General features: G+C 39.6%; 2 protein-coding genes across 2 annotated transcripts; both read left to right on the forward strand.

Moving 5' to 3' along the window:
• The first annotated feature begins 5,875 nt into the window (after positions 1–5,875).
• On the forward strand, positions 5,876–188,549 carry Prdm5 (PR/SET domain 5). The gene is made up of 15 exons (XM_052173854.1): positions 5,876–6,095; positions 20,793–20,876; positions 77,097–77,219; positions 95,129–95,303; positions 96,842–97,016; positions 98,466–98,587; positions 102,029–102,108; positions 106,484–106,568; positions 107,670–107,827; positions 119,981–120,074; positions 121,714–121,874; positions 124,334–124,427; positions 143,095–143,180; positions 179,173–179,277; positions 187,880–188,549. Exons 1-15 carry the CDS (start codon positions 6,003–6,005, stop codon positions 188,042–188,044), a joined length of 1,800 nt encoding a protein of 599 aa, XP_052029814.1. The 5' UTR covers positions 5,876–6,002; the 3' UTR covers positions 188,045–188,549.
• A 15,411-nt stretch (positions 188,550–203,960) lies between these two features.
• LOC127678704 (transforming protein RhoA-like) lies at positions 203,961–204,542 on the forward strand. The gene has a single exon (XM_052173855.1). The coding sequence runs from the start codon at positions 203,961–203,963 to the stop codon at positions 204,540–204,542; it is 582 nt and encodes a 193-aa protein (XP_052029815.1).
• Positions 204,543–288,358: the final 83,816 nt, after the last annotated feature.

The raw sequence follows: 288,358 nt of genomic DNA on the forward strand, positions 1-288,358 counted from the left end.
TTCTTTTGTTATGTTTCCCTTTTCATTTATGGTTTTGCTAATTTCCATACTGTGTCTGTGGCTTTTAATTAGTTTGGCTAAAGATTTGTCTGTCCTGGTAACTTTTTTTCAAAGAACTAGCTCTTAGTTTTGCTGATTGTATTATTTTCTTTGTTTCTAATTGATTGATTTCAGCCTTGAGTTTGACTATTTCCTGTGATTTATTTCTCTTTGGTCAGTTTGCTTCTTTTTGTTTTAGAGCTTTCAGGCATGCTGTTATGTTGCTACTGTGAGATCTCTCCAATTTCCTTCTGAAGGCTCTTAGTGCTATGAATTTTTCTCTTTGTACTGCTTTCATTGTGTCTCATAAGTTTGAATATGTTGTGCTTTTTATTTTCAGTGAATTCTAGAAAGGCATTAATTTCTTTCTTTATGTCTTCCCTGACAAGATGATTATTGAGCAGAGAGTTGCTCAGGTTCCATGAGTATGTGGGCTTTCTGTTGTTTCTGTTGGTGTAGAAGTGTCTGTTGATTTTAAGTGGGTTAGTTATGGTGGGCTTTCTTCCTTTCTTTGTTTCTTTTACTTTTTTTGGTTGCTGTTTCTTTACTATACTTCTCATTAGTGAGGTCTATTTGCATCAACGGTCTAAGCTGTAGGTGTTTGTTACTGCAGTTCTCTGGTACAGTTTTTCTGGGGTGAGGCTGCCATCTGATTGGCTGCTGATACAGGTATGGATGCTCTTGAATGTAGATACGTATGTATATATATCGAAATATAACACATACATCTATGACCTTATCAAAGGTCATAATAATTATCATAATAATTTAAAACATTATTGCATGAGTGAAAAGATACTTTTCAGTTTTCACAGAGGACTACTCTGTATTTACACCATTTCCAGTATCCATTACCTTCAACTTCTTCCTCTACAGTCTTTTTACCATCTCCTATCTAATCAATGATATATAGTGTTGACATTAGTGATGCCATTAGTGTTGACCCAATTGTGTGTGTTTACAGTTTCAGTCTTGTCACCAAAAAATAGTAACAACAAAAGGAATAAAAGCAAAAACTATTTTCCAAGGGTGTCATTCAAGTCTACATTGACACCCCAGAATGATTGTTTTCTTTGCTGTTCATGGTTGAACCAATAAAATCTGTGAGCCCTTAAAAAACAACAACAGCAACAAAAAAATCCCACCAAAACAAAACAAAACAAAAGGCAAAAACTAAATGTGGCTCTCCTTTTCATAACAATATTGATTACTTGTGGTTTTTCATTTTTGGATGGGACTTTGTGGTGAGTTGCCTGGTGTAGTTTTTGTACATCTTGTGCAGACATCCATATTATTGAGAGCTCATGGGAGCAAAATTCTTGATCTATCCTAAAGAAACTATCATGAAGTAGTTGTTCTGTACCCTAGGACTCTTCAATCTATTTAGTTCCTCCCAGTCTACTAGAGTGGGATGCCAATGACTTCTGTATCTTCTGCGGGGATCTGGGCAATGAGGTGAATGATGATATCTTGGCAGGAGCCTTCAGCTGTTTTCCATCCTTCCTTAAGGCTAAGGTGATCAGTGACAAGTGCACAGGCAAAACCAAGGGCTATGGCTTTGTCAGCTTCAAGGACCCCAGTGACTATGTGCATGCCATGCTAGAGATGAATGGGAAGTACATGGGCTCATGCCCCATCAAGCTTCGCAAAAGCATGTGGAAGAACTGGAACCTGGATGTGGGTCCCTAAGAAGCAGAAAGAAAAGAAACAGTTGGGCCTCAGATAGGGTCTATGGCTAGGTACCTGCCCCCTGGCCCCAGGCACTGGTTCCTTGTCCCTACCGCAGGACAGTCAACAGGGTCCCCGGAACTACCTAGGGAAAGGTGAGAGACAAGAGACCCGAGAGGTGGACAGCAAGTCTGTATTCTGATCAAGCTGTCAAATTTTATTTTTTACATAAGCCAATATAAAGGGAAGCTCACAAGGTTTGGGAGGGGTAAAGGGGGAACAATCTCAGGGGTTGGCATCATTTCTAAGAAACAGTTTATCAGAGTTTCTGGGGAAAGGCTAGTTATTGCTGCTGGAATCTTGGCATGATAAAGGGGGTCATGAGGAGGTGAAGTGGAAAGGAGTTGCTATAGTAACCTATCCACAGATGAGCTTCAAAAGGAGGGGTTTTGAGATCTAAGTAAGAATGGCTCCTGGCATGGAGAGCTAAGTGAGAATGACTCCTGGCATCGAGATCTCCTGGCATTGAGATATAGGTGGGAATGGCTCCTGGTATCGAGAGCTCTTGGCATTGAGATCTAAATGAGGATGGCTCCTGGCAATTCCTTCCAACAGCTGTCTGTGGGAAACCCCCAGCTGTCCACTCACCTGTCCCAAAAACAGTTTCAATAAATTACCTTCCTTTCAAAAAAAAATGTTCCTGACCCTTAGGTATAGGTTATAAATGTCTCACTTGGAGTTTTGCATCCTGTAGTCATTTATTCTCTGTACTTCAACAGACTTTGGGTCTCTCTGATACTATATGCTGCCAAAAGAAGCTTCTTTGATAAGATGGGGAGCTTACCCATGGGTATAAGGTTGAGTATTTTGCAGACCACAGTTGGAAACCATCTTACTTTAGAAATATGGTAGTAGTAGGTGTTTCTCTAGGGCTTAATATCTCAGGCATGATTTCTCTCCAATTCAGTGGACTTTAGGTTCAATTAGGCAGCTGTTGGTTATACCTATAATACAAGTGTCACTATTGCATCTTGATGTTTTACTGGTAGCACCATTGCTTCAGCCAATAATCTTTCAGTCAGTAGGAAAATTGAAACTTTTTCTCTGTTGGCAAGTTGGTCTTGTCTCTTTGTTAAGTGAACAGTGAGATATTACTATATCATATTGACATGGCTTCAGATGGTCCTAGAAAACTCCATACTTCTTCAGAATTATTTGTTTTATAGTTTGAATATACAATAAACCCCATCCTTTCATAACTGGAGTGCTTTGTCTGAACATGGGGTGCTCTTTGGGGAAGTTCTGTAAATGCAGAAGGGGACTCATGCTGGGGGGAGTAGGCCTTAGGGGTAGGTTCTTGTTGGCTGTATTATTCCAGGTTGCCTATTGTCTTGCTGTTTATAGAACTACCATTATGTGAACTGGTTGGATCTACAGGATCTTCTCTCCATAACTCACCAAACTGACTGAAACTGTGGGTCAAATCAGATCTGAAAGCTGTATCAGTCGTGTATGAGGTAATATAATTGGATAAGGTAGCACCCTTTTAAAATAACTCAGAGCTCAAGTCACTCTTCAGTTTTATAATGGAAAAGGGGACAGCCGTGCAAGAACATTAGTCCTGCCTTTTTGGCTAATTAGAAATGCTTTCAAGCTGAGCAGTGGTGGTGCATGTCTTTAATCCCAGCAGTTGGGAGGCAGAGGCAGGCGGATTTCTGAGTTCGAGGCCAGCCTAGTCTACAGTGAGTTCCAGGACAGCCAAGGGTACACAGAGAAACCCTGTCTCAAAAAAAAAAAAAAAAAAAAAAAAGAAAAGAAAAGAAAGAAAGAAAGGAGAGAGAGAGAGAGAGAGAGAGAGAGAGAGAGAGAGAGAGAGAGAATGCTTTCAAATTGCATCAATTCTGCAGGTTTTGAATTTATTTATTATTTATTTTGCTTATTTTTGGTTTTTTTTTTTTTTTTTTTTTTTTTTTTTTGGAGACAGGGTTTCTCTGTATAGCCCTGGCTGTCCTAGAACTCACTCTGTAGACCAGGCTGGCCTCGAACTTAGAAATCCACCTGCCTCTGCCTCCCAGAGTGCTGGGATGACAGACGTGCGCCACCACCGCCCGGCAGGTTTTGAACTTATAAGTGAACTGGATTGTAGGTATACACAGGACAAATATATGCTCGATTCAGAGAAATTTGGAAAGACAAGGCTTTATCTTACAAGTCGTTCTGGAGAAAGCAATGGTTGTCTTCTGTTGAACACAGTTGAATGAATTGACTTGAACAACTGAACACAGTATAACCATCTCAGTGTTCCTCCTGATATGTTAGCTATCTTGCATAACTGAAAGGAAACACTGAAGACACTCAACAAAGAGAGGCAGGATTTATTTTGTTTCATGGGCTCAGAGGTTTCATGACTCCATCACTTCCATGGCACATGGCAACACAGAGGCAGGTTGGTGTAAAGGGCATGGTGGAGGAAAGCTGCTCACCTTGGCATCCAGGAATCGGAGAAAGATGAAGCAGGACCTTAATGTCCCTTTAAGAGAATGCCCACTTAATGACTTAATTTATCCTATCAGGCTCTATCATTTAACTTCTACCAGCTTCCGTTGGATAATGAATATGTCTGTGGATGAATCCATTGACTAGGCTAGAACATTCCTTATGCAATCACTTCTTAAAGTATTCAACACATGAATTTGGGGGAGACATTACATATTCAAATTATAGCAGTTGACAAGAGCAAAGATGATCAAATTTCAGCCTGCTTTTGAAGGAGTAGGAGGATATGAGGAACAGGAGAGAGAGAGAGAGAGAGAGAGAGAGAGAGAGAGAGAGAGAGAGAGAGAGAGATCATCTCAGAGGTACTGTTAAGCTAGGTTGATAATTTCAGGCTGGGTATCCGAAACATGTTTAGAGCGAAATGCAGACTGTATTTTTGTAGATAATCCATCACAGGAGCTTGTCAAACTATCTTGCAGGCTGGAGCTAAAATGATGATTCTGTAGGTGAAACCAACACTTTGACTAGCCTGCTTTTTCACAAATGTTTCTTGCCCTCTATTTAAACTTACTTTCACGGTAGGGTCCTACAGCCTGACCTAGTGGAGTGATTGTTCCTCTCTGTTTATTCTTCTTCCTAGTGTTGTCACATTGAACAGAATCCTTTTAACAGCTGCTCTGCTTTCTACTCTCATTTCTATTTTCTGTGATAAAAAACATTCTGGCGTCTGTGTGTGTGTGTGTGTGTGTGTGTATGTATGTGTGTGTGTGTGTAAAGCTTATGTTTCCCATCTTGGTCCATCATTGAAAAAAGCCAGGGACAAGAGCTCAGGGCAGGAACATGGAAGCAGGGACTGAAGTAGAGACCAGAACAAAACACTGCTTGCTCCTTGTGGATTGCTCAGCTTGACCTTTTTGTTTTTAATACAACCTCGAGTCACGTGACCCAGGGATGTTACCATCTACAGTGTGCTAGGCCCTCCCACTCCAATCATTAATCCAGAAAATGCCCCACAGACTTCCTACAGAGCAATCTAATGGTGATATTTTCTCAATTTAAGTTCCAGCTTCACTGAGGACTCCAGCTTGTGTTAAGTTAACAACAACAACAAAACAACAACAAAAATCTCACCAGGATAACTGGTCTATTAAGGACTGGTGGCCCAGTCTTGTTGAATGGAATGCAAAGGCCCAGGGACTGACCTGAACAAATCTGGTAACAGAATTTGGTTGTCACAAGCCTTGGAAAGTAATACTCATTTTCCAGAAGACTCCTCACCATATTACTTAAATACTTACATCCAATTCTCATCTTGAAACAGAGCATACTCATTGGCCTCTCCTTAGTTCAACCCCTGGAACACACAGTCAGGAAGACTCAAAGATTTCCCAGACGTTCTGGGTTGGTTTCAGCTGTGGTCAGCAAAAGTCTGTTTTGGAGATGCCAAGACCCATTTTATTCTGCATTTGAGGAGACGCAGGAACTTCTGCCAAATGCAGAGATGGTGAGGAGGGTCGATGTGGCTACAGGCTCATCCTCAGCCCGGAGCTGGAGGCTCCAGGGCCTGGGGTTTGAGACTTCCAGCCGCAAAGTTTGGGCCAATCAGCGCGCGTCCCGGTGGCCTGGGCTCCCCACCACTCCGGCCGCGCCTGCCCGGGCCGAGGAGGGGCCAGGCCGCGGGGAGCCGAGGAGGGAGGTGGGGATTCTGGGAGCCGAGCTCATTTCCTCCTCCCGGCCGCCCCTGGCCCGCACCCCATCTCCACGTGCGGCGCCTCCGGAGCGCGGCCGAGCATCGGAGGATGCTGGGCATGTACATACCAGACAGGTTCGCCCTGAAGTCGTCCCGGGTCCAGGACGGGATGGGGCTCTACACGGCCCGCCGCGTGCGCAAGGTGGGTGAGCGGCCCGCGCAGGCCGCGCCACGTCCCAGGGCCTGCGGGAAACGCGGGCCTGTAGGGAGCGGGTGTCCTGGCTCCCCTCCGCGGCTGTGGCGAGAGGCTTCCATGGGCTGCCGTCTCCCCCAGCCCAGCGCCGGGCGGCTCCTGAATTCTGAACAGTCGGCAGTCTGGCCATACCCCTCACTTGTTGTGCAGATGGGCCCTGGCAGCTTGGAGCCCAGTGCAGGCCCGCGAGTCCCAGAAAGGCCTTTCCCATTGCCATCCTGGGGGTGATATCTGTGTCTTCGGCCTATTTTCTTTGAGTTTTTGAATTTTATCCTGACATTGGATCATCTTCCAGAACTGCACAGGCATGGGATCAGGTTAAGCGCAGGTTAGTTACCCTGTCTGCGTGATGACAGATGTTGGTTGTTCCTTACGGAGATGTAGAAGACAGGATACCAGAGCACTCCAAATCTTAAGTTAAAACTTTAGAACATGTTGACTTGAGCTATTGTGGGTTAGCAGACTTGAAACCAAATAGAGGAGGCAGGGCCGAAGTACCTAGAGTAAGCAGAGCCAAGGTTCACTGAGCAGGGTCCATGCTTGGTACTTTGTCCATCTATATCATGTGACTTTACCCCTCACTCCTCTGTTGAACCAACGTGTAGTTAGCATTCAAGAGGTGAGCAGAGGAATTCTGCAGTTAGACAACCTGCTGAGTTAACGAATTAAGCTTCAAACCCATGGCTTCTGAATGGGAAACATATGCTCTTTCTAGAACATTCTGTTATGGAACAACATGCTTTATAAACCTTCCCCTGACATGTTCCAGCCTCTCCTCCTTGCTGTTTTAGCTTTACCCTGTTAGCAGATACTTAGAAAAGCAGAGGTTCAGAGGGTAGTGTGTGAACATAGCTCTGCCTACAAGAAGCTTCCAAAATTAAAGTGGTAACCCCCCTCCCCCCCACATATTAAATGTAGACAAAGAAAACACACGAATTAATACTTCATTCAAATTAGTGATGAGTTGGATAGATATTGCCAAATGACGAAATGTCCAAATCAGCAGTCTTGTAAAGCCAAGTACCACCATCGTCAAATGACTACCATATACCACTGACATATTCGTCTGTTTAGGTCTTAGAGTATGAAAAACTCCTACATGGACTTTTCTTCAAGTTTTCTGATATAACTATAATTAAGAATCCTTTTGTGCTTAATGAATAGTAGGACACCAAACAGCTGTTCAAAAGTAAGAATTTACTGCATAATCCTTCCTTTGCTTTACTCAGACCATTTTTGGTAGTTGGACATTTTCCTGTCCTTGTGTTGGGGTAAAGTACCACTTGGTGCTGAATGAAGTATCTGGAGCCATACTATTGCAGCAGAGTTAGGCATTCATCTTCTACTGCGAATATAACTTAAACAAACCCACAGATTTTTCACCCAAATAACATCTAGTATGATGACCACGCAGAGTATGGCTTACAGAAATCCAGAGTGTTGTTGACAGAGTTATTATTCCAAGATATTCAATTACAAGGTCATGGAGCGCTTCACTGAAGTCTGTACATCAGCCCTGTACTCTGAGGACAACGGTGCAGTCACACAGCAGATTTTAACTGAATTGTAAGATGAAACTGAATGTTTTTACGTGCCTTACCTATTTCATCATAGCTCATCTCTTAATTATTTTCCAAGGAACCCACATAAATCTTTCCTGACTATGCTTCAAGAGGTCTGAGCCGATAACAACTGTGATTGGAGCTATGCTAAGGACCTCAATTAAAAAATCCTCATGCTCTTCTAAACAGATCTCGAGGTTTACCACTTTAGACGATGTGCTGCCAACAACAGATGTTATAGCATACTTTTATAGCCGGTGTGCTTGTATACAGCTTCTGTTTTATAAAGTGATTGAGATTCAAGTTCTTGGTTGATTTAAAATTCAGAGACTAGAATTCAGAATGGGCTTAGAGAAATCTTCCAAGAAATATTTGTACTTTCTACAGGTTGTTGGGGATACCCTTTCCGAAGGCACCCCTGATTTCGCTAGACCCACCCCTTTGTGAAGCAATTCCTTCAGTGGGGCCATGCAACTGCATCTAGATAATCCAGACCATTGTATAAAGACTGATTTGAGTGACATTTCATTGTGTTCTGGTCCTGTAAAGACCACCCTTGCCCCTGGACTAACAGTTGTGCTCTACTTTGCTTGCAGGAAGCACTGACACATGATAGTTTAACAAGGTAGCAGCCATGTATCAAAGCCTGGCTCTGCTCCCTTAACAAGGGGAAGAGAAAGTGCGTTTTGCAGCAAATGTAGGAGAGACTAGGATTTAATAGGTTACAAATAATGACATTTTAAAGAACGTCATAAATGATCGTTCTACATATTATCATGGTGTGGGTGGGCGCACCACAGATTTATAGCTGCCTCTCAGGTTCCCATGCCTTCCCCACAGTCAACTCCCTGTCTCTCAGACTGAGGAGACACTTCTCCTGAAAATTGTTAATGAAAATAAGTTTAATGCCCAGTTCGTAAAAAAAAAAATAGAATAAAAATGTAAAGGTAAGTTGAAAGTGTGAAGTTTGGAGGAAAGTATATGATTAAAACCAACCAACCAGCCAGCCAAACAAACAAACAAACAAACAAAAAACCCAAAAGAGACAAGCAAACAGAGGAAAGATTACCATGTTAATACTGGAAGACCAGATTTTCTGTCCTAATGTGCTTTGCTGATTACTGTTGAAGGTGACCCCTCTAAATGGACTTTTATCTTAGGGCTGAAACTCTGCCAGTAGATGTTTATTACATTTTCTGGTGGCTGATAGTAAGTCACTACTCTGGAAATAGAATCACTGCCCTGACACCTTGTTTATACAGTCAGGTGTCACCATGGAGACCAGGTGTTCCCTGCTGTGCTTACAGACTTTTAAAGATACATCAAAGATCCATTTAAACTGATGTTTTGACTGAAACTTTGTATTTTGCTTCTGTGTTGATAACAGCTACCAATAATTAATTTGTTTATAATTTAATATAGCTTGGCTAATGAGACATTTATGAAGCTGTTGCAGTTGTGAGGAGCTCTCCGTGTTAGGAGATGGAGGGTGTGTGACAGATAGCAATGATGGTGCATTCCTCAGCTCTTACTGAAGCCATACAGCAAACCCCTGCTTCCTAGGTGACACCGAACCGACGCTCGGCAAGGTCTGTCCACACTACGGCGGTTCATCAGATCTGAACTCAGGTCACTCCATGTATGAGCTGGGCATCCCTTGTGTACAATTTGAAGTGCTCCAAAATGTGAACCTTTTTGTATGTCTATATGATACCAGAAAGGGAACATACTTCTGGTTGTATGAAATCACCTTCAGACAGTGTGTAAAGTGTATATGAAACATGGATTCTCTATTTAGCACGTTTATATATCTGTCTATTTACCTATAGCTATAGAATACCCTCCCCTGAACTCTGGAATCCAGAACACTTGGTGTTTCATAGACCAGAATAGGAATAGTTGGTTGACATGAAAAGGCATTTTCTCTTCAATCATAAAATGTTAAGTTTATAAATGCACTCAGACACAGATTATTTTACTGTATTGTTATTTTTATAATATATGCATATATAACAAATATGCAATATATGAGAATATTTAAAATATAAATATATATAATTTATAAATGTATGTAAACATAATACAATAACATATTATTATTTATCTTTAAAATGGACCATTTCCCATTCAGCAGAAGACTGTGAATAATTCTCTTATCTACATTGCCTCTTGTTACTATAATTATTTTAGCAGTTTTTTTTTTAACTAGGCCATGTTAACTGTGTAAAATAATGGGTTTCGTTGTGATATTTTTATGCATAGATGTCATATACTTTGACTACACTCATCTCCTTTGTCCTCTCTTGACCTTTGTCTTTCCCCACTGATTTTCGTTTTCCTAAATAAACCTGCTTTTACTTTGATGTCTTAGTTTTTTTTAAACATAGATCCGGCGTCTGAAAGACCACATGTGATGCTCATCTTTGGGGACTCGGCTTGATTCATGCAGTACTGTAGTCTCACTCAGTGAGTCTCATTCAGAATAAATCCATTGGTTTGCCTACAGATTTTATAATTTCAATGTGCAGGGCTGACATCGTGTGTATATGTGTATAATTGATTAATTAATTTATTAATATGTCAGATTTTCATCATTTGTGTCTCTGTTTAATGGCATTCAGGCCGATGCCATAACATAGCTAATATGAACAGCTCTTTTATGGTAATTGAATATATTCCACAGTGAAGTTATGCCATAATACTTGTTTATGTCATATTGCACACAGTCATTTTGACACTGTATGCTAGGGTCTACCCTAGACACTTGGCTAGAACATTGAAGAAAAAGAATGTCCTGGCACTTGAGCAGCTTCATTATCCAGTAGGCAAATCTTATCCTGTACTAGAACTTGACAAGTACTGTAGAAACACAGTGGAAGTAGGGCTGGGTCTGCCTGGCTGGGACAAAAGTGAGGAATGTTATAAATTAGGGATCCTAGCTATTTTTCATTAGAGTGAGATTTGAACAATGGTTTGAAGGATGGTAGGAAACCAGCCAAATATATCTCCAGGGGAAGAACATTCTGGCTAGGGAACAAGTTAGTCTGCAATCCTGAGACAGGCAAACTCATATGGCATTCCTGGAGTGAGCCAGGGCAGCTCCTCCAATACCTTAACGAAGGGCACTTGAAGGAGAGCCGCATTTCCTGGAGAAGTTCATGCAGCTGAAGACTGGCGTTCATTTGAATGTACTGGAGACCTACCTTAGAGGAGGGCTGTATGTTTATCACAGACTACTCAGGCTGCGGCTTTGAGCATACTCTGCCGTGGGAAAACTGTATAAACAGAGATTTACCAGGATTTTCTTGGCTGTAATCTATTGGAGGCAATGAGATTCAGACTAAGTGACAGTTCTAACTCTACTTTGAAGACAGAGGGGACAGAATATGGTAGAGTGAAAAAGGACAGGAAGGATCAGGGCAGTTTGCAGTGGCTTAGCCCAAGATCCTGAAAGGACTGAACTGTTAGTCAATAACTGAGATGAGGAGTTTGTGTGGAGCAAGTTTAAAGAGATGGATGGTGGTAGGGTAGTGTAGGTTCCATTTCACGCTTGTTTTTGAGATGTTTGTTAGGTAAGTGCGACATGTCAGAGGCATCGAGATGAAAATATGCTTGTCCTACCTCCCACCTGTGTTCATTATTGTCCTGTATTTTATTCTGTGTGCAAACTTTTCATTCAGATCATTAGTTGCTTTTTATAACAACAAAAAACAAAAAGGGTCATTGTTATTTACTATGTTAGTTACTTTTTTGGTGACAAAGCATCATGCACAGAAGTGACTTATGGAAGGAATTTATTTTGGCTTACAGTTCCAAAGATAGAGCTCATAATGGTGGCAGACAGCCAGAGCAGTGCATTTAGAGACACACACGGAAGGTAGAGAAAGTGGAGCAAGTCTAGATATTCTCAAAGCTCACCCCCAGTGATGGATTTCTCATACAGCTCCTAAAGGTTCCACAGCCTCCACAAGCACTGCCAGCAGCTGGGTACCATGACTTCAAATATATGAGTCTGTAGGTGATATTTTTTTCCTTCAAACTATTACATTCTACTCCTTGGCCCCCACAGGCGCATGGCCATCTCATGATACAAAATTGACTTAATTGTCAAATTTCCCACAGTCTCTAAAAGTCTCAATTCATTCAACAAGTTCAAAACTCAAAGATTCTTTTGAGACTTGAAGCAACCTCTTAAGTGTGGATCCCTATTAAATAAAAAAAGATGAGTTATTTATTTCCAACTTTTACTGACAAAAAGAATAATGAAGGCATAGTGAGGAAATCCTGGGATAATAAGACAAAATTCAGGAGAGCAAATATCAAATCCTGTAGCTCCCACTCCACTGTCTAAGACTTTAGTTTTAACGGTGTTGATGGCTCTGCTCCTTCCAGCTTTGCTGCCCACAGTGAGCATCTTTTCTTGCACGTGATCCCCTGAAACTCAGGCTTACCCTTCGTGCCTTTATGTCACAGCATCTTAAGACCTCCTGGGTTCTGAGAGCCTTCTTGAAAGGACTCTGACCCTGCAATTACATCACCTAGTTTCAGCAGACTTTTGAAACCATAGAGGTCGAATCTCCAATCCCTCAATTTTGTATTTTTTGTCTCTACAAAGCCATTTCCTCATAAATAATAAGCTATTTTCCTATAGGTAACAGTGCTATGTTTGGTCGCCTACTTGGGATGGACATTGGCTTCCTTAAGCTTTACATTAGCAGTAGGTGTTGTGTGTTAAAGCAGTTTCTGGGGACATTTAATCTCTTTCTCTTTTCATAGATTACCTCAACTGCATGGAGTCTTGCCCTGTGAGCACTCTTCCTTTTGATCTAGTGCAGAGCAGGCTTCTGCTCCTTAATGGTACTAATCTCTTTTAACAATCACAGCCTTTTCTTCAGCATATGTCTAGGGTACAGCATTAATCTTCCTAGTGCTGATTTTTTTCTCTACAATTTATATTTTGTGTTCTTTCCCTCACCTTGCTCCTTTTCATTGTAGATGTGCATCAGAGTGACCAGTAATAACCATGCCACAGACTACTCATACTCTCTGGAAATGGCTTCCACTAAAGAGATAATCCTTTCAAATTTAGCTCTGGGCAAGTTCTTAGGGTATTGGGTAAAAGGTAGTCATATATATATATATATATATATATATATATATATATATATATATATATATATATATATATATTTTACTAAAATATTAGGACTGGCCTCCAGTTAGGTTGCTAATATCATGTGATTCTGAGATTTCATGAGCCAGGCCACTGCTGTATGTGGAACTCTAGCACTGCCATCTTCCTCTGTTACTGAAAAAGCATACAAGTGTCATTCCAGTTCTCAGTTCTAGAGTTCTTATCCTAGTTCACTTTACTTAATAGGTTTTTACAGTTTTTCCTATTAAACCAAGTGTGCAGTTTTCCCTTTGAATCTGTATATGGAAGTTGTTCTTTTACCTTGGATGGTTTAAATGACTTTCAATGATTTTTTATTTGTTTTTCTATTTGGTGAATATTTTCTCAAGTTTTCATTTGATTGTTTATATTGGTTGATACTCTGTTTTATAGGTAACATTTTAATGTAACTGGAAATCTTGCCAGGTCTCTTGGTTTTTCTCTAGAAGTCAAAGAGTTTATTAGAGAATGTCTAGGCTCTAATACCACCTTGCTGAATTACTCTTAAGTCATCAAGAGTGAGTGATTCTGATGTCACCTAGTATGGGAGTGACTTTGATGTTGCAAAAGGTAGGCATGAGTGACTCCAAGGTCACCTGATACAAATGAGTGTCTCTGAGATTACCTAGCAGGTAAGTCCCTCTGGGAATGAATGAGACCATTTGATCTACAGAGGCAGAGTTATCGTCAGCTTTAGAAAACCATCTTCTGAATTACTGTCTTTCAACCTACTTTTTAATATCCTCTGAACTATCTAGGTTGGAGCTGTCCTTCATCTATTCTCCATAAATCTCCTTCTTGCCTCTCTTTGTTTCCCTTTGAGGGATGACTTTAATTTGATTTTTGTTTCTTCCTGTGTTTCAATAAATTTTCTAAAATTATACATTGTGAAGTCATCTTTTTTAATTATTAAAAGTTTTAATTAATGGCATTGGGAGAGATGGCTGAGTGGATAAAATACTAGAGAAGTAGATTTTAGATTTCCACAGCCAACCTAAAAAAGCTGGGGGGGGGGGCGGTTTCAGCTCACCTCTGATCCAGAGTTCAGGAGATGGGGAAAGGGAATCGGTGAAGCAAGCAGCTCACTACACCAGACAAATTGGTAAGCTCTAAGTTTGCTGAGGGACCCTAATTAAATATGATGTAAAGTGATTGAGGAAGACATCTGTTGTCAGCCTCTGACCTTCAAAGACATGCACATACATGTGTATGTATAGGTATACCTATACACATGGGAAAGTGCATTCACTCATGTTCCTACACTATAAACCCACACACATTCTTAATTAAAAAATTATTTAAAAAAATTTTAAAAATCTTCTGAGTTGTTGTATATTGATGTCTGTCTCTAAGATCTCTTAGACAATTCATGCATTCTTGTTTTATTATAGTTGGTTTTCTTGTCTGCTGTTCTGTGCTGTGCAAAGACTGGGTCTATTACTCTTTGCATCTTCAGCCATTGGTATTCTTACAGTCGAGGATTGCATCTGCCAAAGGAGTTTGTCTGACTTTCTCTTTTTAACCCTGCTGAGTTGGGGTTCAGTTTTCATTTTGATCTCACTCTCTCTGGTGGGTATGGAGAATGTTCATTTAGGCCACTTTTGTGACCAAATCAATCCTGCAGGTGACAATAGGCTATTAAGTCCATTAGTCAATGCTCTGGTCTCTGTGCACTTTACTGCACATCTAGAACCTTCCCCATCTCTGGCTTTGAAGTTCTTTTCCTAACTCTCTAGTTTTCAGCGACTGGCTCAGGTCTTCCTACTATCTCTCTTCACTAGACTCATGCTGGTTCTTTCCATCTCTAGACCTTATTGTTATGCAGTTTCTCACAGATGCTAGGGGCAGTTGTTTGCTAGAAAATCAGTTATATAAAAAAGTAGGAAATATGTTGCTTTCTGGTATATCTCTCTGTATATCTATGCCCATGCCTATTTATGTCTGCCTACCTATATATTTATATATGCTTGTATCCTCTCTCTGTCTCTGTCTCTGTCACTCGCTCTGTCTCTCTCTCCCTCTCTCTCTCTCTCCCCCTCATTCTTTTTTCCTAACTCTCTACTGCTTCTTTTCCATGTATTTTATGTAATACATTTACATTGCTGAGTGAGTTATGGGCCCCATTACATTCCTGCTATAGCACCTTTGGCTAGTAGGCATGCCTGCATTCCGGGTGGGGAGAAATTGACAAATACACTGGATCTGTTTTGTAGTTGGCCTCATTTAAGGACTTCTGAGGAAGTCCCATGTGATGTTTCCATTCAGGTCATTAGTTCTCTCATCATGGTAAATGCAGATTTTTACCTGGTTACATTAAAATTCTTAACAAGGCCAGAATCATAAAAGTAAGGTGAATTGATATAGGCAGGCAATTAGTCTCTGCCTTAACATTCACAGCAAGGAGAAAAGATTGGGTAATCTTCACATTACACTCTTTGGAAATTTAATATATTGGAGGAGACCTAATTATGATCCAAGAGCTTATTTATGCACAGTACCTTAACAGTAAGACATAGTTTCTAATGGAGACTTCTCTAACACTGGAAAAAACAAGGAGAAGAAAATGATAGAGCAACACCATTTCTGCTCTATAAATGAGATCTGTAGGCATTTTATTTTGAAAACTAAAGTTGACGATGACCAAGTCTGTTAGAAATTTTGAACGTTTTAAGACAATTGCTTGAAATATAAGAATCCTCTTCCTATTATTAATTACTAACTGTAGATGTTTAGTATAGTAATGTACATTTGCATAACTCATTTATAATGATTTGTGTGAAAATTGATTATTTTGTAGGTTAAAAATGGTCAAATGTTGGCAATTTCATGGAGTTCAACCCAAAGCAAAAGCAATTATGGCTATGTGGGTTTTGTGCCCCTAATTTTCATTTTCTAAGTAAACTTCCAACCAAATTTATAGTCATGAATGATGGAAAGACTTCTATTTAAGTTAGATTGCACAGGAAGTTTAAAAGATGAGTTAAAAACTCAATTTTAAGCTGGGTGGTGGTGGCGCACGCCTGTAATCCCAGCACTCTGGGAGGCAGAGGCAGGCAGATTTCTGAGTTCGAGGCCAGCCTGGTCTACAGAGTGAGTTCCAGGACAGCCAGGGCTATATAGAGAAACCCTGTCTCAAAAAACCAAATCCAAAAAACCAACCAACCAACTAACCAACCAAACAAACAAAAAACCTCAAGTTTAAGAAAACACTGTATATTGGAAGCAGCAGTGAACAAAGGTTGGCAAACAGTGGGGAGTCCTGCCTGAGGAGACTGTTCCCTGTGAGAGCAGGCCAGGTGAGTGCAGTCTCCAGCTAAAAGCAAATCCATGGTCTGTTGTAAATACCTGCCATTTTTCTACTATAAATAAGGTGGACAGGTCAGAGTTGGCACTTCACAATTTCATAGCCTTGCAGCTCACACAACTAGCTTCTCTGATCTAATCATCACAATGTGCTCACTGATGTGCTTGTGCAAAGGTTTGTTTGAACTAACAGTTTTAAAGAGACCAGTCACTGTCAGTTGGCTTCCTTCTGGGGCCATAACCACAGGACATATGGCAGGCCACATGACCAGGCTGTCAAAGGGAGGGGTCTATAGGCATTATATCCCAAAATAATGCAAGGACCTTTTACTTAACTTTTTTTTTTGTCTGTCTGTTTGTTGTTGTTGTTTTCTTAATGGTCATACTGGCAACCAAGTCTCTTTGTCATGAGAACACTTGAAGGGCACTGCAGATCTAAATGATAGAATTTCAGCAGCCTGTATCCTGAAGTGTCTCTTTTTTTCCCATCCTAGTGTATTTATTTGGGTTCTTATCTGTGTTTCAGTCCTTTGCCCATAATGTAACTAATAATTTGTTTTATTTCTTTTCTGTTGTACTGAGAAGAGAAACTGATTGGTGTGTATGGACTCAAGATGCTGAGAGAGACTTATTGATTGGTGTGTGTTTATCTGTGGCACTGAGATTACGTTCTGATTGGTATGTGTGGACCTGTGCCACTTGGAGTTTTGTTGAGACTGGCATGTGGATTGGCATGTGTGGATTCTGGCACTGAGAGGCTCTGATTGGAGAGGAATGGATTGATTGGCGTGTGTGTATCGGTGGCACTGAGAATATATTCTCATTGGTGTGTATGGGCCTGAGCCACTGAGAGTGTGTGCTGAGAGGAACTGATTGCTTGGCATGTGTGGATCTGTGACACTGAGTATAGGCCGACATAGTAGATTCACATTGTCCAACATAGCAGTGCATTCCATTGCTGAAAGAGTTTGATGAAGAGTTAGTGGTCATAGAACAGAACAAAGGCATAAGTCAAGAAGGTTTTCAAGTTCATGTGTGGGAACACTGGGTGAGCCAGTTACAACAAAGTGGAGAACCCTTTGCTACAGACTCAGATGGTATCTAATGATATTTATGATCTGGGCTAGTGGAAGCTAGTGGTCTGCAGAGTTAATGCATCCTAACAGGTTTCACCCAGTAGTCATGAGGATGCTAAGTCAGACACTGAAGTGGGCAAGGCGTGGTTTTCGAGGAAACTGAAGACAGTGAATGATAATCAGGCTCTGTATCCACAACACTCCCACTCTCCACATTCAGGAAGTTCTAATCAGTCCTTCAGCCTTGTAGAAACAGTAAACCTTGGCTTATGTTTTCCTGGGGACTTGAGTTTATATTGCCTTTTCAAAATCTGATAAAGGTTAAATACATGATAGAGTGATCTGAAAGTTGAACATATTCACAAATGACAAATCCTAAAATGTGCTACAAAAGCACCTTCTTTTTCCATCTGTTTTCAGATTGATCTTCACTTGTTTTCTTCAGCTCAACAGTTCTGACCATTGAGTATCTGCTCTGAGGACAGTAGAACCTTGCAGACAGGCTGGCCTTGGGTCTTCCTGTTTGTCAAGGTTCTCTCTGAGACGCGATAAAGTAGCCACTGATAGGCTATCTACTAATGCCTCAGGTCTTTGTTAGCTGACAGAGTCTAATCAAGCTTCTCAAACTCCATGGCTCAGTTTTCATACTTGTTCCAGATGGGTGTTTCCACTAAGGACTGCATAGAGTCCTTGTCATGGTTCTGAAGGTATTAATTCTCTCCCATAGGTCTCATTTCTTATGCAGCTTAGGTGTGCCTATTATTAAATACTGGCTTGAACTCTTCTTAAGATATAATCTCACTATGTAGTCTAGTTGGTTTGTGGCTCAGTGAGTTTACCAGGCTGGCTTTGAACCTGGGGCATTCCTCCTTCTTCTGCCTCCTGAGAGCCATGGCAGAGATGACAGACATGGACCACCATTCTTGGCCAGAGGGATGGTTAGTTTTTGAGGAGTACACCTCTGGAGCTGTGTGTCTGTCTGAAGGGTATGTGAGGTGGAGTAGCTTCTTATTTCAGCATGAAGTGGACCAGAAGGAATGTTGACTTCCACGTCTCAAAAACATGTTTTCTAAGGATCAGATTAGGACCTTTTCACAGCTGCAGTCAGCAGGCTGAGTCTCCTCAGTCTTGTTTAGGTTATTCAGAATATGCTCTATTTGAAATATATATATATATATAATCCAAAGATAAATATTAAAGAAACAGTTTTGTGCTGATGACATAGCTCAGTGTGTAAGGGTGACAAATCCGATGGCCTGAATTTGATCCTTGGGACCCACATGGTAAAGGAATGGTAGTCCTCTGACCATCACTTGCGTCTTGTGGTGTGCATGTGTGTGTGTGTTAAGTAAGTGAATGGAACTGTACAAATAAATGCTAAAGGAACAATCTTGGCTGTGAGACCAGGCTGTGTCTTCTTAATGTAGAATTTTAAGGGCTTAATTTATCATTTGCAGTTCTTTTTGACTATATTAAATTTTACTATTCCCAGCAGTTTTAAGTGCTTATTAAATAATTCTTAAATTATTTTATTTCCTTTCAACATCAAGTAGAGTTATTTTTCCAGTAGCAAGGTTAATCAATGATCCCCTCTTATGTTTTGATCCTTTTATATATCTCTACTCCCTCACAAAGGGAAGATTCTCCTGGAAAATATTTACAGATAGATTGGAAGGAAGGACCCCATAGCATGAGTGACTATTGGCTCACTGTGTATGAATCCACAGAATTTCTGGTAAATGGGACCCACTAATGGTGTCTCCTCAGGCTCTTTTTAAAACAACACCAGTACTAGGGGTGTATCATGGATAAAAGCCTGGGCTCAGTCCCCTCTTATGTCTAAAACTGGATTTGGAGGCCCATATGTAAAACCCCATCACAGGAGTGCAAGAGGGTGAGAATTTCATCAGCTCGGTGCCATCTTCAGCTATATGTGGGGTTGGAGGCCAGCAAGGGGGCACACAGGACCACAGACAAATAAACTTGGAACCGGAGGCCTGTCTGGAATAATACCACACCTCAACACTCCCCGTTCCCTCCCCACCTCCCCAAGCTAACAGATACTCTGAGTAGGAGGCTAGCCTGGGGTACATAAGGCCACACCTCAAAACACACACACACACACACACACACACACACACACACACACACACACGAGGCCACACCTCAAAACACACACACACACACACACACACACACATACACGAACAAACAGAAGTGTCCCTTACTATAAAATATGGCCTTATAAGTCCGCACACCTTTAGACGCCATCCCTCACAGCTGGCACAGCAAAGTCTCTGGTTCTGTGTTCTGCTGCTTTCACTCTCTGGGTGTCCAGGCTGCACACTCAGCAGGAAAGGATGAAGCAGAATGTGCAATAACAGATGAGTCAGCAGGGTCTCAGTGCTGTCTGCCTGGGAGTGTGGGGGTGTGAGAGTGGGCTATGGGGTGGGGGAGTAGACTTCATTTTGTGGTCTTTATTGGGGTCAAACAAAGACTATATAACCTTAGAGAGTTGGAAGGGATTTTTCTTGGGGTGAATATACTGGGAATGCTTCATTTGCATGAGAGGTACTCCAGGTGTTTGCCAGACAGGAAAGGAAGATGAACCTGTAATTTCACCAAGGGCTATCTGACATTCCTCAGGTCAGTCTCCCCAGATAAGGTCAGGCAGAGAAGAGGAAGCTCTGCTGGGAAGGGCTCCATGTTGTGCTGAATTTGGGGGAGCTGTCCAGACATGGTAGACTGACTTTAATACCAGGATCTTCCCAAAGTCAACACCTCACAGTTGATAGACACAGAGTCTAAACCTCACAGTGGGCAGATCAGGAGTGCATATCTATCCATGTGATCTTTTCCTCGTGGTTTATAGGACCTTGGGTCTCCACAGGGTTCTTGTCAGAATTCTGTCCCATACACTCTATTTCCAGATACTTATTTTAATGAAGTTTAAGATTCAGTATTTGGAATGACAGCCTCAGTGATTCTCATGTAGTGGGCTTCAAAGCATACATTTTGAGATTTGCATAGATAAGAGAATGAGCATCAGATGCTGGAAAGGTTGGCAGGCAATTTTAAATCCTATTTATGAATGGTCTTCTTCAGAGAATGGTAAGCATACGGCTTTCCTATGTAAATATGGGTAAATTTATGCTTTCTATAGAAACCAGGTGAGTTCTGGCTGGTGGGCTTGTCTCTCAAGTGAGGCTTTTCATTTGAAAGCTCCTTCCAGAGGTTGTGAGGAGAATGGAGACAGAGAGCACAGTCTTCAGAGCTGTCAGAATTTGAAAGTGGAACAGTTTAACCCTTTTATGTTGACTTCTGTGTTGTGGGTTGAGGCTTTTAGACTAAAACAGATTAAACTGGACTTTAAAAAACATGGAAACATTTTGTATTATTATTGTAGCGCATATTAAATAATTAATATTTAAAACTGAAGATGTAGATGAACAAGATTCCAGAAGACGAACTGGTTTAATTTCGTAGGTGATTATTACATTGTTTCTTTTTCAATGTAATCATTGCTATACAGGGTGAAAAATTTGGACCGTTCGCTGGGGAGAAGCGGATGCCTGAAGACTTGGATGAAAATATGGACTACCGGCTGATGTGGGAGGTGAGGGTGCCCATTGCACATGAGGCATGCGCTCCTCTTTTCATGATACTGAGTGTGTAAGGCCGTTGAATCAGTAGTGGCTCCAGTTCCATCTTAGGTACTGAAAAATCATATTGTTTTTAAAGTTTTATTTTTTTTAAATTGTGTGTGTGTGTGTGTGTGTGTTTGTAGATGTGACTGAAGGTAGATGTTGAGTCTAGAAGAGGGTGTTAAATAGTCCTGCTTACCTGTGGCAGACCAGCCTTGGCATTTTGCTGTGGAGCCATCTTTGATGACCAGGAACGACTTCATTTTGCAGTTCAGCATTAAAAATATTAGACTGGTGAAATAGTCTGCTATACAATTTTTTGAGAACTCTGAAATTTAAATATTGTCATCAGCAATTATATTTTCTGTGTTTAAGGTTTAGATTTCAAAGCTAACTTGCAATTGAATTTAAAATTGAATTTTTGTAAATGAAATTGTGCTTAAATTTTAGTCTTTTTTTCCTCTATTGTGGTTGTAGTCATATAGAAGTAACTGCACTAGTAATTTGCATTAGTTGTTCAACCTTCAAAGGTAAGCTGTATATATCTTTAGGATGTACATGTTAGTAATTAAGATGTGGTAAACTGTCTTTACCATATGAAGTTTCTCTTCTGCGGGATTTGCATATGTGAATGTGTATTATTTATCATACAGATTTCACATTCCAGTTTTAATTACTTTTGTGGCCTCTAGTTGTTAGAAGAGGGTCCTGAAGATCAGGGCAAGGGAATCAGAGTCTTGGGGACAGTTGAAAGGGGTATTTGAAGACACCAGCACCAAGAATTCTGTTAGTTGGGCAAGAGATAAGGCATGTATAAATGGTTTAAAAGTCATAAGTCAGAAAACAAGTTTTTGTTTTGTATTGGTTTACTTTTGTGACAGGATCTCATGCATCTCAGGCTGGCTGAGAACATATTAAAAGAGATTCATTTCAAGGTTTACATCATGCAGTCATGGGATCTAAATGTGTAGACATAGTGGTTTGATGAGAATGTCCCCCATAGGACCAGATGTGTGAATATTTGGTCCCCAGTTGGTGCAACTGTTTGAGTAGGTTCCTTGCTGGAGGAAGTGTGTCATTTGGTGTGGGCTTTGAGGTTTTAAAAGCTATATACCATTTCCACTTATCTCTCTTTGCACCCTGCTTGCTCTTCCGGTGTCTATGTCTGCCATCTGCTGCCAACATTTCCTGCCATAGTGGACCCTTTTCCCTCTGGAACTTAAAGCCCCGCTAAACACTTCCTTCTGCAAAATTGCTTTGGTCATGGTGTGATATCACAGCAGTAGAAAAGTGACTAACTTAGAGGTGAGGCCCATAGGCTCAAAGCTCAGTTGAAGGGTAATGCTGTAGTCTTTAGGCAGATCTGCTTTTGGAAACCTGAGATCCTTCTCTTAAAACAATGAGCCAGTTAAGTGAGAGTCCTACTCTTTAAGTAATCTCTTTGACTTAAAGTGAACTTATTGTACAGAATGTCATGTTTAGTGTTTGGTTCATTCACTTAGTAAGACAACTTAGCTGGCTGACATATAAATTTATCACAGCATGTTATCTGCAAGCAAAACATACATATATGCATCCTACTGTTACTGACACTGCTGGTGAGGTATGCAGTTAAATGAAAAAAGGATTCCAAAAGGTTTTTGCAACACAAGGCCGGGGAGCAAAACCTAGCAACAGCCTACACTGTAATTCAAGTGGAAAATGTTATTGATACTGTCTTATTTTAGCATGCTGTTTCAATTGCTTATTTTTATGAATCTAAAATGTTTTTATGGCTTATAACATGTTTCTCTAGGGTCTTAATTTTCTCAGCAGTTCATTCTTTTACCATAAGGTTTTCAGAAATTAAATGTGACAAATGAACTCCAACTCCCCCCAAAAAAACCCCACAATATTTTAACAAGTTCCTAATGGTTTTTGATATTTTTTTAATCTGGAAATTTTAGTTATGAAACCAATGCTTTATACAGCTCAGATATTTTCAAGCAGATAGGGACTAATTTTATTCAGAAAAGGAATGTTTGAGAAACTGGAGTAAGTGTCCATGATTGCCAAAGAATGATACCCTGGACTCAAGTAGTATGTAAGTGCAGAGGGTTGATTCAGTAGAAGCCCAGCATCCTGGGGCTTTCCATCACCAAGACAGAGAGACAACCAAGTGAGCTTGAAGGCCTGATTTAAAGCATATTAGGGGAATCTGGGGTAGGCGACCTTTATCTTACTCCATCTCTAGGGACATTCTATTACTGGGGCATGGAAGCTGGAAACTGTTGCTGAGGAAGTAGCTGAGGAAGTCTGGTAACTGCTGCTGACCCATTGTCCTTGCCTCAGGCCAGATCGTGGGCAGCTTCTAAAGCTGGGACTTGCCTGGACTTGCCCAGGCCTGAACTACCCATTTGAAGCCTGTCATAGAGTCAGCCTAGCCTTCTCACCAAGTGTATGCCATGTTTCTGCATTACATATGGTGTTTTGGTAGCAGATCATTGGTTCCTATGGCCCTTCAATGTCTTCACTAGTTTAGTGTTACACAGTAGCATCCCCACTATTCTTACTCTGCTACTCACAGAAGTTTATGTATTTTTATTATTGGCAATGTTAGAGTCACATGATGATTGGTGTATTATCTTTATATTACTTTGAACTTAATATTAATGCTTTGAATGCATTACCATTTGTAAGGTCTAAAGGATACAACTGCCTGTTTCAAGCTTAGCCTTTCTCTCAGGATATTTGCTGTATTTAGTCCTCTCTATGTCCTTTCTTTCCCTTCTTTTCCCTCCCTTCTCTCTTTATTATTATTAATTTATATGTTGACAGTTTTTGTCCCTCAACTTTTATTTATCCCCCTTCTGAAGACCTTCTCCCTTCTCCCTCCAAGTTCCCAATGTACCTTTGTTAAAGTTTGGTCTGTTGCAATGTATTGTAATGCTAAATTCTATACTTCAAGATACTGGCCTAGGAGTGTCTTCTCATGTTAACAAGCATGCTGTGCAAACCTTGTTCCTCGATTTAAAACTATTGTTAAATAACATTGACTACAGCCAATTACTGGAAGGATTAGCTGCCACAGCCTTGACATACCCCTAAGGCAGAATTTCATTGCCCATTTCCCATTGGCTGTATTCTTTCCACCCCTTTTCCTGGTGTGCCTTGGGAACTTATTTACCTATCCCATTTAAGGGTGAACATTCTGTAGTCTTTTCTTGCATTCACTGCTGTTCACTGCAAATACAAGTGTGTTTGATTGAGGCTGGGATCTTTGCTAGTGTAGGGCATAAACCTAAGTATTTAGGAGGCATCTTGACAAGTCCATTTATAAGCAAAAGAAGTAGTTTCATCTCTAGTACATGTAATCTCCCCAAATCTGAGTCTTTGATCAACTCCACAGTACGAGTCTTGAATTATTTTCTGTGGAGCAGGCCACTGATCCAATCAGAAGTTAGTTGGTTATCCCCATAACAGTTAGGCCACTATTATATCAATAGGCCCGATTTGCTAGGAAAGTTGGCATTACAGCATACTGTCTATGTTCAGAGCTGAGAAAGACAAGACCATTGCTGCTTTTTTCCCTGACTGCTGGCATAGCAACTGATGCCACTGTGAAGCATAACCAGGTACAAGGAAGCTGCCCTTGTGATTCCAGCCTTGTTTGCTGTGGTTTGTAACCACGATGGATGTGTCTTTATTAGCAGGCTCTTTTGGAGTCCCATGGGACTTTCTCTCCAACAACTCACGTGGAGGTATCCCACACTTGGCACTAGGATTAATAACACATGCTTTCTGAGATTGTCATTATGTAGGTATAGATGGTACTTCTGTTCAAATTCCACCTTTTCCCTTCCCTCCCCTCCTCTCTCTTCCTTCTTTTGTCTTTTCTTCTCTTCCCTCCTTCCCCTGACCTTCCCTTCTTTCCTTCATATGTATTCTTTTCCCCTTCCCTCTTTTCCTCTCCTTTATCTGATGTTCATTTATTGTCAGCTAGTTTCTGCTTTGTGTTGGGGTTTTGTCTAAGCTCCACCCCACACCTACCTGGCAATAGCCAGGTATGCCCCGCCCCAGAGATCTGGCCCACTATAAGAGGGGCTACTTGCCCCTCCTCTCTCTCTTTGCTCTCCGTTCTCCCATACTCTCTCACCTCTCTGCCCCTGGGGCTCTTCACCCCCTCCACGTGGTCATGACCGGCCTCCTCTCTCTCTCTCTCTCTCTCTCTCTCTCTCTCTCTCTCTCTCTCCCTCTCTCTCTCTCTCTACCTCTAACTCCCATCCCCTATTCTGAATAAACTCTATTCTATACCATGTCTGTGTGTGTGTGGTCCCTCAGGGGCAGAGGTGTCCAGGCAAGGGCCCGCCTGGACACCTTCCCCCACGCCGCCTAGCCACACTCACCTAACCCCCTATACTCCCCCCTTTAAGCCCCTTCCTCATCCTGCTGCCGAAAGTCCTCCAATGGTGCCCAAAGTCCTTCACTTTGTCCAGTTGTGCTGTAGGCAGAGGGAAGAAAGTTTGTTAGTGGTTGGTGTTCTGAGGCGATATTAAAAAACAAAACAAAACAAGCAATCAAACAAAAATACAAACAGAGAACACCTTTTGAAGTACATAGATTTCCTAATCTCCCTGGTCTAATCTTCTCCATTATTGTGGTACATAGCTGCTTCATAGCATGTAGTTACACGTGGTAGACGCTTTTACTCATTTAGTGTTGGTAACACCAGGATTCAGAAAGAGCAGAAAGAAAGGAGAATAACTAGCCCTCCAATTGGGTCTTTCCTGGAACTCTTATTTATTTTCAAAGGAGACAAGAATACCTTGGTCTGGAGGTCAAATCAACCAGTTATTGAAAAATATGTCAGATATGCCCTATCCATTATTTACAACCATGCTGTTCCTCTGACTCATCCTACTTATATTGTAGCTATTCCATATGGGCCAGGTGCCAATGTTGTAATAAGATAGCATGAGGCATAGTTCTTTCTCAGTTCATATTTGTATTGTGTTTATGGTGACAATGATTCTCATGGTCAAGACAGGAGCTCCTGATGGCCATTTTATGTTAAACCATTGGGAGGCATTAGCCATTGTGATTACTGATACATATCAGCTTCTGGCAGCATGGACAGGTCACAATGGGATCTTGTGAGCTATTGGGAATTCTGTCATTGCTGGGCACTCTTCCTGTACACCAGGTGAGGAAGGATGTATCAAGTCAGGAACTAGTGGCTTAGCTGCCATCCCAGGATTTCCTTGTTACAGCTCTTTCACAAGGCAGTCATTGAAACAGCTCTCTCAGATGGTAGTCAACAAAATAGCTTGTGTTCTCTATTCAGGGTGAAAAAGGACTATATAAACCTTGGAAAGTGGGAAGGGGTTCTTCTTAGGTCGAAATCTCATTGGATGTGGCTTAAGATACAAAGGATTCCTCATTTGCATGGAGGCATTCAAAAGTTGAACCTGTAGTTTCCTAAGGATTTTGTGTAGAGTGTGAGTGTGGGGGTTGGGCTCAGATCAGGTAGAAAGGAGGAAGCCCTGCTGGGAAAGGGAATCCTCTGTTTTGCTCCCAGCTCAGGGAGCTGCCAGGACATGGAAGACCATGACCTTTAAATAGCGGGATTTCCCACATTATTTGAAAGTAAAGAATATCTCCAGGAGAATGTTGCATTTCTTAGGCTTTAGGCCAGCCGTGTGACCTGAGATTAAAGCCAGTGCATGACCACAGATGTTTCCCATGAACACTTTGGTGGTATGTGCCCACTTATCTGTAGTGTAGTCTCTCCACTTAATTAGGAATCCCTTTGCCAGTTGGTTTGGAGTTAGAACTACATTTCCTTCCATTTTATTTTCTTAGACTCATCTCTAAGACTAAAATATGTCCATGTACTATTGCTAAAGCTCTCAGTAATGCTTTGTTTTTAAAGCTCCATCATTCAGTCCTGTGATGCTTTCTTAGATAGTTCACATCACAGTTCAGTTACCTCTCTCTAGCACGTACCTTGACAGTTTGTGCATTCACTGGCCACTTGCCCGTGACCATTTGCAGATGTTCTGAAGAGGGCACTGTAGTAGCTTCTGTGTGAACCCTTCATATAGATATTCTTTGCTGGCTGTGGGTTTCCCTATCCTTTCCTAAAACAAAACCAAAAGCAAACAGAAAATAAAACAAAACAAAAAAACCCAAACACCTGGTCCTGCCTGCAGGAGTTTTGTGTCATACTTATTCTGTTGTGTCAAAGTGTTCTTGAAACATGATATTTGGTTCTAACTTTTCTAGTAGCACCATTTCCTCTCAAGCTTTGCATCTGTGCTGAGATGACAGAGGTCTTAGTGTGTCTGTCTCTTCTCTCTGTTCCACACTCTCTATGCTCATGTTTGCCCTTCTGCCTTTGAACAACTCACAATACAGTTGAGTGTCCATGGTGATTCCATATGCACAGAGCAGATGGCGTGTCCAGATAAGTAACTTTGGGTGTTCTCTCTTGAGAAGGAACAGTTAAGAACTAATGCTCAGATTCTCTAAGAATCAAGTAAAAACTTGATATCCAAATTCTAGTATTATCAATAGGAAAAAAATCTCTTTTACTTAGATTCATATCAATTTTTTGTTATCATATCATCAAACTTAAAGAAAAAGCATGTGTCAACCCAAGGAACATTAGGAACAAAGCAAATAGACCATAAACTTCGATTTTGAAAAAGTACCTTTCTCTTAAGAGGATTCCAGTTGTAAAACAAAGTTTGGGATACAAAGTACTGAGAAGCAATCTGCTTTACCTGTTAGAGACTGAGGAGCAGGAGGTGGACAAACCCTACATCTTGCTAGCAGTGCCACCAATCTAGCCAGGCCTCTCATTCCAAGATACCAGTTATGGAGATGAGTAATGGTAAAGGCAGAGGAGAACAAAGGATGGCAGGAGTTCATTTACTGATAGGAACTTTAGGTTTAGACAGAGGAAGAATAGAGGCAGTAGAAGAATAGAGGCAGTAGTATAAAGTACTCATAGGTAAGTGTCTTGCTCAGGTGTGGCTTTGCCCACCATTGTCTCTGCCTGGGTCTTGCAAAGTGGTACAATGGATTGTTAAACTGTCAATCATGTCATCCCTGAGAGAACCCAAGCCGTTCCTATGACCCGTGCCAGCGTGCAGTCTTCCTAGCATAGATGTTTGTTTTCATCTTAGGATGGTCAGTTTTTGGCATTTGAGGTGATTGCAGGTTTAGGACAGTGTGCCTTCAGCCTAAAATGGGAAAGAGACAGGATAGGTAGACAGACATCCTGGTGATTTCCATGGCCATGCAGGGTCAAGAGAGGTACAGACAAAATGGAGACAGAAGTGGAAGGTTTTCACTGTGTTTAACTGGCTCCAAGTGAAGAGTCACTGTGTTTTAACAAAAGCAGTCTTTCAGTAAGGACACTTAAAATTTAACATTCTGTTACTTTCCTGAACTCATTGACTGGCGAGCAGTGAAGAAAACTTTTTTTTTCTCATAAGCCCAAGGCTATTGGGATTGCCAGAATCATTAATCATTACTGCCCACTAGATACCCACATATGGTAAGATACAGTATTTTAATCTGCTGTAATTGTACTCAGTTTAGTCTGCAGAAAAGAGTAAATATTATTACTATTACTGTTATATGTAAATATTTTCAAAATATTTCTCTTTAAATATTTGAGGTTTATGGATGCTTTTGTGAAGATTGTAGATTTCCTATAGATATGGCATTGTTTGAGTGCTCCATGCTGGAACTGACGGCATTTCAAAAAGCTATTGATAGCCGTCATTGTAGACTTCTTTTGGAACTTCCTTCTCAGCCTCTAGTCAGCACATCTCTTCACTCTGGGGTGGTCCCTACTTCTCTCTGCCATTGATTCTACTCCATCAAGAGCACACAGGAGCCATGTGAAGAGGAACATCTCTACATTATTAATGAGTGGGTAATAACTCTGAAGTTTATGTGTCTCCAGAAAATTTACACAGAGTATGTGACTGAGGCCCCAGCCAAGAGTAGGGACATTATAGTGTCTCTTACATCCTGATATTAGAACCACTTGTGGCAAAAATTAGGTCTACAATGTGGATTCTGGATGTGTTTCTGACTCAGTTCCAGGCTCTAACTGGATGAATGGCAGCCAGAGAAGGGAGAGAGGTTTGGTGTTGTGTCCCTTACACTTCAGGTCCTCCGCTAGATACAGCAGATCCTTGGCTATGGGTCAGAGAAGAATTTCAAGACACAGGGAAGCATCAGGGGTTTATTAAGATAAGGGACGGTACATAATGTAGACTGAGGCTTGGGCATTCAGGAGGAGGACATTCTTACGCACCTCCATAGTGCTATGTGGATTTTAAAGTTATTTTGTTCAAAGGATGAGATCTGCAACCAGGTTTAAAGATTAATTGCGCAAGTTTTAAAATTATGTAAAACAAAACCAACCAACCAACCAACAAACCAAATAAAAACCAAAAAATGAGACAAGTGCTTTTACTTGCCTGGAACAATAATGGAGAAAATCATTCCTAAGGAATGTCCTGTGTGAATGAGGTGGCTTGGTGGTTTTATGAGGCACTTTGATTAGCTTTATGGGTGAGAGAGGGTGCCAGGACTGTTAAATGCAAGGCACAAACATTCTTTCTCTGTGTAAGCAAGCAGAGTTAGTTGATTTTAATGTCTCTGAAATGTGTTTTGGAAGACACACTATCCCTTTTCATCAGCTCTGTTAAAATTTTAGACTTGTAGCCAGTCCCACCTCAATTTTCCCTGGCTGTTTCTGTAGAGGGTTGAAGATGTAATGACAAATCAGATTGCAAGGGTTCTTCTGCTGGAGGAAGGAGTCATAAGGAAATTTAAGCAGCAGAAGAGTGACGTCTGATGCATGCCTCAGGGAGTGACTGCATCTGAGACACAGGCTGTGGTGAGGTACGAGCAGCACTATCTGAGGGGAGGCAGCCATATCCTGGCTCTTGTGGTCCAGTACTGATTTCCTCCTGCTTAGGATTTGGATCTTGGTGATGGAGTCGGTGAGATGTGACAAACATTGGACTTAACAAACACTGAGAGGGCTTCCTGCTGCTGCTCTGTTGAAAGACAAAAATCAAGAGTGACTTTGGGATGTTCATTCTGAGTGTGTTCTGGGTACAATGTGCTTGTGATCCTTAGTGATGATTGTTAGCTTGAAAGGACCTGAATAATGCTGAAGGCAGACTTCAGAGTTATTTAGATTAGGTTAACTTCTGAAAGATTATGTTGACTGTTAATAAAGGTGGGAAAATTCGTTCTAATAGTAAGTCATACTTATGCCTGGGCTTGGTCCTGTAATTCATGGAAGGACATTGAACAAAGTCATTTCTTTGTTTTTAGACAGCGGGCACAGTGTGGACGGTGGACACTTATCTCAGGCTCATAGGGCTGACTTTCCTACCATGATGGTCTAGGTAGAGCCTTGAACTATGAGCCAAAACAAAAGCAACAAGCAGTTGCTTCTGGCAGAAGATTTGATCATAGCAATAGGACAAATAACCAACATGGTGGTACATTTAATGAAAGGGCACTTGGACAGAGATGGGATGACACAATGGACTCAGTTTCCAAACCTGAAGAGATATCTTATTTTGTTGTCTAGCTATGATCTTTACACAGTATATACTAAAACATAAATTTACTTGAATAAATGTTTATGTCCTAGTTAATATTCAATATATAACCTATGATTTTAATTTAGCCTTCTTAGAAAATATATGATTTGGCAGGTAAAAAACCAACAACTTATTGATTGCCTCATTGTAGACAACTTTGTTTCCTTTTTCATGAAGAGAAGATTGAACTGAAACTCAGTCTGTAAAGATGCTCCCTGCTTGGATATTGAAGAAGACATTTTGTTTGCATGTTTGTTTTTTTTTTCTATCGTGGTTGTTTTCTACTGGTTACAGCTGCTCTGCTGTTCTGATTCTCTGTTGATTCAGTACCAGTTCTCCAATGTGTTTTCGTTTTTGCAAAAAAAAAAAGTTTTCAACTGTTTGAAATCTTTTATTTTTTTATTGTTTATAAAAAATCCTTTTAGGTGCAAAGAAGGTTCTTTATGAAATGTGTTTCTTTTGCAGATGGTAACATTTTTAGGTTCCAAATGGAACCACTTAGTGGAGACATTAGTGGAAAAATACCACCTATGAAGCCTTGAGAATGCTAGAACCAGGGACACAAATGTCGGGTAGGACATCCCTCCTGCCTCTGGTCTTTCAGCTGGAGAGGCAGGCCAGGGAATATTAGTTCCTTTTTTTCTTTCTTTCTTTTTTTTTTTTCCTGGTTTTTTGAGACAGGGTTTCTCTGTGTAGCCCTGGCTGTCCTGAAACTTACTCCGTAGACCATGCTGGCCTCAAATTCAGAAATCCGCCTGCCTCTGCCTCCCAAGTACTGGGATTAAAGGTGTGCACCACCACTGCCCAGCTAACAGATTTCTACACTTGATCTTAGCCAAAAGGCCAAGAAGAAGCTAACAGATTTCTTTATTTGAGGAGTACACCTGTGATCATTGCAGTCTGACCCTGACTTGAAGCATGGCTGGAATTTTATCTGACAGATGCCACTGTTCACAATTGTAAGCAACTTTGACCTCTTAAATAATAAAGTCCATGATATGAAAGAAGACACTCAATTGTTGATCTCGCTACAGGGATGTTTGGTAACCAGCTAGCTGATGAAATTCAATTTTTATCGATCTCATTTTTCCTTTGGTAGTGACTTAGTCTCACTGTTGGCAGATACCATGGAAGAGTTTATGTTTGTGTTCCTATACTGAATGATATATGATTTATTTGAGTAATTTCCTAAGCACATTAAGGCATTATGGTAAAAATTTAGTTAACTCCATAAGAAAACTTGAGAAAGCATTTCAGACCCCTAAAAAGTCCTCTTGACAGATGAATGTATGCTTTATGGAAGTAAGCATAGTAGAATTGTAAATTCTATTCATAAAATAGTAGAATTGAGGGATTCCTATCAGTTTTAGTGCTTATTACAGAAGTAAAAAAACCAAAAGAACTTAATAAAATTAATGGCTACCTTATTTTCCAAATGTTTTTTAGATTTCTAGTTATCTATTACAAAAGAGCATGGACTTTAAGAAAGCGTGATGCTAGCAGGATATATTCATTAGTTTTGTTCTTGTATTTGTTATTTTTCTATTACTTTGATAAAACACCAGAGCCAAAGTAGCTTGTAGAAGGAAGGGTTTATTCGGGGTCTATTTTATGGTTGTAGCACCATCATGTAGCGAAGCTTTCTATTGCTGTGATAAAATAAAACAATAAAATCAAAGGAAGGGTGCATTTGAGTTTATGAAAGCAGATGAGATAAGATATGAGAAGACAAGAGTCCATCACCATATAGCAGGGAAGCATGCCAGCAAGCAGTCCTAGCAGCAGTCGGGCATGGTGGCTGGAGCATGAGCTGCCATCTCTCTCATCTTAAAACCTCTAGCATGAAGAAGAGAGAGGGGTTTGGCTAGCAGTGGCATGACTCTTTAATCTCTCAATGCTCACCTTCAATGACTTCCCTCTATATCAAAGACACAGAACCCACGCCTCCCCAAGGAGCTCCATGTATTCAAAACCAAGTATTCAAATGGCAGAGGCTATAGGAAACATGTTCAGTGCTACAATACAGCCCCAGCAAGTACGGAAGACCGCTAACTTCATAGCAAGAAAGGTTTATTTGGCTTACAGTTGGAGGATTTTAAACTCAAGTCTATGAATGCTATTGCCTCTGGAAAGGAAATGGCTGGTGTCACATTATCATAGGAACATTTGTGTTAGTGGTCATACCTTGAGACAGTAGCAGAGAATGGGGAAGGCCAGGCTTTCTGCTTTTATAACAATTTTCTTGTATTAACTTTGGATAGCAGTATAACTCTGAGGGGTCATATGTAAATTATCTTCTTAGTTTTTGTTAAACTTACGTGTATGAGTGTAGGATATGCACAGTTTAAAAGACACTTGGAGAAGTAGCTTCTCTCCAAGAAGAGAGCTGTGTAGGTCCCAGGGATGGAACTCAGGTAGTTAGACTTGGAGGCTGTAACTGCGGCCTTTCCCACCAATGCCCCAATTCTCAATAATGACTTGGAGGCTGTTTATGTATGAATAAATGCCTAGGCCATAAGCTTGGGATTGTTCTCCAATTAGCTGTACCTAAATCACTTTCTATCATAACTTGTATTACCAACTTAAAAACGATAACTTGTATTATCTTTTTATAATTTAAAACATTTTCTTAAATCCTAAACATCTTAAGCTTAACTGTGAGATTATAACTATCTAATCTTCAACCCCAGTTGAGAACTGAGAAGGAATAAATATTACCTGCGTATGAAGGCTGTGCAGAACAAGAGGCTTCCAAAGCTAAACAAATGACAGAGGTTTCTGGCTGCTGGGCCTTCACCCAAGGGTTCTCTGAGGTTTCTGACTGCCTGGGCAGTCACCCCAAGGGCTTGGGGCACCGTCTCCAGCCTCCTGGCCCAGAATATTTGATAGACTGTTTTTGCGAAGCAGGAATTATGAAGGGCTCGCCTAACTTGTCAGCCGACTTCCCTGCATCCCATTTGCCCAGTTTGGGCAGAACACTGTCAAGAGTTGAAGAAAGGGCAGTTCCTTGGCAAGTCACTAGCTTGCCACATGGAAGTGACTCAGATGGAGGTTCTTCAGTGCACGCCATCTTCTCTTTGGTAGAATGGGTGCTGCCCAGAGCAGACATCTCTCACTGTCAGGAAGAGTCTTATAGAAATAAAACATTTTTAAATGTCATATTATATAGATCTCTGGGATTTTTGAAGGCTCTCTTTCTTTCTACAGTATATCTGAACTGCTTCTTTCTAGCTCTCTACTATCTGCTTAACTTGGAAAACATCTGTAGGAAGCTAAGTGAAGCTTATTCCTGTAATTAACTAAACTACACTCTAACATGACCATAAGTTTGATTGAGTAATTAACTTGCATTTGTTATTTATCCTAAACCGTTTGTAATAGCAGCTTTCAAAAGAACTAGAACTTAACATTGCATTTTTAAGAATTATAGAGGGACAGTATCTTAAACAAGAGTTGAAACACATACAACACACACACACACACACACACACACACACAAATACACACACACACTGTTGTAGCAAAATGTAACCTTAAGTTTGCATCCATATATAAAGTCCATACAAATGTAAAATATTTGGCTTGTTGATGTTCTTTGGTCCTAAAGTATATTCAATAATCTACTTTTTTATCTCATATTCCTATATCCCCCATTTTCTTTTCATCACATTTCACCCCCAACATTTCTCCTAACATTAGACAGGAAAGAAAGAAAGATAGAAAAAAAGAAAGAGAAAAATAAATACTTGAATCTAACTTCTTTGACTTTGTTCCTTCTTGACCAAGATCATTAGCCACTTACCCACTTGAATCACCAAAAAACACCCACCCCACCTCTTTGGAATTGGGTATTGTTCTCTTAAAATTGCTTTCTGATATCTGGGACATTAATTCCTTTTTTTTTTTTAAAGAAAATTGGGATATTGGCCAGTCTTAAGAAAGCTAGCTGTAACATTTCCTCCATCTCTGCTCCATCCCCTGTGCCTGTATTTCTTGTAGACAAGATAAGTTTGGTGTCCCCATCGCTGCATCAGGGTTCTTGCCTAGCCCTAGGGGCAGCTTTCCCAGGCCCCGTATTCCCAATGCTGTGAGTCACAGCTAAGAGCATCTCCATTGATTTTTGGGCACCTCCCTGATCTCAGGTCTCTATGTCTTCCTGGAGATGTCTCCTATCTTCCCTCCACCCCTGGAAGTTGTAGATTTCCATTCATTCCCATGGCCATGCGGCCATCTCCCCTATCTATCCCCACCCACTCCTTTCCTAATCTCCTCTTCCACCCAGTTCCCTCCCTCCATCTGCCTTCCATAACCATTCCCTTCCTTCTTCTGAGTGAGGCTCCAGCATCCTGGTTTGTGCCCTCCTTCTTGTCCAGCCTTCTTGTGTTTGTGGAGTATAGGAAGGGTATCCTGTATTTTATGGCTAATATTTACTTATATATGAATACATACCATGCAGGTACTTTTGGTACTGAGCTACCTCATTCAGGATGATATTCTGAAGATCCATTCATTTGTCAGCAAAATTAATGTTGTCTTTATTTTATTTAAACTGCAGAATAGTATTCCACTATGTAGATGTAACATATTTTCTTTATCCATTCTTCAGTAGAGGGACATCTAGGTTGTTTCCAGTTTTTGGTTATTAGGAATAAAGCTGCTATGAAGATAGTTGAGCAAGTGTCTTTGTGGGATGGGATGGTGAGCATCTTTTGGGTGTATGCCCAGGAGTGGTATAGCTAGATCTTGAGGTAGAACTCTTTCGGAACGGTTTTCTGAGAAATTTACAAAATGAGTTCCAAAATGGTTGTATAAATTTGCACTCCCACCAGCAGTGGCAGAGTGTTCCCTTTGCTCCAATGAGCTATCACTTGAATTTTTGATCTTAGCCATTCTGATAGGTGTAAAGTGGAATCTCAGAATTGTTTTGAATTGCATAAAATGCAATATTTTAAAGAGGTTTTTTTGATACAGGATCTCACTAAATAGTCCAAGCTAGCTTTGAGCTCACTGTGTAGCCTAGTCTGATCTTGCACTTGCAATCTTGTCTCAAGATAACAGGCACGTGCCATTCTGCCCAGACACAGGTTTATTTACTTGCACAGAGTACATTTTATTTACTTGCACTGTGAATTGAATGTCAGGTTGTAAGTAAAGCTGTGTATAACACATGCATATGTGCTCTCATTTTGGTATTATGTAGAAATGTATCTCTGATTAGGGTTGATGAATAATTCAAAAGAATTTAAATACTCTCAATGTACTAACCTTTGAATTTTTAGTTGAATATTTTATATAGACAGCATGGGCTATAATGAAATTATACATTAAAATTAAAATTTTGAATTTTGTGGAAATATATATATATATATATATGATTTCTATGAAACAGAAGATATATACATAAAATGATTGATTACATTATTTTATAATTATATTACCTTGCCTAGTATGAAAGTGTGAATGTGGAGAAATTTATTAAGAAGGTGGAGTATCGATGCGGGAGAAGAGGCAACAGGAATCCTGAAGATGGAAAGTCGAGCATGTGGACTCAGTGAGCACTTGCGGGCAGACCGGGAGTAGAACATGTGGACATGAGTGTATGCACATGCTTACTCATACCTGTGGTGTCCCTAGCTTTAGTTACATTTACTGTCACAGGCTGTGGTTTTCTGATCTTTCTGTTCTACCATTTATTCTTCACTAAAACTTGGCTGAAAGTGGCCAACAACAGCCGTGCCTCAGTGCGATGCTATAGTGTCTTAAACTTTCTTCTAACAAGCTGTGTGTGTGTAACAAGGACTGTGTGTAGACTAGAGATGGGATGTTAGGATGCTGGAAAGAATTAGATAATTGCATTTGGTGGATTTTGGAGTTCTTTGTGGCCCCAGTTTCTAAACAGAAGGGTATGTTTATGGGTTGAATTATTTATGAAGTGTCAGTTATAATAGAGACAGGACTGGATTCTGCTCTTTTATATCCTAGTGTGGGTTGATGTATGCTATTCTTTGCTTACATCTAAAAATAATAATTCCAGAGAACTTTCCAAAGTTTTTTTTTAATGATAACCTTTTAAATAAGCTTCATGGCAACCATAACATTGTATAACATGGGGTAAGTCTTTTCTGTGAGACTCTGAATGCCTTCATTTGGGTGAGAATAGGGGAAAATTTTCTTGCTGCCACTGGACTGCTCAAGGCTTCCTTCAAGTTCACTATGGTACCTTTTATCTTCACCTTTTCTTTAATAGTTCACCTATATTTTCTGCCCACTTTTCTTTCTCTGCTCTTCTTTCTGACCAAGCTCTAACTGTACTAATACATGTGTATACATGTACAACACATGCTACACATGTGTATTCACATGTACATATATATGCATTTACACATGAGTTCACACACACTCATGTTAACACACATGCACACACATGTGTACACACATGCATGCATTTACATATACATGTGCACATGTACACAACACATATTCATATATAATACACATATATTCTCATATACATACACATATGCAAACTCTTTTCCAGAAGCATGTGTTCACACATGCATATACATGCATAAAACACACACACTATGCACATGTACATGGATATACACACATGCCCACTCATATACAACACACAAACCATACTGACTTGTACACACACATGGATGCATAGGTACACAAGCATACACTCATATAGGCACCTGCATGTACTAGATATGTATACTCATGTACATATACACATACTGATACACACATATTCATATACCTATACATATATTCACAGATACATATATACACCACATACATATGCACACACCCTGCCTCAATGTGATTTAAATTTTTCATGAATATTCTATTTCATATACATGAGCTGAATTTAGAGCTACTAGGAAAGGAAAAAAATCATTGTAAGTATCAATAGTACTACTACACATTTATCAAGACAAGTAATATACAGATGATCTTTGTGTTGTATAACTTGCTATGAAAACTATACCATGACAAATGTTTTGGTAGCAAGAAGTTTATAATTGATTTTCAGTTTATACATTACCTCTCTGAATCCAATTTCATTGCTACTTTCTTGACATTCAAGCCTGTAAATATACTTTACTTGCATAGATATACATTTAAATCAAAACACATTCTTTTTAGGGTTAAATTATTTTTTCTAAATTGATTTGCATTTGTCTGTTGATATACGTGTATTAAGGGCCAGTCAATTTGTGTTAATTGATTTACTTTATTGGAAAAATGGTTTTTATTTATTTATACTTAGTATTTTTTTCAGTGCTGGGTTCAAGCTCAGCATATTGGGTGTGGTGGGTACACATTCTACCGCTATACTATGTTCTCAGTCTCTCATGAAGTTTTTAGTTATGAATTTTGTAAAATCTAAAGTGAAATGCAGCATTTCTTTCAAAAACTAGTGTATTTATTGGAATTATCTGCACATCTATTTATTTGTAAATTTCAAAAACTGTGCAGAAGGTACCATCTCACCAATTTCTTACCAATAATTATATGTTGAGATAGTGTTGCAAATATTTTGGGTAGCATGCATATTCTTGGGATGGAAGTTTCTGTTTCACTCTGGTGTGGATGTACTGAAGTAGCTGACGCAGCTCACCATGTGTCTGTTAGACAGCCTGAGCAAGATGGAGGGAAGAGCTTGGGTATTCCTTGAGAACTGGCTCATGGCAGAGGCAGAGAGAAGGGCAGACAATTGGTGGAGAAAGTGGACATTAATAGTTCTTTTAAAATATATTTTGACAAAAAATATATATATTTTGACTTTTAAATTGTTATATATTTTAGCACTGAATCTTAGCTTCAGGCCTGGGGACGTACTTCTCTTTGTAGCCTGCTATGTTAGCAGGCCCAGAGCCCCGGATCTGATCCTCTGGGCAGCAGTAAACAGGCAACAGTGCAGCACAGCTGGAATTTCAACTTAAGAGGTGGAGACAGAAAGATCAGAACTTTAAGGTCATCTTTAGTTACTTGAGTTTGAGGCCAGTCTCAGCTTTTTTTTTGAGATCCTGTCTTAAGAAAAGTAAAGAAAGAAAAGCTTTAGTTTGTGTGTTTTAATTATTACATTGCTGTTTAGAGCACTTTAGCGTCCCCATGTCCCCCTTTCCCCTCCCCAGTTCTTTAGTTATTCACATACTTCTTTAGTTTTGAAGATTTGTCTCAATTGAAGAGATGGTAAGGAAACATTAAATTACAGTCTAGAGTTTAGACTTTACTCTGTGTTTTCATTCTTTAGGTTCTGACAGATATCCTAGTAGCTACCCTTACAATATGGAGACTAGTTTTCCAACTCTTTAAATCCTCAGTACTTTCTCTGAACCTCCCCCTAACAGGCTCTGCCAGCCACCTTTTTTTTTTTTTTTTAAATCTAGAGTGTCATATATTTGGAATTATATAGCCATTTTAGACAATAAAGTTAATTTAAAATCTACATGCCTAAACTTACTGAATTTTGAGGCTTTTTACTACCATTTAATTTTGTTACTGAATATTAGCTTATTATATTCCACAGTGTGTGTATTCACATGTTGAATATCTTAACTGACTGTTATGAACAGAATTGCTATGCTCCATCCAGCAGTGAGTGAACATCTCTGACATTCCATCTCCCTCTCAGCATCGGTTGGATGGATGTATGGCATCTCTCTTGTTTTAATTTCCAGTCTCCAAATGGTGCACGATGCTGAACATTCTTCATATGCTTGCTTGCCATCTGCATATCGTTTTGGTTGTGCAGTCTTCATATCTTTTACATATGCAAAAAATTGGATTGATGTTTTCTGTAGTTTTTGGATCGCAGCAAACATTTTCTATTAATATGTGACTTGACTTTTCATCTACTTTGTAGTATTTCTCATGGATTACTTGCTTTAATTTTTATGAAATCTAAGTTATCAAAAATTTTTTCTCATGGATCATTGCTTTTGGGTTTGTATTTTAACAGTCATTATCAAACACAAGGATACTTGGGTTTTTCTCTGTTCTTCTCTAGGACTTTATCTTTGGGTCATCATTGTTGTGATAAAAACAGCATGACCCAAACCAACTTGGGTAGGAAAGGATATATCTGGCTTACACTTCCACATCTTTGTCCATTAGTGAAGGAAGACAGGACAGGAACTCAACCCGGGCAGGACCCTAGCTAGAGGTAGGAGCAGATGCAGAGGCCATGGAGGGGCGCTGCTTACTGGCTTGCTCCTCATGGTTTGCTCAGCCTGCATTCTTGTAGAATCCAGGACCACCAGCCCAGGGGTGGCACTACCTACCATGAGCCACATCAATCACTGATGAAGAAAATGTCCTACAGACTGTCTCAGTCTGCTAACATAGGCCTAGTTCTGGAAGCTTCTAGCATCTGTACCATCTTATCTAGGCCTAGAATATTTTCAGCCTCTGAAACTTTACTGCTGAATGAGCTCACTCTTTCTTGATTCTTTCTGAATTCTGGCTAGCTGGTTCCACTCAGCTGTTCGGGCTCAAAACCTCTCCACTGTAACTGACTCAATCTGGCTTTTCTCTCAGCCTCCGATGGTTTCCTCTGGTTGGTCTTTACAATCTTTGGTTGCTACTAGTAACTTGGTCTCCTACTAACTTTGTCAATCCGTTCTGATCTTCAGGTTCATTCTCAGGTTTATTCTGTCTTCACCTGTGTCTAACTTGTTCCCACTCTGCAGCCTGTTTCTGTATAACTTTCCTAGTAAAACTGCCTCCCTCCTTCCTTCCATCCTTCCTCAATCCCTCCCTTCTCCCTCCCTCCTTTTCTCCCTCTCTCCCCCATTTCTCTTTTTCTTCCTCCTCTGCACTGCTCTCTTGAATAGCTGACATTTCCTTTCTCTTCTCATGAGAGTTGGGTGTATCTTAGTCTGTCAGATCTTTCTCTGATCCCTCCCTTTGTCTGCCACTCAATTACACATCATTTTCAAACACGGGTGCTTCCTTCTACTAGTTAACTTTATCTTCATTGTTTGGGATTAAAGGTGTGTGAAGGCCTGAGATACACTCTGTTTTAGTATTCTTATTTTTATGGGCCTTTTACATTGTTGATCTCTTCAACAGTTTCCATTTTGTTGCCTCAGCTGTGTCTAGAAACTCATCTTTCATTTTAGGTTTTCCAGCTTAACTGAGGTAGAGTTTTTAAACTATACCATTAAAAGTTTCTGAATTTTTTTGGTGTCTGTTATAATGTTTCCTTATTGCCCCTCTAATTTTATTAATTTATGTCTCTCTTTCTTTTGGTTAATTCAGCTAAGGGGTTGGTAATCCTTTACTTCTCAAAGAGCCAGGTCTTACACTCATTGGTTCTTTATATTATATATTTTTATATTTGTTTCATTAATTCTGCCTTAGTTTTTATTATTTTCCCATCTACTGAACTTGGATTTCATGTTTTTCAAACTCTTGAGACATACCATTATACTATTTATTTGTGGCTTTTCTAATTTTTTTAGTGTAGATACTTAAAGAGATATAAAGTTCCTGCTTTTAATGTGTCTCAGAGGATTTTTTATGTTGTATTTTTATTTTATTTTATTTCTAGGATTATTTTACTTCTTCTTTAACTGATTCATCATTCAGTAGTGGCTGCTTAAGCTCCAGGAGTTTGAGTAATTTCTAGAAATTCTTTTGTTCTTGATTTTGAATTTTATTGCATTGTGATCAAAGAGAATACATGGAATTATTTCAATGTTATATACATATATTTTTAGATTTGTATCATGTCCCAGAATATGGCCTGTTTTAGATAAACTTGGTTGTGCTGTTGAGTATAATGTGTATTCTTAGGAGTTTAGGAGTTTACCTATATTCTGTAGGTATCTGTTAGGGCCTACATTGATTTTGCATTAAGAAATGAACAAAATAGGCTTTCTTTTGGAGTGGTTTAGACTGAGAATAAGCCTACATTTGAATTTTCCATCTCTCCATGTGTCTTTCATCTGTCTGTAGTTTGTTGTCTATGACCCGTCTATTGTATGTGTCTGATCTCCATCTCTCTGTCGTCCGTGCATGTTGTCTGTCTCAGACAGACAATGGGCTTTGGTTTGTATTTATTGACCAGTGCAGAAAACTTAGTATGGGAAAGGAATGAGGAATGCTTTTGTTTATTTAATTTTTAAAAGACATTTTTAACAGAGTTTTTACTAGGGAAGAAGGTGCTTTAGTAACCCCAAGTGATCCAGAATAGCCCGTAGAACCTCGCACAGCTGTTACTAAATTATATCCACATGTTTCTTTGAAATAGTTATCAGATATTTATTGTTTAAGGCTGCTTTTAAAGTATTCCCTGTTGACTGCTTTCATCAAATGATTACCACCACACATATATACATACATTCATTGTTCTGGGTCAGGGGCATGGGAAAGCATATAACTTAAGATTAGAGATAAATATTTAGCTTAGGTTGTAAAAGCTGATTGTAACTGTCCACAGTTACATTGGATGGGTTACCTGGAAGGGAAGCTGGGGATGTATGGGAAGGTGGCAAAAAGAGATGAAGACCAAGACAACATTGCTTTCAAGGTCTCAAAGTTTAATGGAGGACTCCAAATATACAGGCAGGAGAAAACCCTTCCCCAAAGGCTGGAAGCTTCTCAGCAGAACAGGTTCAGTTGCTCCACAGGTGGCTAGTGTTTCTCAGCAAACTGCAGGTCCTTGAAGAACAATGGGCTTCACCTTGGTCTGAGCCCTCCACCCTAGGTGGAGGGGATTGTGGCTGACACAGGAGTTCTTGCTCAAAGGCTGGGAAAGGAACTTCACATTGGTCAGTGTCAAGTTCCTGCCAGGTGGCATGGCACCTCAGTAAGACTCTCTACAGCTGATTACTTGGGAAGTTGAAGGCATAGAAAGGTTAAGTACGTTGGCTTACTAAAGGTGGGTTAAAATTAAAGAGCCCGAGTGCATAGTAGGACAGCAGGTTAAGTACATAGTTGTAAATGTTTTCAAGGCATATTTTTAACTTTTTGCAAAGTGCGGCAAAAGTTCAGCCTCTTCCAAGTCAAAACAGATATTCAAGGTTGTTCAATGAATGAGGTTACCTAATTCTGATGTTGTTTCTCTGTTTATTTGTGCAGATGACCTGTCCATAGAAAATGTGCATATTAAAAATCACCGATTAACACTGGGTGGTAGTTATGTTGGTATTATGCTTTTAATGAGATTGGGCTCACCACAGTTCTTGGTATATATGTTTGGGACTGTAATGTCTTCTTGGTTTATTGTTCTCTTGATCAGATTGCAGTTTCCTTCTGTATCTCTTCAGATGAACTTTGGATTGAGGTTTGTTTTCTCAGATATTTGGATAGTGTTGCATGAGAGTGTCCTGCTCCTGTTGGCTTTCTCATTACCTATCCTGGAAGGTAAGATGTGCCCTTTGTAAGCCAAAAAAAAAGAACCCTCTTTAAAATCTGTTCAGTTAAAACTCTGCCTTTTGATTGTGAAGTTGAGGCCGTTAATATTTAAAATTATAACTGAAAGACGTGAATGTGATTGCGATCAGTGTGTAGATCTCTTTGTTGTTTGTGTTAGTCGCTTTATTCCATACTTCAGTTATTATAGCTTAGCTTCTTCCTCTGTAGCTTGTTGGCTCTGCGTATGCTCCCTTCGGTCCACAGTATTGTCTCGAGTGTTCTCTGTAGTGTTGATTTGGTGGTCATGAATCTTTTCTCCTGCTTGTATCTGAATAGTCTTCTTTCTTCTTTTTCAATTGGAGCAGATAGAGTTGCTGGGTTAGGTAGTCTGTGTTGGCATCTGTGGTCTTTTAGACCTCAGAGTGTATTTGCTCAGAACCTCTCAAGCTTGTAAAGTTCCATCGAGGAGTCATCGGTTATTATAATGGGTTTTCCTTTATATATCATTATGTATTTTCTCTTGGAGCTTTCAATACCCTTTCTTTGTTTATTAAGTGTTATACCTATGGTATTCTATGGGGAGCATCTTTGCTGTTCTTGTATGTTAATAGGATAAATTGTACCATAACTTAGAAATTACGTTCATTTATTTATTTTTCATATCTATAGGATATCACCTTTGCTTATGACTATCCTGCAATCCTTTATGAAGATTTACAGAGATACGCCTGCTTCTGCTCCTTGAGTACATGATTAAAGTCATATGTCGTGTGCTTGGTCTAGCAGTTTGTTTTCAGAAAGTTTAAAGTTGACTTGTAGAAGTGAATGTGTTTTTATTTAAAGTGATGGAAGAAAATTTTTCTGAAATTAGTTGGAAATTCTAAAGTCCGGGTGTGGACAGGTTTTCTTAGCAGCAGAAATGTGAACTGAGGACCATGCTAAACTTTCTATGATTTGCATATATGTACATTGGCAATGAAAGGATAGAAAATACAGCCTAACTTTCTAATGACCCCAAGAAGTTAGAAGTTTAACATGCTATCTTGTTCCAAAGAAGCTCTAACTCCAGCCTTCTAAGGAGCCCCAAACACTGCATATTCCAGAGCCGGCTCTTTGTCCTATAATCCACACATCAAATAAGGTACAAGAAGAAAGGAGGAGTGGCCCCTGGTTCTGGAAAGACTCAGTGAAACAGTATTCGGCAGAACGGGGAAGTGGGAAGGGGTGGGTGGGAGGACAGAGGAAGAGAAGGGGGCTTACGGGATTTTCGGGGAGTGGGGGCGCTAGAAAAGGGGAAATCATTTGAAATGTAAATAAATTATATCGAATAAAAAAAATTAAAAAAAAAAACTAGGATGAAGTACCTTGAATGTGGAACATTGGTTCTTTTCTGGTGGACAAAATACTTTCTTTTCTGGTGGAGAAAAGATATTTTAAATTTACAAACTACAGGATGGGTTGCAGATGCTTATTTGGCAATTTAATAAGATTGATAAACTTCTAAAAAAAAAAAAAAAGAAACTAGGTAAAAGGTCGCATTCCAGAGCCCATCCTTTGTTGAGAGCTAGGCAAAAAGGCCTTGGCCCCAGAAGGTAACTGGAAATGAGCTAAATATCTGCTTATCTTGCTTCTGTAAACTGCTTATGCCATTACCCCCATCCAGGAGTTCATGCAGCTATAGACTTTCAGGAAAATAGGAAACTAATTGGTCCACTGAGTGCGGGCTCTGATAATTTAAACTGATTGGCCTAGAAAATATGGAGTGGTACAAATCGATTGGCTCGTACTACGTGGGCTCTCCATGCTAAGGAATGATTGGTTTGTGATTCGCTGGCTTTCCATGCTCAGGAATGATTGGTTTGTGATTTGTGAGCTTTGTTGTAAACTTATAAAAGCTGTCACAATTCCGCACTCGTGTCTCACTGTCCTCTACTCCTGCGTGGTGTATGACTGTGGACCCTAGAGCGCTGGAATAAAAATCCTCTTGCTTATTGCATCGAGACTGTTTCTCACGCGTGATATGGGTGCCGACTTCAGAGGCATGGGGCGCTAGGGCACCCTTGTTTTTCAGGTCTTACAGCACATAGGGCCTGGGTGCGGTTTTCTGCATTCACCAGTTTTTACAAAACATGTGAATGTGTCGTGAACAAACATAACGTTTCAGTTATATTGGAACCAATTCACTTTTTAAAACAAACAGTATAGCAGAACAAACTGTATATATTGAACATTGATAGTTTCTTGCTTTATAAAGTTGTGTTTTTTAAAAAAAAGCTTGAATTGAGTTATTTATCTGCCCATTAAGGCACCTCTTTTTATTTTACTTTTTCTCTATTTATTAAAAATAGACTTTTTCTTACAATATATCCAGATTACAGTTTTTCCTCTTTGTATTCCTCCCACATCCTCTCTACCCACCCTTCCATCTGGATCCAATCCCTCTCTCTTAATAGAAAAAAAAAAAACAGTGTTCTAAGAGAAAATAACTTAGTAAGAGAGAGAGAGAGAACAAACATAACAAGATAAAATATAAAATGATAAATCAAACACCATCTCATCCAGGTTGGACCAGGCAAACCAGGAGAAGGAAAGGCACTCCCGAGGGAAGCCAGCTGTTCTTACCTGAAACACCAAGCGGCAGTTCTTCAGGAAGTGGCTGGACACTTATTTATGCCTTGCACCATGTCTACGGCTTTTATTGACTCTTTCATAAACTGTATTGCTTTGTCTGTAGGGATAATTTCTCCTTGCCCCAACTCCGTCATAACATCACCATTTCTATTGATTGAGTTGTAGCATTGGCTTGATCTTTTTGTTCACACATTTTTCTCATGGACACCGACTTGAGTACTTGGTTGACTCCCATTCTAACGCGGCCTGCTCCTCAAAACCAGTCAGTGTTCCTGAGCCTTTTTCTTGGTTACAAGTCAGATGATGGCTCCATGGTTGTCCTTGACAGATATTTGGAGTGTACTATATCTCAATGCAGCTATTAGCTCAGACCCAAGATGGGCCCGTCATCCTCAGCACAGTGCTTTATGAAAATACTGTCACTTGATTAATTGGAGCTGGCTTACATGTTGAAATGAATTCTGTTTTTATGTAAACTGTGCTTCCATGGTTGGTGTTTTATCCCTAGGGTATAGGACTCTGAGTTAGCTAGTAAGCAAATGGAAAAGATTGGTCACATGCCTTAGGTTATTACTTTAGGCCAGGTAGCCTTCTTCAGAGGTCTTAGCCATCAGAGAGGATTTATTCAGTCCCTCTCAACATTTCCACAGCAATAAAACAGTGTCCATTTGTTGCTCAGCAGAGAAAGAAACTTGTTTTGAGCTTGTTGGAGTGCCTCCTAAGCCTTACCTCCAATGAGGGTAGAATCAACGTGACCTCCCTGCTCCCTTCTGTCCACCCCTGCAAATTGCTTCAGCAGCAGCCAGAGTAGCTGTGGTCTCCAGCCCAAGCTAAAGGCCCAGATGCTTCCAAAAGGCATAAGCAATAGCTCACAAGCCGTGGCCAGCTGTCTCAGTCTACCTCCAGTGTCAGTGTTGGCACTGTGAACTTCTGCTTCCAGCAGGGTGACGGTGTTCTCAGGACACATTAATATTTGTGCTACCAATGTGCACTTTGTTTTCATCTTGATTCTGATGTCAGTGCGCGTGAATGTCACCATTCTGTGGCGAGCCTTTGATTTAATTGACTTGTTTTCATTTAAAATAATCTTTTGTACTTAGTGACTTCAAGGTTTTTTTTTTTTGTGTGTGTGTGTTTTAAACCAGAAATATTGTGGGAAGTAAACTCTGGTCATCTGTCGGTAATCCATTGTTTGTTTGCTTTTAAGAATCTTCTCATGACATTCTAAAGCTAAGATCTCACTTGAAGTTTTACATTTTCCAAAAATTAAGTAAAAACAGAAAAAAAATTAACTTCCTTTTCTTTCTATGCTGTCTGTGCTGTTAACCCAGTTTCAGCCCTTGTTACATATTTCAAATTACCAATTTTCTGTTTAGTAATGGAAAATTTTTACTCTTGAATTTCTTTTTTAGACACTGGTTTTGACTACATGAACAACTGACTGTAAAAGTCATTATTAATAGATATAACAAAGAAAATGAATAAACATTTGAAAAAGTGTGGCCCAACATGCAAAAGAAGCTACTAAAAATTACCTATTAAAAATAGTTCCTATCTCTAGTACCAGAAAAATTAAATATTTTGATAACAAAAAATATTAACCAAAATATATACTCTAAAAATTATTGTGTTATTTTTCTGGAGAATCATGACTAATTAGGGAAATGAAATATCCAGCTGGAGAAAATTAGGTTTCCAAAATTGTTATATTTCAGCCTGGGTGTTTAGGATGAAGTTGCAGCCTGGTGTCAGAAAGTGTCCAGCACACTGGCGAGCACTAGACGTCTGCAGGGTATACAGAATTTGAATTAGGCCAAACATGATTTTAATGAGGTATAACTCAGGGCACTCCAGTAGACATAACAGCTTTTGGTCTGAGTGGAACATTTAACTGTGGGTGTCCTGATAACTTTTTGTGGGGAGAAAAAAATGTGGGCCGAGTCACAGCAACTTAGAAGGACTGATAGCTCTTAAAAGCACTGGCTGCTCTTGCAGAAGACTGGGTTTGATTCCCAGCATCCACATGGTGGTTCATAACTGGCATGGCTCTAGTGGGCCTTTGTTTTCCCCCTCTGCTTTTCTAATAACAGATTATATTCTAAAAGCTAGCCCCCAAGGTCGTTTTCCATATATGTCCACTTCCTCCTCCTTCAGCTGACTACCAAGGTCCAGCTATCTATTAAAGTCCAGCAATCACATGTCCCATTTGGCTAATTAACATGTCTAATTAACATATCTAATTAAAATTAAATACCTCATCCTAACATGGACTGTTCCCTTTTACCTTTATAAACTGCCGTTTGCCTTTGTGCTGTGTCTGTCTCCTCTCTTTCCAGAAGCAATCTTTTGTCCCCCCTCTGGTACAAATTTCCCTCCCCTTCTCTTGTGTTCCCTCCCTCTTCTCATCTCCTATCTCCTGTCACTGTCTCTTATTTGCTGCCCTTTGGCCCTCTGGGGAAAATCTCTTTTGTGCTGAGAATTTGACCTTGAATGTCCTGAGCTGATACAGATCTCTTCAATAGCCACCCATAACTCCAGTTTCAGGGGATCCAATGCCCTCTTATGACCTTCTCTGTCCCTAAGCATGCACACAGTGTACAAACACAAAAATAAGCCAAACACCCACAGATCAAATAGAATGAATAAATCTAATTAAAAAAGTTAGAAGAAAAGCTCTGTTTTGCACCTGCCTGTTCAACATTTCTGACAGGAAGCATCCTTGGCTGCGTTATCTGTGGCTGAGGCTGAGGGTCAGAGATGGAGAGGCTTTCTGGGCCTTTAAAGCTTTAACACTTGTGAATAATCAATGGCAGTTTATTATCTATCCATCCATCCATCATCCATCCATCCATCCATCCATCCACCCATTGATCTATCTATCTATCTATCTATCTATCTATCTATCTATCTATCTATCTATCTATCTATCAGTCTGTCTGTCTGTCTATCTATCTGTCTGTCTATCGTTGAGACAGGGTCTCACTATATTGTTCTGGATCGCTTGGAAGTCACCTTGTAGACCAGACCAGACTGTCTTCAACCTCATAGAGATTTGCCTGCCTGACAGCTGAAAGCCTGTCCTAAACTTACTATAGTAATTGTAGTTTTATCTATTGTCTAGCTGTCCTTTCCTTCTTCTTTTTTCTTTCTTTGGCCTGGGGATCCAACCAAGGGCTCAATCCTTCAGCCCTATACAGTTAACATACAGTTCAATGTAGTGATAAGGGTATATACGTTGCTGTAGAATAGATCTCCTTAGCTTTTTATGTTGCAAATCTAGTACTATGTACCATTAATTTTTTTTTTTCTATTTTCCCTGTACCCAGCCCTTGGTAACTATTGCTCTACTTTCAATTTGTGTGACTTTGAATGACAGCTCAAATAAGTGAACTTGGACAGTATTTCTTCATTGCTTTTGTTTTTAATGATCACCTTATTTCCCTAACCATAGTTTCAAGGTTCAGTGTGTTGTAGGAAGTGGTAGGATTTCCTTCCTAGTGAAGGCTAAATGAGATTTCTTTGTTAGATTGTATAACGTCTTCAGCACCCAGTTATCTATTGATAGGTATTATGGCTGCTTCCGCTTCTCAGCTATTCTGAATGGCATAGGAATATATGTCTGTAGATGACCCTCTGAAGAGTCTGATTCCAGGTCTTCTCAGGTTTATACATAGAAAATAGTTCTAGTTTTGATTTCCCAAGGGACCTCTGATGTTTTTCAGCCAGCAACAGTATTTAAAGTTCTCCTGTCTCACCTTTCTTACTGGCATTGTTGTTTATTGTTTGTTCCTGGTATTGGCTGTAGTTTCCTAATGGGCATGAGGGATGAGTAATATGTGTGTATTTTAAATTTTATGACATTTTTAAAATTATTTATGTGTGTATGTATGCCATATTACATGGGTGCAGGCCAGATGACAACTCATAAGGATAGAGTTTTCCTCCCACCATGTGAATCCCAGGAGTTGAATTAAGTGGTCAGGCTTGGCAATATGTACCTTTATTTGCTGAGTCATCTCACAGGTCTGATAGAGTATAAGATATTTACTTACTTCATGACTTTTTTTTTTTTTTTTTTTTTTTTTTTGAGACAGGGTTTTTCTGTGTAGCCCTGGCTGTCCTGAACTTACTTTGTAGGCCAGGCTGGTCTCGAACTCAGAAATCTGCCTGCCTCTGCCTTCCAAGTGCTGGAATTAAAGGTGTACACCACCACTGCCCGGCTACTTCATGACTTTTTAATAAGCAGAATAATAGAGCAAAATGCAAATACTTAAATTCAGCATGGGTAGGTTGTAGTTAGGATGGAGGTATAGACTTGATATTACTTGTATGCAAATGAATTTAGTGTAAACTTGATCTATGTGTATATTATCATTATTGGTATTATTTGGCAGCCAGATCAAAAGCCCAGACTGTAACAAAAGAAGACCATCCGTGAATGGGGAGAGAATCAGGCGGTAGCTCTGTGTCTCCTATCGTTAGGAGTGGTATAGACTTAGAAATCGGTAGAGCTGTCATTGCAACCTCATGAGCCACACAAGGAGAAGATCTGAAGCTTTTGACCTGTCAGTCAATGAGGAGACTTGAAGAAGAACAGAAAGCAACAATAGTTATAATCATGTGATTCACTGTGATGTCATGTGGGAAATGCTGAAACTTAGCTGTTAGACAGACCTAAAATAAAACAAAATGCTGTGAGTGGACTGGGAGAAGCATGTTTCTGATCAACATAAGGAAAACCTTTTGTCAGCAAGAAGGGTCCCCCACGAAACCTGCAGCTTCACAGTCTGGGATGCTGACAGGATCCTGCCCAGAAAGGATGTTCCTCAGACAGGCAGAACCTGGCAAAAGCAATCCATATACAGACTTTTCCTCCCCACCATCTGTTCAGACCAGTTTGAGAAAATAGACAAATGATTTCTATACACAAACACCCTAATACATTGTAGTAGCTGCCTTTGCTTGCAGAGGCACAGCCTACCCAGATGTTAAATGGAATAATCTCCCCCTTAGGAAGAATCTAGAATCTTTGATTGTCCTGCCTAATGGAAAGGTGGGTGGCACTCTTTTTCCGTATTGCACAAAAGCCATGTGGAAGCCCTGTCCCTCTGTTCTCTTTGTTCCTCAGCACTTCCCGTCCCTCTGATCTTCATTCTTGCTCCTCTGTTTTCTATCATGGTTCCGTGGTATTTCCTGCCCCTGTGCTCTCTGTTCATGTGCCTCAGAACTTCCTCCCCATGTGTTGATGCTTCATTTCATCCAACCCACCTATGTGTTGCAGGTTTTGTCTTCACTTGGCCTGTGCCTTCTCAGTGCCACTCTTTCCTCACTGAAGGCCACTTTTTCAGCACCTGTGATGTCTGCCCTTGCCTTTTCTCAAGAGGTCTGAACGCTTTCACAGCACTATCTCTGAATTGTTGATCTTTGATTTCTTTGTGCAAACCTCTACTATTTATTGAATGGAAGTAATTTATGTATCTTATTGCTTATTCTAAGTCTTGTAGCTGTGTAGTGATTTGGCGCTACTAGAAGAGCCTGCTGTGTGTTTCCTTCAGTTAGGGCCCTGGTTGTAGTTGGAATGTGCATGGGAAATAGAACCAGAGGCAAACTGCCCCGCCCCTTCTCTCCTTCTCAGGCTTACACTCTTGCTTCTGTTTCCTCTCTCCCAGATCTCCCCATCACCTATTCTGGAAGCCTCATGTCATCCACCTTCCTCTCCTCACCCTTGTTTCTTACATCTTTTGTCTTCCTCCCCTTGTTCTTTTAAAACCATACTTTTATTGCTTATACTCACAGCTTTGGAAGGCTGTTACTAGTATTGATCCCTGTGCTTAGATGAGCCTCCTTTATTAGTTTCTGCAAGTTTCCCTGTCTCAGTTCTTTTCTTCCTAGTCTTCCTATACTTGTGTAGTCCCTTGGTATTGGCATTGTTGTTTGGTTACTATTTGAGCAGCATAGGTGATGTTTGTGTTGTGGTTGTGCATTTTTGTGTCCATCAAGGGCATTTGCTATTATCCTGTATAATTAAATGAGAACTGTGGTCCAGAAGTCTCCTTGAGAACAGTGCTGATTTTCTTTGTATGAGTTGTTGTTAACTTGCTTACTTTTGGCCTATGTATTTGCAAAGTGAAGCTCTGATCTATGTTACATTAAAAAGTGGGTCTAGGATCTAGAGAGATGGCTCAGAGGTTAAGAGCATTGGCTGCTCTTCCAGAGGTCCCAGGTTCAATTACCGGCATGTGCATTGCAGTTCATAACTGCCTGTATGTCCCACTCCAGGTTACCTGACACCTCCCCAAAGGTGTATGCAGGCCAAACACCAGTGCACATTCTTACACCAGTACACATTCTTACACCAGTGCACATTCTTACACCAGTGCACATTCTTACACCAGTGCACATTCTTACACCAGTGCACATTCTTCTATACATGGAAGCAAAACACCAATGTACATAAAAACATCAAGTTTTTAAAAAGTGAGAATAAAGAATTTTTTCATAAATTAGTAATATTATTTTTTGCAACTCAAAAATACCAGCACACATAGAAACTTTCAACACACAGTCGAAACTTGCCAGGCAGGGCTCACCATTTGCTTGAAAGTTCCTGACAATCTTTGTTTGCTTTGCATATAAAGAAGATTAATGTTCATGAACTTGAATAAATTTCATTTAATGACTAGGCTGGTATTTCTTCAGTGTATGATAAATGACTGTTCGGAATTAACTTTTGTTCTCTGCAGAATTTTTAGAGAAGCTTAGATTATTAATATTTTGATGTATGTATTTTCTGTTTTTTAAGTTTTGATTTAATGAGCCACAGTTTTAAAGATATCTTCCCATCTGCCAAACTCTGGAGACTGACTGAAATTCATGTACGTTCTTTTGTTTGCAGTTGGCTAGTCTTGTATTTTCTTACTCTTGAAAGGTTCAAAGTCCAGGGGAGGACTATGTTCATTTGCCTGGGTCTCCCAGATTTTCTCTAGTTTGTATGCGAATTTGATTAGTGTAGGTGATCTGAAAGGGAATCACCTAAGTGTAGAAGAGGCTGCAGACCTCAGTACTGCGTGGACTGTTTTTAATCTGTGGGCTCCACACTCAGGGCTCAGAGTGTGGGAGTATATAGTTCCCTTGAAGAAAGTCTTGGAAACCTTGGTGCAGAGGAGCCCTGTGGTTACTGCATCTCAAGCTGCCTTCTACAAACTCAGCAATCCCACAGCTCTGTTCCCAGGCAGAGTATGCTTTCCTTAACCCGGTATTCTGCTTTCTCTCTGTAGCAGTGCAGAGCCTATGGTGTTTATCTCATCTTGCTGAAGATAAAGAACTCCACTAGCTCGTCCAACTACTTCTCTCAGCCCTTAGGTCCATAGACTTTTTTCTGGAGTTAATTAAATCCAAAGTAATATGTAAGCATATGTCCTATGTTACCTTTCTAAAGATCACTTTAAAATCCAGCTTTGAAAACACCTGCTTTAAGGAATTGCAGTGTTTTAGAGAAACATCTTTAGTTTATGTAGATGCAAAAGCCCAAGATCTGTAGCTATTTCTACAGTAATATCAAATCATGTGACTGTGTGTGATCAGACAGCAGATGTTAGAGTCTGGACGGTCTGTTAATGGTGGCAGAGCAGGAAATATTGTCAGGGAACAGGGTGTATTTAGAAGCTGTTTGTCTTGCAGCATCCGTTGATCCTAACAACCCTGTGATGTTCGCTGACATGCACGGAGTGTGTGTGGAGAGCGAGATAGTGAGAGCGGCTTGCTGGCCACTCCCGTTTCTTTATTAGGCTTTCCTGTGTGTGCACATAGGCCACCTGTTCTCTGATGACCTGAGATTGCTCTGGACAAAGAAAGGGTTTTGTCACTTTGCTATTAGGTGACTTATGTTAAAGACAAGGTAGTTGCAAAACGAAAATCATTCTCTTCTGGAAAGCCTTAGATTTAAAAAAAAAAAAAAACTTTAAAACTCCAAACTAAGGTCACATAGTATTCACTGAGCATAAAGTTCTCTGATTTCTCTTTATTGCATTCTTCATCTATATTTTTAAGTGTTTATTGTATGTCAGTGTGAAAAAGCTGTAGAAAACATTTTCAGTCAGAGGTTTCTTTACTGTTAAGTTACTGACACTTCTAGATCCATCCCTAGAAGTCCTTAGACAGCTTTTCTGTAAGCAGGGAAAATACCAACTGTTGTGATTCTGTCTAAGCTCCACCCCACAGTTACCTGGCAGCAGCCATGTAGGCCTGGCCTACTATAAAGAGGGCTGCTCAGCCCCTCCATTCTCTCTTACCTCTCTTCTCTTGCCTCTCTTATTCTTACACTCTCCTACCCTCTCTCTTGCCCCTTCTTGGGCTCTCTTCCCTCCCCCCTCTTTCCTCCTGGTCATGGCTGGCCTCTGACTCCTACTCTGTCCCTCTCTCTGCCTTTCTCTGCCTCTACTACCTCCTTAACTCCCCTCCCCATGCCCTGAATAAACACTATTTTATACTATACCAGTGTGTGTCTGGTCCCTCAGGGGGAAGGGGTGCCTTGGCATGGGCCCGCTGAGGGGCACTTAAACAGTATTTGGAGACAGCTAATGAGATGGGAAGTGTGGAATGTGGATTAATTATTTTCAAAATAGGAAGAATTGATTATATTCTGAATTAGTATTAAAATATATAACGAATGCATAACAGTTCTCTCTTCTTCCTGTCCCCTGTCCCCTCCCTTCATTTCCAGAAGAGTAGTTCCCTTACATTAAACCATGTTTATGTTATTTCTTTTTTTTTTAATTTTTTTATTCGATATAATTTATTTACATTTCAAATGATTTCCCCTTTTCTAGCCCCCCCAACTCCCCCAAAGTCCCGTAAGCCCCCTTCTCTTCCCCTGCCCTCCCTCCCACCCCTTCCCAGTTCCCCGTTCTGGTTTTGCTGAATATTGTTTCACTGAGTCTTTCCAGAACCAGGGACCGCTCCTCTTTTCTTCTTGTATCTCATTTGATGTGTGGATTATGTTTTGGGTATTCCAGTTTTCTAGGTTAATAACCACTTATTAGTGAGTGCATACCATGATTCACCTTTTGAGTCTGGGTTACCTCACTTAGTATGATGTTCTCTAGCTCCATCCATTTGCCTAAGAATTTCATGAATTCTTTGTTTCTAATGGCTGAATAGTACTCCATTGTATAGATATACCACATTTTTTGCATCCACTCTTCTGTTGAGGGATACCTGGGTTCTTTCCAGCATCTGGCAATTATAAATAGGGCTGGTATGAACATAGTAGAGCATGTATCCTTATTACATGGTGGGGAATCCACTGGGTATATGCCCAGGAGTGGTATAGCAGGATCTTCTGGAAGTGAGGTGCCCAGTTTTCAGAGGAACCGCCAGACTGATTTCCAGAGTGGTTGTACCAATTTGCAACCCCACCAGCAGTGGAGGAGTGTTCCTCTTTCTCCACACCCTCTCCAACACCTGCTGTCTCCTGATTTTTTAATCTTAGCCATTCTGACTGGTGTAAGATGAAATCTTAGTGTTGTTTTGATTTGCATTTCCCTAATGGCTAATGAAGTTGAGCATTTTTTAAGATGCTTCTCCACCATCCTAAGTTCTTCAGGTGAGAATTTTTTGTTTAACTCTGTACCCCACTTTTTAATAGGGTTGTTTGGTTTTCTGGAGTCTAACTTCTTGAGTTCTTTATATATATTGGATATTAGCCCTCTATCTGATGTAGGATTGGTGAAGATCTTTTCCCAATTTGTTGGTTGCCGATCTGTCCTCTTAATGGTGTCCTTTGCCTTACAGAAACTCTGTAACCTTATGAGGTCCCATTTGTCAATTCTTGCTCTTAGAGCATACGCTATTGGTGTTCTGTTCAAAAACTTTCTCCCTGTACCGATGTCCTCCAGGGTCTTCCCCAGTTTCTTTTCTATTAGCTTCAGAGTGTCTGGCTTTATGTGGAGGTCCTTGTTCCATTTGGAGTTGAGCTTAGTACAAGGTGACAAGGATGGATCAATTCCCATTCTTCTGCATGCTGACCTCCAGTTGAACCAGCACCATTTGTTAAAAAGGCTATCTTTTTTCCATTGGATGTTTTCAGCCTCTTTGTCAAGGATCAAGTGGCCATAGGTGTGTGGGTTCATTTCTGGATCTTCAATTCTGTTCCATTGATCCTCCTGCCTGTCACTGTACCAATACCATGCAGTTTTTAACACTATTGCTCTGTAGTATTGCTTGAGGTCAGGGATACTGATTCCCCCAGATTTTCTTTTGTGGCTGAGAATAGTTTTAGCTATCCTGGGTTTTTTGTTGTTCCAGATGAATTTGATAATTGCTCTTTCTAACTCTGTGAAGAATTGAGTTGGGATTTTGATGGGTATTGCATTGAATCTGTATATTGCTTTTGGCAAAATGGCCATTTTAACTATATTGATTCTACCGATCCATGAGCATGGGAGGTTTTCCCATTTTTTAAGGTCTTCTTCCATTTCCTTCTTCAGAGTCTTGAAATTCTGGTCATACAGATCTTTCACATGTTTGGTAAGAGTCACCCCAAGATACTTTATATTGTTTGTGGCTATTGTGAAGGGGGTCATTTCCCTAATTTCTTTCTCAGCCTGCTTATCCTTTGAGTATAGGAAGGCCACTGATTTGTTTGAGTTGATTTTATATCCTGCCACTTTGCTGAAGTTGTTTATCAGCTGTAGGAGCTCTCTAGTGGAGTTTTTTGGGTCACTTAGGTAGACTATCATGTCGTCTGCAAATAATGATAGTTTGACTTCTTCCTTTCCAATTTGTATCCCTTTGACCTCCTTATGTTGTCGAATTGCCCGAGCTAGTACCTCAAGTACAATATTGAAAAGATAAGGAGAAAGGGGGCAGCCTTGTCTGGTCCCTGATTTCAGTGGGATTGCTTCAAGTTTCTCTCCATTTAGTTTGATGCTGGCTACCGGTTTGCTGTATATTGCTTTTACTATGTTTAGGTATGGGCCTTGAATTCCTGTTCTCTCCAAGACTTTAAGCATGAAGGGATGCTGAATTTTGTCAAATGCTTTTTCAGCATCCAATGAAATGACCATGTGGTTTTGTTCTTTGAGTTTGTTTATGTAGTGGATTGTATTGATGGATTTCCGTATATTGAACCAACCCTGCCTTCCCGGGATAAAGCCTACTTGATCATGGTGGATGATCGTTTTGATGTGTTCTTGGATTCGGTTGGCAAGAATTTTATTGAGTATTTTTGCATCGATGTTCATAAGGGAAATTGGTCTGAAGTTCTCTTTCTTTGTTGGATCTTTTTGTGGCTTTGGTATCAGCGTAATTGTGGCTTCGTAGAAGGAATTGGGTAGTGTTCCTTCTGTTTCTATTTTGTGGAATAGTTTGAAGAGTATTGGTGTTAACTCTTCTTTGAAGGTCTGGTAGAATTCTGCACTGAAGCCATCTGGTCCTGTGCTTTTTTTGGTTGGAAGACTTTCTATGACTCCTTCTATTTCTTTAGGCATTATGGGACTGTTTAGATGGTCTAGTTGGTCCTGATTTAATTTTGGTATTTGGTATCTGTCAAGGAAATTGTCCATTTCCTCCAGATTCTCCAGTTGTGTTGAGTACAGGCTCTTGTAGTAGGATCTGATGATTTTTTGGATTTCCTCAGTTTCCGTTGTTATATCTCCCTTTTCATTTCTAAGTTTGTTAATTTGGATACTTTCTCTGTGCCCTTTGGTCAGTCTGGCTAAGGGTTTATCTATCTTGTTGATTTTCTCAAAGAACCAGCTCCTGGTTTTGTTGATTTTTTGTATGGTTCTCTTTGTTTCTACTTGATTGATTTCGGCCCTGAGTTTGATGATTTCCTGCCTTCTACTCCTCCTGGGCGAAATAGCTTCTTTTTGTTCTAGGGCTTTCAGGTGTGTCATTAAGCTGGTAATGTATGCTCTCTCCATTTTCTTTTTGGAGGCACTCAGGGCTATGAGTTTTCCTCTTAGCACTGCTTTCATTGTGTCCCATAGATTTGGGTATGTTGTGTTTTCATTTTCATTGTGTTCTAAAAAGTCTTTAATTTCTTTCTTTATTTCTTCCTTGACCAAGGTATCATTGAGTAGAGTATTGTTCAGTTTCCACGTGTATGTGGGTTTTCTGTTGTTTCTGTTGCTATTGAAGACCACTTTTACTCCATAGTGATCAGATAGGAGGCATGGGATTAGTTCTATCTTCTTATATTTGTTGAGGTCTGTCTTGTGACCAATTATATGGTCGATTTTGGAGAAGGTACCATGAGGTGCTGAGAAAAAGGTATATTCTTTTGTTTTAGGATAGAATGTTCTATATATATCTGTTAAATCTAATTGGTCCAAAGCTTCAATTAGTTTCATTGTGTCCCTGTTTAGTTTCTGTTTTCCCTGATCGGTCCATTGAGGAAAGTGCAGTGTTGAAGTCACCCACAATTATTGTGTTAGGTGCAATGTGTGCTTTGAGTTTTAATAAAGTTTCTTTTGCGAAAGAGGGTGCCCTTGCATTTGGGGCATAGATGTTCAGGACTGACAGTTCTTCTTTTTGTATTTTTCCTTTGACCAGCAAGAAGTGTCCCTCAGGGTCTCTTTTGATGACTTTGGGTTGAAAGTCAATTTTATCTGATATTAAAATGGCTACTCCAGCTTGTTTCCTGAGACCATTTGCTTGTAAAATTGTCTTCCAGCCTTTTACTCTAAGGTAGTGTTTGTCTTTGACCCTGAGGTGTGTTTCCTGTAAGCAGCAAAATGTAGGGTCCTGTTTACGTATCCAGTCAGTTAGTCTGTGTCTTTTTATTGGGGCATTAAGTCCATTGATGTTAAGAGATATTAAGGAATAGTGATTGTTACTTCCTATCATTTTTGACGTTATTTTTTAAATTTGAATGCTTAACTTCTTTTGGGTTTGATGAAAGGTTACTATCTTGCTTTTTCCGGGGTGAAGTTTCCCTCCTCATATTGGTGTTGTCCTCCTATTATCCTTTTTAGGGCCGGGTTTGTGGATAGATATTGGGTAAACTTGGTTTTGTCATGAAATATCTTAGTTTCTCCATCTATGGTGATTGAGAGTTTTGCTGGATATAGTAGTTTTGGTTGGCATTTTTGTTCTCTTAGAGTCTGCATGAGATCTGCCCAGGACCTTCTAGCCTTCATAGTCTCAGGTGAAAAGTCTGCTGTGATTCTGATAGGTCTTCCTTTATATGTTACTTGGCCTTTTTCTCTTACTGCCTTTAGTATTCTTTCTTTGTTTAGAACATTTGGTGTTTTGATTATTATGTGACGGGAAGTATTTCTGTTCTGGTCCAGTCTGTTTGGAGTTCTGTAGGCTTCTTGTATATTCATGGGCATCTCTCTCTTTAGGTTAGGGAAGTTTTCTTCCATAATTTTATTGAAGATATTTGCTGGCCCTTTAAGTTGTAAATCTTCACTCTCATCTATGCCTATAATCCTTAGGTTTGGTCTTCTCATTGTGTCCTGGATTTCCTGGATATTTTGGGTTACAAGCTTTTTGCATTTTGCATTTTCTTTAACTGTTGAGTCCATGGTTTCTATGGAATCTTCAGCATCTGAGATTCTTTCTTCTATCTCTTGTATTCTGTTGTTGATATTTGCATCTCTGTCCCCTGATTTCTTCCCAAGGCTTTCTATCTCCAAAGTTGTCTCCCTTTGAGTTTTCTTAGTTGTTTCTACTTCTGATTTTAGATCCTGGATGGTTTTGCTTAGCTCCTTCACTTGCATGTTTGTGTTTTCCTGTAATACTTTAAGAGATTTTTGTGTTTCCTCTTTCATGAGCTCAGCCTGTTGACCAAAGTTCTCCTGTATTTCTTTAAGAGATTTTTGTGTTTAGTCTTTCATGACCTCAGCCTGTTGACCAAAGTTCTCCTGTATTTCTTTAAGTGTTTTTTGCATTTCCTCCTTGTTGGCTTTTGTATTCTCCTGGATTTCTTTCAATGATTTTTGTGTTTCCCTTGCAAGGGCTTCTAACTTTTGATCCATTTTCTCCTGAATTTCTTTAAGTATGTCCTTCATGTGTTCCTGTACCAGCATCATGACCAGTGATTTTAAATGCAAATCTTGTTTTACTGGTGTGATGGGGTATCCAGGACATGTTGGTAGAGGAGAATTGGGTTCAGATGTTGCCATATTGCCTTGATTTCTGTTAGTGACGTTCCTGCGTTTGCCTTTTGCCATCTAGTTCTCACTGGTGTTAGTTTTTCTTGTCAGTGCTGGACTCACCAGTGCAAGCTGCCCCTTCCCAGTTGGCCTCTGGTGCACAGCTTACCTCCTGCGCTGCTTGTAGACAGGGTGCTGTTGCCCAGGCTGTTCAGATCCCAAAGCAGGCACCCGAAGGCTCCCGCTGGGGCCCGCTGGATTCACTGGAGCACACTGACTTCTCCCAGCTGGCCGCCCGGAAACCCAGCTAGCCACTTGCAGGACTTGGAGATGTGGTACTGCCGCCCAGGCTGATCTGGGCAGCAGAACTCCCAACCGGGTTGGTGCACACAAGGCTAGCCTAGCTGCTCAGGCCCTGAGTCTAGGCAAAAGCCTGGCAGTCCAATGTCGGTGCAAAGTTCCCCTCAGCTGTGGGTGTTAATTGGGTGTGTCAGGTGGCTAGGATGGTGGCGTGCGCGAGTTCCCTGAGAGTGCTGGGAGAGTCTGCTGGGCTAACAACCTCCTGGCTGGGTCAGCACACAGATGGCCCAACGAGCAGCCCAGGGCCTGGGGGCAGTCCAGGGCCAGACCGTCTGAGACCCCTGCTATGTCCTCCTTGGGCTATGCCTGTTAGCTGGTTTGGTTTTGCCTGCTAGGTCTCTCTGGCTTCCCGTAGGCAAAATGGCGGTGGTGTGCAAACTGGCCTGGATAAACAAGCTCCTGGCTGGGTCGGCACACAGATGGCCCACCGAGCAGCCCAGGACCTGGGGGCAGTCCAGGGCCTGACCGTCTGAGACCCCTGCTATGTCCGCCTCGGGCTATGCCTGTTAGCCGGTTTGGTTTTGCCTGCTAGGTCTCTCTGGCTTCCCGTAGGCAAAATGGCGGTGGTACGCATACGGCCCCGATAAACAACCTCCTGGCCGGGTCGGCACACAGATGGCCCACCGAGCAGTCCTGGGCCTGGGGGCAGTCCAGGGCCTGACCGTCTGAGACCCCTGCTATGTCCGCCTTGGGCTATGCCTGTTAGCTGGTTTGGTTTTGCCTGCTAGGTCTCTCTGGCTTCCCGTAGGCAAAATGGCGGCGGTGCGCGCTGGCCCGGGCAAACAAGCTCCTGGCTGGGTCGGCACACAGATGGCCCGCCGAGCAGCCCAGGACCTGGGGGCAGTCCGGGGCCTGATCGTCTGAGACCCCTGCTATGTCCGCCTCGGGCTATGCCTGTTAGCCGGTTTGGTTTTGCCTGCTAGGTCTCCCTGGCTTCCCTTAGGCAAAATGGCGGTGGTGCGCGTGCCGGCCCGGGAGGAAAAAAACCTCCTGGCCGGGTTTGCACCCCGGTGGACCCCCGATCAGCCCAGGGCCTGGGTGCAGGCCAACGCCCGTCGGGCTTAGACCCTCGCGATGTTGGTCTCGGGTTATATTTGCGTACCTCAAGTCTGATTTCTCTGGCGACCGAGAACCAATATGGAGCCCTGGTAACTGACTGGCGGGAGGCAGAGTTCTGATGTCGTTTATGTTATTTCTAAAGCCATTTACATTATTGTTATATAAGCAGAAACATTTGGAGATCACAAGCCATTATTTACTAGCTGGGTAAAAAATGAAAGAAGCTGGAGAAGACCTCAGTCCCATAGCTTCGGAACTGAAGGTCAGCTGGTAGCTGGCTGAGTGTGGGTGTAGAATGTTGCAGATTCACCCCAGGCTCTCACACAGCATCTGGGTAAGCCATCCAGAACTGTGACTGCACTGGCTGGTTTTGTGTGTCAACTTGACACAGGCTGGAGTTATCACAGACAAAAGAGCTTCAGTTAGGGAAGTGCCTTCATGAGATCCAACTGTGGGGCATTTTCTCAATTTGTGATTGAGTTATCACAGACAAAAGAGCTTCAGTTAGGGAAGTGCCTTCATGAGATCCAACTGTGGGGCATTTTCTCAATTTGTGATTAAGTGGGGAGGGCCCCTTGTGGGTGGTACCATCTCTGGGCTGGTGTTCTTGGGTTCTATAAGAGAGCAGGCTGAGCAAGCCAGGAGAAGCAAGCCAGTAAGAAACATCCCTCCATGGCCTCTGCATCAGCTTCTGCTTCCTGACCTGTTTGAGTTCCCGTCCTGACTTCCTTTAGTGATGAACTGCAACGTGGAAGTGTAAGCTCAATAAACCCTTTCCTTCCCAATTTGCTTCTTGGTCATGATGTTTGTACAGGAATAGAAACCCTGACTAAGACAGTGACCTCATGTCTATCAGGTAAAGGTAGTTCTTTATGCAAAAGTTGCCATAATGAGGTAGTTATAATATAGTGCCAGGATCAAAAACAAATCATGGTTCTAGGAATGATATATTCATTTTCTATTATTGCATAACAATTGCCATGAATTTGCAGAGGCTTCAAAAAACTACCTTTTTGTTATTTTAGATTTCTAAAAGTGAAGAAGCCCTCGTGTAACATTGCTTACAGCTCTCACCAAGTCAGACTGGATGTAAGAGCTGGCAAGCCAGGACTCTTATTCATTCATTCATTCATTCACTCACCCATTTGTTCATTTCTTCACTTGTGTATTTATGTGTATGTGTTTACTTACATTTACTTACATGTAAATGTGTATATCATGTGCCCATGGCCTGCATACAGGATTGAGAGGCTGTTAGTTACCATGGAACTGGAGTTACAGACAGTTGTGAGCAAGCATGTGGATGCTGGGAACTGCATCTGTGTCCTTGAAGCACAGCAAGTTCTCTACTGAGCCATCTCTCCAATCCCAGGCCTGGCTTGTTTTTTGGAGCTGGTGACCATCTGTGTCCAAACTTGCTCACTATTACTACATTTTGTTCTCCTAGACCAGCATTTCTCAACCTGCAGTGGTCACAACCCTTTTGGGTATTGAACAACCCTTTCACACCTAAGACTATCACTATCGGAGTAGCAACAAAATTGATTGTATGGTTGGTGGTCACCACAGCATTAGGAACTGTATTAGAGGGTTGCATCATTACCAAGGCTGAGGACTGCTGCTGCCTTAGACTCTAATGGTGTGCTTCTCATTTCATTGCTTACTACTGGCTAGCTTCAATACTTAATTCCCTTCATGACATTTGTCATGCCACCTTTGGGACTCTCTGTCATGGCATTGTTTCTACTCTAACTTTGTTCCTTAGGAGGAAGTGAGAATTCTACAGTTTAAAAAACAAAAAAAAAAAAAACCTTAATTAGTCTGATTTTTTTTTGTCTATTCACTATGTATTTAATTAATTATTTTATTTATATTCCAAATGTTGCCCTGCCTCCTGGTTCCTCTTCCCCTCTGCCACTGAGAGGGTGTATTTATGTTCTTTTTTCATAATATAACAGGACCCTTAGAAAGAATTCCTTTTCTACATAAGTTTTATGAATTCTTACATGCTAGGACAGTTTTCTATGGGTAGGCATTGTAGTAAGTTATTCTTAAAATTCTGTGCAGTAGTTGGCAACCGGTGATGAGGTTGTACACATCTTAATGTAACTTAACAAGATGGTGTCATAATTAAATGTGCATGCTGCAATCCCTGGTTTCTTGAATAGCTGTGAAGGTTTTTTCCTCCCCACTATATATTCTTTCAGTTTGTCTCTTAGTTTTCAGAGGACCTGCCTTTGTAGAGCAGTTTTGAGAACTGAATAGATTATATTTTTTTATATTGTGTTACTATGTGCTTGCCACATAATAAACACTCCATAACTATCAATGATTATTACTATTATTTGTCCTTCAAAGTAGAATTCTTTCCTGGCATGTTTCAGTTTTCATGTAAGGAACTTGACTATAAAATCCAAAGCACATGTTCAGTAAAAATAACAAATGTTAAACAAAGCATTTTCATCCCTTTGGAATCTGGCTCTTGGGCATCTGTCTCATTCATGCATTCTCTTGCTATAGGTAGAGCATTGTGCCTTTACATGGCTGGGGTCAGGTGTGTGCGGCCAATTTTACGTTAGGAATGAAGTGGAAGGAAGGCAGAGAAAACCTGGGTGAGGAGGCAGGTCAGCCTGGGAATCATTGGTATGTGGGGATGGGCAGTTATGAAAATATGTAAAGTACAGATTTGAGGATAGATTTTAAGTGAATATGGGAAAAATTCAGTTATGAAAAGACAGTTTATATTCTGATAATTGGCCATTGTTGGAGTATGCCTCCAAACCAAGAAGGATTCTTGCCAAGAAAAGTTGTGGCAGTCCCGATGGAGGTGGGGTGGGTCAGCTGGGAGCAGTGTGGCTCTGGAAGGCCTGGTGGCTTGCCTTGGTAAAGAAGAGGTGAAAAGAGTTCCTAGGAGGACTCCAGGGGCCCCGAGCCTCATTGTTCTTTACATAGGATTCTTTGCAGTGATGTCAGAACAAGGTATTGCCAGATGATAAGAGAAAAGGAGCAGGTGTGGTGAGGAGAGGTACATCACCAGCCTTCATCTGCCCTCCTCTAGTTCACTAGGAGTAAAGATGCAGCTACACCCGTGCCATGTCTGTGTGTCCAGAAGCCATGAAAGGTTTTACTGGGTGTGTAGACACTTTTAGGGGCTTTTCACAATGCTCTCTCTGCTCTGGGCTTTATGTTTCTCCTCAGTCCACCTCATGACCTGTATGTGCTTTATAGCCATATATACCAAATGTTCTTCATGAGTGCAGTTCATATGTACACCCACTATATATTGCCCCAAACAATACTTTATGACCTTAAACAAAGTTTCATATTTTCTTAATTCTACTCAAAATGCTGATTAAATAATGAGGCCATGTTCTAAAATTTTTCCAAAACCTTTTTCTGGCATATCTTAAAGTTATGAATGTTTGATACAATGAGTGTTCAGTACTAATAAGGGAAACAACTTTTCTAATATTTTAGCATAGCATTATGATTACTAAATGATTATAAGAACTAGTAATTGGGTAATATTTGATTGACAGAATGTGTTTCTATTCTCAGATCATAAATCAATTTACTGAACTAACATAAAGTAAGAATCAATGTCCCTAGCTCTGACTGCCCCCTTACATGCACCCAGTCCAAACCTGCACCTTTCCCCTGGACCAGTCCTGCTACTCATGGGGTGCTACCACACCCATCTCGACCTGTTTTTTGAAGGAGACAACAGAATCAAGATCACTTAACAGTTTGCTCAGCTACAATGTGAATCCACATCTCCAGTTTCCTAAATCCCTAACTCCTGTAGCAATGCTCTTCCTGTTTATAAACACCCACCCTAAATTGGAATCCTTTAAAAAAAATTGCTAAGGGAAGCACACTCTGCTGAGAAACTATAAATCATCAGTTTGCTAGTGATGACCCTCCTGATTTCTGTTCTCTCTCTGTCTTTCTCTCTCTCTGTCTCCCTCCCTCCTTCCCTTCCTCTCTCCCTCCCCACATCTCTCTCTCTCTCTCTCTCTCTCTCTCTCTCTCTGTGTGTGTGTGTGTGTGTGTGTGTGTGTGAGAGAGAGAGAGAGAGAGAGAGAGAGAGAGAGAGAGAGAGAGAGATCTGACTGCAATAGCTCTTGCCTTTTAGCACTCATAAAGTATTTTGACATTTGACTAATTGATCTCTGAAGGCAAGGCATATGGCTTCCTTCAGCTAAAAAAAAATATCTCAGAAAAGTACTTGAAATTTAAATTAGAAGATGACATTTTATACACTAAAGACATTTATGCTGTAGTCGTAGCGTTCAACCATTGTTGCACAAAGCCTTGTGAGAAGACTCATGCCTTCTCTGGTAAGTCACACTCTGTGACTGTCAAGGATGGCTGCCCCTCCGCTGCTCACTCCACCATGGCTGTGTTGCCGCTTCTTCTGCAGGGAAGTTTGGCTGATTGGTTTTGCTCTTGGAGTCTTGCTGGCTTGTATGTAGGTAGTGAATTAGAAAAGTTTCAGCATGGGAAATGACTGTAGGCCATACTGATGAATGGATACTTTCAGAGCCTTCTCTCTTTTTTTTTTTTTTTTTTGTTGGGTTTTTTTTTTTTTTATTCGATATAATTTATTTACATTTCAAATGATTTCCCCTTTTCTAGCCCCCCCCACTCCCCGAAAGTCCCGTAAGCCCACTTCTCTTCCCCTGTCCTCCCTCTCACCCCTTCCCAGTTCCCCGTTCTGGTTTTGCCAAATACTGTTTCACTGAGTCTTTCCAGAACCAGGGACCACTCCTGCTTTCTTCTTGTATCTCATTTGATGTGTGCATTATGTTTTGGGTATTCCAGTTTTCTAGGTTAATAACCACTTATTAGTGAGTGCATACCATGATTCACCTTTTGAGTCTGGGTTACCTCACTTAGTATGATGTTCTCTAGCTCCATCCATTTGCCTAAGAATTTCATGAATTCATTGTTTCTAATGGCTGAATAGTACTCCATTGTGTAGATATACCACATTTTTTGTATCCACTCTTTTGTTGAGGGATACCTGGGTTCTTTCCAGCATCTGGCAATTATAAATAGGGCTGCTATGAACATAGTAGAGCATGTATCCTTATTACATGGTGGGGAATCCTCTGGGTATATGCCCAGGAGTGGTATAGCAGGATCTTCTGGAAGTGAGGTGCCCAGTTTTCAGAGGAACCGCCAGACTGCTTTCCAGAGTGGTTGTACCAATTTGCAACCCCACCAGCAGTGGAGGAGTGTTCCTCTTTCTCCGCACCCTCTCCAACACCTGCTGTCTCCTGAATTTTTAATCTTAGCCATTCTGACTGGTGTAAGATGAAATCTTAGGGTTGTTTTGATTTGCATTTCCCTAATGACTAATGAAGTTGAGCATTTTTTAAGATGCTTCTCCGCCATCCGAAGTTCTTCAGGTGAGAATTCTTTGTTTAACTCTGTACCCCATTTTTTAATAGGGTTGTTCGGTTTTCTGGAGTCTAACTTCTTGAGTTCTTTATATATATTGGATATTAGCCCTCTATCTGATGTAGGATTGGTGAAGATCTTTTCCCAATTTGTTGGTTGCCGATCTGTCCTCTTGATGGTGTCCTTTGCCTTACAGAAACTCTGTAACCTTATGAGGTCCCATTTGTCAATTCTTGCTCTTAGAGCATACGCTATTGGTGTTCTGTTCAGAAACTTTCTCCCTGTACCGATGTCCTCAAGGGTCTTCCCCAGTTTCTTTTCTATTAGCTTCAGAGTGTCTGGCTTTATGTGGAGGTCCTTGATCCATTTGGATTTGAGCTTAGTACAAGGAGACAAGGATGGATCAATCCGCATTCTTCTGCATGCTGACCTCCAGTTGAACCAGCACCATTTGTTGAAAAGGCTATCTTTTTTCCATTGGATGTTTTCAGCCTCTTTGTCGAGGATCAAGTGGCCATAGGTGTGTGGGTTCATTTCTGGATCTTCAATCCTGTTCCATTGATCCTCCTGCCTGTCACTGTACCAATACCATGCAGTTTTTAACACTATTGCTCTGTAGTATTGCTTGAGGTCAGGGATACTGATTCCCCCAGATTTTCTTTTGTTGCTGAGAATAGTTTTAGCTATCCTGGGTTTTTTGTTGTTCCAGATGAATTTGATAATTGCTCTTTCTAACTCTGTGAAGAATTGAGTTGGGATTTTGATGGGTATTGCATTGAATCTGTATAGTGCTTTAGGCAAAATGGCCATTTTAACTATATTGATTCTACCGATCCATGAGCATGGGAGGTTTTCCCATTTTTTGAGGTCTTCTTCCATTTCCTTCTTCAGAGTCTTGAAGTTCTTGTCATACAGATCTTTCGCATGTTTGGTAAGAGTCACCCCAAGATACTTTATACTGTTTGTGGCTATTGTGAAGGGGGTCATTTCCCTAATTTCTTTCTCAGCCTGCTTATCCTTTGAGTATAGGAAGGCCACTGATTTGCTTGAGTTGATTTTGTAACCTGCCACTTTGCTGAAGTTGTTTATCAGCTGTAGGAGCTCTCTAGTGGAGTTCTTTGGGTCACTTAGGTAGACGATCATGTCGTCTGCAAATAATGATAGTTTGACTTCCTCCTTTCCAATTTGTATCCCTTTGACCTCCTTATGTTGTCGAATTGCCCGAGCTAGTACCTCAAGTACAATATTGAAAAGATAAGGAGAAAGGGGGCAGCCTTGTCTGGTCCCTGATTTCAGTGGGATTGCTTCAAGTTTCTCTCCATTTAGTTTGATGCTGGCTACCGGTTTGCTGTATATTGCCTTTACTATGTTTAGGTATGGGCCTTGAATTCCTGTTCTCTCCAAGACTTTAAGCATGAAAGGATGCTGAATTTTGTCAAATGCTTTTTCAGCATCCAATGAAATGACCATGTGGTTTTGTTCTTTGAGTTTGTTTATGTAGTGGATTGTATTGATGGATTTCCGTATATTGAACCAACCCTGCCTTCCCGGGATAAAGCCTACTTGATCATGGTGGATGATCGTTTTGATGTGTTCTTGGATTCGGTTGGCAAGAATTTTATTGAGTATTTTTGCATCGATGTTCATAAGGGAAATTGGTCTGAAGTTCTCTTTCTTTGTTGGATCTTTGTGTGGCTTTGGTATCAGCGTAATTGTGGCTTCGTAGAAGGAATTGGGTAGTGTTCCTTCTGTTTCTATTTTGTGGAATAGTTTGAAGAGTATTGGTGTTAACTCTTCTTTGAAGGTCTGGTAGAATTCTGCACTGAAACCATCTGGTCCTGTGCTTTTTTTGGTTGGAAGACTTTCTATGACTCCTTCTATTTCTTTAGGCTTTATGGGACTGTTCAGATGGTCTAGTTGGTCCTGATTTAATTTTGGTATTTGGTATCTGTCAAGGAAATTGTCCATTTCCTCCAGATTCTCCAGTTGTGTTGAGTACAGGCTCTTGTAGTAGGATCTGATGATTTTTTGGATGTCCTCAGTTTCCGTTGTTATGTCTCCCTTTTCATTTCTAAGTTTGTTAATTTGGATACTTTCTCTGTGCCCTTTGGTCAGTCTGGCTAAGGGTTTATCTATCTTGTTGATTTTCTCAAAGAACCAGCTCCTGGTTTTGTTGATTTTTTGTATGGTTCTCTTTGTTTCTACTTAATTGATTTCGGCCCTGAGTTTGATGATTTCCTGCCTTCTACTCCTCCTGGGTGAAATAGCTTCTTTTTGTTCTAGGGCTTTCAGGTGTGTCATTAAGTTGGTAATGTATGCTCTCTCCATTTTCTTTTTGGAGGCACTCAGGGCTATGAGTTTTCCTCTTAGCACTGCTTTCATTGTGTCCCATAGATTTGGGTATGTTGTGTTTTCATTTTCATTGTGTTCTAAAAAGTCTTTAATTTCTTTCTTTATTTCTTCCTTGACCAAGGTATCATTGAGTAGAGTATTGTTCAATTTCCACGTGTATGTGGGTTTTCTGTTGTTTCTGTTGCTATTGAAGACCACTTTTATTCCATAGTGATCAGATAGGAGGCATGGGATTAGTTCTATCTTCTTATATTTGTTGAGGTCTGTCTTGTGACCAATTATATGGTCGATTTTGGAGAAGGTACCATGAGGTGCTGAAAAAAAGGTATATTCTTTTGTTTTAGGATAGAATGTTCTATATATATCAGTTAAATCTAATTGGTCCAAAGCTTCAATTAGTTTCATTGTGTCCTTGTTTAGTTTCTGTTTTCCTGATCGGTCCATTGAGGAAAGTGCAGTGTTGAAGTCACCCACAATTATTGTGTTAGGTGCAATGTGTGCTTTGAGTTTTAATAAAGTTTCTTTTATGAAAGAGGGTGCCCTTGCATTTGGAGCATAGATGTTCAGGATTGAGAGTTCTTCTTGTTGTATTTTTCCTTTGACCAGCAAGAAGTGTCCCTCAGAGTCTCTTTTGATGACTTTGGGTTGAAAGTCAATTTTATCTGATATTAAAATGGCTACTCCAGCTTGTTTCCTGAGACCATTTGCTTGTAAAATTGTCTTCCAGCCTTTTACTCTAAGGTAGTGTTTGTCTTTGACCCTGAGGTGTGTTTCCTGTAAGCAGCAAAATGTAGGGTCCTGTTTACGTATCCAGTCAGTTAGTCTGTGTCTTTTTATTGGGGCATTGAGTCCATTGATGTTAAGAGATATTAAGGAATAGTGATTGTTACTTCCTATCATTTTTGACGTTATTTTTAAAATTTTAATGCTTAACTTCTTTTGGGTTTGATGAAAGGTTACTATCTTGCTTTTTTCAGGGTGAAGTTTCCCTCCTTGTATTGGTGTTGTCCTCCTATTATCCTTTTTAGGGCTGGGTTTGTGGATAGATATTGGGTGAACTTGGTTTTGTCGTGAAATATCTTAGTTTCTCCATCTATGGTGATTGAGAGTTTTGCTGGATATAGTAGTTTTGGTTGGCATTTGTGTTCTCTTAGAGTCTGCATGAGATCTGCCCAGGACCTTCTAGCCTTCATAGTCTCAGGTGAAAAGTCTGCTGTGATTCTGATAGGTCTTCCTTTATATGTTACTTGGCCTTTTTCTCTTAATGCCTTTAATATTCTTTCTTTGTTTAGAACATTTGGTGTTTTGATTATTATGTGACGGGAAGTATTTCTGTTCTGGTCCAGTCTGTTTGGAGTTCTGTAGGCTTCTTGTATATTCATGGGCATCTCTCTCTTTAGGTTAGGGAAGTTTTCTTCCATAATTTTATTGAAGATATTTGCTGGCCCTTTAAGTTGTAAATCTTCACTCTCATCTATGCCTATAATCCTTAGGTTTGGTCTTCTCATTGTGTCCTGGATTTCCTGGATATTTTGGGTTACAAGCATTTTGCATTTTGCATTTTCTTTAACTGTTGAGTCCATGGTTTCTATGGAATCTTCAGCATCTGAGATTCTTTCTTCTATTTCTTGTATTCTGTTGTTGATATTTGCATCTCTGTCCCCTGATTTCTTCCCAAGGCTTTCTATCTCCAAAGTTGTCTCCTTTTGAGTTTTCTTAGTTGTTTCTACTTCTGATTTTAGATCCTGGATGGTTTTGCTTAGCTCCTTCACTTGCTTGTTTGTGCTTTCCTGTAATTCTTTAAGAGATTTTTGTGTTTTTTCTTTCATGACCTCAGCCTGTTGACCAAAGTTCTCCTGTATTTCTTTAAGAGATTTTTGTGTTTCGTCTTTCATGACCTCAGCCTGTTGACCAAAGTTCTCCTGTATTTCTTTAAGTGTTTTTTGCATTTCCTCCTTGTTGGCTTTTGTATTCTCCTGGATTTCTTTCAATGATTTTTGTGTTTCCCTTGCAAGGGCTTCTAACTTTTGATCCATTTTCTCCTGAATGTCCTTCATGTGTTCCTGTACCAGCATCATGACCAGTGATTTTAAATCCAAATCTTGTTTTACTGGTGTGATGGGGTATCCAGGACTTGCTGGTAGAGGAGAATTTGGTTCAGATGTTGCCATATTGCCTTGATTTCTGTTAGTGACGTTCCTGCGTTTGCCTTTTGCCATCTAGCTCTCACTGGTGTTACTTGGTCTTGTCAGTGCTGGACTCACCAGTGCAAGCTGCCCCTTCCCCGTTGGCCTCTGGTGCACAGCTTACACTCTGCACTGCCTGTAGACAGGGTGCTGTTGTCCAGGCTGTTCAGATCCCGAAGCAGGCACCTGAAGGCTCCCGCTGGGGCCCGCAGGATTTATTAGAGCACACCGACTTCTCCCAGCTGGCCGCCCGGAAGCCCCCACTAGCCTCTTGAGGGACCTGGAGATGTGGCGGCCACCCAGGCTGATCCGAAGCGGAGAGAGTTGACCTGAGGGCTTCTGTCTGAGGCCTTGCCCCAGATTGTGTCTGTGGGCCAGATGGAACCCGTGTGCACCCCCAGGGAGCTCCGAAGGTGTATGTTGCTGTGACCTCCCCTGTGTTCCGCTCACTCCGCTGGGCAGCCGATTTCCCCAACCGGGCTGGCGCACACTAGGTTAGCCTTGTCGCCCGGGCCCTGAGTCCAGGCAAATGCCTGGGAGGCCAAGGTCCGAGCAAAGTTCCCCTAGGGCTATGACTGTTATTTGGGTCCGCCAGGTGACCCGGATGGCGGGCGTGCGCGTCCGCGCTCCCCGAAAGCACCGGGAGAGTCTGTTGTGGTAATAACCTCCTGGGCGGGTTGATACACAGATGGCCCACCAAGCCGCCCAGTTCTTGGGGTCAGTCCTGTGCCTTTTGGGGCGTAGACCCCCGTTTTGTTAGCCTCAGGCTACGCTTGTTAGCAGTCTCTGCCCTCCCGAGCACTCTGGCTCCTGTAGGCAAAATGGCGGCGCGTGCGCAGCCCGGGGCAAAAAAAACTCCTGGCTGGGTTGGCGCCCCGATGGCCACCCGAACAGCCCAGGGCCTGGGTGCAGGCCAACGCCCGTCTGGCTCAGACCCCTGCGGTGTTGGGCCTAGTATTATGTTTGTGTACCTCAGTCTGACCGATCTCTGGAGCCCGGGATCAAGATGGAGGTGAGTCTCTCCTGACTGGCGGGAAGCCGAGTTCTGAAGTGGCTTCCGTGCAGCGAAAGGCTCCGCAGAACCGCAGCTGCTTGCCGCCCGGCTGGTCAGCGAAGGTCAGTGGTCGTGGGCGCAGGGCCTAACTGGACCCTGTGTCGCCTTGGTTCCACCGCTGATGGCCCTCAGAGCCTTCTCTTAACAGTAAACATTCTAATAATAAAGAAACCTCTCTAGAGCTGACATAATTTAACCAGGAAAATTTGAAGTTTAAGGGAAGCTGATTTACCCTAACCGCTTGATTCCTATTTTTCTACTCACAAGCTAAACTTTTCACTGACTGAACTGCATTTTTGTCTGCCTCCCAAAGGAGCTGTGTTAGAAGATGGATGGCTGTGGCTTTCCTTTGGTGTCATTATCTTGAATCTGGAAGCAGACACACACATACCTGTGGTAGCAGGAGTGCACATGCCCCACCCCTTGGACACTTGAAAAGCAGTGTCAGTGTCGAGCAGGCCTGGGAGCAGAAGCCTTCTTGTCTGGAGACAGTTTCCACCAACTGAGAGCTAGGCACAGAGAGATGTAAAGCAGACAGATTTTGTCTTCTGTGTCACAGAGGGTGTTTTCCCTGTGATTTTGGGCAACTGCTTTGTGCTCCTAGTGTAGGTAAGCTGTATAATTCAACAGGATTTTGAACTGTGATGATTTTACTATGAAAACATTGACTACAAACATAACAGTTTGTAGAACACTGTCTAAGTGGTACAGTAGTAAGTTGCTTCACTTCCTTCAAAGTTCAGGTAAAAGGAGATGGTCTTTGGGAGACTGACTAATCCTGTGCTTTGGCCACAAAACTCATGTGGTGTTAGATTGTGATACTAAGAAGTTGTTTCTGTCTTTGTTAGATAGCAAAGATGTTGAATGAATTAATTGCCTCAGGGTTCATTATCAACTTAGTTAAATGGAGGCTTTAATAGTGATGGTCTGGGGTTGTCTTAATTGGCTTGTGCTAAAGAGCCAGGATGTCTCCTTTGGAGGGTGCACGAACAAATGCACTGTGACAAGGGCTGGAAGATGCAGTCTTACAAATAGGTAACAAAACAGCTTTACAGGAGCCATAGGCTGCAGGCCAGGGCATGACTCAGTAAAGAACCAAGCCAGGCACTTAATAATTTGTGAGTGCATGTAGTAACAAGGAGATGGGCATTGACTATGTTAATGAGCAAGGATAGGTCTTCAAATACGAAGATTTGTACCGTGTACAGTAATTCTCACCATTATTTTTGTTACAAGAATATAAATGTTATTTAATTTTTATTAATATATTATTGTTAATTAAAATGTAATAAAACAATGTTAAATTAAAAGTAACACGTTTCTGAAAAATTTCAGTATGGTAGTAAATTATGCATTTCTTTAAGATGGATTATTGTGTGAGGTTAACAGTCATCTGGAAAATGTGTACATCTGGTAAACTAAAAATTTAAGCAAGCTGCCAATACTGAGTATGTTAGTCTCTTTTCCTGTTGCTATGAAAGAATATCTTAACGAAAGCAACTTAAGGAGGGAGGACTTCTGTCTGGCCCAAAGCTCAGAGTACAGTTCACTGTGGCAGGGAAGAAGTAAGCTGGTCACATGGTAGCCACTGTCAGTAACAGAGTGATGGGCAAATGCTTCCAGTGCCCATTCTCCACTTCCATCCAGCTCAGGGAATGGTGCCACCCACGATGGATGGGGCTCCCACCTTAGTTATCGCAGCCCATATAATCATCCACAGGCATGCCCAGCAGCCATCTCCCACATAATTATCGATTCTGTCAACTTGACACCTAATATTAATCAATACACTGAAAATAGTTGGAGCCAAAGGCCCTGAGACAAAATGTAAGACAACACATAAAGAACTAACAGCTTTCCTCCTTAAATGTGCTTACCATAGTAAGCCTCAGAAACTTTTGTTAATGTTGGGCATCTTTGCATTGAGTTCAAATGTCAGGTATGTCTGATCCCATGGTATGCAATACGGAGTAATGGACATATCACCATCAGGTGCCACTTACATTCCTGAGTAGAGACTTATGAGCCTTGACAAACACATCTCCTCTCTCATTGACGGGCCATGTGGATTTCAACAATAGTTGTGTTTTTAAATTGCATTACAGTTCTCTTTTTTTTCAATGTTTTTATTTTCTATATTCTTTGTTTACATTCCAAATGATTTCCCCTTTCCTGGATCCCCCCTCTCCATATGTCCCATAAACCTTCTTCTCTCCATCTATTCTCCAATCACCTCCCTCCTTTTTTTCTCTGTCCTTATATTTCCCTCCAATGCTAGATCAATGCTTTCCAGGATCAGGACCTGCTCCATACTTCTTCATGGGAATCATTTGTTATACGATTTGTGCCTTGGATATTCAGGGCTTCTGGGCTAATTAATATCCACTTATCAGAGACTGCATTCCATGTGTATTCTTTTGTGACTGGGTTGACTCACTTAGGATGATATTTTCCAGATCAAACCATTGCCTAAAAATTTTGTGAATTCATTGTTTCTAATTGCTGAGTAGTATTCCATTGTATAAATATACCACATTTTCTGTATCCATTCCTCCTTTGAGGGGCATCTGGGTTCTTTCCAGTTTCTGGCTATTATAAATAAGGCTGCTATGAACATAATGGAGCATGTGTCTTTATTGCATGCCGGGGAATCCTTTGGGTATATGCCCAGGAGAGGTATAGCAGGGTCCTCTGGAAGTGTCATGTCCAGTTTTCTGAGGAACCGCTAGACTGATTTCCAAAGTGGTTGTACCATCTTACAGCCCTACCAGCAGTGGAGGAGTCTTCCTCTTTCTCCACATCCTCGCCAACACCTGCTGTCTCCTAAGTTTTTGACCTTAGCCATTCTGACTGGTGTAAGGTGAAATCTCAGGGTTGTTTTGATCTGCATTTCCCTAATGACTAATGATGTTGAACACTTCTTAAGGTGCCTCTCGGCCATCCGAATTTCTTCAGGCATTACAGTTCTCTTGAGAATGGAATTTTTTTTCCAGTTATCTACTAGGATGACTAGTTGCTATGATTAATTTAGCTATTTGTAATATAAAGCTCCCCTGTTCCCCATAGCTATGATTTACCTGAAGGGAAGGACTTTATTGCCAAACATCTAACACTGTTAAATGAAATTTCTCTTTGGGTGATAGGTATACTGTGTGCTTTAGATCCAGAAGAACAGTGTTGCTAGTGGTTAGTTATCTATTTCTTTTTCTTTCCTATGGGTCAATGAGGCTTGAAGCAAGGAGGCAGGGCAATTGCAATACAGGCTTGTTATTTAATTGGAGGTAAAACTAGTTCCCACAGTCTATACTTAAATACATGAGAAATGGTTGAGGCTTTTACCATTCTGTTTCTCTTTTAGCAGTTTAAATACTGAGGATTAAATTTCTGCTCTCCAGTGAACATTTCCAATCTCATTAGAGACACTGTAAAATGATGATTGAAAAGGACGTAGCTTTGGAAAGAACAGCTCTTTGAGAAACAGCAGAGAGCAGATATTGGGGAACGGCTCACTGATTTTTTTCATGTGCAATATATGTTGAAATCTTGAAATGTCACCTTTTGCCAGGCACTCAACTGATGACATTGTAACAGATTTGTGAATGGAAATCATTGCGCATACCTCCATGCGACTGTGTGTTTGTGAGTGACTTGTCATCTGCCAGCTGACCTCAGTGCCGTCATTTTCCTGGCTTTGGTCATCGGACCCTCTTCCACCTTCACGCCCTTCTGTGTGCACATCCGGCTCATTTTCAGAACTCAGAGCTGGTCTGCTGCTTTTTCTCACTCTTCTCTCAAGTCTTTCTTCCCCTCCTTTACCCTTTAGAGCACTTGCGTTCAAGCCACCTCGGCAAAGATGCTCCCCTGGCCTTTACCCCATTACCCAGTTTTCTGGAGTCTGCCTTATTTATCTTCCTAATCTTCATTTTCATGTTTACATGAAGTCCCATCGTATGTTTGTTTCTCTGAAGTGTTGTGAGGCCAAAGACTTGATACTCTGTCTCGTTCATTGAAACACTCCTGGGCAGTGTAGAACTCAGCAGTAGTTTGTTGACTAATTGCATGTACCATGAAAATACATGCCTTCTCCTCCCCTCCCTTTCCCCTTCCCCTCCTATCCCCTTCTCCTTCCCCTCTCCTCCCCTTCCCCTCCCCTTCTGTTGCCCTTCCCCTCTCCTTCCCCTCCCCTTCTCCCTCCCCTCCCCTTCCCTTCACTTCCTGTCCCTTCACTTCCCTCCCTTTCCCTTCCCTCCCCTGCCCTTCCCTCCCCTCCCCTCCCTTCCCACTTCTCCCTTTCCTTCCCTCCCCTTCCCCTTCCCCATCCTTCCATCCTTCTTTTCCATCCCTTCCTTCCTTCCTTCCTTCCTTCCTTCCTTCCTTCCTTCCTTCCTTCCTTCCTTCCTTCTTTTCCATCCCTTCCTTCCTTCCTTCGTTCTTGATTATGTTTAACAAGCAATGACTTATGACTAGAGACTACATAAAATAAAATAATTCAAAAATATTATCCCCAGAAATTCATGGATAATTTGTTAGAAGACACAATGAACTGTATTTCATTTATCCCCTAGAAAGCATATGTCCCATGAGCTGTCTCCTCTCTCTAGTTAGCTTGGCTTCCAGAGAGATAATTCACCTTCTGAAGATAATTCACCAGGGAGATGGAAGAGAATGGGAAGAGAATACCTCAGCTCCACTCCTCTCACTGGGGAGGCAGTGTTGCTTTCTTTGGTGGAGAAATGAGATGGGTTGCAATTGTGATTATCTCCCGAACAATTGTGATTGTTACCATGTATTCAAAGACATCTGCAAAAAGGACACAGAAAACATGAGATGTCTGTTATTTGAGGACAGTTTTGAGCTTTGCCAATTAAATAGTAGGCTTCTTTAGATATAAGGTTAAGCCATGAGTGTTATTAATTTAACATTTATACGATGTTTATCAATAAAAGGTGCATATTTCAGAAAAAATATGTAATATTCTATTCTTGCTAAATTTAGTATGATTAATATGGATTTATGTGGAAACTGGAGTCTTTTTGTTTTGTTTTAGGTACGTGGGAGCAAAGGAGAAGTTCTGTATATTTTGGATGCTACCAACCCGAGACACTCCAACTGGCTCCGCTTTGTTCACGAGGCACCGTCTCAGGAGCGGAAGAACCTGGCTGCCATTCAAGTGAGCCTGTTGGCTTCATATTTGTATAGTGCACCATGAGAGTAATGGAATAATTTATAACTCTATTCCATGGCTTCAATTTATTTCCCTATGATCAGCTTCACATATCAGTACCTAACTCATAAAAGCAAAGAAATCATTTAGTCAGCATATGCAGGAAAAGACAACTGAACCGTCAGTCAGCTAAAACCAGATCTCTGGCTTTATTGGAACTCTGGCGGGAATGAGTTACACAGTCTGATACTGTGCTAGGCAGAGCTTGCCTCAAATACTTTGATTTCCTTCAGTGAATGTTTTTTGATAGCAGTTTGGTTTGCTAGTTGCTTTGGATCATCTTACTCTGCTGTGGGTTAACCTTTGAAAAAGGCCTCACAGAGACAACTTGCTCATGTGTGTTACCCTACAGTCAGGCTGAGCCTCGTGGGGAATCGTATGCTTTTGAGATTCTTCAGATAAACAGATCCAGTGGGATACATTTAAGTAACTGTCTATGCAGACCTATTATAAACATTTGGCTCATGTAATAGTGGACACTGGCAAATCCAAAATCTGCAGAGCTGATGTCTCAGCTTGAATCCAATAACCAAAAGCTCTTGTAGAGCCAGGAAGTCTGATTTGAACAAACTCAAGAGATGATTTTTTTTTTTATGCTGAAGAATCTTCAACTGATTGAAGGTCCATTCCCATTATGGTAGTTAGTATTCCTTACTCAAGCCTACTGATTTAAATGTTACTTTCATTTAAAACCATTTTCCTAGAAGCACATAACATGCAGTTTAACAGGCTTCCCATCACTACTTGCCCGGGTAAGCCGCCCTATAAAATTTATTGCCACAAGTAGAAACCATGTCTCGGAATGGATTCACCGTACTCTCGTCTACTGCCACGTGCACGATTTGGTTCCTGTACAGATTATGAGTTGAATTTAGCAATTGTTCAATGGAAATGACGGCAACAGGAAAAGAGGCAGGTCTAGAGTGGTCCTGTCTGTAAAAGATCAATCAGATGTCAAGAGAAGGAGAGACGCTAGGCTGATGGAAAACTGACTCAGCCTGGGTAAAGCTTCCCATCCTGGTGCTGAAGTGCAGAAGTCGTCAAAGAGCCATGGCTGACAAACATGAAGGAAAGGAAAGAAGAGGGGGCCAACTGCCTACACTGTACTAGATTCTTCATGTCTCTGTGACAGTTGCTTATAGAAATTTATAACGTAGAAATGTATTGACAAGTATACTGAATGCACTTATGTCCAAAGAAAGTAAAGTGAAGAGTAGTCATAACATTAAGTTTAATCCAACAGCAATACAGTTGTCTGCTCTTTAATTTTCTATCTTCAGCTAAGTAATTTCTCTGGTAATACAAGTGTTATAAAACCAATGTATTTCTTTGTGTGGAAACACAGACCTGACTCTTTTAAAACAGCTAAGATATAATAGAATATGGGATCTTTGAAAAGAGAGATTGTCAAGCCACATTTTGGATTATTCTCTACACAAAGATCTAAACACAATTGAAACTGATTCATCTTTATTCATGTGTAAGCACCAATTTCTTTTCCAAGTATATTTATATTTTTTCATGTTCCTGATCAAAGTAGTCTCATGGCATCTGTAGTAATAAATTCAATTGCCATGTTCAGTTACTTCCTTTGTAAATGTTACTGTTGTTAGAACTATTTATGGAATTTATTTTAAGCCACCTATTTCTCCTTACTGTGCTTTAGACGTACTTGGTAAAGACACACGTACACATCCTCCTTGTTTTGGACTATGGGGATTAACATATTCCCAAATTTTCTTTGACAACTTTCTTCTTATTGCTTGATATTTCTGAACATCAGTCATTTTCCTCATTCGCTTCAGCCTTTGTGTTTCTTGTTCAGAGCTCTGCACTGGGCCCTGGACTCCCTCAATAATTCTTCTTGAAGATGTCCTATCTGTGCTTTGTTTAAATCTCCCTTTAGTTAATGGAGTCCATTGTGGTTGTGTTGGTCTCCTCCCATCCGTGTGCTACTCTACTGTGCCTTGAGGTTTTACCACATCTGGGACATTGCACATCTTGTGTTTAACTAATCTCCCTTCCCAAGGCACAGCTCTCACTCTTACTTCGAACACTCAGTGACCACGTTTCTTCCCCTATGTCAACTGCATTCCTTTCCTTGAGAGAGAATAGGAGTCTCTGGAAGAATCCAGAGGCAGTTGTGGTCTCTTGGGACATAACTGAGGACTTCAGAAGGGAATTGATGTAAGGCAAGATTAGCAGATGAAAAGAGTGTCTGTGAAATTTCACTGGATGTAATTAGGATCTAAATCTGTTCAGCAGCCACTGTAGGGCCCTTTCTTAATGGAAATGAATGCACATTACCTTGCTTTTGTCATGGTACACACAGGAATATCTTTCTCACTTGAACAGTAGCTGAAGTAACAGATTGCTGAGGCTTCAAAATCACATTGGAGCAAGGGGCAAAGAGCATAATAGCTGGGTCTCCTGGCTGAAAACAAAGCCAACCCTCTAAATGGTTAGGATGCTCTCCTGAGAGCTACATTCCAGAGACACTGAGGGGGAAAACCAAGAGCATAGTGTTTCCCGCATTACATTATGAATCTCTTGCATTCCAAATTGCATCTGAAATTTGGGGTATTCAGGAAATTTTTTATTTGAGCTGTATGCCCCAGGGATAGAGTAAATGAGAAACATTTGTGGCTATGTGGCTTGCTTGGTGGAAAATGTCAATACTTGGTCCAATTCTTTTGGAAAAGGGATTAAGAATTTCAGATCTGTTTTGGCAGATGATTGGAACTCTTTCATGGAGACTCAATTATATTTGTAGTTCTGAGATTTATTTGATATTTGTGAATTTGATTTGGAAATGATGATTAGGAATATGAATTGCTGAAGACGGATCTAGCAAGATAATAGCCCTTCCCATGTGTACCCTTTTCAGAAAGATAGTTAAGTGTGTATTTAGACTTTGGAAGCATTTCCAACTTAGACTAGAAAGTTCTAATTATGAAAGATAGTCTGTTAGTGGTGCAGAAGCACTCCTAAGCATCTGAATCATGGTGACACTTCTCAGAGTTAACTTTGTGTCACTAAATGAAAACATGTACAGTATTTGAAAAAAAAAAAGACAAGTCACTGTTTTCTAGGCCTTATGTTCTTTTCCTTTTTATTTTCCTTTTTTAATAGACAACTATTTAGTTAAAACTACTCAGTTAAAATACTGAGTTATCATCCTGTTTGGAAAAGAAGCTGAATTCTGACTATCCAAGGTAGTATTACATTTCATGTACTTCAGGACCCATTTCTAGACTTGTGTTCTCCAGGTCTGTTTGCTGCATGCTATTATCTAAGAATGAATTGGTGTTTATGGAGCCTTGGCACATGAAAGAAGCCTTTGGGTTCTCATCCATATAATGAGGAAGGCAGGGGGCTGGGCTATGAACATGTTCTAAATGGTGAAGTGTTAGACACCGAACTCAAATAGCAGCACAAGATCACTCAACTTCTGAGCTCAGTTCTGAGTCCTGCAGCCGCCTACTTCCCTGTGGTCCGGACTTTCAGCTCTCCCTTCTGAGCTGTGTGCAGTTGCAGAGTCAGCCTATTAGGTTGCTTTAGGAGTATTGGAGGGTTACTGGGACTTAGCATCCATTTTGTTAGTAATTAACCACATGCAAATCACTTGTTTTAAAAGAAGTAGTTAGCATATAAAAAAAACCCAAGATTCTTCTTGAGAAAGTGTCCCTATTAACCTTGACATTTCTGGTATTTGGCATAACCTTAACTCAAAGATTGGAAAAGAAAAATTGGAAAATTTGTCCTTTATACATCATTCACACAGAAATTTTTCATCCTTACAGAACAAAAGGTATTAATAGGCATTAATGATGAAGAAAAGTCTCCCCTAAGACACTCTGAAATAGCTTTCTGTACAAAGAGCATGGCCTGTCACATCCTTGATAGCAAATGGAACAGAATTTGGCCTTGGGCAACATGAAGCTCCTTTTAAAGGAGCACGTATGGCTAAGACAGATATCTTATGTCAATAAAAAGAATGTTATGCACAGGGTTTTATAGACTCTGCAAATAGCTATTCAAAAGCGATGAATAAAACATTGGTGGAACTCTTTTTTTTGGATGGGGCAAGGTTTGATGAGAAGACCTTTTGTGTCTCTGACTCCAGAAACCATAGCAATGGTTAACTGGACCTTCACTGAAGGCAGCTCTACTTTCCAGCACGTGTCTCTCATATCAGGAAGAACATGTTACTAATATGCCACCCATTCATAGATTCTCAGAGTTATTTTTTAAGAGTGTGGACTTTTAATTGTTTTTGAATGGCATTGGTTTCTAGTGTTCATCTTTATGTGTCTGTAACTCTGTTGGTTACCTGTTTGTAACAAGCTTGCCCTAAATTTCACAGTGTGAAGCAATAAGCATGTATCCTTCCCCATATTTTCTGAGGGTAAAATTCACGAGCAGCTTGGGTGAGGGGGGCAGGTTTGTGGCCTCTGGAATGTGATGAGTTCACAGTCATACAGGCAGTCAGAGAGGTCTTTCTTAATTGAAATAACTGAAGACTTATATAAGTCTGGAAAGTGTAGCTCCAGCCTCACTCACATGGCTGTTGTTGGTAAGATGAACATTTATGTTATGGAAGGACGGGGGTAAGCAAATACGTGATATTGATAACCATTTAGATAATGCTAAGAAAAATGTTTGAAAATAATAGAACACCAGCTTTCTTGTTTGAAAGGGTTGCTCTACATTCCTGGACCTGCTTAGTGGTGGCTGAGAAGCTTCCTCATTCCACCATCTGATAGTTACTGAGCACATGCGCTATGCTGGGCCCTGTCCTGAGCACTGGGGATACTGTGATGATCTACCTCCTGCATTCTTTGCAGGAAAAAAATCTTTAAAGCTTTCCTCCTTTCCATTAAGTCAGTTGTCATCCATATCTGTTTAGACTCTTATGCAGATTAGATACATACAGTAGCATCCTGAAGACAGTAGAGTCTTGTTAAGAAGGCAGATGCTAGGCAGGCATGGTATGCTAGAATCCCCATGGAATGAACTGGGTAGGTTGGATAACAGCTATTAAAAGAGGCAGGAGACAGCTGAGGATCTCTAACTAATAGCAGAGCAAACTAGCAACAGAACAGGGAAAAACAGCTCAGAGTCCATCCTATAGGGATTGGAGGATCCGGGGAGTCTCCTGCTTCAGTGAAAGGGAGCAATGCTTGAGATACACAGGTTCAGAAATTCAGGAAATGTACTCTAAGAAACAAATATTCAGAGAAAAATAGGGAAGAAGGCAGAAGAAAGTTTTTGGGCACGGAAAAGCAGGAAAATATGTTCTTCTTGGTACTAAACTGGAGCTGAGACAGCACTAAGCCTGCTATAGGTGCCTTCGTGGCACTGGAAACTCAATGATTGACACTCTTAACTGGTCTGAGAATGTGCCAAGAAACTGTAACTGTATATCAGAACACGGTCAGTAGAATGCTGAGTACTGCTAGACTGTGGAAGATACTGGATCAGACCTATGTTAGACCCAGTGTGGGATAAATGCATGGACGAAGATGTAGGTCTAAACTTCACAGCCAGCTTTGAGAAGTGCTGTCCAGGGCTAGGGCCACCACTCAGGGTGACTGGGCTGTGAAGAACTTCCCTGAGGTCTACCAGGCGTCTATGATATAACCCATGAACGACTGCCAGCTCAGGCAAACATTTGTGACCCAAGCTTGCCACGGACCTCCCAAAGTGGAGAACAGCGGCCATTCACATCTAGATAAGTGAGACTGAGTTCAGAAATGGCAGCATCTATGAAGTGATTCGTGAAGAACCACTTGCAGACAGGATCACTGTCTGTGACCCAACCTCTATATTTCAAACGACAGCTTAAGGATCTGACAGCCAGGTAGGAGCTTAGGAAAGAATGACAAAAGAGAGCTGAGATTGGAACCAGCAAAAAGGTAGTTTGTGTCCTATTCTCAGGAGAGTATTAGAGATCCAACCTGGTGCTACTTAACATGATTTTATAACAGAGAAGACAATGACATCAGAGCCCTAGTGCAACCTGGTTGGTTTTAAATACTGAAATAATTTCCACTAAAAGAAAAACTGTGGTTAAAACCATCTAGCCTAGCTGCCCAACTCTTGGTGCTCAGTCAAAGGAACGGTCCCCCAAACCACTAATTTCATAATAATGATGTTCAGTACAAATGAGTTAGATACTATCTTAACAAAAAATTCACAGGAACATTTATAAATATTTTCAAAGAAACCAAAAGACAAACTCCCAAGGACTTCTAATGATGTATTTTAATCTCTGAAAGACAATGGAAACAACAAATAACAAGACTTAAAATACAACTTGCAATAAAATCTCTGGGCCTAAGATTCTTAATTCTTCAAGGAAAGACAGAAACTAAGAGATTTGAATGAAAAGCAGGATCCATCTCTTCATCTCCTTTAAGAAATGGTTGCATTGAAGCCACAAGTTTGGATGAAAGGGGAATAAAATTGTAGCAAGCACATAGAGAAAAACCAGCCAACACTGATGTTCCACTACTTGACAAAACAGATGTCAATTATAGCAAGCACGTAGAGTGAGGAACCAGCCAACACTGATGTTCCACTACTTGACAAAAATAGACTCCACACCAGCTCAGTCAGAAGAGAGAAGGTGATCAACTTCATGTTGAAAATACAACCTCCAAAAGGTAGAGCCGTTAATTCCAATACTCTCTAGATAGCAGCTGTCTCAGTCTGAACTAACTCAGAGCTATGACAGTGGTAGTGGGACTTAGGCTTGCTGTGAAGGAATAAGGGGAATGCAAATCATATTTAATAATATAATAATGAATATTTGTAGTCAAGAACTTGTGAGTGTTGCATTAGGTATAGAAAAATACTGTTTTTTTTTTTTTTTTACTACTGTGTAACATTTAAGAACTGTAGTAAGAATGAAACAGGATATTTACAAATTCTTAGCTGTTACAAAGTGCAATACAAGAGGCATTTATTGCAGATGCATTGAAGCTAAAAAGCCCAATGAATCCACTTACCAGAGAGGAAATTTAACCAACAATCCTATGCACACTCATGTAAGTGTGCACATACACTGACACTAGAACCCAGGTTCTACAATTAGCTTGCTTGCTAATTGCTGCTGAGTAACACTGATTTTGTGTGAACATAAAGAAGGAAATGGCTTTGTTGTATTTTTCCAAAATTACAGTTACAGCTAGTGTTATTGATTGTAACTAAGATAGTAAGCAGATGTAAATGAAGTAAATGGAATGAATTTACTGAGTACTAGAATTAGGATTACTTACTTTTTTGTTAATGGGTGTTGGGTTTTCTAGGGAAATTTCTATTCAAAGAAAACTGCTACTCCAGTACATGTATGGCCTCTTATAAAGTGATCCTAACAGGAAGGCCTGCATTTCATCAGGGAATTACAAAATATTCCAAAAAAAGCTTTGTGATTTATTTTATGCAATGTATGTTCTGGGGCTTTGTATTCTACTGATTCACAAGGCAGAGAGATGAGTGTGGTCTTAGAACCCTAGTTGGCTCACCTTAATTATCTCTGTCATCCATTGAATTCGGACATGATTTACAAAGACAGCTTGGCATCAGAGATGTGTGCTTAGTTGTAGGCTTGGGTAGAGGTTTGTGATGTCAGAAAGGTGTGGACTCCAGGGGAAGAGCATTGTAAGATTTGAGCACAGACTTCTCTTTCACTGGGAGCTTTGTTCACAAACATCTAGGAAGGGATTGCATCTTTCATTTGGATGATTTATGCCACAACCCTGTGTGCTGTCTCATGTTTAATTAATTGGGCATTTGTCTGACTGGCATGCCTATAATTTCTTCAACTAGCTTAAGGTGATCACATTATTTAGCATCCTGGCATGCACAAAGATGATAGCATTGTGTTCTGACTTCTTTCTCGATGGCCCTTGAGATGGGTCTTCATGCATCTTTCTGTTGTATCAGTTTTCCATTTGGAGGCAAGAACAGAAAGTGGGGTGGTCATTCTTGCTGAGGGCTATTTCAGTTCTTCCCCAGCTGTGCTTTGAAAACATTCCCCAACTCCATTGCATACTCATTTCTATATTTTGGAATATAATACAATTTTATAGATCTTGCTTTTTCAAAACAATATAAATAGATATGTGTTTGATAATATACATAACATACATGGAAAGACTAATGCCATGCATAAAACATTGACAGAAGCATCCTTTGAAACACTTTGCCCCTTCTTAAAGAATAAAATGTGTGTTTTTTAAAATTGGTTTAGTTTAACATCACTAAATGTGTCCTCGTGTTTTATTTCCAGAAAGTGATTTGGTAACCAAAGCAGACAAGCACAAAGATGTGATTGTCCATAAATTTCTGGTACTTCAAGTTATTGTCAAAATGTATCATATTATCAGATTTTGCATCAGGGCAGGCAAAGATGTACTATATTTCTTTAGTGTTAGTTGTTTAAAACAAATGAAAAAAAGTCCTGAAGTAGATTTGTAAAGAAACCTAAAGCCACACTAAATGATGTTTACCTGGCAAACATTTAGAGCACTGCTGCCCTGCTAATCTGCAGATTTCTCTACGTGCAACACTGAAAGGTGTCCATTTTTCACCTGTATGACTTACAGGAAATCCATAGCTGAGAGGCTGTTTGGGATCGATGGTACCTATTTGGGAATTTGCTCATTAGGACGACATTGCTATGGACAAATATTAAGCTGTTTGTTTTAATGTTTGAAAGCACACTACAGTTTAAACCCAGCTCTAAAGATACATATCTCTATTTTGGAAATGTTAAGAAAGGGGGTACAAATAATGCTCATATATATTGACCTCAGGATATCCCACATCATATTACATTGCAAAAAACTGTTCTCTCTTCCTTTCTCAGCTTAGAGAATGGTATCCTCTGCTTTTTGAAAGAACTCTACCTCTAGGTGTAAGTGAAGCCTGTTGATGCCCTTGTCTCCTGGCATATTTGCCAATCCGTCTTCTGCCATGTCTACATCCTTCTTTCCAGTGTGCTCCCCTCCCCATGCTCCCCCGACCTCCTTCGCCATCTGTAATTGGTGGTATTCCTAGGTCACAGGAGACTGGGTCATGAAGCCAGTGGATACTTCCTACCAGCTTTGGCTGGATTTCTCAGCAACCTCCTTTGCCATTCCATCTCTGCCTTGAGACACTGTCTTCTTTATAACATTACTAAAGCTAGGCCACACCCAACTGTGGGCCAACTATTGCATTATCATTATTTAGGATTTGTTAAAAACAAAAAATTGAGCCACGACCCATTTTTGTATCTCCTCCTATTTTCCTGAATGGCATTACTGATTTTTGTTGTCTTATTAGTTCAAAACACTGATGTCTATGGTAAATGGTTTGTAAAATATACCCTCAAGCCTGAATCTTTCAACCCTTGATCCTAGCTGGAATCAGACCCTAACTACAGCTTGGGTAAAGGAAGTAGGCCAGTGGGGACCTTCCATAAAGGCATCTTAGCCTATTCTTCCTGTGTTCTCTGTCTCAGTGGCAGAGGTGATATTAATAGCAGCCTCACTCTCCTGCAACTGAACCTTCCTGCCACATTTGGCTGTGCCACCTCGAACTAAAAAGCAGAATAAACTATTCATAAGTTATTGTTATCAGAAATTTGACTACAGCAGCAAGAAATGTAACCAATTCAGGAACAGAGGAGGCAGAGGAAGCAGAAACCTGTTTTTCGGTAACTCTAATACAGCGTCAAATAGTCAATATATTGGGACAGATAATAAACATAATTTTAGGTGTAATCCCTTTCCTAATGGAATTTATCACAAACCAAGGATTCAGGTAAATACATTTAGATATAGTAAGAGAGAGGTTTGAGTAATCTTGGACCTGATGCCTAGGCCTCTAGCATGATTATGTAGGTGAAATGATTCTTTCCTGATGTGATTGATATGGGCTAATATTTGATCAGTTATGTGCAGCTAGCCCAACTGGGAAACTATGTTTATTTAGAGATATTTTGAGAGATTATTGAGAGATATTTTGTTTTAATTTAAAAAGAATTATGAATTTCTTTTTTTTAAGATTTTTTTTAATGTATTGATATATTTATTTACATTTCAAATGATTTCCCCTTTTCTGGACCCCCACTCCCCGAAAGTCCCATCAGTCCCCTTCCCTCCCCCTGTTTTCCCACCCAACCCTTCCCACTTCCCTGTTCTGATTTTGTTCTATACTGGACCAAAGCCTTTTTTATTCTGAGTGTATTTTTCACAAAGTTGTAGAATTTACTACTGTGTCAGAACATAATGTAGCAACCAGAGAACCCCCTTCTGCCTGAGAAGAATATCCCAATGTCACTTAGCCAGAGCTCTAGCCACATCCAGGAGACAGCTGTGGGGTCAGGTAAAAGAGTTTCTGATGCTAGAGTGTGCGCACGGGGCAGTGCCATCTGCCCTGGCTGGTATACATATGACATGCCACCCCCTCCCCTTAGCTTCCTATCCCTGTAGCACTATTTTATTCTAAAGTTTCTTGGTTATCAAGAAACTATATGCAGGCAAGAGATGGACTGTAGTTTTATTTATGCATTTTAATATTCCTCTAGGCAGAGCCACGGTTTGTTTCCTTGCTTTTGCCTCTCGGTAATCTTATCTGGTGTGTCTCAGAGAAGGGGGTCTGCATTTGCTTTCAGAGCTGCAACTGTTGAATCTTTGTTCACAGGCTTGATTTAGTATTATTACCATTATTATTGTTATTATTATTATTATTACTACTACTACTACTACTACTACTAATAGTAGTATTAGTATTAGTAGTAGTAGTAGTAGTAATAGTATTAGTATTTCTTTCTTTTTGTTTTGATTTGTTTTTGTTTTTGTTTTTTTGAGACAGGGTCTCTCTGTGTAGCCCTGGCTGTCCTGGAACTCCCTCTGTAGACCAGGCTGGCCTCAAACTCAGAAATCCGCCTGCCTCTGCCTCCCAAGTGCTGGGATTAAAGGCGTGTGCCACCACTGCCCAGACTTTCTTTTTCTTTTTATATATATTTCAGATTTTATTCCCCTCCCAATCCACCCTCTGACTGTTCCATATTCCATACCTCCTCCCTGTACCCTGTCTCTATGAGGATGTCCCTAGCTCCCCACCTCACCCCACTAAACCTCTAAACTCCCTGGGGCCTCCAGTCTCTTGAGGGTTAGGTGTATAAGACCTGGCAGTCCTCTGCTCTATATGTGATGTGGGCCTCATTTCAGTTGGTGTATGCTGCCTGGTTGGTGGTCCAGTGTCTGAGAGATCTCTGGGGTCCAGGTTAATTTAAACTGCTGGTCCTCTTACAGGGTTTAATTTTACTGTCAAAATGTTTTCCTGATATTTCTCATCTTGTAGAAATGATGTTTATATGCTGCTTGAGACTTACTCGGGGGTTAGTGAAGAAAGTCCACGTGAGTCAATAGTACCTATTAAATATCTCACTTGCTTATTTTTTAAACTTTCATCTTTTTATGTAAATAACTGTTGGGTAGAGTAGCAGTTCCAAAATTTCCCAACTCTAGTGTAAGTCACTAATTTGTAACCCCAAGGTTTGCTTTGGAGCTGTGATTTCTTCATTTGGATTACCTGCTGGTCATTTCAGCTGGATGATGTGGATTTTCACAGTTTATTGCCTTTTCAATAGAAGAATTGTGCCTTTGCCAAGTGTATAATCATGTGGTTTCTCTTATATCATCCACATGTGGACAGCAGCCTGCCAACAAGTAGACAAGAACCAGGTTATGTCATAATCAGACGCTGCCCCAGTACCCAGCACCGTGCCCTCCTCTGGAGTTATGTTTATTTGCACACAGTGGGGCTTAAGTTTTTTTTTGCATGTGAAAGAAGATAGAGTTACTTTTGCTGTTTTCAAATAGCAGAAGTGAATGTCCCATGCATGAGTTCATGAAATCTATGCCCATGGCCTGGTACTTTAATAAGGATGACAGACAAATTGTCTGGGAAAGCTGAGGTTTGTAAGTCATGTTGGTGTTGAGAGGAGGTAGGGACATTGAAACGATGATTCTTTTTAAAAGATTATTTATCTGTCTGTCTGTCTTTCTATCTATTTTGATGTGTGTGTGTGTGCGTGTGTGTGTTTGTGTGTGTATATGTACCCCATTTGTATGTGGACACCTGAGGTGGCTAGAAGAGATTCCATGCAGCTAAAATTACAGAAAGTTTTGAGCTGCCTGATATGGGTGCTGGAAACAAAATTTGGTATTCTGAAAAAGCAGTAGCTACTTCTCCACTGAACCATAGTCCCAGCCTTGCAAGTCAGATTTATCCTACAAACTTCCAGGAAAGAGTTCATTCAGTAAGTGTGAAAAAATTCAACAGGAAGGCATCTTGGGTTAATTTGGTCCTAAACACTGTCATAGTATAGTAGTTACTGTTAAAAAAAACTTATCAAATGAGGGCTTAAATTGCTAAGTATGACTTCTAAAAAGAGGACTCTTACAAAGCCGCATTTTCTAGTATCTTATTGTATCCTGTTTCAATAGGTCTATTAATTTATATCAACCTTTCTTAGTGGGACAAGATCTGAGAGACCATGCTGTATGTACACTCTGCCTTTTGTCTTGTTGACTGGATTTTCTGCCACAAGTGACTGACTCTAGCCTAATAAAAGAGGAGGTAAGCCCACATCATTTTTTGCAGCTGAACTAGGGGTCCTGGGTGACAAGGAAGCTTGCCTAATAGCTGTCCAGAAATAGCAAAGCAAAGGCAGAAGAACTGCCTTTCGACCCCTAAGTAAGCTTCTTCCCCTGCAGCACACCTGAGTGCTTGCTATAGAGTACCTTAAGGACAGACACATTAGTGATGGGAAGATAAATATCCCGGAGCATGAGGCTAAGCTTGTCTAGTATATAGGATCTTGTAAACCCTGCAGGTCATCCTCTGCAAGAGTCCTCCTTCACACCTCTTCCTACCCTTTCCCTCCCCTCCACTTCCACCTTTTGGTGATACTAAGTGATTCAGCAGATTTATTAAAGAATAGTAATGTTACCTTTAAAAATTGCTGAATTGACTGGGTATATAAGTGAAAGTTCATATGCAGATTTATATACAGAGAGAACATGCTGATTCAAAACATCAACAGGAAAAAACTACAGTTGCTTTTTGTTTGAAAACTTGTTAAGAACAGGAAAGTCACCACAACTCATTTTTGTAGCTCCTTCTATTTCCCTGCATGGCAGTATTGCTTTTGTTGTCTTATTAGTTCAAAACAAAGATGTAGATGGTAGAGTGCCTGACCAACTGTGTGGTATGTGAAATATAACCTCCAATCCTAGTGTTTAAACCTTTGATCCCAGCTGGAATCAGGCCCTAACTGGGCTTAGGTGGAGGTAGTATACTACTGGGGGCCTTCCTTTGGGTATCTTAGCCTATCTCTACTTCCTGTATTCTGTCTCTTGATAGCCGGATTTCGTTCTTTTGTTTGTTTGTTTGTTTGTTTCCAGAAGTGTACTCGGGATCTAAAGAAAAGAAGTATCCTTCATTTGTAAGAGCTTCTGGGGACCAGGAAAATAAGTGGGTTCATTTGATAAACCCTAGGACATTTGGGGATATAACTAGTTCTGAATGTTGAGTGTTCATGTACTTCTAGTTTTTGTCCAAATGACACAAACTAGATTCATTTAGGAATATTCCATTGAAAACTTATTTCAATGGAAGACTTATTTCTATGAAAGAAGAAACTTCCATTGAACAATTATTCCCTTCATATTGGCCTGTAGTGATTCTTGATGTGTAGTGGTCCAGCCCACAGTGGGCAGTCCATCCCCGGGCAGATTGTCCCAGGTTGCGTAAGGAGGCAGGCTGAACAAACCATGGGAAGTAAGCCATTATGCAGCATTTCTCCATGGCTTCTACCTCACTTCCTCCCGTCAGGTTTTGCCATGAGTTCTAGGATGTAATTCATAAGTAAAATAAATCTGGTTTTCTATAAGTTGGTTTTGCTCAGTGTTTATCATCATAAGGGAGATGAAAACTAGTATAATTAATTCTTATTTGGTCCAGGAAATCAATCACCATGTGAAGAATAGAGCCAACCAGTAATTTTGACAGGAAAAGCTAGGTTGAGTATGTGACCTTAGAGAACATCTTGACTATGTAGTTAGGTAGACTTAAAACTCTCCTAGACTGAAAGCTTTCCGCTCAGAGAGATTTCCCAGGGTTGATAAATCTTTAAAGACTAGTTGTTAGATACTTAACTCTTTATACAGGTTGGGTATTTAGGATGTTTCAACATTTTGATATTATAAATAGCCAAATGCAGACACACTTTGCCAAACATCATATGGGAATACAGTCAACAAAAAACAAGAATAGACAGAAGCACAATGAAGAACAGTAAAGAGTTCTGTGACATATCTATAAGCTTGTGAAAGCTAATGGATTGGGAGTACTTACTTTTGAGAAGAATATGGTCTTTTAGAACTTTATAAATCTCTAGATAATCACCCAGCGCCTAAGGCCAACCATAAACAGTATCATAGCACTAAGGTTGAGGCCCAGGGAAGTGAATTCCCAAGATATAAATAGCTGGAAGGATTACTACAAGGAGGGACTGTGCACACCTAACTAAGTTATCAACAGAAATATTGAGTTTAATAAAGAGAAATGTCATATGAGAGTCAAAATGTCAAAATGGGCCTACTGATAAGAGGGAGGTGATGTTGAGTCCCTGTGCATTAGAACTGTACCTACTTTTTAAAATACATATTTATTATTCTTCATTATATGTAGGTATGTTTATCTGAGTGTGAGCCTGTGCTTATGTGTGCACAAGTGCCCATGGAGCAAAGGTATTATATCCTCTAGATCTTCAACAATCGCTCCAGCTCCTTGATCTGCACTCTTTTTGTTCTTCCCACTACAGTGCAAGGGATGATAAAGCAGTTAGTGAATCTGCAGGTTAGGAAAACAGATCCACAGAATTCTAGATATTAGTAACATGGCAGGTCCTGACAGTTTGGGAAACGGGAAAATACCATGGAGAAAGTTATAGGAATTATGATGACATTAAAAATCAGCGTGGTGTAGCTATTCAGTTTGGTTTACAAGTGCAGTTCCTGATTGGTTGACTTGTTGTCTGTGATCTGTGATCAGGTACCATGTGGCAAGGAACCTGTGGTAGAAGCAAAAGAAGGGACTGGAAAGGTCTAGAGCCCAGGTGATCTCTTTGAGGATATATTCATGATCAACTTTCTATGACTAGCTTTTATCTCCCAAAACATCCACCCTCTCTCAGTAGCATAACATGTGAGCCTTCGGGAGATATTCAACGTCCTCATTGTAACCATTGGCAAGGAAGAGAGTTGGGAGTGTGATCTTCACAACATTGTCACAAATGCAGAGGATAAGACTATAGCTCTTAGAAATAATATGAATTACACAGATGAATTTTCCCCACTTCTACAACAGATGCATGTTACCCTCGTAACTTCCTTTCTCTTGGTATTATAATGTGGTCAAGCACATCAGGTTGTGAAGTGCTCCCATTGCTTTTATTAAAAGTTTAGTAAATATTAAACTCTGCTTTCATTACAGAGCCTCCCAATGAACACGCATCCTTCAAAGTTATAGTTTAATATAATGTTATCATGTTTTAAAATTAAAGATTATCTACTGCTATACAAGCCATCAAAAATGACTGATGTGCCAGAAAGTGGTTTCAATTAGTTTTCATGGATGCTGATCAGATAAGCACTAAGATTTATGGTTGTGTCTGAGACTTCCGTCAAGGGCAGTCTTCAAGTGTTTAGAGAAACTAACCAAGAGAAGGACTGGTTCTAGTTAGTCTCTTCTACTGTGTCTTTTTGTTTCTTTATTCTTGTTATATCACAAGTAGTAGTTTATATAGATTGCTTCATTTTTCTTTAGCTCCTCTCTATTCCTGACAATACTATGTGTGGGAACTTTTCAAGTTTCTGCTTGTGTAGACTGTTTCTGGAGGTCTGAATGTTCTGAAACATGGTCTCATCAAATATGACAAAACATAGATTGAACCTTTGAATGTTCTCTCTCTCTCTCTGTTGGTGAATAATGGTCACCATTTCTGTTCTTCTCCGGGGAACTGCAATATATATATTTGTTTTCTTCAATTTTAAAATATACTTAAAAACAAAAACAATTGGACTTGGTGCTGTACTCCTATAAACACTTGGGAAGTGTGGACAGAATTGTCATAAGTTCCAGCCTAACCTTGAATGTATAGCTTTTCTGTACAACACTTGATGAGCTATACACTGTGAGACTTTTCTCCAGTGCTGTGCTTATATTATTGTTGTCAGCATGACAGGATACTCAACAGCACACAAAGGTACCTTTTCTCATGCTTACAAGGGTACTTCCAGAGAGCTTTAACTGAGTCCCACAGGAAAACCCACTCTGCATATGGGCACACACCATCTCACAGTCTGGGCCCCTGGACACGCAGCTGAGTGATGTGCTCTCTCTCTCCCTCTCCCTCCCACAGATACTTTCCAGATCCTGACGGGACTCAAACTGCCAGAATAACCCTTCCCTCCTTAAGTTGCTTTGTTCTGTATTTTGTTAGAGCAGCGGGGTTGCAGAGGTAGTTAGGGAGCTGAAGAGATAGAGAGTAGCTCCTCTCTATTCCTGACAATACTATGTGTGGGAACTTTTCAAGTTTCTGCTTGTGTAGACTGTATGCGTGCATCGAAACAGCTGTTGTACACCCTCTCCCCTCCCTCCTTCCCTCCCTGTTGGCCTCTTTCTCACTGTGCATTTCAACCTCAGGGTATAATGCATTGTCAAACTAATGAGGGCTTCACTCTGCTTTGCACTTCATTGAATTCTACTCTTCAGTGGAATTTATTTTCCTTGCTCTTTCTTCATTTTGTCCAGGAGGAAGTTTCAATAAATTTATTTTGTGTATTCTATTTATCTTCAGCAACTAAACTAGGAACTCCCTCAGGGAATCTGCACAGCTATGAGAGAAAACCCACCCTGGACAATTCTCCTGCAACAGCCAGCCTTGCAGCCCCAGGACTGGCTTCCTTGGAGATTTGACCAAGGCTCAGGGAGGCATTTTGTGCGAATTGTATTCCCAGAGTGAGCAGTCTCTGGGGATTTCTTAGGTTCTGCCATGTTTCTCCTGTGTGTCTGCTCCTGGCTGAAGGGCCTCCAGAGTAGTCATCACTTCAGTCTTACTGACTCCTGCCTGCTAGAGTTTCCTTTAAAAGGTCAGCGGCCGGTTGCCTTTCTTCTTCTCCTCTGCCTTCAGTAATGTCCACAGGAGGAGCAGGAGCACTCAGCCAGGCCCTAACTTTCCTGTGTCTACTGTCTTTGGTATTTCTGGCTCAGATCTTTGGAAATTATTTCTGAAACAAATTTGTTTATATTCCCTCTAGTGTGTGTCAGAATTTAAAACTTTTCTCCTTTAATTTTATATGTAATATTAATCAGAACAAAATCCTTAAGACATCCTTACATATTTATAAATACAATTCATATGACATTATTCATCTTCATAATTTGTGTATTGTTGTATTTTATATCCCAGGTGATCTGAATATCTTTCAACATCCAGATCAGTTAGAAATAAAGAAAAACTTATAGTAACTTCATAGGCACATGGGCCTTAGTTATTTCATTATAGTGTTTATTTGTTTGCTTGCTTGTCTGTATTTTGAGACATGGTCTCTTATAGCCTAGGCTGGTCTAGAATTTACATTGTATCTGAGCCTAACTTTGAATCCTGATCATTTGTTTTCATTCTCAAGTGCTAACAACTATATTGTCAATATCACATACTAAATTCATATATCTTAAAGTGATATCAGAAGGTAATCATGGCTTAGCATATTTTAACTTTATTTCAGGAAGGAGAAAATATTTTCTACTTGGCAGTTGATGATATAGAAACAGATACAGAGCTTTTGATTGGCTACCTGGACAGTGATGTGGAGGCAGAGGAGGAGGAGCAACAAGCTCTGACCATGACCAAAGAAGGCAAAGTTGACCACTCTAAGGGACAGTTGACAGCTGGAAGTAAAGGTACTGCATCTTCGTTTGGTGATCTGAAGGAAGAGACATTGAAGAGGAAGGTAGCTTGAATTATTTGAATTATACTAGTGTGTTATGATGTTAAAGAGTTTGTCAAACTATTTTCTCTGAATACCAGGAAAAAGATTGAGGTAAGTAACAGATGTGTCCTATAGGATGGCCAAGGTGAGAGAGGCAGCTCTGGTTCCTGGTGTCACTGAGGTAACATACAGTGAAGGTCTGTCTCCTCCTGCACTGGTTCTGCCAGTGGCCAGAAAGACGGTCGCTCAGGCTCTGCAGATTTCATCCCATGTACACGTGAGGAGGCCAGATCTGTAGGGTAGCCCTGCAGTGTCCTGGAGATCTGTGTTCTGAGATCTTCTGAGAATCTGGATATTCTGGGAATCTACTTCTAGTCTGGTCACAGGAGCTGGTAGGATTGCTAATTTGTCCTTGTCTGGGGATCAGAAACTTGAGGTGACCAGAGGTGATACCTGCAGTCTAGGAGATAGATGCTAGCTCACTGCCAACTGGCATGAAATTATCGTTTATTATTGGTCCGGTGTTTTATTCCTGCAGAAAACTTGAGGGAAAGTGCTGTGTTGTAGCACCCTATTTCTTTGTCCATTTGGCAGAAAGGAATACTTTTAAACAGTCAGAAATTTCGTGTTCACAGTTCTGTCTGCAGTTCACATTCAAGCTGAGGGACCTGGCACATTTGGTGTCTGACTTCTTCCTCATGTACAGAAGTTAAATGTGCAAGACACAAAGATGACCCCAGGAAAAGAAACAAAGACGCCAGTCACATGTTTGCCAGTGTAGCGTTTGAGTGTATGAATTTGGCACTTTAAATATGTAAATGACTTGTAGCTAGAAATGGGGAAAAGAGCCACATGGGAGAGGGAGCCTAAGGTTTGATCACAGACGTTGCACTTCACAGACGGAACTCATGTGGCTTGGGTATGCACCAGCTGCGTCTTTAGGTGGCATTATTATTTTAATTTTTTCGTATTTAATATATTTTAACTCTAAAGATATGTAACTTTAATGGCATCCTGATGAAGGTGGGTGGAGCTCTGACAGTCCTGTGGAATAGGGTGCCTCACCCACTGCATCTGCACAGACTGCACTGTTTTCATGCTGTGCTTTATTTCAAATCAGTGTGAGATCCCCTGTTGGCAATTCACGATAGTTTTTGTCTATTGGATTCTTCTTGTAAAGCTCAGAGTGAACTGACAATGATCCATTTTCTAGGAAAAGATTTGCTTTGCAGTTCAGCATTTATTGTCATTTCTGATCTGAAACATTACCATTAAAAGGGAAATTGCAGATTGAATTTGATTTTGTAATACTTCTGAGAAACATAATAAAATGAATTTTAAAATAGTTTTTCTGATAGGATGTTTGGTTTCTGTTTAATGTGAACAATGGTAATGTATGTTAGAGAAGATAAAAACAAAATGGAATGGAGTCAAAACAACTAGCTTGTTTTGAAATGGGGGCCAAAGCTAGTTCCTTGCTTGTGAACTCCAGTGTTGTACATTGCACAGGTCACCTTGGCTGTGAAGAGGACTTTGCCTGCCCACAGTGTGAATCGAGCTTTCCCAGTGAGGAAGTCCTTACTGAGCACCTTCAGAGCTTGCACCAGAAGCCCGCAGGGGAGAAAGAGTTCAAATGCGAGAACTGCGGGAAGAAATTCCCTGTGAGGCAGGCCTTGCAAAGACAGTGCGTATGCTCGGGGTGGTTCAGATACGTCCAAACAGTCAGATTTACTGTCCTTGATGTGTGTTTGTGAGCATGCACCAGTGCATGTGTGGGAAAGTGGTGGCTAGCCTCTTTGCTGTGAGCTCATCTTTTCTGAGTGTATTGTGCTCTGATCATGAGGTTTACAGGTGCACATCATTTCTGCTAAGCCCTTCTAGGTGTGTTTTATACTTGCCATTAAATATCATGCTTAATGGTTTAATAATCTGATGAAATTTACATATGCATAATTTAGCCAGTGCTTGAACTTATTCACCAAGCTTCACTTATTTGCTCTCTAATTTGTTTAAAGCTGTTTAACTGATGGAGAATTAAGTGTAGCGATGACAGAAGATTGGGAAGCACCATCTATTTCACAGTGATTTGGAAACAGTTTGAAGATGAATGGGTCAGAGCATGACTGTGAGGGGCATTATATGAATTCACCCATTACCTTATCCTAAGCACTTATGTCTACCACATAAAATTAGTTTCTATTTTAACATTTTGTAAGATCAGAGTTACCCAAAATGAGAGAGGATGTGAGCATGTTCAGACACTCTAAACTTCCACACTCAGCAGACCTTACATGAATAAAACATCTTCCAGGCTTAATGGTTCCATTTTGTTGTGTTTAATTCCAAAGTATGCCATTTCGTTCCTATCTATATATCATCTATTTATCTATCTACTCACCTACCTGTTGTGTATATATGATGCTTCATTATGTTATATGTATCAGGTTTTGCTTATGAAATCTGAAAATAATTTTATTTACGAGTAACAAATCTTTGAAAAATTGATACCTTTAGGATGACTTAAATATTCAGAGATTTTATTAACTTCTTCAAATAAAGCCAAGTGACAGTTATAATACTTTTTAACACATTAACTTCAGCTTGTATTTTAGTCAGGTTTTATATGTATTTATTGGGCTGTCAGATTTTGAGCTATGTCTTAGAGCTAACAGGCTATCATTAAAAATGTAGAAGGCCACGGCAAGGCGTCAGGAGGATGTGAGCATATCCTGGCACCCTGGCTTCTTCCCCCGGCCTCCTCAGTGTTCTTTTCTGCCCAGCCAGAAGCAGCCTGAAGAATTCCTCATCGAGTGTTCAGTGTACTCTTTGCAATTCTCTTTTCAGTTCAGCACTGAGGTTTAGTGTCTGGTTATGAAATGGCTTTCACAAGTCTGCAGGTCATTTTTCGTGTGCATAATTCATACTTGGAGTAAGTCAGCACTACACTAAGTAAACTGAAGGATTTAGATACGTCTTTCTTACCAACATAATTAATGCATGAAATGACTTCCAAACTCCTGCAGGAAGGATGTCCTAGGAGGTGTGGGTTGCAGAAGCCTTCAGTGATGTTTGAGTGTGGAGGCATGTCTTCATCATTTCTCCTGCCCCCCTGCCCTTGCTACTTGTCTTATAGTTTTGAGCAGCACCGGAAGGCTTGCCGAGGGGATGCCAGGCTTGTGTGCAAAGCGGACAGCTGTGGGAAGAGGCTGAGAAGTGAGGATGCCCTGCGAAGGCACCAGGAGCATGTCCACACTGGTGAGGAGGCGCTGCAGTCCTTCCTGATTCAGCCCCTCCCCAGGCCACAGGATCTGCTTCTCATTCTCTTTCGTGAGGAGGGGCTGGCTTCCACTGTGCGCCTTACTTGCTTGAGTGTTTCACCAAACACTAATTTTCCAAGTTGATTTCAGCAGCATTTATCATGTTCCCCGTGTCTGAATTAACCACTGCTGTAAACCAGGCTCACACTTTGTTGTTTTGTCACTCGGGTGTACTCTTCAGTCATCTCACTGTTTTAGTCTCTAAACTTGATTTTTCCCACACTGTTGAAATTGACCATTTATAAGTATACTTTGGAACTATGAAGTGATGCACTTCTGTCTTAATATTTTCACAAGAATGTTCAGTGCCTTAAGTGCTTGCATTTCTTCTGTACTGGAGAATATTCCTATTTTTTGCCATGCGTTGAAAATATTTGAAATTTGAGCAGATGATATCCTTTACTCCTGGTAATCCCTAGCTAAACAATAAAACAAATAAATCATTTGCTTGTCACCTAGGATTTTGTCCTTGATATTTTCTTGCCCATCAGTGAATATATTCTGGTGGTGATTCCTTGTGCACTGTGGGGCCTCTTCTGTTCTCTGCTGTCTGTCTGGTGAGGGTTTGAGGCCTAAGGAAACTCTCATGTCCTTCTGCGCATGTCTTTCCTCATGCATTGGCTTCCCCTCCACTCCTGGGAAGTGAATAGAAATGTGTGTTTGCATAGGTAGGAAACTCTTTTCTTCCTTCTTGGTTCATCCTCACAATTAGGCAAAAAGAGTGACTGAGACCTGGCATCAGGACCTCTGTTGTCTGAAAACAACTGACTTCAACAATAAGGTGACAGAGGTGACCATGAGTGTGACTGCAGGCCTCCCTTCCTCATTGCCTGAGCCTGCACACTGTGAGCCACGAACAAGCTCTGGTGGCAGAAGGTGAAGCTTTTAAGCTAACCTTCAGGGGGTGCCAATCATCAAGACTTCCCAGCATTGTTTTGTGGCTTTCTTTTTGAAGAACATATGGCTGGTATATGGAAAATGACTTCCCTTGCTGAATTTAAAATATACTGGTGCCTTTCATATGAAGGCAGAAGCAGGCATAACTTTTTGATAGATTTGCTTTCATAAGTTTTTTTTTTAAATGTTGTTTTGGCTAAAATGCTGTTCTTAATTTTCTCCATCTTTGTCTGCAACGTATTTTAACCAAACTTTTATGTCAGTTTTAAAGTCAACTTTGCTGAACTAAGTAAAAAACCAGATGGATGCTACAACTCTGGAAACCTTTCTGTCCTCGTCAGTAGGCATATGGTCTTCCTGCTGTGCTTATGGCGTAGTGTTTGAGGCTTCTTCTAATTGGCCTTGGGTTGCTTACTAGTGCAGCTTGGGGGCATTCATGGGGATTTTGCAGGAAACAAGTCATACAGTAAGAGTTTGTTTCATCATCGTTATCCCATGTTGCAGGTTGTGACAAGATGTGAATGCTGCTGTATTTTAGCCAAGGTCTCCGTGCACACCTCTCACTTGGTTTGGCACATGGTGTCATTTTCTAATCCTTAGACTCTCCTATACTTCTTTTTCCCCATAAAGTAGGGATGATGGGGAGAGTACCTCCTGTTAGAGCCAGGAGAGTAGCACTAAGGTATGGCTGAGGATGCTGTATAAAACAAAGGTGCTGAAGGAGTAGAAAACCAAGGGACTTTTGTACTGATTAATGAGGAAGCTGTCCTGTAAAGGAGGTAATGGAAGGGAAGCTGAATATTTAAACATGGGTCAGATTATTTTTTGTAAATACAATAGGGTATGATGGATAGGTTTGTAGGTAAGTGAAATTGTATAGCTTCCTTGACCCATTGCTTGCTTCTGTAACTGTTAGTATAATAATAATAATAATAATAATAATAATAATTATTATTATTATTATTATTGCTGTTGCTTGATTTGTTTTTCTGGTACTGATGATTTAACCCAGAGCCCCACCTTACCACTGAACTTTATCACAATACCTCCAGTTCTCCTGAAAGTTAAACTCCATGCATACTTGAATATAGGAAGCCAAAATTCTATGGATTCTGTGGATGCTAAGGAAAGGGTTGCGCTTATGAGAAATACCATTTTCTGTATCCTCATAAGCTCTTTCTATATTGTTCTGTATGAATCTAGTGTTCCAGTTGTAAGATGAAAGAGATGTGAGGAAGAGATGGTAGTGATGGGAGACTGGTACCAAAGAAGAGTCAGAGAGAAATGAATGGTTGGAGAAGCCAACGTCTTTTCTTGTTTCCCCTCCTTGTGGGAAAGCCAGGGCCTGGTCTCAATGCGAGGTGTGGTAGGACAGAGAGAAGTATGCCAAGCCCAGATAACTGGAGTTGGAAAAGATGGAATGTTGTTTTTCTTGGTGGCATTTCTGCAATATATGTACAGACTGATGAACAAGTCCATGCAAGATAATGTCCACTTTGTTGTGTGACAAGTTTCTCTTTAGAATCCCTAGTGTCACCACCATACATATTTTCGTGGCTTGTGTAGTCTGTAAACAATTAAACGTACCTGCTGTTATTGTGACTATCTTGGCATCTTGAAAACCAGGATGAAAATTCCTACCTTTCTCCTCCTAAGTGTTATTTTCCCTTTTATAAACATAGTTCTGAATCATGACCACACAGCACTGTGGCATTACTTCTGCTGCCAGGATTTCCTGTTGTTGAGGTTAGAGCAAGGATGGGTATAGATTTCACAGTTTGGGTGACGTGATGGGCACAGGGTGCTATATTATATTAAATATTTACTTTTGGAGCCTTCAATTTTTTTAAATTATACAATATCATTTTGAGGAGATTTATATTGGTACAGGTAAAATGGTTATGGCATTGCATTTTGAAATTATTCTGAGCCTCTAATTATTGTAAAGTTTATAATACAATATGAGCTTCTATCATCCTTGTAAAAGAAGATAAAATTAAGTTCTGGTTTTGTTTTCTAACAGTATAAATTGCCAGTGTAATACATTTTGCGATTGATCTTATATTATACTCTGTATTGAGTTATTTAATAAGATATGGGCTCAAATTCTACAGGAATTTAGTTCTGAATAATTATAAAACAAAATCACTTGATGAAGGGAAAGGAAATGGGAAAATCAGTTTATGAGTTCACATGTTCATTTTTTTTCTCCCTGTAAAAAAGAACATTTGATTTATTTAAATTGTGTTCTGACTTTTTGTGGAAACTTTCTCTCTAAAGACTACTTTAACAGATGGAATAGTGAGAAGTTTATTTGATATATGTAGAAACTGATGAGCTGGGAACTTTCAAGTTTGAAAAGAAAGACTTGAATATAACCAATATAACCATGTAGAATTCTCAATCATGACAATGAAATCGTGTAGAAAGGATCCTGGGTCAATTTTAGTTAATCTGTGATGGTCTTTCATCCCTGTCCTAGGTGATCCTAAGAGAAAGCTCATATGTTCGGTGTGCAATAGAAGGTGCACCTCAGTGTCAAGCCTGCAGGAACACAGGAAGGTGGGTGAGAGCCTGTCTGTTGACTGGAAGGCCTTCTGTCTCGTTCTGCTGCAATCACTTGGTGGATGTTATTTACTTGGTGGATGTTATGCTAACACAGAGCTAAGATAGCTGGGATGATTTGTTCCACAGCACAGAGGCAGTGTACAGAGGAGTGAGCTATGAGTAGTTTGGGTTGTGTTGTTCATCATTAGCTAACAGATTCATTAGTGCCTTGCACCACGTCCAGCTGATTCCCATAAAGCACCCACCACGTTTTCAAGATTTTTTCAGTTGGTGTTTGCTCAGGAAACATAAATCAGTGATTTTAAAACATACATTTTTATGGGAAGAGTTTGCCTTATGTATAAAATGAGTACATGTTGTATAGTTTGGTACAGAGTGAGAGCTAGAAGATGACTTTTAGACGCTAAAGCTAATGTGATGATTATAAGGCTGATTGGCACTGGGCTGTCTCAGCGTTCCTCGCAGCTCTATTCGATTCTTGACAGTAAAGTGATAAGGCATGCATAGCGATAGCTTTGTGTGGCCCAGTGTCATTGGAGAAATAAATTATTATGTTAATAGAACGTGTATTTAACACTTTGCAGTAAGTATAAAAATTACTGTTCTCTTTGTTTGTAAGTCTAATGTGAAAATTAAGCATGAAGTCCAGCAATGAGTAGATAGTTGATAGAAAATACAGTGGAATGAAAATCAAATTTAGATTTTGTTTATGTTGTGATAGAGTCCACACTATTTCCCAAATTTTCATGTTAGATATTTAGTATATCTGAGAACATGAAAAAAACTTTCAGTGACTTGGTATCTAGAAGAGCTATTACTGATGAGTATAAAAATTTTATTTTTCTTGTGATTTGCAAAATGCTTTATGTATTTGCATGCTTATAGATTTATTATATAGTAATTTTGCAGGACTTAAAGCTCATACCACTTTTTATCTATTAGTTCCAAGTTTATGGATTTAAATTATGACATATGAAATAGTTACTATCAGACTGACAAGTGTGAAGCTGTCTGCTGGATGTAGAGCAATTTTGATCATCTTTGGAAGAAATAATGAATTGCAAATAAAAGCTGTTCTTTTTCTCTCAGTAGTTCTCCATGTAATATTGGGCTGGATTTCTCCCCTCTGAACAAGGATATTAAATTGATTAGAATTCTCTGCTCATTCTCTTAGTTTTTGCAGTTTCCAGCTGGGGACTTCATGGGGCTGTTTGAAGATGTACTGTTTTTCTCGGCTTTGGGTGTCCTTCTTGGACAGGGGCTAGTATATTCTGCTCGGTGGTATTCAGAGTTTAGTATGTGTGCTGAAATTGCAGAATACCAGCCTAGATACTTTTCTTCTAGCTCCAACCCTTAAATTGTGTATGTATGTATGGATATATGTATGCATGATATATGATGTATGTATGATATATGATGGATGTATATATGTATATATATACATGTATATTGCGTGAGAGCAGGCACACATGTGCCAAGCACACATGAGGAAACCAGAACACTGTCTCTATTGTTGGTCTGAAAGGAACTCTTCTTCTCTGCTGCATTCACCAGACTGTCTCATGAGTTTCTGAGTCATCGCCTTTCTCTGCCTTTTGTGCCATCATAGGAACTCTGGGGTCGCAGACAAACTTTTATGTGGGTTCTGGGAAACTGAACTTAGAGCTTCATGCTTGCACAGAACATGCTTTACCCACTGAGTATCTCAAGGTCCTGTAGCTCCTTTTTCTCACTTATCAATGCTAGGACTTGGAGAATAGAGACGTAGTCTGAGGCAAAATTCTTCAGTCTGTTCAAGGATGTATTTCTATACATCTTCATTTAAATGCATATGACTCATTTCCTGGATCTATTTAATCATAGATTATAATGTTTAAGATATTTGAACAAAGTATTTTAGCAAACTTAGTTATGGAGCCTTTTTCTGAATAATGTCTTATGTTCCATTTATTTCCTAATATAGACACTTTCTCCATTAAAAACTTAATTTGGTAGAAAAGAAAGGTGTAACTGTTGGTGGGATGTAGAAGGTACAGTTGTGCATTCAACGTGTGAGCATTTGCAGAATGTTAACAAATTCTTAGCACAAGTAGACTTGCTTCTGTTCTAGAGCAGCCCTTCAAAGTCGTTCTCAATACAAAGGAGAGTATAGTAACTTCAAAGCTGTCAATCATTTTAGTTGGTCACCTGATGTTTAATAGTTGCAGTATTTCATTTTGACAGCAGATGGTGCTTTATGACAATACTAAATTACAGCATAGTATAGTCTTTTATATTACAGTATACTACTTTGTGTTGTGATAAAGTATATTATGATTTTTATCTAAAGTTGTTTCCTTTAGGACCTAAAGTAGTAAATTATCCCCTGAAAATGAGCATGGAAAATTGTAAATTTAACAAAACATGTTTTCTTATCATTAGGCGTGATTAAATAGTATTGCCTGTCATTGGCAGTTTTGTTAAAAGTTTTAAAAATACCCATGGTCCTAAGTTTCTGCTATAAATAAGATAGTTAATTCCAAAAAGCCTTCATGTGCTGTAAATTCTGTCATTTATCTATTTTGTTAATTCAACCTTGAAAAATGTCTCATTTAAAAATATTGAATAAATAAGAATGTTTTGTAATATTTTAAGGATTATTTTATTTATAGATTAATTTTCAACATTTTTCAAACCAATAAAATATGGATTTTATAAATAAAGTCTTCATTTCTATATGACACCAAAGATTTGTCATTTATGCTACCTTGTCATCATTATGAAATTATATATTACATGTTTTTACATGAAGTGTTTAAGAATATAAATCTGCATTTATTAACTTTAAATAAATATTACATGTCCTGTCCTTATTGGTCAAACTTGGGTGTTTAGCTGACGCTCCCTTAGGTGTTTGCCTGGGAGAGGCTAGATGTTTTTCCTCCATGCCCTCTGGGATTGTGGTCTAGTTCTCCCATCCCTAGCTGCCAAGCCCCACGCGGAGACCCATCACTGTTCAGAAGTGGGTGTTGCTCAATCTCTGCATTGATAGACCGTGGCCGATTGTTGTCTGCCAGTGACTGCCTGCTTTGTGCCTCTCCAGGTTCTCCTAGTGAGGTTGGCTCACTAAAGAGTGAAGCAGTTAGAGGAGGCCTTCCCAGCTTTGCTCTGTCACCACATGGCATGGAGTAAGGCCGGCTGGCAGGGCTGGATCTGTTGGCCTTGCTGCTCAAGTTTTCTCCTTCTCTTCACTCTTCCTGCCATGGCTACTTGGATCCCAAGACAGCCTCATCCTCCACTCATGCACTCTACCGGTCATGCTGATCTTTCTGTTTCCGCAACTAGTTATTCTTCAGTAACTAGATGCAGAGGTCTTGGCTCTCTGAAGAAGGATTTGCTTGCCTCAGGTTAATTATTGTCCTTCGACAGTAGTAGTTTGGAACCTTAGTCCAGTAGTTTGATGCCCGTGCTCACGGCCGGCCAGTAATTCTCAAGGCAGGCTTCATGCCATCTTCCTGTCAGAGCTGAGCACCTTCCACATCATGATAAACTCTGTTTTTCCATACCAACTATTTTATGGTTTGAGATAGAAAGAGCTAATATAGTACCTGGTTATAACATGTATATTGACTTGTGTATTAAAGCTGTGTTCTGAATGCATCATTTTCAAAATATATTTTATTCATCTATGTTTAAAGTATACAACATGCCATGAGATAAACATGTGTTAGATGGTTAGAACCGATTTCACATCCACATCTCATATATTTATCCATCCCCCTACTCCATGTCATCCCCTACTCCATGTCAGAGATCCTGTAACTTGTTCATTCAACCAAATTTTCCTGACCACACCATTGTTAATATACCACTATAGGCCATAGCGCCTATTTTAAGATTCGATCGTTAGACTCAGCCATTGTATGTATAGGCTACTTTATATAGTCCATCATGTTTATTGTGGTCCTCCTGTCCTGTGAAACTTCATTGTGATCTTAGTGCTTTCAGATCAGAGTTGTACTGACCTTGCTCTGCACTTGATAGTTGGCTTTGTACTTTCATTTGAAGTGTTAATGCCTACTATAAAAGGAAAATTATACCTCAGGTATTGTATGTCCCACACTGAACTTTAGGTATAATACAAGTTAATATGTTAGTTGTGACCTTTTTTTATAGTTTGTATATTTACTACATACAAGTAAGTCAGATACACAGCATGTTTTCTTGTGACTATTTTCTGAAAATGAAACATTAGCTAGATAGTATGTCATGACATTTTCTGTGTACCTGATGCAGAGTTAGTGCCGTGTTGGTAGCAATTTTTGCTTCAGCTGTGTATAATTCATTAGTTTTTAACATTTGGTTTAACAGTCAATTTTATCTTTTTCAGATTCATGAGATATTTGATTGTCAAGAATGTATGAAAAAGTTTATTTCTGCTAATCAGCTGAAACGTCACATGATTACCCATTCAGGTGAATTGTGTACTTCTTATGTATATGGAAATCATTGCAAAAGAATATGGAAATCATTGCTCAAGAAATTGAAGAGTAATAAGAAGCCCTCGCTATAAGTTCTAGCTTAGTTATATGGCTTCTAAGGTCTTAATTGTTTAGAAGTGGGTTTGTTTATAAAGCAGAGGTTGTTTGGCTGAGGGATAGGAAAGATCTTCAAAAATCACCATCTAATTTGGAACCTTGGTTTCTTTATTCTTGACACAACACCCTGATTAATAAGTTCATTTACATAATATACTCGAATAGTGCCTGGCATTTGGTGGAGATTCAACTACTGTGTTTACTATGTTTCTAGATACTTTTCTATTCTATCTGTGATACTCATAAAATAAATATATTAATATTTTGGGGAAATTTTCTCAAGGTTGAAGTTCATTTAAACAATTTTGAGTAATAGGCTTTTATTTTCTTATGAAGACACTAAAATGAACTGAAAAGGATTTTTATCTTAGTGAATCCTTTTAAAGAATATAGGAAGGCTATAGTTGGAGGATATTGAAATAAATTGTTTGGAACATCCATGTGGTTTTGAGTAAAGATTAAGTGTTATTGAGTGAAAGTCAATCATCGAAACTTGGTTTTCAGGTGTGCTTTGTATAATGTGTACATTTGTTTGCTTGGTTGTTGAGATGCCTATTTCATAGTGTCGATCTTATAATCTCCCTAAACACTTCTCTGTACTGAAGACAGAAAACTTTACCACCTGGGGCCTGCCTGGTGCTCTCCGATTACTTCTATCACTGACAGGTCTCTCAGCATTAAGGACCTGATTGATATACACACACTTTAATTTTTCATATAGAAATGGAGTTTGTACTTTGAATAAACTTATATTGCAAAGGTATAACTGTCAAAACATATCTGGAAAATAAGCTTTTGCATATTAACTTGTGAATACTCACATGTCTAACACAGATGAACTACATGGAAGGCATTTTTGTGCTTGTCTGACCCTGCTTTAATTAGTTTATGCATAAGACGAAAGAGCAGGTAAGGATGCATCCCCTTGGTCCTTGACTTTCATATCTGTATGACATTGTCTCTGCTCATTCTTCCCAGAGAAGCGGCCTTATAACTGTGAGATCTGTAACAAGTCATTCAAGAGGCTCGATCAGGTGGGCGCCCATAAAGTAATCCACAGTGAGGACAAACCGTATCAGTGCAAGCTCTGTGGAAAGGGATTCGCTCACAGAAACGTTTACAAGAACCACAAGAAGGTAAAGATGCTTATTGGCATCTGTTATTTACTGTTGCACTGCTAGGGTTTTGCTTGGTCTCTTAACCAGATTTGGCACATCTGTTGATCCTGCTTCTACTTTGTTAACACGCACTCAGACTATTGACCTCGGGCTTCTCTTCTTGTCTCCACTTTGAGAACTGCTTTCTCACACAAAATATCCGTGTATGATTGAGTGAATTAAAAGTCTCAGCTTCTCTCTTTGTGTTTCAGTGCTCTGTTCATATCACTGTTTGCCTGGGTTTCTTATAGTGTACTTTGCTAGGTCTGTCCTTTCCTCTGAATGTGTTTTAGACTTTGTGTTAGCTTCCTATGGCCTGATACAATCTGCTTACTCAGTGGAAAGGTTTATTAGGCTTGGTTCAAAGTCTTGAGTCCATGGTTGTTTGATCTGTTGTATGTATGTATGCATGTATGCATGTATGTATGTCTATCTATCTATCTATCTATCTATCTATCTTATTTATTGGATATTTCCTTTATTTATATTTCATATGTTATCCCCTTTTCCCGGTTTCCCCAAGAAACACCCTATCCTATACCTGCTTCCCTGCTTTTTTGAGGGTGCTCACCCAACCACCCATCTACTCCCTCTTCCCCACCCTGGCATTCCCCTACACTGGGGCATCCAGCTTTCACAGGACCAAGGGTCTCTCCTCCCATTGATGACCAATAAGGCCATCCTCTGCTACATATGCAGCTGGAGCCATAGGTCCCTCCATGTGTACTCTTTGGTAGGTGGCTTAGTCCCTGGGAGCTTTGGGGGGGGGTCTGGTTGGTTGATATTTTCTTCCTATGGGAATGCCAACCCCTTCAGCATTTTCAGTTCTTTTCTAACTCCTCCATTGAGGAACCTGTGCTCTGTCCAATGGTTGGCTGCAAGCATCCACCTCTGTATTTGTCAGACTCTGGCAGAGCCTCTCAGAAGACAGCTTTATCAGACTCCTGTCAGCAAGCACTTTATGGCATCCACAAAAGTGTCTGGGTTTGGTGACTGTACATGGAATGGATCCCCAGGTGGAAAAGTCCCTGGATGGTCTTTCCTTCAGTCTCTGTTCCATACTTTGTCTCCGTATTTCCTCCCATGAGTATTTTGTTCCCCCTTCTAAGAAGGACCAAAGCATCCACACTTTGGTCTTCCTTGTTCTTGAGCTTCATGTGGTCTGTGAATTGTATCTTGAGTATTCTGAGCTTTGGGGTTAATGTCCACTTATCAGTGAGTGTATACCATGTGTGTTCTTTTGTGACTGGGTTACTTCATTCAGGATGATATTTTCTAGTTCCATCCATTTGCCCAAGATTTTCATAAGGCCATTGTTTTTAATAAGTGAGTAGTATTCCATTATGCAAATGTACATTTTCTGTATCCATTCCTTTGTTGAACAATATCCGGGTTCATTCCAGCTTCTGGCTATTATAAATAAGGCTGCTATGAACATAGTGGAGAATGTGTCCTTGCTATGTGTTGAAGCAAAGTGACTTTCCTCACTGTGGCCAGGAAGCCAAAGAGTATGGGGGCTCCAGTGCCTCCTTAGTTTAAAACATAACTTGACAAGTAGGTTTTCTCCTTCTACCATGTAGGTCCCAGGCATGGAACTCAGGTAATTAGACTTGGAGGGTGTGTGGTCATGGTGCATCTGTAGAGATCAGAGGTACTTGGTTCTCTCCTCCCATTGTGGGTTCCTGGGTTCCAGTCCAGGCTGTCAGACTTGTGTAACAAAGGATTTTCCTGAACTGCTGTAACAGTAGCGACTTGCTCCTCTTCAGATGCTTTTTACCTCCTTTCTCTTCAGGTTGTATGGTCTTAGCTCTTCTCTGGATTTTGTTTGTTTTTCACACTGTACCTTTGCTTTAACTCTTCTTTCAGAGCATGTTATCTTTAATCTTACCTTGTTTATTTTGTAAATAACTCATGTTCAAATTCAGGAAATTTGTCCTGAACATATGAAATATGTTGTGATCATAGACATTTATGTGAAAACACACATGATGTTAGAAATGTTTGTTTATTGATTTTAGGGAAAATATTTTAATATTTTGAAAGGGAATTGTTTATTTATCCTTATAATATTTGGTAGGTGTTATAGCAACTTCTTTGTTAACGGGCACTTTCAAGAAACAGCTGTCTCTTGTGAAAACATTAAAAATGATATCAATTTTAGTTACTGTCCAAGAAGAAAAGGAAATGACAAGTCTATCAAAGACTGAACAGGGCTGGCTAATAGCGCCTCATGTACCTCTGCCTGATATCTTGCTTCCTACCCTTACTTTTAACTAGGACTGCATCAGGCCAGGGCTGTAGTCATTGTTGTTTCTTTGGAATTACACAACTGTAAAAAGTATCTGGCAAGTTTCCTGTCCAGTCTCTGGAACCCTCTTAATCCCTTCTTTGATGAAACTGATCTGCCCACATTTATGAGTTTTTCACAGTTTGGCTTATGTTATCCTCCATATGGGAGTTTGGCAGAGGATCTTTTCTCTATCCCTCGTCCTTTTCAGCCATAAATCATATGAAAGTAATAATGATGTCTTAAGGAAGGCAGAAACAGTGATGGCTGTGATTCCAAAGTGCTCAGTCCTTCTGCCCCCAACACATGCGTTTCTGGGCTGTGATCCTAGTGTGCGTTAGTGTGGTTATGTGAAAATGCCTAAAATATTCAAGAATCATAAGTAAAACTAAGTCCATAATTATTCATTAACGATCAGTTAGGAAACTACAAACTAATGGCATGCCAGGAAAATCAGAATATCATTCAGAGTCAGCCATTGTTAATAAATCCAAGTGCTCTTTCAAATAAATAAGATATTTATTTGTCTCTTTGTGTTTCTTCATTTATCCACTTATCTCTGTTTGGAAGGACTGTGCTGCTGTAGGATGACGTTGTTAACAGGTTCATTGTCAGTTCCGTAGGTCCACTCACTATTAGGGTTTTCATTTCCTTGTCCCCTGTATTCCTTTTATCTGATTCAGGCTTGTATTATAAGGTGTGGCTAAAATAAGAGTCATCCCTCTGGGTCCAGTTAGATTTGGGTTATTTGAATCATAATTGGCTAGGCAAACAGGAGACAGAAATTGTGAATTAATCATCTTTCTCCAATTGTTTCCTGCCACACTTATTACAGCACACAACTTTGATGAAAGTATATGGTGATTCCCTCCTTCTCTGTGAGATGGAGGTCTCTGCTTGATGATAGAAGTGAGTCCACAGCGGCACTTCCAGCCCCACAGAAGTCATTGCGAGGTTCTTGATGTCAAATATGTGCCAGCTTATTAAAAGTCTTTAGTGTAATTTTCCCAGGGTAAAACTGTAGGGTCGATTGACAATCTAGTCAGAACTTCTGAAACAATTCTGTTGGACTCTTACAGTCATGTTTTATTGAATTGTAGTCAAACTCTGAGCAAGGTGCAGTTTCTTAGCTTTTAATTCCATTTACAGGGACATGAATAGAAGTAGAAGTTGAAGCTTAAATTTAAGAGAGACTTAATGAAATATAGACTTATGCATATAATCTGTTCATTTTATCTTACTTATATTACATTTATTGATTTATTTACCTGTTTGCCTTGCACTGTACTGGCATGCATATAGAGGCCAAGGGACACTCGTGGTTGGCCTTGTCTTTCTATCCAGTGGGCTCCAGAGATTGAATCTAGGCAGTCAGGCATAGTAACACCTGCTTTTATGCTGAGCCTTGTTGATAGTTTCTAATTGGTTTTGATATAAGAAATATGTCTTGGGTCATGGCCCAACCACTTGAAAGGCACTGTAGTTCAAACTTCGTTGTGTTAAACATTTGTTAGACATCAAAGGAAAATTTATATTATATTATATAAATATATTATATAAACTTATATAAATATAAATATAAATATAAAATATTATAAATTCATTTATAAAACCAGGGCAAAAGGCATTAATTTCACCATGAGCAGCAAAAGTCTTAACACCGTTAAGCGGGGACTGAAAGACTGACACTCAGTAAACTGCAGCTGCCTGCCGTTTGAGCTAGGCAGCGTTTTTCAGGCCTGCCCAGATAGTCATGTGCCTTCATTTGTACAAAAGCATCTCTAGTTCCTAGGATGATAGTAACTGCAGTTGATGCTCACAATTCTGAGTGCCAGACAGATCTTAAATGATAGTGTCCATTGTGAATGCCTGGGCCGAATTTTAAATAACAGTATCCAGCAGGTGCTGATCATAAGCTGGGCTCACTGTTCTTCAGTGGGTGGAGAAATAACAATGTGCAACTTCCTTTTCAATTAACTATTTTCATGATGGTGGCACATTTACCAAAATTTGTACATGTTAACATTGTATATTGTGAGAAGGAAGACCAAAGTGTGGGTGCTTCCGTCCTTCTTAGAAGGGGAAACAAATTACTCATGGGAGCAAATACAGAGACAAAATGTGGAGCTGAGACTCAAGGAAAGGCCCACCCGGGGATCCACCCATTTACAGTCACCAAATGCAGACACTATTGTGGATGCCAAAGAGTGAATGCTGACAAGGAACCTGCTGTAGCTGTCTCCTGAGAGGCTCTACCAGTGCCTGACCAATACAGAGGCTGATGCTTGCAGCCAACCATTGAACTGATCTCGGGGTCCCCAATGGAGGAGTTAAGGGGTTTGTGACCCCATAGGAAGAACAACAATATCAACCACCCAGAGCTCTTAGGGTCTAAACCACCAACCAAGGACTACACATGGAGGAACCCATTGTTCCAGATGTATATGTAGCAGAAGATGGCCTTGTCGAGTATCAATGAGAGAAGAGGCCCTTGGTCCCATGAAGGCTTGATACCCCAATGTAGGGGAATGCGAGGGTGAGGAGGCAGAAGTGGGTGAATAGGTAGGGGCACACCCTCATAGAAGCAGGAGAAGCGGGGGATGGGATAGGTAGTTTCTGGGTGCGGGAATCAGGAAAGGAGATAACATTTGAAATGTAAATAAATAAAATATCCAATAAAAAAAACAATGTATATTGTGACCGTTTAATTCTCTAAACATGGAAATGATTACCACAGTCAATCTGTCACCTGACATAACATATCCATCACTTAACATGGTTTTCTCTATTTCATGTAGCAAGAACATGTAAGATCTACTTTTATGATTTTATCTCACTACAAAACATAAAAGACAATATATAGGAACTGATAGTGTGTTAATAAACCACCCTATCCCTATGTCACATTATCATGTCATGTTATACACTAATAAATAATTTTTATGAAAGAGAATTAAAAGTTAAAAATCTATACTTTTAGCAGTCTTAAGTACATACAATTCAGTATTACAGGCAGCGTACTGTCTATTTCCAGGATTTACTCATTGGTGTTAGAACTGTGCATCTTTTTATCGGCATCATCCCATTTTCCTTCCTCTTCTCTTCCAGCCACACTCCTGTCAACCACCATGTACTCTCTCCTTTATGAGTTTGACCTTTTTATATTCTGCATGATAATTCTTTTCCAGGGCTTCTTTAATTTAGCATAATGTCCTAATCCTTCTGAACTTTTCCTTACTCTGAGGAATATTTGGATCACAGCACACTGGGAAGTCAGTGATGTCCTTTTATTCCTGGACCTTAATTGAGAAACTCTTTCTCATCTTTTCTCATTTGTGTGACTAAGTGCATGACCTAACCTTTCCACAGCCACAAGAGAGAAATACTGGGAATAAAAGAGAGAAGGACATGGTTTCTTTTGCTGTAAAACTTTAAGCTTTTCTTGTCACTTTTTTTTTCTTTAGTAGACACCTTATGAAAATAAATCCTAAAATCATTTATGAATGTTTGGTGATACAGCATAGGTGGTATTTTCCTTCACCCCACCCCAAGAAAACAACAACAACAACAACAACAACAACAACACACACACACACACACACACAGAGTCACCAAGTCTTTTCCTAGGTGATAACCTTCTGGTTATTGCCAACCACTTATACATAGTATAATTTTTATTTAATTAGTATATTTTTCTAAAAGATAGTTAATTACTATAGGTGAAGATCTGCAATTCTTATAAATCAAATAGATTTTGTTGACAGAGTTAAAAAATCTTATTCTTTATGTCAAACCCTTGACATACCCTTGGTCCCAGTTTGTAAAGAGTTTGTGTGTAGAAAACTAAAGATGAGCAGGTGGAGTGCCTTAGCTTGGCTGTTCAATGCTGGCATTCTGGATGGGTGTCTCCTGTATTGCCTGCTCTTTTCTGAGTGGAGTCAGCTGTGAACTTGTAGGCATAGTTCTAGTTTCAGTGTATATCCTAAGGAGAAAGAGGAGAAGGAGGAGGACAAGGAGGAGAAGGAGGAGGACAAGGAGGAGAAGGAGGAGGACAAGGAGGAGAAGGAGGAGGATGAGGAGGAGGAGGAGGAGGAGGATGAGGATGAGGAGGAGGAGGACGAGGAGGAGGATGATGATGATGAGGACGAGGAGGAGGAGGAGGAGGAGGAGGAGGAGGAGGAGGAGGAGGAGGAGGAGGAGGAGGAGGAGGAGGAGGAAGCCTTTTAAAGAAGCCAGTTGTTGGCCTGACTGTTCAAATTTAGTCCACATACTTTGTAAACATCTAGGTAAAACATACTGTTACAGTTGCAGGTTTATCATATAGCTCACGAGGTTATCATGCCCTTATGAGAGGCTAGGGTATGTTTAACAGACTCTTCCTTTCTTTTCTATTTCTCTGCACTCATTCTATCTTTAGCTTTAATATTTTTCTTATTTTTATTTTTTCTTTGCCTTTGAGAATTTCCTATAATGTTCTTTTATCATATTTTCTCCTTACCCAGATCCTCCCGAATCCACTCTCACTCTTTGCTAACATTGTGTCCTTTGCTTTCCCTAAGCCATCAAGTATGACTTATACTACCCATATGTTCTTGGATGTGTGCCTTCTGCTGAAGTGCCAGTGGCTTTTCACACACTCTCCTCCTGCTGCCAACTGCCCTAACACCTTAGCTAGGTGGGGACACCATGGTTGCCTCCTCTCTCCATGCATGATTCTGTGTAGCTTGAACTTGTACAGATCTTGTACAAACTGTCATAACTATGATTTCATATGTGCAGCTGCTGCCCTGCTGTGTCTGGAAAACAATTTCTTTGTCATCATCATCTACTGCCTCTGGCTTTTACAGTCTTTCCATTACTTCTGCTATGGTCCCTGAGCTTTGGAAGGAGAGAGTATGATACAGATTTAATTAATGTTCTTGTACGGTATATGTCCCAAAGGTAAAATACCATCAGTAATAAGTACTATTATTAAGAGGCAATATAGACTATTGAAAGTCCAAGTTATAAATTTTAGCTGCAAATGGCATTGATGAAAATTTTATTCTGTTACAGTTAGATTAATATTTGATCTATGGGGCTAGAATTATACAAATTTGGTATTTTACTGGATATCGTCCTACCCTCCTGAGGAATTTTTGAGAATTTTAATGGATAATGTAGATAGTACAGCACATGTCTTATGCCTTTTCTACATCTGTAACAAAATATTGGACTTGGTCCATAAAAATATGTGTCTAAAAAGATAATTCATGATATTTATTCAGGGCGACTTCATCTATTACATTAGCAGATGTTGATGACATCAGTGCCTTGGCAGCTGGAAAAAGAATATTATGTTGCTCAAGGATCAATGATTAAATCAGTGAAAATGTTAATGATATAATACCTTTTTAGACGCTTAATTCCATCTGATACTTGCAAAAGATATGAACACAAATTCTCCATCTACAAGATGTGAGCATTATACAAGCTCATTTCTTACATGACTCGGTGTCTTTCTGTCAGGTAAGCACATGGATTCACTGCTGGTGTTTATATCATAACAACACAGATGGCATGGGGGGATTGTATTTGGTAAAAGTACCTGCCTCGTTATGTCCTACTACTACAGGCTAATCTGTGATTATGTTTTTCTTAGATACTGAAAAAATATTTATTGATGGTTGAATACAGTCTTTTTGGAAATTATTTGGTCAAATTTGAAAGGTCTTAAGCAAAGTAGTTCTTGTAGTGTAATAAAAGCAGTGTTTATTCACTATGTAAAGTTTAAATAACAAAGAAAGAGCCAAGAAAGTAAACATGCTGTCAAATTCTCCCACTTTCCTCTGAAACCTCTCCTTAGCAGATTGGTTTTTAGACCAACGTACTAGATTCCATTGTGAGTGAATGTACGTGGCCAAATGGTATTCTATACACAATGGGACACTGTACAAGTTTGTAAAAGTTTCCTTGTTAAATAAAGTAAACAAACAAATATAAATGCAACTGTAATCTCTAGTATGCTTTAATTAACCCATTTTCTATCTTTTTCATAATTATTCAGGACTTTTCTGTTTTCCTTTTCTTCTAAAACATTTCAGATGTATTTTGTAAAGGAAATCAGTCAGGCCAGGGGTATGCACATTTGCAGTCTCAGGACAGTGTGCCAAAATACCACCCAGAAAGTTGATTTTCCTGGGCACAGTATGTTATCTTGCCTTCTACTTCCTTCTCTGACAAACACTGAATAACACATATTTTCTTCATGTGGGACAGTCTCATGGGTAAGAGATTAAAGACAAATTCTTTGAATTTGTCATTAATTAGATATAATGCCATATGCAGCACTGATACCTTGTAAGATTCATTCAATGTACTGTAACCCAGGTTGCAATTATTTTACTGCCTAGAGGTGTCTATAAAGTGTCTTGACCCTCATGTGTTAGACCTGAACTTGTTCTCCCTTGGCTTGCCGTGTGCAGGCCAGGCTTGCTTCTTTCCTAGCTCGTGCTTCATATGCAAGCCGACGCACAGACCTGGTTTTTTCCTATGGGCCACCAGTTGTCCTAGTATGTCTCTTCTCTAAGGAAGCCTCTGCAGTCTGCAACCTCTTGCCTGGTTTGTTTCTACAGCTTCTCAGATCACCACAGTCTTAGCCATGCTGCTCAGTTGCCAAAAACTATCTCTCAGAATAATCACCAACACTTTAGGCCATCCTGGGCTTCATGGTTAGACTCTTCTTTTTTGCTTTGCACAGGTTGCCATCTCCATCTTCCCACTTCTCTGTTCATTCATATCACTCCAACCACATGGGCTGAAGCATAGCTGTTTTATTGTGGTTAGATGTGACTGCTACCAACTTGAGGCAGAGCAGCTGTGAACACCCATAAGTGACCCAGATGAGACTCATCTCTCTGTTCACATTCTCTTATTGGAGGCCTTCAGTGGGTTCTGTGAAAGGGCCCTGAAACTCCAGTCACTGATAAGGAAGAGACAAACACTTCCTTGGTAGGACCCATAGTTAGTGTAGCCCCCTCAAGTCATCCAGAGGACACTGGGAGGGGTATACCCAAGTTACCTGTGCTTCTGCAGGCAACCCCAGGAATCTCACAGAGTCACCAAGCAGTACTTGGATCAAAACCTTTCTCTGTTCTGTTATTACCCTCTGTCTGAGGAATATAGGTGTTTCTATATAGCCTCAGGAAAAAATAAAATAATCTGGCCTTTCCTCCTGATCTCTGAGTTTGCCACCCCGGTTTCTGTCCATTGTTCCCTCAGAACAGCAGGCTTCTCTCAGATGTTACCTTGGCTAGATTCTTTGACCACCTATTGAAAATCTATTCTTCGGAGCACTCTGCTCCTTTTCATTTTCCTCCACAGCTCATGCCAGTTCCTAATGTAGTATGTGTACCTATCATAGGCACAGGATAAAATCCCTGTGAGGTAGCAACTTTTGTGGCTTTTCTTCCCCCTGAGTCCTTACAATCTGAAACAGGATTGACCCATAAAATCAAAGTGCGTACTCTAGACTGACACAAAACACCCTGTCAAATGAAATAGACGGACGTGTCTTCTACCAGTTTTCTTTAGGAGTTTTCCATTTTTAAAATTAACCTTATATTAGCTATGTTAAACTGATATTTGTTGTCACAAATATTTTCTTTGGTGATTAGAAAACATTTTGTCTTTATAACTCTTAGACTTTCTATTGTTATGAAGAGACACCATGACTACGGCATGTTATAAAGAACAACATTTAATTGAGGCTGGTTTACATTTTCAGAGGTTCAGTCCATTTTCATCATAGCAGGAATCATGGCAGCCTTCAGGCAGATATGGTGCTAGAGAAGGAGCTGAGAGTTCTACATCTTGAACCAAAGGCAGGCAGAAGGGGACGGTCTTCCATAGGCAACTAGGAGGAGGTTCTCTTCAGCACTGGGCAGAGCTGGAGCACTAGGAGACCTCAAATCTCATCTCCACAGAGACAGACTTCCTCCAACAAGGCCACACCTAATCCAACAAGGTCTCACCTCCTAACAGTGCAACTTCCCATAGGCCGAGCATATTCAAACCACCACAGCAATTTTAATTTTTTAAAAAAAATCTGACTATCTAGTCTTTCATCATACTTAGAATTTCCATTCAAAAATTACTTAAAAGTTACTCACATTTCCTTCCATGACATTTTTTGTTTTATTCTTCACTTAAAAAAAAAGAAAATAGCTAAAGCCAGATGTGGTGGTGTGTATCTACAGACGCAGCATTTGTGAGGTTTATATACAAAGACTTGATACAAGCTCAAGGCCAACCTGAGCTGTATAGCAAGACTGTCTCAGAAAAGCAAGATATAGATAAATAAATACTAAATCCATGTAGCTTCTCTCCTGCTGTAGGGTGTGGTGGGCCCAACCTTGGTTGTATCAGAACCTTTAGGAAACCCCGCATTCTTCTGTCAGCCAGTTTAGAATGGCTGGTTCATAATGATATTTGCTGTCATATAATGGAAGAAATGTTCACTTACTCTGTTTTGATTCATCTAGAATGCCTGTGGCCAAATAACATATTTAAATATGTCAAATTTATCCTGACTTTTAATATTTGTTTCTCTTACCCTTTATGTTTTGACAATGGAACAATCATGATAATATTCATGATAGCATAGTTCTCCATGAAGCTCCTTGCTCTTGAATATTGATGTGCTCATCAAATTGTGAAATCCTATTCAGTATGATATGAATGATATCATGATGAAGGTGATATCCTTCAGTTGCCCCAGCCATAAAACCCATCATATATATATATTCTTATTTTCTTGTAATGAAATAATACTGTTTGAATTCTGAGCATTTTTAAAAATGATTTGTGATCCTTATTAAATTTTGCTATCTGGGGTTGGAGAGATGGCTCAGCAGTTAAAAGAACTTTCCATTCCTGCAGGGAAGACCTGGGTTCATTTTGCAGAACCCACATGGTAGTTCATAACCATCCGTAACTCCAATAGCAGGAGATCTGATCTCTGCAGGCATCAGGGAGCACAGGTGGTATACATATAGGCAGAACACAGATACACATAAAATATAAAAAAAAAAACTAAAAAAAATGCTTAAATCTTGCCATCCACAGGATGGAATAAGATTTAATTCACAGTTTTTTTCTAAAGTGGCTTCAACTTCTGTGTGATCATTTCAGTGCATGTCTGTTGTGTTACCATAGACCTTAAAAATATCCACATCTTTGGCAAGTCTTCATTTTTTTCATCTTAAAATAGTAACAGTAATACCATTTTAATCAAGAGCTTGGCTCTTAGAATTAATCAATCACTGTATGGAGCATGCCACTTGATATAAATCCCGTGTTTAGTGAATGCTGCCTCAGGGTAACCATATGAAGCCATACTCTGTTGTAACTTAAGTGCAAAGCAGTCCTGAAGATTCAGATCACTTTCAGTGCCTCAGCGAAGCTTTAGGGGAATGGTAGAGAGCATGCCACGCTGAACTGTTTCCCTTGCTTGAACGGCAGATGATCAAGCCCAGCAAGGGATATGTAGGGTTAAGTCTTTGAGACAATCTGTAAGCCGTGCTGGTGTACAAAATAGATCTAGAATCGTCTCCTTGGTATGTAGATTAGCAACCCGAGATAGTAATGGCAATTTCCTTTGCTATTTACCAAATTTCTAAGGAATTCAAGGGTTTGTCAGAAGAAGTACTCCCCCCCCACCCCCCACCCCACCCCCGGGAATGATTGTGGTTATGCTCCTCCTCCTGGGCAGCAGGGAGCTCTGAGAGGAAACAATACGCACCATCTGCCTTCTGCCATGATGAGCTTCTTCTCCCTTCTTCTCACTCAGTACCTTCCTTCTGCAGACTCACTCCGAGGAGAGACCTTTCCAGTGTGACGAATGTAAAGCCTTGTTCCGCACTCCCTTTTCTTTGCAAAGACACCTGTTAATCCACAACAGTAAGTCACCATCCAGAGGACAGAGAGAGTTATTTCCATTGTGTTCTTAGATGCTTTAAGAACAGACATCGTAGAAGTGCATGGTGAATTGTTAGATAATCTGTTTAAAACATAAAGAAGATAGATTGGCTTATTTTCCTACAGTACGGCTAATTATTTTATGAGATATATTTTACATCTTCTCTTCCCAGGATTTAAAATTAGTATATTAAAAGATACCCTGCATTCAGTATACTTTGAACATTGTTTTGAAGCATTGCCTTCCACTCATTTTTAACTATTATGATTGAGGAACATGTCTTCCTCTGTAAACCATGGCGCTATCTCACAGGGCAGGGTTGTATTAGCTCAAAGGCTATCAGTTACTGTGGGTCAGAGTGCACAGCTAAGTCAACATCTTTTAAAAGAGAAGTTGAAAATATTGAGTCTGACAGGAGAATAGCTATTCAAATAGTGGATGCCATATTGCCTCCAGGTGTCTGAGAGGCAGGCACCTTTCCTAGATCATGTAAAATTTCTGATTCTGGCATTATTGGGGGGGGGGTTGGCAAACTTTTTATTATGTTTCAAACAGACATCTCTCCTTTAAGAAATTGCATGTGTAAAGCTCCTGCTGCTGTTTGAAGATTACATTCCAAATACATGGCCCTGTGACAGTTGGTTGTACAGGGTGGTGACTTAGCAGAATGTTTCTCTGTTCAAACTAAGTTTCTAATATGAAGATCTTAATGTTTATACATATTGGTGGTGATCATAAGACAGGAAGCTGCTTCAGGTGTGAAAAGCTGATGCTGCCTTCCCAGTGGAGTTCGGTCACTGCAGCTCTGCAAAGTGTTCTGCATCACTTTCTACTTCCTCATAACGAACCACTTTGTAACTAAAGAATGAAGTTTGTTGTGCCACAATGGGGACTTATTATATTAGATAGCTTAAGATATGGATGAACTTTAAAATAGGCATTTATGCAAGTGATCTTCATTCATCTTTTTTAAGACTTAAGTGGATTATTTTGGCAAGCTCAGAAAATTTTTCTTGGGAAAAATACAATTATATTTCATATGACAGAAAGGTATTTGTAGCATCAGTGACCTGACACTTTGACTGTCACCTTCCTGGTTCTCAGCAGCTGGAGAGGAAGGACTGACGTGGCTTGTAGGCTGCGCTGTGTGCTCTGCAGCTGACATGCTGCTGCACAGCACTAGGGGAAGCTTCTGAAGCTACAGTGTGCTATCTGGACAGAGAAGTCAACCTCCCTCCGAAATTTAAGGACTAAGCGAAGGCCCGTGGGTGGAGGCGGCAGGGAAAGCAGATGGGCTAGAGCACACAGAGTAGAGTCCTAGGTCTCAGTTCAGTGTTAACATTGCAGCTAGTTTAACCTCAAGACGTGAAGGCTACTGTCACACACACACATCTTTACCATGGACCGAAATGTCAGCAGTTTGTCTGCTTCTTTCCTCGTTCAATGAAAACCCAAGGCAAGTCTTTGGCAGGCTTCCAAGTGTTAAGGATGAAAACGTTCTGATAAAATTAAGACAGAGAATGTGATAAGAGCAACATCAGAATTAGGAAATTCTGATATTTTTAGGACAAGAAGTATGAGATCCAGTGTAGTGACTTGACTGTTGGCTTGTATTCCAAGGCGAGAGGACTTTCAAGTGTCATCACTGCGATGCCACATTTAAAAGGAAGGATACGTTAAACGTTCATGTCCAGGTGGTCCACGAGAGACACAAGAAATACCGGTGTGAGCTGTGCAATAAGGCCTTTGTCACGCCGTCAGTGCTTAGGAGTCATAAGAAGGTAAGTGGGGACTTCAGCAAGACACACTGCACTGTGGGCATATATACTGACTATCGTGTGACAATTTATATTAATTTATCACATGCTTACCGATAATAACAAACATACAATTATACTGACTATTAAAGAAATACCTTTTTTCTCTGTTTGTTAGCATAGACAGTTTTTCATGAAATGATATGTCAATGTTACATGTATATTTTGTGTAATCCTTAGCTTTATTGATTGGTAGACTTGAGAATTACTCAGGAAGACTGTCGATTTTCAGAAATGTTCACTTAATAGGGATGGTTTCTTGTGAATATGAGTAGTACCTCATTTAGGTTGTTTTTATGGAACTAATTCAAATGTTTACAGAAAGTCCAGGGCACAGAGGATTCCCTGCTGTAGAACTGTAGAGTACTTTCACTTGTGATCTTGAGATTATCTTTTTGTATTGTGCTTGTCACATCAATATATCAAGCAAAAATGAGTTTAATTTTGTGTTTCATAAATATATTCACAGCATTATAATAAATGCATTTTAAATCTCTTTAAATAAATGCATTTTAAATCTCTTTAAAATGGCATAGGTATTTTATGATAGACAGTTAAAAATTCCAAAGTAGTGAAAGGAAGTGGAGCCTAAAACCTGTTCACCTCACTGTGGACAGGAAAAAAGAAGGGAAAATACAGGAAGAGCCTGGGCAAAATATATTCCTAAGGACAGTCCCCTTAGTGACACTCTGGAGCAAGGCCCCACCTCCTACCTTTCCCCACTAATAAGGCCACCAGATTTGAATCCATCACTGGATTGTGTCAAAGGATTCATGATCTGAGTCTCTGGAAATGCCACACATACATCCATTGAGGTCTTTATCTCTAATTCCCTAGGCAACTCTTTCTCCATAGCAGTTTCCCCTCCCTCCTCTTCTCCCAATCTTCCCCACCCCCCTCCTTAACCCCCCTCCCCTCCCCACTCACTCCTCTGTTTCCCTTCAGAAAAGAGCAGGCCTCTCAGGAACTTTAACAAAGGTGACATACCAGGTTGAGCTGAGACTAGGCACCTCCTCTTCAGTAAGGCTGGATGAGGCAGCCCAGCAAGTGTCCCCAGCAGTCACAAAAGTCAGAAACAGCTCCCCTGCCCCCCTCCACTTTCTCTGTTAGGAGTCCCTCAAGACACCAAGCTATGCAACTATTAACATCTATGCAGAAGACCTAGATCAGAGCCAGGCAGGCTCCCTGATTGCTGATCAACCTCTGTGACCCACTGTGGGCTGAGGTTTGTTGATTCTGTGGGTTTTCTTGTGGTTTCCTTGACTTCACACTCCTACTGTCCTTCCTCTGCTTCTCCCACAGGATTCACTGAGTTCCTAAGAAACTCTTTAAACAACTAGTTGATGGCCATAATCAGCTAGTATCAGACACTACATGATTTTACTAATTTTTGGGCTGCTTTTGGAAAATATTCTCAAAGCCACCTTATAAAAAACATGCAGAAACCTGAAGAAACTGCTTCCTGCTTGTCCCTGCAACAGTGCTCAGTCCCCAGTTTTCCTCTTTATACTGTTTCAAAATTGTTCATTCTACACATATTGCTTTGACTTCTCATTCACTGGAACGATGGGTTTGGTTTTGGTTTTTTGTTTTGTTTATGTTGGTGGAAAAATTAGACTCTGTTAAGTCTCAGAGTCCTTAACCTACTTTGTCTACCCCACCTTCTAGAGCTGTCAGCAGGTTTGTTTTGCAATTTCATTAGTTAGTGTGTTTATTTGGTGCCTACAAAACCCAGAGCCTCCTGCATGGTAGGCAAGCACCTTAGCACTGGCTTGTACTCCCAGCCCAGTCACTGGCTTCATTAATGTGGGTTTGGCTGCTGTTCTTTCTCTTTTTCTGGTATGATTGTTTTATGCCTGCAAAATAAATATGTGGAGGGCAGACATTCTTTTTCCAATTGAGCACTCAATTAACACCTGCTGGATTTCAAAGTCAAACTAGATGTATATGCTTTCTGTTTTGTAGTAAAATCTATTCTGACACGCACAGCATAGGTAACAGATGACTTTCTTGAGATTAATTCTCTCCTTTGGAGTGAAATATGCACAAAGAATTTGGAAAACGATTCAAAGGAAATGTCTCTTGGCAACAGTCAAGGGCAGCTCTGGCCCCATTTTGATTATGTGGTTTTACTCCATGCACTGGTTTTATATAACTTAATCATGTTTAGTCAGACAAGGACGACATAAAGGCTTAAGCAGTAAACTGCAGAATTATTTTCAAATTAACACTAATGCATGCTTCTAAGCGATCTTTGAACCCATGGGATTATCCATGATAAATTGTTTAAAGTCGCATTGTGACATTAAATCATTTTAATGAAACATAATCCTGGAAAATACAGATTTACTGTTGTCAGAGGTAGTTAATCATCTTTACCAAAGCCTTTGTATTTATCATGAACCGTTTTTATTCCTGTTTAGACACACACAGGAGAAAAGGAGAAAGTCTGCCCATATTGTGGCCAGAAATTTGCCAGCAGTGGGACCCTGAGAGTTCACATCCGGAGCCACACAGGTATGAAGAGTGACCTTGATGAAAGACTGGAAGTTAGTGTTAGAGGACAGAGCAGTACTGTCCAAAGAGTTTCCAAACCATTAAGTCTTTGAGGATTGTCAAAACCAGTTCTTTACTTGAGAAGAATTTCAGTTGTACGATTTACTCCAATACTGAATAAAATACTCAGGTGTAGAGACTTTAATTTTCAGTTGAAATAGAAGTGTGATATACAGGATTTTGATGGACAGAGAAGATCCTAACAGCCTCACTTTTTATGGAGACAGAAAGCCTCCTTTTCACCCACCATGGGGTAACTGTAACTTACACCAAAGCTGCCCTTCTTAATTTCAAAAGTGCCTGCCTTTTTGAAAAATTCTGTCAAGTTGTACTTCACCTGGTCTGAGGAGACTGTGTTATCTCTGACTGGTAAGGGGCCTGGACTCTTTTCTCTTACCTTTCCTCGTCAGTGAAAGAGAATGTGACCACTGGGCCATGGTGAATAACTAAATATTCTTAAAAGAAACTTGACTGCGGTTTCTCTATTGGGTAAACAAAATGATTTTTATACTCTTACTGCTTTCTAAATAGTTTTACACTTGTGTGAATTATCTTCCCACTAAGCAAAATGCATTCAATTGAATTATATAGCTGAAGTTTTCTGCTCAAATGTCATAAAATATGTTTAAAAGTTGTATTTCCCACACACAGCACAGTGTCTAGAAAAATAACTGTTTTTGTGGATGACAAAATCCTAGTTTGAGTAGATCAAAGGATTGATGCTGTGACTTTAGGGAATACATGGAGGAAACGGACATTAGAGCATAATTAGAAAATTTTGTGGACAAAGCTAAAAGACATGCATCTAATTTAGAACCTTAGAATAGTCACTCACAACTTGTCAGTGCTACACGTGACCAGTAACAAACCGGGCACTGTGTTTAAACACTGTGGATGCCTGAAAAGTTATCTAGAGAGAGCAAGGCTTTTAGGACCAAGTTCAAGGTTGGTCAAACAATCAGAAGATGGTAAAAAGCTGGGAGAAGCCCAAGGGACAGAGCAGAGGAGAGTGTCCGGGCCAGGAGTTGGCCATGCACAGCGCCTGCGGGTGGGCACTGTGCTCACCAGCCTCTAACAGCTCTAGTGTGGAGCATGGGTGGTCTTGGCCAGCTCTCCAGAGCGTCTAACTGGGGCCGTGTGCAGTTGGGTCTGCTAATGGCAGCAGTGAAAACACAGCTGTCTCCTCTGTGCCAGTCATTCTTAGTGAACATTGCTGGGCCACTTTGAGAAAACTGTTCTAGCTTGTATGTCTGCATAGCTGTGTTATGTGTAGATAGGAGAGCAGGAAATTTTTAGAGAAAGTGAGTTATATCTGCATATCAGAGTAGTATACCTGCAGAAAATAATCTCAAAGACATGCTTGTGTGACTGAATCAAGCTTGGTGTCATATGTTTAAAAATAGAGACTTATGCAGTTCAGAATACACTGAGGCATAGGTTCCAGCACAGAAAAGATTGACCCAATCAAACAGAACTTCCTCATGACTCCATCGTTGTGAACTTCATGCACGGTCATGTGACTTTGCTTGTAGGAACACTGAACAGCAGAAAAGCACAAATTACTAATATTACACATTACTTTGAATGTTTGAAGTGTTATCTTGAAATTCAAGATTTTTATGGAATAAAGTATCAAACATGTCATGCTCATCCTGTTCTCTAGTATTTTATATCTATATTAATACCCATATTAATAATTTGATGTATATAAGATATAGTATAAATAGATGAAATGACATATAAATACAAATTTATATTAAGTAATATATTCCATATAAATATATAAGCAAATATATTTATATGTAAATATACATATAAATAAATATATAATATATAAGTATATATAAATATGTATAGTATACATTATACATAAATATATAAAGCAGATATATACAAATTAGTAAAGACACAAATAAATAATATACACTTCATATTTATAAACATTTAAATAAAAAATATATTTAAATATATAATATTTATATTTTCTTTTTTTTCTTTTTTTTTATTCGATATATTTTTTATTTACATTTCAAATGATTTCCCTTTCTCTAGACACCCACTCCCCAAAAGTCTCATCAGCCCCCTTCCCTCCCCCTGTTTTCCCATCCAACCCTTCCCACTTCCCTGTTCTGGTTTTGCCCTATACTGCTTCACTGAGTCTTTCCAGAACAAGGGGCCACTCCTCCGTTCTTCTTGTACCTCATTTGATGTGTGGATTATGTTTTTGGTATTCCAGTTTTCTAGGTTAATATCCACTTATTAGTGAGTGCATACCATGATTCATCTTTTGAGTCTGGGTTACCTCACTTAGGATGATGTTCTCTAGCTCCATCCATTTGCCTAAGAATTTCATGAATTCATTGTTTCTAATGGCTGAATAGTACTCCATTGTGTATATATACCACATTTTTTGCATCCACTCTTCTGTTGAGGGATACCTGGGTTCTTTCCAGCTTCTGGCAATTATAAATAGGGCTGCTATGAACACAGTGGAACATATATCCATATTACATGCTGGGAAATCTTCTGGGTATATGTCCAGGAGTGGTATAGCAGGATCTTTCTTGGAAGTGAGGTGCCCAGTTTTCGAAGGAACCGCCAGACTGCTTTCCAGAGTGGTTGTACCAATTTGCAACCCACCAGCAGTGGAGGAGTGTTCCTCTTTCTCCACATTCTTGCCAACATCTACTGTCTCTTGAATTTTTAATCTTAGCCATTCTGACTGGTGTAAGGTAAAATCTCAGGGTTGTTTTGATTTGCATTTCCCTAATGACTAATGAAGTTGAGCATTTTTTAAGATGCTTCTCTGCCATCCGAAGTTCTTCAGGTGAAAATTCTTTGTTTAATTCTGTACTCCATTTTTTAATAGGGTTATTTGGTTTTCTGGAGTCTAACTTCATGAGTTCTTTATATATATTGGATATTAGCCCTCTATCTCATGTAGGGTTGGTGAAGATCTTTTTTTCTAAATATTCTAAAAATTCCAATCATTTCACATTTTACAATATATCTGACTCTGGGCCAAATTGTGGCACAGTGAACCAATGCATACTTTTGTGTGGATAGATAGATTTTTTTTTCTAGTCACATTCAGGGCAAGGAAAAGGAGTACAGTAAGTGTGTATTTGTGTAAATAATCGTGTAACTGCTTATTTGTGTGGTTATTTTCTTATCACCATGTTTTTCTGTTTAAAACTCAGACCACTTTCAGAGTTCTGTTTCCAACCCTGCTTTGTCTCCTTTGAATGACAAGTCTCTTCAGAGATAACCTCCTGCAGAGTGTCTGGTGCCCTGTGTCAGATGAGGATGTCTGGCTGGTGGCTGGTTGTTGCAGCAATCTTGAGATGGGTTTCTCTTCCATGTGTAAATAAACAGGATTTTGTCCCATCCTCAAAAGCTGAGCATCCACTTACCCCCAAGAGCTAGCACCAGGCTCACTGACTTTTGTGGCTACTTTGTGCTCAGTCAGAGTTGCACCTGAGCTCCTACTGTTTGTGGTTTTGCTACATTACTTTTTTCTCTGCCTTCATTTTTATTTCCCTATGAATAGTATGATTTCACCCATCTCTTTTTTATGCTGTTTTGCAATTTCTGGTTGCCTTTGAGCTTGCCAGCTGGAAAGAATTCCATGCTGTTTATGGGCTGTTCTGTGAAACAACAGCACCCCAAGTGAGATGGAGCTGATCATAGTGGGCTCCCACACAGTTCTGCGGGTGTGGTGCTTGGCTAGGCATACCAGTGAGCACATACTAGGTACTCACTGGGCACACACTGGGCATACACTGGGCACACACTGGGTACATGCTGGGAACACACTGGGCACATACTGGGCATATACTGGGCACACACTGGGTACATGCTGGGAACACATTGGGCACACACTGGGTACATGCTGGGCACACACTGGGAACACACTGGACACACACTGGACACACACTGGGCACATACTGGGCACACACTGGGCACATGCTTGACACATGCTGGACACACACTGGGAACACACTGTACATACGCTGGGCACATACTGGACACACGCTGGGCACATACTGGGAACACACTGGACACACGCTGGGCACATACTGGACACATGCTGGGCACACACTGGGAACACACTGGGCACACACTGAGTACTCACTGGGCACACGCTGTGCACACTGGGAACACGCTGGGTACACGCTGGGCACACACTGGGCATATACTGGGCATATACTGGGCACATGCTGGACGTCTGACTTCACTGTCTGGTTTCTAAGGAGATAGATACATTTTCATATCTGTTTCTTCATTCATCCTGTGACGTGTAGTTGGAGTTGCAGAATATGCAGCAATCCTATAGAGTACTTTAATAGTCTTGATCAAATAACTTGGGATATTATTTGCTACTAGACTGAAAACCAAGAAGACTTTGAGAAAAGGATTGCTGTTGTGTGCAACCTGAAAATATTTCAGTGACCCCTTTCTGTTCTGTCACTTTAAAATCCATCAGTTGGTGTTGTGATTGGCATGAACCTTTTACTCATGAAGGGTTCTGTAACAGGATGCACAGTTCATTCCGGAAACATCTTTTTGAGTCCTGCTGATCTCCACATTTGTTAATGCCCTCCAGAGTTCATTGGTAACCATTCAGAAGCCCCCTTTGATTGCCTGTTTCCCTTCTGGAATTTTGTAAGAAATATTGCCTGCTACACTGTCATTTCTGCCTCCTTTCTTTCCTTGTGTATGAAAAAATATTCTCCAAATAGCCATTTCCAATGCCGACTCTTTTGCTTTATATGAGCAGAATGTTCCATGAAAACAGCTGGAAGCTCAGGTCTAGCGAACAGCGGCTTTCTGAGGTCATTATCATATGCATTGCTAGAGCTCCCCATCCAATCTGCGTATTAAAAAAGAATTCCTATATTAAAAACTCAATGGTTAGGTTTAGGTTTAATACAGTCAATCATTTTGTATATCACAAAACACATTCCCTAGTGGACACAGCATCTATTTCTAGTGTGTATGGCTGTGGTGAATGTAGTGGCTGGTATAGAGTTTGAGGCCATTGCTCAAATCTATATCACTAAATCAGCAGTTTTCCCATGGTAATGTTGCACCATTTGTGTAAATGTCAGCATGATCAAAAGGAAGACTATGCAATCGCTTCATAAGGATAGTGTTCCTGACCTTCGATGAAATGGTCTTAGAGATCCCTGACTATTCTCAAAATTTGGCATTTTGAGAACACAAATCTTAGGCAGCTATTCCAGATCATGATAATCATGTAAGGGAGAGTATGGGGGGAGGAGAGAGAGAGAGAGAGAGAGAGAGAGAGAGAGAGAGAGAAGAGGCCTGTAAACGAGGACCCAGTGAACAAGGGGCAGATACAGGAAGTAGTGGCTCTTCCTGACAGATGGAAACCTGTGCCACGGGTGTCTGAGGGATGCTGGTTTTCAGCTTTTTATTTATCCCACTAGACATCCTTCCCTTTACCCAGGAGTCCAGCCTGAACTGAGCCCAGACTGTCATGTAAGACATTGTGGACTGCCTTTTTGGGGGTCCACTTTGGACTTGTTATCATAAACCTTGCCTTGAAAATTCTATTGTCATACTGGCACCAACATGAAGATTTATTTTCCAAAGTCAAATGAGTTTTATTCATTGAATATTAGGTGGCAAATCTTGTTGAATAATATCTTGTTTCTTATATTACCACTTTATTTAGTTTCTGCTTATTTATACCAGTTTTCAAGAATTATCAAAACAATAAAGTTCATATCATTTCTTCCAATTTTATCAAAATCCAAAATTTGGTGTATCTTAGGGTTCTCCGTAAACATCTTTGCTGAATGCTGATAAAGATTTAGTTTGACATCGTTCTGAGCATAAATGAAATTTCTCTGTGTTAACTTTAACAAAATGCATTTTAAAAGGCTGTATTCCTGATTAAGACTTTTAAACAAATGTTAAGATAATTCAGTTAAAAAAGGTGGTTTGAATCCTGAATTGAGAATGCTGATTCTTCCTTGACATTAAACCATGGAAACCTCCAAAAATACTTATAAAATGTAGTTTGTTTAGGAGTTTGTAAGTTCTTGCCACCTTAAAATCATGTCTAACTGATGATATCTCACTTAAGTACTCTTGAGAACATTCCCTGTGAAAGAAAACGAAAACAAATGAAACCTTAGACATATTTGTTGAGTAAACAGAAGAACCTTCTTTGTTCAGAGATATGCCAAGGGTCAGGAAGAAGCACTGAGCTTTCTGTGCTCTGCTTCCCCTTCATTGTCATTCCCATCGCTTTGTCCTGTAGCTGGTGGGGAACTAGCTCTAGAACAACGCGGGACACATGGTTCAAGATCCAGCTCACCCGTATCCACAGGTTACAGGTTAAGGGAAGGAGGAGTAAATATTCCGCTAACTATTCCCAAACTCGTGACTGACTCTGGCTAGGACCGCTTAGTTTAAAGTTTTTTAAAGTTTTAGATTAAAGTTTTTTGTTTTTTTTAATTAGAAGAATGGTAGAGAATATTGATACTCACGGGTGTTCCATTTACTTTACTGTTAGTCTTGAACTTAGCATACGTTCTATTTGGTGATATTTTCTTCTTAATATATATCAGTTGTTTGAGAATAGTGATCTTAACTGGAAATGTGCAGGTCTGCGTTGTGTCATCTGTGGCCAAACAACTCCATGTATGAAAAGCCTTTCCCACTTCAAAATCAAGTATAATATCTTATTTAATATCTGGTTCATACCCAGAGTGTGGGTCATTGAGGTAGGAGCCTTCAAGTTCAATTTAATTGCTCGTCTGTGACCCTTTAAAAAGCTGCCATCCCTCTAAATCTTTATCTCCACTGAAAAACTGGGCAAGAGACCCAGCTGAGGATGCATGTGAAGGCTGTTGTTTAGCACAGCATGATCAGGCAGTGAGATGGGAAAGGTGGTTGTTTAATATTTCTGTAGGCATTTACTCACGGGAGCTCCGACTCAATGGTACCCTCTTGGCCCCTCCATTCCCAAGTCATCTTTATTTAGCCATTCACGGTCACTGAAGCTACAGAGAATGTATTGGCTACAGATGGGGTTTGCTGTCACACAGTGTTGGCCTGGGGTGATGGAAGGGGCACACTCCCTGTAAGTGAAGGGTAGCATGTAGCTCTGTGTTTGTTGGGCTTCTCTGTAATTTATTATCCAGTTTCCTATGAGGGGGCCATAGAGATGATGCTCTGCAGGGCAGCAGGAAGAGGGGAGCACTTTCTCCAGTGAGTTTACAGCTTCTCCGGGTCAGTGAAAGCCGACGCCCATTCAGCAAGGGAACCCACAGGCTGGGACATAAAGTCCATTAGTTCATAAATTAGAAAAGAGCACGTAGGAGTTTCTTTTGTTTTTTTTTAAAGCTTTAGGCCAGGAGGTTAATTATGTGCCTAGAGTTAACTTTCTGTGTTAATAGATAGCGGCCATGTTGAACATTCTGCTCCTGGCTTGTGTGCACACTGTTATTTGAATGTGGTAATAAATCACTGTCTTGGGAAGATTTTTTTTTTTTTTTTGGTAAATACCTGTGATCAGCTTAGAATTAAAGGATTGTTGTTTTGTTGTTGGATTATACCTGGTGTTTAGCCATTGTTTTTCTTTCTTCCTTAATACTTTTCTAAAGAATTAAATTCATTGTGTTTAAAATGTGTGTTCAAATATTATAAAGCTAGTAGCTATGTATAATTATAGATGATATTAGGCAATAATGAACAAATTACAAATGCATGAAACTTAAACATGTCTTTTATGTCTTTGTAGGTAGTAAATGACCTTATCTGCTGAGAAGGATTTTATTCTGCTTTGATTTTCTAAGTGATTCTTTATTGATTTGGGCCCAGTCAGGGATTGACTCCATTTCTACCTTTATTAATAATGTCTTATCTATATTGTCCCTTAAAAAATTTTAAAGACCCTAATTTTATGTGTATGTGTGAGTGTGTGCGTGCATATGTGTGTGTGTGTGTTTGTGTGTTTGTGTGTCTGTGACTGCATGTCTGTGTCTGTGTCTGAGGGTATGCCCATGTGTGGTCAAGTATACATGTCTGTGCATTTACAGAGGTTAGAAGAGAGTACCAGGTTCCTCAGAGCTGGAGTTAGAAGATTCACAAGATGTCAGCTTATTATTTGATCATTGGGAAGTGAACTCTAGTTCTCATGATTATGTAATAAGTGCTCTTAAGCACTGAAATGTCTCTCCAACCCCAAGACCCTAATTTTTAAGGTCCACATATTAGCACTTATTAAGTCAAGATTTACTATAGCCTAGGAGAAAGAGAGAATAATGGAATGACCTTTATCTAGTACATAGTGTTATGAATTACCACCAAGTTAGCAATAGTTACAGAGATTCAGTTAGGTGGACCAACTACAGTGCTCTACCAATCATGTAAGTTTCATTTCCATCGCCCCTTCCTCTTTTCTCTTTCTTCTTTAAGCTGGCACCCTGAAAACTGGCAGTATCTTAGGCAACAATATTTGATCAACACTGTCACAGAGCTTTATCTATTTTTATATCATTAGATAATATCAATACCATGCCTGTGTTTTATTTAATTTGCTTACATCACTTGATTTGGGTGAAAATGATTGTCCTAGAGGCTGATGTGTGTTGTAAGTGTCCATCCTCACTGAGAGCACACCCCAGTGTTCTCTTTTCATAGCTCATAGGGAGGCTGATTTCTTTAATGCTTTCTCTGCCGTTCTTACAATCATCCCTCAAGAACAATTCCCCATATTGTTTTGTGCAGTTCCTGTACTCTGTTTCAGGGCTCAGGGAGGTGTTATCCAGATTTATAGGAGAAATGAAATCTGTGTTTCTTACCATTCCAAAGTGATGTGCTTATAATTCTTCCTTGCTGGTACTATTTGTAAAAGGTCCTCTGTGTGTAGGCACCTGAGATATAATTACTCCTTCGCCCTACCACTGCTGTGGTGCTCATCAAAGACATTTTAAAGAAAACTGGTAGAAATTTTTCAAAATGGAAATCTACTAGGTGAAAAGATTAATGATTTCCATGCCAATAGCTGTTTTCTAGAAATAAAACCAAGTCAGCAACCAGGAACACTACTATACATTCATTGCCCCTCACTGTAATCGTGTGGAACTCTGACAGCTCAGAACATTTCAGACTTTGGCACTTCTGTTGTGAAGCAGTCCCTGAGCTACTGTAGCACTCATGCCAGGACTGCATTAGGACATCTTGTTCCCTCCAGGCCAACCACAGTGACGGGCCGTTTATATAGAAGGTTGGAGAGGTCTAGACACACTGTATGGAAATAGTCACGCCTTCTCCCCACCTAATTATAGTTAACCTCATTCTTTAGCTCCTTTCCTCCGCCTCCTCCTCCTCCTTCCCTCCTTCCCACCTTCCCTCCTTCCCTCCCACCTTCTCCCCCTCCTTGTCTTTTTTATCTTACACTTCCTACCTCCTTGTAATGCCATTGTTGGTTTGTAAGTCAGTAGCTTTGAGGTTTTGTTCCACCCCTTTACTATTTATTACTACTTCTGAGTGGAAAGATAGTGAGTTCATGCATCTTTCTTCTCCCTATTTTCCAGTGAATCCCACTTGCTTCATTAACACAAATGATTCAGCTTCTAGAAGATTCTGTAAAACAATACACATCTTCTAAGGAAGAAAGTGCAGGAGTTTTGTTTTGTTTATAACAAAGAACTGTTTGGCTTTATTCATGTGGCACACATCTTTTATGTGCTCAAGGACATTTTTGGCTTTAACATTTTAGTAACAATTTCTTTGTAACCAACCAAGGAATAAATGTCACAGGATCTCACTGTCTTTCCTTCAGATGTGTCCTTTGACTTGGTAGAGGAAACATTCTAGCAAACTTGATTAATGGGCATTCTAAGATTAACAAGGTGGGCTCAGCAAGGTCAGTGGGGTTTCGTGACTCTTGGATGAAGGATAAAAAAGTTTTCCAATTCCCAGGAAGGGGTCAAGAATGAACTCCAGCAGCTCCAACTTGTCAGGATAGCATTTCATCTCTCAGCTCTGTCTTCTAATTTATTAGATATTCCATAAATATAACAGATTAAATGCTAGAGTTGAAAAAATGATCAGGTAATGCTTCCAAAATTTTATATATATATATATATATAAAATTTTGGAAGCATTATATATTTTTGACACTCTTTGAGAATGATTCAGTGTGTGTTTTATAACCATTTCCTTCATCTTCAAAAGTAAAATGATGCCATGTGTCGATCTCTGTGAAAGATGAGTGTAAAGTTCTTCTCGAGCTGTGATGTAGCACACAGATTCCAAACTCACCCATGTGGAACCACCTCAGGGGTGATTTTTTCCCCCAGAACCTTTCATACCTTGAAAGGTTCATTTTTCACATAGAAAGTGTTTCCATCTCCAAAAACTATTTTTATTTTAAAAATCCAAACAAAAGGTAAAATTGCGTAGCCCAAGAATATTTATGTCTTACTTTACTTAGTTAGTTCAATCCTATTTCAGTTGTTTTGAAAACAAATGACTCTGACTTCGCTGCTTTAGGTTGGAATTTATTTGTGTGCTCCCTTATCATCTTCTTAAATACTCATGAATTATGAAATTTGACAAAGATTTTTCTTTTTAGCTATTCTAAGTGACCAACTACAGAATTTGAAATCATTAAAATGTACTTCAGGAAATGATTTAATCTTACCTTATTCAAAAATCTCTTCATTCTTGTATATATATACACTATATAAGTTTGTATAGACTAGTATGGATAAGCGATATCATTATCCTCTGTAATCCTCGGTCATTTTCCAGCAGTTATCAGCTTCCTCCTTTGAGCTGCTGCTGCTGCTACGCTGCTGCTCCTGCTCTTGTTCCCCCTGCTCCCTCTGCTCCTCCTGCTCCTCCTGCTCCCCCTGCTCCCCCTGCTCCTTCTGCTCCTCCTGCTCCCCCTGCTTCCCTGCTCCTCCTGCTCCCCCTGCTCCTCCTGCTCCTTCTGCTCCTCCTGCTCCCCCTGCTCCCCCTGCTCCCCCGCTCCCCCTGCTCCCCCACTCCTCCTGCTCCCCCTGCTCCTCCTGCTCCCCCTGCTCCCCCTGCTCCCCCTGCTCCTCCTGCTCCTTCTGCTCCTCCTGCTCCCCCTGCTCCCCCTGCTGCCCCCGCTCCTCCTGCTCCTCCTGCTCCTCCTGCTCCTCCTGCTCCTCCTGCTCCTCCTGCTCCTCCTGCTCCCCCTGCTCCTTCTGCTCCCCCTGCTCCCCCTGCTCCCCCTGCTCCTCCTGCTCCCCCTGCTCCTCCTGCTCCTCCTGATGACCCTTCACCTCTGCTCCCACTTCTAAGGCCACTGTACATCTCTCCTTCCCTGCGATCTTGTTGGGACTGGATTAGGGCGTTTGGCTTACTTTGACCCAAGCAGGAGTCAGGACCTACTTGCTGCTGTGGTGTGGCACACTTGCTGCTGAGCCAGATCTCTGATTCTGACAAACTCCACGCCCCAGTTGCTCCATTAACTGCAGCTGGCTTTTGAAGGTGTTTGCAGCTTGGTGGACAATCTCTACCCCTAGTATACTTTTTTTTTTGAGTGAAGAAAAAGCCCATGGCCTGCTCTGGGGGGCATAATTGCCAGCCCCGAGGACTAGCTTAACTTATTTCCCCTATACCACTTTGTTATTTCTGACTTCTATAAACGTAGGCCACAAAGCTTCCCAAAAGTTGACAGCACAGCATTTCGATATTGAGTATTTTTACCCTAGGAATGCTGAGCTGATGCAGATATTACCACATCAGTCTTCAAGGGACCCGGGGTGGGGGACCTGCTCCTTTGCCTTGCTCTTCTTCCCGCCCTTGATTACTTTAGCACTTCACATGCATGCTGCTTTAATCTTGTAGCTCTGCCAGAGTCTCCTCTGCATCATAAACTATGCCTCACCATGGTTCTCAGTGTAGCCAGCAACGGCCTTGTACCTGTCCCAGGGTCCCTGCTGAAGTAGTCAGTCTCTTACAATTAGTTTTGTTTAAGTATATGAACATTCTGCCTGCATATATGTATACACACTGTGTATGTTCCTGATGCTCATGGAGGTTAGAAAACGTAGTATACCCTGGAAATGGAGTTAAGAACCACCATGAGCCACCATGTAGGTGCTGAGATTTGAACCTGGGTCCTCTATAAGGAGAGTAAGTGCTCTTAGTTGCTGAGCCACCTCTCCAGTCCTCAACCTCCTTAACTCATGTGTATGCATCGCCATATCTGATTCAGTGAGCTGGCTATCAGCCTAAGTCTCCCATTCTCTCTTACCTCAGTAATACTCATCCTTCCTCTGTTCAATTCTTGTCCCTGGTAGTCAGCAGCTCAAAGTTCAATTCCCCTCACATTGCCCCAGTTTATGCAACTTTTTTTTTTCAATGAGAAAATGGTAGTTGTGTTGTTTAGCTTCTCCATTTCCATGACACTCTTGGACTCCTCTGTCCATTTGCTCCACAGCATCACAAACTTGGTCTCTTATTTCTTAGTCTTCTCTGATTCAAGCAGATCAGATGCTGAGTATTTCTCAGTTATAATAGTTTCTTGTATTGGACCATTTTTATAGACCCTGTCTCCATGTTGAATCATGGTTTTCCCTTCTTCTCTTTAATGGGTATGGACCTGTGTCTTCCAGCACTTCTGTCATCTTCGTTTGCACAACCCTGTCCAGTCTGAGAATCTCAAAAATGGGTTTGAGCACATCAGTTCTATTCTGCTGGCTGTAGATTAAAGTCCAGGTAACACGGCTGTCTCATCTGCACCGGTTTGTACTTTTCCTGCTCTCAGAAGCTAACGCAGAGGATATAATCAGCATGTCCTTTTCTGTACGAGTATTTCTATACAGAAAAGGCCACTCAGTAGTCACTACAGCCTGTTTAAAATCCTACCCCAGATGTCCTACTATTGAGAATGATGATATCTTTTTCTAGTCCATCTGCCATTTGAGAGATTTGTCTATCCTCATGAAAAAATCTCTACCTGTTAAAGAAGCATGCTAGCCACACCATGTAGATGGAGATAGCTGACCTATTATCCCCTGCAGTGGTCCTCTGCTTTCACAGGGCTTGGATTTAATTGCATTTCTTAGTGCCCTTGACAAATAACACGTAACTGCCCTATGATAAAGAGGCACACATTTCCATTGAATGTGAGGAAAGGTAGCCATGTCACAATTGCCCTTTAGGATACTTCCCACTCACAATGGATCATTCTTGGTAGCAAGTTTCAGTACCTCTTCCTGAGACAATATAACTTCGGGTCATCTTCATTTCTTTTGATATTTCTTTAGCACAAATTTGTGATAATTCTCCCGTAGAGATATGAATAGGTATCTGTCTACCTCAAGCAGGACACTGACATCAGCCCAAAGATTCATTCATTAGTTCCACCTAATGAATGAATGAGTGATTTGAGTCAGTGAGCATATTGGGCTTTCTTTTAGGAAGATGTGTTAGGGGGTTACCTTAAGGACTCAAAGGTAAACTTCACTCTAGGACATGGGTCAAATTCATTAAAGTTTCAACATAAGAGCTTGCTTTATCATATACAGGCATCTTAGCTGACAGGATAGTCTCTCCACAACAACTGTTACTGATTATATAACTCTTAGAGCTGGGGGAGGGACATTGAGAGTCCTGTAATTCTAAGGGACTTCCTGAGCCTTGTGAGATTGGTTCACTTCCTGAGTCTTGTTAGCCTCGTCCACCCTCCAGGGGAGAATGTTTTGACTCAGGAGAAATAGGTACACAATGGTTTGCCAGAAAAATTATTAAATATCTGTGTGCTGCTTTAAAAATTTAGAATTAAAAATTATGTGTATGTATATGTATCATTGCATACTTGGTGTCTGCGGTATTCAGAAGTGGATCTCAGATAACCTGGAACTGGAGTTTCAGGTGATTGTGAACCACCATGCTGGTGCTGTGAATCAAATCAAAGCCTGCTGGAAGAGCTAAAGTAATGTTAACCTCTAAGCCATCTTTTCTCCCCTTCACCTTTTTGTTTTTATCATTTATCTGTCATGTAATTTTGATTTGCTGATAAATTCAGTAATTAGCAAAAAAAAAAATGAAGGAAACAGTTCAGCATTCTTTAGTATTAGTTAAGTAAAATAATTGAAATAAATGTACTTTTCAGAATCTACTTATTAGCTGGGTATGGTAATACATGCCCATAATCCTAGCGCATGGAAGAGGCAGGTGGATTGCCTATGAGTTTGAGACAAGACTGGCCTATAATGTAAGTTCCAGACCTTCTATGGTCATATCGTGACAGTATCTTAAAAACAAAAGTTAAAACCACCAACAACCTTCGCATTGCATGTAAGACTTTATGAGAAAGAACCTGAAGTCTTTTGAAGTTTTCTTCTGCAAGAATATGCCCACTAGTGCAGGTATATACTGTTTTCTCCAGTACAGCATTTATACTGGTGTGGATGGTTATATCAAGTGCTTACCAACTCAATAAATGGCAGAGCCTGCTGCACCCCCGGTCCTGCTGCAGACTCTAATGCAAATCCTAATCAGTGCACTACTATTACTGTCCTCATTTTCCAGGAGCATTCCTGCAGTCAGAAAGCCACATTCTTATGACTGGAGACTAGATCTATGCAGAACTGAGTAAAAGGAGGTATCCTGGACAATTCTCAAATTTCTCCTTATCAATAAAATGTGTTGTGTATGTTTAAGTCATTCATGTTCTTATGAGATATACAATGATAATAGCAATAAGAACAATAAAATAATAAATATCAAAATAAACCAAATGAACCTATGATATCACCTAGCTACATATACTTTTGTTCATTTTCATGGCAAGAGTAAGTAACAGTTTATTTAGGGTTTGCTGTACAGTACAGATGTATGGGGGGTTTGTTGTTTGATAACTGAATAAATCCTCACAGCTAATCAGAACACTGTAATCCAAGCACCTGGGAACAGAAGATGGGATCATAAATTTAGAGTGATGGGTGCAGATTTGAGTTGTTTGTGAGACATACAGATGTTAGACAGATGGGTATAGAGAGATAGAGGCTCAATAGATATGGTAAGCAAGATAAGCACATGATTGTTATCTTTTTAAATTTTTTATTCTTTCATATATTATTACATCCAGACCACAGTTGTCCTCCCTCCTCTCCTCCTCCTCCCATTCCAGCCCCCCCCCAGCCCACTCCTCCTCTATTTGTCTTCAGGAAAGGATAGCCGTCTTAGGGATATCAACCAAACATGGCATGCCAAGTTCCATTAAGACTATTAAGGCTGGGGAAGGCAACCAAGTAGGAGAAAGAGTTCCAAAAGCAGGGAAAAGTATCAAAGAGTGCCTACTTCCACTGTTAGGATTTCCACAAGAACACCAACTACACAACCATAACATATATGTAGAGAGCCTCGGTCAGACCCATGCATGGTCCCTGATTGTTGTTCAGTTTCTGTGAGCTGCTATGATCCTAGGTTAGTTTTTGGGTTTTCTTGTGGTATCCTTGGCCCCCTTGGTCCCCTTTAAACCTTCCTCTCTGTCTTCCTCAGGATTCACTGAGCTCCGTCTAATGCTTGGCTGTGCATCTCTGTTGCCATCAGTGGCTGGGCAGATCATCTCTGCTGATGATTATGTTAGCTCCTGTCTATGAATATAGCGGAATATCATTTTAAATGGTTTGGTGGGGCATGTTTGATTCTACCCTAGATCTTTGGCCCCTCAGATGAAGTTAGAGGTTTGCTCCCTCTTCTGGTATGGGTCTCACGCTGGACCAGTCACCGGTTAGCCACTCCCACAATTTCTGTTCTATCTTTACCCAAGCACATCTTACAAGCAGGATGAATTGTAGGTCCAAGGTATTGCTGCATTGGTGTTCCAGTCCTTCCCCTGGGAGACATGCTTGGTTATCAGAGATGGCTAGTTCAGGCCCGTTATTCCTCATTACTTAGCCAGCGCCACCCTCATAAATTCCTGGGAGTTTGCATTGCTTTAGGTTTCTACCTCACTCCCCAAATGCTCCAAAATTCCAGATGTCTTTTTCGGTACTCTTCTCCCTCTGTTCTCCCTGCCATGTGGTCCCTCCTGCTGCATCCCTACCCACCCCCAGCCCACATGCAATATCTATTCTATTTCCCCTTCCCAGGAAGATAAATGCATCCTCACTTGGGCCCTCCTTTTTACTTAGCCTCTCTGCATCTGTGGATTGTAGCATGATTATCCTTTACTTTATAACCACTTATAAGTGAGTATATACCATGCATGTCTTTCTGGGTCTGGGTTTCCTCACTCAAGATGATTTCTTTTCTCATTCTATCCACTTGCCTGCATTTTTAACAGCTGAGTAATAATAATCCACTGCGTAAATGTACCATATATTCTTTATTTATTCTTCAGCTGAGGAATATCTAGGATGTTTTCAATTTCTAGCTATTTTAAATAAAGCTGCTATGAACACAGTAAGTATCCTTATGGTAGGATGACATGTCCTTGACATATATGCTCAGGAGTGGTATAGCTGGATCTTAAGATAAATGGATTCCCAATTTCCTATTGATTTTCAAAGTGGCTTGACAAGTTTTCTTTTCCACCATTAATGGAGGAGTGTTCGCCTTGTTACACATTCTTGTCTGCTTGATTTGTCACTAATGTTTTGATCTTAGCCATTCTGACATGTGTTAGATGAAATCTCAGGGTGATTTTGATTCTTATTTCCCTCATGGTTAAGGATGTTGAACTTTTTTTTCAAGTACTTCTTGGTCCTCTGAGATTCCTCTGGTGAGAATTCCCTGTTTAGATCTGTACTCCATTTTGAAATTGGATTATTTGGTTTGTTGATGTCTAGTTTCTTGAATTCTTTATGTATTTCTGAAATTAGGCCTCTTTAAGATCTGTAGTTGGTGAAAATCTTTTCCCATTCTGGTGGCTGCCATTTTGTCCTATTGACAGTGTCCTTTGCCTTACAGAAGCTTTTCAGTTTCATGAGGTCCCATTTAATTATTGATCTTAATGCCTGTGTTATTAGTTTTCTGTTCAGGAAGTTTTCTCCTGTGCCATTGTCTTCAAGGCTACTCTCCATTTACTTTTCTATCAGGTTTAGTTTTATGTTGAAGAATGCAAATAGATCCATATCTATTACCCTGCACAAAACTCAAGTCCAAGTAAATCGAAGACCTGATTGAATCAACATGATTATAATTCTGCCATGAAAAGCCAAATGTTTTACAGTCATAATTATTATTTCATGTATTCTAGGTGTACTGGCTAGTGTAAAAGCTTTATTTCTCTTACAATGGTTGGGAAACTTAGAAGGTTCTTTAAAGATACTTGTTCGTGCTTTGACTGATACTGCTGTTTATATTTTATTTTCCTTATAGATGGTTGCAGCCATTTTGTGGTACCAATCAAACCAGACTTTGATTCTTACTTTGATCCTCTCATTCTGAGGTTGTAATTTAAACAATGCCTAAGGTTATCCCCGTAAAATGCCTAAGGTTATCCCCGTAAAATGCCTAAGGTTATCCCCTTAAAATGCCTAAGGTTATCCCCTTAAAATACCTAAGGTTATCCCCTTAAAATGGAAAATGCCACTCCACTGGAGCTTCCAGCACACGGTCATTCCTAGGGTAAGTTAGGTCAGTCTTGAGTCTCATCTCAAGAAGCAGTCAAGAGATGGGGTAGAGCCTCTTCTGGGAAAATGGTGAAGTTGAACAGCAAAGAGATTGTTGCTGCCCTAGTGGGGCCATTGGAATAATACATAGGATGCTCAAGTTGAATCAAAAAAAGAGGAGGACTCTTATACACAGCCCTGGCCCTATGGCAAAGAAAGACAATTTTATAGTTGCTTTGGACATGTTTTTTTAACATCATTTTACTGATCTTAGACTGTAGCAAGTGTCTAACATCTTGTAATGTTTGTCATGTCTGTCTATTGTTCAAGCAAGAATAAAGAAAGCTCGTGATTTAGAAAATAAATCCATGTTATTATTGCAAATAATGATGCTTTGATGAGTACAGCCTTGAATTCTTCTTAAATGTTAGGCTTTGACACATTTTATCATTTTTGAGTAGAAGTTTTGTTTTTTGCAGAAGGGTATATGCATGCATGGTCTTCCTTGTCTTCAAAAACATTATTTCAATTTTCTAAATTACAGGCTTAATTTAGAGCTATTTGACTATATATAAAGAGTGCGGATTGGTTGTTGTGTAGCTGAAATACCAATGATTCTGTTTAACATGCTTTATTGGCTCTTTCTGAAATGCAGAGATATGATCCAATTTTATTTATATGAAACTTTTACAAGTGAAGTTATTAAAAATTACCTTCATAATGCAGAGAATTGCCATAGAACAAGCTGATGCCAAATAGTTTTACAAGATCTTATGATCAGTGCATTTAATTGGATTCATGGATTCAAAGGACATGCAGCAACCCCTGGGCTACTTGATGGTTTCTGGTTGTTGGCCGAGTTGGCTAGAGGAAACACACTTTTATGTGCTTCCTCTACTGTGTTCTTCCTATACTGTGGTGATTTCTCCTGCCCAACTATGCCTGTACCATCTTTGTAGCAGTGAGCCTTGTGAGGAGCAGTGGCTCTGAAGATGTCCTATTGTGTTACATTTCTCTGATATGGACACTTTCTTTATTTCTAGGTGAGCGTCCCTATCAATGCCCATACTGTGAAAAAGGATTCAGTAAAAACGACGGACTGAAGATGCACATTCGTACGCACACCAGGGTAAGTAAGGTTCATGTGTTTTAAAAGTGTTATGTGCCAGCTGTCCTATGTTCACGTGGGTTCCTCTACTCACTGTCCGGTACAAGTGCCAACAACTCTAGAACTCTGGAGGGGGTGGTTGGAGAGGAAGGATTCCAAGTCCATTGTTAGCTACATAGGGACTTGTATGGCAGCTTGCACTTAAGACATTGTCTATTATAAGGAGTGGAAGAGAGAGAGAGAGAGAGAGAGAGAGAGAGAGAGAGAGAGAGAGAGAGAGAGAGAGAGAGAGAGAGAGAGAGAGAGAGAGAGACACAGAGAGAAACAATAAGTATTCTGTCTCATTTCTATTGATCATAATGAAGACATATCTATTCTAAAGGAAACATCTTTAATATCACATGAGAAAAGTACTATAACTGAAGTTATGTCAATGTATAGGGTAAAATTTTAAGGTCAACTTTTAAAAGCAAAGTCAATGGAAAACAACCCACACCCCAAAGTGTCCTGACTTTTTGACTTTGAGTCAAAATGCAAGGTTCCAGACTGACAATATTTTAGTTCTAGAAAATGTCTCTTGTAGAGACCATGCTGAGTGTGGCTGAATGCTTTCCTGGTTGTTCCACATGCAAAGTGTCATTTCTGTCTGAGCTGTTACTGCACCTCACTGCATTGTTCTGTTAGGTATACCTTTTCCACATTCAAGCTTCCGGCTCATGTGTTTTAAAAGTGTTATGTTCCAGCTGTCCTATGTTCACATGGGTTCCTCTGATCACTGACCGGTACAAGTGCCAACAACCCTATAACTCTGGAGGGGGTAGTTGGAGAGGAAGGATTCCAAGTCCATTGTTAGCTACATAGGGACTTGGATGCCCACTTGCACTTAAGACATTGTCTAGTATAAGGAGTGGAAAAGAGAGAGAGAGAGAGAGAGAGAGAGAGAGAGAGAGAGAGAGAGAGAGAGACAGAGACAGAGACAGAGACACAGAGAGACACAGAGAGAAACAATAAGTATAAACTACAATGTAAGCTATAATTAAACAGGTCTTATACTTTATTATAATATAATTTAAATACATACCATTCAAGATACTTATTTTCACAGTGAGCATTAATAAAGAGGCTTAAGTCAGTTCTGAACCAGTTGAATTATTCTAGGATTTGTGAAACGGCTCACAGGTATGGGCACATTGCTGAGGAAACAGATGACTTGAGGTGGATTCCCAGGATCCACATGTTGAAAACTGTAAAATTTTGTAAAAGCAAAAATTTAACAACAGTTTTTTGATATTGCTTACAAAGTAAGTTATGTTCAGGGAATTGATGTGATGGTTTGTTTTTGTCAACTTGACATAAACCTAGGCATATTTCAAAGAAGAGAATTTCAATTGAGAAATCGCCTCCATTAGATTGGCCTGTCATGATGTCTGTGAAGTGCTTTCTTGGTTGTTGATTAATGTAGGAGGGCTGATTGCCCTGTGAACATTCATCCCGAGACATAAGGGCCTGAGCTGTTTGAGGAAGGTACTCAAGCAAGCCTGGTGCAGCCAGTTCCAGATCTTGGATTTAATTCTTGCCTCCAGGTTCCTGCATTAAGCTCTTGCACTGGTTTCCCTTGCTGGACTATAATGAAATAAAGCCTTCCTTTCTCTAGGAAAGAAAGTAAGTTTAAAATGACTTTAGCAAGTTGTTCTCCGACTTGGACACATGTGCTACAGGACTCATGTGAACACACACACACACACACACTAATAGTAATAATAATTATAATAACAGTGACAATAGCAATAATGATGACAATGATGATGACAATAATAATAAAGTTGCTTTTTAGGTTAGTACCCATAAAATGACAATGTATTTTTATTAAAGATGCCAGTATCTAGGCAAAAAGCATTCTGGTGGTCTACATTAGAAACAAGTGTTGATGACCACAGTGCACACTGCATTGTTTCACTGATTATTGGAGACAGAATGGCCACACCATAGAAGTTCTGTAAATTGCTACAGGGGAAAAAGCATACTGTTTTGGTTGCTCTCAAGAAAATAATAATGTCTAATTTGGTGGCCTTGTTTCTTTACTTAAATATACATTATTACTGAGAATACTAATGGTTAAGTACAAGTAAATACAGATTGGACCAACTATGCCAAGTCACACATCTCAGTGATGATTTCAGGCCTTCAGATTTATTAACTTGGATTCATTTACACCTCCTAGAAGCTGAGAACCATGATCCTTTTTGCAAAAGTGAGAAACCGAGGCACAGGCATTCATCATGCAAGGCTGCCCTCAAAAGCTCCTCCCTTGCCTCCTGGGCCCTTCCTGTCTTCCCATCACAGGGACGCAGTACTTGAGATACATGATTTAAGTTTAATAGAGGCAAGACACAGTGCCACTCCTGATCTCATAGGTCTCTGTCTAAGGTTAGTTGAGTCGCCTACACCAAGCTTGAAGCAAAGCAACAGCATCATGGAAGGGGACAGGGAAAAAAGAAAGGCTTTCCATGCCATGGCAGCCAGAGAGAGGAGGCAGGCAGAGGAGGAGCTGGGGACTCATGCCCACAGGTGTGCCCTAAGTCATCTACCATAGCTTGTGAACTATGAATTTGCCTATAGGTTTCCCACTCGTGAACTTAATGTCCCTGTGACCCATGCCCCTTCATCACTGCCATCTAGGGAAGCGCCCGAAGCTTTGGAGCTCCTGGCCAGAGTGTAACAAGTACCACACTGTTTCCTGGATTAATTAAATTAAAAGATTTTTTTTAAACTTTTGGACTTTGATAAGTTTTCCCATGTATTACCAAATTAAACAAATTATAAAGACACTAAATGTGGTCACTTTTTTTAGAGTTTAAAAAAGGCACTCTGAGTGATGTCAGGAAGCAGCACCATGCATGCCAAGAGTTCCCAAGCACTGAGAGCAGAAAGAAAGCAAATCCTATCCACTGACTGAAAAGAAGCACCCAGTTTAGAGAGAATCACACATTAGCTCTTCACTTTGGGCCCTCTGGTTTCTCATCCCAAGCATGTGGTGTCACAGGCAGCTTTGCTTTAAAATCCCATGAAAGCATTGGATAACTACAAATATTCTTTACACACAAATGAAGTTTCTACGCAGCATACAGAGATTATCACCAAGAACAGTCAAAGATTGTCAGAAACCAAACAACATTTTGCAAAAGCTATAGAGGGATGGCCTCCACAAGCATATTTTCTGAGAGTTATTTGCACTATGTAGGCTCACCTCAGAGAAGATGCTGTTACAGTGGTGCCATAGCATATTTGAGTTTCAAGTCTATATTCATATTTATTTTTCAGTTGGTCAATTTCCAGACTCACCATCATTCCCACCACCATTTCAATATCCTTTTCCTCCATTATAATAGAAACAAACACTGAGTATGTAATCCAACTTTCTCATTCAGTTCTTTGATATGTAGATATTTTAACTTCATCATAGGGACACACTTGGTTCTACATATACTGACTGTTCTATCAACAATGGGTAAGGAAATTTAGGGAGTGTATTGTGACACACAGTGGCTGTTGCTGTGTAGAAAATAGTAGAGAATACTATTTGTGCCTAGTAATGGGTGTCTGACCTAAGCAGGAATAGGTGACTCAGAATTTCTTTTTCTTTTTATTCAATATGTTCTTTATTTATATTTCAAATGATTTGCCCTTTCCTGGGTCCCCACTTCCCGAAAGTCCCATAAGCCCTCTTCCCTCCCCCTGTTCCCCCATCCACCCCTTCCCACTTCCCTGTTCTGGTATTCCCCTACACTGCCACACTGAGCCTTTCCAGAACCAGGGGCCACTCCTTCCTTCTTCTTGGACATCATTTGATATGTGGATTATGTCTTGGGTATCCCAAGTTTCTAGGCTAATATCCACTTATCAGTGAGTGCATAACCATGAGTGATCTTTTGAGACTGGGTTACCTCACTTAGGATGATGTTCTCCAGCTCCATCCATTTGTCTAAGAATTTCATGAATTCATTGTTTCTCATGGCTGAATAGTACTCCATTGTGTATATATACCACATATTTTGTATTATTTTTTGTTGAGTATGCCCAATAGTGAAAATGTGCAGCTTAGTTCTGCTGATTGTTTCTCTGTCTTTAAAAAGACTTACTTGTTTGTTGATGTATTTATTTGTTTATTTTGTTCTTTTAAGGCAGAGTTTTTCTACTTACTCCTTGCTGTCCTTGAACTTGCTATGTAGACCATACTAGCCTCAAACTCAAAGAGTTCTGTCTCTGGCCTCCCAAGTGCTAAGATTAAAAACATGCACAATGCCTGGTAATGTTCCTTTTAAAGATTGTTTTAAGAATTACATACATGGGTCACTATTGTATTTACATATTTCTACCCATGTCTTTCACTGCTTAGCTCCTCTCCTAGGTTCCCCATATAGTATGCTCACTTACATACTTATATTGTAACACTATTGTAACACTATTGTATACACTATTGTATACACTAGTAGCTTCTATGTGCATGTGTTTAAGGCCGACCACTAGGGACTGAATAACCTCTCAGTGAGCTTGCCTATCTTCTGAGAGATCTTCCTCTCTGAGCAACTTTTGATTGCCTGTCATTTGAGGCAATGCTTTGTGAAATTTCTCAAGTTGATGTTGGCCTGTCTGCTGGTACTGCTATTATGCAAGCATATTGGGGAGAGTTTGTGGGTGTCATTCTCCTGTCATGCCTAGAAAATAATCACTCATAGCAGGTGTTCTGGTCCTCTGACTCTTGTCTTTCTGTCCCATCTTCCACTATTTTTCCTAAGTCTTGGGTATAGGGAATGTTGTCTAGATGAATCAGTTGGGAAAGAAAATTTTATGATGAGGTATGAAAGCTATACTTACCTGTGGATCTATGGATATGTTATTCAGAATAGGTAATTAGAAACTATTGGTAAAGTTCTTTGCTGAAAACCTTGTAGGAAGTTAAAGCTAAAGATTTCACTCACAGAACTAATTGCTTTTAATCTTTTAATAGGTTAGAGACCTGTGATTTTGTCTGTGCCTGGGCACTTTTTTTATCAGAAGGGTTTATTTTATTTTATTTTTTATTTGATATATTTTTTATTTACATTTCAAGTGATTTCCCCCCTTCTGTCCCCCCACTCCCTGAAAGTCACATAAACCCCCTTCCCTCCCCCTGTTCCCCTACCCACCCCTTCCCACTTCCCTGTTCTGGGTTTGCCTTTTATTGCTATACTGAGTCTTTCCAGAACCGGGGGCCACTCCTCTGTTCTTGTACCTCATTTGATGTGTGGATTATGTCTTGGGTATTTGTTTTCCAGGCTAATATCCACTTATTAGTGAGTGCATACCAGGATTGATCTTTTGAGACTGGGTTACCTCACTTAGTATGATGTTCTCCAGCTCCATCCATTTGCCTAAGAATTTCATGAATTCATTGTTTCTAATAGCTGAATAGTATTCCATTGTGTATATATACCACATTTTTTGCATCCATTTTTATGTTGAGGGATACCTGGGTTCTTTCCAGCTTCTGGCTATTATAAATAGGGCTGCTGTGAACATAGTAGAGCATATATCCTTATTACATGCTGGGGAATCTTCTGGGTATATGCCCAGGAGTGGTACAGCAGAATCTTTCGGAAGTGAGGTGCCCAGTTTTCTGAGGAACTGCCAGACTGATTTCCAGAGTGCTTCTACCAATTTGCAACCCCACCAGCAGTGGAGGAGTGTTCCTCTTTCTCCACATCCTTGCCAACACCTGCTGTCTCCTGAGTTTTTAATCGTAGCCATTATGACTGGTGTAAGGTGAAATCTCAGGGTTGTTTTGATTTGCATTTATTTCCCTGATGACTAATGAAGTTGAGCATTTTTTAAGATGTTTCTCCAACATCCGAAGTTCTTCAGGTCAGAATTCTTTGTTTAACTCTGTACCCCATTTTTTAATAGGGTTATTTGGTTTCTGGGGTCTAAGTATGAGAAGGGTTTTTTAAATTGTTTTTGTCTCCTTATTTGTCGTGGGTCTATTTAAGTTGATGTTGTCTTCATTCTTTAACTTTGGTGTTTCCCCTGGTCTAGCGTTGGGTTCAGGCTGAAACTGAGAAAGGTGTCACATAAGCTATTAACAGAGAAATCAATCATCAGTCCCAGCCAGTGCAATGCTCAGGGACCCCAGCAAGACGCATATGTCAGTTATGTCATGAAAAGCAACACACTTATGACAGTGCCTTAGGTTAGACAATAAGACAATAGCATCTTTTCCTTTAGAGAAAAGGAAAGCTTTTTCTTGACTCCATGTGGCCTTTCCTCCTCCTCCCAGAGCTTCACAGCAGGTGGTAAATACTTGAGCCTACAATCTAAAGACTCTGCTCACATCTACTGGTACAGTAACAGAAAGGCAAGGGTAAATGTGAGCGCACCCCACCCACATCTGTCAAGTGGCTCCTGGAGACTGTTGCCACAGCTGAAATAGCCCCAATGTTTTGTTTTGTTTTTTTAATTTTTTTTATTCGATATAATTTATTTCCATTTCAAATGATTTCCCCTTTTCTAGCCCCCCACTCCCTGAAAGTCCCGTAAGCCCCCTTCTCTTCCCCTGTCCTCCCACCCACCCCTTCCCACTTCCCCATTCTGGTTTTGCCGAATACTGCTTTACTGAGTCTTTCCAGACCTAGGGGCCACTCCTCCTTTCTTCTTGTACCTCATTTGATGTGTGGATTATGTTTTGGTTATTCCAGTTTTCTAGGTTAATATCCACTTATTAGTGAGTGCATACCATGATTCACCTTTTGAGTCTGGGTTACCTCACTTAGTATGATGTTCTCTACCTCCATCCATTTGCCTAAGAATTTCATGAATTCATTGTTTCTAATGGCTGAATAGTACTCCATTATGTAGATATACCACATTTTTTGCATCCCCTCTTCTGTTGAGGGATACCTGGGTTCTTTCCAGCATCTGGCAATTATAAATAGGGCTGCTATGAACATAGTAGAGCATGTATCCTTATTACATGGTGGGGAATCTTCTGGGTATATGCCCAGGAGTGGTATAGCAGGATCTTCTGGAAGTGAGGTGCCCAGTTTTCTGAGGAACCGCCAGACTGATTTCCAGAGTGGTTGTACCAATTTGCAACCCCACCAGCAGTGGAGGAGTGTTCCTCTTTCTCCACACCCTCTCCAACACCTGCTGTCTCCTGAATTTTTAATCTTAGCCATTCTGACTGGTGTAAGATGAAATCTTAGGGTTCTTTTGATTTGCATTTCCCTAATGACTAATGAAGTTTAGCATTTTTTAAGATGCTTCTCTGCCATCCGAAGTTCTTCAGGTGACAATTCTTTGTTTAACTCTGTACCCCATTTTTTAATAGGGTTGTTCGGTTTTCTGAAGTCTAACTTCTTGAGTTCTTTATATATATTGGATATTAGCCCTCTATCTGATGTAGGATTGGTGAAGATCTTTTCCCAATTTGTTGGTTGCCGATCTGTCCTTTTGATGGTGTCCTTTGCCTTACAGAAACTTTGTAATTTTATGAGGTCCCATTTGTCAATTCTTGATCTTAGAGCATATGCTATTGGTGTTCTGTTCAGAAACTTTCTCCCTGTACCGATGTCCTCAAGGGTCTTCCCCAGTTTCTTTTCTATTAGCTTCAGAGTGTCTGGCTTTATGTGGAGGTCCTTGATCCATTTGGATTTGAGCTTAGTACAAGGAGACAAGGATGGATCAATTCATATTCTTCTGCATGCTGACCTCCAGTTGAACCAGCACCATTTGTTGAAAAGACTATCTTTTTTCCATTGGATGTTTTCAGCCTCTTTGTCGAGGATCAAGTGGCCATAGGTGTGTGGGTTCATTTCTGGATCTTCAATCCTGTTCCATTGATCCTCCTGCCTGTCACTGTACCAATACCATGCAGTTTTTAACACTATTGCTCTGTAGTATTGCTTGAGGTCAGGGATACTGATTCCCCCAGATTTTCTTTTGTTGCTGAGAATAGTTTTAGCTATCCTGGGTTTTTTGTTGTTCCAGATGAATTTGATAATTGCTCTTTCTAACTCTGTGAAGAATTGAGTTGGGATTTTGATGGGTATTGCATTGAATCTGTATAGTGCTTTAGGCAAAATGGCCATTTTAACTATATTGATTCTACCGATCCATGAGCATGGGAGGTTTTCCCATTTTTTGAGGTCTTCTTCCATTTCCTTCTTCAGAGTCTTGAAGTTCTTGTCATACAGATCTTTCACATGTTTGGTAAGAGTCACCCCAAGATACTTTATACTGTTTGTGGCTATTGTGAAGGGGGTCATTTCCCTAATTTCTTTCTCAGCCTGCTTATCCTTTGAGTATAGGAAGGCCACTGATTTGCTTGTGTTGATTTTATAACCTGCCACTTTGCTGAAGTTGTTTATCAGCTGTAGGAGCTCTCTAGTGGAGTTTTTTTGGGTCACTTAGGTAGACTATCATGTCGTCTGCAAATAATGATAGTTTGACTTCTTCCTTTCCAATTTGTATCCCTTTGACCTCCTTATGTTGTCGAATTGCCCGAGCTAGTACCTCAAGTACAATATTGAAAAGATAAGGAGAAAGGGGGCAGCCTTGTCTGGTCCCTGATTTCAGTGGGATTGCTTCAAATTTCTCTCCATTTAGTTTGATGCTGGCTACCGGTTTGCTGTATATTGCTTTTACTATGTTTAGGTATGGGCCTTGAATTCCTGTTCTCTCCAAGACTTTAAGCATGAAAGGATGCTGAATTATGTCAAATTTTTTTTCAGCATCCAATGAAATGACCATGTGGTTTTGTTCTTTGAGTTTGTTTATGTAGTGGATTGCACTGATGGATTTCCGTATATTGAACCAACCCTGCATTCCCGGGATAAAGCCTACTTGATCATGGTGGATGATCGTTTTGATGTGTTCTTGGATTCGGTTGGCAAGAATTTTATTGAGTATTATTGCATCGATGTTCATAAGGGAAATTGGTGTGAAGTTCTCTTTCTTTGTTGGATCTTTGTGTGGTTTTGGTATCAGCGTAATTGTGGCTTCGTAGAAGGAATTGGGTAGTGTTCCTTCTGTTTCTATTTTGTGGAATAGTTTGAAGAGTATTGGTGTTAACTCTTCTTTGAAGGTCTGATAGAATTCTTCACTGAAACCATCTGGTCCTGTGCTTTTTTTGGTTGGAAGACGTTCTATGACTCCTTCTATTTCTTTAGGCATTATGGGAATGTTTAGATGGTCTAGTTGGTCCTGATTTAATTTTGGTATTTGGTATCTGTCAAGGAAATTGTCCATTTCCTCCAGATTCTCCAGTTGTGTTGAGTACAGTCTCTTGTAGTAGGATCTGATGATTTTTTGGATTTCCTCAGTTCCCATTGTTATATCTCCCTTTTCATTTCTAAGTTTGTTAATTTGGATACTTTCTCTGTGCCCTTTGGTCAGTCTGGCTAAGGGTTTATCTATCTTGTTGATTTTCTCAAAGAACCAGCTCCTGGTTTTGTTGATTTTTTTGTATGGCTCTCTTTGTTTCTACTTGATTGATTTCATCCATGAGTTTGATGATTTCCTGCCTTCTACTCCTCCTGGGTGAAATAGCTTCTTTTTGTTCCAGGGCTTTCAGGTGTGTCATTAAGCTGGTAATGTATGCTCTCTCCATTTTCTTTTTGGAGGCACTCAGGGCTATGAGTTTTCCTCTTAGCACTGCTTTCATTGTGTCCCATAGATTTGGGTATGTTGTATTTTTATTTTCATTGTGTTCTAAAAAGTCTTTAATTTCTTTCTTTATTTCTTCCTTGACCAAGGTATCATTGAGTAGAGTATTGTTGAGTTTCCACGTGTATGTGGGTTTTCTGTTGTTTTTGTTGCTATTGAAAACTACTTTTACTCCATAGTGATCTGATAGGAGGCATGGGATTAGTTCGATCTTATATTTGTTGAGGTCTGTCTTGTGACCAATTATATGGTCAATTTTGGAGAAGGTACCATGAGGTGCTGAGAAAAAGGTATATTCTTTTGTTTTAGGATAGAATGTTCTATATATATCTGTTAAATCTAATTGGTCCAAAGCTTCAATTAGTTTCATTGTGTCCCTGTTTAGTTTCTGTTTTCCTGATCGGTCCATTGAGGAAAGTACAGTGTTGAAGTCACCCACAATTATTGTGTTAGGTGCAATATGTGCTTTGAGTTTTAATAAAGTTTCTTTTACGAAAGAGGGTGCCCTTGCATTTGGAGCATAGATGTTCAGGATTGAGAGTTCTTCTTGTTGTATTTTTCCTTTGACCAGCGAGAAGTGTCCCTCAGAGTCTCTTTTGCTGACTTTGGGTTGAAAGTCAATTTTATCTGATATTAAAATGGCTACTCCAGCTCGTTTCCTGAGACCATTTGCTTGTAAAATTGTCTTCCAGCCTTTTACTCTGACCCTGAGGTGTGTTTCCTGTAAGCAGCAAAATGTAGGGTCCTGTTTGCGTATCCAGTCAGTTAGTCCGTGTCTTTTTATTGGGGCATTAAGTCCATTGATGTTAAGAGATATTAAGGAATAGTGATTGTTACTTCCTATCATTTTTGACGTTATTTTTTTAAATTTGATTGCTTAACTTCTTTTGGGTTTGATGAAAGGTTACTATCTTGCTTTTTCCAGGGTGAAGTTTCCCTCCTTGTATTGGTGTTTTCCTCCTATTATCCTTTGTAGGGCTGTGTTTGTGGATAGATATTAGGTAAACTTGGTTTTGTCATGAAATATCTTAGTTTCTCCATCTACGGTGATTGAGAATTTTGCTGGATATAGTAGTTTTGGTTGGCATTTGTGTTCTTTTAGAGTCTGCTTGAGATCTGCCCAGGACCTTCTAGCCTTCATAGTCTCAGGTGAAAAGTCTGCTGTGATTCTGATAGGTCTTCCTTTATATATGTTACTTGGCCTTTTTCTCTTACTGCCTTTAATATTCTTTCTTTGTTTAGAACATTTGGTGTTTTGATTATTATGTGACGGGAAGTATTTCTGTTCTGGTCCAGTCTGTTTGGAGTTCTGTAGGCTTCTTGTATATTTATGGGCATCTCTCTCTTTAGGTTAGGGAAGTTTTCTTCCATAATTTTATTGAAGATATTTGCTGGCCCTTTAAGTTGTAAATCTTCACTCTCATCTATGCCTATAATCCTTAGGTTTGGTCTTCTCATTGTGTCCTGGATTTCCTGGATATTTTGGGTTACAAGCTTTTTGCATTTTGCATTTTCTTTGACTGTTGAGTCCATGGGTTCTATGGAATCTTCAGCATCTGAGATTCTTTCTTCTATCTCTTGTATTCTGTTGTTGATATTTGCATCTCTGTCCCCTGATTTCTTCCCAAGGCTTTCTATCTCCAAAGTTGTCTCCCTTTGAGTTTTCTTAGTTGTTTCTACTTCTGATTTTAGGTCCTGGATGGTTTTGCTTAGCTCCTTCACTTGCTTGTTTGTGCTTTCCTGTAATTCTTTAAGAGATTTTTGTGTTTCCTCTTTCATGACCTCAGCCTGTTGACCAAAGTTCTCCTGTATTTCTTTAAGTGTTTTTTACGTTTCCTCATTGTTGGCTTTTGTATTCTCCTGGATTTCTTTCAATGATTTTTGTGTTTCCCTTGCAAGGGCTTCTAACTTTTGATCCATTTTCTCCTGAATTTCTTTAAGTATGTCCTTCATGTGTTCCTGAACCAGCATCATGACCAGTGATTTTAAATCCAAATCTTGTTTTACTGGTGTGATAGGGTATCCAGGACATGTTGGTAGAGGAGAATTGGGTTCAGATGTTGCCATATTGCCCTGATTTCTGTTAGTGACGTTCCTGCGTTTGCATTTGCCATCTAGTTCTCACTGGTGTTAGTTTGTCTTGTCAGTGCTGGACTCACCAGTGCAAGCTGCCCCTTCCCAGTTGGCCTCTGGTGCACAGCTTACCTCCTGCACTGCCTGTAGACAGGGTGCTGCTGCCCAGGCTGTTCAGATCCTGAAGCAGGCACCCGAAGGCTCCCGCTGGGGCCAGCTGGATTCACCTGAGCACACTGACTTCTCCCAGCTGGCCGCCTGGAAGCCCCTCTAGCCTCTTGCAGGACCTGGAGTTGTGGTGCTGCTGCCCATGTTGATCTGGATCCGGAAGCGGAGAGAGTTGAGCTGAGGGCTCCCGCCTGAGGCCTTGCCCCAGATTGTGTCTGTGGACCAGATGGAGCCCGTGTGCACCCCCAGGGAGCGCCGAAGGTGTATGCTGCCGGGACCTCCCCTGTGTTCTGATCACTCTGCTGGGCAGCCGATCTACCAACCGGGCTGGCACACACAAGGTTAGACTGGCCACCCAGGCCCTGAGTCCAGGCTAAAGTCTGGGAGACCAAGGTCCGAGCAAAGTTCCCCTAGGGCTATGACTGTTAATTGGGTCTGCCAGGTGACCAGGATGGCGGGTGTGCGTGCTTGCGCTCCCCGAAAGCGCCGGGAGATTCTGCTGTGCTAACAATCTCCTGGGCGGGTTGACACACAGATGGCCCACCAAGCCACCCAGTTCTTGTGGTCGGTCCTGGGCTTTTTGGGGCCTAGACCCCCGCTTTGTTAGCCTCAGGCTATGCCTGTTATGGCTCTGCTCGCCAGAGCTCTCGGTCGTCCTGTAGGCAAAATGGTGGCGCACGCGCAGGCCAGGGCAAAAAACTTCCTGGCTGGGTTGGCACCCCAATGGCCCCCCGAACAGCCCAGGGCCTGGGTGCAGGCCAACGCCCGTCAGGCTCAGACCCCTGCGGTGTTGGCCTAGGGTTATGTTTGTGTACCTCAGTCTGTCCGATCTCTCTGGAGTCCGAAACCAAGATGGAGGTGAGCCTCTCCTGACTGGCGGGAGGCCGAGTTCTGAAGTGGCTTCCGTGTAGCGAAAGGCACTGCAAAACCGCAGCTGCTTGTAGCCCGGCTGGTCAGCGAAGGTCAGTGGTCGTGGGCGCAGGGCCTAACTGGATCCTGTGTCGCCTTGGTTCCACTGCTGATGGCCCTTCAGCTGGATCAGCCACTGCTGCACTGCTGCCGCTGCCGCCGCTGCCGCTGCCCCCTAGCCCCAATGTTTTAACTGAAGGATTGGTGGGACTTAGGATTTTTTTATAATTTGAACATAGAAATAATGAAAAGTGCATAGAATTTCATTTCAAGGGATTATTGCTAGAATATTTAATGAAGTTTAATGGCAATATGAAAGGAATACATTTCATCTGTTATAAGATGGAAATACTTATGCTGCCTTACATTCGTTTTTTAGTTTGTTTGTTAATTCTGATTATCTCACAGTTCCTTAAATCTCCAAGTAAAATCGCTCATCTTGGGGATCTCTGACAGTTTCTATTTAATTTTGTTTAACAATGACTTCAGTTACTTGTTTGCAACAAGGAACTCATAAAGACACTTCTTTGACAAATGTGTTTCTAATTGAATCTTTTTAAGATTTGAAAGAATATAATGTCCATGTCACATGTTGTATACAGAAAGAAAAGTTAGGGGAAATTGTAACAGTCAGGATCCATCTCTGATCAGGAGAGGCATGGTGAAGCTGGTACAGGAAATGGTGAGAAAAGTCTCCTTGTCGACAACATAGGAAGAAGGTGCTCTCAAGGATGCTCAGAAAAGGAGAAAGCTTGGTAGAGATAGCTGTATGGGATAGCAAGAAATGAACAGAGCAGCTTAGCTTTTCTGGGCTGAAAATCAAAGAGATTGCAGGACCAGCAGAAATGATGTAGCACCACAGAAAATGCACAGCAGGCCAACTATTAGCATCTAGGGAAAATCCCGTCCCATGCTTTGTCTTACTCCTGGAGTTTTAGCATATATCTAACCATATTAACAGTTCTGAGATGTGCAAGATACAGTTTACTGTAGTTTGCTTAACTACACTAGCCTTTGCCTGGAAGAGCACAAGTGTACAACATGATTAACCAAGGAGAAGAGGAAAAGTCTAATTAATTCAGAAGAGCAACACTGGAACTAGTAATGCCTATGAAGTGCAGTTTAAGAAACCCTGGCCTACCTCACCCAGACGTAGCAATACTTGTAAAGATCAACTTGGATCATGACTCTGCTACTAAATTAAAACCAAAAGAAAGAAAGAGAGAGAGGGGCGGGGGAGGGAGGGAGGGAGGAAGGGAATGGGGGAGGGAGGGAGGGAGAGAGAGAGAGAGAGAGAGAGAGAGAAAGAAAGAAAGAAAGAAAGAAAGAAAGAAAGAAAGAAAGAAAGAAAGAAAGAAAGAAAGAAAGAAAGGCAGTCCTGTTAGCTGCTCACTACCCATAGTTCATAGTTCAGTGGCTGCCTCTGAGTAAGCTGGACTCCCCACCATCTCATCGCTCTGCACACCTTCTTTCCCAAGGCACGTGGGTCCAGTTGGCTTCAGCCAGTCATGACTATGTTATTTTTCCCAAATTAACCATATTTGCAAAGTCTGTAGAATGATGTAAAGATAAAATTGAAACAGCACAAACTATATAGATCTTTTTTCCTTACCTGCTTTTTCGCAGGAGGCCTCACTTTTCCTCAAAGTTATTAGCACGCATTACTTTCTAAGCAGCTATCTCTCTCTGCATCACTGGTGCTTTTGATTATATTCTATTGGCCCAAACTCTCCATCTTTATATCATTCTCTGTCATGACTTCATTCTTAGTTTGTTCACTCATTCCTCCTTACACACTTGTCAGATGGTTTTATATTTTATTCTTATTGTAATTTTTCTGTAAAAGAATAGAGTCTCTGAATAGATTTTCATTAATATTGAAAGGACCAAATTTTATGGCCTCTTCTCAGCTGCCCAGAATCCAGATCTACATATGCCCAGATGCAAGGCAAGTACCTGTTCTAGAGAACAGAGAAACTGCTTGATGGGAACTTAATAGTTTGGAAGACAAAGCAGCTAACTTATCCCTATGGAAACCAAGCAGAGTCTAGCCAGGATGTCTGAATGGACCACAAACCATGACTGTGAGCATTCAAGACAAAGGCCCAGAGGCGGGTCAGCCATGCTGTGTAGCTCAGTGCTGTGTGCAGGGATGTCAAGTTGTGTAGCCCATACTACATGAACTAGAAGACATGTGCCCTGAAGCTGAGTGTTCTGTTGGATAAAGGAAAGCCCAAACAAGGAGAGGGTGTGGCGTGCTAGGGAGAAGTAGAGCCCAGGGTGTGAGGCTAGGCATGTTCTATAGGGCTACAGACGCTTTCTGTACCCAGACAGGAAGACAAGATTGAGTCCACAGTATTAAAGGGCCACAGAAGAGCTTATTGGTTTTCCAGTGAAGGAATGAGGCAATAAGACACGCCATAAGCCTTGGGATTCTCTTGCTTATTAGAAAGAAAAGTTTATAAAATAAAAACAGATGTTCACCCCAAACAACTCTCCCTTTCTTGAACTCTTCAAATTTTTTTATATTAATTTTTATATTACAAAAGTGGTCTTACAGGTTGAAACTAATAATGTTGTAACTCAGTTTCTAAGGCTGCAGTTATTGGTAGTACTACAAGGACAGAATTATAGGGTGTGTGTTAGTCAATTTTATTTTTTTAACCATTGTGACAAAATCCTCAAGATAAGCAACTGAAAAGGAAAAAGACTGCTTCTGGCTAGTGAGAGTCTAGACTCAAGCCTGTGGTGGTGTGAGCTTGTTGCTGTAGGTCTGTGGATAGGCAGGGCATTACAGTGGGGAGCATGACCAGTGGAGAGACAGAAAGGAAGTGTGGGGGCTGGCGTCTTAAGAAGGGCACCACCTAGTGATTTTGTTTCTTTCAGTAGGATACCATCTCTCAGTTGCACTAGAAGCCAGAATAACCCTTTTAAACATTGCTTTTGTGGACATTTACAATTCAACCAGCGCACAGCCTTTCTACAATTTTTAAAAATACATTGTATTTTAAAAATACAAGTTGAAGTCATTGGAATCATGTAAAGTGGCAGCTGATCCTGTCCCTGAAAATCATGTGTTGGTGACATGATGTATCTAGTCATATTAAGAACCTGCTTTCTGTGAGCTTGTCTTTGGCGTTATTCTGTTTGAAGCAAATGGAAGCTGAGTAAACGTGTCAGGGAGAGCCGGTATAGTATACCATTCTCTAGCTGGTTGGTATTTCAAACAGTAATGCCATTGTTAAATGTCTCATTTTGAGTTTACCCACATATTATTTTGTATTTACTTACCTCAGAGATCAATGTTACTGTTGAATAAGGAATCTGGTTCCTTAATATATGATATTGGGTACATAAGATCTATTTAATAGCTAGGAATTAGTATTTAGTAATACTATGACAATTTGTCCCCTGGTCTTTGAAGATTAAAGACTTTATAACTATTAATCTAGAAAAGATAAAATTGCAAGAATACATAAATCATAAATCAACTCATATTATTTAATATTAGATGTAATAAGTATATTTTAAAATGAATACACAGATATTAACAATTAAATGCATCAGTAATGTACCCAATAGTACTTGCATGTCCAAGGTCAAATCAGGAAATCACAACAGTCATATGAACTACATATGCAGGATTAAGAACAGAAAAATAAAAAAAAATGTCATTTAATACCAACTTTTTAATGTTGAACTGCTAGTCAACCAGACAACCCCCATCCGTCCATCTTGTCATCAAGAGTAGAGTTGTTTCTCTTTAAAATTTAAAATAAAATTACATAATTTTACACCCTCCAACATGTCCCATGCCTCTAACCTTCCCACTCCAATTCATGGCTTCTTTTTAAAAAATTATTATTATTACATATATATACGAATAAATGCATAAATGTACCCTAAAAGTCCCTGGAGCAAAAAGGGGGCTGCTGTTGAGTTCCCGGCCTAGCTGGCTGCTCAGTGCACTGCAGGATCTCACTAAGCATCTCTTGAGCGGCTATAAAGCCTGAAATCCTGTATTTGAGTGTCAGGACTACAGTAGTCCAGGTTTCCTTCAGTTCAGGGTCATTGCAGCAGCCCAGGGTCTGACCCAGAGTCACCCGTTGAAGAGCCTGTGGAGCACTGTGCCAAGGAACAGCTCACGGCCCTCTGTAGTCCCTCTGTAGTCACTTATCCAGACGTCTCACCGACGCACACTCGCTCTCGTGAAGCTGGTACGTGAACAAAGAACCCGTGCGAGCCACTAAAATTCTATAAATACTTGGCATTCATGCTGACTGCTGCCTTCCTACCACCATATTATCTGTAGACTTTAATAATATATTGCAAGATTAAATGAAAAGTGCAGACCATGCTGTCTGAGTTTTCCTTTGTTTTATGAAAAGCAGTATAGAGCTAATTTTAAAAGAAATAGACATTATTCTTAGGAAAATAATATCATTTTCTATATTATTTTCTTTCTAAACAGAATTTTACTTATTTTCACTCTATTCAGTGAGCTCTAATTACTAAAGCATCATAAGATTCTTGAAATAAAGACATCTATTTATATAAATCCCCATTAACAGATTCCAAAAGCAACGATACACTGAATGAAGCACGTAATTTCCTCTTGTTTTTTTTTAAATCAGTGTGGGTTTTTTTTTCAGTTTAGAATTGTGGTATTTATAAATATGCATAATGTGGTTACAAAGAGATAAAAGCTGTTTGATGTAAGATACAGGTAACTTCCTGGGCTCCTCCTGTGAGCCATGTGTAAGGTGAGACCGCCCAGGGATACTAGCTCACTATCTCGTGTTAAAATCAAAAGCTCTCAGGTTCCGTGAAGTATGCAGTTTATTCAGAGTACATATGCCAGAAGTAATCAGCATGAAGAATAAAAATTAGATATCTTTGTGATGCTAATTTTTTATTATTACTGTATATAGTGTGAAATATTAAAAAACAATCCATGCTTTGGTGGCAAGGAACCAGTGGAGAGGCCAACCTGACCTGTTGTCATCTCATCAGACTCTCTGACCCAGAGCTCTGAAATCTCTCCTCCCAGCTCACTAAGTTCCCACTGGCGGGTCATGCCACCCCATTCCCACTGCCTTTTGGGATGCATTTCTCGCAAATCCACGCTGTGCCGCTGTACCTTTCTCTCTGAACGCAGTTGACTCACTGTGTGAATGAAAACACCACACAAACTTAGTTCAGGATCAGCAGGTAATCTCTGAGCACAGCAGCTAGCATCCTAATTTTGTAAGCTATTCTAAATATAACTCCTCCCATGGGGTATCCTGGAGGATCCGCCATCTAAACCGAGGGCCTCTTGTTAGCAACACTTTGCCCTCCAAGATCCCCCAACTTTCCTGCCTCTCTTCCTCTTGTCACTGACCTGGAAGTCCTGCCTACTCCTGGATCAGTTGACTGGTTCCTAGAAATCTTTATTCATTAGGGGAAGGTTCACAGGAAATCAACATGGTATATGATTCACTCCTTATCCCAGGCAGCCCCTCCTGGGGAAGCCAAATAAGCATCACAATACAAGCAGCACCAGGCCTAGCCACACATCTGTATAGGTACCACACTGCTATGCTGTACTGCATTCTGTAGTGTATACGCCAGTTTCTTAGACGCAGTGTCAGTTTCTTCTTCAGAGCTCCATAACCACAATAGGTCTTAGGGCCAGTTGATATAAAAGTCAGAAAATGTCCCTGTGATCTAGCTTCTGAAGGACTTCTTGGACCCATGTGTCAGACACTTTCAAGTCCATATTTTAGAATTTGGAAAGTACCTGGATTTTATTGTAGGTAGTATTCCAGTTCCTGAAACCTGGAAAACTGAGACCTGAAGACTTTAAGTTCTCAACCTTCCTAATGCCACAATCCTATAATACACCTCATGCTGTGGTGACCCCCCCAACCAAAAAATTATTTTGCTGCTACTTCATAACTATAATTTTGCTACTGCTGTGAATTATAATATAAATACAGACATGCAGCATTTTTTGATATGTGACACACATGTTGAGAACCTCTGATTTAGGTCATCTATTTGGGCTTCAGCTTAAAATATAAATATGGATGTCTTCATTTGCTATCTAAAAGAAGCCATTAGTTATTCAGCATTTAACTGAGCCTATGCTGACGTCAGATTTGGTCTTGAGCAATGCTAGGACTCTTGCTTTGTATTTCTTTACTTGATGAATAGATCAAATCTATGTGCTCTGTGCCAGTCACCTTTTATTACCAAGGAAACTGCTTCCTGCTGTAGTCCTAGATTCAAGCATTTCTTTGCAGGCTTGGGTTCCCCTACTTCTGAGGAGTATATAAATATGATGCTCAAAAAAGTAAGTGTCTGTCTAGCCAGCTCTGTTCTCAATTATAGATTGCCTTTTATAATCATATGCATGAGAATTCCCAGTCAAATTATATATGCTATATAAGTGTCCTATATGACATGTCTCCCTAATAGGAAATATGAAGTTCAGATGCCATGTGTTCATGTGATATCAGTTCCTCTCTAGAAAATACTCAAATATAAATATTAAAAGTCTCACTGGGTAGTGGTGGTGCATGCCTTTAATCCCAGCACTTGGGAGGCAGAGGCAGGCAGATTTCTGAGTTCTAGGCCATACTGGTCTACAGAATGAGTTCTAGAACAGCCAGGGCTATACAGCGAAACCCTGTCTTGAAAAAAAGAAAAGTCTCATAGAGACATCCAAGATAAAGCTAGTAGAACATTAGGTAAGGATGTTGCCTGATGGGCAAATGGATGAGAATTTACACTGTGCACTCAAATCTGTAATCCTAGCACCCAGGATGTTCAGGCAGGAAGACTGCTGCTAGTTCAAGGCCAGCTTGGCTTACATAGTGAATTCCATGTTAGCCTGAACTACAGTGTAGGGTACTGTCTCAAAAACATGTGCATACATCTGTGTACACAGAGAGACAGGGGAGGAGGGGAGGAGGGGCAGAGAGGAGAGAATGAGTATGAGGATCATTCACTCAAGGAAGCCAAGAAGCCTTTTTTATATCCTGAAGACTTGATACTGTTAACTGTATGTGGAGTCAATAATATATGCACGTGTAACTTAATTCCTTATATTAGTGCATGTTCAAGGTTGAACATGGAGACAATAGAAACCAGAATTGAAGACAGATTTCCAAACACATTTTCATCACCAAATGTTATTTGTTTATATTTTAAGGTCATGTCAGACAGATGCATTGTTTTCCTAAGGATTTTTTTTATGGAATTATGATTTACAGTGATTATGATGGAACTGATTGCTTGGGTCCTTGATGCTGGATTGTAACAGATGAATAGATTGCTGGTTTCATATTTTCTGTTCTGGAAACCATAAAGTTAGGGGCAGGATGGCTGGAAGCACTCTGGAGATTGGTAATCAGATCTGAATTCATTTGCCTCAGTGTCAATGGTTGACATAGGGCAAATTGGTAGTGACATAAACCATTCAATCAAGGACGAGTTTTGGCCAAGGCAGATACTTTTTCTGCTTTGCTCAGAAATGCCAGACTTCTAAGAAGCTCTCTGTAAACATCAGGACTACCTTGAGATTTACCAAGTACCTGTCCACACTCACCCCTATAGTCTCTGACCCTGCACATCGCCCAAGTCCCTGACTACCCAACATATTAATATAACAGGCTGCATATTGTAGCAGTGAATCCAAAATCACTCTCTGTTACATTGGATTAGTTTCATTAGAGGTAGTACTTTGCTGTTGCTACACCTCATCTGTTTGTATCCATGTATTTATGAGCATATATGCACCCTCACCTTTCTGGGATGCCCGGTTCCTGCTGCTGCTTCCCTTTAGTGGGAAGCACTTGGCTCTCCATGACAGTGTCAGTCTAATTTAATACTTTGCCTCATTGTTCCTATTGTGCCTGTTTAGCTCTGTAGAGGCTGCAGACTAAAGGGTCTAACCATGTGTCTTTAGGCATGTAAGCAGAGATCATGTCAATGCCAAAAAAAAAAAAAAAATGACATTCCACCTAGAAACCGTCTTTAAAATGCAGAGCAGTTTATTACCAAGTAATATATGACTCATGGACAGAATTTTGAATGTTTAAAGTATTCAGTTCTATCTCTATTTCCCCATTGGCTAGACATGACTGAGCCTTCAGCCTCTGTTTTTTGCTGAGGCTCCTGAATGCTAAATGCTCCTTTTTTTATGTAATACAGAACTTCAAGTCTCAGGGTCTGTTGATTCATAGCTCTCATTTGAGACCTATAGATATGTTATCCTGTTTTGGAGGTTGGTGGTGTATAGTATCTTGAGAGATGAGATACATGCTCACTGAATTCTGAGTTCCTGAGCCTCACTGTGGCTTCTTTGTACAAACTCAGAGTTATATTAACTGGATCTTCTGCCGAGTGTTTTGTTTCCGATGACTTGCCATGAGAACACCTGGTTGCTAGTAAAACAACAATCCCTACCACAGTTATGGAAGGAGAGGGACTGGGTGATGGTGATGCCTGTTGTCATCCCCAACTTCACGGAATTCAGAGGGTAATCTGGACATTGTCTTGCTCCATAATCATGATCCTTCTGATTTACTGATGAATAAACTTTCTTGATATAGGACTGTCAGGGTCAAATCCAGACCAGACCTGGACAGATATGCAGAGTTGCTCACACCTATGGTAATTCTTGAAATGAATTAATGAGTGCCTTCATAAGGAGACAGAGACAACCCACAGCAGGTTGAAAAATGTGCTAGTCCTAAATTTTCCAGAACTAAAATTAGAAGGTTGATGAGAAATGAAATACACACCTGCTTGGTGAGTTTCTTATAATAGCCCTAGATATGATGGAAAGTTTCCACAAATCCCCATTTATGAAACAACAGTGAGCTCAAATCTACTTATAGTTTAAAAATAAAATGTTGGGTAAACACTGTAAAAAATGACTTCATTAATTTTCTGAATTTATACTTTTGTAAATTGGACTTTAAAAATGTTCATTATTTTCAGATGATATATGAAAACATCTTCACTTTTTACAGTATCTTACTTAAAGAATCTTACTTATTCTTTTTAAGTCTTTTTATGATTTTTTTCAAAGCATTTTTTGACTTTGAATTAATTCATATCTAGTAAGAATGATCTCTACCAGGTCAGCTTTGAATCCTCACCTGTGCAGACATGCTAGTTGGGTTTTTTTTTCTCCCCAGAATTTTCTGAGCTTGAAAGAGATGCATTTCTGCTACTAGCTCCCCACCATCTGTGCAGTGTTGTATCTAGATATAGTTTACATTGATGTGGCTTGCCCACTGTTGATGGCTTAGTTTTACCTGTTGACATGAACTTGGCAACTTCAAATACCCTGCTGGTCATGGAGGAATTAGCCACATGTGCAATAGCAACTTTGTACTATGCTAGTATTATTTTCAGAATGGAGTAATCGGAGAAATGTGTTATTTCTTTAGAATTAGGTATTCCTCTTATAAGGATTTGCATTTATGTAATCCCTTTCTCCTACACACCTCTGAATAAACTGTATGGTTTTATTGAGAAATGGGTTATACTTGCCATCATCACATGTGAGACCTGTGCTTGTTAGTTTTGGGAGCAAGCAGAATGAATGAATTCATTTCTCTGGGGACTAGTTGGATATGACTCTTAAATATGAGATTTGGTGACTGCGTTGAATTCTTCTTTCTGTCATTTCTCCATTTATGCAATGCTCCTCAAATTTATAGGAGTGTTAGTGATTTGTTGTGTACTGTCTCCTCATACTAGGAACCAGGTCACTTCAGCTCTCATGGAAAGCTATACCTGCAGCAGCAGTGCCAACGCCATCTTGACCTTATTCAGACAGTCTACTGATTAGAGTCATCAAGAGTCCTTTAAAGGTGCCAAAGCCAGACACACAACACCAGTATGAAACCTCCTATCTGTGGGGGTGGGCTACAGGCATCAGCAACTTTGGAGATCATCTGTTGATTCCAGCTTTTACACAGGTATCGGTGGAGGCTTAGCCTGAACCAGCTTAACTGAGCTGGGGACCATCCTCCTCCTTCAGAGTAGTGGAGTAAATTTTGAAGTAAACATTCAACAGAATCCGGCTCTGCTCACAAGGTCAGGAGGACAGAGAAGAGCTTTGTAAGCAGCCAGCAGTAATGGTCGTACAGTGCTTTTCAGTCTTAGGCTGCATCTTGTTGTGAATTCTGTCCTTTCTGCCTGGCAGTGTGACCTTCGGCATATTTTTAAACCATTTCTTCATATGTAAACTGAGGGTAACATAGAAATTTCCTAGCATTGCTTAACAAATTAATGGAAAGGGGATATTTAAGTGTTTCTACCCCCTTGCCAGCTAGCACAAAGCAGGCAGCCCAAAGGGAAGACAGCAGTGCAGTGGGAGGGAAGTGTAAGAGCATGAGGAGCAAACAGGCCTGGCCGGCCGTCACTGCTGCCGCTGCAGTTAGCCGCTCAGGATGCCCACCTTAGAGAAACAAGGGGCAGATCGCAGGTTCTTCCCTGCGGCTGCACATGATATCACCTTGGGAACTTTTAAAGCACCTGTGCCTGGCCACATCCAATTTCGTGAATGGGGCTTTCTGGGAGTGGGCTCCAGGCATATGTGGTCATTAAATAAAATTCCCAGGCAACCTGAGTCATCAGGCCAAGTGAAACGCTGTGGTCTACAATCAGTACAGATGAAGAGTGTGTTTACTCTGCTCCTGGTTGTCTTGCTGCTCCCATGACTGACTGAAGTCATGCATGTAGCTCTAGCAAAGCTCATGTTTAACTAGTTTGGATGGCCCTTGCCTGTTTTATGCCTGATAAGCTCCTGTACACTCTCAGTGCATACAATCCGACTTCCTAGCTACCCACTCATTTTACAAATTACTGCATGGACCTCAAGGAGGAATGAGTCAGGAAGGGACCAGGTGTCTCCTTACAACACTTCTATATAAAAATTTGATTCCATTCATTGAGCTTATTTTTTGTTTCCTATATGTGGGCTGTGCAGTTCATTCTCCTGGCTTATGAGAAGTGTGTTTTCCATTAGCTACAATGCAGAAGCAATTACAGACATGCCGTGTAGAAACCTGCTTTAAATATTCTCCTAGCTTTCAAAGGCTTCCCTATGAGTTGTAATTTTTAGGTGCTTTGTTTACTAGTCCAAGGGTGTGTTTTGTCATATGTTGAAAGACCACACACTGGCTGTAAAAAATAAGATGGTGAGTAAAAACCCAGAGAAGCTGTAAACATCTGTGAGAGCCTGCTTGGCAGGGCTCAGAACACATTGATTGTGTGCAGCTGGTGATACATGTGCTTTCACAAATGGGGTCATTAAGAGGAGCTGTTAGATATATGGCCAGCTGTCCTATGGGCTATATAGATCTGCCCCATTAGCTGTGTGCAATAGAAACTAGAAGGGCCACAATCACAAACACTCCTCTAAATTGTAGCTCCGATTCTGCACACACTTGTTATTTTACAGAACACAGTAGTAATCTTTTGACCACACAGTCTCTCTATAGAAACTGGAGTTGGATTCTGCCATGCTAGGAGCATTGGTCAGAGCTGGCCTGTGGTCAGTGGTCCACAGAAGAACTGGCAGAAAGTTCTTGCTGTGGTCTGTGTGGAAACAGTCAACCTGGTTGCATATGGTATACACACCGTAGGCTCCATATTTCACCCTGGAAATGCAGGCTTAGGTGTTGGAAATCAACTGCTTACCAGGCTGACTAGAGTGTGAAACCATCTCTAAGCAGCTAGCAGTCCTTGATGTTTTACAGTGACCATCCTCCTGATATCCAACATGGTTTTCCTCAATAAAAAAGGCATGACCTTGGAAGAAGGATGGTTGTGTTGTTTCAAGTTTTATAATAACATAAAAGCAGTATTCTACGTCTATTCATTCTTTTTTTAACTTGTTTTTATTCAATATATTCTTTATTTACATTTCAAATGATTTCCCCTTTTCTGGCTCCCCACTCCCCGAAAGTCCCATAAGCCCTCTTCCCTCTCCCTGTTCCCCCATCTACTCCTTCCCACTTCCCTGTTCTGGTATTCCCCTATACTGCTGCACTGAGTCTTTCCAGAACCAGAGGCCACTCCTCCGTTCTTCTTGGACATCATTTAATATGTGGATTATGTCTTGGGTATTCAAAGTTTCTAGGCTAATATCCAATTATCAGTGAGTGCATACCATGATTAATCTTTTGAGCCTCGGTTGTTTATACTAACATAAAAGCAGTATTCTACGTCTATTAATTCTTATAAGGAAATTTTGCCTTATAGAAACAGAGAGAATCAAGTCATAAACCCCGGTCTGTCTTTGGTCACATCACACAAGTAGTTTTGCCTTATTTAACCTCGTAGCAGTATGAAATTCAAGGTTTTGGGTATATTCTAGTAGAGGCATCATTTACTTTAAAATTTGTTTTTATAGATAATAATAATATTGAGTCATAGGCATAGTCTCAACAAAGGCAGTTTTATTTTAAGTCCATGCAATTCAAAGTGTGGCTCAAAAGCTATGGTGGCTTGCTATGATAGGTGGAGATGTGCTGAGGAGTGTTATGTCACATCATTTTGGTATTGTGGTGATGTTCAGGCACATAATTTCCCCAAAGATTGAATTTTTTACTATATTTTATAAAGGACCACTCTGAAACAGTCTATAACAGACAACAAATACCATCTTTTAATATACATAGCACAAAAAGCATACTATAGAATGTCTGCTTTGCCCTCCTTCCCCCCTCCCCCGAGATTTGAGTCAGTGTCTGGAGATTTTCTGGGATGGGTATGTTGCTGACATCTAGTGGATACTGAGTAGCAAGAATTACCTGGCTCTATATTTTAATAGTTCCCAGACTGAGGAAGGCTGCCCTAAACCAATGTGAGTGGTTCAGTCCTCTCTGTGAGCTTTCTGCAGAACACTTGGTGGATGTGTCTTGCTGTCATCCAGGTAGAAAGGATCAGCCTGGTTACATGTGCTCTACACACTGTAAGCTCTGTATTTCATCATAAATATCAATATAATGTCTTGCAGATGAAATTAGAAGTTCGAATTTGCTGAGGATGACCTTGACACTGGTCCTCTTGCTTCTGCATCTCAAGTACTAGAATTACAGCTGTGCACCACTATACACAGCTGAATTTAAGATGATCTTTTACATTTAGAGATAAGAACCTGGGCTGGCAGATGACTCAGTATATAAAGCATTTGATATGCATGTGTAAGGATCAAAGTTTGGGTCCTCAGCAGCCACATAAAAAAATCAGTCAGTCCTAGGAACCAGTTTACCATCTTAGCACTTGGGAGGAGAAAACTGGGCAAGATGAGTAGCATGAGTCTGTGAGCTGACCAAGCGTGGACCCTTCTTGAGTAAATAAAGTGGAGACCAAGCAAAGAAGATTTCCACACATGTGTGCCTACACCCAAGCAACAACGGATGCATGCAAATAACCACAGACTACCTCCAGTAGTAATAAGACATGATTAACCAGGAAAATTCATCATTTTCCTAAACTCTAGACAGGAAAAGCATTAATAAATATAAAATACTGTGATTTAGAAAATGAAATTAATTTGAAGCAAAGGATAAATTTTATGTCCTAACATACCTTTGTGTGTGTGTGTGTGTGTGTGTGTGTGTGAGAGAGAGAGAGAGAGAGAGAGAGAGAGAGACAGAGACAGAGAGACAGACAGAACGCTCAATAAGCTTTGTTTTCAAGGAATTTGCAACAAGGTTTACCAACACACAACTGTTTTGTCACAGCCTTCCTAAATGTCATTGGAGTTGTTTAAAGATCTTTCCATGTTAAGTTGCTGCTCCTTTGTGTTGAAGATCATCAAGGACTCCCAACTGGTGCTGTGTTGTCTATAAGCAAGGTACCAGGCACAACACTACAGAAGCCACCTTCTGGATGAGTGCTGCCAAATACTGCTTTGATTAGAGTAAACTAATGAGATGGCTAATTAATTCTGCCACTTACAGATTGCAGAGTTTAATTGATAAATAGATTGTCTCCAGTTAATATTGATTCTCAGGTCACAAAGGACAAGCTATTTCTCAATTAGACTGGGTAATCATTCTGAAACAGCATAAATCAAGAAGCTAATCATTTAATGTTAATTAATGTCTAGTTAAATTCAGCTAATGAGTCAGAGTGTGTTATTCATTCTACATCGTCCTCCACGAGAACATTAGACTCAATTCACATAATACTCTCTAGCAGCAGATCATGTTCTCACAGTCAAGATTTTTGCAGTGGTCAACAGAAGAAAACCAGTGAGATTGTCATGAGACCTGTGCTGTGCATGAGATCTTATCTTAGAGTTATAAGGCATTCACAAGCACAATAGTATTTCTGTTACTCTAAAAAATGTCTGAGATAATCAGCTTAAAAAAAAGGTTCATTTGACTCACAGTATTAGATAGCTTTTAGTCACTTGATCCTTCAGCTTCTGATCCTGTCATATGGAGCACATGGTGAAGTCAGGTGTTCACTTCATGGTGGCTAGGGAAGCAAAAAGGAAGAAGGAAGAAAGCAGAGCCCTACAATTCATTTCAGGGAACACCTCCCAGTGAGCTAATTTTCTTCTATCAGCTGAAGTATCTTATGACTTCCTAAGTTTTCACTATAATAGGGTTCCTTGTTGACAGTCTCTGTGTGACTGTCTTAACCACTATTGTCCTCAGTGAACCTAAGGGGTAGTGAATTAGAGAGGAAAATTAGATTCCCCTGTAGCCTTGGTACCTATATATGGCTTCTTGCTGCACAGGAAGGAGGTTCCAGGGACAATAAAGATGTCACAGTTCTCCAGGTACAGGCTGGAGCATGCACCTCTGTCATTACCTGTGGTACCTTGCAGCATCAGCCTGGCCACTTGTCTATCTGTGCTTGACTACTAAGGGCTGATGCTTTGTAATGAGGCTGGTTAGTAGTAATGAGAAGTTAGTAGGATGAGGGGTACTGGGTCTGGGTCACTGTAGCTCCTTGCTGTATCAGGACTTCTCCACCATGTATGTACTCTCATGTTCTTCCTACTCTTCTATAGATTGGAATCCTTTTCAAGGGGACCATGAGGTGACTAGGAAATCTGGGCACTCTGCTCGCTTTTCAGATGCATACTTAGGAGTCTGTAGGAAAAAAAACAAGAAAAGTCTCACTTAGTTTTTTTTTTTTTTTTTTTTTTTCTATCATGCACTGGCAGAGCCTCTCAGGAGACAGCTATATCAGGCTCCTGTCAGCAAGCACTTGTTGGCATCCACAATAGTATCTGGGTTTGGTAACTGTATATGGGATGGTTCCCCAGGTGGGGCAGTCTCTGGATAGCCTTTCCTTCAGTCTCTGCGCCATACTTTGTCTCTGTATCTCCTCCTCCTATGAGTATTTTGTTCCCCCTTCTAAGAAGGACCAGAGAATCCATATTTTGGTCTTCCTTCTTCTTGAGCTTCATTTGGTCTGTGAATTATATCTTGGGTATTCTAAGCTTCTGGGCTAATGTCCAATTATAAGTGAGTGCATACCATGTGTGTTCTTTTGTGATTGGATTACCTCACACAGGATGATATTTTCTAGTTCCATATTTGCCGAAGAATTTTATGAATTTATTGTTTTTAATAGCTGAATAATACTCCATTGTGTAAATGCACCACATTTTCTGTACCCATTCCTCTGTTGAGGGACATCTGGTTTCTTTCTAGCTTCTGGCTATCATGAATAAGGCTGCTATAGTGGAGCATGTGTCCTTATTACATGTTGGAACATCTTCTGAGTATATGCTTAGGAGAGGTATAGCAGGCTCCTCCAGTAGTACTATGCTCAATTTTCTGAGGAACCACCAAACTGATTTCCAGAGTGGTTGTACCAGCTTGCAATCTCACCAGCAGTGGAAGAGTGTTTCTCTTTCTCCACATCCTTACCAGCACCTGTTGTCACCTGAGTTTTTGATTGTAACCATTCTGACTGCTGTGAGGTGGAATCTCAGGGTTGTTTTAATTTGCATTTCGTTGATGAGTAAAGATGCTGAATATTTCTTTAGGTGTTTCTCAGCCATTCTATATTCCTCAGTTGAAAATTGTTTACCTCTGTACCCCATTTTTAATAGGGTTATTTGGTTCTCTGGAGTCTAACTTCTTGAGTTCTTTCTATATATTGGATATTAGACCTCTATCGGATGTTGGGTTGGTAAATGTTTTCCCAAATTGTTGTTTGGTGTTTTGTTCTACTGACAGTGTCCTTAGCCCTATAAAAGCTTTGTAATTTTATGAGATCCCATTTGTCTATTCTTGATCTTAGAGAATACATTATTGGTATTCTATTCAGGAAATTTTCCCATGCCCATGTGCTCGAGGCTCTTCCCCACTTTCTTTTCTATTAATTTCCTCAGAAAAATAGTTTCTAAGGCAGTTCTCAGAAAACTGGACATTACACTTCCGGAGGACCCTGCTATTCCTCTCCTGGGCATATACCCAGAGGATACCCTTGTATACAATAAGTACACATATTCCACTATGTTCATAGCAGCCTTATTTATAATAGCCAGAAGCTGGAAAGAACCCATATGTCCCTCAGTGGAGGAATGGATACAGAAAATGTGGTATATTTACACAATGGAATACTACTCAACAATTAAAAACAATGAATTCATGAAATTCTTAGGCAAATGGTTGAAACTGGAAAATATCATATTAAGTGAGGTAACTCATTCATCAAATAACACACATGGAATGTAGTTACTGATAAGTGGATATTAGCCCAGAATCTCTGAATACCCAAGTCACAACTCACATATCAAATCATTTCCAAGAAGGAAGGAGAGGGCCATGGTGGGGGGGATTGACAGGACAGAGAAGTGGGAGGGGGCTGATTGGCGAACAGGCGGAGGGAAGATCACTTATGGGACTTCTGGGGAAGGGGGAACCAGAAAAGGGAAAATCATTTGGAATGTAGACATAGAATATAGAAAATAATAATAATAAAAGAAAAAAAAAGAAAAAAAATCTTATCATTTTGGAGGACTCAGAATGTTTCCCCTTGGGACTGGGAATAAATACACATTAGATACCTGTTAGATATATCTGCTATAAATTAGTATCAAGCAGGAATTAAAAAAATTGACAGGGTTTTAGACACTGTAAGAAAATAAATAAATAAAAGAACTTCTGGGGGAATCAGTATTCCAGACATCAAGCTGTACTATAGAGCAATAGTGATGAAACCTGCATCGTATTGGTACAGTGACAGGCAGGTAGATCAATGGAATAGAATTGAAGACCCAGAAATGTATCCTCACACTTATGGTCACTTGATCTTTGACAAAGGTGCTAAAAGCATACAGTAGAAAAAAGATAGTCTTTTCAACAAATGGTGCTGGTTCAATTAGTAGTTAGCATGCAGAAGAATGCAAATCAACTCATTCTTATCTTCTTGTACAAAACTCAAGTCCAAGTGGATCCAGGACCTCCACATAAAACCACATAAATCCTACCAGCAGTGGAGGAGTGTTCCTCTTTCTCCACATCCTTACCAACACCTGCTGTCTCCTGAGTTTTTAACCTTAGCCATTCTGACTGGTATGAGGTGAAATCTCAGGGTTGTTTTGATTTGCATTTCCCTAATGATTAATAATGTTGAACATTTCTTAAGGTGCTTCTCAGCCATCTGAAGTTCTTCAGGTGAAAATTCTGTTTAGCTCTGTACCCCATTTTTTAATAGAGTTATTTGGCTCTCTGGGTTCTAACTTCCTGAGTTCTTTGTATATATTGGAAATTAGCCCTCTGTTGGATTTTGGGTTGGGGAAGATCCTTTCCCAATTTGTTGGTTGCTGTTTTTTTTCCTTTTGATGGTGTCCTTTGCCTTATAGAAACTTTGTAATTTTATGAGGTCCCATTTGTCAATTCTTGATCTTAGAGCATAAGCTATTGGTGTTCTGTTCAGGAACTTTTCCCCTGTGCCCATGTCCTCAAGGGTCTTCCCCAGTTTCTTTTCTATAAGTTTCCGTGTGTCTGGTTTTATGTGGAGGTCCTTGATCCACTTGTAGTTAAACTTAGGATGAGGTGATAAGAATGGATAAATTCGCATTCTTCTGCATGCTGACCTCCAATTGAAACAGTACCATTTGTTGAAAAGGCTATCTTTTGTTCACTGGATGTTTTCAGCTCCTTTGTCAAAGATCAAGTGACCATAGGTGTGTGGGTTCATTTCTGGGTCTTCAATCCTATTCCATTGGTCCACTTGTCTGTCACTATACCAATACCATGCAGTTTTTAACACTATTCCTCTGTAGTATTGCTTGAGGTCTGGGATACTGATTCCCCCAGAAGTTCTTTTACAGTTGAGAATAGTTTTAGCTATCCTGGGTTTTTTGTTATTCCAGATGAATTTAAGAATTGTTCTTTCTAATTCTATGAAGAACTGCATTGGGATTTTGATAGGTATTGCGTTGAAATACAATGAAACTAATTGTATTTCTTTTATTGCTTTTGGCAAGATGGCCATTTTTACTATATTAATCCTGCCAATCCACAAGCATGGAAAATTTTTCCATTTTCTGAGGTCTTTTTAATTTCCTTCTTCAGAGTCCTGAAGTTCTTGTCATACAAATCTTTCACTTGTTTGGTTTGAGTCACAACACGATACTTTATTTTGTTTGTGGCTATTGTGAAGGGTGTCATTTCCCTAATTTCTTCCTCAGCCTGCTTATCCTTTGAGTATAGGAAGGCTACTGATTTGCTTGAGTTGATTTTATAACCTGCCACCTTGCTGAAGTTGTTTATCAGCTGTAGGAGTTCTCTGGTGGAGTTTTTTGGGTCACTTAAGTATACTATCATATCATCTGCAAATAGTGATAGTTTGACTTCTTCCTTTCCTTTGACCTTCTTATGTTGTCTAATTGCTCTAACTAGTACAAGTACTATATTGAAAAGATATGGAGAGAGGGCAGCCTTGTCTAGTCCCAGATTTTAGTGTGATTGCTTCAAGTTTCTCTCCATTTAGTTTGATGTTGGCTACCGGTTTGCTGTATATTGCTTTTACTAATTTACTTATCCTTTGTGTATAGGATCCCTTTTCATTTCTAATTTTGTTAATTTGGATACTGTCTCTGTGCCCTTTGGTCAGTCTGGCTAAGGGTTTATCTATCTTGTTGATTTTCTCAAAGAACCAGCTCCTGGTTTTGTTGATTCTTTGTATAGTTCTCTTTGTTTCCACTTGATTGATTTCAGCCCTGAGTTTGATGATTTCCTGTCTTCTACTCCTCCTGGGTGAATTAGCTTCTTTTTGTTCCAGGACTTTCAGGTGTGTCATTAAGCTGCTAGTGTATGTTCTCTCCATTTTTCTTTTGGAGGCACTCAGGGGTATGAGTTTTCCTCTTAGCACTGCTTTCATTGTGTCCCATAGAGCTGGGTATGTTGTGCCTTCATTTTCGTTAAATTCTAAAAAGTCTTTGATATCTTTCTTTGTTTCTTCTTTGACCAAGATATCATTTTATAGAGTATTGTTAAGCCTCCATGTGTATGTGGGCTTTCTGTTGTTTTTGTTGCTATTGAAAACCATTCTTACTCCACAGTGATCTGATAGGAGGCATGGGATTTGTTCGATCTTCTAATATTTTTGAGGTTGGTCTTGTGACCAATTATATGGTCGATTTTGGAGAAGATATCATGAGGTGCTGAGAAAAAGGCATATTCTTTTGCTTTAGGGTGAACTGTTTTATATATATATATATATATATATATATATATATATATATGTATATATATATATATATGCTAAATCCAATTGGTCCAAAGCTTCAATTAGTTTCACTGTGTCCCTGTTTAGTTTCTGTTTTCCTGATCAAGCCATTGAGGAAAGTGGAGTGTTGAAGTGTTGAAGTCCCCCACAATTATTGTGTTAGGTGCAATGTGTGCTCTGAGAAACGTAAAGTTTCTTTTACGAATGAGGGTGCCCTTGCATTTGGAGCATAGATGTTCAGAATTGAGAGTTCTTCTTGGTGGATTTTTCCCTTGACCAGCAAGAAGTGTCCTTCCGTGTCTCTTTTGATGACTTTCGGTTGAAAGTCAGTTTTATCTGATATTAGAATGGCTACTCCGGCTTGTTTCCTGAGACCATTTGCTTGCAAAATTGTCTTCCAGCCTTGTACTCTAAGGTAGTGTTTGTCTTTGACACTGAGGTATGTTTCCTGTATGCACCAAAATGTAGGGTCCTATTTACATATCCAGTCTGTTTGTCTATATCTTTTTATTGGGAAACTGAGTCCATTGATGTTAAGAGATATTAAGGAATAGTGATTATTACTTCATGTCAATTTTTTATGTTATTTTTATATTTTGATTGGTTATCTTCTTTTGGGTTTGATGAAAAAAGGTTACTATCTTGCTTTTTCCAGAGTGTAGATTCCCTCCTTGTATTGGCGTTTTCCACCTATTATCCTTTGCAGGGCTGGGTTTGTGGAAACATATTGTGTAAATTTGGTTTTGTCATGGAATATCGTGGTTTCTCCATCTATGATGATTTAGAGTTTTGTGGGTTATATTAGTCTTGTCTGGCATTTGTGTTCTCTTGAGAGAGAATTTGTCTTCTCTGTGAGTCTGCATGAGATCTGTCCAGGATCTTCTAGCTTTCGTGGTCTCTGGTGAGAAGTCAGGTATAATTCTGATAGGTCTTCCTTTATGTGTTATTTGGGCTTTTTCTCTTACTGCCTTTAATATTCTTTCTTTGCTTAGTACATTTGGGGTTTTGACTATTATGTGACGAGAGGTGTTTCTGCTCAGGTCCAGTCTGTTTGCAGTTCTGTAGGCTTCTTGTGTATTCATGGGCTCTCTCTTTAGGTTAGTGAAGTTATCTTCCATAATTTTGTTGAAGATATTTGCTGGCCCTTTAAGTTGTAAATCTTCACTCTTATCTATACCTATAATCCTTAGGTTTTATCTTCTCATTGTGTTCTGGATTTCCTGGATGTTTTAGGTTACTATAGGCTTTTTGCATTTTGCATTTTCTTTGATTGTTGGTTTCTATGTTATCTTCAGCATCTGAGATTCTTTCTTTTATCTCTTGTATTCTGTTGTTGATATTTGCATCTAAGGCCCCTGATTTCTTCCCAAGGGTTTCTATCTCCAAAGTTGTCTCCCTTTGCAATTTCTTAGATGTTTATGCTTCTGTTTTTTGATCCTGCATGGTTTTGCTCAGTTCCTTCACTTGTTTGTCTGTTTTCCTGTAATTCTTTAAGAGATTTTTGTGTTTCCTCTTTCATGACTTCTGCTTGTTGACCCAAGTTGTCCTGTATTTCTTTAAGTGATTTTTGCATTTCCTCTTTATTGGCTTCTATCTGTTGACCCATATTCTCCTGGATTTTTTTAAATGATTTTTGTGTTTCCCTTGTAAGATCTTCTACCTTTTGATCCATTTTCTCCTGTAATTCTTTAAGAGATTTATTTATGTCCTTCTTGTGTTCCTCTAACAGCATCATGATCAGTGATTTTAAATCTAAATCTTGTTTTTCTGGTGTGTTGGAGTGTCCAGGACTTGCTGTTGTTTGAAAATTGGGTTCAGATGCTGCCATATTGCCTTGATTTCTTTTAGTAACATTGCTACCTTTGTCTTTTGCCATCTGGTTATCTCTGGCGTTAGTTGGTCTTGTCACTGGCTGGAGCTTGAACCTCCCGTGAGCCAGTAAGGCTATTTCTGCTCCTCTGGATGACTAGGTTTCCCCTGGCACAGATTCCTGATGTGCTGCCCTCCTCTTAGGTGCTGTTGGAGCCCTGGTGTGTCTTGCCCCAAGCAGTGTTAAACTCAGGTTGTCTCTGTGAATCTGGTGCTGCCCGTCTGCTCCATCAGGGAGCGAAAATGTTGGATGCTGCAGGGACCTTTTTCAAGTGCTGTTCACTCTGCCAGGCAAATGTGTACCTGGCGCTTTCTGTCAGATCTGTCTGGCATCTGGAAGCCAAGATGGCAGAGAGCCCCTCCAAGTGCCAAACAGTCTGCAGGGCAAACTTCCTCCAATAGGGCTGGCACACAGACTGCCCACAAAGATGCCCAAGCCCTGGATGTAGGCAGAAGCCTGACAGGCTGAGACCCAAGCGATGCTAGACTCAGGATATGTCTGTGTACCTGGCGCTATTTATCAGATCTGTCGGGCATCCAGGAGCCAAGCAGGCTGAGAGCCCTTCTCTTTTATTGTTGAGAATGGTGGACACTCTCAGTCAACCACTAAACTGAACACAGAGAAAGTTCACCAGAGAAAGGACTCAATGAGCTGAAGGCGTTTGCAGCCCCATAGGAGGAATCTGAACCACCCTGTGCCCCAGAGCTCCCAGGGACTAAACCACCAACCAAAGAGTACACATGGAGGGACACATGGCTCCAGCTGCACATGTAGCAGAGGATGGCCTTGCTTGGACATCAAAGGGAAGAGAGGCCCTTGGTCTTGAGAAGGCTTTGATACCCCAGTGTAGGGGAATGCCAGGACAGGGAAGTGGGAGTAGGTGGATTGGTGAGCAGGGGAAGGGAAGATTGGTTAGGAGGTTTTTGGGGGGGGATCCAGGAAAAGGGACAACATTTGAAATGTAAATAATGTATCTAATAAAAAAATATATTTTTATATATTTAATAAGAAGAACTCTGTACCAGGAAGCAAAATGTTTGGTAATCAAGATTAAAAATACATCAATCCAAGGTGAGTTCTAGCTTTTTAAATTTATGTTCAAATCTACATTGAAATTTGGGTTCTGGAGTATTCAATCTGAAGATTATAATAATTACGTCATTTAGGTGAGGGGTCCTCAGATTTCTTAGGAGTCAATACCCAAAATGCCATAATAAAATTTGATGGTGTCTTTAGGCTAAAAGAAACAATTAAATAGCTTGGATCACAGCACCAAGCTATTAGCAGAGGACAGGCCCTGGGTCACCCTTGTCAGTCCCTTTCAACTAGTGGATCCCAGTGTCCAGAAATGGTGGACATTAGTATTTCTTGTGAAGTTTTAAAACAGCTCTTCTCACCCTGCGCATTTACTTCAGCATCCTGCACATCTAGAGGTGGGCATCTCCCACCTCAGCAGCCACCTTTCCGCGGAGGCTCAGCTCTCAGCCAAGCAGCAGCCATCTTTCTGAGGAGGCTCAGCCCAAGGCTACTAGGTGTCTGACCTTCTTGGTGCTCTCTTCCCTTTTCCTGCAGGAGAAGCCCTACCAGTGCTCAGAGTGCAGCAAGGCCTTCAGCCAGAAGCGGGGCCTCGATGAACACAAGAGGACGCACACAGGAGAAAAGCCTTTTCAGTGTGACGTGAGTCGGGTTCTCCTTTTCTTCTCTGGTCTTCTGTAGTAACCAGGAGGGATGTCTTTGTCTGTGCATGTGTATGATTTGTATGTCTGTGCCTTGTACTGCCCCTAACTCTGGGTTGCATGCTCTTGGCATTCATATTCTATATGATGGTTTTCTAGCAGCAAATAAAATGTGATTTTCTTCAGGATATCTCCCAGTGTCTGATTCCATGGAGCTGTTCTTCCAGGGTGTAAATTTGGCAGAGTTTGAGGCAACTCAGTTAGACCCAAGTCTTTGACAAGTTAGTGACAGTTGAATCTATAAATGAATATAACTGAAATATAATGATTGTGTGTCTGAAATTCTTTTTAAAATTAGAATATAAAAACTATATTTAGCTAACCATAGATGTTAAGTACAAACTGAGTTTTCAGAATTTGTATATAAATTCCTTTAGGTCAAATAATGTTATTTAGGACATCTATCTAGGATATTTAAATTGAACCAAAAAATAAATTGACATTGCTGTTTACACTGTTTTTTAATGGAAAAAGTACTACTGTTCTTGCTAAATTTAATAAGAGCATTGATTGGGGGAAATGATTTCATCACCAGTGGTTATTGGTTATGTCAGTGGATCAACCCAAATGTCAAGAGAAGGCACCAAGGTGCATGTCCTTTACACACACACACACACACACACACACATACACACACACATACACACACACTAAATAAAAATTATATATATGTAGATAGATAGATAGATAGATAGATAGATAGATAGATAGATGTGTGTGTGTGTGTGTGTGTGTGTCTCAGTGGAATTTAGTATAAGAAACATTAAAGTTGTGATGTATGAAATAGCTCAGAACAACAAATTCATTGTAAATGCTGAGTTTACTGATGAGCATAATCCCATCAGCATGTTCCAACAGGGAACATGTGGTACAAGGAGTCTCTGTGAAAGAAAATTCACAAATGCAGCATAGTTTCCCTGTCCTATAAAGCATCAAGTAGGCTAAAGCAGCAGTATATTCCTACTCATAAAATCCCTTCATCTCCTCACGCTGTAAGGAATCCCACCTGTAGCAAAAGAAATGCATGTACCTAGACCATGGTCCTGAACTGGACCTACCTTAATAATTTCATTTGGCTTGATTCTTTTATAGAGACAGAAGCAATTTAAGTGACTTGAATGTACAACTACACAAATAACCATTTCAGGCCTGAAATACTCTGCCGGTTGAATATGGATGGACACTTTGCTTCCGTCATACTCAACCTACTTCTGACATGCCCAGAATAGTTTTGTTGAGCATTTCCCTGGGTGAACTGATCTATGGTGTGACTTTTTAAGCTATAATTTACTAGTCTGTTATGTTTCTGTCTACATCTGTTTCATTCACTCCCAAGACTTCAAAACTCTCCAATTATCCGCATTCTCAGAGCCTCCTGAATTTCCCTGCTTAATGGAGCAGAGGCTGTCAGTGCTCCACAATCCTGTCCTCCTGACCTCCTACTGATACTTAACCTACTGTCTCCTTCTCTGTGCCTAGCCAACCCAAATCCATTGCTCCCTCTAAATTCCCGTTCTTATTAGCAGCTGGAGTGTACACCCTCTCTCATCAAGTGTATTTCCCTCTGACATGATACTTTGAAATGTTTTTGAAAATCATTTCATGCATTTGTATGCACGTGTAGACATCTGTGTGTCATGGTGTAGGTTAGAGGTCAGAGGGCAACCTGTGTGAATCCACATTCCAGAATGTGGGTACTGTGATGTCTAATCTTCATTGTCAACTTGATTATATCTGGAAATAACTATAATCAAAGCAGCAGGGGATACCTGTAAGGGATTTTTCTTCATTAGATCACTGAGGTGGGAAGACCCACACTAAATCTGGGCTGCCCATTCTCATGGCACCTCACAGGAGGGGACGTGGAAGAAGGAAGCTTTCTGCTTTTGCCTGTTTGCCTTCACTCTTGCTGATCAGCTCAACTTTCCTGCAGGTGAAGCATCTCTTTACCTGTATTAGAACCTACTTTTTCAGGATTCCATTCTAGACTGAAAACTAGGAAACTGGCGGCTTTCTGGGACTTCCTTCAACTCTCACATCAAATTGAATCTGCTGAGATAGACAATCCTTGGCATTTCCAAGGGAGACAGCCACTCTTGGACTAAGATACTCCAATAAATTGTGTGTGTGTGTTGTGTGTGTGTGTGTGTGTACATTTAAATGTATCTAACATTTGCATAAGTGTAGATATATAACATATACACACATACGTGCAGATATACATAACTCATATATGTTATATATTTGTTAATTCTACCAGCTCTGTTTCTTTGGGGAATTCTGATTGGCACAGTCCTTGGGATGAAGCTCAAATCATCAAGCTTTGCAGCAAGTTCTGCTGGAGCATCTTCCTTGCTGTGAAGTGCTTACTTAACATAAAATTAGCCATTTATAAATGCTTGGAGTTTGGTGGCATAGTACATTATCCTTGTTGTGTACTCACATTTATCTGGCTTCAAAGCATTTTTCTTTAACCAAAAAGAAAGAAAGAAAGAAAGGAAGGAAGGAAGGAAGGAAGGAAGGAAGGAAGGAAGGAAGAAAGAAAGAAAGAAAGAAAGAAAGAAAGAAAGAAAGAAAGAAAGAAAGAAAGAAAGAAGGGGAAAAGGAAAGAAGAAAATGAAAATCCACTTCTTTGAGCTGTTTTTCCAACTCTTCTATGCGCTGAAAATCATTTCTGCTTTATTTTTATAGATTTCTTTTCCCGTATATTTCATATAAATGAATTTATACTATACTGACGTTTGAGATTGACTTCTGTTTCAGTGTGGCATGCATCTGCAGGCTATTCCTTTCCATGGCTGATGATGCCCTGTTTGCTAATGAATCAAAACTGCTCATCAATCTGTCCATTGATAGTCATTTGATGTTTCTGCTTTTGCTGTTTTTACTAATTGGCTTTGGCAGGCATGGGTGTACATAAAATTATTGGGGTACCTGTTTTCACTTTTTGGGGGGGATGGAACATCTGAGTTTACTCTTTTTTATTGAAAATATTTTTCCTACAGATTATTCTAATCAAGGCTTCCCCTCTGTCATGTCTCAGGTCCTTACCACCTTCCTACCCATCTAATTCTATGTCTTCTTTCTCTCTCTTTAGAATGCAAAGAAACCAAAAACAAAAATATAAACAACACATACACACACATAAATACTAAACCCCACAAAATTGGAAAGCATAATATATAAGCAAAAGACAAGTAACATACAATGTCTGAAAAAATTATTAGAAGATAAAGTCTCCCAAAATATCACCGAGGTCCTTTTGTGTTAGCTTTCGTCTGCTGGCTTGGCATGGGGCCTCCACTGAGAATGGTTTGTATATCCAGTTAGCCACTCGAGCTGAACCACATTATAGTCTGGTCAACATTGTACAAAGATCCTGGGTTTTCCCCATCCTTGAATATCCTTGTGACTCTAATAAACACCTTTGGTTTTGTTGATGAAATTTTCTGAGTGGGCATTTGTTTTCAAACCAACAAACACTTCTAAATTTTATAGCCACATTTGTCTTTTTCTTTGTTCTAGTAATGTGATGTGGCTCTGTTTGTTTGTTTGTTTTTATTTGATCCTCCATTGCAGTCTTTAAATAATTTCTACTTGGTCATGGCTTAGAATTCATTTAATAGTTTCATTACATGTGATTGTTTCATTTGTGTGTGGCAGGTGTACGAACATGCATGGGTGTTTGTGGATGCTTGCATCTCAATCCATAAATACTATTCTCTACTTTTCTTTGTTTTTAATGTCATCTTGCTGTAGTAACAAGGCTCCAGGTAATACATTTTTAAAAGTGCCCTTCTCACTATAGAAAAGCGGCATTGCTGTAACTCTGAATATTTGGTAAAATTTATACTTTAGTACTAGACTTTATTATAATTATTAATTTATTATTATTATTATTAATTTTGATTCAATGCCTTGATATTTCTTTCATAGAACCGTTGAGTTGTTGTTGATCTTAATTTATTTAAGTGAGTGGTAACCTGGACTGCAGGCCTTTGTCTTCATGTGACCCTCATGTGTCAATACTCTTGTATATGTGTCTCTACACTCCTGTTGCTGCTTTCATCCTTCTCTCGTACCTACCATCTGATGAGGCAGCAAATCCGTTCAGCCTTTCTAGTGACTCTAGGCTCACTATACATGCATGCTCAGCCACCCTGTTAGTCCCTGGGATGCAGAGGAGCTTCTCTCTCTGTTTGCATCTTTGCTGCTAACAATCTGCAAAGACGTGCCACCCAGAGTCATCTGCCCAGGGGTTGCACTTGACTATCTATATGAAAATCCCTCAGTGACCATGATCTCATGTAACACAGAATCCCCAGGATCTGCACCCTTGCCATCCTCCCCACTAACCCTGCTCATGCCCCCTCCCACCCCCAGCCTTTCTGGTGTACTCATCTCTCTCACCGTGCTCACCAGCAGCCCTCATAGCTGCTGCTTCCTCCGCTTCAGCACCTTTCTCTTCGGGTATTGTATTGTTTCCTTCTGTTTTCCCATTGTCTGTTGGTTAGTGCTTTCTTGTTGTTTTGAGACAAGATTATACTCTGTAACCCAGGTTGTTCCAGTATTTTGTAGCAATGCTCTCACCTCTGCCACAAAGTGCTGGGATCTTGTGCTCCATCCTGCCTGGCCCTTGGAGCATCTTCATGGCCTGCTCCTACACTCCCTTCTGGTCCTGCTCAAATTACTCCCTATTGTATTTTATCATCTGCCCGCCCTCACCTCATAGTCTCCTCCATGTTCCTTGTATCTACCCAAAATATTACATATTTTGTTAGTTATTTGCCTTACTGCATCGCATTGCATTGTTCGTCCCTTTGTTTATTACTAGGGAATGCACATTTGAAGGGACTTAGTTCTCTTTCTGATATCTGTACCCTGACTATCCACTGTGCCATCTTGATGGTCTTTATTTACTTTTTATGTACTATGGGTCTGTGAAAATAGGAGAGGGTTTTTTTTCATTTTTGCTTTTTTATTTGTTTGTTTTGTTTTTTCATTATTGATTTCTCTGTTTGCAAGCATAGGACTAAACCTGACATATAAAAAGGTTGCTGGAAGTATTTTTAAGAATGAACATTTAAATGAGTGAACTACTGTCTTTAAGCCATGTCTAAATCTAGCTGAGAAAGGAGTATGGAATAAGCCTCCCGGACAGTAGCTTTTGACCTTCTGGTTGTGGACCAAATGGAGTTTCTCTTACTCTCTGTTAGAACGCTTCCGCAACTTCTTACCCGTTCCATGATATATTACCACTCTCTTTTAGGATTATTCAGATCCTCAGAGTTCATTTCCAGCTTTTAACTTCTTTTCAAGTCTTTTTAATAATGGCCTCTAAGCTATACTTACTTCAAGTAAACAGTGTTTGCACAACCTCAGTTCCCCACTTTTCTTCTCCTTCAGTCTTGTCCTCTCCTAGGAGATAATTCTCCTCCATCACTGTCAAGTGCTTCCTTCCACATCTCCGTTTTGTGGCCCCACTTCTTCATGCTTGCCCCAATCTCTTCCAGCCCTTGAGTATGCTCACTTGTGCCTCTCTTGGTACAGAGTTAATGTCCCTACGAGTATTTATCCTAGACTACTGACTCCAGAAATAGTATATCCTTTGTCATTTTATTACTAAGTCGAGTGATGATTACATTCATTAAATATTTTTTATTGATATATTTTTTATTTACATTTCAAATGATTTAAGTTTATTTAGGATTCCCATTCCCAACTATGAAAGTACTTTTCAACATCTTGTTTTACTTTATTCTAAAACAAAATGAGTCTACCTTTATCTTAGAATAATAGTGAAAAAATAATGCTTTACCACTTTTGATATTTGAATTGGTACTAAGTCTGGACAGGGTTGAGAATCCCTGGTGGAAGAGAAGAAACGGAGGTGCCCTGCTGGGCAGTTTTAACCCTCCCTTGTTTTCAGTGTGACTCTAAATGGCTATGCTTGGAGCTGATTTATTCTGAGCATCCTTGGAGTCCTTTAATGACTTAAATACTTAAGCTAATGAGTGCAATCTTTTTGCATCTCAGTAGTCTGTTTCACAAGTATGACATCAGGTGCTCTCCAAGGACAGCTAATGCTCTGCCGGGGCTACATTGTACAGAGTCTGTTGGATTGTTCCTGTCCACTCTCATGTGGACTCTCTCGACGTCCTCGTTCTCTCAGCCATTAGCAATAGCTTCAGCGTCTTGCTCAGCTTCCTTACATCCTCTCTGGTTGCCATTGCTGTGGTTTCCCCATGGAGACTATGGACATGGACTAGGAGTCAGTATCCCTCCCTTCACAACAATGCACCAAAAATATCTGGAAACTGTATTTATGTTCTCAAGGTCACTTTTACTCCTTAAAATGGTATGAGCCAGACAAAGAGGTTTACGGATCTCAATTTAAAGTGAGAACCTCCAGTTGAAACCAGGATCGGCCCCAGAGAAGAGGTGCGGGCTGAGTGCAGGGAGCCTGGCTTTTATTCTAGAAATCACTTTCTGATGCTTGGCAATCTGGTTAACCTGCACATCTCCCTGAAAATGGGGATATATCTACTCAGACGTGCAGAAACCGAACTGAATCAAGCAATGTGCAGGAATCACTAAGAGGGCATCTGCACAATAATGAAAGCCATGCTTGGCACAAAGGTGACAAGGTCACACCTCCTCTGTTATTACAGAGATCATATAAGGCGTATAATGTTAAATTAAAAAACACTGATAAATACCTGATTGCCGTTTACGATAAAGATTGAAAAGGGAAGGTACAAAAACCAAACAGCTCTGAAGTAGTAATTAGGAAAGGATAATCTGTGTTTATGTGTCTCTGTGTATTTATCTGTTTAAGCTTAGAAGATGAGGAGTCAGCTATGAGGATAAGAGCATTTTAAGAAAGCAAACAGCATGGTTGGAGGAGATAGGGGGGTAAGGAATCCTGGGGAGAGGAGGTCAAAGAGAAGGAGGGGCCTGCAGGGTGACATTGGCTAGAGAACAGAAGCCACCACTGAAAGGGATTGACTCATTGTACTATCTGCAAGAAGACACTGCAAGTGTTGTGAGCATTTACTTTGGCACTGAGTTCAAGAAGGGACCAGAAAAATAGGACATGTAAATTAGAGCATATATAAAATAATTTGGTACTTCTTTCACATGAAGGTATGTTCCATAAAAACACACTTTAGTTTCTTTGAAATTGTTCAGTTTTTGAGGTATTTATATTGCTCATAAGAGTCCCCCTTATGCATACACATACATATGTATAAATATAGACAGATATGTGATAGATAGATACAAATATGCAGATAGCTATGTCGATCTTTCTTCCCCTCTTCCTTCCTTCTGTCATCTATCATCATTTCATTTTTGTAAATTCATATATATTTATAGATTAATGACCTGAGCATTTAAGTTCCTTACAATAGTACAGAGATATATTCAGAAAAACCACACAGATCAGTCAATAAGCTGAGGATGCACATTGTGAAGGAAAAGTTAAGGCTGCTTTGAGAACACTGAGCAGAGATGAGCGCCTGGCAGGCCCGCCTCGCCAGCCCTCCACTAGCTGTGCCCCCGTCCTCCACTGTAAGCTGCTTCTACGCTGAGTCTCTCCCAGCCACATTCCGGTCTGACTCCTTTCTGTGTTTCTTGTTGCTGTGACAGTAAATCCTCTGCCCTCCATAAAGGACAGAGCACACAGTTCCCATTTCCTGTACTCACTTCACAAGCCTTCTCTAGAGCAACAGCTTTCTGTAGTGTTTCCTTGATCAGTATTATGACTTTTGTCTCTAAATTATTTCTATATTATTGAAGTAGTTATTATTTTCAAACAAATTGCGCTTGGCTTCCCTCTATGACTTAAGTTACTGTGCCTTACTTACGTGTTGCTACTGTATACTTCTCATTACCAGGGTGTTTGATGGAGATGGTAAGCTGGGCTGTCAGGCTGTGAAATAAACTGCTTATATGCCTTAGTTAAACAACAAGAAAGAAGGAAATGGAATCCTGGGTAATAAATTTGAGTTGTAATGCTTATAGCATTGTTAAGCAATCACATCACAAGTGGTAATAATACTTAAATATCATTAACTGATCACACCACAAGTGCTTTAAACTCTTAAAGCCTTGATAGCCAGTCACATCTCAAGTGGGGCTAAATTGAAAACATTACAGTAAAATATGTCTTGTGTATTTATGCCCTGTGGAGAGATGTCATCTAGGCTGTAAATCACAGCACTTAAGGAGTTGTTATGAACTGTAAATACACTTTATTATGCTCAGAAAGGTATGTTCCTAGGAAACTGTTTCTCAAGTCCAGAGCTGGAGAGAGCAAAGGATGCTTGAGGGAGGTGCAAGCCATGCAGTTAAATGCCAGTGATGCTTGGGAACTACAGTTAGCTTCTGTGTCTGGGTGTGAAATTCCGTTTGTTCTGAGAGCAGTATTTGCCCATAAGCCCACTAGCACACACTTGAAAGAAGAAATTTTCATAATGTATATTGTGTATATGACAGAGTGGTCTGTCACCATAAATGTGGAATCTCTGGTTCTTTTCTAGGTATGTGACTTGGCATTTAGCCTGAAGAAAATGCTCATCCGACACAAGATGACTCACAATCCTAACCGTCCGATGGCAGAATGCCATTTCTGTCATAAGAAGTTTACAAGGAACGACTACCTCAAAGTGCATATGGACAATATCCATGGTGTAACTGACAGCTAAGAGGAGCCATCAAGGACCCAAACCATGTGAACGAGCTTCTAATATGAATCCCAGACTCTCCTCACTTGATCGGCTTCACAGACATAGCCAAAAAGAAGGCATTGATCTGACAGTGTTTATGTGCCTATCTTTGGAATCTATAAATGAAAAAAAATCTTCCTTTTACCAAAAAAGAAATTCAAATAGAAAAAAAATATTTTGTAGATGTATAGTGTTCTGACTGATTAAAAACTAAATAGAGAGTTACAGCTCCTGACTTTCTTTTATGAAGTTTATTTATATATACCCATTAGGCCTTTATGTTGTTATTCATGTGTATGGTGAGGGGTGCTCACATGCAAATGCAAGATATTGCAGCTGGCTCTTACTAATTCACGTAGAATTCAAGATACCCAAGTACTTCTTTGCAGATACTAGTAAGACCATGTGTTTTTATAATCTCAAGCATGAAAATATTTGATAAATAGACAAGGATTTCATCCTATTTAACAATTACCTTAAAATAAAGAGATATTTCAGAACTAAAGTTTCTATTAAAATATTGTTCATTTTATAGATTTCTGAGAACACACTGGCTTTTCGTATCATTTGGATGTTTGTATTCATATTGTGAAGATGCTTTATATAGTAGACACAAATATAACTGCTATATTTTATTTTTAACAGACTGACCTTTGTGAGTTTCAATGTCCATTCTTAGAAATTAGCAGTAATAAACATGCCAAGATAGAAATAGAAAGTCATTTCCTGTCATCACATCAGTTACACGGAGATGGCCCTGGTGTTCAGATGGCCATGGTTGTCAATACAGGTACAACAGTTCTCAGAGCCTTGTCTCTCTCTATATATAGACAAAACTGAAAAACACAAAGGAGTCCAGTTCATGGACCTATGTGATAAGCACCAGTTTTTGAAGAGAGGGAAGTAAATTAAAAGGAAGTCATTTGGTGGTGAAAAGTTAGAAAAGTTAGCCAAGGACTTGGGAATCTTAGAGTCACAAGAAACACAGAGATTCTCTATAGACATCTTTAGGCCTCTTTAAAGCCTTTGAAGATGCTTTTTGTGCTTGAGACTTACCTAAGATGGCTTTTAAAGAGCCAGACATTGAGGAGGACTAGACTGAAACATGGTGGGACCACCACGCTCATGAATTGCTGCAGCTGTGGTTGTTGCACAGGCTAGAGCTAGGCACATTCTAGCATAAGAGAATTCAGCTTCCACTCATAGCTGAGGAACTACTGACAGTTGATAACTTCAAAAGAAAGGATAATCAGCTCTCTTTAAGGGTGATCTTGGTGAGTCAACTATTCTCCAGTGGATGGACCTACAGCCATTAAAGAAAAAGAATTTTAAAAAGATGATATTAAGTTCAAAGGGGTGGGGAGGTAGAGGTAGATCTGAGAGACATTAAGAAAATAGGATGATAATATGTTCTATATAATTTTTAAAGACTTAAAAAATATTAACACAGATGCAGAGATGTAGGGTATGTCCTAGAATCATAATTTAGAAAATATCTAGATATGGCTATCTAATATTTTCTTTCTGAAACTAGAGACTATATTTTGAGAAATGTCTAGTCTTGCTTTTCACTGTTGTTTGTTTCCACAGTATATGTTTAAATCTGAAGTATTTCCCATGTCATTAGTGTGCTCAGTATCCCTTGAGTAAGAGCAGCTCTCAGAGTCAGTACTGTGTGATGTTTTAAAATGGCTGCTTGTCCTTAGGATGCACCCTTCTCTGTAAGAGATTTTGATCTTGATTGCGGTGTAGATGTGAAACTGGAAAGGAGACCAAGCACCAGTTTAGTGTAATCTCAGAGTTATGGACACAATTCACAGGGCTGCTAGGGAAATAGCTCTTGACACTGTGGTGTTGCCATGCTGCTGTAAACTGGCAAAGAGGAGGCACTGAATTCATCCTGGGGTAGGGTGATACACAAGGAAAGTTTTCACCGATGGGGGAGCGGAACCTTCCAGAGCTCCAACTTCACTTATCAAAAGATTGAAACCAAAGGAGTATCTTAGAATATTATAAATGTGCTTCATTCTTCTTCAAAAGACTTACTTATATAGTTTCAGTTGCTGAGTGAGTTCCATCCCAGCCTGGGTACCAGCAAGACCTTGGCTAAAGGTGAAAGTAGTAGAAAGATAGGGATGTAACTCAATGGTAGAGCCCTTGTCTGGCATGCAGGAGATCCTGGATTACATTATCAGTATGGTTAGAAAGGATAGCCCTCCTGTACTATATCCAACCTCTCCAAATCCTGCATATCCATCACTAGTGAGCCTAGTGAGTCGACCTGGCCCTCCCCATCATGTGTCCTGATCAGATCTAGTCTGAGCTCTGCATCCATTGTCCTGGTCTAGTCTGGCAACCCCCACCTGTCCCTCAACTAATTTCTAGGATTCCAACAGGGCGCACCCTGCCTATACTCCAACCCACAGACCCCTCCCTTAATTAACCTTTCTACTTAGATTTATCTACCCCCACACTTCAGGTTTAAAAGAGGACATACATCCTAGAATACATATACATACATACATACATACATACATACATACATAGAATTTTCTCTTCCCAACTGACTTCCTTTCAGTTGAGACATTTCTATGTCCTAGGTTCAATCCAGCTACACATCCTCTCTGCCCCAACATGCTCTGTCTATGCCAGGCAGAACTAACAAAAGGATTCCTTATCCCCAAATCTCATTGCAAAAATACAAACAATATAAAATATCAAGCCAGTATCTCCTCTCCAAAGCTACCAGTCCTAGAGAAATCTTTGCTAATGAGAATTACCTAGGTGAAGTCAAGGACACAAAACTTAAAAGATCATAAACTCCATCAAAGCATTTAAGGAATTTAAAGAATACACAAAGAAACAGCTCTATGAAATCAGGGAGTAGGTACTTAAGGAAAACAAACATCTGAATGTTGCCAATTGGTCAATAATAAATACATAGGTAGGTAGATCAGTGAAAGATAGATAGATAGATAAATAGATAATGATAGAATAATAGATAGATAGATAGATAGATAGATAGATAGATAGATAGATAGATGAATAGATAACTTAGAAACATAAGGCTGATGGAAATGACAAAGACAATCCAGAACTTGAGAGACAGAAACATTGAAGAGAACTCAAGATGAAATGAACAATGGAAAACACAATAACCCAACTAGAAAACTCAAAGGAAAGCCTTACAAGTAGAATGTATCAAGCAGAAGAGAGGATATCAGACCTTGATGACAAAGCAAAAGAGCTAAACTAAAAAAAGGGGGGTTGGGGATCATGACAATTTACTTTAAAACCCAGGAAAGAAACATACAGAAGAGTTCAGTATGAAACCAGACCAAATCCTTAAATTATAAGCATTGAAGAGGGAGAAGAATGTAAATGACATAGTCCAGATCTCCCACAAAATCTTTGAAGAAAGCTTCCCGAATGCAAAAGCACAGGTGAAGAAGGAAGAAGCTTTCCATAATATTCACAGCCTAAAAAATCTATATACATTAAACTGAATCTAAAGAAAATATAGGAAGCAACATGTGAGATAGAGATAAAGAGAATAAAAAACATAACCAAGAGATTGTGGAAAGAAATGTGAAGCCATAATTGAAGTCATAACTATTAAAATACAAATTACCTCTGAGAACACAACAGCCACAACAAACATCTACAATACAATCACCAAAATTAACAAATACCTTTCAATAATAACTTCAAATATCAATGGCCTCACTTCTCCAATCAAAAGACAGGGGCTTATTTAATAGATCAAGAAACAAAATCCTGTTTGTTGTATACGAGAGACACATCCTGGTTTTCAGTATAGACACTGCATTAGAAAAAAAAGACTGACAAAAGTTCTCCAATCAAATGGAACCAGGAAGCAAGAAAGTGTTGCTATCCCAGTATCTGACAAAATAGACTTCAAACTAAAACTAATCAGAAGAGATTTTTGAAAAGGGACACTTCATTGTAATTAAGGGAACAGTTAACCACAAAGATATTACTATCCTAAATATGTACTCACCAAACTTTGGAACACCCAATAAAAATGCACTACTGGATTTAAGGACACCGATTAAAGCCAGGAGTAGTGCTGCTTGCCTTTAATCCTATCACTCAGAAAGAGGCCAGCAGATCTCTGTGAATTCCAGGCCAACATATTCTATATAGTGAGTTCAAGGACAGCAGGGACTATGCTGTGAGGTTGTCTCTCCTAGTGACATCATAAAATAAATTCTCACCAACATGAATGCTCAAACGGGAGATGATCAAGGATTCACTAAGGAACATGCCAAATTGCACAGCAGAAAAGCCACAAGGCCTGAACCTTGAAACTATAGGCAAAGAACTATAGGCAACTTAATAAAGCTGGGAGTAGAAGAGTACCCATCCCCAAGGTAGAGCATGCCTATGGGCTGTCTTCTACCAAATGGTCAGCATTTAAGTGCTACATACATGTAACATTATATGAACTCAGTAGGTTATATTTAGGAATATATGTATATACATGTGTTCAATAACAATATATAAAAAAAGAAGCTATGATTTTGAGCAAAAGAATGGAGAGGCATAAGGGAGGGTTTGGAGGGAGAAATTGTGTGATTAAAATGCAATTTCAAAAACAAAAAGATAGAAAGAATAGAATTAATTGACACCATTCATCAAATGGACTTAACAAATACCTACAGAATATTCAACCCAAATACCGAAGAATATAGCTCTACTTAGTAGCACATGGAACCTTCCCTAAAATAGATTATATGCTTGGACAAAAATCAAATATTTACTAAAGGGTATCTGGCCAGCTCAAGTGTGGCGAGCATGGTTCTGGCAGGCCTTGCCCTTCTCCCCAATTCCCTCTGCCTTGCTAAAACCCATGAGATTACATTCCCAAGGTCTTTCTTATTGGTCAATCCCTTCTCCTTAGCATGACTACTATCAAGCAGTAATCAAAAACCCCCTTTTGGCTCACCTAATTAACATGCCCAATTAAAATTGAACACCTCATCCCAACACAGGGTCTCCCATTTCACCTTTATGAACTGCCATTTTCTTATGTGCCATATCTGTCACCTCTTTATCTAGAGGCATTCCTTTGTCCCCCTCCAGGACAATACCCATTGTCCCTCTTCCTTGCCCCTTTTGTCCCCTTTTCCTTCTTCCTGTCCTTTTCCCTCTCTCTCTTCCTTTCTTTCCTGTCTTTGTCCCTTATCTCTACCCTCTGTCCTTCAGGGTCAAATAAATCTTTATGATGAGAACTTGGGCTATAAATAACTCTTCTGTTTATCTTATAATGATGCAATAAAACTTAAAATTGATAACAAATGAATCTCTAATAAATCCATGATCTCATCAAGATTAAAAATCTTACTGAATGATGATTGGACAAAGAAAGCAGTCACGAAACAAAAAAAGTTTTCTGGAACAAAATGAAAAATAAAATACAACAAGTGCCCTGAAATATACTAAAACAATGAAAATATATTGTTGTAAATGGCCCAAAGCACATAAAGACCAAACAACAACAACAACAAAAAGAATTACAGACAATTTCCCTTATGAACATCCATGCAAAAATACTCAACAAAATACTTGCTAACCCCATTGAAGAACACATCAAAAGGCTCATCCACTATGATCAAGTAGGCTTCTTCCTAGAGATACAGAGATAACACCTGCATAAACCAATAAATGCAATCTACCATACAAACAAAGAAGAAAGCGCATCATCATCTTACTAGATGCAGAAAGGGCTCTAATCCTTCCCGTGCTAAAAGTACTTGAGAGAACAGGGATATAAGAGACTTAAATAAGCACAATAAAAGTAATTTACCACAAGACTAAACTTAAATGAACATCAACTTAAAGGAAGAGAAATTCAATGTAATTCTAAAAATCAGGAACAGGTAAGGCTGTCCATTTCATGCATATTCAATAAAGTACTTTAAATCTTAGCTAGAATAAAAAGATAATTGAAGGTGATCAAAAGGAATAAAAAGAAAAAAATTGGAAAAGAAGAAATAAAAGTATAATTATGATAGTATGCATGTGACCCTAAAATTCTATCAGGGAATTTCTACAGCTGTTAATAATTTTAGCAAAGTAACTGGATACAAAATTAACTCACAAAAATCAATAACTTCCCTATATAAAAATGAGAAGTGGCCTGAGAAAGAGACAACATCTTTCATAAAAACTCAAATAATAGAAAATATCATGGGGTAACTCTAACCAAGCAATTGAAAGACTTGTATGATAAAAAATTTCAAGCCACTAAAGAAAGGAATTGAAGAAACTATCAAAATATGGAAAGATGTTTTGTGCTCATGGATCACTGGAATTAATATAATAAAACAAACAAACAAACAATACCAAAAATAGATGACAAAAGCAATCCTAAATATAAAGAACAATTACAGAGGTATTAACATTCCAGATTTAAGTATATCAGAGAACCATAGTAATATTACAAAATGGTATTGGCACAAAAACAGATACACAGTGACCTGGACTAGGAATAGGGTCCCAAATGCTAAGGTGTTGATTGGGAGGATTGGGCATACTTAATAGTCACAATGTGAAATAAAAATGGCAAACAATAGCTGGGACCAGGAGGTCTTATTTAATGATGACTTAGGCCAAGCGAGTTTACTAAGAAGTACAGCATCATATTACTATTTGTCATTTGTTTGGTTGTGGTTATGTTGGTTGTGTTGACCAAAGTCAGCAGAGAGGTAAATTAGACAATATAGGCAAAGAGAACACAAAATCCCTCAAACACAGCTGCCCTAGGACTGATTACCACTGCCCAGGAAAAGAGTTGGGTTCCCAGAAGTGGTACCATTCACTCTTTTGAGGCAATGGCTCCAAGCCCTAGATTAGCTTTGTCAAGACAACTCCTGAACAAAGACATAGAACTAATTATTTTCTTCTTTCATCAGGGCCTCTGAAAAATCTTGGGTTGGTCTGGCTTCCCACACATGGCCATGTTTATTTCTGCTCTATTCATGAAAGCAAGGAAAGGGGACCAGATTAAATATCCTCCAACTGCAAAATGGGTGATGAAATGTGGCACTTACAGCGTGAATGTTATTCAGCTGTTAAAAGAAAATGAAATTATGAGCTTTGCAGGTAAATGGATAAAACCAGAAAAGATTGTATTGAGTGAGGTAACCAAGACCCCAAAAGAAAAGTGTTGGGTGTTTTGTTTCATCGGAGTACCCTAGTTTCAAATACTCATATACAAGTATATATCTTGGAGCAACTGCAGACATCCAGATACTAAAAAGGGACCATTGTTTGTTTGTGTGTGTGTGTGCGCGCGCGCGCGCATGTGTGTGTGTGTGTGTGTGTGTGTGTGTGTGTGTGTGTGTGATGAGTCTACAATAGAGAGGGAAATAACAGGGTACATGTGATCTAAGGGGGAAACTGGAAAATCTGGTGGGCTTTAATTCGTGAGCGGAGTTAAATACAGAAGGAGGAGGAAGGAGGGCAGAATAAGAGTAAGGGTATCTAAAATGTCAGATGGGATCCTAATTATACAATTGCCCCAAAATTTATAATATATATATGTTTATATGAAAATATACATATATATTTCATGTGAAAATTTCTCATCTGAATTGACAATGCTCTCTCCAAGAGCCAAAGACCAGATTCAAAAAAAAAAAAAAAACCAAAAATCCAACAGCCCTCTATCCAGTTATTGGTCAGAGTTGTCCAAGAGAGTCCCTAGATAGTATAGGATATTACTATTGACCCTGGTTATGCCTTAGAGATTGAAATTAAGTCCCCAAAGGCATAGTGAACTTCAGAAACAAGGCTCAGAGACCTCTGATTTAGAACTTCCATGACATCATCTTTCCTGGTGACTAACTTTTATGGTACCACAAAGCATCATACAAGTTCTAAACAACTAACAGTCTTACCTAGCTATGGTACATATGAAGAAGGGCAATGACTGGCACTGAATAATATGTGTAAGATTGAAGTAGTGGCACACATACTTGGCAGGAACCAACAACTACGTAATAGAACTCAAGCCTGTTCAATCCTAAGAAAATTATGCCTCGTTCTAGAAACCTAGCCAAATACCTAGGGTTAATGAAATCATGGGTCTTGGAGGAAAATACAGCTATCACTTTACTAAACCTGCACAATCATTAAGTGCATCCTAAATATTTGTCCTTATACACAAATGTCAGTGTTGTCATTACCCCTCATCAAATGATCATCTGTTTTCAACAGAGACTGTTAAAAAAAAAAAAAAAAAAAAAAAAAAAACTAGATCCAATCAAAGTGCAGAGTTCTGGAACCCAGAGTCGTGGAATCTTTGTGGAAGAGGAGATAGAAAGATTATAAGAGCAGAAGAATTTACTATGAGATTATGTCTTCTGGGAATGTCAGAAGCTACATCCATCTGTTGGCCCTATTTGGGGGCTATTTTTCTGGGCTAATATATCTCGATTTCCTTTCCAATCCTTATTCCACCCTAATCCCTTCCAACCTCTTAATACTAAGTAGGAGAAAAAGAAGGTTAGAGGGGAAGGGAACATAGGCCTCTTTTGACTACTTCCTAATGATTAGGGAAGTTGAATTCCTTATAGCATGGTCAGTCTTCATCCAATGTCAAATTGTCGCCAACTCCTTCTTCTTACCTCCCCACTCCTGGTACCAACTTCTGTTTTAGGATTGTACTGCTGTGACCAAGGCAACTCTTATAAGGACAACATTTAATTGGGGCTGGCTTACAGATTCAGAGGTTCAGTCCACTATCATCAAAGCAGGAATATGGCAACATCCAGGCAGGCATGGTGTAGGAGGATCTGAGAGTTCTGCACCTTAATCTGAAGGCTGCTAGCAGAATACTGTCCCCAAGGCAGCTAGGATGAGGGCCTTAAAGCCCATGCCCACAATGACACACCTATTCCAATATGTCCTCCAAACAGTGCCACTCCCTGGGCCAAGAAGATACAATCACATTCCACTTCCTGGCCTTCATAGGCTTGTCCAAACATATGAGTCTATGAGGGCCATACCTACACATAACATAATGCAAAATACATTTAGTCCAACTTCCAAAGTCCCCATAGTCTATAACATTCTTAATATTAAAAGTTCTAAGGTCAAGGTAGATTAATCTAATCACTTAACTGTAATCTCCAAAGCAAGACAAGAAACCAGCTGGACAGTCCAAACTCTGCATCTCCATGTCTGATGTGACAGTGGTGGTCTTCAGATCTTCAATTGCCAAGCTGCAAACAATAGGAACCAGCATCAGCATGGGTAGCAGGAGTCTCCACAGGCTCTCTCAGGGTTCTCCCATTTACACCTTACCCTCTCCAGAGTCCCCAGAATTAAACTATATGTAGCTGGCAAAATTAGTGAAGGAGGAAAATTGTAATCACCTGCTGTAAAGAAGCCTCTTATTCTACACCTGGGATTCAAACAAAAACATATTCACATAACATAACTAGGTTTTTAACAAAACCCAAATTCTTACTATATCCATTACCAACATGACTGTCTAAACATGAGTTGAATAAGAACAACAATAACATGCATGCCAAAGTGGATATGTTAATGTCCAGGAAGCCTCAACCCTATACAAAGGACTACAGGAAACTGTAGAATGAAGAGAGAAGTAGAAATTGTCTTTCTGGGGAAGATCACACAAATATATTATTCAATACCAAGTGGTCAATACAAGTAACATTACATAGACTAAGTATTGTATATTTAAGAATACGCACTCATAAAATACACATATGTGTGTGCATGCCTGTGTCTATGTAACAAAAAATTATTGAAAAAGAAACTATATGTGAGAGGGTTTGCAAAGAAGAAAGGAAAAGAGAAAATATGCAATTATGTTATCATCTCAAAAAATAAAACAAATAATTAAAATTTAAACAGAGTAATTTTAAATCATGTCTAATATGAATAAAAGGGATGTCAAGGCACACATGTGGGAGTCAGTCTAGTAGCAAGCATGTTTACTTATTGAACCATTTTGGCAGCCCTAAATTTTCATCCCTTGTGTATATGCCACATTAGCAAGGACATGGGAATGGAAAACTAACTTTTTTTTAAAAAAAAATATTGTCAGTAATTCATGTGTTTATAATAGGGAATGAATGTAAGACTGCTAACATTCTTCTTGGCCAATGTAAAAATTTATAAAAAAAAAATCACTGTTCTTGTAAGAATTCATTTCATCTGGAAAGTTCTAGCACTAACCGTTTGCCTTCAAAGCTATAGAAAAATGAAAAGAACCCAAAATCACAAAAGATATTTAAATTATTTCATTATTCCAAGACAAATTTATCCTCTAGAGATACTTACATAATTCTTCCCTCAAACTTAATTTTCTATACTTTACTTTTTTATGTTAGCAACATTGTTTTTTCTTTATTATATGAAAAATTGGAATGTATTTTAAAAACAACTGTTAAGACTTATTTCATTTATCTTGTCTGACAAACTAGGCTTGGCACTTCTTAGTCTCTGATGAATTGCTCCTGTCTTTCTGTCAAACACATGCAATCTCATTTGTATGTTACCAGACTTCTGTTAAGAGTTTGTACTAAAATAGAAATGTGTTATTGTATACCTAACATGAAATGTATCATCACGAGGTTTAAATCAGATAAAAGCCTGGCACTATAGACTTAATACAAGGTAATACTCTGTATAGCTCAATCTAATACAATGGAACTGCTGATGTACAATTGAAAGTCAAATAAATTCTTTAACAACTATTCCAGGACAAACTGTATGTTTTACATACATACAGAATGCTAGGCAAGTTATGCCCACTCATGTACAGTGGCACAACTACTATGGATGTAACCAGTACTATGGATGGCTTTCTGATGGGACTTGAGACCTACTCCACAGGAGAAATTTACATCTGATGTTATCAACTTGTCCTAGCAGAGAAGGTACTGTTATTTTTTTGATAAATAAATATGATATGCCAGTAAAATTGTTTTCTAAATATTTACACTTAAATCCATAGCTTATGACGATGTCATATTTTGTCAGAGAAATTTGTTTTTACACCGGGTAATACTGTAGAGACTCATAACTGGCAAAAGTGCTTAGACTAGAGTTCTCAACATTAATCGATACATCTACGTTACATCCTCAAAGGTACAGAAAACATCATGTTAAATGGGGCAGAATAATCGCTACGAGGAAGAAGTGGAACCAGGTCCTTACGTGGCTCCAGGGATGACTATGACTAAGGGAAGAGAAAACAATATGAAGAAGTGATAAATGTGGTCAAATCCACTGAAAAGCTAGGGTCAGGTGAAGTTGTCAATCTGATGGAGAATCTGCAACATTCCAGAAACTCAGCATGCTCGTTATATACATTTGAACAGAGAGGCAGGGTTTTTGCATAGAGCTGAATGGGAGATAAGGATATTCTATATAGATAAACAAGGAGACAGGATTTATAGTATGTAGCTGGATCAAGGAGACAGGTTTTGCTAATCTCACTAGAAGTAGTCTCCATAGTAGTGGAATAGATTTTAAGGCATAAATATCCCAGAGGAGAAAGTTATAGTGTTGGACACTTTCTTTACACAATATCAAGATTTGCACTAGAGCCAGGAAGGAAGGCTGGTTTAATATTTCTCTGAACCTAACCCAGAGAAGACTTTTTACATTTCCCCATAGGTATGATGCTTTGCAGGTTCCTTGGCATAGTCATGCCCATGTAAATAGCCCATACTCACTGAGAACATCACTCATTCAGAGCTTGATATAGAGTGGGGTGTTGTAAACACCTTCCCTGTGGGCATAGCATGACTGTTGCTCTCTTGAACTATAAGCATCTATGACTAGTTTTATGTCAACTTGACACACTAGAGTTATTTGAAAGGATGGGGTAGATAAAAATGCTTCTATAAGATGAGGTTGTAGGCAAACCTGCAGGATATTTTCTTAACTATTAATTTATAGGAGAGTCCAGTCCACTGTGAGAGGTACCACTTCTGGTCTAGTATTCCCAGGTCCTTCAGGAAATTAGGCAGAGCAAGCCATGAGGCGCAAGCTAGTAAATATCACTCTTCTATGGACTTTGCATCAGCCCCTGCCTCCGGGTTCTTGGCCTGATTTCTTTCAGTGATGAACTGTAATATGAAAATGTAAGTGAAACAAACCATTTCCTCCCAATGTTGCTTTAGTAATCGTATTTCATCACAATAATAGAAACTCCAACTAAGATATTACCCAAAAGAGAACTGCATAGGATTGGAACCATTAGCTTTCTACCAGTGGAGCAGGGAAAGGGCTTATGAGGATCTGAAATTATAATTAATGGTTACCAGGGAGAAGGCTCACCAGTCCATACCTACCCCAGAAAGCTATGTAGTTTGCTGTTGGAGGAACTTTTTTTCCTTCTGTGATACAGCTACCTATGCCTCTGTAGTTTATAGTGACTCATGCTTCCATAGTACCCTGTCATCCACACTTTTGTAAGTAACTATTATTCAATTAATTGCTTCACCATCTTATATGTGAGTGGAATCATTTCTTTGCTTCTGTAGTGGGGCCCTATCTGGAGTAAAAAGATGCTTGCTTCAAGTTTTCTGATAAAAAAGTCACACAACAAATTGAATGCCTACGTATGGCACCTAAACAATAACATGAGAAGAAAGTGAACATGGAAAATTTTGTCCCTGGAATTGGCAATGATTTCTTGCATTGACATTGTTTCTGATATTAATACCAAAAGTCCAGAGAATCAAAAGAAAAAGAGACAAGTGGAACTATATCACAGTACAAATCAATACAGCAAAGGAAGCAAAGGGAAACAGTAGTCTGCATGTGGAATCAGCACTACAGTGTATATGAAGAGCTCCTGCACATACATAAGAATTGATATTCCAAGTAAGAAATGGGCAAAGATCTTGAGGAGCACATATCTTCAAAGAAGATATCCAAAGACTAATCAGCATATGAAAAGATGCTCAATGTTACTAATAATGAGGAAACTGACATCACAGTGAGGTACAAGACACACTATCTAAGGTTGCCATCATTTAAAGGGAGAAGAAACAGGAAATCATAAGTGCTGATGAAAATGTTGAGAAATTACTGTACTGTTGAAAAAGTAATACATCTACCATGGACAACAACTTCATGGATATTCCTAAAACCATGCAAATTAAAGTTATTACATGGCCCATATACCATTATACACTTCATGGTATATAGCTGATTCTATTTTGTTTTGTAGAAAAATTCATGACAGTAAATAGTGTTTAGGGAACAGAAATTTGTTTCTTACTGTTTTGGAGATGTGAAATTCCAAGTTTAAGATGCTGGCATCTGTGAGGATATTCTTGCACTATTATGATGGAGTTCAGAAAAAGTGATCAATTAGTGGGAACAAAAAGATCTGTTCTACAATACTGGCACTATTTTTCAGGGCAGAGACTTCATGCCCTAGTCATCTCTCCAATATCCACCTCTTAATACTGTCAACAGAACCCGCATTCCACATGAGTTTCAAAGAAAAACATCATTCAAAGAATAACAATATAAAAGGGTTGGAAACCAGATCTTGAAGAAATACCTACACCCCTTTCAAGACAGCATTATTTTCACCAGATAGGGAGATGCTGATTTACTATCCATTAATGGGAGAATAAATTAAGAAAGCATAGTTAATTCTCAGCAAGAAGAAAACTGAGTCAGAGTCAAGAGGCAGGGTTGGCTGAGCTGTTATGTTTGTGGAAGCTTAGAAGAAACGTTGAGAGCTTAGACCTAAGAACACTGCTGATTTCTCATGCCCTCCCCTCCCTACCAGCCTAACAAATGAGTGAGAAAGGACCCTGCATAACCCACACTCAGATTCATGGACACAGATCTTACTTGGGTGTGAAGGTAACCACTGCTGCAGAGCAAAGCCAGGTGCCCCGAGGCTGGAGGGTCTGCAGTCGAAATGCTAGTAAGGAGAGAAAAAAAGAGACCAGCTGGTGCGCTAGGACAGAGAACAAGGTCAGCAGAGAACATCGATCACAAGACTGCCCTGGGCTTGGCCTTTCAAGGGCAGGCTGCTTTAGTCTGTTGCTCTGCATTCTATTAAAGGCCTGGGAAGTTCTTCCATGTTGCCACACAGGTAAAACATCTATCCTGTAAGAGGACATTCTGATGTTTGTGGCAGTGTGAGATGGGATATGACAATTCCTGAATTTCCAGGGGTTATACACAAAATCCCGCCGGGCCCAGAAAGGGAAAGGCTCAGCTGCACATAGCCCTCTCTGGACTAATCTCACTTATTCAAATTTGGAAAAGAAAATGGCTCCATCACCACCACCACCACCACCACCACCACCACGAACAAACAAAAGTTTAAAAGAAAGCAAAAACACTGCTGTGCCATCTTGCTTGTTCTTTTTGTTGTTGTTGCTATTTCCTGTGCTTGGGTTAGTGTGTTGTTTTTCACACGTCATCACATGACCTTCCTCTGTTTCTTCTCTCCACCTCCTCACTCCTTTTCTAATTTTTAATTGCTTAGCTGTTAGTAGCATCAATTTTAGAGAAATGGTTTAGAAGTTACTAGAATGAAATCTAAACTTATCAGGACACAGGGACACAGTTTCAAGAGGGAAGTTTAGAGCTAAATACTTACACTAAAACATCATAAAGATCTCAAAGGAAAAGATGCCAAACCTAAAGCCAAAAACTGAAAAGAAACAATGAACACTCAGGCAAAGAGTGATAAAACAGTGACTAAAAAGCAGCACAAAGAGTGAATGAGAGTAGGGATTGAAAAGATAAATACGATTAACAAAGCATTAACAAAATTAGCCTACAGAAAAAGTGAAATTAATAAAAATAGAGGTGAAATGGGTATATTACAGTGGATTCCTATTAAATTCAGTCATTGGGGACCATTCAGAAAACTTACTTTTTTTTAAATGGAAAATTTAAACTAAATGAATGTTTCTGCACACAGCTGATCTGCCACAATTAAGGTGGGAGCAAGCACATTGCAGAGAAGCACGAGAGGGACATGACGGAAGCGGAGATGAAGAGCCTTCCAACAAAGAAAAGCCCGGGCCTGCGGGATTCCCTGCTGGCCTCCTCCAAGCCATTCCAAGACTTAACTCAAAGCCTCCCCGGCTGTTCTTCAGAATAGAAAGGAAAGGAGCACTGCTGAACGCATTCTCTGAAACTAGTAGTACATGCATACCAAAACCAGATTAAAGACATAATGAAGAAAACCATGCGTCAAGTTCCTTGGTGGACACGAATGGACCCACCCCTCCTCCAATAAAATGCTTGCAAACTGAAGTCAAAGGCATATTAAAAAGAATTGTCACGAACTGTGAGCCAAGTGAATTTCACTCCAAGGACACAAGGAAGGTTCAATATATGCAAATCAATCAATGTGGCAAAGCATTTAAATCGATTTAAGAAGAGAAACCACACAACAATCATGAAAGGCCTTTGACAAAATGTAGCACCTTGTATGAACAGAATATCTTGAAGAAACCAGCAATAGAAAGAATGTGTTTTGAGAATTCTCATCATGCCCACATAACATAATTGCTTAAGTTTCTTGTTTTCAGGGCAAAAGAGCTCTCACACGCAACCCCGTGTTGAACTGTAAAAGAGTGAGTGAGGGTAGGTGGGGCTGGCAGGCTCGAGCCAAGCTGGGCATTCAGGCGCATGCGTATCTTGCCTCCCTCCACCACCGGCCTTCCAACACCTTCTTCAGTTGGTTCTCTCTTGAGTCTGCCACCTCCTGTTGGGCTGGGCCTCAGGGGTGGTGGCTCGGGATAGGTGTCCTCTGCACTGGTCTATCTGGGAGTAGTCTGAGAGCCTGTGGTCTGAGAAGTCCCAGGTGCTTTGTACAGCAGCAGAAACGTCCTAGGCAATGGCTGCCATCCGGAAAAAACTGGTGATCGTGGGAGATGGAGCTTGTGGAAAAACATGCTTGCTCATCGTCTTCAGCAAGGACCAGTTTCCTGAGGTCTACGTGCCCACAGTGTTTGAGAACTACGTGGCTGATATCGAAGTGGACGGAAAGCAGGTGGAGTTGGCCCTGTGGGACACGGCTGGTCAAGAAGATTATGATCGCCTGAGGCCACTCTCCTATCCGGACACTGATGTCCTCTTGATATGTTTCTCCATTGGCAACCCTGATAGCTTCGGGAACATCCCACATAAATGGATTCCAGAAGTCAAGCATTTCTGTCCCAATGTGCCCATCATCCTGGTTGGGAGCAAGAAGGATCTTCGGAATGACTCGCACACAATACAAGAGTTAGCCAAGAGGAAGCAAGTGCCGGTGAAACTTGAGCAAGGCCGAGATTTGGCGAACAGCATTGGTGCTTTCGAGTACGTAGAGTGTTCGGCAAAGACCAAAGATGGAGTGAGAAAGGTCTTTGAAAAGGCCACAAGGGCAGCTCTGCAAACGAATCGTGTGAAGAAAAAGACTGGCTGCTTTGTCTTTTGAAGTCTTTGCGCAAACACAGCCCCGGTACAGTTAATTTTCGAGTGCTATTTACGAATGTTATTGTGTAATTGCTAGCCTTTTTGTTTATTTATATGTCTGAGATTACAAATCAGAAGTCATCTTGCTACCAGTGTTTAGAAAGCAACCGTGAGTACTAATGACATCCAGTCGGCCTGACCTGACAGGGTCATGACTCTTCTGAACAGCCCATTCTGCATTCCACCTGAAACCCCAGGCACGAATTGAAGAGCTTATTACCTCTACGGAGAGAAACGGTAACTTTGTCATTTTGACTGTAACTACTTTCTGACCTGCCCAACCTACCATCTGTGAAGTGGGAAGAATGCTGTTGTGTCATCACTTGAGAGTTGACTTCCTCACAACTTTTGCCTCCATCTTTATTCTCTTTGACATCTCTGTCCATGCAGCTGTACAGTAACAGCCCTACGGCTTCTTGTTAGTTACCTTATAGTTACTGTGTAACTAGTGCCACTTAATGTATGTCACCAGAACTAAGAAGATCTACCCCAGATTAGATGTAGCAATTTTCATATATTTGGATTCTCTGATAATGATATTTGTCATTCCTGCAGCAAGTATACTGGTTGAAAGAAAGAATTTGGAAATAAAATATGGAAAATTAATTGTTACACTATTCATTTTTTCCCTATTTCTGATGAAATATAACCATATATCCCCCTTTGTAGCTTTTTACATTCTGGTACCCATTTCAAGAACTGGGCTAAGTCAATAGGAATCCGGTTTCACACCTAAGGCAATGAATCCATGAAGGTGGATTCACCTGGACTGCAGGGTCTGGGTCTAAGTCACAGGGCCTCTGTTCTCGACACATTATTCAAATTGTCTCTCAGAGAGCACCTGTTCTTATGGATGGTATGGGGCAGGGCTGGGAAGATACTTTCTCTCCAATGACTGAAGGTTTTTCTATGCCTTAATTTTTCTACATAAAAGAATAAGCATTTTTCTGGATACATGTGTGTGAATGTCTGTGTATGTTTGAGGGGGGCTGTATATGGCAAACCTATAGCCAACACTACACTCAATATATTGTCCCTAAATAGGGAGTGAGACATGGGTCTGTGTCTCTCCTTTTCTTACAGTATTTGAAGTCTTAGAGCAGTAGGCAAATGCAAAAGTGAAGAAAGTCTACAAACAGGAAAGGATTCATGTTATTAGTACTTCAGATAATCTCATCTGATACTTAAGAGATCTGAATGGCTTCAAGAAAGACAAAACAAAACAAAAACAAAAACAAAACCATAGATTTGTTAGCACTTTTAGTAAAGTAGCAGAGCATAAATCAACACATGAAGATCAGTAGCTGCAAGTCAGGAATGGCTCAGTGGGTAAAGGACTTCGCATATAAGTGTGATAACTTTAGTAAAAAGCTGGATATAATAGTGGTGAGCATCTAAACTTCCAGCATTGCTATGGTTATATAGGAAGAGGAGATAGGAGAATCCGCCGGAAGCTCACGGGCCAGCTAGCCTGGCTTACGGGGTACTGCAAAACCAATAAGAAGCCTTGTGTCAACAAGCTGGCTGGCAAGAGCTAACTGCAGTGCCTTGACCTTTCACCCCCCTCTGTGTGCACTCAGACACCTACATTCAACAGACATACTAACAGACACTTTAAAAATCAATCCTTTTGTACCAGTAGCTACTTTCTCAATAAAAAGAAAACAAGTACAAATCCAATCCACAATGGAAAAAAGAAGCAACAAAGTATCTAGGAATACTTCTAGTAAAGATTATGTTTTAGTGACTTTTATATTACTGTGAATAGATATCATGACCGGGCAACCTATAAAAGAAAACATTTAATTGGCAGCTTGCTTACAGTCCGTGCCCCAAGACATGGTTATGGGGCAGTAGCTTGCATTTGATCCACAAGCAGAGATGGCTAACTGCAATGGTGTAGGCTTTTCAATTAACACCTCAAAGCCCACTTCCAGTGACTTGCCTTGCTCCCTAATCAGTACCAAACAATTCTACCAATCTGGGGACCAAATTCTCAAACATATGAGTGAATGGGGCCACTCTCATTCAAGCGTCCACAGGAAGTGAATGGCCTTTAATGGAAACACGTTTTTAACAGTATTTTAAAAGAATTTAAGAAAATACTAGAAATTGGAATGTTAACTCTCAAAATCACAGGTTGGCAAAACAGCCTCTTCAAGAAATTGTTCTGGAAAAAAAAATCCACATATAGAAAATGAAACTAGATCCATAGCTCTTACACTGGAAAGAAGTCTGAAACTGTTAGAGATAAACAGAGAAAATGCTCACTCCAAGATACAGGCATAGATAAGTTTTTAAAAAGTATTCTAATAGCTCAGTCAATAATTGTAAGGAACTTACAAATGAGATTGCATGGTTGTAAAGTTTCTGTATGACATAGAAAACAATAAGCTTAGTTGTTATATAGCCTACAGGGTCAGAGAAAACTCTCAGCAATTAGGGTCTTGAAGGGATTAATATTTAGGTTTTTAGTAAATCAAACACTGGAAGAACAAAAAATTTCAATTCATAAATGAGCAAGTTGATCAGATGGTTCTCAAAAACAAGCAGAAGTAACCAAGAAATATATGGGGAAAAGTGTTCAATAATTCTTAGCTATGAGGGAATCCAAATTAAAATTCTTTTAAGATGCTGTACCATCACAAGAAGAATGGCTACCATCAAGAAAATGTAATAAATTCTGGTAAGGATGTGGGAAAAGAGAACCCCCCAGACACTTTTGAAAAGTGGATACTGGCCTAGCTAGTAGGGTGATCAGTATGTATTTTTCTAGAAAACAAACAAACAGAATCACACATAACAGAACTAACTATAATATGACTAATTTCTGGTTATGTACTTGAAGGCAGACACAACTGTGAAGCATGACACTGTCATTTTATTTTTAATAAACCTTTGATTTTCTATTTTTTAAGTATTTAGATGGCTTAGGAAGCATTTCTTCTATGACAATGTTTGATAGTGGTCAACTAATAGCATTAAATGACTAGAAATATCAGACAACCTCTGTTGGAGGACCATTCCCCAGACATCACATACTCAACAATGTGACGGCTCATTTTGAAAGTGAGATATATATGGAACATTTTGAATGTACACACACGCGTATGCACGCACGCGCGTACACACACATTTTCCTAACAGACCATACTAAAGATCAAATTATGTTCTCCATATGTTGATTTTGCACTTCCACTGCCATTTTAAAGATTATTTTATCAGTAGCTAGACTGTTATCCGTGCTTTGGTTTCTGGATGATATATGGGATTCATCGTTTTAATACGAATTAGTTAAGAGGTAGCCCAAGGTTGGAACGCTGTATTTTCTATACCTATGAAGAGGCTAAAACTCATTTGTATATTTTACAATTTGCCTCTATACCAAATAACTTTTTTCATTCACTACTTTGTCATATTAACTGCATGTGAATTGATCCTCTGTTATGAGATTCTTACCTCTGTCTTGACCTAGAAGTGGGATTTGTTGGTCAACCCTGTAAAGAAAATAGCAGAGAGCAAAGAAGTATGCACCATGAGCCACACAGAACTTTGGCTTTTTAAATTTAATCATGGTTCATAGCTGGTGAAATAGAACAGTGACCGATTTTCCCCCTGAAATACAGTTTGGAACTTCGGGGCTATGTTCAGTTTTGTTCAGTAGCTACCAAGTTCATGCATGCTATGATGCTACTCAGAAGGGCACTTGATAAACTCAAAAAGAGTTTTTAGGGCAAAATCTTCATCACAAGGCACTGTAGAAATCAAGTATCTGGCTTCCTGCTATGTGTTAGTGTGTTACCACAAATTGTATAACAAGTTCTTTTCCCAGGTACAAGATGAAAGCTAATTCACGTATGGAGCATAGGTGCAGTAACTCAGATTCCTAGAAGCTTGACTTGTAAGCATCAAATGTATAAATAAGCAGTCTGTTTCAAGCAAGTGCATTGATGTATGCATGCCTTCAATGATTCAAGAGAGGGCATGTTACTTCCATATTTCAGAGGTAGCTTCCATGTTACTATGCAGTCACACTAAAGCTGATTTAAATTCTGGGAAGTCTGCTTCATATAAATAATGAGGACTTACACCCAGCTCAAGACAATACTAAGTCTCACACATGATAAAGCATAAATCTTTTCATAACACAGATCTTCAGAACAAGGACAAAGTTTGAAACACATTTGCCTAGGATTGCATGACAGAGGCAGTACACTTTCTATCAATGGGTCATTTTGGGCTGTAAAGATGAAAGAAATCTCATGAACTTTCTCACAGCAAGTGACATTACTTTTCTTACACAGTCATGTGTAAGACGTCACATTTATCAGACGTCACACTGATAATCATGTCATCATGTGTATCATGTGACCTTTCATGATCTCAATGTATTTCATGGTATTGCTAAACATCATAGCTATCTGAAAGATAGATTGCTGTCTAATTCTGATCACTGTAACTCCTACATGCATTAAAACCCAGTCTCAAAAGATCAGTCATGGTATGCACTCACTGATAAGCGGATATGAGCCTAGAAATGTGGAATACCCAAGACATAATCCACATATCAAATGATGTCCAAGAAGAATGGAGGAGTGGCCCCTGGTTCTGGAAAGGCTCAGTGCAGCAGTATAAGGCAATACCAGAACAGAGAAGTGGGAAGGGGTGGATGGGGGAACAGGGGAAGGGAAGAGGGCTTATGGGACATTCGGGGAGTGGGGAGCCAGAAAAGGGGAAATCATTTGAAATGCAAATAAAAATATATCTAATAAAAATAATCTCGAAAAGAAAATCATTGACAATAAATTAGTAATCCAAGCAAAAGCAGACACCATAGAAGATGTAATACCTCCTATCTCTGAGTTTTTTTCTTTGCCCTCACAAGACAGGATGGCTAATAAAATAACACTGAAATTTGGAATTATCATGACTATAGGCATTCACTGTTTTCACTAAATTAAGACCATAGTATTCAACTTCAAATTCATTTCAGATTCCTTGTTTTGTATGTTTTGCAATATGTAACATATTAATATAGTATGATATGTGCATAATTTGCAAAGAACTGATGATTAAACATTCAAAAATCTAAATGGACAAAGGCACATTCAAATATAGACTTTTCCATATTTACAGCAGATTTAAATAGAGTCAACTACTAAGAACTGCTGAGCTTCTCAGTGTCTATAGAGAAGAGCTCTAGATTTTTTGTATTAGTTTATAGCTAACTTAAGTAATTATGAAAGTTTCTCCTTTTCAACTTGGAAACCAAATATAAAGAGTCATATGAATCATAGTTACATCAAACAAAGGACCTTATTAACCTAGTAACCTATGTAAAATTAAAGGTTCCATTTTAGCACAAAATTGTTATACTTTTCAAAATCAACCCTCCCAAACATAACTAAGTATTAGCATTAGTACTCTTAGTTTAAGTGTGGTGAACTCAATTAAGGCACGGAGTAAGCAAGGCTGTAGACAGTGCACAAAGGTGTCAAGCATCAGCTCCTCCTCATCACCAGAAGTGTTACACTGCACAAAGGACATGAACTGAAGGTGCTCAGGGCCTGGCGCTGTTGTCTCCTGGGCATGTTCCATGTGCTAAAGCTAATGATGCCCTCATGCCTTCCGTCATGAAGGAATTTTGTTAATAGAGAATTTGATGATAAGGATTTGATTTGTGTGCTTCAAGAATGTCCCTATACACAACATAAAGGTGTGTTTATATGTAAGCTGTATAGTTTTAACACAAGGTCAGCTGTTACCTCCCTTTGGCTTTCAGGGACTAATTGTTGCTATTGAGATTGGTAATAAGTCTGCTTGTAAAGACAAGTAAAAATTTACAAAAAACTAGTATAGTTCTGACTTCTGTTTTTATAGAAAGCTCCTACAAATTAAGCACTCTCTTCAAATCATGATGGCCATCCTATTGTAATAAATTACAAAGATTGTTTTGAAAATGTGTTTACATATTTTACAGGTATATTATATATATATATATATATATATATATATATATATATATATATATATATAGACTCACAGATGAATGAAGACACACACACACCATATACAAGCACCGAGTACCAAATGCTTTGTGAAGATGGAAGTGTGAGATTTTTTTCATTTTTACTGGTTAGCCTGTCATTTAGAATTCTACCAATGTTTTGTCCCTCGATGCTGGGGCTGTCTGGGGACATTACAGAATCTCTAGAGCCAATCCAGAGAAGCAGCTAACTGCAGACATGCCTTCAAAGATTATATTTCCGCTAGTCCCACCCTCCATATTCTCTACCCCTGTCTTCCCATCCACTCTTATACCTTCACTCCCCTGATGTCTCTGTTCTTCCCCACACATCTGCTTCTAGTATGAAGCAGATGGCTATGCGGTGAGTAACCTCAGTCACAATGCCAACCATACAGTCCCGTCACCATGACCTCCTGCTATGGCCGGTCCAGAATCAACAGACAAAGAACCGTGCACTGAACTTTTAAGATATGAGACAAAATAACTCCTTTCTCCAGCAACAAGACATGGAATTCCTTGATTAAACACGAAAGAGATTTTATTCAGATTCACCAGTTTTAGGCCTACTCCTGAGTACTAGTTTCTGTAAGACAGTGCTCTTGTCTCTGCAGATGTATTAGGCTGTGTTATCAAAGAGGAACACAGGGATTCAAGAACCCCCAGGTTTTATATGCATCTAGTCTGCTTGCCTTAGGCCAAAGGGAGACACCTTCTACCACTGTGGAACAAACCTGCCCTGTACTCTTGAGGAAGACTATTGCAATGGTCCAAGGCTGCTACACAAACATCCCTAAACTATTATTCCAGAACAAAGAGAGTCTCTGTTTCTGGTCCTGTGACATGCAGAAATGGGAGAGACTTGTCTCTCAGCAATGCCAGGAAATGTATTTGCAGCATGTGGATTAAGGAGGGTGCGTGGCAGTGCTCAGCAGACTCATCTGGTCTTTAGTTCTCTAAAGGCAAAACAAAACACCAAGGCATGTCTAATGCGTGGACATTTCCACATCACCTTTCCTGGAAAGCACGTGTTTCCTATTTTGAGGTCACCCTGACACACTCCCTGCTGGAGAGCATCAGGGCTGGGCTTGCTTCCTGGGATCTGTGCTGCCAACTGACTTTGAGCCCTGCAGAAAGCTGAGTAATGGAGCATTAAACACCAACAATCTGGCTATCACAAGGTCTTAATCTCTTTAAGCCCCACAGGGATCAAGGCAAACATCAAAATAAGCACACCAAATGTGACTTCAGATGATTCCTTAGGCAGGAAAAGCCCAGAACACTGGTGAGAGCATGTGCAGCTCAGGGTATTTGTATCCTAAGCAGCATATTAAGATATTGTCCTCTCAGGCAGGCAGCAGTGCGGGAGAATGGTGAGCAGACTTCCCATCAGGCTGCCATGTACTCACTCAGGGCCTGGGCAAACAAGGATTCCAAATACAAACAGAGTTTACAGAGCACAATTGGATGAGCTTACCCAGGCCCTTAGACACGGCAATCTACACCAGAGGAGAGTTTAGTTTCAACTATCCTATCCAGGAGCTTTGTGATTTGTTTTTTAATGGAATTTTACTTTCCTTCTGTATTAGGGTGTGGGTTCAGTGCTATGGGACATAATAATTATTTTTTAATTGTATGCCATATGACTGAGAGCATAATGGAGAAAGCATAACTCCTCAACTGTCTAGTCTTTGAATATTGATTTAAGTTTTTTCTTTGGTGTCTTCTTTCTGTTGTTTGTCTGCAAATATGAATAATTATCTATAAGCTATACAATTATGGGGATGTTTTTAAAAGCATATTTAAGACAGTTCAAAGTGTAGCATAAAGAAGAGACTTAAGACAGCTGTGGAGTAGCTGATGTCCAGGCTCTGCTTTGGGTTTGGGTTTCGGCTGATAACTCTGTGCAGCTGTGGATCTTTGTCTCATGGACGGGCCATGACGAACCAAAACTCAGGTGGCTCACTGCAGATCAGCCTCAGGGAGAACACTTGCTTTCCACATGCACTGCTGCTCTGAAGTGCTGCACGCCTTTCCTAGCTTTGTGTTTACATTGTAATCTTCTATATGGTGAGCTACAGGAGGAAAGAGTCATTTGAGGGAAGCTCTGCCAGCCCCCCTAGGTGGGAGGTACACACAGATGGATGTGCTGATGAGCGCAGTGTGAGAGATGTATCTCATCAGCTGCAAACGTGTGTGTGTGTGTGTGTGTGTGTGTGTGTTTGCGCGCGCGCATGCACACATCTGCGATGAACAGGAGGGCTTTAATGTGGATATAATTACCATATGCCTGTGGAGGCAATAATGTTTCTAACCCACATTATCTGCCCACATTTACAGCATAAACTAAACAGTGCTAAGTAATGTGGTTTATTTCATCAGCACAGACCATTCTTTTTCTTGCCAACACAGCCAGATCTGCCTCTTTACTGGGTACACAGAGTTTGTGAACCCTTTTTGTGAGAAAATTGGTTTTGCTTATATAATTACTATTTCATGCATTTTATTTCAAGTCTGCATATGGGAAAAATATGAATAGATACAGCTTATGGACATGTTTTCTAAAGATGTATTAATAAGACCCACATGATGCAAATGGGACATGCTTGGAATGTGAATAAGATTTGCATTAAACTCGTGGACTTTCATAGAGCATGGAACATGACAACCCAGTCTATTATTTGATTGACATTTGATTCATTTTGTTTTCTTACCAATGAAAAACATTTAAAGATATAAATGAGAAACATTATCTATTTTCCAATGTATCAATGATTATTTCTATATCTGTTTATCTTGCTTATTGCCTAATTTATTGATCCACATTTCATCTAAAATTGGTATAGATGTATCTCAATAAGAAACAGTTTCTCTCTCCCTTAATGATCCACAGTTAATTCTACATAGATTAGAGTGCCTGGTCTCCTTATGTTCAAAAGATGAGTGAATAGGTAAAGGAATACACACTTAGTAGTGGCAAATAGTCTACTATTTGTTCCTGTCGCTCCGGTGTTGTGCTATTTATGATACATTGTATCTAGTTCTCTGCAGTCTTGCGGAGTTTTGCTGTTTCTGTTGTAATCGAATCTTCATAATGTCTTGACACCATTTCCCTCACCTGTTTTGTCCTCTGAATTTCTTTATTTGTGTCATTTGAATTTACCCTTTTCATAGTTACAATTTTAAACCTTCCCTTTTTTTCTGTTTTTATTCATATTTTGATGATTTTTTTACCTTTCTTTAATTAATCATGAATTCTCCCAAGAATATGAAATATAGTTGATGAGTATACAATCTCCTATATTTATATTTTACTGACAAACTACAATCTGTGAGCATCTGTCAGTTTAAGTTATCCATTTGTATTTGTGTTATAGATATTATAAATATCAATTACTTGTATATCTATATTATATATTATATAATATATATTATATATAATTGTGTTATAGATATTACAAATATCCATTACTTCTATCTATATAATATCTAATAAATAAAATATATACTATATGTATATTATATGCATGTACATAATATTATATGCATTATATGTAATACAATTTATTTACATTTAATAGTTAAATACCTATTTAATTCAATAGGTAAATTATTATTTAACATGAATGTTGAACTATATCCTGTTAAGGGAAAGTTTTCCAGCATTCTCATGCCATTTTTTCCAAACATAGACCAAGAATAATATAGTTACTATTATTAATACAGTTTTATTGATACATTAAATACATAAATATTACCAATAGTTTTCTTCCCTTATTCTTGAAACTCGTCAGATAGAATGTTCTATAGTATTTACACTAAATTGAACTTTCAAGAAAGGATTGCCCAGGACTACATGAGCTCATATTTCATGAAGAGTTTTAAATGCTTCATTTGAATACTGTGTTCTGACAGATACTAGTTACTTCTAGAGTCATTTAGGAACATCCCTAAGGCAAGTCCTCCTTAAAAATTAGTTCATTAAAGGCAAGACTTATGAAGACTTCTGCAGTTAGTCAAATTATAAAAATGGTCCCAGTGATGCTGTTGATGTTAGATGACAAGTGTCAGCCTCTGCTTCCCCATGAAAGCATGTAGGTCTCCGTTTATGAACCAGTAAGCTTTTGCTACAGAAGCATAGCACCCAGGTCAACACAACAATACGAGACGGTTATCGTATCCTCCAGGACATTGAAGCAAACTTGTGGTCAGCTGGCCAGCAGGGAGAAACTGACATTTCCAACCATCATCCATGTACCTGAGTCACTACAAAGAGTGTTTAAACCCAATTCAAGCCTTTAAATGCCTGCATTCTTCAAGCCTTTAAATGCCTGCATTCCTGACTGACATGTGATCGTGAACTTCAGAGATCTCAGATTTCAGTGTACAGATATCTACAGACACGGAGATCACTCTCAAGTACCTGGCTACAGGAACCATAAATGATATTAAATGTACTAACACAAGCTGTTGGTTACACTGAGTGACTATTATGGAGTGAATTGTGTTGAAATTCTAACCCTTAATATCTCAAAACACAGCCTTATTCTGGGATAGGTACTTACAGAGCTGGTCAAGTCAAAATGAAATCCTTAGGGTAGAATCCAGTCCAGCATAACAAGTATCCTTATAAAGGGAAGGATTAAAGACAGATTTAAACGATATTCACACACACACACACACACACACACACACACACACACACACAGACACACACAGACACACACACTTGTAATGATGAAGAAAGAAATTAGGGTTATACTTTCACAAGCCCATGGATATCAAATGAAGAATCTATGTGAAAAGCACAGAGTAGACCATCCCAGTCTACAAAAGGAGCTGACATTGCCAATACTGTGACTTAAGGTTTCTAACCTTCAGAATTATGAGAAAAAATGTTGCTTAAGAAAATAGTAAAATTAGGTCAACTATTGTGTTTGAATTGCCACTCACACCTTGTCCTTTGGAGGCCCAGTCATGCTGAAGAAGATGGATAGCCTGTTCATGTACAGTCATCTCCAAAACTGTAGAAAACAAGTTTCATACATTTCAGATGATGGCCCAACCCTTGCGGTTTACAGAAGATATGAGTAGGATGAGGCCTTGTTCTCCAAGCTGCCACAGACATACAGATGGTGGTGTATGTCCCAGGTGAGTATGTGATACCAAGTTGTCTACCTCGAATTGATCACATTAATGTTCTAGTGAAAATCACTAGTGGTGACTTCTCTATCATTTGTGTAACCTCCAAGTTGCTGAACCTCCATGACCATCACTTCCCAGATCCACTCACTGCCAGTACTGAAGAAATCTCTGAAACTTCTTACCAAAGCATTTCTATTTCAAACCATCTAGACTGGCACATTTCCTGACCATTCTCTGACAGACAGACACATACATGGTCATTACTATCATTTCATATTAGGGGAAATTTTTTAATGATACTGTGGAAAGTTGTGGGAAGCATTAATTCACATCATATCACATCATGAATATGAGCATAAAGACCATAAAAGACATTTCTGGAGAGAACCTTGTAAAATGGAAGGAACAGTTAGGGCCTTGGAGGTGGATGATTAATAGACACTTGTCTATTAGTGTTTAGTGTATAGATTACTGTCTTGCTGGTCACAATGGCTCATACCTGTGATTCCCATGGCTGAAGCAAAATGATCTCGACTTGTGAGCCATCCTAGCCCACATAGAGATATTTACATTAGTGAAAAATACAGAACAACAAAAACAAAAAAAGTCATCATTTACTCATGGGCTAGAGCATCATAACTTGTGATATCAGCTAAATAAAAGTCAACTCTCAGCTAGAGACTACTTTATGGTTCTTACACCAATTTAACAAATTTTGTTAAATAAAAATGTGCACAAGTAACCCAATACACAAGGAGATGACTCACAGAATGAGTTTCTGGCTTAGTAAAAATATTATCTATGTGGATTTTGTTTAAACTGTACCAATTTCTCATTTAAATAATTTAGTAGATGTTTATACCCATTTAATTATATTAATATATCAGAACTTACAAAAAACAAAAGGCTTGGCTTGATGGACTTCAGAGAAGAACACAATAAATAGGCTTCTACTTATAATTTAAAGATATTAGAGTCCTCTTTCTCCCTTTTCTATTCATTACATTTTTTTAAGAGATAAGAGTTTATTTTGACTTACAGTTCTGGGACATAGTCTATAATTCTGGAGTAGTCAAGGCAGTGGGAGACTTAAAACAGCTCTCAGCATAGAGTACACTCCCAGAAAGCAGGATTATACATGCATGTGCTCAAGTAAGTTTCTCCTTTTTTTTCCCTTTTTTCCCTTTTTTTTTAATTCGATATAATTTTTATTTACATTTCAAATGATTTCCCCTTTTCTAGACCCCCACTCCCCGAAAGTCCCATAAGCCCCCTTCCCTCCCCCTGTTTTCCCACCCAACCCTTCCCACTTCCCTGTTCTGGTTTTGCCTTATACTGCTTCACGGAGTCTTTCCAGAACAAGGGGCCACTCCTCCATTCTTCTTGTACCTCATTTGATGTGTGGATTATGTTTTTGGTATTCCAGTTTTCTAGGTTAATATCCACTTATTAGTGAGTGCATACCATGATTAGATTTTTTTTTGATGATGAGGAGGATGATTTTTAATAATCACTATAAACTGCAGATGCCACCATCATTATTATCTTCCTGAAGAACGTGCTCCAAACCTACAAAAAGGCATCATCAGAACAATATATTTTAACAAACCATACTCAACCACTAATTAATTGCTTTACGAAATGACAATAATAATATTGTCATTATTTTGACAATACATTTCTTAATAGGAAATACTGTTCCTAATTTACTCTTTACATTGTGGAAAGAAGTAATATAAATAAAAATTGAAACACATTGTTCTAGTTTGCCCTTTGGTAGCTGTGATAAATCCCTGACCAAGAGGAACCTGGGGAGGAAAAGATCTATTTGATGTTGCAGTACATTCTCCAGGAAAACAGGATAGGAAGTCAACACAGGAACCTAGCAGCAGGAACTAAGTCAGAGATCACAGAGAAAATCTGTTTACTGGCTTTCTCTCTATGGGTTGCTCACTTTGTTTTCTTATACAACCCAGCACCACCTACCCTTGGGCTCTTTTCACGCTCTTGTCTAGTGAGAACCATAGGCCCCCAAACATTACAGACTATTGACAGTAATACTGGCTACCATTTAACACTCAACTTGGGTCAGAGAACATGGAGGTAGCGAGCTGACAATAACCTAGAATCCTCATACCTACTGACTAATTTTCATAGTGCTGGCTGGTGCTATGCATGCTACTTGGAGAAAAGGTAATCACCAATTTTATCTAGCTGTGAATGCTAGAGCTACAGGAAAGATTGGCCTAGTAAGATATGACTGTTGTTGCAACAGTGGCATCAACACCACGGGTGTAACCAACTACTTTATGTTTTACATGAATTTTAGTCACATTTCACAAGATGACACTCATACTTTATTGTTGGACCAGGAACTTATGACTAGATAGCTCTAGGTCTTAAGGGAGAACCTAGAATTATTTATTCTGCTAAGTGGATAAAATATGAAAGTGGTTCTCTTGTTACTTCTATGAGCCTTTTAATCTTGGCCTTTAAATTACCAGCAGATATATGGATATGTGTTATATGAATGCATTTCATATGCATATATAATATAATGAATGACTATGTATCTAGGCTTATAAGGATGACTTGCTGAGAAGGGTAGTTTTTAATCTGTCAAAATATCACATTTATTATATTATTTCATGTTCTACTAAGTATGTAAAACTTCATTTCTTGCTGAACTGCACATTTATTTTAGTACATTATTTGGAGAAACTTTTAATCCAGAATTCTGAGTCTTAACTATGATAACAATTTTAAACAACTCAGTTTAGTCGGAGAAAATTACGTTATGTACCAAATAGTACACCTCAAGAAGACGACTTTCTCAGCAATGGCTACAACACTTTACTCTGTTAAATGTCACACTTAGACTGGGTAATTGGAAGTGAAAAAGACTGACTCTGGAAAGAACAGACGTAAATTAAACAGAATGTGCTGATTTCTGATGTAACGGATGGCCATATGATAGAACTGTTTTTATTTATAGGAAAATTAATCCAAAGTACTTTTTTTGACAGAATTACCTTAAATAGTCCCACTATTAAATGAACAAACTTTTATTAATTCCACGTAAGTGTTAATTGTTATTTGGTATATGGCTATCCTAGCTCACAGGGTTATGTTTAAATTTTATAACATATTTAATTTTTTGATCAATGTATAGTAGGTTTGTAATCTAGAAAAAAGGAGAGAGAGAGAGAGAGAGAGAGAGAGAGAGAGAGAGAGAGAGAGAGAGAGAGAGAGAGAGAGGGATGGGAGAGAGAGACCTGGTTGAATCATGGGCAGTCTGTAACCCCACAAATCTAAATCAATTTAGTGACACATTTTCTCATCTCTTTCCTGGAAAAATTATAATGAAAAGTCAGCTGCTGCTGTACGTGATGTGTCCTGAGGCATCACCTCCATCTTTTCAGGTTTCACATACAGGTTCACACACATTCTCTATCTTCCAGACTTTCCAGCACTGCCTGGGCCATACTCTTGGGAGACCAGAAGACTGGAAGTGAATCCCAGACATCAGACACCAAGTTATTTACTTGTTGGAATTTAGATTTTCTTTGACTGATTTCTCTTAACTTGGCTCTGCATCCTGAGTGCTAGAATTAAAGGTATTCACCACCACACCTGATTGGACATTGCTGTTTATCACAGCAATAAACAGCAAATGACAGACAGCTGAGCTTTAAGCTCTTGATTTCTTTTCTCCTTGAGGAAGTGTAATTGATCTGAAGCCCTCAGAGGATCCATTGTAGCTCCTTGTTCTTCCAAAGGTAGAGTTGTTGAAGTTCAAATTCACTACTACACAACCTAGTGCTAGTTCTCCTGGGAAAGAGACCCAGAGAGTTCCTGTGTGTGACACTTCCCAGAATGCACTGCTGTGAGGGTATGTATTTATCTATGTATATCTATATGTATGTATACCTATACATATCTATACGTATCTATACATATCTATACGTATCTATACATATCGATACGTATATATACATATTGATACATATATATCTGTATGTATATATATATGATGTATATATGTGTATGTACATATATATATATATATATATATATATATATATAGAGAGAGAGAGAGAGAGAGAGAGACAGAGACAGAGACAGAGACAGAGATAGAGAGACAGATACCATGCCACAGCACAAAGCACAAATCACTTTCAGTTGATGGGCAAGATTCTCCCACACTTTCTTACATCTTGCTGTGAGTGTATCAGTCCTGTCCTTCTGGTATGAAGTCTAACAGTCCTCTGAAGGGGAAGTGAGGATGATTATAGGAAAAACAGAAAGAAGATTCAGAGACAAAAGTTGGAAATCGGGAGGGCTGCACATCTACACCATGCCAGCCCTGAATGTATTTCTCATAGCCTTTATATTCTTTTCAGTATTGTGGGAAATTATGTCTCAAGCTAATAGAGACAGTGGCTTATAGACATAGACTATATGTTCCCATCCAGGAGCCTCCCTGTTTTACAAAGATTAATAGAAAATTTCGGCTCCTCACCTTAAACATTGAGTGTATCCCCTCCTGTAATTCCGTGTGTCAGCAGTCCAGGAAATCTGCCAGCACGCCCTGACCTGCTCTGACTCTGCCTGACAGGCAGGCTTTCACAGAAGTAGGTAAAAATGGCTCCTGACATGTGAGTGCTGGGATTACAGGTGTGTGTCACTACATGCAGCTTTTACAGGGGTCCTGCAGATGGAATGCACAGCAAGCCCCCTTAACCCAGAGTCATTTCCCAGCTCTATGTATGAACCCTATAACTCAATCCTTGAATCCAGTGGCCCGCATTATCTTACATGTTACTAGTAAAAATTAGGCATTATAGTGCTCTATATTCCATACATCTCTGGAAGTGGTGTTTATCTTGAGGAAACACCAGTCTGGACGACCAATTAACTGGCAGCAATCTTGTTGAGGAAGCTGCCTTATACAGAAGCTCTTCTTTGCATCAATGCCTTAACAGAAACAGCATGACTTTGAGTTATTAATTATTATAACTATGTACTATTAAGAAAACTAAGGTTTTGAGAAACTTAAGGGTTTTTTTTTTTCTGGAAACATCCAGATTTCCAGATGTGCTATTTTGAAAAAAAAACACTTAAGACACACTACTCCAGATAGTGTGACTTCTGTAAGAAAAGTGGTACCTAAACATTTGGTTTTTTGTTTTTTGTTTTGTTTTTTTGTTTTCTATTTTTTTATTCGATATATTTTTTATTTACATTTCAAATGATTTCCCCTTTTCAGCCCCCCCCCACTCCCCGAAAGTCGCATAAGCCCCCTTCCCTCCCCCTGTTCTCCTATCCACCCCTTCCCACTTCCCTGTTCTGGTCTTGCCCTACACTGAGTCTTTCCAGAACCAGGGGCCACTCCTCCATTCTTCTTGTATTTCATTTGATGTGTGGATCATGTTTTGGGTATTCCAATTTTCTAGGCTAATATCCACTTATTAGTGAGTGCATACTATGCTTGATCTTTTGAGACTGGGTTACCTCACTTAGTATGATTTTCTCCAACTCCATCCATTTGTCTAAGAATTTCATGAATTCATTGTTTCTAATGGCTGAATAGTACTCCATTGTGTATATATACCACATTTTTTGCATCCACTCTTCAGTTGAGGGATACCTGGGTTCTTTCCAGCTTCTGGCTATTATAAATAAGGCTGCTATGAACATAGTGAAGCATATATCCTTATTACATGCTGGGGAATCCTCTGGGGATATGCCCAGGAGTGGTATAGCAGGATCCTCCAGAAGTGACATGCCCAGGTTTCTGAGGAACTGCCAGACTGATTTCCAGAGTGGTTGTACCAGTTTGCAACCCCACCAGCAGTGGAGGAGTGTTTCTTTTTCTCCACATCCTTGCCAACACCTGCTGTCTCCTGAAATTTTTTTTATTCCATATATATTTATTTACATTTCAAATGATTTCCCCTTTTCTAGCCCCCACTCCCGGAAAGCCGCATAAGCCCCCTGCCCTCCCCCTGTTCTCCCACCCACCCCTTCCTACTTTCCTGTTCTGGTTTTGCCCTATACTCCTTCACTGAGTTTTTCCAGAAAAAGGGGCCACTCCTCCTTTCTTCTTGTACCTCATTTGATGTGTGGATTATGTTTAGGGTATTCCAGTTTTCTAGGTTAATATCCACTTATTAGTGAGTGCATACCATGATTGATCTTTTGAGACTGGGTTACCTCACTTAGTATGATGTTCTCCAGCTCCATCCATTTGCCTAAGAATTTCATGAATTCATTGTTTCTAATGGCTGAATAGTACTCCATTGTGTAGATATACCACATTTTTTGCATCCACTCTTCTGTTGAGGGATACCTGGATTCTTTCCAGATTCTGGCTATTATAAATAGGGCTGCTATGAACATAGTGGAGCATGTATTCTTATTATATGCTGGGGAATCTTCTGGGTATATGCTCAGGAGTGGTATAGCAGGATCTTCTGGAAGTGAGGTGCCCAGTTTTCGGAGGAACCGCCAGACTGATTTCCAGAGTGGTTGTACCAATTTGCAACCCCACCAGCAGTGGAGGAGTGTTCCTCTTTCTCCACATCCTCTCCAACACCTGCTGTCTCCTGAATTTTTAATCTTAGCCATTCTGACTGGTGTAAGGTGAAATCTCAGGGTTGTTTTGATTTGTATTTCCCTAATGACTAATGAAGTTGAGCATTTTTTAAGGTGTTTCTCTGCCATCTGAAGTTCTTCAGGTGAGAATTCTTTGTTTAACTCTGTACCCCATTTTTAATAGGGTTGTTTGGTTTTCTGGAGTCTAACTTCTTGAGTTCTTTATATATATTGGATATTAGCCCTCTATCTGATGTGAAGATCAGGATTATCTGATGTGAAAGAGGATTGGTGAAGATCTTTTCCCAATTTGTTGGTTGCCGATTTGTCCTTTTGATGGTGTCCTTTGCCGTACAGAAACTTTTTAATTTTATGAGGTCCCATTTGTCAATTCTTGATCTTAGAGCATATGCTATTGGTGTTCTGTTCAGAAACTTTCTCCCTATACCGATGTCCTCAAGGGTCTTCCCCAGTTTCTTTTCTATTAGCTTCAGAGTGTCTGGCTTTATGTGGAGGTCCTTGATCCATTTGGATTTGAGCTTAGTACAAGGAGACAAGGATGGATCAATTCCCATTCTTCTGCATGCTGACCTCCAGTTGAACCAGCATCATTTGTTGAAAAGGCTATCTTTTTTCCATTGTATGTTTTCAGCCCTTTTGTTGAGGATCAAGTGGCCATAGGTGTGTGGGTTCATTTATGGATCTTCAATCCTGTTCCATTGATCCACCTGCCTGTCACTGTACCAATACCATGCTGGTTTTTTTTTTTTAATATTTATTTTCTATATTCTTTGTTTACATTCCAAATGATTTCCCCTTTCCCGGATCCCCCCTCCCCATATGTCCCATAAACCTTCTCTCCATCCCTTCTCCAATCACCTCCCTCCTTTTTCTCTGTCCTTATATTCCCTTCCCATGCTAGATCAATCCTTTCCGGGATCAGGACCCTCTCCATACTTCTTCATGGGAGTCATTTGTTATGCAATTTGTGCCTTGGGTATTCAGGGCTTCTGGGCTAATTAATATCCACTTATCAGAGATTGCATTCCATGTGTATTCTTTTTTGATTGGGTTACTTCACTTAGGATGATATTTTCCAGATCAAACCATTTGCCTACAAATTTTGTGAATTCATTGTTTGTAATTGCTGAGTAGGATTCCATTGTGTAAATATACCACATTTTCTGTATCCATTCCTCCTTTGAGGGGCATCTGTGTTCTTTCCAGCTTCTGACTATTATAAATAAGGCTGCTATGAACATAATGGAGCATGTGTCTTTATTGCATGCCGGGGAATCCTTTGTGTATATGCCCAGGAGAGGTATAGCAGGGTCCTCTGGAAGTCTCATGTCCAGTTTTCTGAGGAACCTCCAGACTGATGTCCACAGTGGTTGTACCATCTTACAGCCCCACCAGCAATGGAGGAGTGTTCTTCTTTCTCCACATCCTCACCAACACCTGCTATCTCCTGAGTTTTTGACCTTAGCCATTCTGACTGGTGTAAGGTGAAATCTCAGGGTTGTTTTGATCTGCATTTCCCTAATGACTAATGATGTTGAGCACTTCTTAAGGTGCCTCTCGGCCATCCGAATTTCTTCAGGTGAAAATTCTTTGTTAAGATCTGTACCCCATTTTTTAATAGGGTTATGTGGTTCCCTGGGGTCTAACTTCTTGAGTTCTACTATTGCTCTGTAGTATTACAGAGGTCAGGGATACAGATTCTCCCAGAATTTCTTTTGTTGAGAACAGTTTTAGCTATCCTGGGTTTTTTGTTATTCCAGATGAATTTGAGAATTGCTCTTTCTAACTCTGTGAAGAATTGAGTTGGGATCTTAATGGGTATTGCGTTGAATCTGTATATTGCTTTTGGCAAAATGGCCATTTTAACTATATTAATCCTTCTGATCCATGAGCATGGGAGGTTTTTCCAATTTTTGAGGTCTTCTTCCATTTCCTTCTTCAGAGTCTTGAAGTTCTTATCATACAAATCTTTCACATGTTTGGTAAGAGTCACCCCAAGGTACTTTATATTGTTTGTGGCTATTGTGAAGGCTATTGTCATTTCCCTAATTTCTTTCTCAGCCTGCTTATCCTTTGAGTATAGGAAGGCTACTGATTTGCTTGAGTTGATTTCTTTGAGAAAATCAACAAGATAGATAAACACTTATCCAGACTGACCAAAGGGCACAGAGAAAGTATCCAAATGAACAAAATTAGAAATGAAAGGGGGGATATAACAACAGAAACTGAGGAAATCCAAAAAATCATCAGATCCTATTACAAAAGCCTATACTCAACACAACTGGAGAATCTGGAGGAAATGGACAATTTCCTAGACAGATACCAAATACCAAAATTAAATCAGGACCAAATAGATCATCTAAACAGTCCCATAACCCCTAAAGAAATAGAAGGGGTCATAGAAAGTCTTCCAACCAAAAAAAAAAGCACAGGACCAGATGGTTTCAGTGCAGAATTCTATCAGACCTTCAAAGAAGATCTAACACCAATACTCTTAAAACTATTCCACAAAATAGAAACAGAAGGAACAGTATCTAATTCCTTCTACGAAGCCACAATTACGCTGATACCAAAACCACACAAAGATCCAACAAAGAAAGAGAACTTCAGACCAATTTCCCTTATGAACATCGATGCAAAAATACTCAATAAAATTCTTGCCAACCGAATCCACGAACACATAAAAAACGATCATCCACCATGATCAAGTAGGCTTTATCCCAGGGATGCAGGGTTGGTTCAATATTTGGAAATCCATCAATGCAATCCAGTACATAAACAAACTCAAAGAAAAAAACCATATGGTCATTTCATTGGATGCTGAAAAAGTGACAAAATTCAGCATCCTTTCATGCTTAAAGTCTTGGAAAGAACAGGAATTCAACACCCATACCTAAACATAGTAAAAGCAATAAACAGCAAACCGGTAGCCAGCATCAAACTAAATGGAGAGGAACTTGAAGCAATCCCACTAAAATCAGGGACTAGACAGGGCTGCACCCTTTCTCCTTATCTTTTCAATATTGTACTTGAGGTACTAGTTCGGGCAATTAGACAACATAAGGAGGTCAAAGAGATACAAATTGGAAAGGAAGAAGTCAAACTATCATTATTTGCAGATGATATGATAGTATACCTAAGTGACCCAAAAAACTCCACTAGAGAGCTCCTACAGCTGATAAACATCTTCAGCAATGTGGCAGGTCTCCTGAATTTTTAATCTTAGCAATTCTGACTGGTGTAAGGTGAAATCTCAGGGAACCTAAACTTAATTTTAGGGAAATCACATTGCTATACAAGGGTCCAGGCTGTCCATTGCATTATTTTATTTTAATAGTTCTATAATATTACAATTTGATGATAATGACATTGACAGCTTTTACATTATACATGACCAATATTATTTTAATCTGACAATTATAAACTATAGTTGCAAATTCTTGGGTCGTCTTCACTTCAGTGGATAGGGCCTGGATTATTCTCCTTGAATCTTGAGTTGTTAATAACTAGTCAAATGCAGCTAGATTAATATATTATTTTCACACTGTGTCTGTAACAAACTCCCAGAACATTGGTGGTTTAAAATAACATGAATTTGTTAGATTAAAGTTTAGCTTTTCAGTGTTCGAATTAGTTTTGCAGGGCTAACTTCCGTATTCCTTCTGGAAGATGGAGGGTGAGACAGAGTCCATGCTTTGTTGTGTCTAGGGGTCTTTCTTCCTTGTTATGTCGTCCTTCCCACTTTGTTCGGTTTGCCCCTCTGATCTCTGCTTTCATTTTGCTTTACTCTGCTGTCACTGACCTCTTGCCTTTTTCTCATTAGAACCTTTGTGATCATATCAGTACTCCTATAATTAACTCAAAGCAATCTCCCCATGCCAAGGGCCTTATTTAATTGTATCTGTAGATTTGGCTTTGCAATATTAAAGCAACATATTCATCACAGATCTTCTGGCTTGAGGGGCTCTGGTAGTCAGCCTAACTGAGCTGGTAAAAGTTATACAGTTTCACATGCTCTGCTTGATTTTCTTACGGATGGATGGCTACTGAGCTTAAAAAGCCACTGAAGTGTGTTACAGACAGCAGCTCACCTGAGCTGTGAGTTGACTGCCAGGACAAATTATGTGTGTGAGGAAGCCAGCAGTTTCAACGTCCCTCAGTCCATATCTGACTGCCCCTGCATGCTGTTAAATGGTTAAAAAGGTAAATAATGTGCTTTAAACCAGCACAACTCTTCACATTACAAAAGAAACACAGATTTACCTGATTCTCTTTGGACTTTTGATCTTACTGCTATGCTTGCAAAGGAGCCCATACTGGCGTGCATGAAGAGATCCGCAGCAGGAAGTCATATGGAAGTGTTTCAGCTGAAATTTCAGTGGCAGTCAGCACTAATCACTCAATTTGGGAGTGAAGAACCTTCCACATGATTCTAAGTCTCCTGCTGCCCAGTCCCAGCCTTTACATCTTCCTGAGAGTTTGTGGGTCAGAAGCCTGCCAGCCCTCCTAGGTCCTGTATAAACTGTGGCCCACAGAATCCAAGTGTCTAACAAAACAGCCATCTTATTACACTAAACTTAAAGGTAATTTTGAACAAAAAATAGCTGTTATTCACAGAAAATCAACTCCTGAAGTCAGAGTATGAAAGTAATTTTTCTTAGATTTTTCAGATGCATATGAGAATAATTCAAAAAAATCACTAGGAAATGAATTATTTCTTTGTTGTAAAAACAATACTGCTTTCGGTTTGTAATTGAATGCTGCCATTTTTAAATGTTGTGTTTAATTTTGAAAGCTACAGAATTCAGGGTGTAATATATGCGTTGAAGTTAATATTTTATTACCACTATTCACATGCAAAAACAAATTGTGGCAGACAGTCCAAGAATGCCGTAGCATACTACTGACTTGTTTCCATTTATCGTGTTTTATATCATTGGGTCACATTTTTTTCCAACAGAAATTGTGTTTCTTCTTAACACCACCAGTGACATTTTTAAAAAGTAAGAGTCATCTAGGCCTAAAAATTTCAAATATTAGCATTTATATTTCTTTCCGATGTATACACATTAAAATTTGTTTCTCATACATATTAGAGATATTTGAAAAGAGATATTTCCCTCTATATTTCCTTTTGATCTTTGCAAGATCAAGGCTTGCCTTTCATTGTCTTTTCTCTTGAATACCACAGGCTGTTTTCAAACATCACCAAAAAGCTTTGCAGAAGCTGTTTATTTCCAGACATGAACATTAACTTGATACCAATACTACTAACACATCAAAAAAGCATATAACTGTGGGTAGCATTTATTACAAAGAGCAACATTTGTTAGTGTTATGATAAAACAAGTGGTAGTAATATTATTCTATATTGTGTTTCAATGTTCAGTATTAACTCCATGACATAATAGATACATTTTTTAAAGTATTCATCATTCTCGTTATTATGTGTGTGGACACGTGCACATATATGCACGCATGCCATAGTTTATGTGGAGATCAGAGAATAACTGTGTGAAGTCACATTCATGTGGGTTCTCAGAATTAAACCTAGATTTTCAGGTCTGGCATTGCTTTTTACTGACAGGACTTATTTGGCAGTTTCCAGTTTCAGTGTTATGTGCTATTCTCCTTTACCCTCTTGTCTCACTGGTCATTTCAGTGGAAGATCTTTTATCAATTAATTATAAGTGGCATTAATGCAGTAAAACAATAGTGTGTTGTAGATATTGTTAGTTAGTTTAATTAACAAAAAATTGTAGGACAGCTAAAAATTCGTTTGGCAAAGAAAAAAAAAGATCCTACTTGTTAAACATCGATACCTTCACTGAACTTTCCATATGAGTAATCAAATATGTTTAATATATATGCACTTACAATGTACTCAGTAGAGAAAAATACATTAGACTGTACAGACCTTCCAATAAAACTTTAATTTTCAAGGAATATCTGTAGTATAATAATATTAATGACGGTGAGCATTTAAATGAGACCTTATATCGGTCAACTGAGCATACTGAGAGCATCTAATCAACTGAGATTTTTCTGTGTGTGATCTCTGGAATGAAGACTGGTGTACCTTAGACTCCTGCTAATGAACAGATCTTGGAACTGGATACATTTTTTGTAAGTTTGGTTTATACTGTGTATATATATGTCAGTCTATAAGAATGTTTAAAATGTGATTAGTATTTGGAAATAGCTTTCCACTGCCTTTCTAAGACAAGAAGCAGAACATTGCCATTCAATAAAGAGAAGTGTTGACACTGGTTTTTGATGACACCAAACACCTGAACACTACATAGGGTTTTGTGATGATAATTTCTTTGCTTTTATTCTATTTTTTAAGTTGTTTTGTGGTAGGATTTTATTACAAAAACTGAAAGAAAACAACAGCAACAGCAGCAGCAACAGCAGCAACAACAAAATCCTAAGACCTGTGTGTTCTAAATATCTGAACTCAGATCACCATGCTCTGGTGGCAAGCGGTATACACACTGAGCCATCTTGCCATGCCATTATGGTTTGCTTAAGGACAAGGTTTCTGTAGTTAAACCTCACTTCAAAGGTCTGATCGGTCAGTCTCGTGTGCTCCAGTGATGTGGTAGAGGCATGTGGCACCTGGCAAGGCAGCTTTTGTGTGTGGTTCAGTGCATCATGCCTACTCACATTCCAGTGACCAAATAACACTATCCATCTTCAGAAATGTTTGCTCTGTAGATCTGAAACATTGTAGCAGTTAAACAATAAATATCCATTCTGGCAATCAGGATTCTACTTTGAGTTTATGGTTTTTTGATTACTTTACCTCAAGAGGATAGAGTCGTCGTACGTATGTTTTCAATGACTCTTCCTTTCTTCTTTCCTTCTTCCCTTTCCTTCTTTCCTTCCTTCTTTCCTTCCTTCCTTCCTTCCTTCCTTCTTTCCTTCCTTCCTTCCTTCCTATTTCCCTTAGTATAATATCTTTCAGGTTTATTTACATTGCAATATGTGCTCAAACTCCTTTCTACACTAAATAACACTATTTTGAATGTATTTTCACATCTTTGTAGATTTTTTTTATAAAAATCAATTTTGTATTTACTTTCCCAGGTGTCTTTCACTTTTCCATAGTAAAGACATATGGTGCATTTTCTTTTAAATATTTTCTTCTCAGAATTACACTCTGGACATTTATACATGTTAGTGCACGAAGCTAAGGTTCATTTTCATTATAAGAAAAATTCTTCACTATATGAGGGTGCCCTAATTATCATCCATAAGCCCTTTGTTGAAATGCTTATTATTTCCAGTCTGGACTCTTTTGAATAATAGTACTTTGAAAAAATTGAAAGTGTCTTATCTAAAACAGTTTTCTAACAGCTCCATAAGAGCCGCATGGAAAACTTATGTCAGCAGAAATTTCTGATCCTTGCCCTGCAGTTACTCTGTAGGTCAATGAGTCAGAATTGTTCTGGGTGCTGATAGGTTGGGCTGCAATATGGTTCAGGAGAGATAACAAAGAAAGGACCTGCTGGGTCAGAAGGAAGGAGCATCTTCTGTCTTAACCTGGTCTTCAAAGTGATCAGCAGATGATCTGAATTCTGATTCGAGGCATCCAAAATGGACTTGTCTGTCTTCTTATTTTTGAAGGTCACTGGATGTGTTACAGCATTTTATTGTGGCTTCAATCTCTACCTAATTAATGAGATTATGAGTATGTTAATGCATGTACTGGTTGACTCTCAACTCTTTCTGTGAGTTTTTCCTTTCTTAAATCTGTCTTTTCCTTACTGCTTTCTGCATTAAAAAAAAACATTAAAAATTTTTGGCCACCAGTCTTTTGTTAGTTGCATGTGATTTTTTTCAATAGCCTTGCCTGTGTGTGGCTATTCTCTTTGTTATTTTATAATATATTTTAGCAATGTGAATATTTAACTTTTGATGTATCATTTAGACAAAGTTTTAAATTCAGGAGTAAATGAATATTTTGAAAAGCTATTGTTCTTCAATTAATATCTGATAATGTGGTCACTAATTTTAGGTGTCAAGTTACTAGGGGGAGAGTGCCTATACATATACATTTTATAATTTTATTCATGCCTAGTGCATTTTGTGTCTTTTCTAAGAAATCATTCTTTTTTTCTACATATATTCATTTCTACTTATTTATGATTTTATTAAAATCACCTACAAATGGCCTCATTCTTCTTTCTCTTTTCATAACATAATATACCATCTTAGAACCCAATTCTACTGTACCTTTCCATACAAAGCAAGTCAGAGATTCATCTCAGATGAAAGAGTGACCACTTACATTTACTTCATGATAATAGTATCTACAGTGCCATATTACTAAGTATTAGTCATTTATTATGTGATGATGAGCTGAACCTGCTGACATACATGATAGTGTCCTCTGCTTTTTGACTGCCAGTGCAGCAGGAAGAGCTCACCCTGCTCCCAATGCCATGCTTTCTCTTTCATGATGGACGATGTCCTCTGGAAATATGTCCATGGGATACATGATATTGGGGACAAAATTTCTCAGCAGAGAATAGATGTTGCCCTTCAGAAGGTAGAAAATAACATCATTGAAATGATGTTATGAAATGATCACAACCCTCTCTGATACCAAAAGGATAAAATCACTATTGAGATGCTCTTAAGAGAGCCATTCTTGTCTTGATTCTTGCCATATCCTTCACTAGGAAGGTATTAAACAACCACAAGAAAGTCCAAACAGCAAATAATCAGCACCTGCATGTGAACCTTATTTATCTCCAAAAGGACACTTGATAGACACTATTGATTGTGTCAAGAAAATTGCTGTTATATAATTTTTGCACATCTGCAAATGGCAGAGATCAAGGGATATAGAGTATACATGAATGTGGAGAGGTAGTATGCAGTTTATTTTTAGAATTATTTATCCTGAAAGTAGTAGGCAGTCTTAAGGTCTTACTTTTTGAAGGTTTGGCCAAATAATGTATGTAATCAGATTTATGTTTTGAGAATTTCTACAGATGGGAGTAACCTGATGGATAATTAAATCCTACACAAATGGGACCAGGTAAAATATTGTGGGAACCTGGAGTAAAGCAAAATAAGGGAGGGAGAGAATAAAACGTATTTCTGTGAGAGGTGGATTGTCAGGTAAAGACAGAGAAGAAAAGGAGAAGAGAGAACCCACGATAACCCTTAAATTTAGGTCTGGCATAGTGACACACATTTTTAATCCCAGCATTCAGAAGGCAGAGACAGGCAGATCTGTGAGTTCAATGCCAACCTGCTTTGCATGGAGAGTTATAGACAAGCCAGGGCCTCATAATAAGGCTCTGTGTGAAAAAGAAGCAGATGTTAGTAGGAATAAACATTAAGGTTAGGTACTTGACCAGGTACTTTTAGAGGACAGTTACTTACCAAGATGGGGGCTATGTGTGAAAAAACATTGGGAGAAAAAGAATAGTAACTTCAGCTTTGGATATTCTGAGGTTGCGCACAACAGGGGCATGTTGAAGGTTGTGAGACAGTGTGTAGACTGAATATATGTATTCATTGGTTTATTTAATACACTTCCAAGAACCGAACCAAAGAAATTTTAAGTATTGTTTCTAGAAAACAGCAGTATCTTATCTTATTAAATAAATGATAATTATTTTATCATTTCAATGTTAAAAATGTACTATCTTAGAATTGATTTTAGAATGGTCATGTAATAACATAATAGAATAAGAGTCATAGCTGTGAAATACAAATCTACTTCTACATGTAATGGATTAAGAATACATTTTTGTTTAGTCAGTATCTATAGTCTTATATGAATTTTGAAGGACTGGGGATTAAAATCTAAGACCCTACACTAATATATTTTTATTACTATGATAAAACATTACAACCAAGGCAACAGGGTTTGTTTTGGGCTTATGATTCCAGAGCGATGAGTCTGTCATGGCAGGGAAGCCTAGAAGGTAAAGTGATAGGAACAGGAACCTGAGAGGTTACATCTTGAACCACAAACACAAACCTGAGAGGGTGAAATAGAAAGTGTGAATCTTTGAACTCTCAAAGTTCACTTCTAATGACACACTCTGAAAGTGCCATAGCTCCTAATCTTCTGTCCAAAGCATCAATAACTGAAGACCAAGTATTCAAATGCATATTCTTACACAAACAAGTGCATACAAAATCACTACCACTTCCTCATTAGCTCAGGCTAACCTTGAATTAGTTATCTGTCCGGGGTTATTCTCCAACACCCAATCCTCTTGACTCTACCCACCAAGTACTGGGATGACAGGTGTCTTAGTCAGGGTTTCTATTCCTGTACAACATCATGATCAAAAAGCAAGTTGGTGAAGAAAGAGTTTATTCAGCTTACTATGTGGATTGCTGTCGATCACCAAAGAAAGTCTGGACTGGAACTCAAGCAGTTCAAGAAGTAGGAGAGGATGCAGAGGCCATGGAGGGATATTCCTTACTGGCTTGCTTCTCCTGGCTTGCTCAGCCTGCTCTCTTATAGAACCCACTACCAGCCCAGGGATGGTACCACCCACAAGGGGCCCTCCCACTTGATCACTAATTGAGAAAATAGCTGGATCTCATGGAGGCACTTCCCAAATGGAGCTTCTTTCTCTGTGATAACTCCAGTCTGTGTCAAGTTGACACACAAAACCAGCCAGTACAACAGGTATGTGCCACCACACATAGACACTTGGAATTTTGCAAGACCAATGATAGATGATGCTGATACACCTATGGTCCTTACTTTGAATTATGGGTTTTTGAAATAATTCATGCATGATGTTACTGGCTACTGTTACTTACTTATCTATGTTTGAAGAAACTACACAAAACTCATTTAAAATCTTTTAACATTTGAATGAGATTTCAGTTACACAACAACATTAAATTGAACAAAGAAATAAATCTTGAATATTCTCAACACCTGTAGTCTAATAGCAAAATCTCAACGGTATAAATTTCCTGATATCTCCCATATATGTTGGGCACCTTTCACCCACAATTGCTATCATGAGTATATCCAAAGCTCTGGGATTTGGCTTAATAGTGAGACAAAAAGGCAACAGTAGATACAGAAGCTGATGTAGAGTGATTCCTGCCAATTGAGCTTAAACTGGATGGCGTTGCCTCTCTAATCAGAAACAGCTTTCCTTCCTTTAGCTAAACTACATATGCTTTTTGTGCTTTGGAAGTAAGTGTCCTTAAGTGAAAACTTCATTTTCTAACATTGCCTTCAGGGCTCTCCTTAGCCTGGCAGCACATTATCGCCGTCTGTTGTTGATCATTTTCATTATGGGCCAGGCTTATCTAAGGGCATGTCCTCATTTACCAGCAGAACAACACTGGTGGAGGTCAGAGTCCGTCTCAAGAGAGGCAGCAAGGGCTGTAGCTGGATGCACACAGTCAGCCCTGGGGCAGCCTGAGGCCCTCACTCTTTGTTGCACGAAACTAAACATCTTTTTAGCTTTTTTTTCTACTTAGAATCTGTATTAGTTTCAAGAATAAAAGGAACACAATTTGATTGTTTCATTAAAAATTAACAACCTACTCATTAACTGTGTATGTATTTAAATATATTAGATTTATATATCATGTATTGCTTTCATGATACATAGCTGAAGAAAAGATTCAAATGAAAATATAAATATTTTGTAACTATGAGATATAAGTTGTTTGGTCAAAGAAACAGTTTAGACACATATACATTGGGGTGCAAGTATAGGTTTAAAGAGAAATCTTATATGTCATTTAACAACTACATAGGTTGACGAACTCAAGCAACTTTTGACCATCTTCATGTTCCCTTGGAGAAATATTTAATCAAGCTATTTGTCTAGTTTTAAAATTGTATTTCTTTTTCTTGCTACAAGGGTTCATGAAACATTTATTAATTTCTTATCAGACCTGTGGTTTTTAATATTTTCTACTTTCTAGGCTGCTTTTTATATTCTGTATTGTCTATGTTTCTATAGCTGACTTTAGAAGGAATCTCACTTCTTTATGTTTTTCTGTGCTGCCCGTGTTTTTAGTATCATAGTCAGATACTAAATCAGATGAATATCATAGAACCTGCTCTTCTAGTATCTTTGTGCTTGTAGGTCTTAAGTGGAAATCTACTATGCTCTGTTTAGTTTAGTTTGTAGTATAATATTAAAGTATGTCTTGGTTTTCTTCTAAGCAGAGCCCAGATATTTTAACAACACTCAATGAAGAGGGTATCTATGCCCCATTATCTAATTCTTGGAAAATTAATGGAACATTAGCTAACTGTGCTGGCCAATCTTTGTCAGTTTGACACAAATTTAAGTCATCTGGAAAGAGGAAATTTCATAGATGAATTGCCTGGTCTATATCTGGCAGACAATTTCTTGTCTACTCACTGATATAGGAAGGCCTGTCTCACTGTGGGCAGTGCCAGTCTTGGGCAGATGGCTCTAAATTATATAAACAAACAGGATGACCAAGCTATGAAAAGCAAGCCATGAAGAATAAGGCTGTTGGCAGTACACCCCAATGGCTTCTGCTTCAGTTCCTGCCTTCAGGTTCCTGCTTCAGTTCCTGCCTTGGCCTCCTGGATGATGACTGCAACCTATAGGCCCTACATGATTTGCTATTGAAGTGTGATGAACAGTGACTACAGACATGTGGCTTTATTTCTGGGCTACCTGGTTTGTCTCAATGGTCTCTGTGTGTTTACACCAGGGCTCTGTTTACTATTGGAGTTTATAAAGTAATTTGAAAACAGAGAGTGGAATGAGTTCATATTTTTTTTCTTGTTCAAAGTTGCTTTTAATGTTGTTTTTTTTTTGAGTGTGGTTCCATGAAAGTTTATATTTTTTCTATTTCTGCAAAATATCTTTTGGGGTAAGATTTTTAATTACAAATATTCCTATTGATGTGTCGCCTACATCTTGTGTGATGGCAGATATCAAGACTGACTTCTGGATTAACACTCAAGCAAGCAATGCATATTTATAATAAAAAAGTAAAACATGACAGAATACTAAACGCAGAGTGCTGTTAAAGATATCAGCATGTTAAAATTAATATTATGATGTAACAAAACTCCTTGCTCTGCAAAATTACACTGGCCCTTTCAGTGAGTCTCCATAGAGATTAAATCTTACTTTCAAAGCCTTTAGAAATTTTTTTCTTTAATGTGTTTTGATCATATTCTTTTTCTTCCCCAACTCCTCCCATACCCTCCCACATCCTTGCCATCAAACACCATGTTCTTTCTCTCTTAAAAAGCAAGAGTAAAAAAACAAAAAGTGTAAAAGGAAAACAAGTCAGCATGACCAATAAATAAACAAGTGAACAAATAAACAAAATAAAACAAAACACACATAAAACAGACAAAAAAACATGAAGTCTGTTTTTTTTGTTGTTGTTGTTTTTTTTTTTTTTTTTTTTTTTTTGTCTAATTGCTTCTGGGTTTGGGCCCTACCTGGAGTGTAGTTTAAATACTTTGTGACACTCTCATAGAGAAAAGTGATTTTCTCCTTCCCTTCCCAGTATGTATCAGTTATAAATAGCTTCTTGATTTGGGGTTTAGCCCTGCATCCACTAATCCTTTTTCAGCACTGAAACTTTGTCTGGTTTGAATCTGTGCAGGTCTTGTCTGTGCTGTCATGTTGTATATATACATCTTATTGTGTCTGAAAGGTGCTGTTTCCTTGAAAACCTCTGCTACCCTTGGTTCTTTCAATTTTTCTTTCTCCTTTTGCACATATACCCCTGAGCCTTGATGGAGGGGCTTGGTGAAAACATCCCATTTAACTCTGATGACCCCAAGTCTCCCATTTGTTGCACATTTTCCAGTTGCAGTTCTCTGCGTCTGTTTGCGTCTTCTCTAAGGAGATCCTCTGACGAGGGTGAGTGATGGCACTGATCTGTGGCGACAATACTATGTCACTGTCCATTTTGGAATGTCTATTGCTGTTACCCCTGTTCCATTCATATTTAAGAACCTGTGTTGGTGATATTTAATGTGTGTACCTCTTCTAGAAGATACTGTCTCCCGGCAAAATCTTATATTTTTATTTTATATGTCTTACACTTGTTTGATTAGAGTTATCCCAAAGTAATTTATTCCAACTATTTTAGGTTACTGCAAAAAAAAGTACACATTCTTTGATTTCTTTCACAGTCTACTCACTATTTGTATATGATATTTTTGTGTACTTTGTATTCTGATAATTTGCTGGCAGTGTGTATTACAGATATTTTCTAATGGAGTCTTTAGTCTCTTTTGTGTAAAGTATCATATCATCTGCAAATAAGAATAATTTAATTTACTTCTTATTAGGATACTCTTGATATCCTTTAGTTGTCATACTGGTCTAACAGAGACTTCAAATATCATATTGAATAGGTATGGAGAGAGAGAGAGAGAGAGAGACAGAGAGAGAGAGAGAGAGAGAGAGAGAGAGAGAGAACCTTATCTTGTTTGTGATTTTAAAGGAAAAGCTTTGAATTTCAACTATTTAGGTTAAGGTTGCATGAGCAATGAAAAAGGTTAGTAGTTGACACAGGAAACACTTTTATGTAAGTGTGGGCTGGGTGTTCTGCTTTGGTAGATGTCTATCCTCTATATTTCTTGGCAGACACATGGTCCTATGCTGACTGTTTGCTATAATTGTTTTTTATTATGTTGAGGAAGGTCCTTTGTATTCCTAGTGTCTCCAATACTTTTATCATGGTGGAATGTTTGAGGTTTTTTGAAAGGTATTTTCTGCATTTAATGAGATAATCATATTTATTGTCTTTTAATCTGTTTATGTAGTTTACATTTTTGATATACGTATGTTTAACCATCCCTACATCTCTGCAATCAAGGTAACTTGATCAAAGTGGATAATCTTTTGATTTGTTCTTGGTTTCATATATTAATTATCATTTCATTATTCTATTGAGAATTTTTACATCTATTTTCGTAAGAGATATTAGTCAGCAATTTCCTTTTCATTGGTTCTTTGGGTGGTTTGGGTATTAGTGTAATAATGGTTTCATAAAATGAATTAAGAAATATCAGGTTCTATTTTACAGAATAAGTTGAGAAATATATTTTAAGATCATATAGATTTCTTCGCTGAATCCATCTGACCCCTGGGCTATATTGGCTAGGAGATTTTTTTTTATTATTATTCGATATAATTTTTTATTTACATTACAAATGATTTCCCCTTTTCTAGCCCACCACTACCCGAAAGTCCCTTAAGCCCCCTTCTCTCCCCCTGTCCTCCCACCCACCCCTTCCCACTTCCCCGTTCTGGTTTTGCCGAATACTGCTTCACTGAGTCATTCCAGAACAAGGGGCCACTCCTCCTTTCTTCTTGTACCTCATTTGATGTGTGGATTATGTTTTGGGTATTCCAGTTTTCTAGGTTAATATCCACTTATTAGTGAGTATATACCATGATTCACCTTTTGAGTCTGGGTTACCTTACTTAGTATGATGTTCTCTAGCTCCATCCATTTGCCTAAGAATTTCATGAATTCATTGTTTCTAATGGCTGAATAGTACTCCATTGTGTAGATATACCACATTTTTTGCATCCACTCTTCTGTTGAGGGATACCTGGGTTCTTTCCAGCATCTGGCAATTATAAATAGGGCTGCTATGAACATAGTAGAGCATGTATCCTTATTACATGGTGGGGAATCCTCTGGGTATATGCCCAGGAGTGGTATAGCAGGATCTTCTGGAAGTGAGGTGCCAAGTTTTCGGAGAAACAGCCAGACTGATTTCCAGAGTGGTTGTACCAATTTGCAACCCCACCAGCAGTGGAGGAGTGTTCCTCTTTCTCCACACCCTCTCCAACACCTGCTGTCTCCTGAATTTTTAATCTTAGCCATTCTGACTGGTGTAAGATGAAATCTCAGGGTTGTTTTGATTTGCATTTCCCTAATGACTAATGAGGTTGAGCATTTTTTAAGATGCTTCTGCGCCATCCGAAGTTCTTCAGGTGAGAATTCTTTGTTTAACTCTGTACCCCATTTTTAATAGGGTTGTTCTGTTTTCTGGAGTCTAACTTCTTGAGTTCTTTATATATATTGCATATTAGCCCTCTATCTGATGTAGGATTGGTGAAGATCTTTTCCCAATTTGTTAGTTGCCGATTTGTCCTCTTGATCGTGTCCTTTGCCTTACAGAAACTTTGTAACTTTATGAGGTCCCATTTGTCAATTCTTGATCTTAGAGCATATGCTATTGGTGTTCTGTTCAGAAACTTTCTCCCTGTACCAATGTCCTCAAGGGTCTTCCCCAGTCTCTTTTCTATTAGCTTCAGAGTGTCTGGCTTTATGTGGAGGTCCTTGATCCATTTGGATTTGAGCTTAGTACAAGGAGACAAGGATGGATCAATTCGCATTCTTCTGCATGCTGTCCTCCAGTTGAACCAACACCATTTGTTGAAAAGGCTATCTTTTTTCCATTGGATGTTTTCAGCCTCTTTGTTGAGGATCAAGTGGCCATAGGTGTGTGGGTTCATTTCTGGATCTTCGATCCTGTTCCATCGATCCTCCTGCCTGTCACTGTACCAATACCATGCAGTTTTTAACACTATTGCTCTGTAGTATTGCTAATGTCAGGGATACTGATTCCCCCAGACTTTCTTTTGTTGCTGCGAATAGTTTTAGCTATCCTGAGTTTTTTGTTATTCCAGATGAATTTGATAATTGCTCTTTCTAACTCTGTGAAGAATTGAGTTGGGATTTTGATGGGTATTGCATTGAATCTGTAGATTGCTTTTGGCAAAATGGCCATTTTAACTATATTGATTCTACCGATCCATGAGCATGGGAGGTTTTCCCATTTTTTGAGGTCTTCATCCATTTCCTTGTTCAGAGTCTTAAAGTTCTTGTTATACAGATCTTTCACATGTTTTGTAAGAGTCACCCCAAGGTACTTTATACTGTTTGTGGCTATTGTGAATGGTGTCATTTCCCTAATTTCTTTCTCAGCCTGCTTATCCTTTGAGTATAGGAAGGCCACTGATTTGCTCGAGTTGATTTTATAACCTGCCACTTTGCTGAAGTTGTTTATCAGCTGTAGGAGCTCTCTAGTGGAGTTTTTTGGGTCACTTAGGTAGACTATCATGTCGTCTGCAAATAATGATAGTTTGACTTCTTCTTTCCCAATTTGTATCCCTTTGACCTCCTTATGTTGTCGAATTGCCCGAGCTAGTACCTCAAGTACAATATTGAAAAGATAAGGAGAAAGGGGGCAGCCTTGTCTAGTCCCTGATTTCAGTGGGATTACTTCAAGTTTCTCTCCATTTAGTTTGATGCTGGCTACCGGTTTGCTGTATATTGCTTTTACTATGTTTAGGAATGGGCCTTGAATTCCTGTTCTCTCCAAGACATTAAGCATGAAAGGATGCTGAATTTTGTCAAATGCTTTTTCAGCATCCAATGAAATGACCATGTGGTTTTTTGCTTTGAGTTTGTTTATGTAGTGGATTGCATTGATGGATTTCCGTATATTGAACCAACCCTGCGTTCCCGGGATAAAGCCTACTTGATCATGGTGGATGATTGTTTTGATGTGTTCTTGGATTCGGTTGGCAAGAATTTTATTGAGTATTTTTGCATCGATGTTCATAAGGGAAATTGGTCTGAAGTTCTCTTTCATTGTTGGATCTTTGTGTGGTTTTGGTATCAGCGTAATTGCGGCTTCATAGAAGGAATTGGGTAGTGTTCCTTCTGTTTCTATTTTGTGGAATAGTTTGAAGAGTATTGGTGTTAACTCTTCTTTGAAGGTCTGATAGAATTCTGCACTGAAACCATCTGGTCCTGTGGTTTTTTTTGATTGGAAGACTTTCTATGACTCCTTCTATTTCTTTAGGCATTATGGGACTGTTTAGATGGTCTATTTGGTCCTAATTTAATTTTGGTATTTGGTAACTGTCAAGGAAATTGTCCATTTCCTCCAGATTCTCAAGTTGTGTTGAGTACAGGCTCTTGTAGTAGGATCTGATGATTTTTTGGATTTCCTCAGTTTCCGTTGTTATATCTCCCTTTTCATTTCTAAGTTTGTTAATTTGGATACTTTCTCTGTGCCCTTTGGTCAGTCTGTCTAAGGGTTTATCTATCTTGTTGATTTTCTCAAAGAACCAGCTCCTGGTTTTGTTGATTCTTTGTATGGTTCTCTTTGTTTCTACTTGATTGATTTCGGCCCTGAGTTTGATGATTTCCTGCCTTCTACTCCTCCTGGGTGAAATAGCTTCTTTTTTTTCCAGGGCTTTCAGGTGTGTCATTAAGCTGGTCATGTATGCTCTCTCCATTTTCTTTTTGGAGGCACTCAGGGCTATGAGTTTTCCTCTTAGCACTGCTTTCATTGTGTCCCATAGATTTGGGTATGCTGTGTCTTCATTTTCATTGTGTTCAAAAAAGTCTTTAATTTCTTTCTTTATTTCTTCTTTGACCAAGGTATCATTGAGTAGAATATTGTTCAGTTTCCACATGTATGTGGGTTTTCTGCTGTTTTTGTTGTTATTGAAGACCACTTTCACTCCACAGTGATCTGATATGAGGCATGGGATTAGTTCGATCTTCTTATATTTATTGAGGTCTGTCTTGTGACTAATTATATGGTCGATTTTGGAGAAGGTACCATGAGGTGCTGAGAAAAAGGTATATTCTTTTGCTTTAGGATAGAATGTTCTATATATATGTGTTAAATCTAATTGATCCAAAGCTTCAATTAGTTTCATTTTGTCCCTGTTTAGTTTCTGTTTTCCTGATCGGTCCATTGAGGAAAGTGCAGTGTTGAAGTCACCCACAACTATTGTGTTAGGTGCAATGTGTGCTTTGAGTTTTAATAAAGTTTCTTTTATGAAAGAGGGTGCCCTTGCATTTGGAGCATAGATGTTCAGGTTTGAGAGTTCTTCTTGTTGTATTTTTCCTTTGACCAGAAAGAAGTGTCCCTCAGAGTCTCTTTTGATGACTTTGGGTTGAAAGTCAATTTTATCTGATAGTAAAATGGCTACTCCAGCTTGTTTCCTGAGACCATTTGCTTGTAAAATTGTCTTCCAGCCTTTTACTCTAAGGTAGTGTTTGTCTTTGACCCTGAGGTGTGTTTCCTGTAAGCAGCAAAATGTAGGGTCCTGTTTACGTATCCAGTCAGTTAGTCTGTGTCTTTTTATTGGGGCATTAAGTCCATTGATTTTAAGAGATATTAAGGAATAGTGATTGTTACTTCCTGTCATTTTTGACGTTATTTTTTAAATTTGATTGCTTAACTTGTTTTGGGTTTGATGAAAGGTTACTATCTTGCTTTTTCAGGGTGAACTTTCCCTCCTTGTATTGGTGTTTTCCTCCTATTATCCTTTGTAGGGCTGTGTTTGTGGATAGATATTGGGTAAACTTGGTTTTGTCATGGAATATCTTAGTTTCTCCATCTACGGTGATTGAGAGTTTTGCTGGATATAGTAGTTTTGGCTGGTATTTGTGTTCTCTTAGAGTCTGCATGAGATCTGCCCAGGACCTTCTAGCCTTCATAGTCTCAGTTAAAAAGTCTGCTATGATTCTTATATGTCTTTCTTTATATGTGACTTGGCCTTTTTCTCTTACTGCCTTTAATATTCTTTCTTTGTTTAGAACATTTGGTGTTTTGATTATTATTTGACGGGAAGTATTTCTGTTCTGTTCCAGTCTGTTTGGAGTTCTGTAGGCTTCTTGTATATTCATGGGCATCTCTCTCTTTAGGTTAGGGAAGTTTTCTTCCATAATTTTATTGAAGATATTTGCTGGCCCTTTAAGTTGTAAATCTTCACTGTCATCTATGCCTATAATCCTTAGGTTTGGTCTTCTCATTGTGTCCTGGATTTCCTGGATATTTTGGGTTACAAGCTTTTTGCATTTTGCATTTTCTTTAACTGTTGAGTCCATGGTTTCTATGGAATCTTCAGCATCTGAGATTCTTTCTTCTATTTCTTGTATTCTGCTGTTGATATTTGCATCTCTGTCCCCTGATTTCTTCCCAAGGCTTTCTATCTCCAAAGTTGTCTCCCTTTGAGTTTTCTTAGTTGTTTCTACTTCTGATTTTAGATCCTGGATGGTTATTCTTAGCTCCTTCACTTGCTTGTTTATGCTTTTCTGTAATTATTTAAGAGATTTTTGTGTTTCCTCTTTCATGACCTCAGCCTGTTGACCAAAGTTCTCCTGTATTTCTTTAAGTGTTTTTTGCGTTTCCTCTTTATTGGCTTTTGTATTCTCTTGAATTTCTTTCAATGATTTTTGTGTTTCCCTTGCAAGGGCTTCTAACTTTTGATCCATTTTCTCCTGAATTTCTTAAAGTATGTCCTTCATGTGTTCCTGTACCAGCATCATGACCAGTGATTTTAAATCCAAATCTTGTTTTACTGGTGTGATGGGGTATCCAGGACATGCTGGTAGAGAATTGGGTTCAGATGTTGCCATATTGCCTTGATTTCTGTTAGTGACCTTCCTGCGTTTGCCTTTTGCCATCTAGTTCTCACTGGTGTTAGTTGGTCTTGTCAATGCTGGACTCACCAGTGCAAGCTGCCCCTTCCCAGGTGGCCTCTGGTGCACAGCTTACCTCCTGCACTGCCTGGAGACAGGGTGCTGTTGCCCAGGCTGTTCAGATCCTGAAGCAGACACGCGAAGGCTCCCGCTGGGGCCTGCTGGATTCACTGGAGCACACTGACTTCTCCCAGCAGGCCGCCGGAAGCCCCTCTTGCCTCTTGCAAGCCTGGTGTTGCTACCCAGGCTGATCTGGATCCGGAAGCGGAGAGGTCTGAGGGCTACCGCCAGAGGCCTCAGGACTGGAACCCAAGCTCTGGGCCACAGGAGCAAGCTGTGCTGTGAGCTCCCAGACTTCCTCTGGGTGCACACCGCGTCTCCCGCACTTCCTGGAGACCGAGCGCTGTGGCCCTGGCCGTTCTGATCCCAAAGCAGGCACCGGAAGGCTCCTGCTGGGGCCTGCTGGATTCACAGGAGCACACTGACCTCTCCCCACTGGCCGCCCGGAATCCCCTCTTGCCTCTTGCAGGACCGGGACATGTGGTGTTGCTGCCCAGGCTGATCTGGATCTGGAAGCAGAGAGAGCTGAGCTGAGGGCTCCTGCCAGAGGCCTCAGGACTGGTACCCAAGCTCTGGGCCACAGGAGCAAGCCTGGCTAGGAGATTTTTAATTGTTTCTATTTCACCAGGGAGTCTGCATCTATTCTTATTATTTATTTCAATTGGTTTAAATTTGTAAGTCACATATATCAATAAATTTGCCAATTTCTTTTAGGTGTTTTAGTTTGGTGAAATACAGATTTTTTAAAAATTTTTATTTTCTAAATTCTTTGTTTACATTCTAAATGCTTTCCCCTTTCCCGGTTCCTCCCTCCCCATATGTCCAATAAGCCCTCTTCTCTCCACCCACCTCCCTCCCATTTCTCTGTCCTGGTACTCCCTTACAATGCTTGATCAAGCCTTTCCAGGATCAGGGCCCTCTCCTTACTTCTTTATGGGAGTCATTGGATATGCTAATTCTTTCTTGGGTATTCAGAGCTTCTGGGCTAATTAATATCCACTTACCAATGATTGCATTCAATGTGTATTCTTTTGTGATTGGGTTACCTCACTTAGGATGGTATTTTCCAGTTCCAACCATTTGCTTTAAAATTTCTTTAATTCATTGTTTTTAATTGTTCAGTAGTATTCCATTGTGTAAATATACCACATTTTCTGTATCCATTCCTCCATTGAGGGATATCTGGGTTCTTTCCAGCTTCTGGCTATTATAAATAAAGCTGCTATGAACATAGTGGAGCATGTGTCCTTACTGCATGCTGGGGAATCCTCTGGGTATATGCCCAGGAGAGGTATAACAAAGTCCTCTGGAAGTGTCATGTCCAATTTTCTGAGGAACTGCCAGACTGATTTCCATAGTGGTTGTACCATCTTCCTATCCCACCAGCAGTAGAGGAGTGTTCCTCTTTCTCCACATCCTCGCCAATACATGCTGTCTCCTGAGTTTTTAACCTTAGTCATTCTGATTGATTGAGGTGAAACCTCAGGGTTGTTTTGATTTGCATTTCTCTAATGACTAATGATGTTGAACATTTCTTAAGGTGCTTCTCAGCCACCCAAAGTTCTTCAGGTGAAAATTCTTTGTTTAGCTTTGTACCCCATTTTTAATAGGGTTATTTGGTTTTCTGGGGTCTAACTTCTTGAGTTCTTTTGTATATATTGAATATTAGCCCTCTGTAGCCCTCTGTCAGATGTAGGATCGGTGAAGATCTTTTCCCAATTTGTTGGTTGCCATTTTGCCCGTTTGATGGTGTTCTTTGCCTTACAGAAACTTTGTAAATTTATGAGGTCCCATTTTCATCAATTCTTGATCTTATAGTATAAGCTATTGGTGTTCTGTTGAAAAACATTCCTCCTGTGCCCATGTCCTCAAGGGTCTTCCCCAGTTTCTTTTCTATTAGTTTCAGTGTGTCTGGTTTTATGTGGAGGTCCTTGATCAACATGAAGTTGATCTTAGTACAAGGAGATAAGAATGCATCAATTCAGCTGGGTGTTGTTGGCACATGCTTTTAATCCCAGCACTTGGGAGGCAGAGGCAGGTGGATTTCTGAGTTCACGGCCAGCCTGGTCTACAGAGTGAGTTCCAGGAGAGCCAGGAATACACAGAGAAACTTTGTCTCAAAAACCAAAACCAAAAACAAAAAAAACAAAAAACAAAAACAACCCCCCCCAAAAGAATGGATTAATTTGCATTCTTCTGCATGCTGACATCCAGTTGAACCAGCAACATATATTCAAAAGGCTATCTTTTTTTTACACTGGATATTTTCAGCTCCTTGGTCGAAGATAGGTGTATGGGTTCATTTCTGGGTCTTTAATCCTATTCCATTGATCTACTGGCCTGTCACTGTACCAATACCATGCAGTTTTTAACACTATTGTTCTGTAGTATTGCTTGAGGTCCAGGATACTGATTGTCCCAGAAGTTATTTTACTGTTCAGAATAGTTTTATCTATCCTGGGTTTTTTGTTATTCCAGATGAAATTGAGATTTGGTCTTTCTAGCTCTATGAAGAACTGAGTTGGGGTTTTGATGGGGATTGCATTGAATCTGTAGATTACTTTTGGCAAGATGGCCATTTTAACTATATTAGTCCTGCCAATCCACAGGCATAGAAGATTTTTCCATTTTCTGATGTCTTCTTTGATTTCCTTCTTCAGAGACCTGAAGTTCTTGTCATACAGATTTTTCACTTGTTTGGTTAGTCACACCAAGATACTTTATATTGTTTGTGGCTATTGTGAAGGGTATCATTTCTCTAATTTCTTTCTCAGCCTGCTTATCCTTTGAGAATAGAAAGGCTACTGATTTGCTTGAGTTGATTTTATAACCAACCACTTTCCTGAAGTTGTTTATCAGCTGTAGGAGTTCTCTGGTGGAGTTTTTTGGTATCCTATCCTACCATATCATATCATCTGCAAATAGTGACAGTTTGACTTCTTCCTTTCCAATATGTATCCCTTTGACCTCCTTTTGTTGTCTAATTGCTCTAGCTAGAACTTCAAGTAATATATTGAAAAGATATGGAGAAAGGGGTCAGCCTTGTCTAGTCCCTGATTTTAGTAGTATTGCTTCTCTCTATATAGTTTGATGCTCGCTACTGGTTTGCTGAATATTGCTTATACTATGTTTAGGTATGGGCCTTGAATTCCTGTTCTTTCCAAGACTTTTAGCATGAAAGGATGCTGAATTTTGTCAAATGCTTTTTCAGCATCTAATGAAATGACCAGGTGGTTTTTCTTTGAGTTTGCTTATGTAGTGGATTGCATTGATAGATTTAGGTATATTGAACCATCCCTGCATCACTGGGATAAAGCCTACTTGATCATGTTGGATGATTGTTTTGATGTGTTCTTGGATTCGGTTGGCAAGAAATTTACTGAGAATTTTTGCATCTATGTTCATAAGGGAAGTTGGTCTGAAGTTCTCTGTCTTTGTTGGATCTTTGTGTGGTTTTGGTATCAGCATAATTGTGGCTTCCTAGAAAGAGTTAGGTGGTGTTGCTTCTGTTTCTATTTCATGGAAGTTTGAAGAGTATTGGTGTTAGGTCTTCTTTGAAGGTCTGATAGACTTCTGCACTAAAGCCATCTGGTCCTGTGCATTTTTTGGTTGGAAGACTTTCTATGACCCCTTCTATTTCTTTAGGGGTTATGGGACTGTTTTCAGTCCTGATTTGATTTTAGTATTTGGTATCTGTTTAGGAAATTGTCCATTTTCTCCACTATCTCCATTTGTGTTGAGAATAGGCTTTTGTAGTAGGATCTGATGATTTTTTGAATTTCCTCAGTTTCTGTTGTTATATCTCCCTTTTCATTTCTAATTTTGTTAATCTGGATACTGTCTCTGTGCCCTTTGGTCAGTCTGGCTAAGGGTTTATCTATCTTGTTGATTTTCTCAAGGAACCAGCTCCTGGTTTTGTTGATTCTTTGTATGTTTCTCTTTGTTTCTACTTGATTGATTTCAGCCCTGAGTTTGATGATTTCCTGTCTTCTTCTCCTCTTGGGTGAAGTAGCTTCTTTTTGTTCCAGGGCTTTCAGGTGTGCCGTTAAGCTGCTAGTTTATGCTCTTTCCATTTTCTTTTTGGAGGCACTCAGCGCTATGAGTTTTCCTCTTAGCACTGCTTTCATTGTGTCCCATAGATTTGTGTATATTGTGTCTTCATTGTCATTAAATTCTAAAAAGTCTTTGATTTCTTTCTTTATTTCTTCCTTGACCAAAGCATCATTGAGTAGAGTATTGTTCAGCCTCTATGTGTATGTTGGCTTTCTGTTGTTTTTGTTGCTATTGAAGACCACTCTTACCCCATAGTGATCTGATAGGAGGCAAGGGATTAGTATGATCTTTTTATATTTGTTGAGGTCTGTCTTGTGACCAATTATATGGTCAATTTTGGAGAAGGTACCATGAGGTGCTGAGAAAAAGATATATTCTTTTGCCTTAGGATGAAATGTTTTATATATATATATATATGTGTGTGTGTGTGTGTGTGTGTGTGTGTATTGTATATATACATATACAATCTGTTAAGTCCAATTGGTCCAATGCTTCAATTACTTTCACTGTGTCCCTGTTTAGTTTCTGTTTTCCTGGTCAGTCCATTGAGGAGAGTGGAGTGATGAAGTCACCCACAATTATTGTGTTAGGTGCAATGTGTGCTTTGAGCTTTAGTAAAATTTCTTTTACGAATAAGGGTGTCCTTTTATTTGGAGCATAGATGTTCAGAAGTGAGAGATCTTCTTGGTGTATTTTTCCTTTGACCAGCAAGAAGTGTCCTTCTGTGTCTCTTTTGATGACTTTAGGTTGAAAGTCAATTTTATCTGATATTAGAATGGCTACTCTGGCTTGTTTCCTGAGACCATTTGCTTTGCAAAATTGACTTTTACTCTAAGGTAGTTTTGTCTTTGACACTGAGGTGTGTTTCCTGTATGCAGGAAAATGTAGAGTCCTGTTTACGTATCCAATCTGTTACTCTATATCTTTTTATTGGGGAATTGAGTCCATTGATGTTAAGAGATATTAGGGATAGCGATTATTACTTCCTGTCATTTTTGATGTTATTTTTATATTTGACTGGTTATCTTCTTTTGGGTTCGATGAAAGAAGATTACTATCTTGCTTTTTCCAGGGTGTAGTTTCCCTCCTTGTATTAGAGTTTTCCTCCTATTCTTCTTTGTAGGGCTGGGTTTGTGGAAAGATATTGTGTAAATTTGGTTTTGTCATGGAATATCTTGGTTTCTGCATCTATGGTGATTGAGAGTTTTGCTGGGTATAGTAATTTTGGCTGACATTGGTGTTCTCTTAGAGTCTGCATGAGATTCACCCAGGATCTTCTAGCTTTTATGGTCTCTGGTGAGAAGTCTGGTGTGATTCTGATAGGTCTTCCTTTATATGTTACTTGATCTTTTTTTCTTACTGCCTTTAATATTCATTCTTTGTTTAGTACGTTTGTGGTTTTGATTATTATGTGACGGGAAATATTTCTGCTCAGGTCTATTCTGTTAGGAGTTCTGTAGGCTTCTTGTATATTCATGGGCATGTCTCTCTTTAGGTTAGGGAAGTTTTCTTCCGTAATTTTGTAGAAGATATTTGCTGGCCCTTTCGGTTGTAAATCTTCACTCTCATCTATACCTATAATTCTTAGGTTTGGTCTTCTCATTGTGTCCTGGATTTCCTGGATGTTCTGGGATACAAGCTTTTTGCATTTTGCATTTTTTTTTTTGACTGTTGAGTCCATGGTTTCTATGATATCTTCAGCATCTGAGATTCTTTCTTCCATCTCTTGTATTCTGTTGTTAATATTTGCATCTATGTCCCCTGATTTCTTCCCAAGGTTTTCTATCTCCAAAGTTGTCTCCCTTTGTGATTTCTTAGTTGTTTCTACTTCTGTTTTTAGATCCGGGATGGTTTTGATCAGTTCCTTCATTTGTTTGTTTGTGATTTCCTTAAATTCTTTAAGAGATATTTGTGTTTTCTCTTTCATGACTTCTGCCATTTGACTCACTTTCTCCTGCATTTCTTTAAGTTTTTTTTTTTTTTTTTTTTGAGTTTCTTCTTTATTGGCTTCTATCTCTTGAGCCTTATTCTCCTGAATTTCTTTAAGTGATTTTTGTGTTTCCATTATATGGGTTTCTAGCTTATTCATGTTCCCCTGTATTTCTTTAAGAGGTTCATTTATGTCCTTTTTGTGTTCCTCTAGCAGCATCATGACCAGTGATTTTAAATCCAAATCCTGTTTTTTTGGTGTGTTGGGGTATCCAGGACTTGCTGTTGTTGGAGAGTTTGGTTCAGATGCTGCCATATTGCCTAGATTTCTGTTGATAGCATTCCTACATTTGCTTTTTGCCATCCTGTTATCTCTGGTGTTAGGTGGTCTTTTCTCTGGCTGGTTTTTGTGCCTCCTATGAGGCTGTAAGGCTATTTTCGCAACACTGAATGGCTGGGTTTCCCCTGTCGCAGATTGCTGGTGTGCTGCCCTCCTCTTGGGTGCTCTTAGAGCCCTAGTGTGCCTTGCCCCAATTTTTCTCTGTGAACCAAGTAATGCCTGTTTGCTCCTTCAGGGAGTGCTGATGGTGTATGCTGTGGGGACCTTTTTCGAGTGCTGATCACTCTGCTGGTCAGCCGATCCCCCAACCAGGTTGGTGTACCCAAGGCTAGCCTATCTGCTTAGGCCCTGAGTCCAGGCAAAAGCCTGACAGGCTTAGGTCCGAGTAATGTTCGCCTCGGGCTATGACTGCTAACTGGTTCTGTTAGGTAGCCAAGATGGTGCTGCGCGTGCCCCCTGAAAGTCCTGGGACAGTCTGCCGGGCTGACAACCTCCTGGCCCGGTTGGCACACAGATGGCCCACTGGGCAGCCCAGGGCCTGGGTGCAGTCCTACGCCTGTCAGGCTTAGACCCCTGCGAAGTTAGCCTTGGGCTATGACTGTTAACTGGTTTTGCCTGCTAGAACTCTCTGGCATCCTGTAGCCAAAATGGAGGCACATGCTTCCTATAAATGCAGGGACAGACTGCCAGGCTGACAACCTCCTGTCCAGGTTGGCACACTGATGGCCCCCCAAACAGCCTAGGGCCTGGGTGCAGGCCAACACCTGTCGGGCTTAGACCCCTGTGATGTTGGCCTCGGGATAAGTCTGCATACCTTAGGCTGTCAGTTCTCTCTGGCATCTGAGAGCCAAGATGATGGAGAGCCTCTCGTAACCAACTGGCGGGAGGCAGAGTTCTGATGTGGCTTCAGTGCAGTGAAAAGCACTGTAAATCCACCGCCGCTTGCAGCCCGGCTGGCCAGTGATGGTCAGTGGTAGCAGGCGCAGGGCCTGCCAGGACCCTGCCACCTTGGTTCCACTGGTAGTGGCCCTACTACTGGACGAGCTGCTGCTCTTCTCCTGCCTTTCTTTAAGTGATTTTTGCATTTCCTCTTTGTTGGCTTCTATTTGTTGCCCTATATTCTCCTGAATTTCTTTAAGTGATTTTTGTGTTTCCACTGTAAGGGCTTCTAACTAATATTTGTTCCCCTGTATTTCTTTAAGAGATTAATTTATGTCCTTCTTATGTTCCTCTAACAGCATCATGACCAGTGATTTTTAAATCCAAATCTTGTTTTTCTGGTGTGTTTTGGTATCCAGGACTTGCTGTTATTGGAGAATTGGGTTCAGATGCTGCCATATTGCCTTGATTTCTGTTAGTAATGTTCCTACGTTTGCCTTTTGCCATCTCGTTATCTCTGGTGTTAGTTGGTCTTGTTGTCACTGGTTGGTGCTTGAACCTCCTGTGAGCCTGTAAGGCTATTTCTGCAGTGCTGGATGCCTGGGTTTTCCCTGGCACAGATTGTTGATGTGCTGCCCCCATCTTGAGTTCCCTTGGATCCCTGGTGTGTCTTGCCCCAAGCAATGCTATACTCGGGTTGTCTCTGTGATCCTGGTGCTGCCTGTCTGCTCTGTCATGGAGCAATGATGGCAGATGCTGCTGGGACCTTTTCTAAGTGCTGATCACTCTGCAGGGCAAGCAACCCAGGACAGGGTTGGAGCACATTCCCACAGAGCTGCCCAGGCCCTGGGTTCAGGCAAAAGGCTGACAGGCTGAGACCCAAGCAATGTTACCCTTGGGCTATGTCTGCGTACCTGGTGTTGTCTGTTAGATATGTCTGGCTTCCAGGACTCAGCTTGCTTTCTTATAGACTACTTACAAGTCTTAACCTGCTTTATTCACATCATTCACAGCATTTGTATGCTCATAGATTTTTTTAAATGGATTTATTCATTTACTCTTTAAGGATCACTAACTTATTCATAGGGACTATTTTGAAGTTCTTGCTTGTGCTTTGGCTATGTCACATTGTTCAGGGTCTGCTGTCAAAGGATTGCTGGGCTTTAGTGGAGAAATGTTGTCCTGCCTGTAACTGACTCTGTTTATACCGCTATCTAGACAGCTGGGTTTGGGGAAATTGTAATTCTAGGTGTGCATGTTTGGTATTGTTTTCTTACATGGATGTTTTATTTCTTTGTTTCTTTTCTGCTTCTTAGAGGAGTGTGGTAGATATTTGTTCCCTAACAGAGAATGTTTTTGAAATCCTCAATTGAGGATTCTCATTAGAATGTGTTTCCTGGTGTTGGGACCTGCTCTTAGGTATAGAGATCAGCTATAATGGCAGGGATGTTGGAGTTCCACAGGAGGGAGTAAAAGCAGGATTTATTACTAGGACTTCTTAGATCCCTCAGAATGGGAGTAGATACAGAGGAGAAATCAGAGATGACAGTCTACTAAAGAATTGAGGAATGAGACTTCTGGATTGGATTTAGAGAAGAAAGAGTGTAAATCTGAAGATCACTTAGTTGTTTCCCTATCCTATCTGTTTCCCTAACCAATGTGGCCAGTGAGTTTGCAGGGAATGTCTGCAGGAGTTGGAGGAAGAGATAAAGATACATGTGGTAGTGGCTGTGAGAGAACATTTGTCTGATCTTCTAGAGAATGGGGGAAAAGAGGAAGGGGGAGGCTACAGCAGGTGATCTGCCAAAAAGCTGGAGATGATGCTGGGGGATTGGATTTGAAGAATAGGAGGGAGAGTAATGGTCTGATGATTGCCTCCCTGCTTCCCTCAAAACACTCATCTTCTATAAACATTAAAAATATAATTTCCTTTAAAAAGTGTATATATGAGAACCTGGAGAAGAAATGTGTTTTCAAAAACTGTTTAGTACACTTATTTGAATGATAGTAGTGTGAAGTAGAAAGGCGTGGAACTATGTTTTAGTAAAACAATGGCCATTTCTTTGCAGCTTCTTGTTTTTTTAATTGTACTTAAACACTATTAGAAGAATGAATAGAATAAAGTGGAGAGGTAAGATAAACATTTTCAAGGGAGGAAACACAGAAATAACAAATAAAACCCGAGTAATATAAGAAACAGAAGTTTCTGCCTTTTCAAAGACCCAGATAACTTTTTAAAAAATATTAATACATACATACTTGTGTGCATGTGCACACACACATATCTTCCTACATAAAAATACAAATAGTTATATATAAATATATGCTAAAATGATCTTCAACACATAAAGATGCACACAGAACAGTTTAAAACATGATTGTTAAAATCCTTAAAAAGATAAAACAAAGATGTTATTTTCAGCAGAGTTATTAGGAAATAGCTAAACTAAAGTGTTTATTTTTTACTTGAACACTAAAAAACTATCTTTTCAGTAACTGACAAATGCGTAAAGTAATAATTTCCAGTAAAGTGATAATTATCAGCTTCATGTGAAAGATGAACTGGGGATAGTACTGTCTGAGAAGGTAGCATGCAGTATCTTGGAACATGAATAGCATAGGAGTTTCTAACAAAAGGACTTCCCCAAAGCATCCCAACAGCTTTTCATGGATAAAGAGTATTTAGTAAACAGCAAATTGTTGGTGTGACATTACTAGAAGATGAATGGAAAAATCTCTGCAGGAGGGCTGTCTTACAGAATAAAGAAATAACAGCCTTTCTGCTTCCAGTTTAAGTGTTCTTGTGCCTCTGGATTTAAAGGTTTAGACACATGCGACACATGCAGGGTGTTGCTTCTATGAAATGTAGCATAAAGTAACTACTACTGTTCTTTTGAGTCTATATTAAAATGTTTCATTACTTTCTTTGCCTTTTATTTCTTTAAGTAATTTTAAGCTTGGATTCCTTACCATTTCCTACAATGTATAAAGAAGCCATCAGTGTGAAAAACTGTCATTTATTGTAAGACATGCATAATAAAGAACTCATCACTTTTGTTCCTGCTTATTTTTCATATATAAAACAAAAGTTAGAAATTTATGTTTATTCACTAATATGTGAGGTTAAGTTTTATTTGGATACTATCAATATATGCTTAAAACAGCCACATATAGAGTAAGGAAAAAATGGAAAAATGAATTTAAAATAAGATGTGGTCTCTGTGAACCATAAGAAATGGTATGCCTCTGATGATAAGCCACAAAGCATTAATTCTGATCTATCTCAAGATAACATGGGAGATTGTAGGGTAGAGGTAGCCAGAACTCCACTAACTCGTCTTTGGAGAATGGATAGGCCCCGATTGTGTGCTGGTGGGTGGCAGGGTTAGTTTGGAAAGTTCAGAACTACTTCGTGTTTTAAATACTAATTTTCTTCAAAGTGAAAAAAAATAGTATAGAGAGAAGTCAATATTACTTTAATAGACATTAATAGATATTGTTTAAATTTTAATCTCAAAAAGTTTAAAAGTCAATTCAGATTGTTTTATTTGATAAGATCCTGGTTAGTTCTACTTTCTGTGGCTTGTTATACTGTTTATTTTTAAGACTATGCATATCTACATAAACCTCCCAGGTCTAGGGAGACTTACTATCTGGGCAAGCATTTCTTTGATCCAGCTGACACTTACTTATCTTGTATCTTGAAAAGACCACAAAGTTTGAACCAGATACCATTCACTAAAGGTCGAGAGGAACTGAAATATTGACTTGTAGCAGTGGCCAGTGTGTGTAGCTCATCATTGCAAAGAAGTGATGGACCTGCATCTAGGGTAGTGCCTTGGTCACCCATGAGTAATGAATGCTGTGAATGGCCCAGAAATGATTTAAGTTACACATTAAGTAGAGCAGGTGGCAATAGGCATCGATATGGGTTAAATGGATGAAAGAATGGCTCTTGAACTTGACTAAGTTACAAACTAACATGTAGGCAAATTCTTAGCAGAATAAAAACTAAAAATTCACAGGCAGTGGTGGCACATGCTTTTAATCCCAGCACTTGGGAGGCAGAGACAGGTGGTTCTCTGAGTTTGAGGCTAGCCTGATCTACAGAGTGAGTTGCAAGACAGCCAGGGCTATATAGAGAAACCCTGTCTCAAAAAACAAAAGAACAAACAACCACCACCAACAATAGCAACAACAAACTAGAAAGTCAATCCAGAGTACCGGGTTTAGAGTCTTATTATTTAGAAGTTGGTTTAGGAAGTTACACAAAGAAATTGCAGTTAAGGTATTATAAGCAGTAAGATTGCCATCTTAGAATGGCCAAAAGAATTTGCCTTTGCTAATTGATAGTTTGGCTTCAGGGTTTTTGTTTTTTTTTCCTGTTTGAAAGAAAATGATAATAGTTTTATATCTCAAAGGAAAGAACATCTTTGACCTTTTGCCTTTTAAAGATAAAAATGAAAACATAGCAGGAGGATTTCTTTGAATGGGCAGGAGAAGCAGCCATCACTCCAATGTGGGTCATGGGCAAATCTCACATTCCTTTAGATTTCACAGGCTGAAAGCAATGTGAAATTTTGACATTTTCACCTCTGAGTTTTCACACATAAAAGAGACACTTTTCAAGGGTAAGTAGTGATTTTTCTTTTCCTGCTGAGAACTAGTTTTGCAGCTTAGAGGGCAAGTGGGGAAACTGTTGCGTTAGAAACTTCAGTGGTGGAATGCAGTCAGCTCCACACACAGGAAGTGGGGCATCACGTGAGACCTCAAAGCAGAAGCCCTTGTTGATTTGCTGAAAAATTCTCTTTGAGCTAGTCTAGCAAATCTGTGAAAATCAGAAAAAGGTGTCACAAGGTTGCATTAACAGTTAAATTCCTTCAGACTTTCATACACAGTCTTCACTTAAGTTTTAATTGGCCAAAAAAAAAAAAAAAAAAAGGCTCCATCTTTTCCCTGAAACTATACATTTTCATTGTGATACTGTGTGTTTCAGGATGGCAATGGCCCTTAAGGAATGAAAACCAATGGTATGTTGTGAAAAAAAATTCACCTTTTGGAAAATAAATTTGGGGATAATATGAGGCTGAGATTTATGATGTAATAGATGTTGAAAATAGAAATCCATTCAATCTTAAAAGCACACAGTTCTTAAAGAAACAGAGAAACAGGACTGGGTCATTCTAGAAGATCCCCTACACTAGAGGGAAGAACACATAATTCAAACACCACTCAACTGGAAATGACTGTAGTTTAGGAAACATTGGGCAGGAGATGTGTTTTGTTATTGGAGAAAACACTTTGGCAGCTGTGTGCAGAGACTCTGTGGGCTTGAAAGTTAAGAGCTGGATTTAGACAGATCAGCTGGCATGTTGGTTCACCTCATATGTCTTTCATGACTGGAGCTTCACTGGTGAGAGAGTAGGGATGTCTCCATAGGGGCAGCAGACTGACAGACATGTGATCCTCACAGCTCCAAACCCAGGTCCACGGGATGCTTCTCATCATCTGGTTTCCAGTAGCAATCAGCTGAGCCCTGGGACTCTGGGCCTATCTACATCAGATGCCTAGGACCTCACATTCCCAGTCTCCCACACCATGGTCCTTAGCTCCTAACTACTTCATTCTGGGTTATTTCAGTACAGTTTATATTTTTCAGGCTTTTGGATCTTCTTAGATTTTTTTTTTATTGACATGTCTGGAACCTCATGGGTAGAATAAAGATATTCTTGTGTATTATCTATAATGACAATATAGCAGCAACAGCAAAGTGTGAAAGTGTGGGATGTGGTCAGATTAGACAGTGAAACGCACATGGGATGTCCTGAAAGGTAAGCTCTGGTGCCATTTTAATTCCACATTCAAGATCTCGCCATATAGATGCCAGAGTTCTAAAATTTTATCAAGCATGCCAGTAATTCCTCAAGAACAGAATGCTAAGCACTATTCTTAAAATGGAATACCACTCAAGGATAAAGGCGGATTCTTCAATGTCTTTGTCAGATTGTGTAGCCTACAAGTACAGCTGGGAAGATATTTTAATTTACTGTAAGAAGACTGAAAAGAAAAACTGGGTGGGGGCAGTAGGAGAATGAGAAAGTGAGGACCTTAGATGCTTATGGAAACCTTGAGGCCACAGAGTATCTGTTAGTCTATTACTTCTCAATAGGGTTCCTGTATTTTATATAATCCAATCATATTTCTATCTTTTACCCAATCCCTGCCTAAATTCTTGGAGAAAGATTCATAAGTGTTGAGGAAACACATTTGTAAAGCTGGCCTGGACTTCTGGTCATGATGTCACATATTTGAAGGGTAGCATAGTTTCTTGTTGATCAGTGGATTTCTAACCTCTGGGAGTCTTCCCCCCCCCCTGTATTAGTGATAATAATAGTCCAATCTTCTCAGAGTTGCTATATGAATGAAGAGTCAGATAATAAACAACCATTGGACAGCTTTGAATCAACTGTTTCTCAGTCTCTAACACTAAGAGGCAGAGCCATGGTCTTATGGCTGAGGCACCATGTAATGAGTGAGGTGGTTTAGATAAAAGGCACAGGGCCTGGTTCTTGGGGGGAAATAGGTGAGCTGATCAAATGAAAATATGATAGTTCACCTTACACCAGTCAGAATGGATAAGATTAAAAATTCAGGAGATAGCAGGTGTTGGAGAGGGTGTGGAGAAAGAGGAACACTCCTCCACTGCTGGTGGGGTTGCAAATTGGTACAACCACTCTGGAAATCAGTCTGGCGGTTCCTCCGAAAACTGGGCACCTCACTTCCAGAAGATCCTGCTATACCACTCCTGGGCATATACCCAGAGGATTCCCCACCATGTAATAAGGATACATTCTCTACTATGTTCATAGCAGCCCTATTTATAATTGCCAGATGCTAGAAAGAACCCAGGTATCCCTCAACAGAAAAGTGGATGCAAAAAATGTGGTATATCTACACAATGGAGTACTATTTAGCCATTAGAAACAATGAACTCATGAAATTCTTAGGCAAATGGATGGAGCTAGAGAACATCATACTAAGTGAGGTAACCCTGACTCAAAAGGTGAATCATGGTATGCAGTCACTAATAAGTGGATATTAACCTAGAAAACTGGAATACCCAAAACATAATCCACACATCAAATGAGGTACAAGAAGAAAGGATGAGTGGCCCCTGGTTCTGGAAAGACTCAGTGAAGCAGTATTCGGCAAAACCAGAACGGGGAAGTGGGAAGGGGTGGTTGGGAGGACAGGGGAAGAGAAAGGGGCTTATGGGACTTTTGGGGAGTGGGGGGATAGAAAAGGGGAAATCATTTGAAATGTAAATAAAAAATTATATCGAATAAAAAAAAGAAAAGCAAAAAAAATATATGATAGTTCAGTTTTGGAGTTGAATATTAGGTGTTGAGTGAAGGAGGGTTTTTTTGTTGTTATTGTTCATGTTTGTATATAGCTTTAGCTATATCTCAAAATTCAACTATTTTGCCTCAGCTAGTAAGCAATTCTGCATGTCCCTACAATCATTTATTTAAGTTTACTTGAGAATGAAAACATTGTCGACTATTGTTTTAATTATTTTGATTTTGCAGCTATACTTGTTAGCTATTCATATAAATGGAAGGTTTCCCTATTTTTACATTTCTAACGGGAAAAATAATATCTGGCTAATTGTTCTGTATTCTTTTGGTGTTGGCAACACTGGTTCAATATGTCCAACTGGATATACTTTTCCAACGATTTGTATTATAGAAATGCTTGGCTAAATGCATCAATAAAAATGTTATTTCCAAGTGAGTCTGTCTGTCTTCCTCACTTCTTCAAGATGCATCATCTTAACGTTTCTCAGTTTTTTAAAGATGTTTTTCTACTTTGTGTGTGCGTGCATACACATGTATGTGTTTCTGTGTATGGTAAATGTATGGTGTATGCACCCATGAGGATGAGTTCAGTCTCCATTGGAAGTGGGGAGTCTGAGTGTATGAGTGAATGAGTGAGGAGTGAGTGAATGAGTGAGTGAGTGAGGAATGAGTGAGTGAGGAGTGAGTGAATGAGTGAGGAGTGAGTGAGTGAGTGAGTAAGTGAGTGAGGAGTGAATGAGGAGTGAGGAGTGAGTGAGTGAGGAGTGAGGAGTGAGTGAGGAGTGAGTGAGTGAGTGAGGAGTGAGTGAGGAGTGAGGAGTGAGGAGTGAGTAAGGAGTGAGTGAGTGAGGAGTGAATGAGGAGTGAGTGAGTGAGTGAGTGAGTGAGGAGTAAGTGAGTGAGTGAGGAGTGAGTGAGGAGTGACTGAGTGAATGAGTGAGTAGAGGGAATATTTCTAAGATGAAACTATAGGAACAACATCCATAGACGACTCTGAGTTTGAAAACAAGCCCGAGGAGGACATTAGATCCCTGTTGTATTATTCCACACCTTATTCCCTGGAGAAGAGATTTTACTGAATTTGGAACTAGAATGTGGCCAGTGAGTTCCAGTCACCCTCCTATCTCACACTGCAGTCAAGTAATAAACATGGCTGCAGGGCCACACTTGGCTTGTCATATAGGTGTCAGGGATTTAAATTCAGGGACTTAGGTTTGTGCAGCAAGTGATTTTGCTGAGTCACCCCACCCCCAAGCACCCTTTAAATTGTTGATATATATATGTATATATATACTTGTGGTTTGAAAAATTATAGCATAAAGAATTAAACATGTATATTCTCAACCAAATAGGAAGCAAATGCATGGAGGTGGTTCAAGCATGGCTCACTGTAGTTCAACCTGGGACTTTGCAGCTTTGTCATGGCCTGAAAGAACACACATTCAATAGTTCTGTTCCAAATCAGCACAGTATTCAACAAATTGCATGAAATATTCAACACTTTATTACATAATAAGCTTTGTGGTAAATTATTTTGCATAGCCATGATCTTATTACATGATCTGAACTCATGTGTGGAAGGTGGGCCTGAGCTGTGATGTTGATGGGTTGAGTTTTATTGAATGTTTTTACAAAGTATTTTTATATATAGAGGCTTTATTAGATGTACTCTCATTGTAAATTGAGAAACACTTATATTCAGATGGATGGGTGTTAAATCATCCAGAAAGAGACTTTTCTGATCAAAGCTCTATATCTTGGCCAAATAAAACATGGTAGGACACCGAGTCCGCAAATTTAAATGCAAAGGAAGAATATTTCCACTAATGCATAATGAGTAACTCAGACATACCCCATAACTAACTCAGACAAGGTGGTTTTGATGCTTGTCTTCTGGAAAAAATGTTTAGCCCCAGAAACCCTAGATAAGCTCTTACTATTCACAGCATGGAACAGAGAGTGTATGTTGCTCCTCAGGAAAGTATTTTCACTACCTGCGAAATGAGAAGACAAGTCCCTCAGAAACCACAGAGAGGCATTGTCCCCTCTCATCTGCAGAAGAGCACTGTCTGGCTAGATCTCACACTCCCTTGACAGCCAGTGTTTTGTCTACCGCTTTTCTGTCTGAGCATTCCTATGTCCTGTCTTTCCTTATATGGCAGGAGGCTGAGAGCAACACAACTTAGACAAAAAGCAGAGCTTGAACCTTGAGAGAAGAGCTTTGTGTTGATCCTGGTGTCCCCTTCTCTGGTCTGCTTTGGGGACACTGATTTTTACAGAATATTCTCCAAACTACACATTCACACCAAGTCCCATTTCACCAAAGATGTGGTACAATAAAATCGCTTAAAGCCCATATGTGGCCAGTGGGCTCACAGGGAAATCTGGTGTTAGTTTATGGATGAGAAGAAAAGGTGGCTTTTTGTTCTGTTTATATATATATATATATATATATTTCCTGTCCTGAGGATTTTGAATATTTTTCTGTCCCTTGAATTTTTTTCTCCTTATAATGAGGTTTTGGAAAGCAGATGTTCAGTAAAGCTGAATGTCCTGGAAATATTCAACCCCATGTGGCAATTCTACACCTCAGGGTAGAGGCTATCTGCAGCCATAAAACACAGCTTAAAAAAAAAAAACCTCACCATAGAGTGCTATCCACCGAACTACAGACTGTCTCTAAAATTAGCCCACACACAAGTCCACTTATTGTTGGAAGGAATCATGAAGGTTAGTTTAAAGGGTTTTGCTGAATAGAGTCAGATTAAAAACATGCCAAATTAATTATTTTGCCTAAATGTCACAAGATGAATACCAAGTTCTTTTTATAAATTTATCTCTGACTGTAGTCTCTCATACTAGTGTGGTAAACAACCCATAGTAACAAGTTGCCTTATCTGCAATTGTGGTGCAGCCTTTTAGAAAACAAGAAATGTCTAGGGCACCAAATAAAGCCCAGTGTATCATTATGACCTTGAACCTCAGGTGAGGGCTATAAACAATCCAAGCATAGACTCTCATTCACCAGAAACTCCACTGGAACTGTGGGGTGTTTGCTGAAATTATTGTTCTACTGACAATATGAAATAAACTCGAAACAAGATTTTCTTCTAGTAGGAATGGCCATCAGCACTGTATTACTCTAACATCATGTAGCATCATTGCCAAAAGACTATTTACTTCATATTGACAGCAAGGAAATAATGACTAAATTGTAGAGTTATTTATAGCTGATTATCCTGCCATAGGCTAGAGTATCTAGATAATACCAAGAAGGCAAGGGGAGAGCCCAAGAGCCCTTTAAGCCAGAGCTGTTTAAATGACATTTAGCCTTAGCCTTCATTTACCCAGCATATATAAAGTTGTTATTTTTCTTTTCTAGGTGCCTTGGTCTTCTGTCTTTCCCTGTGGTTCAGTTCACTGTCCATGTCAGGAAACAAACGCAGCAATCTGCTAGACAAGCAACAGCACCGAGTTACAAAGGATTCTTGCTAGTACTAACAGAGCTGGAGGTTCAAACACAAAAATAATGATTATTACATTAACTTGTAGAAATCTCTAGGAAGAGAAAAAGAACAAGATAGCATTGAGAAAAACAAACAAATGCACATTTGTAAGGTCAAAAAGGGGGGGGGGTTGAAGCAATAATGACAAAATTTAATGAAAATAGAATTTAGGGAAAATAATTTGTACATGAGTCTTGTCTGCAAGGAATGGAGCTACTTCAAAATTGTTCTAGAAAGACTAGAACTTTCTAGAACTTCTAAAGAAGTTCATTCTTGTCATAGTTACTCTTCTATTGCTCTGGAGAGACAATTGATCAAGATAAGTTTTAAAATCAAGCACTTAATTGGTCTTTGCTTATGGTTTCCGGAGGTTAGTCCATTAGCATCATGGCAGCAGGCAGACATGCAGGCATGGTGCTGGAGCTGTACCTGAAGGCTTACATCTGATCTATAGGCAAGAGGCAGGGAAAGACTGAGCTTGGCTAAAATCTTAAAACCTGCCTCCAGAGACATACTTCCTCCAACAAGATGACACCATTTACTCCTTTTTAAGTAGTCTGCCACCTGGGAACCAAACACTCAAATATATGAGCCTATGGGGCCCATTCTTTTTTGAACCACCACAGTTCCGTCTTGAGTTCTTGTCAGACTCTTAGGATACTCTTCAGGATTCTGGTTTTGTAGACAACATCAGAACCAGAGGAACCTGGATGCTCTAGAGTTTAGAAATTATGTCTCACCATCACTTTGCGATGTACTGACAATCCAGTATAGGATAAAGGTTAAAATACAGATCGTGGTGTATGTGATATGAGCAACATGAAATGACCTTTATCCTTCAGCTATTTATTGTAAATGGGGTCATTGCCATGGTAGGGAAGGTAGAGTTCTCAGTTGAATGGAGTATAGAATACCACTTGGTTTGCTGGGTATAGATGCCTATGTTGCAACAAGAAAACCAAGTCCTAGTTGTAGATTTACTATAGGTTTTATGAAATTAAATAAGTAACTTTACTCACTGTGGCCTCTTTCTCCTGCACAGTAAGGGCCTCAGGGAGTCTTAATGATCTAGAAGCTCCTTCCAGCTCTAGACATCTGCAGAACTGCAGAGAATGGAAATGAATGGAAAGAGCCATGGGGTATAGACAATGATTTACTTATTTCCAAGGAAGAATTCTGTCTGTCATGCTTGTTCTGATGTTCTGGGCGTGCCGATTAATCATGTTGGGTACATTAATAGCAGCAATTTCTTGAAATAGAAGAATGGGAGTCCTCCAAGGAGAGTCCTGGCAATTGTGTGTTTCTTCCCACAGTTGGGAGTTAGCATTGTTGGCTAACTTTTCCAAAAGCAAAAATCTGCATTTATTTACTCTGTGTACTGTGTGGAAACTTACCACTGGCAGCTTTGGCCACTGAACCTCTATAAGAAGCAGTTGTGGTTTCCAGATGAGAGCCAGTGGATGGTGTTTCCAAGGGTGCTTCAGGAGCATCTGAGGCATTTCAGGGTATTTTGCATGCTGGCACAGCCAACCTGTCATGATTTTCTGTGCTGTCTTCTACCCCATCATTATCTTCTTTTGGCAACCAGAATAGTTGGGATCTCCCGTGGGATGGGAGCACTAAGTCCAGAGGTTTCAGAAATGCTTTGTGTTTCTCCTTGAGCAGACTTGTAGAAGCAGGCCACATTTTGTGGGTAAAATGGAGGGCAGATGGTAAAGCCAATATAAATTCACACTAAAACAAAACATTGGGAACAATTTCAGTGTGTAATGGGCAGATACCTCTTATAGTAGTTTCTAACTTATGATTTGGGTTGTCTGATGTATAGATGAACCTTCTATAAGAAGCAGTTGTGGTTCTAATGTGGTTCTCAGCATTATCATATAGTGTATATGCAACCTTAAAGAATTCACTCCTGTTAAATGAATAATCTAAGGTCATAGTCAATCAGATGTACAGAGTGTACAGAGTTACTTGCTAAAATTTACTATTCAACTGGATCAATCATTATTTACTACAGTCAGACTGTAAGAAAATACTGGTTTTCTCAGATGGAATTTTTTAACTTGAACTTTTAACAGTTTTTAAATAGATGACTATACAGCCTTAAATCTGTTTCTTACAATTGATACATCAAAGTCATTATATATAACTCAAATTACCTCCAAGTTTACTATGACTGACCTCAAACTTGATCATTCTACCTCCAACTTCCAAGTTTAGCTGCAATTGCAATATTTAAAATGTATTAATGATGCTGAAGATATATTTCTGTGGTAAAGTACTTGATTAGCATGTATGAAGCTCTAGAATCAATCCTTAATATTAACATATTGATATGTTGTGTATGGTTATATATGCCTATAATCCCTGTACTGAGAGGATACAACAGAAGGATCTCAAATTACTGGCCAGCCTGTCTCAAAAACCAAAACCAAAAGGATAGGAAACTGTCTTTGTCAGGGTTTCTATTCCTGCACAAACATCATGACCAAGAACCAAGTTGGGGACGAAAGGGTTTATTCAGTCTTCACCAAAGAAGTCAGGACTGGAACTCAAGCAGGTCAGGAAGCAGGAGCTGATGCAGCGGCCACAGAGGGATGTTTCTTACCCACAAGAGGCACTCTCCACTTGATCACTAAATGAGAAAACGCCCCACAACTGGATCTCATGGAGGCACTTCCCCAACTGAAACTCCTTTCTCTGTGATAACTCCAGCCTATGTCAAGTTGACACATGAAACTAGCCAGTACAGAAACAAATGTCAACTAGGAAACATCATGCACGTTGACTAATATTGAGGAACGATTACTGAGTTTAACATTAGAATACTTAGATTCTGGTCTCAGCATTATCATAAGTGTATATGCAACCTTGAAGAATTTACTCCTGTTAAATGAATAATCTAAGGTCATAGTCAAAACTGTAAAGGCTCCTTCAATCCCTCTGGCTGGAATGCATGCCTTGTAGAGTGGTCTTCTATGGGCATGAATGACTCCTAGATGAGGAGAACATATTGCCTAGGAACTGGTGGTATAGGATGCATGTAGCAAGATTGATTTGGATGGCTACTACTGTTTGCATTCTGTCTAAGCTCCACCACACAATTACCTGGCAATAGCCAGGTAGGCCTGACCTACTATAAAGGGGGATGCTCACCTCCTCCTCTTTCTCTTATCTCTCTGTTACATCTCTCACTCTCAGCTTCTTTCTTGCCCCTCTTGGGCTCTCTTCCCCTCCCCACTCTCTCCACGTGGTCATGGCGGCCTCTGGTTCTCTACTCTCTCCATCTCTCTGCCTTTCTCTGCCTCTGCTACCCTCTTAACTCCCCTTCCCATGCCCTGAATAAACTCTATTCTATACTATACCAGTGTGTGTCTGGTCCCTCGGGGGAAGGGATGCCTCTTCATGGGCTCACTGGGGCACCCCCTCTGCCCACACTGCCGCAGAACATATTCTCTAATGTCTTTCTCTTTTTATGATCACAACAACTACAACATGAGGAAAACGTGAGGAAAACATGAGGTTTCTGGGTAGCTGGGACATGTGCAGTTTGTTTGAACTTACAGAGACAGCAGGCATACTTTTCAGATACCTATTGTGTGTCAGGAAAACATTAAAATAGTGCATATATTTATAAAATAACTTTCCTTTATGAGATTTAAATTATGTGATTATTTGTTCAAAATTTATATAAATTATTTAGATGAAGCTGGTAAGTTACTTTAAATTTTACTTAAATTTAATTGTAAATTTAACAAAGGTAACAGCACTCAAAACTTCAGTACTTGAGTTTGTATAATTTATCACCTATTTCATGCTCCACACATTTAATAAATAGTTGTGCAAATATTACAGGTTAAGAGTGATATATCTGAGGTGATGTGAATGACTCCAGCCATCCTGTGCAGCTGATCGGGAATACCTCTGATGTGGAGATGTCTACTATGGGCTGACAGTCTGTCCCTGCCTATCTCAAATTCCTGGGTTGAAATTCCAAACCACATTGTGATAGTACTTTGTGAGATTAAGTTCATGTGAGGTCTGGAAAGCAGACTTCCAAAGATGAGCTTAGCTATTAGAAGAAAAGATACCAGAGCTTTTGTTTTCTCAAACAGAGTGTGCAGAGAGGGATTAGGTGTATTTATCAAGGAAAGGCACCTTTACCAGGCCCAGGATGCTCACCTTGAAGTGCTAGCCTCTAGAAGTGTGAAATGTCTATTCTATATGTCATCCACAGTCTACGGTAGATTTCTTAAAGTGTTCCCAAATGCCTGGGAACCTCAAATGGAAATCTTTCAACAGCAAGAACTCAGCACTTAATGCAAATAAGCTGCCACTGCCCCAGTATTGTGTTCATACTACCCACTAGGATGATGTGCTCCACTCCTTTCTAACCCTCCGAAGCATTTCCTTACTTCTGACATGAGGTATGTTCCAGCCACAGATGTACGGAGTTCAAATGAAGTCACTTACTATAAGGGAATATCAGATAAACCAAGACAGGGAAACATTTTTTGCTGAAGCTTGAATGGCCTCAGAAATGAGAAAGGGGCCTGCCAATAAGGAGGCTGTGAGCTCGTGTTTAAGTGTTATCTGCTGAACCCACATACCTATACATGTATTACAGGTCACTCGATCTTTGACAAAGGACCTAATTTCATCCAATGGAAAAAGATAGCCTCTTCAACAAATTGCTGGTTCAATTGGAGGTCAGCCTGCAGAAAAATGTAAATCTATCCATTCTTGTCCCCTTGGACAAAGCTCAAGTCCAAGTGGATCAATGACCTCCACATAAAACTAGGCACATTGCAACTAATAGAAAAGAAACTGGGGAAGAGCCTTGAACACAGGCACTGGAAAATTTCCTGAACAGAAGCCCAATAGCCTATGCCCTAAGATCAAGAATTGACAAATGGGACCTCATGAAATTACAAAGTTTCTGTAAAGCAAAGGATACTGTCATTAGGACAAAACTGCAACCAACAAATTGGGAAAAGATCTTTAACAACCCTACCTCTGACAGAGGGCTAATATCTAATATATACAAAGAACTCAAGAAGTTAGACTCCAGAGAACGAAATAACCCTATTAAAAATGTGGTATAGAGCTAAACAAATAATTTTCACCTGATGAATATCAAATGGCTGAGAAGCACCTGAAGAAATGTTCAACATCCTTAGTCATCAGGGAAATGCAAATCAAAGCAACCCTGAGATTTCACCTCATACCAGTCAGAATGGCTAAGATAAAAAACTCAGGACACAGCAGGTGCTGGAGAGGTTATGGAGAAAGAGGAACACTCCTCCACTGCTGGTGGGATTGCAAGCTCATACAACCACTCTGGAAATCAGTCTGGCAGTTCCTCAGAAAAATGGGCATAATACTACTGGAGGACTCTGCTATACCACTCCTGGGCATATACCCAGAGGATTCTCCTGCATGTAATAAGGACACATGCTCCACTATGTTCATAGCAGCCCTATTTATAATAGTCAGAAGCTGGAAAGAACTCAGATGTCCCTCAATGGAGGAATGGATTCAGAAAATGTGGTATATATACACAATGGAGTATTATTCAGCCATTAAAAATAATGATTCATGAAATTCTTTTTTTTTATTCAATATACTTTTTATTTACATTTCAAATGATTTCCCCCTTTCTGGGCCCCCACTCCCCGAAAGTCATATAAGCCCTCTTCCCTCCCCCTGTTCTATTACCTACCCCTTCCCACTTCCCTGTTCTGGTTTTGCCTTATACTGCTACACTGAGTCTTTCCAGAACCGGGGGCCACTCCTCTGTTCTTCTTGGACCTCATTTGATGTGAGGATTATGTTTTGGGTATTCCAGTTTTCCAGGCTAATAACCACTTATTAGTGAGTGCATACCATGATTGATCTTTTGAGACTGGGTTACCTCACTTAGTATGATGTTCTCCAGCTCCATCTGATGTAGCATATGTTCTAAGAGCAAGAATTGACAAATGGGACCATGAGGATTCCCCACCATGTAATAAGGATACATGCTCTACTATGTTCATAGCAGCCCTATTTATAATTGCCAGATGCTGGAAAGAACCCAGGTATCCCTCAACAGAAAAGTGGATGCAAAAAATGTGGTATATCTACACAAAGGAGTACTATTCAGCCATTAGAAACAATGAATTCATGAAATTCTTAGGCAAATGGATGGAGCTAGAGAACATCATACTAAGTGAGGTAACCCAGACTCAAAAGGTGAATCATGGTATGCACTCATTAATAAGTGGATATTAACCTAGAAAACTGGAATACCCAAAACATAATCCACACATCAAATGAGGTACAAGAAGAAAGGAGGAGTGGCCCCTGGTTCTGGAAAGACTCAGTGAAGCAGTATTCGGCAAAACCAGAACGGGGAAGTGGGAAGGGGTGGGTGGGAGGACAGGAGAAGAGAAGGGGGCTTACGGGACTTTCAGGGAGTGGGGGCTAGAAAAGGGGAAATCATTTGAAATGTAAATAAATTATAAGAAAAATTGGGGTACAGGGTTAAACAAAGAATTCTCAACTGAAGATCTTCGGATGGCGGAGAAGCATCTTAAAAAATGCTCAACTTCATTAGTCACTAGGGAAATGCAAATCAAAACAACCCTGAGATTTCACCTTACACCAGTCAGAATGGCTAAGATTAAAAAGTCAGGAGACAGCAGGTGTTGGAGAGGGTGTGGAGAAAGAGGAACACTCCTCCACTGCTGGTGGGGTTGCAAATTGGTACAACCACTCTGGAAATCAGTCTGGCGGTTCCTCAGAAAACTGGGCACCTCACTTCCAGAAGATCCTGCTATACCACTCCTGGGCATATACCCAGAGGATTCCCCACCATGTAATAAGGATACATGCTCTACTATGTTCATAGCAGCCCTATTTATAATTGCCAGATGCTGGAAAGAACCCAGGTATCCCTCAACAGAAGAGTGGATGCAAAAAATGTGGTATATATACACAATGGAGTACTATTCAGCCATTAGAAACAATGAATTCATGAAATTCTTAGGCAAATGGATGGAGCTAGAGAACATCATACTAAGTGAGGTAACCCTGACTCAAAAGGTGACTCATGGTATGCACTCACTAATAAGTGGATATTAACCTAGAAAACTGGACTACCCAAAACATAATCCACACATCAAATGAGGTACAAGAAGAAAGGAAGAGTGGCCCCCTGTTCTGGAAAGACTCAGTGAAGCAGTATTCGGCAAAACCAGAGCAGGGAAGTGGGAAGGGGTGGGTGGGAGGACAGGGGAAGAGAAGGGGGCTTGCGGGACTTTTGGGGAGTGGGAGGTTAGAAAAGGGGAAATCATTTGAAATGTAAATAAAAATATATCAAATAAAAAAAGAAATTAAAAAAAATAAAAAAAGAAATTTATGGATAAATACCTAGAACTTCAAAATAAAAAAAAAGAATGTTTCTTTTTAAGAAGCAATGAGGAAATTATCACTTTCAGGGTTATTAATATCTAAATGAAATCAACTCTGCTTAATTGGTGACATGAAGAACTGATGAAATCAAGGTATAAATTTCACCAACTGATGATGAAATAAAATTTTATTTTCTGTCTTAAAAAATCTTTGAAATTGTGTTCATACAAATTAAAACAAAAACAAAACAGTGCAGTGAATAGTTTCTATGGCAGAATGTCTTAGAACTTGAGCTTTTGCACAGTATCTCTAAATTTTTAAAACAAAATGACAATTTTATTCATAAAGAATAGAAACGCTTAAAACTATAGGATGTTAACTTTGAACCACTAAATAACAATACTTTCTCATGTCTAGAAGTATTTAATTCAATGGGAGTTTTTCAAATGTCAAGACAAAAGAGTCTCTTGATTGTGTCTTGGAAGATAATTATAAACAAAACACAATTGAAGAATCAACACAAGTAGTCTATTTTAGACATATATATTAGGTAATGTGTACTTCTCTGGTTTAGTTTATTTCATTTAATACAATGTTCTGAATGACTGCCTAAACATGAACTAAAGAAGTACAACAATAGGTATACCAAAATGGAAGGGGAGAACCCTTGAGACCTCAATTCTATATGGAAAAACTATTGTCAACTGAGAAGTGTTGATTTGGTAGAAGAGCCTTCCCTAGGAATGTATATATGTATATATACATGCATACACCCTAGAAGGGGTAAATGGGAGGGTTTGAAGCAACTAAAGGTTATAGGGAAATGATATATTATAATCTCAAAAAACAAAGAGACAAACAAACAAACAGACAGAGAAACAGACCTGTCAAAGAAACAGAGTAAATGGCAGTCACCTAGAGCTATGTAAAGGGATGTTAGTAACTGGCACAATGCAGTCAAAGGATAGATACTGTCACAGAAGGGAGCCTGTGAACAGAGTTAAGAGCAATGTGTTGTAAACATGAAAATCATGAGGGTATAGAGTTCTAAAGACTCTAACCATGCAAATTATTTATGGTAATGTGCAAGATAATTATATTGATAAAGCTACCCCACAGCATATACACAACTATCATGTTATATACCCTAAGTCAGTACCATACTTCATTAAAATAATTTTGAACATGTCCCTGTTTCTAAAAGAGTAACAGACCAGTTTGCTGTCTAAACTGAAATAAGCAAGTAAGTAGACTTATGCAGAACACTTGGATAATGGATATTTCCATCATCTCTAAAATAAGAAAAATGAATGATGTGAGACCTGATCATGTACTCCAGTGTCACTCCTAGAGAGAGAGTGAAGGTGGAGAAGTAGAACACAGCCCTGGGATTGTCCTGCTTCGAGAAGGAGCTGGACATGTGCCGGTGAAGACCATGGTGTTAAATACTGGAAAAGAGAGACCATGCAGAGACCTCTAACAGTCCACAGGGGTGGGGACCTCAGCTCTTTCACTCAGCACTGATGTGTCCTTCCTGAGGCAGAAACGGACCTTGGTGAAAGAAGTGAAGTGTGCTCTGTGCACTTGTGCGCACCTTGCACTTTCTCCACACTTACCTGGTTTCACCCAGTGGATGCCATTTTCAGGTGCCATAGCTCTGACTGGTCTTCTCCTCTTGGAGACTTCCATGGGTAGACAGATGCCTTCACGTTGACTCTTCTGACCCTTCATGGACTCCATGTGTTCTGATAACATGATGCTTCTGAAAAGAAGCAATATTCAGGCTCAGGGCAAGCTACCCTCATGGGTATGCCTGTCACACACTTGCAGAGTTTTAATGTTCACTATCAGACTGATCCAGTTTATAAATGTTGTCTTCACCACGCTTGCGGATTGATACTCTGCATGCATAGCCCTTCTGTAGGGTAGCAGCTTTTACTCTACCGAGGATAGGGTTGTTGCTTTCCTCTCTGACCTGGTAGATCCCCCTGAGACTGTAATAGCAGAAGACACTAGACGGTTCAGCTCCTAAAGCTGCCAGTGTGACTGACCTACCAACCCCACTGACAATGAGATATTGTCCTGAAGATGTGCACATCTTGGTGGGATGTGTGGTAAACAAGATTTTAAAAGTTGGTAGGCTGAAGCTGCCTGCTCAGGAGTCATTGCTATGAAGACCCAGTGGACCAAATCAAACAATAAAGATGCTTATCGGTGAAAGAAGTGAAGAACTGGCATCCTGAGAGACTTCTCAACACTGCTGCATTTGATGGTGGAAGGGAACACTGCTCCAAGAATCTGGTGGCTTCTAAATGCCAGAAAATGAGAGTAGGGAAGCATAGAAATGCTTACTTCAGAGGCTGCAGAAAGGAATGCCACAATGCTAGTGTCATGGCTTTGGCTCAGTAAAACTCATTCTACCCTCCTAGTTTAATCTCATTCTTGCTTTGGGAAGTTCTGGGGAATGAACCTAAGACCTCATGCACATAAGGTAAACTACCACTGAATTATAACCCTAGCCCTCCATTTTGATTTCTTTACTTTAGAAATGTGAAGTAATACATTTGTATTGTTTTAAGCCCTGGAATCCTAGTAATTTGTTAAGACAGCAACAGAGAATCTATAGATCCCTATTATGTCCTTTGTAATGGCCTTAGGGCAGAATTTTCCAAGTGGAGGACAGTAACAGGCATATATATCATATATATATATGATATATATGATATATATGATATATATGATATATATGAATATATATATATATATATGGGATATATATATATATATATATATGGGATACACACACACACACACATATGGGAGATAATATCACAACCCGATTGAATAGTACTTTTTGAAACCTTTTCAGCAATGTGATGGTGATTTAGGGGGTAAAGAGGCCTTGCCATACTGCTAGCTGTGCTTTCTAAGGAACTGGAACCTATGCAGGAGGGTGGATGTACATGTGATGTACTGAAGCTAAAGCCAACACAGTCACAGAATCTCACTCCCTGAGGTAGAATGTACATCCTGTCAAAGTCGAGGCATAGAAGAAGCCCCAAAGGAGCCAGCTGCTTAGGGTAACTACATCGCAAAGTGACGTGACTGTTGATGAGTGTTTGGCTCATAATGCACCCTCTCCTTTTGTGATTAGCTCATAGGGCTCAGGAATATGATGGGGTTTGTCCAAGGGCTGGTAAATGATTAAGAATGGAGGAAGGTGATATCCACCCTTCTTTCTTTTCCTACTAAAGCACTGTCCCAGCTTACTGCCTTCTTTGTTCAGGCCATCTACATCCATTCCCTGACATGTCTCTAACTTTTATCATTTAATTATCTACATGTTTAACTTCAAATTTCCACTCATTCATACCAAGGGCCATAACTCAGAGCTGACAGAACTGAAAAGGCACAAACCTGATTCTCAATGCAATTTTAGTTTTTCTCGAACTCTAGGAATGCACTTTGCTAATCACCTAGGTGAGTGCTCATTTCCCATGCTCAGGAGAGGATGTCATGTACATTATATCCTTCAACTGTGCTAAAGGGAATGAGCTGTAATTTTACAATGGAAACACATGGTCACCCTGTGGCTTTTCCATTAAAAGGCAAATGAAAGACAACTGGGCTGAGTTTAATTGCACTTAAGCATCTTAGCAGTTGTCATAAAAAAGTCATAAGAATTCTCATTATCTTTGCATAATGTCAATAGCTCCCTGAAGAATTTCAGGGAACTATTTTAAATTAACAGCTTGCATTCAAAACTTTTTGGAGGGGGATTTGTATGTGGGGCTATGTGTACTGTAAAACATGCCTTCACAGATTTTGAAAAAATATATTTTACTAAGAATTATCAAGTACGGGGATAAATACGCCCAACATCCTTTAATAAAATTAAACTGGGGAAATTTTTATGTAAACAGAACATAAGAGAGGAAGAATGTTGTGGTAGTTAGTGAGTGTCAGCACAGTGGAGATTTTATGATGAGGCTGCTATTATATCACAGCTACATTGATGGCCCTACAATGTGGTCTGGAGTAGGTACTAAATATAAACAATAGACTTTTATTTTTATTTTTATTTTCTATATTCTTTGTTTATATTCCAAATGATTTCCCCTTTCCCGGATCCCCCCTCCCCATATATCCCATAAACCTTCTTCTCTCCACCCATTCTCCAATCACCTCCCTCCTTTTTCTCTGTCCTTATATTCCCCTCCAATGCTAGATCAATCCTTTCCAGGATCAGGACCCTCTCCATACTTCTTCATGGGAGTCATTTGTTATGTGATTTGTGCCTTGGGTATTCAGGGCTTCTGGGCTAATTAATATCCACTTATCAGAGATTGCATTCCATGTGTATTCTTTTGTGATTGTGTTACCTCACTTAGGATGATATTTTCCAGATCAAACCATTTGCCTAAAAATTTTATGAATTCATTGTTTCTAATTGCTGAGTAGTATTCCATTGTGTAAATATACCACACTTTCTGTATCCATTCCTCCTTTGAGGGGCATCTGGGTTCTTTCCAGCTTCTGGCTATTGTAAATAAGGCTGCTATGAACATAATGGAGCATGTGTCTTTACTGCATGCCGGGGAATCCTTTGGGTATATGCCCAGGAGATGTATAGCAGGGTCCTCCGGAAGTGTCATTTCCAGTTTTCTGAGGAACCGCCAGACTGATTTCTAAAGTTGTTGTACCATCTTAGAGCCCCATCAGCAGTGGAGGAGTGTTCTTCTTTCTCCACATCCTCGCCAACACCTGCTGTATCCTGAGTTTTTGACCTTAGCCATTCTGACTGGTGTAAGGTGAAATCTCAGGATTGTTTTGATCTGCATTTCCCTGATGACTAATGAAGTTGAGCATTTTTAAGATGCTTCTCAGCCATCCGAATTTCTTCAGGTGAAAATTCTTTGTTTAGATCTGTACCCCATTTTTTAATAGCGTTATTTGGTTCCCTGAGGTCTAACTTCTTGAGTTCTTTGTATATATTGGATATTAGCCCTCTATCAGATGTAGGGTTGGTGAATATCCTTTCCCAATTTGATGGTTGCTGTTTTGTCCTTTTAACAGTGTCCTTTGCCTTACAGAAACTTTGTAATTTTATGAGGTCCCATTTGTCAATTCTTGATCTTAAAGCATAAGCTATTGGTGATCTGTTCAGGAACTTTTCCCCTGTGCCCATGTCCTCAAGGGTCTTCCCCAGTTTCTTTTCTATTAGTTTCAGTGTGCCTGGTTTTACATGAAGGTCCTTGATCCACTTGGAGTGAAGTTTAGTACATGGAGATAAGAATGGATCAATTCACATTCTTCTGCATGCTGACCTCCAATTGAACCAGCACCATTTGTTGAAAAGGCTATCTTTTTTTCCACTGGATGTTTTTGGCTCCTTTGTCTAAGATCAAGTGACCATAGGTGTGTGGATTCATTTCTGGATCTTCAATTCTCTTCCATTGGTCCACTTGTCTGTCACTATGCCAATACCATGCAGTTTTTAACACTATTGCTCTGTAGTATTGCTTGAAGTCAGGGATACTGATTCCCCCAAAATTTCTTTTGTTGTTGAGAATAGTTTTAGCTATCCTGGGTTTTTAAACAATAGACTCTTATCCCAATGATCTTTGAGGCAATTTCAAAGAAAGAAAGAATCATGATGTCTTCTATTTTTAAAAAGTTTAAGAAGATAGGTTGCAATCAATGAATACAATGACTCTGTAATTTGTTATTTTACATCAAAGAAATTTTTCCTATGGTTTTAGGATTCTTGATGGTTATTTTGCCTTAAGTGGCACAGGAACTAATTCTAATTATTCTGGTGTGTAATAGAACAGTAAATGTATTAATGAAAATAGCAATTGATTGGTTAAAAACTTTATTTATATGTTATAGAAATAAATTTATTTCTATTGTTGTATTAAAATATCCTGAAAAAGGCAACTTAGGAATTAACTTATTTGTCCATCAGTGAATGAAAGGATAGTGAGATATATAAAATTGAATACTATTTATCCATAAAGAAAATGTAATCACAAAATTTGCAGAGAACTGGATCAACTTCAAATGAGTCCTAGTAATGTGTGAAGGTCATATTATCTCTGAAACAAAAAACCCTGAATGTTCTTCAGAAATGTAATCTAGCCAATAATATATATGTATATTTGTAAACAAATGCACATGTGGGGACAGTATGTTATTGTTCTTAACAAAATATCAATCATTCTATTTTACCAAGGAAGACTCGGGAGTCAGACTCTGGGGTGAAAGGATGCTGGCTCAGAGAAAGAGAGACAAAGCACTCAGACAGTGTCCCAGAAGGAATGCCCCTCTCAAGCACCATCTCCACAAACCCCTCTCAAACTCAGTGTCCCTCTCTTCACTTCCTGTGTCTCCTATCTGTCTTCCTGACTCCCTCTTATTCTCTGTTTTTTTTTCTTAATAATCCTATGTTCACTGCCTGTCAACTGGTTGATTGTTTCAGTTCTTGACCTGCGGTTGACTTTATTTAATCCTGTTTATAATTAATTATTTAATCCTGTTAGCAAAAAGCCTTTGGATTAAAGATATATTCCTAAATATAGTCTATATAATGTTACTTGTAGGTATGTTTTCCAGGCTAGTTTTTTGCTAGACAACAAATACAGATGCTCTTTTCTGGGGTATGCTAACTCTTCTACTCTCAGCATTATTCAGTTTCCATGGGTATGTTGATGAGAATATATGAATGTATCTTCTGATGGTACTCAGAAACACAATCTCATAGCAAAGTCCTTGATCCTTTGGCTCTTACAATCTTTCCATTCTCTCTTCCACAAGGTTCTCTGAGCTCTAGGTGTGGGAGCATTATGTAGATGTATCCACTGGGACAGGGCTTCACAGCTCTGCATACTGATTGGTTGTGATTTGTTTTTGTAGTGTTCTCTGTTTCAAAGAAATTTTCCTTGATGAAGGCTGAAGACTTCACGTATTTGTGGTATAAGGACAAATGTTTAAAGATTGTTATTAGGGGATATGCTGGGTTAGTAAATTAGTGTTTGTAGATTCTCCTTGATCTATAATCATTACTTCGTCAGCACTGATAAATTAGCTAGGTTTTCAGTACTGGGCACGGATTCGCTCTTCTTGAAGTCTTACATTCAATTAAATAGCAGTTAATTGCTGTTACAGTATGGGAGCTACTGCTGTACCCATAACCTTACCATCCTGTGCTTGTTGTTGATACGGTTAATGGGAATCATAGCTAGGTAGGAGGATTGGTTGCCTCCTTCTTTGGAAGCTTGCATGGGTACCTTCTGGTACCTGAATGCTAGTGCTCAGAGAGGGGACTTTAAGGTCATGTCCAGCTCAGTGACCTATGATATCTGTCTCTGAAATGCATGGGGACTTCAGCACTATGGCCTTATTTTCTAAAACTGGAAGTGGGGGGGAGGGTTGGAGGTGGCAACCAAGACAAAAATTTTATAATAAAGTTTATTTAAATTTTTAAAAAGCAACTTAGGGATAAAAGGACTTAGGTTTTTTGTTTGTTTGCTTTCTTGTTTGTTTGTTTTTACTATTCCAGGTTTTTGGGAAAGTTGGGGAAAGAACCCAAGGAGCTAGTTACTCACATCCACATTTCAAAGCAGAGAGAGTAAATATAACCCTGTCTCCTGCTCATGTGTGTTTGCTTTCTTTGCTCTTGCCCTGTGTAGGACCCAGCCAGGCCAAGACGCAGTGCTACTAACATTTAATGTTGGTCTTCTTCCTCAATTAACAATTAACAGTCCTCCACAGACATGTCCATAGACTAGTCAGATCTAAGTAGTTTAGCAATTGAAGCTCTTTTTTTCAGGTGATTCTAGGTTTGGTCAAGTTGGTAATTAAACCTAACCAGCCGGGTCTAAAGCAGTGATTCTCTGCCTTCCTAATGTGGTGGCCCTTTAATAAAGACCCTCATATTGTGGTGAGCCCCAAACATAAATTTCTTTGTTTCTATTTCATATCTGTAATTTTCTACTATTATGAATTATAATGGTATGTAGGATATCTGCTATGCAACATCCAAAGGGATATCAATCCCCACATTGAAAGTCTCTGGTCTAGAGAGATGATTCAGCAGTTAAAAGGTTAAAAACTAGTTGTTGCTCTTCTAGAGAACTCAAATACTATTCCCAGAACCCGCATACAGTGGCTTATAACCAACTGTGATTCCAGCCCAATGGAATCCTATACCCTTTTCTGGTCTCCTAGGGCACCTGCATACCCACATATATAAAAATGAAAGATACACAAAACTATCCAGAACACATAGAATCTAAATTATTTTCTCTTTTTACTCTTTGAGAAATTAAACTAAAATCAGGGCACTATTAAATGAACAGAGAACAGATCTGGTGATGGCTGTTAAGGATAACTCCACAGACTGAGAGTATGCAAAGGAGCCTTCCTTCTTAGGCTAAAAGAGACCTTTACAGAGGGCATGGACAAACTGCTGATGTCTCCTGACAAAAGAAAGTTAGGCAGAATTCTGCATGAATCAGTCCTTGCTTTTAAACTTTGCTTTAATGAAAGGCAGGCTAATATAATGAGTTATTTTTCCTAACACCATAATAATTTTCATTTTTATTTTATACATATATATGGGGAAAACCTATTTATTAATCAGGATATACATGTATCCTGATTCTCCCTCCCAGTTCTTCCTAACATGCCCACCCATCTGGAGCCAACCTGTTTTTGTCTCTCATTAGAAAACTAACAGGTTTCGCAGAGATAATAGTATATAATAAAATATAATACATAATGCATGTAATATAATGCTAAAACAAAGACTAACACATTGAAATAAGGCAAAACAAACAAGCAGAAGGAAAAGAGCCCCAAAGAGAGCACAAGGAACTTTCTCACACTGAGGAATCCCAAAGAAACACTAACCTGAAAGCTATACTATATACATAAAGAAACTGTGCAGTAAAAAGAGAGAAAAATAAAAATAAAAGTAAAGTAAAAAATAAAAACAATAGAAAGATGAGCCTGGGAAGCCCTTACACAACATTGGGAGATAAGGACACTGCAAAGTTTCCATTTAATTAATTTTCTGTTGACCACTGGACATCTGCCTATTCTCAAGAGTAGTTTGTTTGCACCATGAGACGCCTTTGGAGTCAACACAATTTTCATTTGCAAGTGGTTATCAGTTGGAAATTGCTTCTGGGTTTTGGATGGGGCATGTTCTCACTTCTTTCAGCTCTAGGACTGCATCGAGTTCAGACCTGTATAATTCATGTGTGTGCTTCTTCGGTCTCGGAAGCTTCATAGATGCTTGATTCATGCTTATTTAGAGGATCTTGTTTTCTTGGTGTCCTCAGTCTCTTTGGTCTTTCTCATGCGTTCTGCCTCCTTTCCCTTGGGGTTCCCCGAGCCTTGATGGAGACATCCCATTTAGGACTGAATATTCTAAGGTCTCTCATCCTCGACATAATGTCTGACTGTTCACATGTGCTGTAGGGGGGAACTTCCCTCGTGATGACTGAGCAAAGCAAAGCAGCATGTCATTACCAGTCATTTCATTGCAACCTTTTTTGTCCTGCTTATGTATTTTATAACAGTAGTATTTTGTTTCACCCTAGGTCCATGAGCTATCTTCACTCAGGTTCTTGGCCACCCAAGCAGTATGGGTTATATCTCCTGGGTGAGTCTGGTATTTTTATTTTTATTTTTTATTTTATTTTTTATTTACATTTTTTATTTTATTCATACCAGACATTAGCTACTCCCACAAGCTTTTGCATTAGCATATCTTGTAGAATGGATACCACTGTAGATGAAAGTGTTTGTGTTTATGTTTCTCCTTTGGTGGTGTGCAGATGTCAGCATGTAGGGGTGAAGGTTCTATTTAGGCGCCAGCTTGACCTCTCTGTGTTCAGTGAGTTGTGTAGGTCTTATCTTCAGCAAGGAGACCTTGGTGTCAGTTTATGGAGAGCAACCTATTCTTGGTAATGGCATGGTTTGTTTGGGGGTTCCTATGGAACCCTTTGGTCAACAACGCAATTAGACGTAACCCAATCCTAGGTCTGGAAGCTTCATTTGGTGACAACAGATTACCAGCTGGAGCTCTGTCAATATTTGGAAATTTCAGCTTAGATTGAATTTATATATGTATTTTAGGAAGTTTCTATTGTGTTGGATTCCTATATTACCCCTCAAACAGCCCTTAATTTTACCTATTTCTCTCTCTATTCTGTGCTCTCTTCTGCTTCCTTCTCTCCACTTGATATTCTTGTTCTATTCTATGTTAATTTCCTAGAGAGATTTACTGTATTCCACCCAGAGTCCCTTACTCTAAAACAAACCTCTGTGGTCCTATGAATTGTAGTTTAGCTATAATTAACTAAACAGCTAATGTGCACACATAAGCAAATACAAACCATATTTGGTTTTTGGGGCCTGGGATACCTCATTCAGGATATTTATTTATTTATTTATTTATTTATTTATTTATTTATTTTTAGTTTCATCCATTTAAAATGTGAATTTTATGATTTCATTTTTTTAAAAGGCTGAGTAAATGTCAGCAAATGGAGTAAATTTACTCCACTGTGTAAATGTCCCACATTGTCTTTGTCCATTCTTCTGTTGAAGGACTTCTATGTTGCTTTCATTTTCTGGCTATTATGAATAGAATAGCAATGAGCATGGTTGAGTAAGCATCTCTGTGATAGGGTTAAGCATCCTTTTGGTATATGCCCAAGAATGGTATAACTGAACCATGAGAAAAATAAAGTTCTATCTTTCTGAGGAACCACCACTATTTTCATAATGTTCCTCTTACTCCACATTCTCGCCAGCAAGAGATGTCATCTGGATTGTTGACTTTAGCCATTCTGATTTGTATACTTATTATCTTAAAGTAGTTTTGGTTTGCGTTTGTCTCATGGCTAAGGATGATGAACATTTCTGTGTTTCTCAGCCATTTGAGTTTCCTATTTTGAGAAGTCTTTGTGTAGACCTGCACCCCATTTTTATATTTGGTTATTTGTTTTTTGATATCCAGTTTTTTGGGGTTTTATATATTTTTGATATTAGTTATCAGATGTATAGTTGATAAAAATTTTCCCTTTCTGTAAGTTGCCAATTTCTATAAATAGCATCATTTGCCATGCAGAAGCCCCTCAGTTTCATGAGGTCCCATTTGTTAATTATTGATCTTTGTGTCTGTGCTATTGGTATTCTGTTCAAGAAGCTGTCTCCTGAATAAATACGTTCAAGGTTACTCTCTACTTTCTTTTCTATTAGATTTAGTGTATTCGGCTTTATGTTAAGGTCCACTTGGACTTCAGATTTGTGCAAGGTGATAAATATGATATCTGTTTGCATTCTTCCACATGTAGACTTCCAGTTAACCAGCACCATTTGTTAAAGATTCTATCTTTTCTCCACTGTGTACTTCTGGTTTCTTTATCAAATATTAAGTGTCCACAGGTGTGTGGATTTATGTCTGGGTATTCAAATCTATTCCGTTGACCAAAGTGTTTTCTTTTGTGCCAATACCATCGTATTTTATTACTATAACTTTCTAGTACATCTTGAAGTCTGAGGTGGTAATACCTCCAGAAGTTCTTTTATTATTTAGGATTGTTTTAGCAGTCCTGGTCTTTCTGTATTTCTGTGTAGAGCTGAAGATTGTCCTTTCAAGATCTGTAAAGAATTGTGTTAGAATTTTGATGGGCATTGTTTTGAATCTGTAGATTGCTTTTGGCAGGATGACCATTTTTACTATATTAATTTTACCCCTCCGTAAGCATGGAAAATCTTTCCATCTTCTGATAACCTCTTTGATTTCTTTAACGTGTTACAGTTTTTAGAATTCTGTTCTTTCAATTGAATGGTTAGAGTTACTTCTCAAGATACTTTATATTATTTAAGGCTATTGTGAAAAATGTTGTTTCTCTGATTATTGCTGAATGTGGCAAAACCCAGCCTCCAGTAGGTGATACCACACCTGGGCAGGTCATTATAGGGCTAAAAGATGACAGTAGGCTGAGCAAGCCACAGGGAGCAAGCCATTGGGAACAAGCTAGCAGGTAAGATTCCTCCAAGATCAGTGCTTCAGTTTATCCTCCAGGTTCCTGCTTTGAGCCAGGGAACTCAGTGATAGACTATGACCATGACCTGAGAGTTATAAAATGGACTAAGCCCTTTATCACTCAGTTGCTTTTAGTCATGGTATTTATCACAGTAACACAAATCAAAGTAAGGCAAGTGGGATTACTAATCATATATCAATATTTTTTACTCTTGCGGCATCTGTCATTTTCCCTCACAGCTTTACTAATTTGCATTGCCACCAAGAGTGTTCAATGGCTCCTTGTCTGTACATTCTCCTGAAATTGATTGCCATTAATCTTTTTGTTAATATATGTCTTACCAGGCTGAATGACATGTCCTGGGTTAGAGGCAGCCTGATCTCCTTTCTGATAGATGTTCTGTTCCCATGACCTTCTCTTCTTCACATTCACAGACAAAGCCCTGGGAATCCTGTCTTTCTGTTTCCTTTGACCAAATCTAGTATATAAGGAAAGTTTGAGGACTCTAGTTGTAAACTTACAGGGCATGCCTTCCCGTTCACTCTGCCACTAGCCTAAAGTAAGCTGACATTTGACATTAGTACTCGAAAACTATTAGACTTTCCTCGGTGTCTGTTGACAACACAGTAGCCAGAAATTAGGAATGCTCATCTTGGAATGCCTTATCATTTTCTAGGTATATATTCTGAGTCAAGGTTCAATATTTTTATGAACTCACTATCTAAGATTCCCAGAATATTTCTGAAATTGCAATTCTGAATGAAAAAATATACAGAGCCTATAATACAAGAAAGATTCAACCTACTACTATACCCATCGCCTCTGCTTTTCTGTGCTAACTTGTATCTGACTATAACAAATATACTTAGCATATTAGATTATGATTATGATTATGGAATTTTGAAAAAATAACATCCTTCAAAACAATGAGTATTTAGTATTTATCACTATTTCCCAATCATCTTATACAATGTCTCCCTATGTTAGGTATAAAAACTCATATATGAAATCATAATCTACTGCTCAAATTTGCGCAAGAAGATAATAACAAGACTGCATGTGTGACTGTTGTACTATTGCCAGCCCATTGTTATTGTGGTTATCGAGTTTACAGCTGGATAGAACTGTTGATAACTCTTCTCCCTTAGCTGCTTTTCTGTCACCTCTGTCACTATGAGAACTACCCTAGGAAGGGGCTTCTAGTTCAGTACTAGCTTGATTTATTTAAGCATGGGATGGAAGTATGTGTGGTCTCTCCAGCTGTAAGGTCTTATCTTCATGTTTTAGTAGGAAACTGAGCACCATGGCAATAGTTTATATTGTTTGGGTAATCTTTTGGATTTCTTTGACCAATAACCCAGGATGCAGGTATTCCCTGGCAGTTAGAAAACTAACCATCACACCAAGTACTTTGTTATGGCAATGATAAAGGAGATAGAATATTCAATGATATTCTAACAGTGGACAGGTAAATGTGGTGGGAAACTAGTGATCAGGGGCAGGTAAGTCCTACATGAATTTAGAGGGGACTAGAAGGTCAATTAGGCAGGGTATTGTGGTCTCTGGTGAATTTTTATTTAGGATTCAATGACAACATAATTTAAGTTTAAAGAAAAAACTTTAACTTTCATTTTGAAGAGATGCAACTATTTGTATATGAACAAAGCAAGAGTAGATGAAGGAGTAATCAGAGAGAAGGTGCACGTGGATGCAGAGGGCAGTAGACCCAAGGTACTCTCGGAAGAAGCAGACAGGATTGCTGCAGAAGCTCATCCAGCATAGGGAAGTTGGCTGAAGTAAAAAGAGATATTAGTGACGTCATTATATAGGCAGAGAAGTCCATAAAACAGTTCCATTAAGACAGTAGTGGGCCATGAGATCTCTGCTTTGGTCCTGTCAACGGTAAAATAAATGTAGGTATCAAAGAATCAGATGTGCATGTAGGCAGCTAGGACTTAAAGACATACCTGAGAATAGTGATCTGGGCTGCGCTGTCAGATATATGCTCATCAATGCCATGCCTTGGAGGGAGAAGAAAGCAAAGCACTCCAGTGTTGGTAATGGAGGAGGAGTTATAAAAGGATGTTAGCACAAGGCCAAGTACAAAGAGCATCACACTGTAGTACTGTGGAAGCAAAATAGTAACTATCTGAAGGGAAAGGGAAGTTAAGAGAAGAACAGGGCATGCCTTGGGTCCTGCCTAGCCTGTTATTACCAGGCCTGATATTTGGTTTGCAAATAAATTGCGCCATATTGGACAAAAAAGAACTCAGCAGTGTCCTGGGGGGCTCATTCTGTGCTTAGCTAGTATGTGCAAAAAATGTTTGAGGTGCCACCTCCTCTCAATAAATTAAGAAGAAAGGAAGTTGATTTCCATCTAGAAAAGTCTTAAGACATAAAATAAAAGAGTGCCTACTCACTTTCTTTTGCCAAAACATTAAACATGTTGAATTAATATATGAGGATGATAATATTTAATGAACATTCCCTGAAATATTGACTTTGATTGTTAATGACCCAAGAAATCACTGCAAATAGCACAGTCTTACTAACAGACAAGCTTTGAGAATTTCATGTGAAAGATGGCCGGAGATAACTTCTGAACCTATTAAAACTTCTCCAAAGCAATTACTTTTCAAAGTACTCAAGCTTGTGAAAGAATGGAACTGTATGTGGAGGGCCTACTAGGGAAGCAGCCAAAAGGCAAATAGAATCACACTGTGCCTTGGAGCTTGCTGTGTTTCCCAAGTCACAGTGTGGATGATAATTAAACTGAGATGAATATTGGCGAGCAGCCTAGCCTGGAGTCATATAGACAATCCTAAGCCAGGTGGACCCCACAGTTTCTGATTCCTTGGTGATATTGCAAAAACCCCATCAGTATCCTTATTAAAATACAATTGTTCCCATATGGAAAGAAACTACAGGTCTCTGAATGGCCAGCCTTGTGAAGTTAACTCTATTTAACATTCTTTGTTCTGTTTATTAAGCACCTTCAAACATTAGAACCTCTTTTGTTTTTAGGAAGATTTAAGCCTATAAATTAACATGTCATTTTACAGAGTTGCCAAAATTTGGCATTGTCTTTCTAAGATAAAAGGTGATGAAATTGTGCTTGGCATATTTGACAACTCTTCTGAAGAACGCTGAAAACTTTCCCACAAAAGACAAAAAGCATTGAAATATAAGGTTGTTCATAGTTCCACCTCTAATCATCTAAGAAAGATATGAAAGTTACAATGGAAATCTTTAACTTCAAGAATCAGACTTTGGGCTGGTTTTCCACTCTGGACAGAATGACCAGACTGTTCCAACTTCTGGAGACACTTTGGAGTGGGCTCTGAGGGAATCAGTGTCTCTCTGCTGTGTGCCAGGTCAGCGGTGTACCAGGCTAGACTTGCCCAGCAAACAGAGGAACATTCCATGGTTCTCTATATTTGGTGAAAGCTTCCTTAGACTATTATTCCTTTAAGATGTCACTGTGGTGGAACACATTCTAGGTAGAGTTACAGCTGCCAGCTCTTTCTGCTTTCAGCCTTCTTTTAGAAGAAAACATCAGCTTAGCTTTGGATTCACACACAAACTTATGAATGACTGCATAATTAACAACATACACAAACCTAAAAGTATCTCAGTAACACATCTCCTAAGTTTTAGAATCACAACTAGGAATAGATTTTGTCCATCAAGGAAAAATAATTCTAAAAATTCACAATGTAATTGCTTTGTACTGTTTCGGGGTTAATTAAAATCTAGCAATGTGAATAAACTTACATATGAATGAAATTTCTTATCATTATAAAGAGATGTACTCGAGTTAAGATAGATTTTACAGGGGGCAGCAGCGGCAGAAGGGGGAGGGAAGGGAGCTGATGGGACTTTTGTGGAGTAGGGGGCCAGAAAAGGGGAAATAATTTGAAATGTAAATAAAAAATATATCAAATCAAAAAAGAAAAAAAAGAAAGATATTACACCACTCTGTACACCAAAAGTTCTGTTTTGAGAATCTATGTCTTTACTGAGGAAAAAAAACCCATAAAACTTAGATCACAACATTGACCTTAGAGATTTCCTCCTTGGTACTTACCCTATCCATTCTATTACTGAACAACAGCACCATGAAAGTGGTGGTTCTTTATTTAGGTACATAAATAATTGGATAACATAAAATTAATATGTGACTAGTATGAAATGAGAATTTTAAGGTCAGATATTACAGGGTTCAGAATCTTCAACCTAGATTTGATACTAAGATGTCTTCATTATATAAGAATGACCAATATAAACCATTCAAGCAGAATCTGATAAGAAATAATGTTTAATAAAATGTATTTAGTGTGGTATTCTGACAAAAAAAGAAAAGAAAATATTAGCTCAGATAACCAAGGGTGAGAATCACAACTGGCATAAGACCATTGTGCTTCCATCTCTTCTTCAACGTCCTTTCTCAGAAGAACTTAATTCTTCTTTTAATAAGTTGGCAGGTGCCAGCCAATAGCATGGCAAAACATGTCTGCGGCAAGCTCCAACTTACATTTTCACCACTTCACAAAGAGGAAGGACAGAAGAATTCTTATATTTTTATTTGAGCACTTGCAGAACATGTGTGGTCATCATGGTTTAGAGGATGTACCATTCCACTCAGAAAGGTATGTGCGTGCGTGTGTGTGTGTGTGTGTGTGTGTGTGTGTGTGTGTGAAGAGTGTGGGTATAGGTAGGGTGGAGGTATACCTTATTGATAAAATTGTGGAAATGGATAAAAAGATAATTGCAATAGTCAATTATAACTTACATCTGGACCTGAAAAAGAGGGGCTAGGACAATGGCTCAGAAGGTAAAAAGCACCGATTACTTTTCCTGAGGAACCAGACTGAATTGTCAACACCCACATGGTGGCAGACAACTGTCTGTAATTCCAGTTCCAGGTGATCCATTGCCTGCTTTTGACCCCCAACTGGTGCCAGAAGAAAGATTAAGTATGGCTACAACTTTTAGATAAATAAGAGAGGTTAGGCCAGGAGGATGGTCTGCAGAAAGGGTCAAAGAAGAATCAGAAGTAAAACATAAGAGAATGGTTTTGAAGAACGCTTTCCCCCCCTTAGATGTTCATTGGTTTCTGCATTCTCAATCTTGTGCTTAGAACTCTCATCCTGATTCTGTGAAGTTTAGAGACATGGGGATGTGGGGGTAAATGTTTTAAGACAGGATATCACTTACAGGTGCCAATTTATAAATGATTCCAGTCTGTTAAATTGAGTCAGGTACGCAACTACAGCCTGGTATTTTTTAGACAGGTGGAGGAAGAGAATGAAGAGAAAGAATAGTCAAAACACAGATGCAGTAGCATCTCAAACTCGCGAGTCCTGATGGAGTGTATATGACATTAAATGTATGTTCATGTATGTCATGAACACAATATATATTTAAAAGATTTTAAAGATATGTTTGATCTCTTCAGTCTCTTGAAGTATGTCCTAATACATGGGTTTTTAAGATTCAGTTAAACTTCTGCCTTCTAAGTTAAACTGCTGCCTTATTCCTTCAGCTGTGTTAAATGTTAATACGTCTTGACACTCAGAGGAGATAAACAGGCTATCCCAGCCAATTCTTTACGAAAGTACAAAATAGGAGTTCCAACTTTGTTATACAGTCTGATGGAATTAAAAACAAAAAGTTATAAAGATATAAGATGAAAACTATACTAGTTATAAAGTGAAAAAATGAACTTTATATGTTTACAATATAAAAAATACAGGTTTTATAAGTTTTAAAAGTCCAAAAGAGAGTTATTTAAGGTATATAGGGAATGATAAAATTACATAAGTTATATCAAGGATGAGACTTAAAATAATATGTATAATATTAAGTTTCTTCTAAGACCAAAAGTCCACCCGTAATTCCCACCTACCCAAGGGCCTGGTAACTTCCTGGAAAACTGGGAGTTGCAGTTTTTGGAAAAATCACAAAGCCACATGGGAAAATATGGTGGATGAATAGGTTTGTCCTTAAAAAGCCCCTACAACATGTTTCTAGTCACTTCTTGCTGGAAATTCCAGAGAGTGGTTCTAACCAAGATCCATACTGGTTAGCATTTAATTAAAATTTGCTTAAATTTTGGCTCAAAATTGTGAAACTTGTTTATTTCTGGTGAATCTCAGGACTAACACTTTCAAGTCTAAAATCAACAATTATAAAATGGTCATTCAAATGTATGTTAAATCAAGATTTATTTAAAAACATCTGGCTATTAAAATATCATGGAATGGTCATAGTATCACACTGCCATAACTAATCTTCTGGGTGCTTTCCATGTGGCAAACTATACTGGTTTCTTTAACTATACTGGAATATAACTCACCATTTCTATTTGTTTGTCATTTTTGGGTCAATATGGATATGTCCCTCTCGTCCAAGTGACCTGTAAGGCCTAAGACTTTGGTTTTCACGAGCGATTGAAGGCACCATTTCTCAGGCACCATCAATTCATGCATAATTTGAGATTTCTAGCTTTTCATTATCCGCAGGTACCCTGTTGGATGGATGCTTCCCATCATGCTATAAAACTCTGTGTCATGGTTTCAAAATGGAATTCCCCTTTGGGTGGCATGATTTTACAGAACTCTGTCCGTCTAAATGGACAACTTGAAGTGTTAGTTATCCTGTCCCAGAGGCACCCACCTGGTCTGGATGAAGAAAATGTCATAGAGTCCCTTCATTGACTTGTGCTGTCTCCAGAAGGAATTATTCAACCAAAGCTTCGGTTGTGGACTGTAGACTTGGTTATTCATAGAATTTTGGAAAAGATGAACAGCTATGACCTGGACATATTTTTATATTTTGACTAACTTCTTGTGTTAACCCTTTATATTTGTTACTGACTGGGAGTCCCTCTATTTAAGAAAATGGGGGAATACTTCAAGACATTTGCATCAATTATATTCTATTTAATTGTGTGCCATCTCCTCTGCTGCTAAAATCCTTCTCTTGCTTTGGTAGCCTTCCTTTGTTATGGGTCCCATGCATCCTAAGATAAACAGCTTGGTGATTTTGGACAGCAGGTTCTCCTTGTACTACAGCAGGCTCTTATTAGGAAGCAAAGATTTTTAGGTCAGGTTTTAGCTAGCAATATTTTGGTGGTCATTAGTGTGGTGTCCACAGCTGCTTCTACATTTCTTACATAACAAGTTGTAGGGACTCAACCACATTTAACATCCTTCAACTCATTTAACAACATCCAATTCAGTATTATCATTGAAATTGTTACATGGTAATTGTTTCAGCAATACTGGAAGGTATTTGTTGGCTCAGAGAATGTAGGGATCTCGTCAACACTCAGACACAAGTAACTCATCTGTTCTCAAAATAGTCAAAGGGAGGAAGGAACTGTTGAGGACTAGATTAATTCAGGCATTTCCTGGCATCCTGATATATGGAGAAGAAACATAGCTCCTTCTCTAAACCAGAAACATATTTGGCATAATCAACAATGAAGTGGAGCCAGAGTCATGGGAAAGCTGAGGTTTCAAATCCTGAGAAACCATCACTTCCCGTGTTTGGAGTTCCCAAGGCCACTGTGTACTCAGTCTCTGATGCCCTAGAGATAACCTGTGTTCTCCTTCATTGATAGATTAGGTTCTTGCTGTCTTTGCTCCATTTTATGACACCCTTCTGCTGACTATCCCACAGATAGTATATAAGATATTGTACTTCTTAATGAACTCGCTTGGCATAAGTTATTAGTTGGTACAAGACCTTCTGACCCCAGCTTTCCTTTCTTCTTCTTCTTTAATTTGTCCTCTCACACAGGACCATGTCACCTGCTAACCAAGGTCAGCTATAAAGAAATCTTCTGACAAGGGAAAGGAAATAAGTCAGCTCTGGAAAGACCTGGTCACTTCAACCAATAGAGTAG

Source organism: Apodemus sylvaticus, chromosome 2 (genome assembly GCF_947179515.1).
Source record: "Apodemus sylvaticus chromosome 2, mApoSyl1.1, whole genome shotgun sequence".
Classification (NCBI taxonomy): Eukaryota; Metazoa; Chordata; class Mammalia; order Rodentia; family Muridae; genus Apodemus; species Apodemus sylvaticus.

Bases quoted from the DNA above. Each gene is read 5' to 3' on its own strand.
- LOC127678704 (XM_052173855.1), top strand. From the start codon at position 203,961: ATGGCTGCCATCCGGAAAAAACTGGTGATCGTGGGAGATGGAGCTTGT.
- Prdm5 (XM_052173854.1), top strand. From the start codon at position 6,003: ATGCTGGGCATGTACATACCAGACAGGTTCGCCCTGAAGTCGTCCCGG. The intron at 95,304-96,841 runs GTACTGCATCTT...TACATTGCACAG, and splicing joins GTTGACAGCTGGAAGTAAAG to GTCACCTTGGCTGTGAAGAG. The intron at 121,875-124,333 runs GTAAGTGGGGAC...ATTCCTGTTTAG, and splicing joins TGCTTAGGAGTCATAAGAAG to ACACACACAGGAGAAAAGGA.